The sequence below is a fragment of the Copidosoma floridanum genome, unplaced genomic scaffold, assembly GCF_036245765.1.
Source record: "Copidosoma floridanum isolate Cflo_tuat_1 unplaced genomic scaffold, Cflo_Japanese_pri ptg000025l, whole genome shotgun sequence".
NCBI lineage: Eukaryota > Metazoa > Arthropoda > Insecta > Hymenoptera > Encyrtidae > Copidosoma > Copidosoma floridanum.
The window spans coordinates 5,402,140-5,629,669 of NW_028321902.1; the positions used below are offsets into that span (position 1 = coordinate 5,402,140).

General features: G+C 39.2%; 17 protein-coding genes, 1 non-coding gene and 1 pseudogene across 27 annotated transcripts; 10 read left to right on the forward strand and 9 right to left on the reverse strand.

Annotated features, from left to right (window-relative positions):
• The first annotated feature begins 13,057 nt into the window (after window positions 1-13,057).
• LOC149373959 (uncharacterized) lies at window positions 13,058-18,453 on the forward strand. The gene is made up of 8 exons (XM_089595231.1): window positions 13,058-13,163; window positions 13,246-14,112; window positions 14,242-14,414; window positions 14,514-14,655; window positions 16,488-16,539; window positions 16,600-16,664; window positions 16,740-18,023; window positions 18,109-18,453. Exons 1-8 carry the CDS (start codon window positions 13,070-13,072, stop codon window positions 18,162-18,164), a joined length of 2,733 nt encoding a protein of 910 aa, XP_089451357.1. The 5' UTR covers window positions 13,058-13,069; the 3' UTR covers window positions 18,165-18,453.
• Window positions 18,454-19,373: 920 nt separating this feature from the next.
• LOC149373960 (uncharacterized) lies at window positions 19,374-23,190 on the reverse strand (annotated as a pseudogene).
• A 3,273-nt stretch (window positions 23,191-26,463) lies between these two features.
• On the forward strand, window positions 26,464-31,355 carry LKRSDH (lysine ketoglutarate reductase/saccharopine dehydrogenase). The gene is made up of 10 exons (XM_014357517.2): window positions 26,464-26,569; window positions 27,622-27,657; window positions 27,740-28,225; window positions 28,287-28,512; window positions 28,607-28,934; window positions 29,235-29,601; window positions 29,673-29,995; window positions 30,083-30,599; window positions 30,673-31,054; window positions 31,135-31,355. The coding sequence occupies exons 1-10, from the start codon at window positions 26,483-26,485 to the stop codon at window positions 31,248-31,250; spliced, it is 2,868 nt and encodes a 955-aa protein (XP_014213003.2). The 5' UTR covers window positions 26,464-26,482; the 3' UTR covers window positions 31,251-31,355.
• A 6,908-nt stretch (window positions 31,356-38,263) lies between these two features.
• LOC106642707 (A-type potassium channel modulatory protein KCNIP1) lies at window positions 38,264-90,214 on the reverse strand. Its single transcript, XM_089595338.1, has 5 exons — window positions 90,031-90,214; window positions 40,741-40,810; window positions 40,425-40,495; window positions 40,061-40,333; window positions 38,264-38,768 (listed from the first exon to the last, which is right to left on the reverse strand). The coding sequence occupies exons 1-5, from the start codon at window positions 90,193-90,195 to the stop codon at window positions 38,721-38,723; spliced, it is 627 nt and encodes a 208-aa protein (XP_089451464.1). The 5' UTR covers window positions 90,196-90,214; the 3' UTR covers window positions 38,264-38,720.
• On the forward strand, window positions 40,882-57,101 carry LOC149373961 (dynein regulatory complex subunit 5). Its single transcript, XM_089595423.1, has 8 exons — window positions 40,882-40,928; window positions 41,278-41,550; window positions 48,387-48,578; window positions 50,533-50,745; window positions 54,146-54,284; window positions 55,384-55,648; window positions 56,708-56,863; window positions 56,983-57,101. Exons 1-8 carry the CDS (start codon window positions 40,882-40,884, stop codon window positions 57,099-57,101), a joined length of 1,404 nt encoding a protein of 467 aa, XP_089451549.1.
• LOC106642706 (tRNA methyltransferase 1) lies at window positions 57,652-60,403 on the reverse strand. The gene is made up of 2 exons (XM_089595394.1): window positions 58,757-60,403; window positions 57,652-58,631 (listed from the first exon to the last, which is right to left on the reverse strand). The coding sequence occupies exon 1, from the start codon at window positions 60,390-60,392 to the stop codon at window positions 58,782-58,784; it is 1,611 nt and encodes a 536-aa protein (XP_089451520.1). The 5' UTR covers window positions 60,393-60,403; the 3' UTR covers window positions 57,652-58,631; window positions 58,757-58,781.
• A 2,234-nt stretch (window positions 90,215-92,448) lies between the features above and the next one.
• Window positions 92,449-93,358, forward strand: mRpS18C (mitochondrial ribosomal protein S18C). The gene is made up of 4 exons (XM_014357531.2): window positions 92,449-92,641; window positions 92,712-92,770; window positions 92,847-93,054; window positions 93,136-93,358. Exons 1-4 carry the CDS (start codon window positions 92,566-92,568, stop codon window positions 93,225-93,227), a joined length of 435 nt encoding a protein of 144 aa, XP_014213017.1. The 5' UTR covers window positions 92,449-92,565; the 3' UTR covers window positions 93,228-93,358.
• A 35-nt stretch (window positions 93,359-93,393) lies between these two features.
• Window positions 93,394-95,852, forward strand: LOC106642669 (uncharacterized). Its single transcript, XM_014357508.2, has 4 exons — window positions 93,394-93,618; window positions 93,745-94,208; window positions 94,281-95,691; window positions 95,770-95,852. Exons 1-4 carry the CDS (start codon window positions 93,527-93,529, stop codon window positions 95,843-95,845), a joined length of 2,043 nt encoding a protein of 680 aa, XP_014212994.2. The 5' UTR covers window positions 93,394-93,526; the 3' UTR covers window positions 95,846-95,852.
• A 1,157-nt stretch (window positions 95,853-97,009) lies between these two features.
• On the reverse strand, window positions 97,010-136,875 carry LOC106642709 (uncharacterized). Of its 2 annotated transcripts, none has more exons than XM_014357571.2 (6): window positions 136,476-136,875; window positions 100,715-100,997; window positions 100,316-100,620; window positions 99,918-100,216; window positions 98,472-98,967; window positions 97,010-98,390 (listed from the first exon to the last, which is right to left on the reverse strand). In XM_014357571.2, the coding sequence occupies exons 2-6, from the start codon at window positions 100,910-100,912 to the stop codon at window positions 98,015-98,017; spliced, it is 1,674 nt and encodes a 557-aa protein (XP_014213057.2). In that variant the 5' UTR covers window positions 100,913-100,997; window positions 136,476-136,875; the 3' UTR covers window positions 97,010-98,014. The 2 variants fall into 2 exon arrangements, with proteins under 2 accessions (XP_014213057.2, XP_089451460.1); XM_089595334.1 differs by lacking the exon at window positions 136,476-136,875 and adding an exon at window positions 110,793-111,171.
• A 12,549-nt stretch (window positions 136,876-149,424) lies between these two features.
• TRNAT-CGU (transfer RNA threonine (anticodon CGU)) lies at window positions 149,425-149,496 on the reverse strand. The gene has a single exon. It is a non-coding gene; the product is annotated as a tRNA-Thr (tRNA).
• Window positions 149,497-161,576: 12,080 nt separating this feature from the next.
• On the forward strand, window positions 161,577-163,050 carry LOC106646202 (uncharacterized). The gene is made up of 3 exons (XM_089595492.1): window positions 161,577-161,768; window positions 161,849-161,944; window positions 162,715-163,050. Exons 1-3 carry the CDS (start codon window positions 161,577-161,579, stop codon window positions 163,048-163,050), a joined length of 624 nt encoding a protein of 207 aa, XP_089451618.1.
• Window positions 163,051-164,613: 1,563 nt separating this feature from the next.
• LOC106642668 (uncharacterized) lies at window positions 164,614-180,636 on the reverse strand. Its single transcript, XM_023390811.2, has 3 exons — window positions 180,584-180,636; window positions 166,463-167,020; window positions 164,614-165,607 (listed from the first exon to the last, which is right to left on the reverse strand). The coding sequence occupies exons 1-3, from the start codon at window positions 180,601-180,603 to the stop codon at window positions 165,196-165,198; spliced, it is 990 nt and encodes a 329-aa protein (XP_023246579.2). The 5' UTR covers window positions 180,604-180,636; the 3' UTR covers window positions 164,614-165,195.
• Window positions 180,637-184,699: 4,063 nt separating this feature from the next.
• LOC149373962 (uncharacterized) lies at window positions 184,700-185,280 on the forward strand. The gene is made up of 2 exons (XM_089595399.1): window positions 184,700-184,718; window positions 184,805-185,280. Exon 2 carries the CDS (start codon window positions 184,821-184,823, stop codon window positions 185,160-185,162), a length of 342 nt encoding a protein of 113 aa, XP_089451525.1. The 5' UTR covers window positions 184,700-184,718; window positions 184,805-184,820; the 3' UTR covers window positions 185,163-185,280.
• Window positions 185,281-186,058: 778 nt separating this feature from the next.
• On the reverse strand, window positions 186,059-188,622 carry Sce (E3 ubiquitin-protein ligase Sce). The gene is made up of 4 exons (XM_014357526.2): window positions 188,367-188,622; window positions 187,662-188,103; window positions 187,293-187,583; window positions 186,059-187,211 (listed from the first exon to the last, which is right to left on the reverse strand). Exons 1-4 carry the CDS (start codon window positions 188,607-188,609, stop codon window positions 186,991-186,993), a joined length of 1,197 nt encoding a protein of 398 aa, XP_014213012.1. The 5' UTR covers window positions 188,610-188,622; the 3' UTR covers window positions 186,059-186,990.
• Window positions 188,623-188,743: 121 nt separating this feature from the next.
• Window positions 188,744-194,460, forward strand: rempA (intraflagellar transport protein rempA). Of its 4 annotated transcripts, none has more exons than XM_089595118.1 (15): window positions 188,744-189,189; window positions 189,264-189,511; window positions 189,594-189,912; window positions 189,993-190,212; window positions 190,282-190,569; window positions 190,697-190,905; window positions 190,973-191,352; window positions 191,427-191,565; window positions 191,627-191,902; window positions 191,966-192,169; window positions 192,226-192,512; window positions 192,583-192,955; window positions 193,032-193,302; window positions 193,374-193,911; window positions 193,981-194,460. In XM_089595118.1, exons 1-15 carry the CDS (start codon window positions 188,926-188,928, stop codon window positions 194,291-194,293), a joined length of 4,329 nt encoding a protein of 1,442 aa, XP_089451244.1. In that variant the 5' UTR covers window positions 188,744-188,925; the 3' UTR covers window positions 194,294-194,460. The 4 variants fall into 4 exon arrangements, with proteins under 4 accessions (XP_089451244.1, XP_089451243.1, XP_089451245.1 ...); XM_089595117.1 differs by having other exon boundaries at window positions 191,427-191,559; XM_089595119.1 differs by having other exon boundaries at window positions 190,700-190,905.
• Nasp (Nuclear autoantigenic sperm protein) lies at window positions 194,400-197,938 on the reverse strand. 2 transcript variants are annotated; one of them, XM_089595120.1, is made up of 5 exons: window positions 197,654-197,938; window positions 196,424-196,820; window positions 196,069-196,336; window positions 195,772-195,997; window positions 194,400-195,665 (listed from the first exon to the last, which is right to left on the reverse strand). In XM_089595120.1, exons 2-5 carry the CDS (start codon window positions 196,792-196,794, stop codon window positions 195,184-195,186), a joined length of 1,347 nt encoding a protein of 448 aa, XP_089451246.1. In that variant the 5' UTR covers window positions 196,795-196,820; window positions 197,654-197,938; the 3' UTR covers window positions 194,400-195,183. The 2 variants fall into 2 exon arrangements, with proteins under 2 accessions (XP_089451246.1, XP_089451247.1); XM_089595121.1 differs by lacking the exon at window positions 197,654-197,938 and adding an exon at window positions 197,370-197,438.
• Window positions 197,939-199,225: 1,287 nt separating this feature from the next.
• Window positions 199,226-205,399, forward strand: LOC106642686 (uncharacterized). Its single transcript, XM_014357528.3, has 5 exons — window positions 199,226-199,378; window positions 200,555-200,818; window positions 204,010-204,117; window positions 204,199-204,336; window positions 204,955-205,399. Exons 1-5 carry the CDS (start codon window positions 199,297-199,299, stop codon window positions 205,221-205,223), a joined length of 861 nt encoding a protein of 286 aa, XP_014213014.2. The 5' UTR covers window positions 199,226-199,296; the 3' UTR covers window positions 205,224-205,399.
• A 2,211-nt stretch (window positions 205,400-207,610) lies between these two features.
• On the forward strand, window positions 207,611-216,784 carry LOC106642708 (adenosylhomocysteinase-like 1). 4 transcript variants are annotated; one of them, XM_014357566.2, is made up of 11 exons: window positions 207,611-208,370; window positions 210,859-210,903; window positions 211,948-212,032; window positions 213,098-213,279; window positions 213,382-213,724; window positions 213,825-213,975; window positions 214,181-214,333; window positions 214,431-214,596; window positions 214,666-214,912; window positions 215,001-215,121; window positions 216,426-216,784. In XM_014357566.2, exons 1-11 carry the CDS (start codon window positions 208,239-208,241, stop codon window positions 216,430-216,432), a joined length of 1,632 nt encoding a protein of 543 aa, XP_014213052.1. In that variant the 5' UTR covers window positions 207,611-208,238; the 3' UTR covers window positions 216,433-216,784. The 4 variants fall into 4 exon arrangements, with proteins under 4 accessions (XP_014213052.1, XP_023246566.1, XP_014213050.1 ...); XM_014357564.2 differs by having other exon boundaries at window positions 207,612-208,370; window positions 213,086-213,279; XM_023390798.2 differs by lacking the exon at window positions 216,426-216,784 and having other exon boundaries at window positions 213,086-213,279; window positions 213,382-213,706; window positions 215,001-215,125.
• A 2,182-nt stretch (window positions 216,785-218,966) lies between these two features.
• Window positions 218,967-225,920, reverse strand: MYPT-75D (Myosin phosphatase targeting subunit 75D). Of its 2 annotated transcripts, none has more exons than XM_014357547.2 (7): window positions 225,781-225,920; window positions 225,335-225,598; window positions 224,814-225,259; window positions 224,614-224,739; window positions 224,249-224,542; window positions 223,989-224,160; window positions 218,967-221,292 (listed from the first exon to the last, which is right to left on the reverse strand). In XM_014357547.2, exons 1-7 carry the CDS (start codon window positions 225,851-225,853, stop codon window positions 220,940-220,942), a joined length of 1,728 nt encoding a protein of 575 aa, XP_014213033.2. In that variant the 5' UTR covers window positions 225,854-225,920; the 3' UTR covers window positions 218,967-220,939. The 2 variants fall into 2 exon arrangements, with proteins under 2 accessions (XP_014213033.2, XP_089451349.1); XM_089595223.1 differs by lacking the exon at window positions 218,967-221,292 and adding an exon at window positions 223,406-223,543.
• Window positions 225,921-227,530: the final 1,610 nt, after the last annotated feature.

A 227,530-nucleotide genomic window follows, 5' to 3' on the forward strand; every position in this document is an offset into this window, starting at 1 on the left:
AAATTTATTATGTGAATGCAAGAAAATACGATGTACATGATATTTGTTGCATAAATTATTTATAAAATACTATTTCTTATATTTTACGTTTTTTTGTTACTGGTGTGGGATCACTATCACTCTCGGTGTCATCTTCTATTTCGGCGAACAAGATGTCATCAGAATCGTCTTCTAATACTATATAATTAGGAAAAGCATTTTACTGTGAAGGTAAAAATTGTGCTAACATGGAAGACAGAATAGTGTCTCTTAGTGAAGATGAAGATGATAACGACATATACAGTACTCAGAACGTAGAGCATGAGCAAATTCAAATTCAGATGAGTGAATTAGTATCTTTAGCTATTTTTGCAATCCGACAGCCACAAAAAAAGTTATATGAGAAAAACTAAGAAAAAAAATGGTAAATTTTTACTAATTGTTTAATAACAATTGAAGCCCGTGGTTTGGTTGGACAAAACTATTTTTCCATGTTTACAGACCATAATACAAAGCGATCTGCAAAGTTTGGACGCTATCTCCGATTTGTTCCTCATTGATTGCTTCAGCTACCGGACTACTCGTACCACAGAGCTACAGAGCGCCAGTAAATTAAAGGTATATATAGTTGACTTTCCGATCTGACGGTAATGTAGAGCGCAACTTACCGAAAATTACTTGCTCTGGTAACGATTGCGGAAAACACCTCATCACACGCATGATGCACGTAGTATATTATACCACGTGTGATTGTCTTCCCCTGTGTGATAATGATTTGACAACAAATAGATAGACGGACAGCTCAACATACCGCTATCTCTTTTGCACTTGGTATAACGCTCGCCGCTCTCGCCGCCCTCGCTGGTGAAGTATTTAAAAACAATAAAACATATTTAATAAAGTAATACATTGGAAATACCTAACTGGAAAAATGTTGAAGAAAAGCTATGATTGAATGCATTTTATTTTTTTTTACTAAAAAAATATTATTCAGTAGTGTGCGCAAATATCACGTTGTATACTAAAATAATAAAGGTATTGGATACATATACTTTTCGTCTTTACCGCCACTAATATGGTAGTCGAGCGTTGTGTAACAAATCCAGCTATTTGTTGTCACATCATTATCAACACATTATCAGGATAAGCTTTAATGATGTGACGACAAATAGATGAACGACAACTTATACACTTGTCGTCCATCGATTTGTTGCCAAGTCATTATCACACATTGTCAGAGTAAGCACAAGCACACATAATATAATAGTATATCGCGTGAAGTTGTGAAGAAAGTTATAGCATTCAGTTTTCATCAGCTTAAGTATAACGTTCGTTAGCAGTGTGATTCTACGTGGCAGTAAATCGTAATTGTTGAGTCGTGATCAAAGTTTAGAACTGTTTTTTTATCAACTAGTAAATTTGCCTTTTTTTTTATTAACACTCGTAAAATTTTTCAATAACATTTGCAAAACACGTTTGTGTAACTGTATTTCCGTCGCTTATTTCAAATTAGCCCTATTTCATTTTCGCGGGAAGCAACGTTTGTACCCTCGAAACTTGTTTAAAAATATTGACATTGACAAGTTATAAGGTTTTTTTGTGGTATAGAAATGAATCAACTTATAGAAACCAGCTGCGAGGTAAGTCGACTTCCATTCAAATGTTCGAGCATATTCCGGAAAAAACCGGCCGCATGATTTTTAATTTGAGAAGTAAAAGAAAGAAGCATTTTCTATCAGTTTTGAGGTAAAGAAATATTTACATATTGCAAAATAGATTAATTTTCGAACGCAACTTTATGTAGCTGTAGCTACTAGCTAATACCATGATGTAAAAATACGCGGTGCGGCGTACCGACGTCTCATTTTCGTGCCGTTTTGCGCCTTCCATTGCGACGCCATATTTGAGGGAGACGTGGCTATATACTACAGCGGCGAAGAGCCTGTACAATGAAACGAAGCCGCTTAAGTTGAAACTAAAACTTATCCCATGCACGCATCTCACCTCGAATTGAGATATATATATTTATATATTTGTACATATATACGTAAACTGATCATCGTTTACCTGTTTGTTCAGTTTTTTATGTGCAAATATTGCCGAATTGGGTGTTTGGTCACTAAAACAACTGGAATGAAAGTATTGAAGCAAAAAATATACATTGTTTCACGAGTTTCTTGATGCTAATATATGTTTTATATTTTAAAAACTTTTGAAATCCGCAGACAGACATGGCGGCGCGGTGGAAGCCATGATGTAAGAAATATAATGTGTGGCGTTGCACATCCATTTTGATTCGCACCGCCATGTCTGTCTGCGAATTTCAATAGCTTTTAAAATATAAAGCGTATTAACATCAAGAAACTCCTGAAACAATATATATTTTTTATTTCAATATTTTCAATCCAGTTGTTTCAGTGACCAAACACCCAATTTGGCAATATTTGCACAGAAAAAACTAAATAAACAGGTAAACGATGATCAGTTTACGTATATATACACAAATATATAAATATATATATCTCAATTCGAGGTGAGATGCGTGCATGGGATAAGTTTTAGTTTCAACTTTAGCGGCTTCGTTTCATTGTACAGGCTCTTCGCCGCTGTAGTAGTCACATCTCCCTCCAATATGGCGTCGTGTTGAAAGGCGCAGAACGGCACGAAAATGAGACTTTGGAACGCCACACCTTATATTCTTACATCATGGTGGAAGCATTGATCAATCAAAATGGATGCGCAACGCCGCGCGGGCCGCACCTTGTATTTTTACATCGTGGCTAATACCATGTGTTTTTATATATATATACATGTGCTTACACTGACATCGAATAGAAAGATGTTAAAGGAAATGGATGATTGTGTTCTCAATTTTGGATCCATAATGGGTCCATTTGGTATAAAGTACTGGATGATGACATCACATGAATACGTGAAACGCATATACCCGTTACATCTATATATGTGTTTATAGTAACATCGAATAGAAAGATGTTAAAGGAAATGGATGATTGTGTTCTCAGTTTTGGATACATATTGGATCCATTTGGTATAAAGCACTGCTGCACTGGACAGTGGTGGGTTTTCGACGCAACTCGGAGGTTAATTCTGACTCAGACTTGTTCAGATTGATTTAAAGTTAGATGAGAAAGGTTTATAATCAGATGTTAAACGAACGACGAATAGTTGTCTTTTATTTCGAAGTCATGATTAATCTCACTTAAGGCAGGCCTCATATTTATTTTAAAAAAAAAATGCATGATACTTCTTCTTTCGTCAATTAATTGCATTGATAAAAGTTGATTATACAAATATCACCACATATCGCTTTAATATTTCCGATTAGTTCACAATAGTTTTACTCGTTTAACCATACCGTTCTATGGATAACTTATTGCACTTACAATAAATAATTTATCCTACTAATTTTTTTAGGAACGAAAGGATTGACAGACAGTCGACAAGGAAAGAACTTAAATTTTTTCCGGACTGTCCTTAAACACTTGTATACACTAAATTATTTTCCAGTTAAAATTTATTTGTTTGTTTGTTTTATTTATATCTGAACGATAATTATATCAATAGAACTATCTTGTAGACACATACTCACCTATGAATATATCTGTACTTGGTTTGGTTCTCAACTTCGAATTCAAAATCTTGTGATAGGATTCAAGTTTATTATTGGTTCTATCTACCATATTAAATATGCTAAATACTTCCAGAGTAACTTTAACCATCCATTCATTTCGAAAGTAAACATCCCAAAATCTTTTCCGTTTGGCTAATTTCTTCTGATCATTTTTAAAACTTTTTTTTATAAGTTTTCTTATTATTTTAAATGCTTTTTCAGCTTTATCAGCTGGAAAAAGTGGTATTAACAAAATTTTTTTCATAATTTCATAGCCAATATTATTGTTCTCCTTATTGTTTTGTCTCAAATGTATCCTATATTTTTTTGACTTAGCTTTTCGTATTACAGCCTAAAATAAAAATATGCTAAATTTCAATAGTTTAACTTGCATATATGTAAAATTCATGAAAAATAGTGATCAGGAATTAAAAAATTTTAAAATTATATAAGACGTAATCGATTTTTTTTTACAATATTTATTACACTGGACATGATTGGTAGGTTAAAACTTATTTATAATAATATATTACTTGGCAGTTTAAACATTAAAGAGTTAAAAACTTATTAATAATTAAAAATAAATTACGAATATTAAAAAGATTTAGGAATTTAATGTATCTATGCAATTTAACACTGAAAACTGTAAAAATGATAAGTTATGAGTTTTGTCAATTTTTTATTTGCTTACAACTTCTACTACCGATCTAGTTATGAATGGTTAAAAACAGCATCAACAAGTTTCGAATGGCTTAGAGCTTTTTTCCAACCAATTATAACATTTGTTAATGCGTGAGTGCAAGAGAAATGGTATACATTCAAAACATAAATAATGTATATAAATTATTTAATTATGATTGATGATTAGAATTTTTTTTTTTTTTTTTTTTTTTTTTTTTTATGTGTGAGGATATCGTTGTTACACGGATGCTATTAGGCATTGTGTGATTATTTTTTAATTTCTTTTTTAACTTGGCATTTTTCAATGTTTTTTGATATTATAAATCTAATTATTTTTCACAAGGCTCATGATGTCGTTAGTCAGAATGCGTGATTTTTCCAAAAATCGAACGATATATATACTACATTTTTGCGCTTTATAAATGTATGGTCATATTTTTTAACCTACTAAGTTTCTTTCTCTATGTTAGCAAGCCTGTAATGGGGCACTTTCCAAAGATATTTGCCGAGAAAGACGTAAAAATTGGCTTCATGGTTATAAATGACAGACGGTATCAGAATACCAACGCTGATGTACGTAAATGGGTCATTCTTTTAAAAACCGAGCACTTTTTGACCAACACATCTCAGAATTGGCTGAATTTTTTTTTCCAGACTCTACTTTTAGCAAAAAACATAAAAGTTCGAGGTTTTTTTTTTTTACGTATTTTAGATAATATAAGCGGTTGAAAATTCGATGAAAGCGAGTTTTTAACTTGAAGACTAATTTTCAAAAATTCATAATTCCGGTTCTATTGGAGCTGAAGATTTAATTTTTTTTTATTATAAATTACTATGTTAACTTAATATTCAACATTATGAAAAAAAGAGTATTAATAATATTTATTTATAATGTGAAACTAGACAACTTTAAACCCATTCGGTAATTTTTTCAACAGATTCTTATGTTGAATAATTGAACAATAATGCATTTTCGGTAGTAAAGAGAGAAGAGCCATTTTTGGGTGAGATAACAGAAATTTTAAAATAAAATATGATTGGAAGATTGCTCTGCCCTGTGAGAGCAATAAATATTTTCTAACAGAATTTTTTTTTCAACGTAAATCTTTTAATACAAATATATACATACGATTTGCGAACGCGTCCATAGATAATTATATAGATTTAAGGTGGCTCATCATGCTTGTCCTATCCATTTGTGTGACATTATAGACTATCACACTTGAAAATATTGAGTAGCAGGCTCAATATATATACCTACATAGATACGAATCCGCTTGTTTACGTACTGAGGTTAGCCCCGAGTTTCGGACTTTCTTAGAAAAAAGATTAATCAAACAACCTGCTCCTAGTTTTTTTGTAACATATGGCTCGACTTTTAGCCAAAAAAAGCTAAAAATTTGGGTGAAATAATAAAAATGCCTTATGAGACTAACTCTAGAATTTAAAATTTGAATGCATTTTTTCGACTTTGGTCGGCAACATGCTTTGAAATTCAAATAGTAGATCCGTTGAGTAATACTTTACCATAAATTTTAATTTAGGTGCAATAGCTGCTCAACTTTCATAAAGGTAATAATTCACCTCAAGAATTAACATAATAAAATATGGTGATAAAAAATAGCTCCTTTACCGAATTATATTTCTTGCTCATAATGGTTAAAATTTGGTGCACTCCATTAATATTTGGACTCGTCTTAAATGTAGCGTCTACAAATATACTATTTTCTTCATTAAACTTATTCAAAAAATCCTTGTCATAGAGAATAACGTGGTATCCATGAGATGAAGAGTTTAACAACTCTGCAGAGAGAGAAGTTTTGTTGCCTTTTTTATCAATAAACTTTAAGAGCGATGGATTTTCCTGCATCTGCTTGCCGAATTATTTAATAGAATCGTAGCGCTTGCAAATAGATGTATGTTTCACTTTATGTTGGGCTCGCTGCATAGTTATATGAACATTTTCATGAGCAAAGTATTTGTCTAATCCATCGAGCCTATGAAGTATTAGATTTATAAATAATTAAACAAATAAATCAATATGTGTCTGTGTGTCTGTCTATGCAAATGTATATGGGTCATTAAACAAAAATTGATAAATACGAATTGATAGATGCGATACTTTCACGCCCTAGTTGAGATTTTTTAACTTAAACATTAAGAATTCTAAATTATTTTTTTCAAGTTGTTTGTCATAACAACGGATAAACATGTGTGTACACTAATGTACATGGGACTTTTTGCGTAAAATATCATATGCTATATAGTTTTAATGTTCAATAAACTAAATATTATTTAAATTAAATACTTTAGATAATGACAGTTTTTTTCAAACATCATATGATATGATACAGTATTGCAAATACCATGATATCTCATTTGCTGCTCTTATTTTAATACCACGATTTACAAAATAAATGCATACCTCCATTTTCTTTATAATTCTTATACCAAACGATCTAGCTAAGGAACTAAAAAGAAAAAATTAAAAAAGCTTTCATTTTGTTTTGTAAACATCTAAAAAGTTCAGCATTAAAATTTATGACTTCTCGAGTATAGTTAGCTTGATACATTTATCGACTGATAACGGTATTTTGTACTTGGAAATATTGGCGGAAATTCTGTCTGTGAAAATTTTGTCCATGACCCAATACTTATTCTATAAAGTATATATACTCACCCCGATAGCATTGTGATAGCACGACCGCGACTGTGGAGCACGGCCTGGAGCACACGTGAAAGCACCGTGATGTCCACCTGTCGTAATTTCTGAGCGCACACTGCAAGCATGGTGTGGAAAGTGCATGTCATGCTATCAGACTGCATGGATTGTGTGTATACCAGGGCTGTTGCATACGCTCATGCAAGGTGGTATGCATGCAGTGCCCATTACCCCTAACCTCTTCTATATACTTTTATCATTATTTTAATTTATAATAATAAGAATGTTATTACAAACAATTTATTTATTTTTATTTTAATTATTTTAAATTTATTTTAAGTGCCCCTCGATAATGGATACTTGGATAAGGTTTGTGTTTGGAGATAAAAAGTCGACGTTATTCTCTATGGGTAGTAAGACGTCATTGGCAGTGATACCGCAGAAGTTTGCCATTTGTAGAGGAGTTTTTGTGAGCTAAAGTCGAGCTGTGATGCTGTGTATTAGGAGTGAGGTTTTAGGTGGGAAATGTTGTGGACGTGAATTTTGATTGTCCATTTGGGCAAATAAGGGCGTCTTTATGTTGTTGTTTTAATTGGGTTAGCTTTCGAGAAGTTGTAAAAGGAGGCCTGGTGGGTGAGCTGCTTTTCTTTGGGCGTGTTAATATCTTTTTAGGAGTATTCGAAGCGTTGGAGCACTTTTGCTGTGAAGTTCATCAGTTGCTTTGATAAGATCTTGCATATTGTCTCCCCCTCCTCTAGTCCAGGGAAATCGGAGAATCTTGATCTCTTGTTTCTGCTATTTAGGTCATTGTAATCATGTCAGGCTTCTTCGACTGTAACAGATTTTTTAACTACGTATGTTAATAGTATGCCTTGCTTGTAATTCTGTTAGTGTTTTTTCTTCTCTTAGTTTTTTCGGTAGGATCGTGATAGTTTTACCTTCGAAAAGTAACACTGGTGCAAAACCGGTAACTGTATGTTCTGTTTAATTGCATTTCTTTACGCATTCATGTGCTATGGTTGTCCATGGCTGCTTTCCTTGTTTTTCATTTATCTTACACCTTATTTTATTTTTTTTTTACCCAGTTTACCTCGATAGTTCTTAGGCCAAGTCGCCAGGGCTACCCGCTCACCACCTATGTGTAGGGATGTATTGCCGCACCCATTTTCCAACCCTTTTACTGATGTTACACCTAATCCATGGGCACAGTGTGAGTATCTTCGGTGAGACACCTTGCCAGTTAATCTGACACTCTTTGCACCAACGTTGCATCGGGTCTACTCGCCACTGTGTAGCCTTTCCCCGGGGAGGACTCCATATTTCAGGACGTTCACTCCTCACCGGTGAAGCCGGCGACCTCTGCCGAAGCATCGGATCCAGGTTATTTAGCATCCCCGGAGAAGTCTCATGTTTCAGGGACCACTCCTCGTCGGTTAGGCCGGCGATCCCTGCCTGGTGCATCGGATCCGCTAATCCCTACCTCCTATCACTGTTTTGCATTCACTTAGGCCCGAAAACCTGTGGGGCAAGGAAAAAACTCTGGAACTGCTCTGAAGGAAAATTCCATAGAAAATCCCGCCCCAAAAACAGCCGGGGTTACATAGGAACTTTTCCGAGCTGGGGGTCGTGCAGCTAGATATCCCGGCTATCCGAAAACGCTGTTCTCTAATGGACAAGTGACTTACGTTGAACTCTATCCCGATCTAATAAATGCTAACGTCTCTGGTGACATACCAGGAGACGTGTTTAGCTAGAGCACAATCTGCTTCTAGCATTTGGGGTTTCATGGCCACTCTTCCAACCGCCCTGGGGTTACCAGAGAAGATTTTGCTACAACAGCAAGCCAGGGAAAACTCTAGAGGGAATCTAACATGGAGAAACATTTGCAGTCTCTTGTTTTTATTATTAGATCTTGAATCAATGGGAATGCTTGCGATTGAGGTATAACTATTTTATTTAGTTCTCGAAAGTCCATACATAATCTAGATTTTTTTCCATCGTCTGTTTAAATGCTAAAGTTACTGAGGCAGCAAAAGGATTAAGATTCTCCTATTAACTAGTATTTTAATAACATTGAGATTTGTTTTTTTATTTCCTTTTTATCTTCAATCGTGCACCTATATAAGGACTTTTACTGCAATATTTATCTACAGTAATAACTCTATGCGAGCTTCGTGTTCTTTAACTGAGCCAACATCATATTTATCTTTTGCAAAAATTGATTTATATTTATCTTGTGAATTCATAAATTTTAGTTTTTTGATGGAAGTTTAGAGCATGTAGTAAGATTTCAAACTTATTTGTGTCTATGTTTTTATTAAAATTTATTTTTTTAGTATAAATACATTCAGAATTTTTTTCTTTTTCCTTCTTTCATAATATTTGTAAATTTTCATTTTGGATTAATTTAAATTCTTTCATCATATTTAATCCGATTAAGAAATCAAACTTGATTTCCTCACTTTCTACTACGAACATATCAAATTGACTTTTCTATATAATAAATTTTTACTCTTATATTTATCATTCCATTCGCTTTCGTTGCACCATTAATCGCCATCAAATTAGCTTTTTCTGTTTTAAGTTTATCATTTTCGTTTTTTAATTTTATCAATTTATAATTTATTAAGGATACATTTGATTCTTAATCATAAATCCCGATTACTTCTACTAAATTGTTTATAAGTAATTTGATGTGAATCAATGGTGGAACTACAAGTTTTTTTGAACTGCGCATCATTTAATTCGACTTCTAACTGAGAGTTGTTTATTAAATTAATTTTATTCTTTTCCTCTTTTTCATCGTCAGCTGAAATTTCTTTTGATTTAAACCAACAATTTGATTCGAGAGTGAAATCGAGTGCCTTTATTTAATTTTTCGCATATTTTATATGTACTGTAAAATTTCTTTTTTTCTGAAGTTTTCTTTCTAACTAAATATTAATTTTTATGGATTTCTCTGTAAGGGTCCTCGACTTCTTTTAAACTTTCTCTATTGTTTTGTTGTTACCATACGCATCAAACCAAAACCCCATAAGCAATTCCAAGTGGAATTCCAAATGTATTATAAGTGTGTTTATAGGTGGAGTTACAAATACACAACGTTGCATCCGAAAATTGATTAACTAATTTATTTATTTTGCAATTATGTAAATATTTCCTCACTTCAAGCCTTATAGGGAATGCTGATACAACACAACTTCTCTCTTTTACTTGAAACCTTTATAAAGTTAAAAATCGTACGGCCAGATAGTAAACCTGAGCCCGAGTAGGTCCTTAATATCATTCAACCTTTCTTGTAGATTCGCAAAACTATAAGCCTTAAGCTACCTTTATGGGAGTCGTCGGATTTTCAAGTTCCGGATGAGACTGTACAAAACAACTCCTGGAATGAGCCACGCTCCCAACAAAGATCAGGTGGCTTTTTAAACAGCGACTGCAGCTATGCCTGGATAAGCTGCGACAAAAGTTTATTTGTAGTGAATGTCACGTCTGGTGAGTACGTAACATCATGGACCTTCACATATAAGATAACCACTGTGTCAGCCTTTCCTGCTCGTCCAGGAAGTTTGCCCTTACTTCTGGTGGGGCTTGATAGCAATGCTATTAGAATTCAAGATTCCGTTGGGCAATTGTGTGTTTTTGATTGTTGCATTTCCAAAATTTTATGTACTATTCTAGTGAGTATAATTTGTTTTTAGTGCCATGTACTAGTTTTATCTCATAGTAGATGGTTTTAGCTTTAATGAGATACTAATTATTTTTAAAGGTACCAGCTGGTGTTGAACAGGCGTGTGTGATGTACGGTGGGGCCGACTGGGAAAATTTTAATGAAGAAAATCGAGACTTAGTTTTACCAGAAAATAGTGGATTAATCTTTGTATCACTCAGAAACTTTCAGCACTTGATAGTTGATCTTAATAGAGATTTATGGTCTAAGTCATCTTACGGTGATAAGCCTATTGTAGCCTGTTTAGAATTTGTTAATTCTTCACCTGCAGTACAACCTCCAAAAAGTAATGAAGTAGAACCTTCAGAAAGTAATGAGCTAGAACCTTCAACAAGTAATGAAGTAGAATTATTCTTTTCAGCATACAATTTGATAAATAAAGGTAAATTTGTAACTATTTTTCTCGCACATAACTGTATTGGTGATTGACAAAATGAAATGTTGTGATTTTAGAAACTGAACATTATATGAAGTTCAATAGAAAAGAATTTGAGGCTACTGCACTGTCCAACGAAAAACTATGCACTGTCTTGCAGTGCTCTTCCAAAATTGGCTGTTTGATCAGTTGTTGCTTAGGTCGTATTATGATCTGGGAGTTTAATGGATTTCTCACATGGGTGAGTCCAATTTTGGATAAGTACGCATTTATCACTCATGCAGTACTTCTTGAACCCACCGACGACCCCAAGCCCTGTTGTTTCTTATGGGCCGCTTATCAGGTAAACATCTTTTTTTTCTCCTTCAATTATGTAACTCGATATTCACAAATCAATTTTAAAATACTTGTTTTTAGGGTAGTACACCAGATTCAGTAACAGTGCTACGCATGTATATGTTAATGTTTAAAAACAAGAGAAACAATGAATTTGGTGAAAACCCGACTTTATATTTTAATTTGAAGCCAGACCCAAGTCTTAGATTTGAGATCGAATTAGAAAAAAATGAAAAAGTCCACAGTCTCGTTATAATTGAACGAGTCAATCGCGACGCGTCGGATTTACGGTCCCGCCGAGGCGAGGAGTCTCTATTACTCATCGGGACTCGAAAGAGATCCCTACTTTTTGATTTGGATCGATGGTTCGAAGAACAAATGCCATCTACAGTTGCTGGATGCCGAAACCCTAACAATATTTTGGCTTGTTACAAAGCACGACTAGAGAACCATTCACGAGACGAAATACTTTGTTGTTCGTTCAAGCCAAAGACGTTGCAAGAGTTTGCAAAAAAAGTTCCACACTCCCCAGAGGAACTTTTTTGCCCCAATTCTTTGAGTTTGGAGTGGATCGATTTATCGGAGAAAAATTTAGTATTCTGGCTCACCCGAGGGGTGCAGTCAGAGCTACTACGAGAGATCACCACAGCTGGACCCATTGTACTAATCATGCCTAATGAAATCTACCGCAGGTGTCTCCTTGCAGGCCTTATACCTTTTGATTATGTCATCCCAGATTATAGTGTAAAAGTAGAACAAAAAGTAGCTCGAGAAATGCTGCTGTCGTTATGCCTAGATCAACGGTGTGCCAATTTCTTACTGCGCTGTGCCATAGAGTGGTCAGATGGCAGTACAGAGTATCTATACTTAAAGTTTCTGAGGTGGAGTATCCAACGTGGATCTGAAATCAAGTTGATGGCCGATAGTTTGTGCAAGCCGTTGTTTGATCAGTCGGGTGTCAATATGGACGAGTCTGAGTTGAAAACGTTACATAACTGTGTTCAGCAACTCGAATGTTTGAAGACCGTTATATCAAAATTACCCAATACTGAAATCGATTTAACTAAACATAAAAGGGCCCTTAAAAAAATAGCAGCCTATTTTCAAGTTGTGTTGTGGTTTTATGATGTCGGTCTGTTGCCGGAAATGCAAAACATCGACGAAAGCGATGACGTGCAAATTTCAGCGCTTACGAAAATTCAGTATCCAAGAAATAAGCTTGTAGAGTCTTACAAGAAAAAAAGACGAGACGCTTGTACGAAGGACAATAAGGAAAATGATGTTTTATTCATTGATCAATTGATTGCCAGAAATTGTTCACCACTCAAAGTGCAATGGAAAGAAGAGTCAGACAGTGAGTGTCCTAGTCAAGATGGTCTTTATCCTCCTCCATCGCTGCAATCTTTGCTTAGGAGTTTTTTAACTGACTGCTATTGCGAAGAAAAAAGTGACGAAGAGGAGGATAAAGATGGTCAATTACCTGAAACGTACACTAAACACTGCATCATCTTCTACTTGCTCATGGACCTGTGCATGATTCTCAAAGACTCAAATTCAGCAGTCGATCAACTTATGAAGTATCCCGCAGCTTTTAAGTTGAGTCCTAGTATTATTAAACTCATCCGAGCTTTTTGGCTTCTCGATCACGAGGATTATGATGGCTTTTTCAACATCATGACAAGCCAAATTGTTTCCAGCAATGACATCGAAGACTGGCAGCATGAACTCGCTATAAATTCACTTTTAAAAAACAATCAACACAAATTAGGTACGTTTTCAAATTTTAAAAATATGTAACATACATTCGCAAGCTGTCAATTAATTTTTTTTCATCATTTCTTTTTTAACAGCTCTAAATTATCTGCTCATTATTAAACCACCAGTGATATCGTCCGATCATCGGCGCATAATGATCGATCTGGCGGTGGAACAGGGTCATCTACTGTTAGCATTCCATGCACGACCGCGATCGGATTGCGGACCGTTACTCACGAGTTTCTTCCGCTCATGTGAAAAACATGGAAAGCTCAGAAAAATTTTGCAACTTTCCTTAAACCCGGAAGAAGAGAAAGCCTTTGACAATTATCTCAAAGAAAATTATAATGACAAAACTAGATTGATCCACTACTTGCTGACGAACCGCCACGTAGAAGCCAGCCACATTTTTTCTGTAAAAAAAAACTTTAACCCACATCAATCAATTGATGAGGAAATAAACTTTAACTCAACCGCTTGGAATTTACTAAATTTGGTTCACAAAAACGTACCCGAAATCTCAAAACGTTTTGCAAACAGCTGGAGAAAAAATACCTCGAAATCGGCCAAGGGACGACGATTTTCACCATATCCCATTATAAGTAACAACAATGAGTCACGTAGATTTCACCATAAACCAATGTCTCAATCTTGGGACATTGATGGTGATGTTTACAACTTGGCAGTAGAAAAGACACTTGAGACGTGTCGCAAGCCCGATCGAGATGGGCTTGGACCATTAAATTATACGCCTTTTCTAACTGCGCCATGCGCAACAATAAATGCTCAACCAAAATTTGTTACTCAAATAAATAACAAGAGTGATACACATTATGTTGTATACCCAAAACGGAAGATCTTCACGAGAAAGACGGCTTTAAAAATGGTAATTGAGCCTGATGATGAAATAGTCAAAAAGCGGCGAAAACTTAACAACCAATCCAGGGACTCAACATTGAATGGTTGTATACTTTATCTACATATATATATATATATATATATATATATATATATATATATATATATATATATATATTTGTGAACCTCGTTTTATTATAATTTTAATGTATTCGTTCAATTGCTTGTTTTAGATTTGGATCAATCGGGATCATCTGACTGTAGGCTTAGCATGACTAAAATATGTAGCACACCACTTGTGCAACGGAAAGAGAATGAAAAAATAAACAACTTGGATACTCAAACGCCGCAATCAATCCTCAGAATTCAGTGCAAGTCTCGTGCGCCTAGTTACGATTTTACTGAGGTGAGCTAAATGTATAAGGTCAAAAATATGTAAAAGGATTTATAAGGCCGCATATGTATATAAAATGATTTAATAAATTAACTTATAAATTAATTAAAGGATAATGTGAACGATGAAGCAGATACCCCAAAAAAACATTTGGTAGCTAAGAAAGTACATGATCAACTCGAGCATACTGAAAGTGAAGACTATAAGTTTTCGTTACCCGAAACAGTTGAAGATGTTCCGGTTATCTCTGAAGGTTTGTGATCAAAAAAGACATATTTACCGTAACATTTAAGGTAGTTGTTTCCCAATGTATAGGTTAATCGTATGTATAAATATACAATAATAAGGTTATGTTCAACTATCATCCCGTATTTGTTTGCGTTATGTTAACCCACAAATGACGCATCTAGCGCATTTTTGGTAGATCTAAAACATGACAGGTATCAGTTTAAATGTAGCTCGGTAAAATAATACACATGACTTATTTAATTGGTTTTATTGATATGGGAGGCTTGTTCGTTACCCCCTATGAACTTGATATCGCCATAACTCAGAGGAAAAATGATAAACGATTGGATTGTACATGTAGTTGTAAGGCTGAGCAAGTGTAAGTATATGTAATAGGTGAACTTGTATATTCAACAAAGTACATTTAGAGGTTATTAAAATGAAAGCAAACAATAAGAAAAATTTCTTATGACATCTTTACCAACATAGGCACGAGAAGTTATCGATTGATAATGCAATTTCCACTGACATAGCACCAAAATGGGGGGAAAAAGCTAAACATAATGTGAAACATGTATACGAGCAATTCGGTATTCGGTACACTGCAATAAAAATATTGCTTCTTCGGTGTAAATTTACTGATTGTTTATTTTCTGCATGTCGTCTGCTTGGCACGATTGTGATTACGATTTCCCTGGCACCACTTAATTCTAAACTTCAAAATAGTGTCAGGTTTTAGTTTTACTAAGATATGCTAAATGCGGCACTTATGGGTTAACATGACGAATTTAAAATATCAGAGAGAAATGTGAATACCTCTCCGTACGTAGGTACATAAACATATGCATCTACCTATTTGTAACTTGTGCTCATGTGACAATGTGGTGTTGCTCCTTACGTGATACTCTTGGTTTTACTGTAAAAACTATCAATATTATAAATACTGCGACGGACATTGAAAATAAAAAGACCTACTCTGGACTTGATATATTTACAATAAGAATAGTAAATTTACTACAGTAATTATAATGCCTGCCATGATGGAGTATTTTACTTTTGCAAGATACTTAATACTCAAACAACAAATAGTGTGAACACGACTGTTATTTCTATTAATGAAGTTTAAGACGAATATAAAGAAACAATTTATGCATGTTTATTTTCTGTATTGAAGTTGTAAATAATCGTTTCGTAAATATAAAATCCTACATAAACTTTACAGTCAACATGGTAATGTTACTACGAGATTTATAAAACTGAACAATACAAGTAGTAAATTTATTATGATGAACTTAGTAAAGTTACTATGACGGGCGTTGGGAATAAAAAGACCTACGTACAACGTAGTACAATTGCAATGGTTGGTATCTACTACTCTTTAGTTGGTATTTTGACTATTACGACTGTAATTTTATGAACAATGTGGTACATATACACAAGACTTTTTTTACAGTGTATCTTCCAAAATCAAACGAAGAGCACTATTTTGATTACTATTACTTTAAAACTATGTTGTAAAAAAATCTCAAAAAAATGTATGTGTTTCTTTACTGCCTAAGATAGTTTTCAGTAGTTTTTCAATTATTTATAAATAGGCGGTAAGTTACAATTTTTTAAATAATGAGACTATGTAGTGTTTGTACCATTGCTCTAATATTAAAAGAGTGATTTTTTGACGAGGATATTATAATAACGACGTGGTTAATCGGTCTCAAATTTTTTAAACATATTTCTCGACGCTTAGATTAGTTTTGCTGAAAATTTCGTACCTTTTTAAATACTTTTGATTTAGGAAACAACTAGCTTAAGTAACTAAAAATCGAATTTTGAGAGAATGAACGCAAATTTTATTTTCAGATGTTTGTCAAACGACCACTTTCAAATTTGCACATCCAACTGGATTACAGAAGTAAGTTCCTTCAAGTAAAAAAAAAAATTTCAATGTATTAAATTTGTATGAATTTTTCAGATTTCTAACGCCAATTCGCTTCGATGGGGATGAGATAATGAGTGTCTTGGAACTAGATCATACTGGTAATGTAGAAAACCCCGTGGGAACAACTTCACGGCAACCTCAAACCTATTTTATAATGCCTTCAATATTTACAGACCGAATAAACCAAAGTACGTCATTGCCAGAGGAAATGGAAAAAATATCGGAACATGTAAAAAAAACATCCGATGTTCCAAACATATTCATCGAAAAAGTCTCATCATCGTCTGATGTTGAAGAACCTGAGGAAGATAGCAACATGTTGACTTTACCAAACAACCCACTTATGGAGCCGACGGATGATTGTAAGGAAGAGTATTTTAGCAAATCCACTCTTACAAAACGAACTCGAGGACGACCCAAAAAAGTAATTGAATTATCAGAGTCATCAAAATCAACTACAACAATACGCACGAGGAGAGCTGGATCTTCTACCAAGGATGTAGCCCCTACAGTGAAACCCACTAGGAAAACTAGAGCTGCATCTGTTGCTAAAGAAAATGTTGATTTGAAAACTGACGAAATGGCTGAAGAACAACAAGTATTTACAGTGCGGTCGTCGAGAGCATCTAAATTTAAAAAAAATACTTCGATAGTTGCTGACAAACGCTCAAAGGCCGGATGGATATCCAAGGATGACGAACAAATCACATCTACTGAATCGGTACCTGCCAACGATGATCTGCCAATGTCTCACACTCAAAGTAGAATAGCTGAGTCCGTAGACAATGATAAAAAAGGATTGTCAAAAATAAGACCAACCAGAGCCAGGACCGTATCAAAAAATGAACAACAATCAACCACCACTAGAAAAAAAAGAGCAGGTGCGGTAGTCCAGGAAAATGATCAGGCTACACCCACAGCGAAAGAAGATAATAAACGATGTTTGAGGAAGACGCGAGCCTCGTCACTGGCAAATGAAACCAGTAACAATATCATCAACTTGAGTAACCCACCAGCCAGGGCAGAAATTATACGAGCAATCCAGACTACGAGACCTTCCAGTTCAGAGCCCACAATTCGCAGGCGTAAGTGCTCTGTCCAGTCAGAACCGGGAGACATCGAAAAAATTTTAATTGACACAAGAACTGTAAAGTCAAAGAGTAAAGCGGAAAAAAGGAATACGACAGGTCGAGGTCGCAGAGCGACTAGCGTCGATTCAATCGTGAGTGTGCCTGAAGGTAGGCGTGTAATACGCAGTTTACTCACTAAAACGATCATCAAGGAAGTCATCCCCGAAGAGCCAATATCCATGAAACAAACAAGAAAGAGAAAATATGCTTTTTCTGTTACTGGTAATGAAGCTAAGAAAGTACGTGATCAACTCGAGCATACTGAAAGTGAAGACTATAAGTTTTCGTTACCCGAAACAGTTGAAGATGTTCCGGTTATCTCTGAAGGTTTGTGGTCAAAAAAGATATATTTACCGCAACATTCAAAGTGAATAAGAATCAAATTTTGAGAAAATGAAACTTTTATTTTCAGATGTTTGTCAAACGACCACTTTCAAATTTGCACATCCGACTGGATTACAGAATTAAGTTCCTTCAAGTAAAAAAAAAAAGAATGTTCGATGTGTAAAATTCATATGAATTTTACAGATTTCTAACGCCCATTCGCATCGATGGGGTTGAAACAACGAGTATCTTGGAGGTAGTTGATACTGGCAATGTAAAAAAACTTTGGGCCAAAATTCAACCGCGAAGCTGTTTTATAATGCCTAAAAAAGCGAAAAACAAAGAACAATGATGTGTCAATTAAATGTTTTTCATTTAATCTGTTGATATTTTGTCGTTTTTCGTTTTTTTTTATTTTTTTCCAAACGAGAAAGCAGATTGTAATATACTTTTGTAAATAATTGATTAATACATCATCATATTTTTATAAAGGTTTGAGTCTAGTAATTTTTAAGCAAGTCCTAAATTCCCTTTCATACATACCTCATAGATCATATCAAGCAAAAAAAACATGTTAAGATCATGGAATTTAATACATATCAATCAATTGTCGTCACATGTTAAATAAATTTTTTTGACACTCAACATTCAAAGCCACTGATAATACCAGTACTTTACTTTTTTCAGGCCACAAAATACGATATTTAGTATTATTGGAATTAAGCATCCCTTGAACGCTACTTTTCAAATTCGGTATAAGAAAATAAAAATAACGTCAGCATTTCAGATCTTATCAATTAGTTCATGTAGAAATTTACCATACAATTTTATCAAAAAAGGCATATGCTACAGATTCTTTTGTCTCTTTCGTTGTTTTTTTGAACATGAAGTCTATGGAATCCGAAATAGTCATCCCATGTAATATAAATAGACAGTCACAAGAAAATAAAACAATAGCTATTGTATTAAAATTTCTTGTACTTATCGTTTTATTTTTCATCTACAATTTATGTGATAAATTAGGCAAATTCGTTATACATATCAGTTGGCGTGCAAAATAAATAACGTTTAATTGTCGATTCGACATTTTGACTAGAATGGCACAAATGTAAAACGCTCAATATATACGTGTGTATATGTATATATCAAACAATGAGAATAGTTATAAAAGCGGTTGTATACAAAAACAAGGTCAATTACCTCCATAAGCTGAGAGAAATAACTTAAAAATACTGCAACAGGTGGAAAACAGGGAGGGATCGAACACGTTATTTATGTACAACATAAGTAGATAGTGGGAACTACCCTAATATCCAAATTAAAAAAAAAAAAAAAAAAAAAAAAACAGTTGCTCGGAATAAAAATAAGAATCAGTAGCGCGCGTAGCGACCGTAGTAGTTGGCTGCACGGCCACCCTCGATGGGATTGCAGGAGAAGAGTGCGTCCCCTCGGTAACCCTCGGCGCACCTGAAAAGTAAGTGATAATTTTTTGTTTTATCAATTCATCGATACCCACGTATTGAATAATTTACATAAATTTTATCACTCTTAATGTATTTTTTTTATACCTCCTTGATACTTGGCGTGTATTTCTTTTAGTATGATTAATAATACTTACTGGCACACTGCAATGTGTCTTCTAGGTGTACAATTGGCATTTAAACCGCACTCATGGCCCGTGCACGGGTTCTGACAGGCAAAGTTGATGCACGCCTGATTGTCCGGGCACTCGTTGTTGGACAAGCACTCGCCCCTCTTACAACTGATAACATAATATGTCATACATCACTTAAATCAGATCAAATTGCATACAATGCAATATATATACACACGTGTACCTGATTAGCGCGTTTCCAACATAGCCGTGGGGACACCTGCACACCGGGCGCTTCTTACCCGTGTTGTCATGGCCCGGTCGGCACTCGGCGTTGGCACCGCACGGATTCCCGCTGCACAGGTCCTCTGCAAGTCAATGAACATTGTAGCCCCAAAGAGTTATTGTTGTTATCGGGGGCATTTTGCATAATGTACGCGCTAATATTAATTTAATACACGTATGTATGTATATATTATACAATCGGTGAAGGGCCGACAGAAAACGAAGGGGTCGCCAGTTTTGTCCTTGGGACAACTGCAGACGGGCGTTACGTCGCGGAGCTCGCAATTGGCGTTGGTGCCGCAGGTGCCCTCGCAAGGATCGACGCATTTCTGATAGAGGCAGGCAGGCTTGCCGGCAGGAGTCGGAGTGCTGGGTGCACTCGGGCTGGCAGGATATGAGCGGGTTACCCAGCCAATTCTGCAAGAATGAGAAAAAAAATTTCAATGGTTATGTATTTTACGTATGTAATGTATATGTGGTTTAAAAGATGTGTATGATGATGATGACCTTGGGACAGGCGCAGTTGGCTCGGTGGTTGATGACGTTGCACTCGGCGCTCTCGGCGCATACGGAGGCGCACGGGCTCTCGCAGCGAAAGTCCTTCGAGCAGTGCTGGTGCTGGGGACAGTCAAAGTCGGACTCGCACTCGTGACGGCAGCCTTCGAGAGGACGCCCTCGGTATCCCGACAAACAAGAGCACACCGCCACGCCGTTCTTGACTTCGCACTTGGTGTTGGCCCCACAAGGATTTGGGCTCTTGCACGGCGCCTCTGTTTGGGATATCATCATGAAATTTACTTTTACGCCAGGGAGTAAATGTATGTAGTTGTTCATAACATTGAGAAAAAAAGAAAAAAAAAAGAAAAAATGTTTTTGCCAGGGTCGTAGACGCAATTGTGCAGAGGATTGCCCGTGTGACCTGGAGGACAGTTGCACACCGGTATGTGGTTGACCGTCTGGCAGAGCGCGTTTGTGCCGCAGGCGTAGGTACACGGATCGATGCATCGGTTCCCACTGCAGGTGCGGCTTCCAATGCAATCCTCGTTTACTGCAATTTCGGGGACAAAACAGATATATTATTTCTTTTATTTGCAGGATTTTTAATCCCCATTGATTCCCGTTAAAAATTTTTAAATTATATTTTAGTATTGGTAATTTAAAAAACATATACGCGCTCGGTTAATGATTGTTGATCAAAGTGACCATGCACACCCTTTATTGAATTGCACTATTTTTCTTTTTAACTCGCATTTATTTTATTTTCAGAAAAGAAACGAGTTAATCGGTATAGTAGTTCGAATCGTAATAGAAGAAGATAAAAAAAATAAAATAAATTGTGAGAACTAGTCAATAACGCGATCCAGAAATGTGTGATGAAAAGATTACGAAATAAGGCTCGATGAGGAACCAAAAAAAGGGGCTACGTGACCTTGCGCGTTCGCCGTGCGTAATAATATAATCGTTTGCCATGCAATTATGGTATATACAAGTGAGCCTGATACTCCACTTGTATGTACTATATTTCCGTAAATATATATACACGCGCACACCTTTTTATGGTGACGTAAGTGCTCGATGATAGATTAGGCATTGCCAATTAAGTATGTTGCAGGTATACGAAACGTAAAAACTGACATTGTGGCTGATGATGATGATGATGATTATAATAATAATAAATACTTACTGATGCATTCGACACGCTCGCACCTCGTAAGAGGATCGCCATCGTACAGATTCAAACACGAACAAACCGGCCGACCCTCGCTCATCGTACACCTGGCGTGCTGGCCGCATGTGTGGCTATCACAACTGGTTGCTGTGTGTTTGTTGAAAACCATGTATGTTCATTTTTTTTTCTTTGCAATTTTTGTTCCCAACCCACGACATATTTCGCTTTAATTACAGAAAAAAATTTCACTTTCGTAAAAATGGTAAAAAATGGTAAAAAACGTCTTTTAATTACCACCTTAATCCTAACCCACCTTATAATTATTAGAAAATGGCTCGAAACCATAAAAAAATTTAAAGATCCAAATTGGGGTGGAGCACCACTTCTGCGTAATTACCGCATTTTCTAATTTTAAAATAGCAACAATTTTTTAAATTTATTTTAAGAGAAAAATATTTTTTCCTTATAACCGGCCAAGAGATTTCAAACCATTTCTATGATCCTCGAAAAAAAATTCCCCTTTTTTCCAGGATTAGCGCAACGAAATACTTAGTGTGTCCCAAGTCTTGGAAAATTGTTTCTCATTGATTCAAGGTTGATAAATAAATCGGAGGTATAACAAAGGTGCACTTCATAAATAAATTTAAGTCATCGAGTAAAAACCTGTATCAAATGTATACCTCCACGTGCAAAAAATGAACCTTGTATGGGTATACACAAGTATAGTTTGAAACCAGTTGACCTTCGCCATAGAATGATAATACTTCAGAGGCCCATATATTTATACAAATAATATTACTTCGTCGTTGAAATATCTCAAAAACGAATCGGCTTGCGGGTTTTTTTATTTTATTTTCGATCTTTAAATATTATCTTCGCTCTTCTACGCGTATAGGGATACACTTTACTCGTAAGATTGTTTTTATTTTATCAGTTAATGCTATAGTATACATCAAAGAAAATTTTTTAACGACTGTTCCAATGAACAGATGTAAAAAATAAAATAAAATAAAATTCAGAGTTGCCGGAAAAACACAAGGTATAATGATAAAATCGATTTAAAGCTTCTCCCACTAGTATTTCTGAATTGCTACGTGTAAGAAAAACCTCCAGTCTTTGTTCGCATACGCGGCGAATAATCGTTTCCTGTAACTTTGAGACTTACTCTGCCAAGTACGCGATTGAATAAGGGATATCATAAAAATTCTTCGCTCCACTTGCTTATATATACAGTGCACACCTACTATTGCGTAATAATTAAAATGATGGACAATTACCTCGAGCACCCGATTGGTTGGGTCTTTTGCGCATCAACAGAACATCAAAAATAATAACCGCGAAAAATAAGTAATTATTTAACCGATCTATATCAATTATCGTTTGAGCGAAGATTTCAATCGCACGAGTTTCAATAGCTGAATTTGCGTGAAAAAAAATTAATTTCCTTATTTACTCAATAGTTGAATGTATAGTGTTGGGGAAAATAAAAACAACAACAAGGGCACTTACCTCCACTGAGTACCTTCGAGCCGTAAAATACGTTGCTTGCCCATGGGCAGCATCGCCACCGCCGAAGTGGCACACAGCGCGACCAGCAGAATTGTAGTCTGCATTAGCTTCATTTTGCTAGCTGTAGACCTTTTCAAAAAGCGGAGAAAAGAAAGTTGTATCGTTTATCGGTTTAAAATATCGGTTTAAAATATCGGTTTTGAAAATTGAGAGATCAATAATTTATATTTTGAAGGCTCGCAATGGAAAAAGCGAATTATCGTTTTCCGCGAGGCAAACAAGATTGATCAAGTATGTACCCTGGAAAAAAAAGGTTCGGAAGCTCACTTGAAGCCGACGACTGATTTGAATGAAAAATCGGCAAGGTAAGTGTATACACAGATGTAACGATCGAAGAGCGGAGAGTACGTATAAAAGAGTACTTATACGCGACGGTTAAACGATCCGCGCTTGGCTGGACCGCGAGGCGAACTGACTCTGAAATCGTCAAAAGCAAGTCACTATATAATCCCATGGCTACAACGTTTAAGTTAAAAGCGATGTGTGTGTGTATATATATATATATATATATATATATATATATATATATATATATATGCACATGTGAGTACACCGATGGAATCCATGGCCAGTAAGCGCCCCGGGTTTTGCGGGGATTGGCGCTTGTGTTATTTTATTTATTCAATTAATAAACAAAGCGGCCAGTAAGCGCCCCGGGTTGTGTGGTGATTGGCGCTTGTGTTATTTTATTTATTCAATTAATAAACAAAGCGGCCAGTAAGCGCCCCGGGTTGTGTGGGGATTGGCGCTTGTGTTATTTTATTTATTCAATTAATAAACAAAGCGGCCAGTAAGTGCTCCGAGTTGTGTGGGGATTAGCGCTTGTGTTATTTTATTTATCATTTTAATTATCAAAGCGGCCAGTAAGTGCTCCGGGTTGTGTGGGGATTGGCGCTTGTGTTATTTTATTTATTTAATTAATAAACAAAGCGGCCAGTAAGCGCCCCGGGTTGTGTGGGGATTGGCGCTTGTGTTATTTTATTTATTCAATTAATAAACAAAGCGGCCAGTAAGCGCCCCGGGTTGTGTGGGGAGTGGCGCTTGTGTTATTTTATTTATTCAATTAATAAACAAAGCGGCCAGTAAGTGCTCCGAGTTGTGTGGGGATTAGCGCTTGTGTTATTTTTTTTATCGTTTTAATTATCAAAGCGGCCAGTAAGTGCTCCGGGTTGTGTGGGGATTGGCGCTTGTGTTATTTTATTTATTCAATTAATAAACAAAGCGGCTAGTAAGCGCCCCGGGTTGTGCGGGGATTGGCGCTTGCGTTATTGTTTAATGTATTTTATTAATTAATAAAGCTTGTGATACTGCTTTTAGGCGCGTTGGGTTCTTGGGTTAAACATCTTAGGATTAATTTATCAAGTTATGGTGTAGGAAATGTTGTCGAGTTATCTGGGGTTTTGCGTCTTGCTTCATATAGCCAATTTGAATTTCCCGCAAGTTTGCCAGTCACATTTGAGAGCACTGATTGTAGGTGACCGGTAACTGCTAACGTAACGCTGATAACGCCTGAGTGTACCTATATATACATATTTACTAATTTGGGTAGATGGTAAGTTTACACATGTTTTGCTTTACCATATATAGGTATACTACGGCGTTATATTAGCGGTTAGCGGTCACCTACCATACTATTATTGATTGGTTATCGACAATGGATAGACAACACTGCTATTGTGATTCCGTCTCCAACCGCGTGGCTCCGGTGCCTTTCCCGCATGTGGCGAAAAAAGTAGTTGGTTAGTATATATAGCCGAATTAGCTTTTCAGTCGTCAGAGTTGTGTGCACACTGGCTCTGACCTACCCATGTGTTAGGCTTGGCTTGAGCTGCTACTAATGTCGAAAAAAAAAACGTAGTGGCTCGCTGAGATAAGTGGTAATTGGGAGTCAGACCCCTGGCGTGTTCATACTTTTTTTTTTTTTTTTTTTTTTTATAACTTTTTTAAAAGTCACGATACTGCCTTATTATTGCATTTTTGCAAATTCTTCTATTTCATTTATACAATTAAGTCAATGAATTTTTTATTAAATTTTAATATATTCGTAAAAAATAAAGTACATGTATTACGACTCCCCACGTCCCCTCACTATCCTTAAAGATCCTTTGCTACCCCCCACTCCATATCCGGTACCTCTCAGCAGCTTCAGCGCCCCCCGCAAAATTAGGGAAAAATTCCATAGATTCGTCCGTTATTTTAATCCCATCAAATTTTCTGTTATTTCTTATACGCAATTTTAAGGAGACAAAACACCTCTATTCCCGATTTCGAAAAAAAACAACATTAATCAACTATTTATTATGAAAAATTTTTTTTTACATAATTTGTTTCAACATATGGACATATTTTCTCATTATTTTGGTTTTTCTTGAAAAACTCTTTCGTTTCCAACCTATTCCTTTTTTCGAGCCTTCTTTTGTAAAAATAGCACTAAAAAACATTTACTTAATAATTAATGGTAATTGCTTAATATGTTTATAATTTTCAGTTCCCATGTTATTGTCATCATATATTATTAAAAAAAAAAGAAAATTTCCCTTTCGGATTATTTCATCACATCACGGGATGAAGAGAAAAAAGAAAAAAAAAAAAAAAACATGAATGAAACAAATTTTTCTGAAAAACGTCCTTTCGCCATAATTTCTCAAGGCCATTGTCATCTTTGGACAACAAAACCTCGGCGAAGGTAAACAACAAATCATCGGTCACCGCATCTCTTTGATCCACCAAATTACTCCGTTAGCCCGAACAAAAAATATCCTCCATACAGCTATGTGCTCTTCGATCACCGATACCGATGATGAGCTCTCTGTATCTCTCGGAGCTACCGTCCGACGGTGGACAAAAACAACAACATTTTTATCACCCTTTGACGAGCTCAACCGGAGATAAGCGCCGAAAAAGTAAGTTTCACAACACACGCGCGCGCGTCTCCTTCGACCGATGCCCTCTTGGGACTCGATCGGCGATGAGAAAACACAAATAAATGACCATCTCCAGGAGATGATACTCGCCAACGCGTTGATCGGTTCTACAATTACATTTATGAAACTCCGACACTCTCGTGCGAAACTTACGATCGTGAGGTTTTATCTCGCCGATTTGGCTTACATGTGTATCATCGCACACGGCTATCTATCTCTTGGTAGCTTCTTCCTCTTTTCCTCCACCCCATCGTCATCGATATCGCTCTCGTGTGTACCATCTCAAGAGGGACGGAACGAGCCTTCTCGAGTTTACCGATCGCCGTCTCGGGGAATGGATCGGCTCTTGCACCTGCGATAGGCGCGTTCGAGTGTTTTTTTTTTTTTTATGATGAGTGTCACGCGAGCTTTTGGCGCGCCTATGCTCAGGCGCTTCTCTCTGGGAGGAAGCAAGATTTTGCGCTGCGACAACTCGACTTTTTTAATCAACTCGTCGCGAGCGCTCAGTGTGAGTTTATTTTTTGTATTTTTTTTTACTTGTGCTTTTACGCGTGTCACGTTGCGGTGTTGTGCTGCTCTTACGAGCGTCTTATATAATTATCATCTGTGCATTTGTATTGTAAAAGTGAAATGGAGGGCGTTTTAAACAATTCTAAGGTGCCGCTGAATCGATGATGTTTGATTTTGACTGTTGCAACTTACCAAAATAACCAGGGGAATCAACTTTGAAATCCTGGATAACTTTTGGGTCCACTCCTGTGTGAGGAAATCCACAAAAAACAAATCATTTTTCGTCCCCAATTTAAAAAAGAATTATTTTTTTTGAGGCACATCTTCGAGATAGGGCCCATTTACCTCGTAATGTCATGCACTGTGAGGAAAAAATTTTGAACACGAGTTTCAGTGATGGTGACATAGTACATGACACTACGAGTAAAATAAGCCCAGTATCAATGGTGTGCCTCCAAAAAAAACTTCCTTTTATTAAAATGGGAGAGACAAAATCGGGATATTTTTTTTGGAATTTCCTCATATGTGAAATAACGGTCACCAAACAAACAAAACGTGTTGTTATTTAATAAAATTTTTTTTCATTAATTAATAAAATTTGTTTATTTGCACGATTACTTTAAATTATTATTGTTCACGCGAACGAACAAAAATACATAATTTTACAAGTAAGTATCAACTTCTCAATTGATTATCGACACACACACCAGGAAACACGTATAGATATCCAGTCGTTTTTAATCATAAAAGCGATAAACAATCGTATACGTGATGCATTATTTTTTAAACGTTCAACCCAGGAAAATAGATCAAAGCACGATTAGAGAAAGCCGGAGGCACTTTTGAAAAATGTCCCCCTATCTCGGCCGCAAAACAACCACTGCGATCTTTATAAACATCGCACTCGCGCGACGATAACAATAAGCAACGCCTCCGTGACACGCGATAGATAGCGCACAGAGAGAGAGAGAGATTTTATATTCACTTTGTGGGCGATAACGATGTATAATATTATGCGTGTCCCATGTACATATGTATATTCGTTTGCAGACGCCCAAGGAAAAACAGCTGCTCAAGCGCTACGAGGTAAAACCAACCGAACAAAAAAAAAAGGAAAAAGGAAAAAGAAAAAAAAGTACCCAAAAAACACCCCTCCCTTTGGTTTTAGTCCAAGCTCCGGGGCAAAGTGATCGCCATCCGCAGGGAGGACCAATCGGTATGGGAGCGTCGCGCCCCCCTTGCCCCGGCCAACGTGCGCCGGCTGGTGCGCTCCGGCGTGAAGGTCATAGTCCAGCCGAGCAACCGGCGCTCTTACCCGGCGGGCAGCTACTTGGCGGCCGGCGCCTCCGTCCAGGAGGACATAAGCGGCGCGTCGGTGATATTCGGGGTGAAGCAGGTGCCGATCGACCAACTGATACCTAACAAGACGTACTGCTTCTTCTCGCACACGATCAAGGCCCAAGAGTCCAACATGCCCCTGCTCGACGCCATCGTCGACAAGAACATACGGTTGCTCGACTACGAGAAGCTCACCGACGACAACGGCCAAAGGCTCGTCGCTTTCGGCAAGTACGCCGGGGTCGCCGGTATGGTCAACATCCTCCACGGGCTCGGGCTGAGGCTCCTCGCCCTCGGACACCACACGCCCTTTATGGTGAGCCTATGTCAAACATATAAAGGGTGTTGGTGTTTGGCAATTTCGTGTTTCTGTGTAGCACATCGGGCCGGCGCACAACTACAGGAACTCGGGTATGGCCAGACAAGCGATACGGGACGCCGGGTACGAGATTGCGTTGGGTGCCATGCCGAGGTCGGTGGGTCCGTTGACCTTTGTATTTACGGGCAGCGGCAACGTGAGCCAGGGCGCCCAAGAGGTGTTCCAGGAGCTGCCGCACGAGTACGTGCCACCCGAGATGATGAGAAAGGTCGCCGAGCACGGAGGTACCATTATTTATTTATTTATTTATTTATTTATTTATTATTATTTTTTTTTTTCAACAATTTTATTTAATTCGTTTCGGTTTCGTGGATATAGACACGACAAAGATCTACGCGTGCGAGGTGCGTCGGAGGCACCACCTCGAGCGCAAGGAAGGCGGGGGTTTCGACGCGGAGGAGTACGACCAGCACCCCGAGCTCTACACGTCGACCTTCAGCAGGAAGATAGCGCCGTTCGCGTCGGTCATCATAAACGGGATTTATTGGGCGGTTGACTCGCCAAAACTGCTAACCATACCCGACGCCAAGAACCTTCTCAGACCGGCTTACACGCCTTGGCTGCCCATCAGCGTCGGGGCCCCGGCTTTGCCCCACCGGATGCTCGGCATCTGCGACATATCCGCCGATCCGGGCGGTAGTATCGAGTTAGTGTGCCATTCTCTATCTTATCCAGGGGGCCTTTTATTTCAAGCTATACAAATACGAGTCTGCGATCGGTGGTATATCGGTAATCTCGAAAAACCAACCGATCGTATGTTTTTGTTCCAACAACCATATTAGCTTGTACGTCACGGTGTTTTTGTTTTTATATCATAAATCATCTATGTTTAAAGTGTCCACGGTTAATAACTATTGCGATCGGTAATGTAATAATGCGTGTGCACAACAACTATTAGCTATTATAGGTGGTAATTGTATATCGGATGGTATCGGTAATGTCGAAGGTTCATGAACGAGTGCACGACGATCGACACGCCCTTTTGCCTGTACGACGCGGATCGCAACAAGGACACAAAGTCGTTCAAAGGCCCGGGTGTGCTGGTATGCTCGATCGACAACATGCCCACCCAATTGCCCCGCGAGTCTACCGATTTCTTTGGCGACCTGTTGTTCCCGTACGCCGTTGATATCATACAATCGGACGCCCGCAAGCCCCTCGCCGAGCACACCTTCATACCAGCCGTGCACAACGCCATCATCGTCTCGAACGGCGAGCTCACCCCCAATTTCCAGTACATAAACGAGCTCAGGCAGCAAAACACCAACAGGAGCCGGCAAAAGGACCAAGGAAACGTCACCAAAAACCGGACCGTGAGTGTAATGTAAACCCAAATGAAAAAAATAAAAAAAAGGATGATTGCGGAGCGTCGTTCGTAAAACAGGTGGTGGTGCTCGGCGCCGGGTACGTGTCAGCCCCGCTGGTCGAGTACCTGCACCGCGACGAGAACCTGCGTATAATCGTCGGGTCGCAGTACAAGGAGGAGGCAGACGCCCTGGCCAACCGGTACCCCGGCCTCGAGCCCGTGTTCATCGACGCCCAAGCCAACCCCGAGGCCATGGACGAGCTCGTCGAGGTGGCCGACGTCGTCGTCTCGCTACTACCCTACTCCCTGCACCACGTGGTCGCCACCAGCTGCATCCGTGCCAAGAAGCACCTGGTCACCGCCAGCTACCTCAACGACAGGGTCAAAGCCCTCCACGACGAGTGAGTTTTCCTTTGAACCCCCCCCCCCTCCAAGTGTGGTTTCGTGTCAATATCACCCCCCCCCACTCGTTCGCTATGTATACATAGGGCCGAAGCGGCGGGTGTGACGATCCTGAACGAGGTGGGCCTGGACCCGGGCATCGACCACTTGTTGGCCCTCGAGGTTTTCGACGACGTCCGCCAGGCCGGTGGCCGAATAGAGTCCTTTGTCTCCTGGTGCGGGGGACTACCGGCCCCCGAGAGCTCCTCCAACCCCTTGAGGTACAAGTTCAGCTGGTCACCCCGGGGGGTCCTCCTGAACACCCTCTCGCCGGCCAAGTACTTCCACGGGGGCCAGGTGGTCGAGATAGCCGGTGGTGGTGACCTAATGTCGACCAGCATCCAGGACCTCGATTTTCTGCCCGGCTTCGCCCTCGAGGGCTTCCCGAACCGCGACAGCACGGTTTACAAGGAGCTTTACGGGCTACGGCACGCAAACACGGTGCTCAGGGGCACTCTGAGGTTCAGGGGTTACTCCGACACGGTGCAGGGCCTACAACTGCTTGGGCTCGTCGATCCCAACCCACAGCCGATTCTCCACCCGAATGGGCCCGAAATCACCTGGGTATGATGTATTTTTGGGAGACGGTGAGGAAAAAAAAAAAAAAAAAAAAGACCTACATATGCATTAATTGCAGCGCGGTTTGGTCTGTAATTGCTTGGGCCTGGTGAGCGACAATATATTCTACGAGAACCTGAAGCAAAAACTGGTGGAGCGATTGGGCTCGGAGAGGCGGGCCCAGTCAATCGAGGAGCTGGGCCTGATGAACGAGGACCCGGTGCTCAAGCTCAACACGCCCCTGGACACTCTCAGCCACTACCTGTCGAGAAAGCTCGCGTACGAGAAGAACGAGCGCGACCTCGTGATATTGAGGCACGAGGTGGGCATACGCTGGCCGGACAACAAGCTCGAGGAGCGCGGTATCAACATGGTCAGTTACGGCGAGGTTGGGGGTCACTCGGCCATGGCCAAGGCCGTTGGGTACCCCACTGCCATTGCCGTCAAGATGATACTCGATGGTACGTGCCATAGTGTTTGCTATACGTGGATGCTTCATTGCGTTCCTACATATATTATATATTTTGTTTTACCGTTGCAGGAGAGATCCAACAGCGCGGGACCGTGTTGCCCTTCGCCCCCGATATTTACAGGCCGATGTTGACGCGGCTGCGCGCCGAAGGCCTCGAGTCCTTTGAAACGTCCAAGTGGCTTTGAAACCCCCAATTGAGGGTCATTGTCCACGGCTTTTTTTTCTTTTGTTCGTTGTTACTTTTTATTTTTAATTATTCATCGTTTAATAAAGCGAGTTGTTTTTCCGTACGATTTTTGTGTTCTTTATTATAATACATTATCTTTTCTCGTCGCACAAACTGCTGAAATTTAAAATGGAGAAAAAATATATTACAAGAAGGGGTACGAGTTTTGGTATTAAAACCCTAGTATTTTTTTTTTTATATTTTGTTATTTTTTAAGAGCTGAATATTCCTCAACAATAAATTGTCTAATTTTTAAGTTCAGTTTCGATACTATCAAATAATTTTATTGGCAAAAATTTAATAATTGTTGATGTCCTTTTATATGATTAGGCATCAAACGTTTGAGGTTAGGTTTCGTTGTTATATCCTTTTGCCCGAAATAACAATATACACGCTAATAATAATATATGTATTTTTTTTAACTGTGCTGAGACAAAATCTATAAATGATTTTTTTCCTGACAAAAAAATCTCAAAAACTCGTTTTTGGAGGGAAAGGATTCCAAAAGGGTATCTTTATATCTTACGCATAGGGTATACAAAATAAAAACACACTAGAGACAACATAGAGTAAATCGAATGTCATCAATTAACATTTATTGATATTGCCACCACCTCGTCGTGTGTGGAAAACACACCCATTGCACATCTCTTCTCGCATTTGTGATGTTTTTTTAACCTATATAATATACGCGCGCTTAAATTATACATCATACGTAATATTTTACACACACCCGATCGCTCGCCTCCAGCAATAATAATATCGTACGCAAAACGCAGAATCGTCGCTTTTTTGATGATATTATATTTATAACACACTTTTCTCGCAAAAACAAATACGCATAGTTTTTTTTTTTTTTTTTAACTAATTTTCACACACGTGGTAATGAGTGACCTTTTTTTTTATTGTAAAGATGCTGGTGGAGGGTAGGCGTGGCTGAACTATTATATAAGTCGGTGATAAAACATACATGGTAAAACTGACGAGAGTAAAAGTGCTCTGGTACAATATAAAAAGCGGACTTCTCCCCGATGCTTTTTATCTCTTGGTTCTAAATAAAGCGCATAGTGTATGGTTAGGCGAAACGTGTTTTTTTCTTTTTTTTTTTTTTTTTTTTTTTTTCGATAAAAACGAGATATGGTGAGACGGTGGCAGAATTCTACTCGTACTCTTTACAGATTTTTATTTGGAAATAATCGTTACCTCATACAAAGTTTATTCAATAAACATTGCGCACAGTTTTCCCAACAGCACCAAACGTTTGGTACCGTAAGGGCTTTTTTTCATCTCGCATGATCGCAAAACTTTTTTTTCCTCAACAAGTTGTTTTTTATTCATTTATTCATTTTTTAAAATGTGGATATCAAGAACACACACGTATAAGAAATCGATGCGCTCGTACAAATCTTCCTTTCTGGCAGTTGTGTGGGTTTTGCCAAATTTTCCGAAAAAATTTTTTCCAACATGACATTTATATTATACTCACGTAGGTGAACAGCATTTATGGCAGTAGCAAATTAGAAAAGTTGTTGAAACGTTTGATTAAGTTATGAGTTTTAAAGCTATTAAAATAATGTATTACGAACGTCTAGTACGTATTGGATGTAGGTTGATTAAAAATTGTGTATATATGTCATTGATAATATTATAGAAAATTGTAAGATGACTAACGTGTGGTTGTACCGGATGAAGGGGGGCAAAAGCGACCGTTTTTTATTTCGCGTCATACACAATAGCATGACGTTGTTATTTTTACTTCTACGACTAATTTTTTTATTAATAATTGCCAAATGCATAAAATACTCACACGCACTGTCCTATAACCTCATCACATAATTATAGGATAGTACAAGGTAATAATTTTTTTTATTTTAAATTCTTAGAGTATCGCGATCGTATGATCGATCGCGTGACGAATTGACTAAAGTTATCTGTCTGAATCGGCTTTTTATTGACCGACGGGCTAGTTTGAAATTTTTCTTTCTGCAGTGACTTTAAGAGCCATGTACTCTTTATTTTAATATACGTATAGAGAAAGAGCTAGGACTGCTGTTATATTTTTGATTAATTATCTATGTCGGAAAAACCATCGAAAATTGTTTTTATTGTTACACGTATTTCCAAAAACACTACAACTCGGCTATCTCTGCTACTTTGTATTTTTTTATACCTCATTTACTGTGTGAAAAAAAAAATGAAAAGGTAATTTGATTTTCTTATTTTAAAAGTAAAGGGTCGATTTACATATTTTTAGTGATTTATTCGTCATTTTTAAAGCTTAAATTTTATTTAAAAATTGTCATTTGTTGTAGATTGTTAATTCGTTATTTCATAAAAAAATTTAATAACTAATATAAAATTTGTACAGTGAGAACAAAATTTTTTGCATGTAGAAAAGTGTTTGTATGACGAGGTAATAAAGCCAGTTATTTTTTAACAAATAAAGTATGAATTGTACGACAAAGTACGATAGGTTTTTTTAAAATTATAATTGTCCTAAAAAAATTTTATCGTTCATTAATCGCAAGTGTGTTGTCCCAAAAATTTTGAAAAATTTATTAGGTGTATTTTTAAAAGTAGTAGAAAAATGCATTGTATAGCTGTTTCAAAATCTCAGTTATGTTTCAAGTTATAAAAAAAGGGAATACACGTTTTTGATGTTAGTTTTTTTTTATTGTTGCAAAAGTTTTAGTTGTTAATAAATTCTTTTTTTTCCGAATAAGGAGTATGAATCCGTCAAATCAAGAACATTTTTAAGCATTCGAAGAACGAACAGTTATTTTTTTATAGGCAACAGAAATGGTCGGTCTCACGCAACCTTCACAATAGCAGAAAAAAAGGCTTTCGAGATGGAAATCATGTTACAAGAAAGTGAAAGTGGTATGATAAAGGTCAAGGTCGAGCTCGACGTCAGAAAATTGCTAAGCACATTGTCTCTGTATGGGTATAAAACACATGCGTGGAAAAAGGAATGAGGGTTTTTTTTTTTTTTTTTTTATTTCTTTTTATCTTACATTTTACTTTCTTTGTCCTCGTAGAACTGAAAGGGTGTGTTTTTACGTTATTTTGATTAATCAAGGAAATTCCATGTGTTTAAATTTTATTTCTACAAAATTTGAAAGGAAAAAAATAGGTAACGTTAAAATTTGTCTTATCCCTCTATTTTTTTTTTTTTTTTCTTTTAAAAGTTATATTTAGGTATTTAAGTAGATCTACAGTTTTAGCGAGAGTTTTAACTTTTGGGAAATATTTTTTTAAGATTTAGCCTTCACCATTTGGAATACTTGTACATGCATAATTTATAACCACATATTTTCTGTGCTTGATTAGCTGAAAAATGCTCAACAAACAATAGAAATATTTATACATCTTTGCAGAGATAATTAACAGGTTAACGTGTGCAGGTACTGATTGTAGTGATTGTGTGTGGCGCAACTCAAAAACTTATTAAAACAAAAGTAATTTAAATAAATGAATAATATCACCATGCCACTTGGAAACTAGTTATAATTCAAGTACTTGTTTTTATTAAAGAAATTTACACTGAAAAAAAACTTTGTCAACCCAAATAATCCTTTATATTAATAAAAAAAATTTTATGTACATCAATTAATAATAATTTCAATAAAATAAATAGTTTCTTTACAACGTAATATCTAATGTGCATAGCGTGATATTTATTTTTTTTTTAAATAAATATTTTTTGTTTTTTATTCAAATAAATGTTTATTTGGATTGACAAATTTTTTTCAGTATACAATAAAACAAATAAAATAACGTAACTAACAAAATATTTGAGCAACCAAACAATTAACTAATACTAATGAATAAATAGTAACTCACTGAAACAAAACAAAATATTGGAAAATGAATATTATTTTGTGTATGTAGGTACATAAGTATACTTATTTTATGCGCAAGAGTTTGATCGAAACTGAACAATCAGATTCGTCGTCCAGGTAAACACAATCGCCGTGGCAACACACATTTGTTTATGTCACCATTTCTTTTACACTCAAACTAACCTGGAATATACGTATTTTTCTCTACTTATTTTAGTCCTAATATATTTTTTCTGTTCCAAAGTAAATTTGAAATTGAGTAATTGTCAAAGTGCCGTTACATCGTGAGTCAAACAATCATTAACGCGAAGTAGTAGAATGAATGAAGTTTATGTAGTTTTTTAAAAATTTGTTAAAAAGTAAGTATATTTACATTGCAATTATTATTACCAATTTATACTTATGTAACCTGAACACCGAAGTAAAAATCCACTCCTAACGATTTTTAGAAGATATTTATGCATCAATTAACAATTTATAGATTCGAATAGTACAATAATATTAGACAAAAAAAAAGTTACTTGTAAGTTAATTAATTTAATTTCATTGTGTACGAATAAAATACAAGAGATACAAAATTACAGCTACAACTGTAACTACACGAGAAAAATTGTAACCACACGATTTTAAAAATTTTTTTTGTTTTTAATCTACTTTAATCAACTTTAGTGAAATGTGTATTACTTTTTTTACACAAATCAATTTTTGCTAGTACGAAATTTCATAATAACGTGCTTAATCGATTAGCTACCCTGACGATGAACTTCACAAAATTTATCCTACGAATTTTTATTTAATTATTTTTCACGTACTATTCATAATATGATACGAATGGCTAGTGAACACGGCTAACCGTCTAAAAATTATGCGAAATTATGTAGCCTTAAATCTCATCGATTCAAGAGTCATGAGAGAATCCGTAGTTATTAAATTTTTTTTTTTTATATCCGAGCGATTGCTCTATAATTACAAACAACGTAATTAATTTATTACAACTATTTGAACGATAAAAAAATCGACTATTCACTGCCCTCTATGGAATTCGGCACACACACGAATGTGACAATACTCTGTACCGATTATTAGTCGATAACGATCACCTCCTACGAACTGCTGATAGTTTTTAATTTTTTTTTTTTTTTTTTTAACATGGTTTTATATTTACGTGCGCATATTATTATACATGTATATTGTATTTTTCATGTATTAAAGTCTCGAAGATGATTCCTCGTGTTTCTCGAAATTTCTTAAGATTACGATCGGCGGCACGTTTTACTCTACGTATACGTTTGAACTACTCTTTGCCCCTTTTTTTACGTGTGAACACGCTCCTCTTCTCTTTCGTCCTTTTATGCATGTGATTTTGGAGTGCTGTACTTGCCGTACTTTTTCAAGCTAATTTTTTTTTTTTTTTTTTTTTTTTACTTCTTAATCGAAAAATTTCACTTTATGGTTTTGATTCGATAAAAAACTATTATACGTAGCTAAAACTGGATCTAAGATCGTACAAGTAATTTTTTTAGAATTTTTTAATGAGCTTAATTAAGAAGTGCTCCTTTTGGTTGACAAAATTTTTTTTTCTCTACCCACATTGACATTACACAAGACTCAAATAGCGGCTATTTTTCACAAAAAAAAAACAAAAGTTTTTTAAAGAATCGTTAAATGATATCCGAAATCGGTTATTGTTATTATAAACTGAAAAAAAAAAAATTGCACTCGCGATGAAGTGTTCAGAGGCGCGGATGATACTCGTCCTTGCACTCGTGTGATAAATCATTTCTTACCTATTAAACGTGATTTTTTTTTTTTTTTTTCAATATTGCAATTTACGACACGCGAATTTGTACGAACGACCAACGTACGTAGATTTCTTCTTTGTGATTTTGATTGTTGTTGCGAAATTTTTCGTCATTCCGGTTCACGACAACCCCTCGGTCTCGAATCGTATTGGTGTTTTCTTATTATAATTAAAAAATTTACCTTTTTTTTTTTTCTTTTTTTGTTTTCCTCGTTTAAAAGTATCCCGTGTTCATCGTCATCCATCCCACGCTTTTTGACAATTATTTTATTCATTCACTTTTACAATTTCATTATTTTACTCTTTGGACGCTCTTGGATTCACAGCCACGCGTATTACATGTAACGTAGATTGTTTTTTCTTTTTTTTTTTTTGTTTTTTTGTTTTCATTAAAATTCCTTACTTTAACAATTGTCGTTTAGCATCGATAATTTTAACTCTTACTTAATAACTCCTAAAACGATTTGGCACATATGTCATGTATCAACATACTCGGGTCATACAACAACAACAACAAAAACAACAACAACAACAATAACAACAACAACAACAACAATAACAGGCTCCTCGTCCCCCGTTATCGCAAGTGCTGCAGCTACACTCATGGATGCGTACATCCTCTCTTACAATTTCCTATGATTTTTTTTTTACTCGCTCCTTATCAATGACTGCCTTTCAAACTCCTGACCGACCGATACACACACTCTTCGCGAACATCTCCACATATGTATGCTTTTTTGGATATATTTATGTCACGGCCACACCTTCCAAGTCACCACAATATATTGTAACGGTATACACAGTACACAGAGGTATAAGTACAATACAATAATATTATCATATAGTCGTCACTCGTTCGCCGCTGTTTGTATTTATTCGTATCGCGTTTTTAATCTTATTTACAAAAACGAAAAATGTCCCTTTCTTTTTCTTTTTTCCATTCAGTTTCGCTGTGTGTGTGTGTGTGTCTTTTATATACACGCCCAAGTTGTACGTCGTACCATCGCGCACCCCTGGGAAGACAATAAAATTGTGTGCTCCTATATAAGTTATGTACACGTTGTATGCGCGTGTGTTCCGTCGCATTGGTTTTAACTCGCGTTTTGGATGATCATTTATACAAATGAAGTATAGGTACCAGGCTCATTCACTCGAGCCCAAGAGGAAAAGGAAAAAAAAAAAAAAAAGAATTTTATCAAAAAAACGAGTGAAACGATTTATTGTTATCTTTTACTTTTTTTTTTTTTTTTTTTTTTACTTTTCCTTTTGAGTCGAAATAAATGAAAAAAAAAGAAAAAAAAAAAAAAAAGAAAAAAGTTGTCCAACACGGTTGTTCGAGGAGCGCGCACATCGTAAATATTATACAAATGTATAGGCGTCAGTCGCACGTGGTCGTCTAGCACAGTAGGGACGAGGTGGAGTAGTCGGGCCTTGAGCCGTTGGAGCTGGTGCCGGGGGCGGGGGGTGCGGGTGCGTTGGCGGCGACGGAGCTGGTGACGCTGGTGGTGACGCGCCTTAGCTCGTGGTAGGGGGGCGGCGAGGGCGAGGACGAGGAAAAAGTCGACCAGGTGGCGGTGGCTGAGAGCACGTCGCTCGGGGCGCCGCGGCTCCTTTGCAGGGGGTTGGTTGGCGCGGGGGGTTGCCTCGTGGGGTCGTTGGCCGCGCCGGGTGTCGTCGTGGTCGCCAGGGTCGACGTGGCCGAGGAGGCACCGGCGCAGGCGGAGGTGGCACCGAGGGCCGATGGGCTACCCTCCGCGCTCCGGTCGGCCTCCTCATCCTCCGGAGATCAGAGGTCCCCGTCGAACATCGCCAGCGAGCGCGTTATCACTTCGTCCTGCAATTCGTGTGCGCGTGTGTACTCGTTTGACTTTCAGTTTTTTTTTTTTCCACTATATATGGTTCAAGGGCCCCCTTTTCGTACGTTATATTCTTTGAAAAAACATGTAGTTTTTGTACGAGGCGGCTCTTTTGTCAATAAATTTGTTGAAAAATTTGAAAAAATTATTTTTTCATCTTTGCACTGTACATCTAAGGGGTTTATCGTTAATTACACGTTTAAAGCGTGTGTATACACTAAAAATGAAAATTTTCATCTCAAGGTAAAAATGGTTGTTTTAGCAAGTTTTTATATAGCGAGTAAAGTATATGAATTACTCTCGCAAAAATCAAGTTGATATGTAAGTTAAAAAAAAAAAAAAACACTTGGATTTGCAGTGTAAAGATCGAAATTATATTTTTGATTTTACAAAACGTATTGCGGTTATTGTGTTGATAGCTGATTTTTAAAGACAACTAAATGTATAAAACTGTAAATGTATAAATGTAAAAAATCTCTGAAATGTTTTACTCTATACAGCCTACTTGTGTCAATCGTTGAAGAACAAAAATTGTTCATAGTTCAATAGAATAGACGAGTTAGTTAACGAAGCAACGATTTTATATATTATCAACACTATGCAGCTATCCATTTTGTAAAACAAACAAAAAAAAAAAAACACAGAAATGTTTAACTACACGCTTCAAACACGTCGCTTCTATTAAATTAAACGATTTATTTCGAAGACACGAAAAAGTCTGTTCTAGTATACCGAGCATTCCCGTCCCGAATTCCACCCATAAATACTCGCAGTGCACGTGTTTAGAGGGACCTTTCACGTGCTGTAGTAAGCCATTTTGTGTTAATATTTAAAATAGCGTAAAATTGTTGATTGTTTGAAAAATCCATTTATCTTTTTTTCCCTTAATTGATTAAAAAATTAAAAAACACGTATGCACGATCGAAGCGACGCAAACGAATCTTACACACGCGATTGAATAATTTCTCCGCGTTTAATTGCAATCGTATATAATTTTTATATTGACTCAACTCGGCCACCGTGTCACTATTATCATCATTATTCGTCACTACTGTACACCCTTGTGCGAGGATGACAATTAAAAATGCCATACAAATGGCAATGTTGGCCCACAGAGATAACGAGGTACATCAGAGCCCTTACTGGAGTTCATAACTGCGCGAAATTATCAGATGCCCCAGTTGACGGCATAACAAACGTAATGGCACGAGTTGGGGGGAAAAAAAAAAAAAAAAAAAAAAAATTGAATTTCTCGTTGCTACGTGTATACCTTGAGACAACTCTCCATGAACTCCTCGATGGTGATAACGCCGTCCTGGTTGAGGTCGAGTTTCCGGAAGACCCTGTCGAGTTGCTCGCGCGCCTGTCTCTCCTCGGTCTCGCGGTGCTTGCGGCCCATCAAGTCGTGCACGGCCGTTACCACCTCGCCGAGCTCGCCCCGCGTTATGCAACCGTCCCCGTTTATGTCGTACAGCTTGAACGTCCAGCGCAGCTTTTCGTATATGCTACCGCGTAGCAACGTCGACAGCGTCACCAGCAGGTCCTGCACTCCAAAAATATATTAGGCAAGTGTTTTTTTTTTTTTTTTTTTTTTTCTTTTTTCATTCCACCTACAGGTGCACACGAGGCCTTACCCTGAAGCTTATGGCGCCGCTGCAGTTGACGTCGAACGCTTTGAACACATAATGGGCGTAGGGAGCCGCGTCTGGTGGAAAGACAAATTTACACAATGAAATAATCGCTTGAAAAATTTTTATACCAAGGGAGAAAAACTGTACTCGAATTCCATATGTATTATACACGCGTGGAAGCTGCAGGACTATACACTGTATATATGTGTATGAAATTGTTTGCGCGAAAGTTGTCACGTTTATTGATAATTATAATCGTCTCGCGTATAATTATGATAAAATTCAAATGAATTTGCAAACATATGTAATAGGTACTCACTGCCGTGCGGGAAGAACTTGGCGTAGATGTCCTTGAAGGATTCCTCGTGAACGAGGCCCTCGGGACACTCCTGTAAGCACAAAACAGACGAGGAACCCATTGAATACTTGGACCTGCCATTAAAGGAAAAAAAAAGTCATCATGCGCGTGCCCCACACTATACCAGCTCACGCTTTCGAGGCGTTCAGGTAAGCCACGAAACCTATCCCCCTTTTTTTTCAATATTCTTTAAAAAAACAACAACAACAAAGATAATATATGTGAAAACGCACTTTTGTAAATATATAATCTTACATGACACTGATTGTTACAATAACGACAAAGCACGTTTGCATTGAATAATTATTTTTCTTTGTCTGTTCAACGCGAACTATAGTCATACAATTTATCTATAGTACGCGATGAAATCACGTATAAAGTTATTTTGTTATTTATTATTGTACCAGCCTCCGTAATACTCCCCAAAACATACTCTGTTGATGGCAAATCAATAAACAACAAATTCTCTAAAATTAAAAAAAAAAAACAAAAAAAAAGGTGTTCCGAGGAGACTCTCCTGCTGCCTGGTGAGCAAGGCCGCACCTTGCGCTCGGAAAACAAAGACTGGGACGGTGGTCTGGTCGAGCAGTTGGGGTGCCAAGCTTTGCGTGCCATAGCCGAGAACTGGCTGAGCAAGCCCTTGCTGGACGAGCTGCCCACTTTGGACGATCGGGACCACTTGCTCGAGTTACTGAGCGCCGAGCTGCCCTTCGAGGTCGCCGTCAAGGCTGTGCCCCACCAGCACTACTGGCAAAGAGCGGCACACGCTAGGTGGGAGTGTTTTTTTTTTTTTTTTTTTTTTTTTTTTATTTAATTAGAAAAGCGCACTTACGGCAACACTCGAGACGGGAATTTTGAGCTCGTGTAACTCTTTTTTGATGTATATATCATGTCGTAAAGAATAAAACCATACAGGGGAGTTTGGCTCGTAAATTTTGGGAGGATGTTCGATAATCTCGAGGTTGTCGCAGGCTGATCGTTAAAGTAAAAAATCGGTTAATCGGCTTACGATCTGATTTTTTTTTTTTTTTTTTTTTTAAGCTATACTTATAGTAAAGCAAGTGCTGTACTCACAAATTTATTTTTTACCTATTGATTTCGAGCTGAAAGCTCTAAAACTATAAAAGACCGTGTAGTTGTGATAATTTTTTTCATCTAAATTATAATTACATCATATTTTTGTATGAAAAAAAAATTAATGCAAATCCACAGCTTTAAACTCCAAAAAAGAGGCACTGTACCGGAGGACACCCCATGCGCCGAACGAATAGCCGGGGGAGAGACATTTTTCCGGGAAAACGTTCAACGCGCGTGACATATTTATCGGAAGGGTGTAAAATGCAGATTTTTTTATTTAATTTTTTTATTTTTAACGTACAGGCCGCGGCGTATATATACTCGCACTTCCGGGGATAAATATCGAACAATTTGAAAAATTTCGCCTCGCAGCTGTACGGGCAGTTTGTACCGATAAATAAAAAGCACGGGAAAAATTTTTCTCTCCCTCTGAAAAAAAAAAAAAAAAAAAAAAAATACAGACACTGCACATCGGGACAAGTTTCCGGAGCACTATATAATGTACCTACAGCAGCATCGTCGCGCATGAAAACATCCGAATGCTCCGGGTGATTAATAACATCGTGGCGGCATGAATATGTATACCACATATAGGTACACGCGCTTGCATGTCCGGGCGTTTGGCCAAATCGTGCACCCGCTTGTACGGGTGCATGACATATGTCCACCCTCCGAAAACGTTTTAAAGTTGGCAACCATGAGTTAGGTACTAGTAGTAAACCACTCTTATCGACCGAATCCACGGCGGTAGGTTTAAAAACATGAGGCTCACACCACAAAGACAGCCTAACAACTGATCTTATTATAATTAGTCTCATAAGTCCATCGCGCTTAATTACGTGGCCTTGAAGACCCATCTTTTTATCGGGATTTCGTATTTTAGAGTTTTTTTTAAGTTTCAATTTCTTTGATAATGAGTGATCTTGCAAACAATCATATAACTTTTAGTTAATAGACGTTACAGAAATTTCAAATAGCCTGGTTCTCAAGCGCGAGATCTATTTCACAAAATATCGCAAGCACGCAGGCAATCTTTTATTGGTTCTTCGCGTTAGAAAGCTTCTTAGAATAGCTAGCGCCTGTACGCATAAACAATAATGCCAATGGTAATATAGTTATTGAAATCTATTAAAAAATAAACGCGTCTATTTACTTGACACGAAGTATCGCAAGCTCGCAAACCGATTTTTATCACAATCACATTTTTGCGATTATACACTTATTTTTAAATTCAATAAGTGTATCGATGAGTAAACGTTTGTATAACTATATAACAAGTAGTATTCCATATTTGTAAACATAAAAACTTGTTCAGTTTCCAAGCGTACAGTCTATAGTGTGAAATATTGAAAGCACGCAGACAAATTTTCATCCGATTTTTGCGTTCTGTAACTCATTTGAAAATTAAAATTTTCTGAAATTCATTTGTGTATTTAATATTTTCATTAGCAATTAATAAATGGTAAAAAATAAAACGCGTCCGGTTCCCAAGCATAGGTTTCATTGTATTACACGTAATATTAAATTTTTTGCACTAAATTTTTTTTTTAAGCTATTTATTATAAACTACGAGTTGTAACTAATCCCAAGTATATAGTCTCAATGAACCGAGTAAAGTTAATAATATTTGAATAACGCTCTATGTATAATCGCTTTAATTCCAAGCGGCTTATTCCCAGTAATTCACTGCGCACGCTCATCAGAACTTTTGTTTATTATCTAAATAAACAAAGTCCCAAGCAGGTAATCCCCAGTTATCCAATGCAAGCACATATACCTGGATTCATTATTAATTAACACATAAACAAACACTTAACGTGCTAATTTCTGGAGTCATGGCGGCCTTGAATGGCCATACTTAGAAGCTTTTCTTCAAAAGTTAAGGATACGTATAAAACATACAAGTAGGTACAACTTATGCAAAATAAAAGTTAAAATTTAATCAACCGAAGGATACACAAGCAAAGGTTAAGCTTCTGTGCATACTATGAACATGTGTAAGTTTTAAGAGTCAGTATGATCGTATCGTATGTTAGTTCAATTGGATGCGTCTTTTGTTTTGGACCCACGGATCATGAGTTCAAGACCCACTGCCAGCAATTTTTTTTATTTTCTTTTTTATTTAACATTTGAAAATATTTAGATTTTTATTCATTAATAAATTATTAACTACAGGACCGAGTGCATGAATAAAAACCTCACTCCAGTAACTCCTTACGCACAGTTTTTAAATAAACTTATTACTTACTCGTAATTTGAAGAAATTTATTGCTGGCTAACCGATACGCTCCACCGCCAGGACTTTTGTTTCTACATTATAAATAAACCAAATTTCCAGCAGCTCTCATCAAGTAACCGGATGCGCTTGCTTGTCCACACGTTTTTTTATTAGGTAAATGATCAGCACGTCTAGAAAGCAATAACCAGTAATCAGAAGCACACGCTTGCGTGCACTTCAAGTATATGAAACTTTCAAAGCCTTATCCATAATAATTTTAATCGCTCACTCGCATGCACTTTCGTTTGTTAATTGTGTTTTATAAATTTTAGAAGCCTATTATCATACAACTCGAAGCGCTTGATCGTGCGCGCTTTTATTTATATATTAAGTTTTTTTACATTTTTAGAGCCTCATCAAGAATATTTGAAAGCGCTTGCTCGTGCGCGCTTTTTTTTATTTATAAATTTTTTGAAAATCTTGAAAGCCTACTTTAAATTCTTCTGATGCGCTTGCTTGTGCGAGCTTTTTTTTATTTATTAATAATTTTTTAATTTTGAGAGCCTCATCTAGAATACTTGAAAGCGCTTGCTCGTGCGCGCTTTTCTTAATTTATTAATTATTTTTCAGTTTTGAGAGCCTCATCAAGAATATTTGAAAGCGCTTGCTCGTGCGCGCTTTTTTTTATTTATAAATTTTTTGAAAATCTTAAAAGCCTACTTTAAAATCTTCTGACGTGCTTGCTTGTGCGAGCTTTTTTTTATTTATTAATAATTTTTTAATTTTGAGAGTCTCATCTAGAATATTTGACAGCGCTTGCTCGTGCGCGCTTTTTTTTATTTATAAATTTTTTGAAAATCTTGAAAGCCTACTTTAAATTCTTCTGACGTGCTTGCTTGTGCGAGCTTTTTTTCATTTATTAATAATTTTTCAATTTTAAGAGTCTCATCTAGAATATTTGACAGCGCTTGCTCGTGCGCGCTTTTTTTTATTTATTGAGCATTTTTAAATTTGAGAGCCCCATCTAAATTTTTCTACAGCACTTGATTGTGCGAGCTTTTATTCATCTGCTAAGTTATTTGTAACATATGAGCCTCACCTTCAGTACCTTAAAGCGCTTGCTTGTGGGCGCTTTTCTTTATTTATAAATTTTTTGAAAATCTCGAAAGCCTTATCTTAAATGTTTAAAAGCGCAGATGAATAAAAGCTCGCACAATCAAGTGCTGTAGAAAAATTTAGATGGGGCTCTCAAATTTAAAAATGCTCAATAAATAAAAAAAAGCGCGCACGAGCAAGCGCTGTCAAATATTCTAGATGAGACTCTCAAAATTAAAAAATTATTAATAAATAAAAAAAAGCTCGCACAAGCAAGCACGTCAGAAGAATTTAAAGTAGGCTTTCAAGATTTTCAAAAAATTTATAAATAAAAAAAAGCGCGCACGAGCAAGCGCTGTCAAATATTCTAGATGAGACTCTCAAAATTAAAAAATTATTAATAAATAAAAAAAAGCTCGCACAAGCAAGCACGTCAGAAGATTTTAAAGTAGGCTTTTAAGATTTTCAAAAAATTTATAAATAAAAAAAAGCGCGCACGAGCAAGCGCTTTCAAATATTCTTGATGAGGCTCTCAAAACTGAAAAATAATTAATAAATTAAGAAAAGCGCGCACGAGCAAGCGCTTTCAAGTATTCTAGATGAGGCTCTCAAAATTAAAAAATTATTAATAAATAAAAAAAAGCTCGCACAAGCAAGCGCATCAGAAGAATTTAAAGTAGGCTTTCAAGATTTTCAAAAAATTTATAAATAAAAAAAAGCGCGCACGAGCAAGCGCTTTCAAATATTCTTGATGAGGCTCTAAAAATGTAAAAAAACTTAATATATAAATAAAAGCGCGCACGATCAAGCGCTTCGAGTTGTATGATAATAGGCTTCTAAAATTTATAAAACACAATTAACAAACGAAAGTGCATGCGAGTGAGCGATTAAAATTATTATGGATAAGGCTTTGAAAGTTTCATATACTTGAAGTGCACGCAAGCGTGTGCTTCTGATTACTGGTTATTGCTTTCTAGACGTGCTGATCATTTACCTAATAAAAAAACGTGTGGACAAGCAAGCGCATCCGGTTACTTGATGAGAGCTGCTGGAAATTTGGTTTATTTATAATGTAGAAACAAAAGTCCTGGCGGTGGAGCGTATCGGTTAGCCAGCAATAAATTTCTTCAAATTACGAGTAAGTAATAAGTTTATTTAAAAACTGTGCGTAAGGAGTTACTGGAGTGAGGTTTTTATTCATGCACTCGGTCCTGTAGTTAATAATTTATTAATGAATAAAAATCTAAATATTTTCAAATGTTAAATAAAAAAGAAAATAAAAAAAATTGCTGGCAGTGGGTCTTGAACTCATGATCCGTGGGTCCAAAACAAAAGACGCATCCAATTGAACTAACATACGATACGATCATACTGACTCTTAAAACTTACACATGTTCATAGTATGCACAGAAGCTTAACCTTTGCTTGTGTATCCTTCGGTTGATTAAATTTTAACTTTTATTTTGCATAAGTTGTACCTACTTGTATGTTTTATACGTATCCTTAACTTTTGAAGAAAAGCTTCTAAGTATGGCCATTCAAGGCCGCCATGACTCCAGAAATTAGCACGTTAAGTGTTTGTTTATGTGTTAATTAATAATGAATCCAGGTATATGTGCTTGCATTGGATAACTGGGGATTACCTGCTTGGGACTTTGTTTATTTAGATAATAAACAAAAGTTCTGATGAGCGTGCGCAGTGAATTACTGGGAATAAGCCGCTTGGAATTAAAGCGATTATACATAGAGCGTTATTCAAATATTATTAACTTTACTCGGTTCATTGAGACTATATACTTGGGATTAGTTACAACTCGTAGTTTATAATAAATAGCTTAAAAAAAAAATTTAGTGCAAAAAATTTAATATTACGTGTAATACAATGAAACCTATGCTTGGGAACCGGACGCGTTTTATTTTTTACCATTTATTAATTGCTAATGAAAATATTAAATACACAAATGAATTTCAGAAAATTTTAATTTTCAAATGAGTTACAGAACGCAAAAATCGGATGAAAATTTGTCTGCGTGCTTTCAATATTTCACACTATAGACTGTACGCTTGGAAACTGAACAAGTTTTTATGTTTACAAATATGGAATACTACTTGTTATATAGTTATACAAACGTTTACTCATCGATACACTTATTGAATTTAAAAATAAGTGTATAATCGCAAAAATGTGATTGTGATAAAAATCGGTTTGCGAGCTTGCGATACTTCGTGTCAAGTAAATAGACGCGTTTATTTTTTAATAGATTTCAATAACTATATTACCATTGGCATTATTGTTTATGCGTACAGGCGCTAGCTATTCTAAGAAGCTTTCTAACGCGAAGAACCAATAAAAGATTGCCTGCGTGCTTGCGATATTTTGTGAAATAGATCTCGCGCTTGAGAACCAGGCTATTTGAAATTTCTGTAACGTCTATTAACTAAAAGTTATATGATTGTTTGCAAGATCACTCATTATCAAAGAAATTGAAACTTAAAAAAAACTCTAAAATACGAAATCCCGATAAAAAGATGGGTCTTCAAGGCCACGTAATTAAGCGCGATGGACTTATGAGACTAATTATAATAAGATCAGTTGTTAGGCTGTCTTTGTGGTGTGAGCCTCATGTTTTTAAACCTACCGCCGTGGATTCGGTCGATAAGAGTGGTATACTACTAGTACCTAACTCATGGTTGCCAACTTTAAAACGTTTTCGGAGGGTGGACAAATGTCATGCACCCGCTTGTACAGTATATATACGTAACATCACCACCCACTGTGAACTTTACTGTGTATATATATATAGTTCGCGTAACGGATATATAAGATGCTCCTGTATGGAGATGTTAAAAATTCTAAAAGTTACCCCTACAAGCATTGGAGTGAAGATATTTTTTTTATTTCATCATTTTTGTATTATTTTTATATTTTATCGAGACAAAGTTGCGAGCGCTCGCTCAGAGCATTTTTGAGAAACTAAAAATATTAAACGACTAATATGACGTTGGTCTAGTCTTTCCAGTTCAAACGCTAAAGAACACCTTTTTCAATGATTTTTTCGCGTTTGCTAGTTATTTCTATGGTATTACAGAAGTCTTTAGATGCTCCGGGCGAGCGCTCGAAATGTCGGACCCGTTATGATCCCGAACAAAAAAGTATATAAACTAATGATGGAATGTTTATCCACGCAACAATTTATGGGGGGGGGGGAAAAAAAAGATGGAAGTTCAACGATCCATCGGCTCACGGTGACTGCTGGCTGCAGCTCTACTGCGAGCGCCACTTGTCGGAGTACCTGGAGGGCTTGGATCCGGCGTACTTCGAAGCCAAAAGCGACGAGTGCAGGGCACTACTCGAGCTCGTGCGCGAGCACGTGCAAGCCCTCGAGCTCCGCCAGCTACTCCCCCACAGGCAAGCATCACTTTGGATTTCATTACCTCGCCTTACCCCGCCATATCTCCCTTTCTTTCCACTGTCTTTTACGACATTTTCTCGAGTACTACTCAGGGCACGATGTATACAGGCTATCGCTGTGTGCTATAGCGAAATCCAAACATTTTTTTTTTGTTTTTTTGTTTGTGCATCAAAAAGTGCGACTAGGTACAACATTGAGAAAAAATTTTAATCTATACAATGTATATTATGTGTTCAAAAATCAAATAGTGTCAGGAATCAACATCACAAATGACAGATATATGGTTTTTTAAAATTTAACTCTACCTGTTGAAAATTTATTGGCGACTTCGATTTATACTATCATAAAAAATCTACTGAACTATAATTGTTGCAACTCTTCGAGAGGATGAAAAAATATGTTTTATACTTTTTCGAGGAAGCAAAAAAAAAGCCGTGTGATGAAGTGTTTTTTCAGTCAATCATAGAGTATATTTTTTGGTAACACTTTCAGACGCAAAAGTAATTGTTTCACGTTGAAATTGATTAATGAAACAAGATCGGAAAAACAAAGCTCCCGAGTACTAAATCCGGCCGCAATGTCTGGCCTTTTTTTCCCATTGTTCGTCTTGGTTCTCTCTCGCAATTAAACTTGGACGTCACGATCGTAAAACGAGTTAAATGAGGCCTCGGAGGCCGCAAACTTTCGAACCAACCCCTGTTTTTGGCACCCCCGCTGATCACACCCGACACACAACACTTACAACAAAACCCTGTCCATCGTCGGCGGGGCAATTTAAGTTTGACGCGCTCGATTGAAATTTCGAGTTGCCGGTAGCTGGCTGCACTTTTGGGTCACTGCGCCCCGATGACTTTGATGCCTCTCTCCCGCGAGAGAAGCTGGAAGGGGAGTCGCGTCTTGACCTCGTTCGTTTGTCCGTTTCGCTTGTCGATGAATTAAACGGGCCCGAATCAAGTGTACTTACCTGCAGCTCCCTATTTTTCCTCCCTCTTGCAAGACAGGGATCTTAAAATTAATTTCTCAAATGTCACTGTCTTTGGCTTCGGTCCAATCTAGTTTCCTAGCTGATATTGGTGTAGAGACTCTCTCCCTCTCTCGGCATCGAAACGAAATTTTTTTTTTTTGCCGTTATAGTATATTACTTTCTCTATTTTTTTTGAGATATAATTTTATACATTATTGAAGATTTTTTTGTTTTTTGTTAGACTATTACCTTAATCACAGTGTTTTGCGAAAAATTTTCCCAGCAAACACAATGTATATGGAATTTGAAAGAGAAAAAAAATGTAGATCGAAAATGGTCAAAGTATTTTAACAAGTACTTTTATATTTAGAAAAAAAAAATTCTTTGCGAATAATTTTAATATCTATAAAATGTACGGCACTTATCTGATGGAAAAACAATTTTTCTCGTATTAAATAATAAAATAAATAAATGAAAATAATAAAATTTTGAACGAATAGTAATGAGTTGAAAATTTTGATAAGCGAAAAGAATGCACTTTATTCAGGGCATCGAAATTTTGATTTAAATCGTTGAAAAAACCATAAGCCTGTTGCATAAAATATATTAATCATCAATTTTCATTCCAATTTTCAAGGCATTGAAATTACCAAGTCAACCAATCTATATACACCTCTGTCCATTCGAAAGCAGCGTTTGCACGCGACTTCAATTACGTAAGAGTAGTAAAAATTAATTGCCAAACATGCGGGCATTATCGCACCAGAAATCGATCGTAAAATTCCAAAATAGATATCGGCGCCAGTGCGCCACAAATATACTCCCAACCTGAATTATTGATTAAAAATACGCCCGACTTTAAATAGACGCTTCTATTGCCCAAAATTATACAATAAGTGGGATGCTTAATCGACGTGAGCTCAAAATTAAATTTTCACCTAATTATCCGTAATTTCTACGAAATGTTCAAAACAATGGGCCAACAGATTGAAGCCGCGGCCGATACCACCGGTAGGCGATGACGAGGATGCACAATCATCCAAGGATAGTCCAGGTGCCTCGGACGCTTGGTTGCAGAACGAGATGGTGAGCGTCATACCGCTCGACCTCATCCTCGACAACCTACCGCACCTGCGTCGCATTGGTATCAACGTGGGCGTCGTTTACAGCAGCGACTTTGTCGAGTGGCAGGACTTTCAGTGAGTCCATTAATTCAGTACAATAGTCATTCATGTGCTTTTAATTTTGCGGGAGTTTTTTTTTTTTTTTTTTTTTTACAAACTCTAAATAGTAATTAGGGCGCATGTCCCAATTATGGATCCTGTTTCTGTTATGGCTTGAACAATTATTGGTAATCCAAACAAGTCAGTTATTAGAAAAAAATTGCTTTGATGTTATATATAGCAGCATTCAGTAATATGTCCACAAATAAAATGATGTATTAAAAGTATTTTCGGCAATGAAATTGTTTAGGAAGCTAGAAAAATATGATGACAACGTATTGAATCACAAAAAGTTTAATTAATGTTCTCAGAGGGGTCACAATGGGTTGTACAGCAAATTTTTGTTTGTTTCGGTTTTTTGATTCAGAAAAAAAAAAAAATCTTTACATAAGAAAAAAAAATGTTCATGAAATAAAGACAATTTTAAACTATCTAAGTATTATTTATTATGATCCGATACATTTTTCTTAGGGAGGCCATAATTGGGACACATGCCCCTATATGCATCGAGTCTATCACTACATAGGCACTTACAAGCCACTTTTTGACACGTACTCGGTGTGCAAACTTCACCTTCTCGTGATTGCACCCGGGTTTTCTATGTTTTTGCTCATTGATTGTCTCTCGCGTGACTACTTGTATTCACACTCGGGCAAAAACCACCCGCCTCGCGTGATTGTTGCATGATATACTTAGTTCCACCCACACGTCATCATCCGCCGGTTAGAGTCGTACAAAGAAAAAAAGAAAAAAATACGTTGCTTAATTAAGTATATCAGTCGTACAGGAATTAAAGGTGAGTTTTTGTCAATCATTATTTCCATGCTTATCGTTATCGTTTTTTTTTTTTTTTTTTTTTTTTTTTCTACCTGTATGTATTGCATTTGTGTTATACTTGTGTTAATATCTATAATAGAAAGATACCTTTTAAACTTCAATTTTATTTGTAAAAGTTTTTTGACATGATAAAAGTACAATTTAAACAACACTTTACGTTTTAACATTAAAGAAACACACGTACAATTGATGAATGGACAAAAAAAAAATTTTAATATTCGGTATAATCTAAGGCATTTACATAATGGCTCTTTGATGACTCTATTTTTAATAGTAATGCGTTTTAGTGTTTCGCACCAAGTTGAACAATGAAACGTTACAGGCGTTATATCCAAGCTGTCACTCCTATGTATATATATATACATATATCTCACAGAATGTAACCAACACCCGATGCTCTAAGATCAATGGTTGTTTTTTACTATGAGCTTATTGAACACAATCAGAAATTATGGTTGAATAAAAGAACTGAATCAAAAAAAAAGGTAACACTATGACCCATGAAAAGAAAAAAAAAAAATGCTGCACATGCCACCTCGAAGCCTAGCCCGTATGAAACTCGGACAGTTGTTTCGCAGCGGTGGTTGTGCGATTCAAAATACTTCGATCGAATAATCCTCCGTCAGCACTCCCCGATCATCTCCAAAGCCCTCTCCCTCAGCTCGGTCGCGTTGCACCTGAGCGCCAACTTCAAGTGGCGAGCCGCGTTACCCCGGCACAGCCGCTCCACCAAGCGCTCCTCGCACACCGAAACCAAGTCCCAAACGGCGTACTCGAACGCTGCCACCATCAACTCCTCGGCGATCCCGTCGAGCCCGCAAACCCTCCCCGCGTAAAAGTACCGTACCAACTCCACCATCGCCTCGTACCCCGTACCGTCCGACTCCACCACCAGGTCGCCCTTCCTCCCGGACCTCGACGACCGGCCCAACTGGCAGCTAAACACCGCGCTCTTGCTCGCCAACACCACCGCGTGGGCCCGTATCTCCCGACCACCCACCGATATCCTCACGTCGGCAAACTCCTCGCACTGGAAGAACTTCTCGATCCGCAAGTCCACTCCGCGGGGGTTGCCCTCGAAGGGCTTGATTTCGCAGAGCACCAGGACTTTGGTCAGAATCTCGCGGAGTTCGGTCCTCCGGAAGTTGGCCACGTTGGCGGGGACGTAGGCTTCGAAGCACATGCACGTCATGCCCGACGAGTGGGCCACGTGGAGGTTGTCGCGGTTGAGGAGCGACAGGTGGAGGCGCGCCCTGGCGCCTTGGCCGCCCAGGCACACGAGGTCCACGGACACCTTGGACGGCTTTGGGTGTAGTCGCAGGCGCCACTCGTGCTCCATGGCGTGGAAGCAGTCGGATACTACAAGGTCGTCGTCGTCGCAGTCGAGGTAGGACAGTTCGATGGACCAGAGGACGGTGTCGTGGTCGGCGGTGTTGATTTTGGCGATGTGGTGGGCGCAGGAAGTATCGAAGGCGGATTTCGTCGCGACGAAGCTGTCGGACGAGTCGGAGTCCATCGAGGAAGAGGAACTTGTCGGAATGAGAACGTGTAATCAACTGGAGGCACCAGATGCCTGACTGATGGCGGCCGTTGCTCGTGTCATTTAAATGCTATTAACACCGAATTTTTTGCTGTCAACACTCGGGCGATCAATGTACGATATGTCACGCCGGTGATTCGAAAATCACCTTTTATCTATATCTGTTTTCTGGATTTTTTCAATTCTATACTTTTGTACAATAGGTACTAGGTACATATTTTATTGTTTAATCATTTTTAAATGCGACAGATTTACGGGGTATTTTTTTAAGATCGTAGTACAATTGGTAGTCGTTTGGCTGAAGCGTGTACGCCTTGGATGGGTACAACTATAAACTATATGGTTGGGCAGATGTAGATACATTTCTTCAGAGTTTTTCCGATATCTGATATCTCACGTCTTTTTTTTTTTCTCTAAATATGTACGCGAATAACTTTGCTTTTCCAAAAAATTGCCATGCGTCACCTTTAAAAACTATAAGTACATATTATGTTACTTTAACATAAATTATTGGTCTTTTTGCTTAGAGACTTGATTCAGCAACTGTCACTCATTCGCAAAACACCCAATATTTGTTCTATACAAATGCCACTTAACATTTTCGCATTTCCATCAACTTTGAATGTATAACGTGATGGAATTTACTTCTTGGTGAATAGAAATACGAATTCTCAAAGTTAGAAGAAAAAAAAAATTAAACGACGTTGGTTAATCTATTTATAATTATTTTATCATTACCTTTATCTTTATTATTGTTATCATCATCATTATTATTATTATTATCGTTCATAATAATGTTATATACATGTTATATTATTTCCCAACACAATAAATAAAACGAGTTCAATCGGAATAACATTTATTTGTCACAAATAGGATATTTTAAATTTGTTTCTGACGCGATATGCGGAACAAAATTTTCATTAACGTAATAAAATTACTATACGTACACAAATGAGCAATCACGGATGAAATCTCTTTTACTGTTTTCTTTGAAAGACTTTCCATAGAAGATGCCTTGCGAATCAGCCGCGGAGTGAAGAATCTCGAGCATCTGAGTAAATTCAGTCTCACCAGGAGTTATTTGGACCAGCCGAGAGCAGCTGCTATTCTCCAAGGGCTCGCCGTTAACTCCAACGTAAGCTTCCAACTGTTTGTACGTGTACACAACATAGATACAACTGCGCAGGAGGAATGTTAATTGTAGGTCGTGTGTTTATTTCTTGGTTTGCTTGCACTTATGGTACACAAATGTTTTTGAAAATTCCTTCTCTTACACATACGTACTGGGTTATCTACGCGAAAAAATATTTCACAACAAGATACTTTTTCGACAACCATATACTTACACTTTTACTACTACCGTATTTAAAACGTTATACTGCTTCCGTTAATAATTACTGTAAAAACATTTGAAGTGACGATTACTTACACTACCTGTAGAATTAAATGTAGATAAAAAATGTTTTTAAATTATACATTGAACGCACATGACGTCATTTTAATTAATTTACGGCTAAAGTTCCAAATTTTATCTAACAATGATAAACATTCTAATGACATTCTCTTGAAACTGATAACTCGAAACGAATCTTTACGTCACCAAAAAAAAAAATTTCTGTTATGTATACATACAGACTTTAAATGTTTCAATATAAAATTTAATATACTATAAAATATACATTCCACATATTTTGTTACGTTGTATTGTAAATGATGAGTAAAAAATGTTGCTATCGTTTATTAAATCCATAAAATAACTGTGCGTAATTAATAATTTTTTATTTTTCTTTTCACTTCTTTTCACTGTAAACTAAAAAACAAAATCAATTAAACTTGAAAAAACTTTTACGCTTCGTATATATGTGAGGAGATAAAGATTCTCCCAAGCATACCCTACCAGACGAGAAGATGTATAATACTTAACAAAACCTCGCGATTTTCGGATCGCGTAGTTGAATTGTTCCCAACTCGCAGGATTGATTTCAATTATAGACCGTTGCCGCAGAGTCTGAGCACTGCGGATGAGATTTTAATGCGAATTCCAGAACCAACGAGGGTATACGCCAACTAAAAGTTTTCCTGCCTTCATCCTAGTTGGGGCGAAAGTTTTATCGATTATTCATTACCCACGCGCATAAATTTGGTTTCTAATTTTTTTTTTTTTTTTTTTAGGAGGACACACACCTATACACAACTATGTAATATAACCATAGTTTTGTTTTTTTTTCACACAGGTTCAGGAGATTGATTTGTCGCACTGCAAGCTGGGAGACGCCGGTGGCTTGGCGATCGGTGGATTTCTGGCCGAGCGTCAGCCGAGATTGTTGAGGCTCGTCAACTGCGGCATCGGCTCGGAAGGCCTTGCCGGCATTGTGTTTGGTATACTCGATGACAGCGACGGTCCTCGGGCGGTTGGGGCTCGCGGCGATAATGGCATCAGACATCTCGACCTTAGGCTTAATCCGCTCGGCGATGACGGTGCTCTGCATGTTGCTGCTCGTTTGTATTTTTTTTTTTTTTTTTTTTTTTTTTTTTTTAATATAACTCAAACTTATACAAGTACCCGTACAGGTCTGATCAAAAATTATCTTGCGAGAAGTGCGGATCGGTAACTTGATGATTTTTACTTGATTTTCTCATCTGTTTTATTAAAAATTGAAAAAGTATCGCGAGACATAATGCTAAAAAAAATCCAAGTGGTTTAATCCAAAACAGTTTTTTGTCGCAATTGTCCGAGAAAATTTTTGATCGTGTGACAAGATTTTCTGAATCTTACACGTAGTATTACAGATTATGTACTTTTTAAGTTATTTAATATACTTTGTACTAACTTATTTAGTGCAAACTTTCATAGTGTACGTTTTTGCGTACTCGCGAATTTTTTTTTACTGAAAAACTATTGGACTAGATTAAAACTATTTACAACAATTACCATCTTACAATGAATCAAGAAGACTTAAAAAAAAAATTAAATATAAATTCTTGGATTGACGCAACCTAGATTAAAAAACACAAAAAAAGTACCTAATACAGCACAACATTTGAATTACGTGTTGGAAAAATTGTTTAGGTCCAAAAGAGGGGCAGACTTGGGCACAGATTTTTTTAAATTGTTTTGCAGTATAAATTTTTTCAAGAACCGCATTACTTTTGTTAAAAAAAATTTTTTTTATTTGACTACTACTTAAAACATTTTGTTGCAAAAATGTATTGCACTGTTACGTAAAATGGTGACAAACAAAAAAATTTGTCAGCAACTTTACGCGTGAAGAAAGAATTGTCCATTTAAAAATCCATAAAATTGCCATACCCAAAAAAAGGTAAAGTTACGTTTTTCCAGACCCAGAAAACAACTTTTTTCGCATAATCCCTCTCATACCCAACGATTACATCAGCACGCAAGCTCTTCGCACAGAACCAGAGAAAAACACTCTCGATTCGACAATAAATAACACGCCTGTACAGTTCCTCGCCCAAACATCTCCGGTATACACGCTATGCAAGAAAAAAAAATAAAAAAAGGGGGTGGGTGGTAAAAACCGCATTATTATTTTCCAGTGCTCTTGAGATCCACTTCCCTGGAACATCTGAACATCAGCGGTTGCAGCTTGGGAGCCGACGGTGGGATGGGCATCGCGGAAGTTTTGGCCTCCGGCCGCGTCAAGTTCTCCAAACTCGAGCTCGAGTGCTCCAACAACGATTTCGGGACGATCGGTAAATCTTTCCATCGACAGCGCCCCTGGCACGCGTCTCCTTTTTTTTTTCCTCCCCCACCAAGTTCATCCCTCTCTTTTTCTATAATGCAATTGTAAAATCGCCGTTGCGTGTTCCAGTCGGCGAAGCCTTTGAACTCGTCGCCAAAGCTTGCACAAGCGTCGTCGGACTGGACTCGAGGATGTGCGGCTTCCGCAAAGAGTCCGAGTACTCGATTAGCGAAAGCGTTAACAGGTAATCAGTGCTCACGTTGTTGTTTTTCGTTTTACCAAACAATATATTTTTTTAATGCGACGCTTGGAACAAGAAACGAGCGCTTAGAGTCTACTTTACATATAGTGTGTGGCCTTCGACATCCCGCGGAGCTTTTTGCTATATGTGCAGAGGAGGAGACTTGGCCGGGCGCCAAGAGATGTTCGGGGGTCTTGGCGTGTGTAACGCCGATATAATTAATAATCATCGCGTTAACGGCCCCGGATCGACAATGAGCATGTTATCCGCGTGATTATGCAAATGACCGTTTGATCATTATTGGGTTTGGTCACGAAGACCTGGTGGTAAGGAGTTAAGTACGTGCATTTTTGACAAGACAAATGGAGCTGGGTTTGGGTATAGGTGTGTTATCCCGAAAGAAAACTTTTTACACTTCTTCTTTACTTTGTGTTGTAAAAATTAGTCCAAAGAGTATAAAAAAAAAAAAAAAAACTATAGGTAGAGTTCCAAAAACGGTGAAAAAAGAAGAAACACATATTTTTCACACATGTACTTTTTGCTCTGGTGATAAATTAATCAGTACTGCCTTGAGAGAAGATAAGAAGCGTGATAATTCATATAAATTCAGCCACTTGGTTTCACATTCTTGTACGACTGTACATTAATCCTCACAAGTGGTATGGACATTTATTTGCTGGAACAGGGGATTAAAGTATTTGTAGTATATTTATAGAGCAGAAGATTACAAAAGCAGTACAGTATAACCATAAGTAGATCTTAGCTTGTGTATGCCCCCTAATCAGTTGGAGTTTGTTTTAATTGGTTGTGGGGTGACATTACCACGACTACTCTGGTACTTCATTTATTTATACGTATATACAAATAGATAAAAGGAGATTAGGCGAGGAGGAATTTAAACTTTGTTCGGTGGTCTGTGTGGGTGGATTCTCGCGGGGCTCGTTAGGTGCGCGGTTTTGCATTTGAGCAAACAGCGATACGAGTAATTAAGAGAAGAAGAAGAAAAAAGTCGCAACGCGGCCAAAATGTTAATTGAATGGCCTAGTTGGGAAATTATACGTACACCCGTGAAAATAAGTAAGAAAACTCGCCGTTTCCGGTCACGTATGACGGTAAGCTCTTGTACGCGATCGACCCCCCAATTTGTAAGACATCGCATTACATCCGGTGATTCAACATGCCCATAAAAGCCAGTCGCCCCGACTATCATGTCGACGACGAAGACCCGGTTGTGCAAGCAACCTACACACTCTCCCCCGAGAACATCGCACTAATCCTCTTTACCACCCCTCCTCGAAAATTTGGAACGACTCCCTTTTTTTTTTCCCTCAAGATGTACGTATATACGTGTCCTGAAAACTCTCGTGGTTTTTCCCGTGCTCATCCATTGGGGCGTTTATCTTCTCCTTTTTCAAGTGCACGCACTTTTGGACGAGTCTTACTTTTCCAGGAGCTTTCAAGGCTCTTTTTTTTTAATAAGATGAGCTGGTCTTGTCGCTATAGGAGCTGATGCAACAAAAGAAGAGAAGAGCCTTTTCTAGAAATCAAATTGAATTATTTTATTCATCAACTTGAAACGTTTTTTTAACAAATGTTTAATTTACGCGGCGGAGTGACGATGCGAGTATTAAAATATGAAAACTTAATGAGAAATATATTTACAGAATATAACATCGAATGAATACAATTATGCACAAGCGTCCTCTTCCGTGATCTTTCCCCTCTTCTCTTCGTTCGATGGGTCATCGGCGCTGTGCTGCTCTTCTTTTTTCCTCTTTTTGTTTTGGTTCCTCTTCTTTTTGCTCAAGTACTTGTCGTGCGCCTCCTGAGTCATCATGACCGTTGATTTGGATCCTGGACCCCAAAAGGCAACCGGATTGACCTGGAACCGTCTGAGTTTCTTCTGTTGGGAAAAAGGTACGGCATCATCGTGTTTCTCAAAAGACACTTTCGTTACCGAGATGCCGTTCAATATCGCGAGTCCAGGACTCTTTTCGGGCAGCTTTTCACGCTTAACCGGGTGCTCCTTCTCCCATGCCCTGATTATATCCCAGAGCACGTGATTCGGAGCATCGGTCTTTATCGAAGTCTTGTTCGCGTGCGAGTACGACACTTTGTAGCCAGCGTTCAAAAGGGCCGATCTGAACTGTACCATGGGAGGAACAACGACTCTTATAGTAGAGGTCAGCCTGTCCAGCTGATAGTACAATGGTACTTCGAGTTCCTCGTACACCATGTGCAATACTCCTCTGATCCTTATGATTGTGCCAAGCTTTTTTGTACCGTTGTCATCCTCGCTGTCAATCTCAGCCAATATCCTGTGAACAAAGTCCTTGTCGTGCAGAGGTCCAATCCATATTGGCCCACCCAAGTGATGCTTGTGTTGACAAAACTCGCACAGCTTGTCGACAGCGGGCACCTGTGGCAGCTTCTGCTGGTTCTTATCCGTGGTGATTCCCAGAGGCTGTAATGTCATACTCTCGCAGCCTACGCACTGATACACCATAGCCAAGTTGCTGGTGTTTAATTTGCAAGCACTTTTACTCGTGTAAACTTTCACAAACACCCTGATGTAAAAATCAGCGCTCACAGACAACAAAGGGACAATGCACTTGCCGTAGCGCGCGGCGTGGCCGGCTATGCACTGCAAAAGTATCCTCAGAGCGATTTCGTGGCAGGCCTTGGACTTCAAGGACACGGAGCCGTACTTTGTGTAACACGTCTGTGGAAAATTACCGGCCAGAATGGCCATGTCGGTGGCCGTCACCAACAACAGTCCATTATCGTTCAAGCACTGCACAGCACCGTCCAAGAATATTGAGGGACACCCGTAGGGGTCCAAATCAACAGCGTCGAACTTTGTCTTTCGATTCTGGTACATGACCATGGTGGCGTCTTCGTGGCTCGGCTTCACGATACTCCCGACCTCGTTGTAAGCGGCGTTCCTCCTGATCGACTCCACAGCTTCGGCGGCGATGTCGTTCGCCAGGACCTCGGCGACACCCGGCACCTCCTTGGCGTACCTTATGCTCCGGAGTCCAGTGGCCGACAGTGCCTCCAAGATCCTCAGGCCGGACTCGGCGCTCCTCTCCTTCGAGTACTGGCTCAGTACCGCTATGCTGAGGTCGCGGTTGAACTCTTGCACCGGGTTGTAGAATATGTTCTTCTTGTCGAGGAGTAGCTTCGCCTGGCCCTCTTGCAGCACTTCCCCGGCTTTTTCCATTTTCTTCGTGGAGCAACTGATGCAACGGACTCCGATTACCCGGTTTGTGAACGCTTTGTTTATGACGACGCGCATCCGTCCCCCCGCACGTGCCGACTGCTTCAGCAGAAGAAATTTTTAGAGGTTAAGTTGCGACGAGAGGGGGTATCGATTGGCTGGAAAGAAAATGCCCGCGAAGGCCTGGTTTTTTTTGAACGTACACTTTTGTGTATATATACAAAGGTCGAACAATGGGAGTGGAAAATTTACGGTCACTCTTGGACATCACAATGGGAGTACTTTTTTTTTGTTCTTTCGTTTCCCTTCGCGTGTTCGCGGAAGAAGAAAAAAATTATAAAATTTACGTTCCATCGGCCAATTTCTTTTCGTTTCCTCGATTCCAAAGGATGGAAAAAAAAAAAAAATTACACGCTTACGTAAGAAGAATCCGAGCGTGTGAATTTTGTGCAGAGCAAGCGACGAGGGGGGCGAATAAATATTTAAAAACGAGCGGGAGGAGGAGCTTGCATTTTTAATAAAGTGAATGGAAAAAAAAAAAAAGTGGGGGCGCACGTGTTTTACGGTAATGGTCGGGAAATGGGTCGGCGCCGTTTATACATACATATATACACGTACTTATGTAGTGATCAGCAAAAATCGAGCGATTCCGTGTGGCTTTTTTTTTCCCCCTCTTATGCTAATGGAAAGAAAAAATATCTGCGCTTTGCACTATTTGGTGAAAATCTAGGATTCCAGTGTGTGTGGGTTGTTGGGATGTGATCATCCACAAGTTCCAAGAGTTGGAGGAGGGCTCTTGGAATATTGCCTTTTCCTCCCAATGCTAACATCCTCGCCAATATCGATGGTCCGCTGTATTTGTATATTTCTTTTTTTTTTTTTTTTCGTTTGAATTATCGAGACTTGGCGCTGGAGAATTTAATTAACCCTCCGTTTTAGCGTCGATGGGAATTAACAATTTGCTCGTCGATCGTTTTTGAAAAAAAAAAAAAAAAAAAAAAAAAAAAAACGTGAGGACGTTTTTAAATCACGTATACTCGTCGATGAAAAATTTTGACGATATCTCCGAGTGTACACAACGAGTGGGTTTTCGTTTTTAACAAAATTGCCGATAAATTCGAGCTTTTTGGCTCGGGCTCGCCAGTGTCACGTGTATATGGACTTTTCTTGGACACCCGCGACAAAAACACGCGACGTAATTGTTTTGGCTCGTCCACTCAACGCCGAATTTACGAGCTCGGGTGAAAATCGATACCCGCATGTTGTTTCGTGAGCATCATTATTTGTAAATTATTGCTCTCTAAATTTTACATGTTGTCTCAAACAATGACCATTCACTTTTTCGTAGTTGTACGTAAAATTGGGGATTTCCCTACTATATAGTTCTAATAACCAAAGTTTGTTGGCGGTCCCCAAAAATAATATTCACAGGCCACACAAAATTATCCCCAATCCGATTGATAATCTAAAAATATTGAATCGCTGATGAAACACTTTGAGTTGAAAATTATGTAGTGGGTGAGCTCGAGTAAACAATACTTGCTACTATTTTGCTGGTAAAAATTAGCGAATACACTTAAGTGTCCCGTGAGACTCGATTGAAGGAAAAAAAAATTGTTGTCCACAGGAACAGAGCCCGAGCGCGTGAAGAAAAAGCCCCGAGCCGCGTCTCCAGCTACCAGACAGGGGGGGCAGCCAAGAGGCGGCAAAGTCTCAAGGCGCCCCCGGAATTCGCGATCTTCCAGCGGCCCCACGAGCACCCTCCCTCGGGACCATCGAGCGAGAAAGACGTCAAGGAGCCACTAGCAGTGGAGGGTAAGCGAACGTGGAGCTTTTTTCGGGGGGACGATGTATTGTATGGTTGATTTTACAAAAATATATACACCCACACTTTTTGGTAAAAAAAAAAAAAAAAAAAAATCTTTTTCTGTTCCAACTATAGGTGTCGAGGTCGGCTCCGAGAGCGAGCGCTTTTCCGAAGAAGACGAACCGACTGCCTGATGAAGTACATCGCTACAAATCTGCTACTTCTTTTTTTTTTTCCATTTCACTAATGGTTTTTTTTTTTTTTTTTTTTTCTTTCAACCCAACGCATCGGGTTAAAAGCATCTATAATTGAAAATCCGTGTACTGTGTCCGAAATAAAAACTCGATTGTATACCTCTTCCTCGAATCTCATTTTCAGGTGTCAGATTGTCGCCGAAAAGTATAAAAAAGGGGCCAGTGGAAAGAGAGCAATCTCGCAAAACGAGAGGAAGAGCGTTTGGCCTAGAAAGGAGTATTTTCGGGACATTCCGTCACCCTATACGTATATGCATCAGGGCAATTTTGACGTTTCCGCCGCGGCGACGATTAAAAAATCACGCCACTGCAGATGATGGAGTAGACATTATACGCGGGCGGATGGAATTCACGCTCGAGAGAATCGTACGATAATACCCAGCTTCTTTTTTTTTTCTTCAAGATCTCGGAGGAATTTCGCTACTCGCGAAAGGATGAAAATTGGTCGCGCGACAAAAAAAAAGGGGGGAGGGGATTTATCGCTGCAATATAAAGCCGTGTAAAAACCACCTTTTGTGGTGTCGAGAGCATCATGGGGAGAATCGGGGAAAGGAGAGTCTTGCGAATTGCCCCTCGATCAATCCTATACCCTTCTAATGTGCCCACACTTGCGTGAGTAAGTTTACGCTGAAATAAGATCGGCTGGTTTGCTTTTCTCTCACCCCCGGATGAATGTTTCATTTGACCTCTTGGGGGATGTTTGACTTGCCATCCGTACAAGCTGTTGATCCAAGTTTTTATTTTTATTGGCTACGTACAGAAATGCGAGCTAGCTCTTGGGGATTAAAAATATGCACGAGGGGTATTTAACGGAATTGGATGGCACGGAGGTTTCATGGTTTTCTTAATATGCAGGGAGCAGTGTGTATACTGTCAACGATGACTATTCAAGAATTTTTGAAAATTGTGAGAATATTTTTGATAGTTTTCGTGACTATTTTTTTTTTTTTTTTTTTTTTTTTTTTCATTCATGAAATGTCGACTTTTAATTCAAGCTCTTCAAGACATGAATATGAATTGAGGCTTGTTTTTTATCAATAAAAAAACATATGTGTGATAAAAAATATTTTAAAAATTCACCCAGTTTCGTTGCTTTCTCTGAATTGCTATCGGAAAATCATTGAATTTCCTTAAGGACTTGTGTGGAATTTTCTATGAAATCTACCCACGATAAAACAATAACATATGCAGTGGTAATATTGTATTAGCAAATTTTAAGCTATAATTTACTAATACATTGCTAACTAAAATTTTTATATTTTTAATTATAATTACAATCAAAAAGAATAATCTAAATACTCTATTTACGGACTTGTTTCGTTGCAATTAGAAAACTTACATGATGTTATTAAAGTAGAATCTAAAAATTGTTTCAACACGGAAGTACTTTTTTTTCTGATTGCGTAAAAGTGTACGAAAACCCCCAATCTTCCACAAGTGTTTTATCAACTACAAAAGTATTTTATTTCGTATATAAAAAAAAAATTATTTCATTTAATTTTTTCACATTATCATCGTAATACTTTTGAATAAGTAAATAAAATTCTTAAGATAAATGTTGTAGGCAATTTGTCCAACCTATAACCCATTGGCTAATTTTAACATACATTAAATAAAAAATCACGAAAAAAAAAATTAATAATTCAAACTAACACCATTTACAGAAAAGCCATTTATTCCTCCGATAAATTACAGCGCTCAACCTTTTTTTTTTTTTTTTCAATAAAGTCCTGTTTTGAAATAATCCAACTAGGCTTTACAGGGGAGAAAAAAAAATTGATAAAAAGTGAATCGAAGTGGGACTCTCTCGCGTCGTCGGTGGATCAGAGCGAGTTAAATAGTTTTGCGACGTCGGAACTTTCTTTCCGCTCCAGAACGTTTTTTTTTTTTTTTTTTTTTTTTCTTTCTTGCCCCCACGATGAAAGAAGTTTTCTTTTTCTCAATTTTGCGACACAACTTGCTTAACACCGTCATAATTTCCCATTGTGCGCTGTTTTCAGCGCTTAATTGACGTTGAAACAAAATTTCGCGGGTAGTGGCTTTTTTTCCATTCGACAACGAAGTGATCTGGTTTCTGTATATAAAGTTTCAAAGAGCAGCGAGCATCAATACCATTTGAAAAGGACCACGCAGTCCACACGAGAGCCATTCGAACTTTTTGACCCACATCATCAGTCAAAAGCCCGTGGCTTCGAAAATAATGAAAATGTGTGTGTACCTTTTTACGTGTCCGCACATCGCGTTACCGTACAGATGAGCTTAATAATGTGATGCACGCGATGTGCTCCGCAGATGGTGTGTCTGCACACTGTTAGAAAAATGCTGGAACTTGAGAACGTTTCTAAAAATATTTTTGTTACTTAAATTACAACAATAAAAAACTAAAAATAATAACTTCGTAATTAATTTATTAAATTTATACATTATAAGCAGAAATATTGAAATTAAGATTTACTTGTTTCTGTTACGTGGGAAAGAAATTCCATTTCGTACGTTACATTTCCTTCTGATTTCTCCACTTTTTATATGTTTTAAAAATACATGCTTATGGATTGCAGTACATGTTATTGTATTCATAGCTTCCAGTATACATATTTATTGAGTATAATAATCATTATTTTAACAATGATGTATCACTCAGCTGTCGAGAAAAAAAACACATTTTTTCTTATGAAAAAAATAAATAAATAAATAAATAAAAATAAAGTTCCATCAAGCGCCGAGGAATTGTAAATCGATAAACAAGGTCACGCCTCGATATCCTTATTTTCTATAACTGAATTATTCAATAACTGACTTGAGAGAAATCAGTGATTTACAGTTTCTGCAGCTCGAAACCTTTGCTTTTTTTCCTCCTGTCAATGCTGACTCGGTTTTTTTTCTTTCTATTTTCCAAAAGTTTTGTTTTCGAACCCAATTGCACATTTTTGCGACCCAATAAACCCTCGCACTGGCTTTTCGGAGTATCAAAAATCCAAGCATATTCAAGTGGATCTGAAGCGTCATGAAAAAAAAAAAAAAAAAAAAAAAAAAAAAAAAAAAAAAAAAACCACACGCGACACAAGCACCAGAAACCCACCACCTCCATTCGGTAACCATAAGAGATAATCGTCCCTACTCTCCTTCAGCCCAGCACCCTTGAGAAACAAGGGCCAAAATTTATAGGTGGATGATAAAAAAAAAAAAAAAAAAAATAGAATAAAATAAAAACGTAGTGAGTTTGGAAGGGAGGGGGGCAGGTCATTGTCCATTTAAATGTAATCGATCGCTGAATGGGGATTGAAGCTCGCTATTATTATATACGTAAGCGTGTGCGTTGAGTTATATACCACACTGGTGTGACGTCACGACAGAGAGATATCGAGGGGAAAGAGAGAGAGCGACCCAAGGGAGGAGAGATCGATACGCAGCATCCCCCCTCGCGTACACCTCCCTTTCCTCTTTGGCCGCGTATGCGAGAGAGGGAGTGGGTGTACGTGCGATGCGCTCTTCTCGCTTTTCTATGTGTGTAAGCACACATCATGTATCTCCATTCAGGTTTTCTTGCTGCGAGTTTTTTTTTTTTTTTTTTTTATTCCGAGGAAAAATCGGAATTCAATAGCGTCAGAGGGGAATAATCCATAGTGCGGCTCTTGTTAGGTACTCACTTTTTTTTTTTTTACACTGCAACAAAGAGTCACGTGCAATGCGAGGCTGAGCGACGAGCGCAGTAATAAACGTCGTGGCTCCGCCACTGCGGAAAATGAACTTAACAGCGACACAACGACGAGTCTTTCGCGAATTTTTGGAATTTGATTGCCCTACGGTAACTGTATGAAGGATGATGCCCACACTAACTTTCGTAAAATTTTGCATCTCCGTGCGCTCGATCATTTAAGCAAGTTTATCGCTAATGACTCATCATCGGGTTGAAAAGTTATGTATGAATACACTATAGATGAATAGTATACATCAAAGTTTTATGAATGCACTTTTTTTTTAGTACGAGGCCTTGACTCCTGTTGTAATTATCATCAGCAGCGCGTTAATTATGGCCACAAGGACGTGATTGTGAGTGTATTCTCTGTGCATTGTATACAAATAATAATCATCATTCGCGAGGGTTTTCTGTATATTTCGTTGCTGTGCTGGTACGTGTATGTGTGTATATGAGTGAAAACGAAATATTGCTTTTAAAACAGCTTTCCCGGCAACAGCATGCAGCTTTCGTTCGTTTCTCTCCTTTTGGACCATCGCTCTTTCATTTCCGCTCCCTCGGATGCGCGCGTCAGCGTTGCAGCGCCAAATTACGATTATTATTGGACTTTTTTTCCCTTTTCGGGAAACACATATGGCTACATAACTGGGTTTCGTTGTATCTAATGTGCTTTTGATGAATAAGGTCGAATTTTTTCTACTTACTTTTTTTCCTTCATATTTTCATCGAACGTTCGATTTCGACGGTATATTTTACTTTGGTGGAGGCCCAAGCTTGAAATAATCAATGCTTTAATCGATATAATATGTAGTGTAGACGGTGAAAAAATATAAATTTTCTGAACACGGCGTCACGGCGGAAGTATTGAGTTTACAGCAAGTCACTTGAAAGGCGAGAAAAGCACACTTTTTTTGACTCAAGTCTTGCGGAGCTGAGAAAAGGGACGAGGATGGCTCTGCTAAAAAGGATTGATTTCCCGACTGCCCCAGAAAACTTTGAAACTCCGATAAATAAAGCAGGGCATTGCAAAAAAAAAAAAAAAAAAAAAAAAAAAAAAAAAGTAGCTACGAAAGTTACAATTTAATTAATCAACTCTCGTTTATGTAATCAATATTGGATAATTTCTTGTGACTTGTGTGTTTGGTTTGAAGTTAAAAAAATATAATTCACGTAGTAAATTTTAACTGGTATATGATTAAATGAAAGTCAAAGAGTGTAAAGATTATCTTGTACTGGAAATAGACTATTTTTCTACAGTGGAACAAGTCTCAAACTACGTAATTATGTACGACAATGATGCCTGATCCTATTAATTTGACTTTTCACTTAGGTCCGTCTTTGATGAAGATCCTTTTATAAAATCACTGCAGTGCAGCTGATTCTCGGAAAAGGATCCATAGTATACAAAGACCAGCTCAAGCATTCCTTGTCGAAGCATTAAATTGGCTGATTTTCTTTGTATCACTATTTTTACCTTATCAATATATACAACCAGAGTAACTACTTTTTTAGGAATCAAATTTTTTATCTCTACAATAATATTTTTGTATCTAACCCAAAGCTACTGAATCGTAAATGGTATTATAAAAAAGGATTTTAGGAGTAAATAAATTAATAGAACAAATATACAATTGCTGGACTGTAACCTTATAATTTATTTATTACGAACTTTCTTAATGACTTACGAACTAGTAAATAATATACAAAATATTTTACTTCATAGTATTTCAAAACACTTTTTGGTACACAATTCGTTTGTAATTATAAAAAAATGTTACAAGCAGTAAAAAATTAAAAAAAATTTTAGTCTACAAATTTAAGGATAATAAAATAACAATTTTGTGGAAATAAAACTGTAACTTAATTTATTTGATCGCACTATACATCAATCCATCTTACAATTAACGGTAGACTTGCATGTGAATATAAGAGTGCATGTTAAATCACTTTTACTCACAATTTTTTTTTTTTTTTTTTTGCTTTATTTTTTAAGGAACAAAAGATAGGCGTTTAAAATTATAATATTTTTTAAAATCTATTTTATCATTCAGTTTTTCTATGGAAACATAAAAAAAACAAAATAACTCAAGGAAACAGAACTCCTCCACAAATCCAATGTGCGATTCCGAAGAAGAAATTTAAATTATTCAAAATCAATTCTTGTTTTGTTTTTTTCCACAGACTTAAAACTTGGGTAATGTAGCTACTTTCTCACAAAAACGGTCATGATAATAAAAGCGAGCTATCAACAATATGATTGCTTATTAATTATGCAACAACCGTAAATACATATCAGCACAGAATTGTTAAATGAAAGGAAAAATTCACATTGATATTTAAACTCCAAATATCAACATATTGTAGTTGCTCCTGGAAAATAAAGCTGATCCAAATATCAAAGACACCATTGATATAATTTAATATTTTAATTTAAGCTGCTAAGAGCGGGTGTAAATGGTATTAAATAAATAAAGCTAATCCGAATATCAAAGACACCATTAGTACAAGTTAATATTTTAATTTAAGCTGCTAAGAGCGGGTGTAAATGGTATTAAATAAATAAAGCTAATCCGAATATCAAAGACACCATTAGTACAAGTTAATATTTTAATTTAAGCTGCTAAGAGTGGGTGTAAATGGTATTAAACAAATAAAGCTAATCCGAATATCAAAGACATCATTGTTACAAGTTAATATTTTAATTCAAGCGCTAAGAGCTTGTGTAAAAGGTTATAAACAAATAAAGCTGATCCGAATGTCAGAGACACCAGTTATATAAATTAATATTTTAATTTAAGCTGCTAAGAGCGTGAGTAAACAGTAATAAACAAATTAAGCTGATCCGAATGTCAGAGACACCATTGTTACAAGTTAATATTTTAATTAAAGCTCTAAGAGCTTGTGTAAACGGTTATAAACAAATAAAGCTGATTCGAATGTCAGAAACACCTTTGATTTGAGTATATTTTTTTAAATTTAAGCTGATAAGAGCGTGAGTAAACAGTAATAAACAAATAAAGCTGATCCGGATGTCAGAGACACCATTGTTACAAGTTAATATTTTAATTTAAGCTCTAAGAGCGTGTGCAAGCGGTTATAAACAAATAAAGCTGATCCGAATGTCAAAGACACCATTATTACAATTTAATATTTTAATTTAAGCTCTAAGAGCGTGTGTAAACGGTTATAAACAAATAAAGCTGATCCGAGTGTCAGAAACACCTTTAAATTGAGTACATTTAAAAAAATGTAAGCTGCTAAGAGAATGTAAAAACGATAATAAAAAAATAAAGCTTATCCTTGTATCAAATACATTATTGATATAAGTTTAATAATTTAAGCTGCTAAGAGCGTGAGGATAAAAAAATTAACAAATAAAGCTGCTCCGAATGTCAAAGACACGAGAATGATTATAGAGTCAGTATGTTGCTTAATTACGTGCAGAATCATGATATTCCATTGTTACTGAACGTCAGCAATTTCCCCATAAGCAATAATATAGTGACAGAGAGAAATTGTATAAGAAGAACTCAAAAAACCATAGGCTCTTCCGTTGACGAGAGGAGGAGTGGACCCACCCGCTGGTTGTATAGCATTTGAAGTACTCTAGAGTAGCAGCTAGTGAGAGTAAGTCGTGAAGTCCTGCCATAGGTTTGAGTCCTTCTCGGATACGTGTTTGCAGCCTGCCGTGGCAATGGCTGAGAGTTCGGATTTTTCTGCGGCACGTAACATCGTCGACGAGAGCAAGCCCCTTGCTCGCGTGAATGTTATCAACGATGTACTTGAAACCGCTTGGAGAAGGAACAAGTGTGACCAGTCGGTCAAGGATCCTAATTGTTCTTCGGCAGCTTGTCAACAGGATGCAATTCAAACAGACAACAGGACTGTAGAAAAGAAACCTGATAAATTGCCTCAAAGTTCAGTCTGCGTTATGAAACAGAAGGGAGACAAAATGATTACTGCCACCGTGCACGTCCACTTTTTGGAAAATAGGAAGCCTGTCGTGCGCTGCATGAAAGAGGCGGAACACTCCACTGTCAAAGGAGATTACCATCCAGGATTCGTTCCCGTTGTAAATGAAATAGCAGATGGGGAATACGAGACATTGGTTTTGCCAAGATATTCAGCTGCTGATGGTCAATTACGCTCTAACTGCGAAAAGCCACCAGAACATGTAAAGCGAAAGCGCTCAAAAAAGAAGAGGTTGGCTATACAAGCGCGGCTGGAGGCTGAATCTTTGGCAAATGGTGACATGGAGAAGATGTACGTTGGAAGAAAAAAAATCCGTGAAAGGTAGAAGAAAGAAAAAACAGCACATGCTTTCCTCTAGCCAACGACTTCAACGAAAGATTGGAGTGTAATCTTTTTTGCTATGTATGATTGCAATATTTAGCACCTTCACCGTACGGATGTTCTGAGAACCACCTTATTTTTGAAAGTTGCAATGACAAAATCGAAAAGTGCCCACAGGGCAAGCGTCCATTAACGCCTAAAATAGTACCAATGATAAAAAAATTCTCCTACATTTGCCAATACTGTCTGTGTAAGTGTGGCGAACTTTTTAATTTTGAAAACTATGCGAAGCACTTGAAAGAGTTGAACCAACTTTAAAAGGACGACTGACCTGAAGTAGTGACGCCCCCTGCACCACTGCAACGCTTCGATTCAATGGATCACATTGACGAATTTATCCAAGATAGAGGGGCATTCCCTCCTATCGATTGGCATGACGCCTTACTACCAGATGATTTTCCGGTACCAAATCCGTCAGTTAACCAACTCAAAAAACCATATAACAAATTTAGAATACATCTCAGAACTCATTAATTTCAAAAAACTCTTATTAGAAGTCAAAAATAAATAGTCGTAATAAGGATTGTCAGAAATATTATAATTTGAACTATCGACAAAAATATATGTGATTTAGACAAGATTGACGAAAAATGATGGATGTTAAAATCTTGTAAAAAAAACCATATGAAACGAGTTTTAAAAACCAAATAGTTGAAATCATAATACACGCAAAACGGTTTGCATAACGGCCACTTGTACTTTTGGCCGTTGGCTTGGCTAACTACATTTGCATAATATGCAATACATACTTTCACAGACAAGCCTGTTGTATGGAAAACCGGCCAGGCGTTTCTACACACAGTATAAGTAATTCTCTAAGGTTTTTTATCCGGACTAATGCACGTATATATAAATGCAACTTATCTCTCGAGGTGTAAATAATGTATTGTTGCAAACGAATTCGTTGGTGACTGAGCATCGACGAGTGGCTTTTTTTTGAAATTGTGAATGTGAACTTCTGCACAGCAACGGTAGCGTCCAGCCATTGTTGGAGACGAATCCACGTGTTCTCTCTGTAAATCAAATGAATTGTTTCTCTTTTGTACCGTTTGTACCTTCAATTTAATTTATAACATGCACTCTACATGTTCACATCCCCGACCTTGTGATCACATATATAATTTTGATATAATTACCAGATTCCAATTAGCCATTTTCCCACGAGTCAAGACGATTTAACCTCTGGTTGTTCGGATTCACGTGGCTGATGTACTCGCTCGGGCACAATGCCATTACGTAAACTGCGAACGTACATACACACGAAATGAACAGCAGTGCTCTCGCGGATCCTAATTACGGATTCCCGCGTCACAAAATACGTCTACCTGATGCTAATATGGTAGCGAGCTCTCCTTTGGGAGCACATGTTGTACACTGGCGTAACTAAGTACACTATCTATCCATATATATACTCTCCGACTAATGGTGAAAGTGAAAATCCGTGTGGCTTGTATTGTACACACATATAAATACGTGCGCGCGCGTGTTTAGGGAACGTTGCGCACTCAGTGCTCTCGACAGTGGCACCCAAAGAAGCGCGAAGTTCAAATTAGCTATATGGAGCAAGACGTGAAAACCCAGATATCACGACAGTATTTCATACACAAAAAATTAATAAATAAACCCTAAGCTATTTAACCCAATTACCCAGTGAGCCTACTGGTCGCTTTGTCATTTAATGAATTTAATAACACAAGCGCCAATCACCACACAACCCGGGGCGCTTACTGGTCGCTTTGTTATCAGAAAAATTAATTTAATAACACAAGCGCAAATCCCTAAACAAGCCGGGGCGATAACTGGTCGCTTTATTATTAAATAAATTAATTTAATAACACAAGCGCCAATCACCACACAACCCGGGGCGCTTACAGGACGCTTTGTTATCAAATAAATTAATTTAATAACACACGCGCAAATCACTAAACAAGCCGGGGCGATTACTGGTCACTTTGTTCATAAATAAATTTAATAACACAAGCGCCAATCCCCACACAACCCAGGGCGCTTACAGGACGCTTTGTTATCAAATAAATTAATTTAATAACACAAGCGCCAATCACCACACGACCCGGGGCGCTTACAGGACGCTTTGTTATCAAATAAATTAATTTAATAACACACGCGCAAATCACTAAACAAGCCGGGGCGATTACTGGTCACTTTGTTCATAAATAAATTTAATAACACAAGCGCCAATCCCCACACAACCCAGGGCGCTTACAGGACGCTTTGTTATCAAATAAATTAATTTAATAACACACGCGCAAATCACTAAACAAGCCGGGGCGATTACTGGTCACTTTGTTCATAAATAAATTTAATAACACAAGCGCCAATCCCCACACAACCCAGGGCGCTTACTGGACGCTTTGTTATCAAATAAATTAATTTAATAACACACGCGCAAATCACTAAACAAGCCGGGGCGATTACTGGTCACTTTGTTCATAAATAAATTTAACAACACAAGCGCCAATCCCCACACGACCCGGGGAGATTACTGGTCGCTTCGTTAATAAATAAATAAATTTAACAACACAAGCGCCAATCCCCACACGACCCGGGGAGATTACTGGTCGCTTTGTTATCAGAAAAATTAATTTAATAACACAAGCGCAAATCCCTAAACAAGCTGGGGCGATAACTGGTCGCTTTATTATTAAATAAATTAATTTAATAACACAAGCGCAAATCACTAAACAAGCCGGGGCGATTACTGGACGCTTTGTTATCAAATAAATTAATTTAATAACACACGCGCAAATCACTAAACAATCCGGGGCGATTACTAGTCGCTTTGTTAATAAATGAATTTAATAACACAATCGCCAATCACCACACAACCTGGGGCGCTTACTGGTCGCTTTGTTATTAAATAAATAAATTTAATAACACAATCGCCAATCACCACACAACCCGGGGCGCTTACAGGACGCTTTGTTATCAAATAAATTAATTTAATAACACACGCGCAAATCACTAAACAAGCCGGGGCGATTACTGGTCACTTTGTTCATAAATAAATTTAATAACACAAGCGCCAATCCCCACACAACCCAGGGCGCTTACAGGACGCTTTGTTATCAAATAAATTAATTTAATAACACAAGCGCCAATCACCACACGACCCGGGGCGCTTACAGGACGCTTTGTTATCAAATAAATTAATTTAATAACACACGCGCAAATCACTAAACAAGCCGGGGCGATTACTGGTCACTTTGTTCATAAATAAATTTAATAACACAAGCGCCAATCCCCACACAACCCAGGGCGCTTACAGGACGCTTTGTTATCAAATAAATTAATTTAATAACACACGCGCAAATCACTAAACAAGCCGGGGCGATTACTGGTCACTTTGTTCATAAATAAATTTAATAACACAAGCGCCAATCCCCACACAACCCAGGGCGCTTACTGGACGCTTTGTTATCAAATAAATTAATTTAATAACACACGCGCAAATCACTAAACAAGCCGGGGCGATACTGGTCACTTTGTTCATAAATAAATTTAACAACACAAGCGCCAATCCCCACACGACCCGGGGAGATTACTGGTCGCTTCGTTAATAAATAAATAAATTTAACAACACAAGCGCCAATCCCCACACGACCCGGGGAGATTACTGGTCGCTTTGTTATCAGAAAAATTAATTTAATAACACAAGCGCAAATCCCTAAACAAGCCGGGGCGATAACTGGTCGCTTTATTATTAAATAAATTAATTTAATAACACAAGCGCCAATCACCACACAACCCGGGGCGCTTACAGGACGCTTTGTTATCAAATAAATTAATTTAATAACACACGCGCAAATCACTAAACAAGCCGGGGCGATTACTGGTCACTTTGTTCATAAATAAATTTAATAACACAAGCGCCAATCCCCACACAACCCAGGGCGCTTACAGGACGCTTTGTTATCAAATAAATTAATTTAATAACACAAGCGCCAATCACCACACGACCCGGGGCGCTTACAGGACGCTTTGTTATCAAATAAATTAATTTAATAACACACGCGCAAATCACTAAACAAGCCGGGGCGATTACTGGTCACTTTGTTCATAAATAAATTTAATAACACAAGCGCCAATCCCCACACAACCCAGGGCGCTTACAGGACGCTTTGTTATCAAATAAATTAATTTAATAACACACGCGCAAATCACTAAACAAGCCGGGGCGATTACTGGTCACTTTGTTCATAAATAAATTTAATAACACAAGCGCCAATCCCCACACAACCCAGGGCGCTTACTGGACGCTTTGTTATCAAATAAATTAATTTAATAACACACGCGCAAATCACTAAACAAGCCGGGGCGATTACTGGTCACTTTGTTCATAAATAAATTTAACAACACAAGCGCCAATCCCCACACGACCCGGGGAGATTACTGGTCGCTTCGTTAATAAATAAATAAATTTAACAACACAAGCGCCAATCCCCACACGACCCGGGGAGATTACTGGTCGCTTTGTTATCAGAAAAATTAATTTAATAACACAAGCGCAAATCCCTAAACAAGCTGGGGCGATAACTGGTCGCTTTATTATTAAATAAATTAATTTAATAACACAAGCGCAAATCACTAAACAAGCCGGGGCGATTACTGGACGCTTTGTTATCAAATAAATTAATTTAATAACACACGCGCAAATCACTAAACAATCCGGGGCGATTACTAGTCGCTTTGTTAATAAATGAATTTAATAACACAATCGCCAATCACCACACAACCTGGGGCGCTTACTGGTCGCTTTGTTATTAAATAAATAAATTTAATAACACAATCGCCAATCACCACACAACCCGGGGCGCTTACAGGACGCTTTGTTATCAAATAAATTAATTTAATAACACACGCGCAAATCACTAAACAAGCCGGGGCGATTACTGGTCACTTTGTTCATAAATAAATTTAATAACACAAGCGCCAATCCCCACACAACCCAGGGCGCTTACAGGACGCTTTGTTATCAAATAAATTAATTTAATAACACAAGCGCCAATCACCACACGACCCGGGGCGCTTACAGGACGCTTTGTTATCAAATAAATTAATTTAATAACACACGCGCAAATCACTAAACAAGCCGGGGCGATTACTGGTCACTTTGTTCATAAATAAATTTAATAACACAAGCGCCAATCCCCACACAACCCAGGGCGCTTACAGGACGCTTTGTTATCAAATAAATTAATTTAATAACACACGCGCAAATCACTAAACAAGCCGGGGCGATTACTGGTCACTTTGTTCATAAATAAATTTAATAACACAAGCGCCAATCCCCACACAACCCAGGGCGCTTACTGGACGCTTTGTTATCAAATAAATTAATTTAATAACACACGCGCAAATCACTAAACAAGCCGGGGCGATTACTGGTCACTTTGTTCATAAATAAATTTAACAACACAAGCGCCAATCCCCACACGACCCGGGGAGATTACTGGTCGCTTCGTTAATAAATAAATAAATTTAACAACACAAGCGCCAATCCCCACACGACCCGGGGAGATTACTGGTCGCTTTGTTATCAGAAAAATTAATTTAATAACACAAGCGCAAATCCCTAAACAAGCTGGGGCGATAACTGGTCGCTTTATTATTAAATAAATTAATTTAATAACACAAGCGCCAATCACCACACAACCCGGGGCGCTTACTGGACGCTTTGTTATCAAATAAATTAATTTAATAACACACGCGCAAATCACTAAACAATCCGGGGCGATTACTAGTCGCTTTGTTAATAAATGAATTTAATAACACAATCGCCAATCACCACACAACCTGGGGCGCTTACTGGTCGCTTTGTTATTAAATAAATAAATTTAATAACACAATCGCCAATCACCACACAACCCGGGGCGCTTACTGGTCGCTTTGTTATCAAATAAATTAATTTAACAACACAAGCGCTCATCATCACACAACCCGGGGCGCTTACTGGTCGCTTTCTCATTAAATAAATTTAATAACACAAGCGCCAATCCCCACACGACCCGGGGAGATTACTGGTCGCTTCGTTAATAAATAAATAAATTTAACAACACAAGCGCCAATCCCCACACGACCCGGGGAGATTACTGGTCGCTTTGTTATCCGAAAAATTAATTTAATAACACAAGCGCAAATCCCTAAACAAGCTGGGGCGATAACTGGTCGCTTTATTATTAAATAAATTAATTTAATAACACAAGCGCCAATCACCACACAACCCGGGGCGCTTACTGGACGCTTTGTTATCAAATAAATTAATTTAATAACACACGCGCAAATCACTAAACAAGCCGGGGCGATTACTGGTCACTTTGTTCATAAATAAATTTAATAACACAAGCGCCAATCACCACACAACCCGGGGCGCTTACTAGTCGCTTTGTTAATAAATGAATTTAATAACACAAGCGCCAATCACCACACGACCCGGGGCGCTTACTAGTCGCTTTGTTAATAAATGAATTTAATAACACAAGCGCCAATCACCACACGACCCGGGGAGATTACTGGTCGCTTCGTTAATAAATAAATAAATTTAACAACACAAGCGCCAATCACCACACAACCCGGGGCGCTTACTAGTCGCTTTGTTAATAAATGAATTTAATAACACAATCGCCAATCACCACACAACCTGGGGCGCTTACTGGTCGCTTTGTTATTAAATGAATTTAATAACACAAGCGCTAAGCCCCACACGACCTGGAGAGATTACTGGTCGCTTTCTCATTAAATAAATTTAATAACACAAGCGCCAATCCCCACACGACCCGGGGAGATTACTGGTCGCTTCGTTAATAAATAAATAAATTTAACAACACAAGCGCTAATCACCACACAACCCGGGGCGCTTACTAGTCGCTTTGTTAATAAATGAATTTAATAACACAAGCGCAAATCACTAAACAAGCCGGGGCGATTACTGGTCGCTTTATTACTGAATAAATAAATTTAATAACAAGAGCGCCAGTCAATGATGCAAGTTCTATTACCATGTAAACATTACTGTTTCCACTGTTATTTATAGCTTTAATAATTACGATAGTGACCAGTCATCACCCTGGCCTGTTTGGAGATTTGCGCTTGTGGTATTAAATTAATTTACTTATTAATAAAGCGACCAGTAAGCTCCCCAGATTGTGTGGTGATTGGCGCTTGTGTTGTTAAATTTATTTATTTATTAACGAAGCGACCAGTAAGCGCCCCGGGTTGTGTGGGGATTGGCGCTTGTGTTATTAAATTAATTTATTTGATAACAAAGCGACCAGTAAGCGCCCCGGGTTGTGTGGTGATTGGCGATTGTGTTATTAAATTTATTTATTTAATAACAAAGCGACCAGTAAGCGCCCCGGGTTGTGTGGTGATTGGCGATTGTGTTATTAAATCCATTTATTAACAAAGCGACTAGTAAGCGCCCCAGGTTGTGTGGTGATTGGCGCTTGTGTTATTAAATTTATTTATGAACAAAGTGACCAGTAATCACCCTGGCTTGTTTAGGGATTTGCGCGTGTGTTATTAAATTAATTTATTTGATAACAAAGCGACCAGTAATCTCCCCGGGTCGTGTGGGGATTGGCGCTTGTGTTGTTAAATTTATTTATTTATTAACGAAGCGACCAGTAATCTCCCCGGGTCGTGTGGGGATTGGCGCTTGTGTTATTAAATTTATTTAATGAGAAAGCGACCAGTAAGTGCCCCGGGTTGTGTGGTGATTGGCGCTTGTGTTATTAAATTCATTTATTAACAAAGCGACTAGTAAGCGCCCCGGGTTGTGTGATGATTGGCGCTTGTGTTATTAAATTTATTTATGAACAAAGTGACCAGTAATCGCCCCGGCTTGTTTAGTGATTTGCGCGTGTGTTATTAAATTAATTTATTTGATAACAAAGCGTCCTGTAAGCGCCCCGGGTTGTGTGGTGATTGGCGCTTGTGTTATTAAATTTATTTATGAACAAAGTGACCAGTAATCGCCCCGGCTTGTTTAGTGATTTGCGCGTGTGTTATTAAATTAATTTATTTGATAACAAAGCGTCCTGTAAGCGCCCCGGGTTGTGTGGTGATTGGCGCTTGTGTTATTAAATTCATTTATTAACAAAGCGACTAGTAAGCGCCCCGGGTTGTGTGGTGATTGGCGCTTGTGTTATAAATTTATTTATGAACAAAGTGACCAGTAATCGCCCCGGCTTGTTTAGTGATTTGCGCGTGTGTTATTAAATTAATTTATTTGATAACAAAGCGTCCTGTAAGCGCCCCGGGTTGTGTGTTGATTGGCGCTTGTGTTATTAAATTAATTTATTTAATAATAAAGCGACCAGTTATCGCCTCGGCTTGTTTAGGGATTTGCGCTTGTGTTATTAAATTAATTTTTCTGATAACAAAGCGACCAGTAAGTGCCCCGGGTTGTGTGGTGATTGGCGCTTGTGTTATTAAATTCATTTATTAACAAAGCGACTAGTAAGCGCCCCGGGTTGTGTGGTGATTGGCGCTTGTGTTATAAATTTATTTATGAACAAAGTGACCAGTAATCGCCCCGGCTTGTTTAGTGATTTGCGCGTGTGTTATTAAATTAATTTATTTGATAACAAAGCGACTAGTAAGCGCCCCGGGTTGTGTGGTGATTGGCGCTTGTGTTATTAAATTTATTTATGAACAAAGTGACCAGTAATCGCCCCGGCTTGTTTAGTGATTTGCGCGTGTGTTATTAAATTAATTTATTTGATAACAAAGCGTCCTGTAAGCGCCCCGGGTTGTGTGGTGATTGGCGCTTGTGTTATTAAATTAATTTATTTAATAATAAAGCGACCAGTTATCGCCCCGGCTTGTTTAGGGATTTGCGCTTGTGTTATTAAATTAATTTTTCTGATAACAAAGCGACCAGTAAGCGCCCCGGGTTGTGTGGTGATTGGCGCTTGTGTTATTAAATTCATTAAATGACAAAGCGACCAGTAGGCTCACTGGGTAATTGGGTTAAATAGCTTAGGGTTTATTTATTAATTTTTTGTGTATGAAATACTGTCGTGATATCTGGGTTTTCACGTCTTGCTCCATATAGCTAATTTGAACTTCGCGCTTCTTTGGGTGCCACTGTCGAGAGCACTGTTGCGCACAAACGATGAGACCATGAGACGATGAGACGAATATTTACGTTTTCGTGCCTGCTGCGCCTGTACCATTACACCACACCCGCGCACCCAAGCGCGTTGCCGGGAGTTTCAAATGCTCAGAGGAAAAATCGTGGCACGTATAGAAGTAAGAAGAAAATCGATCGATGAATTTCATTCATTGGTTGAAAATTGTTCCGGAGACATCACTGGGACTCTTTTTGGTACCACAAAGAATTACTTAAAGAGACTCAAGAGACATTTACACTAAATAAATAAATGACGAAAATTTTTCCAATCAAATAATAGAAATAACTGATTTTTGTATCACACAAATGTATGATTTAGTTTAAGAAAATTTTGGTTTTTTTCACTACAAAAATACCAATGTTGGTGACACACATATGGCATGGTAATAAAGTATTACACCATATACTAACGAGGAGCTATATTATACAGTGGTATATGCCTAATACACAAGTGGCTCGGACTGATCCGATTTATTTGGAGCAGGTAAATTTTAAGGATTTTAATGTACATATAGCTTCAGAAACTAGTCTAATCGTAGTATTTTACTTAAATAGCCATGGGATAGAGGTTCGGCGTATATGGCGTACAAAAAGGAGACTGACTACTGACGGCAAATCAAGTAGTTGCAAACAAAATGTCAATAGGATTTCTTATGTCGGCTACTTGATAATTGTGTCCTTTCTTTTTGTACTGGTGCAGTTAGACCAAGTGAAAATATTTTATTTTGTTTTTTAACATACATATATATGCTTTTTTCAAAAATTTTGAATAAAAAATAATAATAACGAATGAACCTAGAATACATGAACGAACTTGAAATACAAACAACCGTATCGAGCGGCCGGTTAAACGGAGGCGCGTGTGCTCGCATACAACATTGAGAATTGACATGCATAAAAAAATAGGCAGTGGTGCAGCGACTACATATCTCACAGATACCGATACGTATTCCACAAGGGCACAATGTGAGAAAGGGAGGTTTTTTTTTTTTTTTTTTTTTATTCAATAATATTTCGATTGATTTTCGACTCTGTGTTTCGTAATACATGTAAATACACTGTTCACCTAAGCTCGGAGCGATCGATGACTCTGCCACTGAGTATACCTATACTGCAGCTGTCGGACTCAATTATTCATAACGACATTGGCACGAATGTGCGTGCGTGTATACGTGTGAGTGCGTTGGTGGTAATCGAGTCACACGATATAATGGAATTGCCGTATGCTACAACGACTTTTATCATCCCTTTGATTTGTGTTTGTTTGTTTCGTTATTATCGATGTTGTATACGAAGCGAGAAGGGCGAAACGACGAGCTTTTTTATACGTAGCCTTGGTTGCTGTTGTGTAACTACATACGAGACGAAACTCGCAGACGTAGTACAAGTGTAATACACAGCTCCTCAGACGTAGAGTTAGCAGATAAGAGAATGCGCTTGCAAATGAAAGGGAGAGAGAAAGGGCAGGGCAGAGAAGGGCAAGTGCTGGAAAAAAAAAAAAAAAAAAACGAGTTCGCCCCGAGGCTACGTATACGAGACCATTTCACCTTTGGAGATGTCGAGGGGGAGCTTTCGTTGGCCGTGTGCTAGCGAGCTCAAGAGGCAAAGACACTCAGTTGTAGACGTGCGTGTTATTTGTTGGAGGAGTTTTGTAACGCGAGGGATGATTTTAGTACATTAGTTTGTAACAAAAGTTACATGTTTTTCTTTTTTTTTTTTTTTTTTTTTCGAAGGTATCAATTACCATTATGTTGGCACTGTCAATCTTTTGGCTACGGATGTTTTTTTTCAACCTTAAATACTTGAAAGAAATTTATTTCTATCACTTCTTACGTGTAGAGTTAAGCAAACATTTTTTTTTTCTTTTAAAAGTAGTGTCGCAATTTAAAAGAATCAACTATTTAGACGAAAAAAGTAATCAAAGTAATAAAGATTTCAATCACGTGTTGCACTTGTTTACTTGAAAAAACATTTTTTTAAAATACTTTATTGTAAATGGTGATGGATAATAAAAAAAACTTTCGTTTAAAAAGTACTTATAAATCTGTAAAAAACAATTGTGTCCGAGTCTGTGCATTTTTGTTTGAAAATCAAATATATATTCAGATATGATCGAAAAAGTTGCAAAATGTGTACACATTGAACCGCTCACCGTTATTACTTACTATTGGATAATTCGTAAAATTTAGCAATTTTAGTGAAAAAAAAAAAAAAAAAAAAAAAATGTACACTCTGTGTTTTCAAATAGGTACAGACGCGCAAGTATATTTTTGATTTATCATGACTTTAGTCGTAAACTTCATTGGAAAGAATAAAAGCTCTGATGGATCGGCAGACATACGGTACATATGTAGTAGCCTTTTTTTATATCTCATCGATCGCAGTCATTGCCAGCTCCAAGAGTTGATAACCCGTGCGAACATCGATAAAACAAAAAAATGTCACACGAACAGGTACGAAAAAAAATCGTATCCCAATATACACCTTAAAACACAAGAAATCTCCGCAAACCCACCAAAATGAACAGTAGGACGGTAGTAAATGCCAGTACGGCGGAAACCAATAATCCTGCCAACCGACAAATCGCTTCCCAAAGCGGTCAAAAGTACCTATGTGTACACGTACACGCGCGCACGCTCCAACAATCGGCTTACAGGGATCGGCTGGCCGATGACACGTGTAAGGCTTCCACACCCACGCGTATATGTACGCCGTTGCGGGTTAAGCTAAATTTTCGAGATGTTTTACTTCACGCTCGCTTGAGCAGGCTAATAGCCAAACGGCAGCGTCACCATTGCGGCGGGATGATGGGAGGACCCGACCTCGCCTTCGCTCCCCCCCCCCCCAAAAAAAAACATCGTTCCCGACTCGCCGTGAAAATTTCATACCCTCTCGTCCCGCGTTTATATATATTATATACACCCTCCGCCGAGATGACTCTATATACTGCACGCCAGTCCCTCGAGCATTCAATTATTCCTTCGCCAAGGAAGAGGGAGGAAAAGAACCGATGAAAAATTAAAATTTAATCAGCCCGCCTATATAATATACACGGTCGCAGCGGCAATTATTTCCACCAACCCCCGGTAGGTATATATACTTGTATGTACATAGAGAGAATATTTGCGCATTGGCGCACCGCCAGTCTATATAATATACATGTATATGTGTGTTCGTGTACCTATAGCCCTCTCTCGTCGTATACACGTGTATAAACCGCTGCGGTGGTGATTTACGCGTGCACTTTGCCGGAGAACACCACTCGCCACTTGTATCCGCCCCCTAAACCCTTTTTGCTGTACAACAAATGAGCATGAATACAATATGTACTTACATGGAGAGTTTGACGAGTCATTGTCGCCGCTAAAGTGCTGTATGCATATATATATATATGTTCTTTTTGGTACATGTAGTTCGATCGCGAGTCGATTTATGTACATGGCTGAAAGCTCGAGACGCGTAGGAGCGCGAAAAAAAAAAAAGGGAAAAAAATTTCCTGCTCGTATACGTGTCTTTGGAAGTGACGCTGCGTTTTTCTCCACTGACCCTCGGACGACTCGACCTCCAAGAGCCACGTGAGGAAAGCGAGAGCCGCGTACACATAAGCCTTGCGAAAGAAGGGTAAGTACACATGGAAGACGAAAAGAAAAAAGAAAAAAAAAACTGTACATTGTATATAAGGTTCAACGCCACTGGTGGTCGTGTATATGTATGTGCATGTATGTTCGACCTTCGCCGACCTCAACCTTTTTCGTTTCTAATGCTCGGCAAACACACACACGAGCGAAATAAAGTGAGTCCGTCTTCTTTTAGATTTTTCCGCGTGTGCACGAGGTCGATACGGGCGAACCGCTGTGTATTTTACGAGTCTTTGGTTGGGGTAATTATTTCTGATTCACGATCCACCTGTATCGTACAGGTGCATTGAGAGAAAAAAAAAAAATGATAAAAATTGTACAGAAATTCTAGCAAAAATTAACATTCCGCCCAATAAATCGGATGCAAGTTGGCCGATCCTTTAAAGGTTTACTGTTCCAGCGTGGTAATTTTTACTATTCAAACTACAATTTTTACTGTTAAAAATAATTCTTTCCTTTTTCCCCAGATTGCATCCGATTAACTGTGCAAAATGGTAATTTTTGCCGAAATTTCTCCATAGTTTCTATTTTTATGTAATTTTTTTTTCTGGCGGTGCGATAATCGCTCGACGAGCGGTCGTCTTGTTGAAATTAATGGATACGCTCGAAAAAAAAAAAAAAAAAAAGGCTATTGACCAAAAGTATGAATACAAGAGGAAGAAAGGGGAAAAAAGTAGAAGGAAATTGAAAAGCCGAGAAGCGGAAATGAAATTGCACGGGTGGCGAGAGAGTACAGTTGGCGATAATGTATGCAAAACGTGTATGCATTTGCGTGCGAGGGGGTGTTATTACTCGAGTCGCGCGCCACGCGAGCGTGTACCTATTGTATATGTATATATACAGCAACGTGGGGAAGTAAGGGATAATTGGCGGCCTTGAACGATTTTTACTTTCCTTCTTACCGGGGGAATGTGGGTGGTGTACAAAACGTTTCGTAGCAGGTGAACGTGAGCGGGTTTTACCGATCCCTCCCCAGAGTATAATACCGGGGGCTTAAAAGCCCCTGGATGACACTTTTCATTTAAAGTGCGGTGGGTAACTTTTTAGTCCCCCCTCCCTTTTTTTCTTCGATTTTTATGTTTCGTGTATTCATCAGAGGCATACATTATTCACCGCATAACCCGCGTGTAGCTCTGGTTTGGTCTTGCGTTAAAGTATAGGAAACTGTGGGGATTTTAGGGAGCAATCCATGTAAATATTTTACATGGTAGTCCCCCCGTGTTTTTTGTTGGTCGAATGAGTACACTTTGCCTAAAAGAATTATGAGATAAGAGTTTTACGCTATCGGTGAACCGTCCCTACTTTTAACCGGTAGAAAATTTGTGATTTTGTAAGTTATTATCAAACTTGTTTTTTTTTTTTTTTCAATAATTCTAATTAACATTTACTTTGCGCGAGCTGAGGTGAGACCAAGTAACATTGATTGTGTAAAAGCGTCATGAACTGTCTTCTATTAGTTTCTTTTTCCTTAGGAAAAAAAAAAAAATCAAACAGCCCAAGAAACATTTATGGGCAATACAATATTCAACGTCGTAAACATGTGGTCACAGGCATTAAAGTTGAAAGTTGTACACTACCACAAAAAATTCCGTAAATGTATACCCAGGGAACGTGGAAGCCTACGTTTGTTGTGTTTATAGGTACTTTCATCTGTTCAATATTTGAATAGCATACTTGGACTGGTACAACCTTCACAGAAAGTAAAAAAAACTTTTTGCTTGACGAAAGGTACATGAAAAATAAAAATTTGTTTTCTTCCCTTTTTCGTTAATCATCATAATATTTAGTCCTTTTTAAATATTGAAAGATGAGCAAACACATTTCATGGCATTACAAATCGATTGGTTCTATAAAACACTTATCATGAAGAGATCCACTCTCTAAATTTAAAATATTAATGAGTGCACCTATTATTAATCCGTCTATTTCACTGTTTCCTATATATTGCATAAATAATGGATTTTCCCTATGAAATATTTATTATTCACTATTTGTACTAATTAAATTTTCACTAATTTAATTAGTTATAGCCAATTAATTATTAATTAACCTTAAAATAAAATGTTTATAGGCTACATGCGATTATCTCCGATCTAATTAAAATGGCCTATTGGGTTATCCACCCTGTTTTTTCACCGTTTCTCTAGGCAAAATTTTCTTCCCCAAGCAAGTAGTGCCAATTTTTTGCTCTATTTCTTTAGGGAGTAAGAAAAACACCTCTCGATTCTCATTCCCCTGACGTGTGAAAGAGACGAATTGGGATTCCGTGTTAATTAGTACAAGTCAGTTTCACGCTTCGTTGAGAATCGCCTCGATTTACTTTGTACCGTTATTTAGTTGCATAGTGACAATGACAGTTTACAAACTATGAAAAAATCCAGGAATACGCCAATACACGCAACGTAAATGCTCAACAACACCCCCTAAAAAGGGCATACACTAAAAATAGCTTAAAAAAAAAAAAAAAAAAAATAGTAAAGGGGGCGGGATGTAGAAGAGGGAAAATTCATATCGGCCGTATCCCACCTTGGTAAACTGGGCGCAGCCACGCAACAACTCGTGGGGGCGTTGGTGGAGGGCTCAGCCTTGAAAGCGTACACACACACGCCAGAGAGTCAAAGTTTCCCGCCGGGCTGCTCTCTCTTCTATACTTCCCCCCCAACCTTTTCACCTTCTCGTTTTCGTGACCCTCGGCTCCCTTAACACTTATCTCGATGACGATTCATCTTCGTTTGATCGCGAAGACACCTTTACGACTCGCGCGAGTGACCTTGGAGAGAGAGAGAGAGAGCTTTTTGTCGGTAATAAGTCCAACGAGCGTGATTTACTTTCTCGCGCGCAGTTTTCGACCCCCGATTGATTCGAGGAAGTAAGCTTTGTACGCGAATTCGCTTCCCTCGTAACTCATACATAAATTGCTGACAATTTGTTGCCACGAAGATTCTTAAATGTTTTTTTTCTTTTTTTTTTTTCGAGGACTCAATCTATTAGAGACATCCAACCACAACAATTTTTTAATACTTAACAATACTAATCAATAACATTATCCATCAAAGTATTTAAATTTTCTTTGTTTTATCAAAATATATTTTTTTTTTTTATATACGTACAAAAGTTTTATGGATCGCCCTCAGATTGCTATCATAGAGTTAAATAAAAAAAAGTAAAGATTTTTTATAATCGATAATGTTCCATTTTAACAGAAAAAAAGAAGTCGATTTCGTTCTGTACCGGTATCTTAGAAATAAATTCAAACAAACACAATCCTATGGTTTTATCGAAATCTATCATCAACGTTATCCCATCAATGTATCTAATTTTTTTTTCAATGTTATCTTGATACCTACGTTTTTTTTTTGAGAAAATTACTTTAGATCCTTAGTTTTTTCACCATACAAATACCCTATATTCTTAAACAAGGATAAAAATCTGAAAAATCGATTTCTCAAAATCAATGAAAATCGAAATAAATTGAAAAATTATGATTAAAATATAATTTTTTTATTTTTAAGCCACAAGAGATGAGTATCCAAAAACAATAGGCCAAGAGGTTTATGAAAATCGGCCGTCCAATACGTAATTTTTCCTCCATTAAAAAAAAAAAATCCTAGCCGATCGAAAATTAAATAATTCAGAACCCACCAAACGAACGAGCCCATCCGAGGAAAAAAAGACCAGTCATTTGTTCCCGCATAAAACAATGAACCATATCGAAAAGAAGAAAAAGCACACGCAGAGGAGGTATATAAATTAATCAGCGACTTTTACTGCCACCGCCCTCCTCCTTCTTCAGCACGGACAAATCGCTTGATTTATGTCGGACGCGAAGAGAGAGAGTAGAAAAAAAGAAAAAAAACCAAAGAAGACACGCGAAGCTCATCGTGACGAGTCGTAAATCACCAGTTCGCTTCCATATAGCCGATAAATAAATCCCGCGCACGCACGCGAGCGTTTATCAATCATCGTCATCCAAAACTCGCCGCGCCCATTAAACAACGCCCCGAATTATGCACACACGCTGATGACCGAAAAAAAAAAAAAAAAAAAAAAAAACAGAGATGGAAAATCATAGGTACCCCGCCGTCAATCGTGCCGATTTACACGCATCCAGATTCGATTGCGCGGTACATACATACGAATCATCGTCAAAACACTCGCAGGTGACGGTGGTGATAAATCAACCAATTTGCGCATTAATCGGCCATTAGCTTTGATTTAATACATCACACACACACACCCCGAACGAGCTGCTCTTGTGTACATCCCTTTTGGCTCTACATACACTTATCTCTTCCGAGGGATACACAAGTGCCGAGTCATCTCTTACTGCCCTCCCCTTCTCGAATAATCACCCCATAAACTTGCACACCATCGCATAACATAGAGTTTTTACGATAAAAACAAAAAAAAAAATACACCTTTTCAATAGCACCACCCCCATTGTTCGATAAATGATGTATATATCATGTGGACGCGTTCGTGCGCCTATAATGAGTTTCCTCTGTGTGTGTGTGTATATACATATAATACCTACCCCTTTCCATGTCGTCTATGACGTCCCGACAGTCGAGTCGTCATCGTCACCATCATCGCTTATACGCACTTACGCCTGCCCACGTATGTACGTGCAGTCTGTAGTTATGAACATCGCCAACCCTTGAGAAGTGGGTCACGGTGGATATGAACGCCCCGTTGGGCGGCACACTGTCTATCAACGGAGGCCCCTCTTTTTTTTCCCCCTCGTGTACTATATTTTCATTGTTCTCTTGGCTATTACTCCGCTTTTATCTCGATCGTGCCCAATGTCGGCATTGGGGAAGGGGGACTGTGAGTACGTACTTACTCCTTTTTATCATCACTTGTCGGGCAGTCGATCTTTGACTTATCTTTCCTCCGCGACCCTCTATGTATTATTACGCTTATCTCTCTGTGTAACATTATTATCATGGGGATGGATGGTAGAGTGAAGTGGAGGGACGCGTTGATAATTATGATGTTTATTTCGAACGCGTTATTAACCATTGACAAGCGACATCGATGAGCGCCAAAGTGACAAACAGTGCAATCGGACCCAATGGTAATGACATTTCATCCTTATCTTAGAAACAATTGTGGACTCAAGAGTTATGATGTTGGATAAAACGACTAGAGTGCGTGTAGTTGCAAGATGACATTAAGTGAAAAATAGGAATTTTCAAGGTGCAATGGAATAAAGGTTTTGCAAAAGAAAAAAAAAAAAGATGATTTATGCTCACACCGACTTGGGAATCTATTATTTAATTCATTTTCAAACGCTTTGAAAGTAAATTAAGTTTCTTGAACAAAGCCCAGTTCATTTGTCACTATTCACAATGAAATATATTTTAAAAATCAAAAGATTTCAATACTTTGACTATTTTTTCTTTAAACTGTAAAGCATTGTTTTTGCTGAGTTGAAAAAGTTTATATTTTTAGGGCAACAATGTATTAAATTTTTAGCAAAAATCATACTCCAATGAAAATGGAAAATTCCCCGAAGTTAAACAATGAAAATCAGATTGCCACTGATGCATGTAAACTTGAATACAGAAAAAAAGAGATGATTCGAGCAATATTATTTCATCATAAAATCTTCATCCGTGAAATTCAAGGTCGTAACCTTCGCCACGTGAGGAAGAGAATCAACTCTGATTGAACGAATGCCACGTAGGTATAGGCGTGCGTCTATATTCTCCAAAAATGGTATTTCAAAGGACACGAGATTCAAATTAAAACTGGCGCAATTAGAACTTTCCCGACGAGCTGTGTAATATAGGGGCTTATTGAAACAAAGTTTTTAGATTCAAGTTGTTATTACCTACGCGTCGCATTTCCATATATTTATAACATGTTCCTTTTAGGCACGAAAATTTCATACCCCCGTATAGATAAAAAAAATTACGAACAAAGTTTCGCTGGAATTTCTACGTTCGTTGGAATAACGAATATTTCAACCCAATTCGCCTGTTGGAAAATATAATGGTAACTCTCTCCGTCCTTATTGTAACAATCGTGCCTCGCATACTTTATACCTCATTTTCTATTAAAACGTATACATTCCGAACCAAATATGGTATTTAAACTTGGCATACAGCCCATAAGCTGTAAATTGCAGAATAACAAGGAATTTTTGTATTTTTCCTTCGGAGCACTAAACAAACGATTTTCTTCGCTACGTTATTATGATAAAAAGCCCTGACCATGTGATAAGTAAAAATCAACATAATATATATGCATGGTAATACCAACATCGGCGATTGTCAACCTCATTCATTGTACCATGTATATAGTACGAGCACACGGTAGCTGTTATTATCGCTCCATGTAATACACAATATGACGGTATATGCCCGCGTATATTTTTCAAGGGACGAGATCGGGTGTGGAGATACTTGGTGTGGTTTGCATAATTCGGCGGGACTCGAGCGACACTCACGTGATATTTTACAACTTTATCATCGCCCGAGAATTTGAAATTCAAAGCATTTTTCTCACATCACTTTCAAAAAAGACGGCTCGCGTCGAAACGCTATATGGGGTAGGGGGAAAAAAAAAAAATTTTTCTTCACTCTCAAGTGGGGGCCGACCCTTTCTCAAGCTCGCCTTTGAGGGAGACGAAATAAAAGAAGAACCGCAAAAATAAAAAAGGGGAAAAAAGCGCCAGCGTGATTTCGTTCTTATTATTTTTCCCCTCCAGTTCTTTTTTTTTTTTTTTTTTGCTTTTCATTATACACTCCTCAGCTGAATCCCTGCAATAAAAAAAAAAAAAAAAAAAAAGAAAAAAGCTCAACTGACCTGCTTGAATCCTCGATACATGACGCGTATCTCGTGCCTGGAGAACTTGGTCTGCCTGAGTAGTTCCTCGAGGGCGACGGGCCGATGCGTCTGCTGCCGAGCCCTGGCGCTCTCGAACTCGAACAGCACGTCCTCGGGCCCCGGCGAGTCTGGTGGCGTGGCCATGGTACGCACTCACCGCCACTGCTCACAACAACTCTCTGTCTCACGGGCCAGTACCTCTCGGTTGGTGCCTGTGTGTATAACCTCTAAACACCCAACACCGGCCGCCGCGACGAGACACTTGTGTTATACCGGCGGCTGCGACCACCCGCTCTCTCCATTGCGAGCGACTTTTCGACACACGACCCTCATCGTGTCCACTTGTACCTGAAAATATCATGGGGACGACGATGAGAAGGTGATTTGCGTCGTATGTGCTTTTCGAAGAGGAGGATATCCTTGGAATGTTTCATCGCTTGTGTGCTCTCGCGTGTTTACGCCAGCCCTTTTGCCCATTTGGGGCGAAGCAGTTGTGTATATTATACGTATTTCAGGTTTTAAAGAAAAAAAAAAAAAAAAAGACGTTCTTTAATTAACGAACAAAGTGTTTTAATTGCCGGGCGAAAGGAGAGGACGAAAATAAAAACGCAGTCACTTGAAAGAAGAAAAAAAGAGGGTAGGGGGAGAAAGTGTGTTAAAAGCAGGTTAGCCGTTTTGCCGGGAGGAAATATTAGAAAAGCACTTTCGAGACACGCGCACGCATGTACACGTCAGCGAAAAACTCGAGACGAAAAAAAAAAAAAAAAAACCGAGTTTGCTCATGATAGCGCACGTTACAAGTCTTATACCGTGGAAACAAAAAATTTTACGAAAAAGAATACGCGGGTTCTTTTGCTTCTGTCCGGTTAAATAAAATGTACCATTCAAACCCTCTGATGCACGACGTGTCCGACCAAACTCGGCCTTTATCTACTCACAGGAAGAAAAACTTGACGAACCGGCACCCCACTATACACAATATGATACCCATCAGCCATTCAAGCATAAAGGCAAAAAAGCCTCAATCAAATTTCCCATTAGCAATCGCGTACACACTTACACAAGGGGGCAAAAACCCCATAAGCAGAAAACACAAACAATGACCCAACAACGGTGACGGAATATCCAAGGATGGGAGCCACACTTTGCAATGACAACAAAACCAGATAGTCGGAACTGTAAATTTAGAACCCGCTGCCGGCGGGGAATGGAAACGCGGAGGGGAAGAAAGGAGCCTCATCGTCACCCTCGCGCTGACGTCCTCTCTCTCCCTTTTCCCCATTGCGCGCGCACTCCTTTCATCGACGCTATACACCACTTTCCCGCACCCGAGTCCTCCAGGAGTCAAAGCGTCACGGGGACGGTGTACATACGGTTGTTGTTGTTTTTTTTATAATACACAATATACAGAGCGTGCAAAACGGGAGACGCGCTACTTTTGTAACCGGACTTCACGTGCAGAGCAGCTGCCGGCGGCCTGCACCATAACACCCGATCGATCTATCGGCTCCTCGTGAGAACTCGATGCATTCACGAGTACCCCGAGATCTCTATCGTTTTAAGCGTTCCCTACCCGCGTTTAGGGTGGAGCTTTTGTTACCGTCCTCCTCCTACGCCCCAATAGAGAGAGGCACATCGTCAGTAAGCCAAGTACCTTTTACTCTCCCGACGATCCCTCGTCATGGGGAGAACACAGAGCAGCCCATACAGTGATATGTTTGCCTTCGGTAATTAAGAGTATATCCGCACAAGGGTTATCAGAGGACGGTGGGAGGTGAGGGTGCTGCACACGACAAAACAAACAATGGGAAAACACGGTCCGAAAGGCAGGGGGGGGGGGTGGGAGTTACTGGGATATTGTACACTCTTTTAGCGCATAGTTGTACAAGTGAAGGTGCCAACGACGACGACGCGACTCTTGTGCCTCCGACGACGACGAGGACGAGTCGCTCACTGGCGGGTGTTGTTACTCGCTTCGATTTGCTCCTATCTCCGCGCTGTGTGTGTTGTTGGCTCGCGGGGCGAAAGCACCCACTCTCCCGAGAGAGGGAGGGTGCGTGGATATATGGGTGACGGCGCGCGCTTTTCTCTCTCGGGGGTGAGCGTGTGTGTGGACAGTTGCGCCCCGCTGCGGAGCTTTTCCGAGGTTTTTTTTTGTAAAAATTTTTAGGTGCAGGCTTCCAATGTTGATTGGGATTTATTTCTACTCTACGCTGTTTTTCGAGCGTATCAATTGACGAATTGTTGTTTAAGAGAAATATACGTTGCATCGAGCACGTCAACTTGGGGGGGTACACCCTTTTTGACGACAACCGATACGGCAGATGTTCTGTTCTATCGATGCACGATAAGTACGAGCTCCCTTTTAAATTGAAATCCCCCCCTTCGTCCCACCGGAGCTCCAGTTTTTACGATAGTCGTCTGCAAAGTTGCAAGCTCTACATTTTTTTTTTTGTAATTTGTGACAGTAATGCAAATAAATTAAGTTCAAGTATTATCATTCATCGGTTGAGGATGCATTTCTTACCAAATGCTCGTGTAATTGGCGACAAAACTGTTAGCTTTCTTCGAGGATTAAACTTAAGTAGAGGTTAGTTTTTGCGCTTACAATTTCTGTATTGTATACCTGCACGATTGTAATTGTTATTACAATATTACAGCGAGTATTTTTGCTTCTCACCCGAAATTGGAGCATACTGTAGCTGAGGAGTCTGATCAAGTACGTAAAGGTTTTTTAATTTGTTAATACCGATGGCACGATGATAGTTGTGATGATTACAAATTTGTTCTTGCAGCCAATAGATTTGATAAATCCGTTCGAGAAGGAGAAAAAACAGTGCATTTTGTGCAAATACAACATCGAGCCCAATTATAAAAATGTGAGGTTGCTTTCGCAGTTCCAGAGTAATTTCACGGGTAGAATTTACGGAAGGCACATCACAGGGTTGTGTAAGAGTAAACAGGAGAAGGTAGAAAAAGAGATCTTGAAAGCTCAACATGCAGGTATATAAATTAACTATGCATACTATAATCTGTGTGTGCCGCATTCTCCTTTGATATTATTAAACTTGAATCATTTTCTAGGTTTCATGCCAATATATAACAAAGAGATCAATTACGTGAACGATCCCAAGATATTTGACATAGACAATCCATTCAAACCACACAAATATTAGTCATTTCGTATTTGTCTTACTGCTTACTTTTGTAAATATTGTTTTATTGTTGTAATAAGTCTTGTTCGAAAGATTCTTAATAATAAAAAAAAGAAGAATTTTCTAAATACTTTGACTGCTTATTTTTAATTGATTTTATTTGGAATTTTTCAACTAACGCAAGATGGCGTGTTGGTGCGACCAACCGCGGTTGCGACGCGCGACGCATTTGACTTAAAAACGGGCGTTTGTTGTGGTTTTCGTCGGGTACCGGGTAACAACGGCACAACGCCGAGAGAGCACGACCGAGGAATGCAAAAATGCTGGACGACGCCGAGTTGTTTACCGAACTGTGCGAAAAGCACGGTCTGCTGCCCGAACCGGACATCATTGAGGCTGTGAAACTTAGCTGGTGAGGTTTTTTATTTTGCGAATTTTTACCGCCGAAATTTCAAACATCCTCCCTAGCAACCACAACTCCTCCCGGTAATGTCAAATTTACTAAATTTCCTTGTAAGCGCATGACGATGTTTTTCAGCTCCACCGGGGAATTAAGACTTTCCCACACTTCCATAATAGCCGGGCTCTGCGAAGTCATAGCCCAAGTCCTGTCCTCCAGTTCGACGATAAAACTCGTGGATCTCAGCGACTGCATGTTGCTCGCCAAAGGATTGAGTTGCATATTCAAGGCACTGCGCCAAGGATCAAGCGTCACCTGCTTGTATCTAAAAGGCAACAACATAAGTGGGCCTCTGGTCGAGCAGTTGGGCCAAGTGTTATCTTCCAACAATACTCTGAAAGTCATGCACATAGAGTGGAACAATTTGGGATCGCAGGTTGATTCCTTTGCCAAATTTTGCGTTGGTCTGTCGAAAAATCATCACATCGAAGAGCTAGATCTTAGGTACAATCAGATATCGACGCTGTGCGCGGATCATTTTGCTACAGCTCTAAGGCAGAACAAGAGCTTGAAGAAACTTGATCTGGCGTGGAACTCTTTGGGTAAACGTTTTCCAGTATTTTGTAACGAAAAATCGTTTTTACTCTTGTAAATAAAAAAATTTTGAATCGAAGGTATGAGCGGTGGACAGAAAATCCTGCAAGGCGTGCAGCACAACCGATTTCTAGTCTCGTTGAATCTCAAGGGTAACTGCGTACCGAGTGAAATACACTCGGCCATCAAGGATCGCATTGCGGAAAACCAAAAGAGACAGTTGTTGTGCGAAACTCCCGTTTTTCAGATTCCCGCGATACCAAACTCCACGTCCACGGAAGAGGACGACCGCGGGACGCAAGTGAAACTGAGGTCGCGCAAAAAAAAGAAAAAACGCGAAAGGTCCAAGACACCCATGGAGGACCTCAGGGACAGTCCGCTTGGCGATTCAGGAAACGAGGGCGTCCCGAAGAAACCGAGCAAAGACAGCGAGCACGAGGTGCGCCCGGAGATCGCCGAGAAGATCCAAGCGCTCGATCGGATCATACAAGAGAGGGCAGCCAGTATGGATCTCCTGCAAACTGAACTGGTATCCAAGGAGGACGAGCTCAAGTCGATACATTCCGAAAACGAGAAACTCAAGACTGAAATCCAAAAGCTGAAGGAGGAAAAAGAAGTGGCCCTGGAGGAGAAGGTGAAAGAGCTGGAGAACGTGAAAAGGGCACATGCCAAGGCAGAGGGCAGCTGGAACGAGTCGTACAAAGAATTGCAGGAGGCGCAGCGGAACACCGCCAGACTGAAACAGGAGGCCGAAGCCAAAAATCGCAACTACGAGAAGGAACTGCGGAAAGTCAGCTCGGAAGTTCAGATGCTCAAAGAAAAGTACGCCTCCACCGTGCAGAGCCACGAGGACGTGCTGTCCGATTTCAAGGTCGAGACTCACCGCCTGAAGCGAGAAGTCCAGGAAAGGGAAAACAAGTACCGGATAGAAACGAACGCTCTGAAGGAGTCCTTGAAAGAGACCACGGAAGCACTGGAAAAGTGTCAAGAGCAGCTGCAAAAGCTGAGGAACGAGCTGCGGGAGTCCGTTGAGGTGCAGGGGAGGCTGAAAATGAAGGCCGACGAGGCAGAGAGGTTCGCCAGTCGGACCCTGAGGATCGAGGAGGCGCTGAACAGGTCGAAGGAGGAGAAAGAGAAGTTGGAGGAGAAGCTGCAGGAGTCGAGGCGTTCGGTGGCCCAACTGCAGAAGCAGATGATCAAGGTGCAGGAGGAGTCGCTGGAGCCGCAAAAGAGGTACGAGGCTCTGAAGCTCGAGCTGCTCATAGAAAGGGAGAGATCGGCCGCGCTGAAGATTGAACTACAGGACGAGAGGGCCAGGATGAAGGAGCAGACCGAGCAGCTGCAGAAGATGCTCGGACAGATAAATGGATTGTATGCGCAGCTTAGCGAAGTTCAGGCCTGCCATGCGGAAGCACTGAAGGTCAAGGATGCTGAGATTGAGAAGCTAAAAGGTGTCGTGGGACAGAAGACAAGAGAGTTGGATGACTACAAGTGAGTGATTTCCTTGGTTTTTTTTTTTTTTTTTTTTTTTTTTAGGACTGCTTACATGTAATTTGGAATTTGTTGTAGGTCTGAGCAAGTACATAGGGCACATCAGTTTCAGGCTGCAGTGAGTAAGTACTTTGGGACATTTGGAACGAATTGACAAAGAGTTGAGGGTATTTTTTTGAAGGATGCACAAATGGAAAAAAAAAAAAAAATAGTTGTACATATGAAAATTTTGGTAATGTATTTGAAAAATACGTGTTGTAAGTTAACAATTTTTAAATGTTAAATGCTGTTTGTAATTAAATGATTTTTCTTATCGAGAAAGAATGGATGGATAAAAAAATATACAGACGACTTATTTGTATATAATAAATAATTTCTTTAATAATTTACCTCGTTTTATACACGTCATTATTAAAGTACAATATTCATCGAAAGAACCGACATCGTGTTTCACGGAATCGCGAAAACTTTTGTCGATTTTCATTCGATCAAAACTGGCAGTTTTACGGCCCGATCAGTCTCTCGTCGTATGGTCCGGCTTATAAAATAGCCAGCGCTAGCGCAAAAATATATATAATTCACCTTAGCACGCTTTTGTTCTTAAACTCTAATATTTTACAAATTGTTTTTTTTTTTTTTTTTTTTTTCTTTTTTTCGTGAAAAACTTAAAAATAATATTTATATAGGGGGAATCAGGAAGAAAGGAAAATGAAAATATTTTTGAATTAATTACAGACGCGGTTCATTAGGTAATACCTGAACGCGAAGTTTTATGATGTACAGACAATCAACTTAAGATAGCTCTTATTGTCTCTAATATAGAGACAACAAAATTCAATTTAACTAATATACTACAAATCAATTTATATACGACACATATACATACATACATGACACGCACAAATTTCCATGAATTTTATACATAAATTTTCTATTTATAAGGAAATAAGCGACGAAGAGAACGTAATATCAATTGATTGAACGTTTGGAATTTCTCAGTACATCGTAATATTCGAAACAAATAATTTACGATGTATCCAAAGCCACAAGGTAAAATATTTTTGAAAGAAAATCTTATCGAAATAATTACATTACAATCAAATTATTGTATTAATGAATTTTTGTTTAACAAAAGTATCAATTAAAAAGGTGAAATTTTATTTACAATTGCCTACTCTTGAGCTTTACAAGAAATAAAAATATAGTTAAATACAGCTTTTTTGGATTTTGAACAATTTTAATCAATTTTGTTGTTTGGTATTAATTTTTTTCAATTTTGCATTTAAATACCTAAATGTATTTTTAAAGAGTTAATTGATCAAAAACCTGCCTAAATTCACACTGTAAAATTTTTTGTTTTTGGATTTTTTTTTTTTTATGTCAATTAATTGAATTTTTTCATCCGTGATGTATACCTACAGGACTTAAATTGTTCTCTTCAAATGAATCAACATTCATTAAAAAGCAATTAAAACAACTGCCTTTCGTTACGAATTTCGTAAATTATCTATCTACAGCCAATTAGTACACGCTCAGTACACTAATGTATTCGTTTGAAGAAAAGTTAAAGTTCATTTAGATAATAGTAGAAACAAACAAAATTTTTGCTAATTTAGTATTAAGGTTGTATAATTATACAAATACTGAACAGTTCTATACCGTAAACTTTGCATGTTCTTTCTCCAAACAAACGATTTGTAATAAAAAAAAAAAAAAAAAGAAAAAAAGAATCATACAACAGACGATTGGCAAAAAAATCACGAAACATTTGATCAACTAGTAAAAGTTAAATTTTTTACACCTCTCGACAAAGCAATCAATCACAATTTACAGTAACAAAAATATTATGTTTTCATAAGACTAGTCTATTAAATGATTGAAAATGGTATGCTTACTAAGTCATGTATGATCATTTTCAACAAAAAATACACCGGACAGAGCGCTTGCGAATCGAAAAGCAATAAAATGTAATATACTCAGACGACAGAACGAAAGCTTCAGTCTTCTGATCACCCTTTTACGTACGATTTCTCAGCCTTCCCTTCAATCACACCGATTCATCGTGAATGAATAAAACGAACTTAAAAAAAAAAAAAATGCTCCAATACTAATCACGTAGTTAAAAAGCGGTCGTGTGATGAAAATTACACGCCGATATGCAGAAATCATTGGAAGGGCCCGTCAAAACGGGTAAGAGGAAAACTCTACATGGTCCATGTATACGATTGCTCAATTCAGAAACTACCATCCTAAGTATTCGGTTCGCTTGAAGGCAAACAAAACTCACTGCTCCTGTCCATTATAATTATCATCATCATCATTGTTACATAGAATACGGGTACTCCGCGAGATAGTTTTTGATGAGAGGCGGCAGGCGTTCCTTCTCCTTTTCGAGTCCAGCCCGATTGACGGCAATGCGAGCGAGGTGGGCGAGCGAGCGCACCCTCTTCAGCAGCGGATCCGACAGGTAGATCTGCGAGTAGATGTGGCCGGTGTAATCCACCCAGACCTCGCGCCTGTCCGGGTCGAATTGTTTCGAGAACTCGACGTAGTACTCGATCATCTTGATGGGACAGTCGAAGAGCGGCATCGTCATGGCCAAACGAGGCTCCGCGTCCAGCCTGAACTTGCCCATGAAGTAAAACACCCGTACGGACGTTGGTCCTCGCGCCGTCTGCACCGACACGGCAAAGGTATACCTAAACGAGCAAATTCAAACATTAGCACTCTCATCCGATTTTCATATATAACATATATTTTTTGATCAGCGTAAATTATACCTGCTGTCGGAGCTATCCCTTATGAGCCACGTGCCAACGGCCGAGTTTTTCAACAGATCCTCGCTCTGTTGCCAGCTGATGCCCTCGTAGTACCAGCCACTGGCCTGCAACAGCTTTCTGACCTCCGCCAACCTCGCGTGGTCCTTTTCGAGTAAAAAGACATTGGTCGGGCCGTTGACGAAGCCCCAAGGGCAGGGCGCCAACCACGAGAGAGGCGTACTCGGTTGTTGTGGTTGCTGCTGTCGCTGCTCTTCCCTGTGATTGTCGAACGACAAGAGACCGTCACCGCCGTCAACGAGGTTGATGTTGACGATACCGCCGCCGTTGAGGTTGTTGCGTGGCCTCAGCGGCTGCTCTGCCAGCAGACCTTTGGCGCTACCGACTCTTTCTATCACCGGCGAGGCTGTCGTCGTCGTGGTTGTCGTTATGTTGAGGGTACAGCTATTCGTCGACGAGGGCAGGCGCACCGTTGCGTTCACCTGAATACGCACGTCCCCTGTAACGCGATAAATAACAATTTATCAATTCTGACAAACGACTCATGAAATGTTTCCACTTACATATTATTGTTGTTTATCGCATTGGCTTTTAAATTACCAATTTTACATGGAAAAAAAAAGTGAAATATACGTAAATTTGGTCGCAAGTGTGTAAACAAGCTCGGTTCATGGTAAAAAGTATATTTTCACTTTTATATTATTCTTGTTTATCGCATTGGCTCTTAAATTACCAATTTTACGTGGAAAAAAAAAGTGGCTTTTACGGTAAATTTTGTCCCAAGTGTGTAAACAAGCTCGGTTCATGGTAAAAAGTATGTTTCCACTTACATTCATTTGTTTATCGCATTGTCTCTCAAATTACCAATTTTACGTGGAAAAAAAAAGTGGAATTTACGGTAAATTTGGTAGCAAGTGTGTAAACAGGCGCGATTCATGGTAAGAAATACCGTTACTTGTCCGTGGGGAGGGAGCGCGAGTTTCGTGGAAAATCGATTTCCCGGCATCCGTGATGGAACTTTGTTCGCTATCAGAGATTGTTAAAGATTCCAGGAAGAATTTAATTTGATTGCCGATACCTAAGCGCACGTACACAGGCTCCATAGTTTCCGTATTAATGACGCGGGCTACTATCTCTCGACTCGAAATTCACTTGACAGATGTGAAGCTCCCATACATGGGAAATTACTATGTGCACTCGGCGCGTATTTCGCATTACGACAAAAATATGCGCGCGTACTGGCATATATTTTTTTCTCGGCAAGCTGTTGAAACGACGTACGGACTGCGTAAACAACTTTTTTCAACTTCATTCAGTTGCGTTATCCACGGCTTTGTACGTGCTATTGACACAAATTCAACGAGGCTTGGATAACGCCGATCCGAACGATGTACTTTGACGTGGTAGAATTACCGACGATGATAATAAAAAAAAAAAACAACATCTCACCTGAATACTTGTCGGTTTCCATATTACAGCTAGGCTCGCCGGTTCCGTTGTTCTTGCGACAGCAACCGGCCAACCTGTGATTCTCCGACACCCGGCACTGGTCGTTACCGCTACTTTGACTACAGCAATTTGATTTTTGGGACTTTTGCGTCGAGCCGGACACCATGTCCTCGTCGTCGCTGTAGCAGCACCGACAGTAGCAGCAACACTTGCACTCGCAGCTCTTGCGTTTCGGCTGAGCCGACGTGACATTCTGCGTTGGCACTGTTTTGCCCAGCGGGTCCGGAAACGCGTCTGTCCTGCAAAAACAAGGGTCCTCGTCAAAAAGCAGTTCTCAACAAGCGGAACATCCAAGAAAAAAAAAAAAAAAAAAAAAAAGAAAAAAGCTTCAAACAAACCTCGCCGGTTGCTGCTGGGCGTCAAAGTTCGTGCTGGTGGACCTCGAGTGGCTCTTTTGGAACTGGGCAGCCTGCTCGAAGCTCTTCCTGAGCTGTTCCTCGCTTATGAGCATAGGCCCGTCCCACGAGGGGCTACCCTCCTCCGCGGCGGAGGACTGTTCCTCCGGTTTCTTCTGCACGAGGCAACCACCGCTCGACAGCGTCGATTTCACCTCGACCCTCGGCACCGGCAACACGTCCGCGCTGCTCTTGTTTTGTATCAAACACCCGCCCGACTGGATGCCGCACTGCGTGCTTATCGTCACCTGCAAAACAAAAAAAAAAACATACGATTCAATGTTTGCGATCACACACCCGTTGAAAGGAATTATTATGATCGTTATAGTGTATTATACACACCTGCTGCTGTTTGCCGGAAAAATCGGTAGTCGCGTTGACGTAGAGCAGGCCGTTGGTAGGGTCATTGTTGAATTTGTCGGCGAACCCGTCGAAGGTGAAACTCGTCGACGAGGTGGCGACGTTGTTAGCGGTCGGGCCGGTACAGCATCCCGGCGCGGGAAATCGGTGCCTGCAGTTAGGACAGAGTACCGTCAGCATTGCGGCGACTCGCGGGGACTCTCGTCTCGGCTACGTGCAGCATAACCATCAGCCGGTCGACTGTGTCCTCTCTCTCGCTGTCTCTCTGTGTTGGAAAGACGGTAAAATTGTAGGTGAGTATATTTTCGAGTAGCGCCGAGTGCGGGCTTTTTCTTAAAAACTAATTACGTGTGTGTCGCTCCGAGTATGGGAGGAGAAAAAAATGCTCCGTTATATTCGTCGTCCGGTGTTATCGAAAGCGCGATAATAATAACACTCGTCGGTGGCTACTCCAGCTTATATATAGCTGTACGTATAGATAAAAGTGCGTGATCGGGCGTGTTACCTAATTCGTGGTATGTAGCGTACGCGTAGCGCGTAGTGGGGAATTTGGTTTTAATGAGACGCAACGCTTGCGTTTGGCCGTGAGTGTTTGCCGATTCGCGGAAACTATCAACATATAAATACTTATCGGCTCTTCTGATGAAATTTAGCGCGACAGAAACGAATTAGTGTGTTGGATATGGATTTTTTTTTTTTTTTTTTTTTTTTTTTTGACGCTTAGGCGCAACTTTGGGTTTTTTCGATGTTACAATCTGTTTTTTTTTTCTTTTTTAATGGATTTACCGGTAAAGACATTAAAAATAAAAATGTATAGTGATGAGTGCTCTATTGAAGAAAAAAAAAAACCCACGTGGTAAAACTATATAATTATGAGGTAATCCAAGACGTTTTTCGAATACCATGTGGATATTTTTGAAAAATATTATCAGGTATTTTTTGAAGAACCACACATTATTGGTTTATATCAGTAGAGTACGAGGGTAAAAACCAGCGATGTATTATAAATTATTTAATTTTTCGTGTCCCAATTCGTAGCGGGACAAGAAATTTGTAAAAAGCTATAGATAAGATAAGATTGGCTGTTCAAACAGTGTACCGGGAAGTTGCGCGGTATTTTTTGACTTTCGGAGCGCGTACTGAAAAAGAAAAAAAAAAAAAAATTTCGAACCGTGCTCTTCTATAATTACGACCGAGGAAAATTTTTCATTTATCGATTGTTGTTTGTTTGCTCGTTCGTTATCTCCTACCGAGGTATCTATAGGCTCGCGAGAAAGGAAACCCGAGGAGAAAGAAAGACGAGCGCCCGTTTCCGATTCAAGGAAGCGCGCGAATGTGCATATATAAAACGATCGGCGTAACAAAAGCCGACGATGATATTGATGTTGTTGTTGAAAAATTGATAACATTATTATTGTATCGATGAAAAGAAGAAAAAAGAGTTACGAGACTTTTTTTTTTTTTTTTTTTTTTTTATTTCACAAACGTAATTTTTATATTTCGTTTTATACGAGTGTGGTGACGCAACAGTAGTGCAGGCGGTGATAAAAGGTCGCGTCGTCAATCAACATTATCGTGTCGCACATTGACGCCAAAGCCGGATGTTTTCCGCGAAGAAAACGACGACGAGGACGATTCTTCTGTCCAATAAATGCACCAGCCAATAATCGCGATAGTTGTGTTTTCTCATTACGCACACGTGTCCGGAACAATAGAGAAGAAGAAGAAAAAAAAAAAAAGTGAGCTTAAGCCACACAACAGCTGCTCGGGGCGAAAATTCCCGGGAACATTTCCTTCCTTCCCCGGAGGGATTTTCGGTTAAAGGGTCGTTGATTCCTCGAAGCATTTTTCGTAATAGCCCCTCCCCTCCCCCCCGTGCTCCAAAGGGGGCAATAATAACAAGGTCCGTTTGCTCGAGCCGAGCGCAGGTGCAAAGACAAAATTTCTCTGTTAAATTTGGCAATTTAATAATGTATACATACACCCAGCTGAATTGATGAATCGAGGCAACAAAAAAAGCGCGGCGAGCGAGTATATACGTATATATTTTGCAGCGTCCGTCGGCGTACTCCGGCGCTTAATGAGATTCGGAGAAGCTCGCCTCGTTAACCGAGGGAGGTTTGTCAACAGTTTTCACTAATCGCCTCCTCCCTCCCCCCATAAGTTGGAATCGTTTTCGATCTAATCTCCCTTTATTCCACGGAATCGCGATTTTAACTAATATGACGAGGAGAAATTGATTTTTTTCCCCCTTTACTCTTCTTCCTCGGGTTTTTTTTTTTGTTTTTTTTTTTTTCTCGTGAGCTCACGTCGAAACTTTTCCTCGTTAGGGTTTTCGGGGAACCCTTTTTACATTGAACGCGTATACGGAGTCGACGCTAAATTATTTTTATTTTTTCGAGGAAACTGCGTTTGTGGCACAGCCAAACGAACCTATGCGCGATCGGTTTGTCACTGAGAGACAAAATTATAAAAATTACTGTGATATAATGGTAATCTGGTAGTGTTCGGTCATCCAGAGATATTTTACTATTTGAATAATAATTTTTAGCGTTTAGAACAGTAATTTTTACTGTTTGTACGATAGGAATTACTGCCCAGCAATTAAACGGTAAAAAGTTAGGTTGGGAAAAGTAAATGACACCATATTACCATTTTAGCACAGTAATTTTAATTATTTTTTTCCTTCAGTGTAGCTCGATTGATGAAAAAAAAAAAAAAAAAAAAAAAAAAAAGAACACGTGCGAGGGTATTAAACGGTTTCGACACGAGAGGGAAAAATAATTGCTCTCCCCTCGGTGGGCTAATTGAAAAGAGCCATAACGAGCGGTGTATGTCGTGGTTCGCGAAAGTGATCGAGGAGGAGAAAGCTCGAGTTTTTCCGGGGAAGAATCGCCCACTTGGGCCTCCCAACGTAGCCGATCGCGTGTCCTTTCTGAAAAATAATAAACGAGAGATCGGCACGCGCTGCTTTGTGCAGTTGTCCCGTCACGCTGGCGCTTGTGTACGCGGAAAGTGCACCGGACACACACGACACGAAAACTAATAAAAGTCGAGGAGACACACTTTGTTTCCTCGAAAGGCCCGCGTTGCCTAGAAATGGCCAATTTAACGCCAGTCCCAGAAGAAGAGAAAATCCTCTCGCCCTAAAGGGACAGGAAACGCGCGTGTACACTGTAGAAACAAACGAAATAAGCTAAAATACTGCAATTTTTTTTTTTCATCCACGGTTGGATGCCCACCGGTTTTTTTAACAATGTTTTTCTTGCTCTTCGGCGCGTAAAATCAGGCAAACGCATTTTCTCAAGATGTTTCTAATAAGATCCATCTTTGAGAGCCTTGGGAAAATGTGTTTCTCAGCCCGAGGGAATGTTATGCATGTACAATCCACCAGAGCCGCCCATACGATTTGAATGTGACTCGATCTGGTGGTGGTACATCGTCGAGAGGGAGAGAGAAAGCTCCGTAGGAATGCGGAAGTTGATTGGGTATAAGTGTACCGTTAAACGAAGCGATGTTTTTTTTTTTTTTTTTTTGGAGTTGCTTTAATTTTTTCACGCTCGTATACGCCTTGGGTTTTCCAAGAGACGTGGGCGGGGGAAAAAGAAGAAATCGATGAGAAAAACCTTTCCCCGAAAGATTCGACGTGTTTTGTGGAATATAGTCGTAACTCGCGCGAATTCGGGTCGAGAGCCATGTACAAAAGCTCGTCTCGAGCACAAAGGAATTCCCCCCTGTGTCCTTGCACCACAGCTGTGAAATTTGGACGTTGGGAGAGTTTTTTTTCGTAATCGCGATAATGGCACAATGGCACATTATCCCCAATCGGCGAAACCTTTTTTTTTTTGTTTTTCGAACGCTCTGCCGCAAAGTTTATACATGACTACGTAACGCAAAGCCGATTATCCTCATCGGCGAATTGAGGTTTCCGAGAAGATGATACCGCGATGCGATCGCCGATCTGTGGTAAACACGTTCTTGGCGTCTTTTTTCTTTTACTCGTAATGAATAATTGTAACGTAGGCGTCGAAAATGGGATTCCTCGCAATCCTGGGATGATTTTTGTGTACGTTGCTTCATTTTTGTCGGGCATAGCTGCAATTTTTTTTCCATCGATACAACAAATGTGAACCAAGAGAGAGAGAGAGAGAGCATTAACTTTCATCGTAGCAGCAGTGGATATACCTGTATGTGTATATATATATGAGAAACGGTGCAACGAGCGAATAACGAACGAAGCAGCTGCGGCTATCTCCATCTCCCTCTTGCAGTGCTGTGTGCCTCAGAGGCACTGCCTCTCCGAAGGCGCGCAACCGCGAGAGAGAGAGAGAGAGAGAGCACACGGTGTGTGTGTATATAGAGCCGACGAGGAGGAGAGTCGGACGTCGTCGGGGCAATTCGCAGTATTCCCCCGAGTAGCCCGAAGCCGCGGGTTTCCGCGAAGCGTCCCGCCGGCGCTCTCTATAATATATACCCACCGCCGAGCTCGTGCCTCTCTCGCCATATACCCACACACACACAGGAGGCCGATCCCCCAAGTACATTTAGAAGTCCCGGCGAGAGAAATCCTCTCCCCGGAATTCTTTGGTTTTTAACATTATAATGTATGTATACGTGTACGTTCCTCCTCTAGTTTCACCGAACAATCGCCGGTTTTTCCCGATCCATCGCGTTTGCCTCCCGGAATTACATTCGTACACACAGCTTTTAATTGCAACGGTTCGGAGAAGCTACATGGTGTGTATCCCCCCCCCCCAACTGTTGCGCGAGAGCTTTTTTCTTTTTTTTTTTTTTTTTCATGGCTGCCGTGAAATTGATTACGTAAAATATATGGTACGGAGAAAATCCAGTGCCGGAGAAAGTACCGGCTTACTCCGAAATCCTCATTTGTTTACAAAGCGTTCGATTATCGTTAACCGATCAAAAGTACGTTATATGATCGTTATCGTTGGAACACGAGCGATTTGCGTTTGCGGGGGAAAAAAAAAAAATAAATAATAATTTCCGAGATAATTTCTGTACAAAGTGCAATCGCAACGAGAAGGTTAGGTCGCCTGCAGCTCGGATCCCGATACCGATCAGCTGAGGTTGTAAGTATAGCCGCGCGGAATTTCTATACAACATATATGTGTGCTCATCGCTTTCACCGCGCGCTCTCGTGCATGTATATATATATAAGAGCCAAAGCGTGAAGGTGTACACACAACATCCCCCCGTACGTATATATGTATATGTGTTTCCGCGTTGGGATTTTTTACCTCTGACTCTTCGCCATGTGTGTATATATACATACACACACCTCCTACACGCGTCACGACGCCTCTTTAGCCTTGTCCGCTCTCTCGCTCGAGTGCATTTTTCAACGATGATCCGTTCGCTCTTTTCTCTCTCGGTTGGTTCTCAAGTTTCTCTCTGCCAGGCTCTTTTGGCCTTTTTTTTTTTTTTTTTTCCTCTCTTACAATATATAGGCACTGGGAACCCGATGCCGCATCGACTCAACGGCAGCAGGTCACCGTTTTGGGAGGGGGAGTTTAGAGCCCATTATCTTGAGTCTCCGCGCACGAGAGCAATCCTCAGCGTCACGCGGTACGTGTGATTTGGATCGGCGTGACTTTGACCCTTTTAAACAGACCAAAAATGCGAAAAATGCATCGGGTTATATGTGCCCAAAGAGCCGGAAATCACTCTATAGTGAAGTACAACAACTTCAAAGCTCGTATACGTAAATGTCACGCGAAGCGGAAGGAAAGGAAATACATCATTTTTCATCCGGCTTGAAATAGACGCCCCCTTTTTTGGTTGCCTCTCTCTATACGTATATGTGATACAGTACCGGTGTGTGATGAATAATTCATTTTAATCGCGCGCTACTGCCCTCGTCTCGAGTGTTGTAAGTACATCCGAAAAATATTTCTTGGCGCTTTCAGGAAGGTTGGCTCTCACACTTTGGGTGTACACGTGTGGTGGAGGTAGAAATCGAAAAACGACGGAACCGTGAATCCTATTATTTTCTCTTTCGGCGTACGAGGTGAGTGTCGCGAGCGATAAATTCGTCAAACTCGGCGGCGTCGGAGCGGAAATCCTCGCGACGCTCGCAGAATGGCAGATCGGTACAACCTATATAAATTACGGTGTAGTACACGTATACGGGTTGGGGGGCGCTCTAATCAGCAAATCGGCGAGTTCCGGTTATTGGCACGACCAAAGCTCTGCTGATGCAGGTTTCGCCGAATAGCGTCGGCGAGAGCTTTAAAACTTGATGAAAAAACAAAACTATAAGCTTGTCCGTGTGTGACACTTTCTTCTAATTTCATGACTAAAAATATTATATCGGAATTTCATGGAGGACGTAGCCTCCTGTTTGCGAGAAATTTTGTTTCCTTTTCAAATTTTATGAATTTTCTATGCAGAATCGCACAAAAAATAAAAATATGTACAAGTTAATCGCAATTCGAAATTGGAGGGAGCCTTGACCTTTTCAAAAAGGTTATACTGTCATTTGTACATCTGTATCAATCCAAAACAAAAGTTCTTGTCAACAGCTAATAATCTTTGCAGTTTTACTGTTTTTTTTTTTTTTTTTTTTTTTTTATTAATCTTCATATGAATTTACACGTTTTGTACGAGAGTATTCACGTAACCAAAAGCTTATTTTTCAGGTTAACCGTGGCGCGATAACCCGAAAAAAATGATTATCTTACATTTGATGTTCCCGGAAAGTAATACCTTAGTGCATCAATTCTGTCGCGAAAAATTTTACCACCCCGACTCACAAGGTATTTCGAGGTATTTATCTTTTATGCCGTGAGCAACAACGTCGCACGGCTTATATATACATAACATGCATTTGTTGCTACCGATTGATCTTATTGTTTATGGTAGATAACGCGAATATATTCTTTCAATTATCAGTCGCTGTATATAATTTTTTTTCTCTATATACCAGGAACGAACGCTTGAGAAAAAATCGTACAGATACGTGCCGTATTTAAGTTTAACGATAAATTTCAAAGAGACGATCGTTTCGAGTTGAGAATAAAGACGTTGACACGCGTCTTTGCGCCCATTTGGCTGATTATTTCCCCCCCCCCCCCCCACACGCGCGTGCCATTGAACCCAAAGGTCGAAAGAATTGCTGCCGAGAGGGAGGAGAAAGAAAAAATTAATTTTCCCCGAAATCATCGCCGTCTCTGTTTCTAAATCAATATAAGCCGTTCCCGGGAAGGGAGAGAGATACGGGAAAACCCTACCCTATACCTACCTACCCCCTCTGTGTTTGCCGTGTGTACGCCTTTTCGCAATAACGCGCACATACATTTATATAGCATACACGCATACATATACAGTTAGCGCGAACTCGCTGGCGAAATTCCGACTAAAGATCATCGGCCGTCGATAATACACCGCCCCGATAAGAGGAATGACTTTCATACACATTATGTTACCCGCTAGCCTGCACCGACAACCCAATATTTTCAATTGCCAACTTTATGCGTACCTATATAAATATGCGTACGGCTGACACACTTATTCCCACGCTAATGAGAATTCAAGCGCCTTATCGGCCTATATAATTGCTCGTTGCGAGTGCGCAGGTTGCATTATCGCGTTACGCAACCCAACGCATGTGTGATGGATTTGCAAGATTACGCAGAAATGTAAATAAAATAGAGCTTTGATGGGGGGGGGGGGGGGAAAATCACTTTTCGAGAGAGAGATGAGTAAAGAGAGCGCAACCGATGTACAAGTCGGATAAGATAATAGTCCCTCTCTCGGAACGGAGGTGAAGAGGGAAAAAAAAAGCGCAGTAGCTGCGAGAGAGAAAGAGGGAAAACGGACTTTCACGGCTCCCGGGAAAAAGTACGCGCCGTCGATCGGGGGACTGCATGCATGGGATTAAGAAACACACGATTTTTATCTCGATCTCGTTCTTTTCCTTTCCAACGAATTTTTTTCTCTCTCTCTCTCTCTCTCGCACACCGGGACAATAACGACGCTTGTGCAACGTGTTTTACACGAAACGCGCGAAGGATACACGTGGATTATGCAACCGCGCGCGCGCGTGTGTGTGTGTGTGCATCGACGACAAACTTTTTTGTTTTTTTTCGCGAGAACGCGTCATTCATTAGCACGAGTATTATTAGAACGCGTACACACCTGGACGCCGCGCGCGTTACGATATTGGTTTGCTCTTTCAATTCGGGAGTTACGGCAGTGTTTGCGTTACGTAAAAAACACGTCACGTGACGTGCGTCCGTGATTTTTATTTTTTTTTCTTCTCAGCTGGGAAACGAGAAACGCGGCGGAAAAATCCTACCGAGAAGTCATGTATGTATACATACATCGGGAGGGAGAGAAAAATGCGTGAAACATGGGTGTACCTGGAAAGGGAAAAAGTAAAAAATAATAATCGGCGTTGCGGCGGTACAGAGTATGTTGAAATTCCGCCAGGGGGAGAATTTGCGCTGCGCTCTCGCATAAATCACAATTTGTGTTACCTTTGATCGGATCGTTGGGCAATAAGTGTTGCACTTCACACCAACGAGAGATCGGAGAGAGCGTGTGTATTAAAAATATACCTCGCGAGGAGAGACGGCCCGTACTTAACCGTCGAAGCGAGGACCGCTGCATCAGCAGGGGAGAAGAGAGAGTCGAGAGGGTCCGAAGGGTGTTCCGAGAAAAATTTCGAGAGCAGCTGCAGCAGCCGCGCCGAATCTAAATTTTAAAAAGGAGCCCCGTCTACCTGTGCGCCGTGTATTGGGCCTCCACCCCCCAGTGTGTGTGTGTGTGCGGAGAGAGGGGAGAATTAAAAAGAATCGCAGACACTGGGAAGCGGCATCTGCTCTGCAATGCAGGGGAGTGTGAGAAGGAGGGCCTTTTTTTCTCTTCGTCGCACCTCTCGGCCGAGGGAAAAAGGTTACTGACACGTGATCGCTGCGGAACGAGAGAGAGAGAGAGAGCTGATTCTTCTCTCTCTGCATTTCTTTCGATTTATACCGCAGACGGCCGGCCACGCGCTGCCCTTTTCGAAGAACATAAGGCCGCACGCTTTTCCACCTTTTTTTTTCCCACGTGCCTTTTCTTTCTTCTCGTTTCGGATTTTTCTCTCGCGTACACATTTCACCCTCGAATGCGTTCCCAAAGGGACAGAGTCATTGCTCCGAAATGTGTTTTCGAGCACACCGTACGCAACCGTCCCGCGAAAGCGAGCGACTTTCGAAATATCCCCGTACGCGTCTTTGGAAAAAAATAATGTTTAATTAACTGCGCGCGTAAATATACATATATAAATGTAGGAGCGTGGCTTTGGAATTCGCAATGAATATTACATACACACGCGCGCGGCGCCGTTGAAATTTTTTCGCGGAACGACGGCCGCCGATAGCTTCCAGCGAATATAATTAATTCCGCCGAGGATTTCTAGCCGTCGCCGCTGTAATACGCTTCCATCACTCCCCGGTCGTTGGTTCTCGCGACTAATTGAGCGAGTTACTTAATTACGGGGGAGCGATTGCCGATTTTTGGATTAATCGCTTTCTTATACAAACATATCGTAATAAAAGGAGGAGCGATCTAATCTCCCCGTACGTTAAGCGAATATCGTGGCCGATGCGTGTTCCGTTCACACTTTTTTCGAGGCGGTGTGTATGGCTATACACACGGCAGCAGCAGCTTCGTTTCCTCCTCGATATATATCTTTGGCTGCTCATCTCGGCCTCTCTTTCTTTCCCCCCCACCCGTGCACAGCCTCTCTCTCTCACATAATACGCCTTCGGAGAAAACCACTGAATCCCCCAGGCCGCGAAACTCAAGCCATTAAAGCCGAACCTTTTTTCCGAGTATCGCTTGGCCTTAAAGAGAAAAAAAAAAAAAAAAATCGGCAGAAGCAGCAGACGAAAAAAAAAAACAAAAAGTCGGTAAATCGTTTGTACGCGCTCTCGCTTAACTGTACGGGAATGAAAAGTGGGCAACTGTAGTTTTGGCAAAGAAAAAATTTAAAACCAACAACAATAAATAAACAAAACAAGCTGCGTTCTGGAAAAAAAAAAAAAAAACTTGCCTCCAAAATTGTTGCCTGGTATGCTTTTGCTCTGCGTATGTATGTGCAAGAGCGTCAACTGCCGTCTGATGTTCGCGCCGGTTGTTTTTTGGCGAACAAGGTGCGAAACAAACAACCAAACATGTGTGCAGGATCGATCACTTTTATCGTATCATTGATTCTTCCTTGTTTTCTTCAGGCACTTTGATTTCTTTTTTTTTTTTTTTTTATTTTACACCACAACGCAGCTGCACTTCATTTGTTTCTCTCGAGCACGTTACAAAACAACAAACAACCGTTGCAAAACCACTGCACCCACACGACCGCGTCGTTGATATATGATTATAGATCGCGAAAGTACAAAAGTATCGACGAAACAACGAGGGAAGTAAAAAAAAAAAAAAAAAAAGAAAAAGACGGAACGGAGTGTGCACTGACGTGAGCGTACGGCTCGATCACCGACGCCCGACTGGCGACTGTCTGAATGAACCTATATAAAATTACGTACGAGAAAGAGAGTAGGGCCTCTCCAGTCTCCACGCTCTCTCTCGCGGGCGACCGTCTGTGAGGCAACGGCGCGCGCATACCAGCTCCGCCGCCGCTTTTTTCAAAAGTTGACGCAGAGAAGGGGACGTGAACGATTAAGGAGGGGGTAGAGTAGAGAAATGTGTAGCCGCTACGACATTGACTGTTTTACATGATGAGGGTGGACGGAAGATTAAAACCTCGATTGAAACACCGCTTTTTGCAAATTTAAAGTTTTCATATAGATTAGGCCCTTATTACAGCACACTAATTTTATTATAATCGTTTTCTTTAATGTAATGTTTCGGATGGATCGAAAAAAAAAATAAAGAAAAAAACTTGTGTGTTTTAAATAAGTATACTAGTTTTTAATTTCTTTATACTAGAGTATTCAAAAGTCATCGATGCAATTACACTGGAGGCAGTTTAATTCGTTGAGCGGAAGGTATAAAATTTGTCAATGAAAGAGATTATGTGATGGAAACAGCCAATGGGAATCGAATATTTGAATTTCCCGTTCAACGAATTAAACAGCCTCCACTGTTCTTTGAAAAAATAAAAAAATATTTATGAATAAATAAGTGCTGTTTAAGTCGTTATCCATCATGTTTGGCCACTTTAAATGGCACATGGCCCAGTGTTGTCGTGGGGTCGAACAAATAAATCAGAAGCTAATTGGGCTTGAAACAGATTTTTTTTGCAATCATGAAATTTAAATGTAGCTAGAAACAAAAAGCGTCAAATCTCGGTGGAGTTTCGAAGTGAACAATGTTCCCAAATTACTTAGAGCCCCAATACAACTTACAAAAAGTAACGAAAAAATTCCAAACACTAACTTTCGGAAATCCCACTTTACACATCAAAGTACTACATTTGTCGCGAAATGACTCATATTTTATGTAAATTTTTTTATTATCACGTAGTATATTTGAAGCAAACAAAATTAAATGTACATCGTTGGAAGAAAAGACGTTCTGACGTCAAACACTTGGAAAGTGATTCGAAAAATCCGAGGTGTTCAAACTAGACGTGAGTAAAAAATCGTCGCTTTGATAGCCGTAAATGATAACATTGAGGTTTTCACGGGCCTACGAGCAAATTTATTCGACGCATTCGATCGAAACGAAACCGTGGACAAAGAAAGGCAAGTCGTTCCATATCTAATCACTGACATTTAACGTATCCCAGGAACACGCATTAATACTGCAAACCTGTGCTGAAATTCTATACCAATTATTATGACAGCATATCTGATTTTATTCATTTTATATATTTAACACGAGCTAGCACCTTAGCATCGCTATACTATACACTACGTTATTTCGTAAAAAAATACCCTTGATCAACCTCGAGTGACCCTGGATGATTCAAAGTCAAATGTACATGCATACATATAGGTACACAGCTGCTCCAGATTGTAATCATACAGAGCAGTGAGAGGAAAAATATTTTTTTGAACCAAAAACCTACTAGAAATTTTCTTTCTTTTGTTAAATGTAAGCTTAATCAACTTAAATTAACGACTGCAACAAATTTCTAGTTTTTATTTCAACTGATCTTCGAAACATATCATTTGCAAAACCACTTACTTTTCATTACCTGTTAGAGATAAAAAAAAAAAAAAAAATTCAAGTATCAAAAGTTTTTTGCTCTACCTTACAAGTACATGTCTAATTGCTATCGTGTCACAACACTCCAGTCGAGCTATCAACTTTTTCCACTACAATCAAGATAGTTAGACTGTTATTTCGTATTTTTCTCTGTTATGTCTAAATTATTATTAATATTTCTTTTACTTATTAAGATTACTTATTATTAAAATTACGTAGAAAAAATCATTGTCAATTAATGAGTAAGCCATTCGTAATTTATGAGACCCATGTCAGTACAAAAATCTGTTTTCTGGCAACAAATCTAACTAAAGATTGAAAAAGTCCGTGAGAGAATAGTATCAAAGGCGTATGAGCCTTTTCTTTATATGTTATATTAATAAGTGTATACAGTTTCCTACAATTAAAAATTCTTTGTTCAATAATTCATTACGTAGATCATTTTTCTTTGTTTATCATAAGGACGAAATATTAACAACTCAATGAAAGTGTATTTATTTAACAGCATCAGTGAGTTACAGTGCAGATATTCCTCGTTCAGATTTACTAGAAAATAGTAGAAATATGATAATAAGCAACAACGTCGTATATTATTTGGAGAAAAAAAAAAACGCGGAAAAGTAACTGGCAGCTTATACTTTAGTGACAAAGTTCATTATTTTCAATAGTTTTGGAGTACTGTAACAGTACTCTCAGATAACGACAATTTTTACTTCCATTTGATACTTAAAATTAACGCAAAGAGGGTCGTGAAAAACAAGTAAACAAGTAAAGAAAACTGAGGGATAAAATCTGAAAGTTCCAAAAACGTTGACACAAGATGTTTTTCATCATAATGATCGCAAGCGTAATTCATCAAGACGGTGCTTTGAAAAAAAAAGGTTTGGTTTTAAAATAATTGACGAAATAAGCTTTTTATAAACTAAAGAAAGAGAGAGACAAGCATAACTTTATATAAAAGACAGATATTTCTTGTTGAAACTTTTTTTTGTTGAATTTTCTAAAAGAATGAATGTGAAAGGTTTTATCATCAGATTGAATATTGTTCTTTCGTTCCATAAATTTGTAAATGTTTGATTTTCACATTATTCCTTTATTAAAACAAAATCATGGTGTACTTTACATACGATGCCGGTTGTAAAAATGAACTCTAACACTTTTTTTTATTCACATGAGGAGACCATGTTTTACACACAGAACAATGAACACGTCCTACGGCATTCGGTGGCTCGTTTGTTAACTTGCAGCAGTTCTCACATACCTTGGATGTCCCAAATGTTGTACCTGTTTTACTGTTACTATTATCATTACTGTCTCTGCTATGACTGTTGCTACTCATGTCGTTACTGTTATTAATTCTCTTTTGATGTGAAATCCATATGTATCTCTTCTTCAAATAGTATTGCTTCTGATAACAAAAACGACTTTTTAAGTGACTGATAATATCTTGCGAGAGTATAGTTTTAATAAATCTTAGGATTTCCAGTAGTAAAATTTTGTATGCATGGATGTACTATTGTCTAGCACTGCGTGAGTATTTTTATACTTAGAACTTCTTGTAAAAAAAATAGATAGTTTGAAAAATGAGATGTTAACAATTCATTGATACGTGTACACAAAGAGATAATACGTATTTGGTGCATATAATATTACATGAAGCGATTGTACAATACCTAAAAATGTCGTAGTCAGCGATATTCAGTTAAAAATGTAGGAGTAGTTCGATAGGTTCTTGTAATTTTATGTGCTGTAGGTATCTTGGCAGTATCGGTGGATTTATATAGGTTACACTGGTAACAGTATGGAATCAACAACAATAATACTAAAGCAGGTTATTTATGACTCTGATCCAATATTTCAAACCTAGTGTGTTTATTTCCGGAGGTATGACAGTCAACTGGAGTAGTTTGGTGCCACGACTTCGCTCTGCCTTAGTTTTTGGAGGAAGTAAGTTAATCATCTTTAGTGCGCGCAGTATGACAAAAACAGGATGAATGATCTACTAATTACAACTTCGAATAAGCCATTAACGGCATTTTTGAGATTTCAATTACCAACGGCCTTCAAATATGACTTTCTTAAAAGATAAAGTATGTATACCATCTAAGTGTTTTTAAAAAGTTTAATGTGAGCTACATATAGCTTTCCTAATTAGTTAAACTATTTAATAAAAAAAAATGTACATCAGTATACCAATACGAACAGTGTCATTAATGTCAATGATCGTCACCGTTATATTTATGTGCTGCAGGATTCGATGAATATTTAAAAGTTTTGGATAAAACATCTTCACTCAACTGAATATGTTTCTTTGCATTTTACCAAGCATCCAATAATAAAGCTACTTTGTAAATTTAATTGTCTCCTAATTTATATTACCTATCTTATGTTTAATATTCCATTATCAGAGTCTCATAAGCACCTCTGATAAATATGTTTTGACAAACACAAGTAAACAGTCCACCTAAAACACCGTATCCTTATTCTCGAGAGACCTTTAACAAAAAGGAACTTTTAGCTTCTAGTAGGTATATTTAAAAAAAAAAAAATTTTTATCACAACTTAGAATACCCATTATGTTACACTTGCATTTTTCGTGATAAATTATGCTTAAATAGGTTTTATCCCTCGGTATCTTTATATACAATTATGTCCCTCTTACAATCGTTCGACAACATAACTCTGAACAGTTTCTATCCATTTATTTATTATTTATTTCCTATCTTACGATCAACCCTGTCACCATTTACGAAGTTACACAAGATTATTGAATATTTTGTTTATTGCTGATGAGATATCCATTGAAAGTACATTGTTAATATGTGAGAAATTAGTACGGAGTGATGAGTCTGGCTTGACACTAATATATTATTGTGTAATCTTGGAGGTTTTATTTAATTGTAAATAAATTTTCATCCAACTTTCTAACTAGTATAGAGCTCCCTTAAACATGTTGTATGATTTAAAATAGAGGTAACATAGTTTTAAAAGTAACAAAAACGTACTGAGTATGAATTTGACAAAATACATTACATTATTTTTATTTCTACATTTTTTATTCACTATGAGCTACATACACCCAAAAAATAATAACTGATAACTTTTTTCAAGATTCATTTAATTAATAGTTTTTAATAATAATATTTGTATACCATAGTCGAGGTGGCAGAACAGAAAACACGGGAAATCGGTCGATACGCTCAAAAAACCGACGAAGGTTTGAAAATATCTCAATTAACGTTGCAGTACATCAGATAAAAATTTTCTGCTGCACACCCGAACGATTACGCACTTGGAATAACATCAAATGGGCAATTATACGCGACAATCAACTTTCCAAGCGAGTCAAGCAATCAATTAAAAAAAAAAAAAAAAAAAAAAAAAAAAACGATTTTCATCATGTAACCCTCATTATATTATACACTCCCCTGAACGTCCAAACGAAATAACGCAAACGCCGAAGCGGCGATCGATCACCCGCCGTGCACACACACGCCATATTTATATACCACGAGGATCGTTCGCTTCAGCAATTTGTAATCGTGAATATTCATAATTTCTATGATGCATACACGTGATACACGGGATTCCAGGGAAGGAAAAAAAAAACGAACGAGTCGCGGAAAATATGCGCGCGCGAGTTTCTTGCGAAATCCGCGGGAGAAAATATGTCACACACCAGCGGCGCTCGCCTTCGCGTTGGATTACGCAGGTATATTTTTCCACGACGGCAATATTACATACGCACGCGCGCGTGCACGCATATATTTTTTTTTTTTTCCTTCCAAGATTCAATTATAAATGTAACAAAGTTAACAGGCTTTCGCCAACCCAAGCAGCCTCGGATTTTTTCGATAATTACCGCAAAGAGAAAACTTATATATAGTTTCGAGAAAAAAAAAAAAAAAAAAAAAAAAAAAAGAGAAGCGAAACGCCGCTCAAGTGCCGAAGGAGAAAGTCGGCGAGTTGTTCGAGTACCTCTCTCTCTCTCTTATATATATTGTATGCATATAAAAAAGAAATAAAAAAACCATAACGAGTCGGAAAAAGAAAGGGACATATACCCCCGAGGGAATGTCAAAGAGGCGGACCACATGGCACTTCTTTTTTCTCCTTGTGCACTTTATAGTTCAAAAGTTGGGCAAAACCCTCTTTATATACATAATTGTACACTTATGCATTGTACACTTGGGACATACGATGACAAAACAGCGTGGCCGGCGAATTTTTGTAACATTCATGGGAAAGCCGCAACCTGCAGTAATAATAATATACACCGACCACAAGGGAATGCCGATTGGGAAATATCGGCTTGAAAAATATGCCGTCCCGAAATCGTCTATGCGCTTTTGTCACGCGCTGCCAACACAAACGCTTACTCCGCGCTCCGGGAAAAAATATTTAGAAAGCTCGAGCGCTGAAAAATAGCTCTTCTTGTGTGTACGCGTCGAATCATCGATATTCCACGCTATAAACCCTCTTTTCGATCTAATGCTTCCTGAAAAAAATCGCGCCCACGCGGAATCACCGAAAATTACGTAACTGGGAGCAATCGCTGCTTGAGAAAAAAGAGCTTTGACGGAAAAAAAAACAGAGCCTCTCTCTCTTTATTACAATGAATAAACGATCTAAATTTGTGGCACATTTTAACGTAGCAAGACGTATACATGTCATATTCTTAATAATTGTTGTTCAGTTGTTTTGTTTTTTCTTTTTACCGTTACTAATTAAAATGTAAGTATCGTAAACGCCACAAGGGCATAAATATATATATTTGTACCACGTGCTCGATGTGCTTAAACTAAAAATGTAATGTGTGATGTGCAAGAGTCCTTGGTCCCAAATAAAGAAATCCAAATTCTCTATGTGCATCGGTGCTACCGAGAGAGTATACATAACAACAATGATTATACGGAGACGACAAAATATATTTGCCCAGCAGAGAGAGAGAGAGAGAGAGATGTGTTTTTCTCCTCCTCTAAAAAAAGGTCCATCGTTCGTCTAATCCGTGCGTGTATATAATACGCCTATGACTCGGTCGAGGCTATAAACGGTAGTCGTTAAGGCGTTAACGAGCACGTGCGCGCCTGTGTCTCCTCTTCCAGAGAGTACATCGGAGTCAGCGAGGAGGTACACACACACACACACACACACACATTTCCCTTCTTCTTCGCGGAAGGGAAAGTGATTTACAGCGGCTCCAGCCCCGAAAGTGAGAAAAATCATCGACCCCTCCCTCTCTCGTTTTCGTGCTGCTTTTCCGTTTCCCCCCCTACATGTATATAATACACAAGTTCCGGCGGTGGCTGCACGTCGCACAAACACTACTGCGTATACATTACACCGTGAATGCGTATACATATATATATATATACATATATATATGTACGTGCGTACCAGGAAATGACTTTTAAGGGGAGAGTTTTTCGCGATTGTCCTTCCACTGTACACCCAAATCCTTTTTTCCCGACTGCCGTTCGGGCTGATTTATGGATTCGATGGAAATGAATGGAAATTCTCCAAGAGCGTCCTCGAGGATTATTAATGTATGCGTCGAGCCGTGAGACGTGGGTGACTATAGTATACATATGTAAAAGGGTTAAGAGAACGTGGAAAGCTTTACGAACCTGCCGTATACGAGGTATTTTTGTGCCATAGTCGAGATGGCCTTTTTTTTTGTATATAGACCTGCCCTTGCGAGGAGGAGAGAAGAAACAGTTATAAGCGTTAATGTCCCGTTGCATGTTTGCACTTTGCATTCCATTGAATGGCCCCGAGTCGCTCGTTGCAATTTTTTTTTTTTATCATCCCTCGACAAAATAAAAAGAAAATAAAGTTAATCATCGCATATGTGGAGTGTGAACGGCCTTGATTCCAAGGGGACGGCTGTCGCGAGATGCGTATCGCACGAAAACAACTTGGGTTTTCCGTGGTTGGTTTGATCTATATCTTCGAGGAACGCAAATATTTTCATTTCGAATGACGAATCGATCGCTTCTTCAGAGGTGTATCAAACGACTCGCGGGAAAATCGATGTCAAATCGCCCAAGGACAACGAAGCCTTGATACGTAAAATGCAGGCCTGTACTTTGTCGCGCTCCGATTCGCGCCGTGTGTGTATACTTGAATTGTACATTCATCGAGTGCTCGGAATGCGGTGCTTACGGATCGTCCACGTGAATATATGTATACATATTTTCGAAAAAGACCGAGTGTGTGTCTCTGCATCTCGTGTATAAAGTTAACCTTGCAATATTATAAGATGATACGTTGTAATTATTTTAAGCAAACACCCACGGCTACGTTTGCACATCATTATGTGTCAGCTGGGCCTCAATCGCGTTGCAAAAACGGCGCCCTCCAACGAGAAATTTGATAACTATGTGGGCCTAGCATGATATCAGTATATCTGTTTAACCGATTACAGTCAAGTTGGTCGGGCATTTAGATATACTTACCGATACGCCAAGCAATTAACACATACACAAGTATCTCACTTACAGGCATTTTGTTATCTATACCAAACTAATGATTGAAATTTACTATTAAACAAGCCGAGCAGCAAGAGCTCAGTAGCTGCGTGGTTAAGTGCGTATGAAAGCCTTAGCTATCAGATATTGAGTTGCCAGGAGGTCCGGGTTCGAAACCAACTTTCGACGTAGTTTTTAAGCGGTGTTGGGTAGAAATTAATTAATCTATAAGCCTTAGTCAGTAAGCAAATAGATTTTAATGTAGAATTAAAAATCGTAGATTTAAGGTAGAGTAGTAAGACTAGATGTAAGGTAGAACAATAAGAGTAGATCTTAAGGTAGAATAATTAGAATAATAATTAGAAATAACGTAGAATAAAAAAATAGGTGTAAGATAGAATAAGAAAAATAGAAATAAGGTAGAGTTAATCCTAGATCTAAGGTAGAATCATAAGTAGCACATTGAGGGGTTGTAGGGTCAGATAGAAAGTAGGATAGGGAAACTGAGCCAGGAGCCTTACTAGGGTGTTAGAAGATTGTAATAACAACTACTAGGGATGACAGGTCAGCTAATACCTGGCTCAAGCGCTGTTGTGCGCACCCAAATTTTTGCAATTTTTTTTTTCAATCCATACCACGTGCTTAATAAACTTATTGATACCATGAAAATCTATTTGGCGATGGTAAAAATATGTTTTAATCAGATAGAAGTCTTTAAATCAAGGGTAATGGAACAAAACTTTTAGTTAGCAACTGGATACATTTTTTTGACTTTGATAAAATCTCTGAACAAAACATTTAATATTATTTAATTGTACATTTTAAAAAGGATCACCGAGATCGTTTTCAGGCATTATCAGTACACAGTGGCTTTTATTTAAAAATAAAAGTAGTTAGACGCATTACATTACTATTTGACGGGGTAAAAATAATTATTAGCATGAAAAGTCAAGTTTGTCTTGTGCTGCGTATGAAAGTGATTATATACTTGATCATTTGGTCCATAAGAAGAAAAACAGCTTTATTTGTATATTTGTACACAAGATAGTCCTTGAATTGAAATCTTTGGGCTCTGCAAGCATCAAAATATTTTATACATTGCGCTGTTACGTGTGATGATGGCCTTATAATTTATTATATATGACTTTAACATTTCGGTAAAACATAAAAATTTATACTCGAGGAAAAACCATCATTTTTATGCATTCAGTTCATCTAATACATGCATGATTTGACAGACAATCATACTAGAATTATTTAATTATTTTCGTAATAATCACTGATCATTATTTAAAATATTTATATGCCACTAACGTTCTCTGATACTTCTTTTTCTAGATGAAAATTGATACTCCTGAATTGCAGAATACCTTGATCGTGCTGATGAATGACTCCGAAGAGATGAAACAGTTTCTTAAAGTTAGCATTATGTTAATTTTGGTTGTTTTGTTTTGATAAAAAATGTTTGTAGTCGTGAACTTGATTAAAGAAACAAGAAGCATTTTTCAGATTTCACGATCTGAAGATAGTTTTTGCTAAGCAGTTTTTATTCATTTGTATACGTTTTTATACTACTTTTGTAATCACAGTAATTGAGTGTGCGATACGCTTTTAGGAAATATCCTTGTGGTTTGTAACGGACAACATTCAATGGATGATTTTTTTGAGTGAAAAAACAAAAGCTGATGAATTTTTCTCCAACAACTACATTCCTTTCAACTGCCTATTTCTCGTAGTGCAGAAAATTACGGGTATAAATGCTCGAGAGCTTAGCGAAGTTTACCAAATTGCAAGGGATCGAGAATTGATTAAAAGTCATTTTGGAACTTGGGATGAAAAGAAAGGATTAAGGGCAACTAATCTGGCTTTTGATCAGCGCAGAAATGATCTTCAAGGACAAATAATCCGAGTTGGTTGCTTCAAGGTATTTTACCATCATAAAGAGGTAGAAAATAATGAAATGTATTGTTTGACGAGAAATTCTTTAGTATACAAGTTGTTGTCGATATCAATAAATGTGTGTTTGACCTTGTTGTGGAATTATGCATTTTATTTTTTACACCTTTAAATATGATTAAATGTAACAGCGAGTAGTTGAAATATTAGAATAATTTAATTTGGACAATTTTCAACAGAATAGGAGTTATATTTTATATGCAAGGTTGATTAAATTGGTATAATTTATACAATTAATACTGTACTTCAACGCAAATAAATAATTAAAATATGAAAGAGTTATACAACAGTAATATAGAGATCTAGACATGCTGTTTATCTTGTTCTCCCATTTATGCGTGTTATTAGTGAATACCTGGAGATAAGCTTGTCATGAAAGAATCCTAATTGTCTTTTCTTGTCACGGATAAATTTTTCGTTGTCCGAGCGATAGAGTCTTGAGCGAGTATACAAACTATCTGTTTGACTTTGTTGCAGATTCCACACATTCTTGAAATAGATACCGATTCCACTGGCAGGATAACCATATGGAATATCTTTTTACGAGCAGTACTGGACAATTTTCAGACAAACACGAATTGCTCGTCAGTATATATTTGTCAATTGAAACTGCAGTTTGAATTTATTAAACAAAATATCTGATTATTTGTTGGAAAAATAATTTTAGTTTGACGTTCATCAAAAGAGATACCCTATCGGAGTGCACGAATAATTAAATCAATAAAATAAAATTAAATAATTAAATCAATAAAAGATTATTTTAATATTTAATTCCAAAAAAACAGTTGGGTTTTTAATTACCGCTGCTTACTCACCAAGGCAGATATTGTTAATAAATATACTGATAAACTATTGGGTTTCTTATCGCCGATGCTTGATTGCTTAAAAGGTTATTTAATTAAATTAAATTTTTTTTTTGTGATTCAAGATTTAAATCCTAATTGAATCGTTATTATTTCTTGAATCTTTGAATCCCGTGGACAGCCCCTCGAAGTTAACGGGCCCAGTTTTTAGATAATTTTACAATCCGTCCCTGCCACAAGTCAGTCAATAATTAAGCTAAGATTTAAAAAAAGAATTTATTTAGAAATTTCAATACCTTTTTCTTATCATTACGAGAAAGGAGAGTAATTTTTTTTAGTTCTATTTTCACGTAAAAAAAAAGTCAAAGTACATCAGTGTCTTATTAATTCGTAAAAAAAACAGAATATACCATATTAATTTATTGAACCTCTGAATTAGCAGTGTGTTTTATAGTTAATTCCATCAATTAATTTAATTTAAAATTTGTCGATGAGTAAAATTAAATTTGTAAATTTGCATTTTCATTTAAAATATTCGTATATGTATAAAATAGTTTAGAGATTCATCTGCAACTGAATTTAATGTTAAACATCGAACAAAATTTTTTATCTTAAATCTCGGTATCTGGGCCCGTTACCTTACAAACAACAACGAAGGTGTGGCTAACATCGATTTACACTGCGATCAGAGAGAGGAAAAAAAAAAAAAAAGAAATATATGTCGTTCGGCTACCGGTGCTGTGTCCTCTAGGTTTTCGGCAAATAAAACTTGATTTACAAGGCTCCCCTCATTATAAAGTATCGAAAAAAAAAAAAAAAAAAAAAAAAAAACCATGCAGACATCTGTCTTTTGTGCGTTGGATCATTGAAAAGAAATGCGTGTAATTTCTGCGCGACAAAAGATCGGTATCGTTTTAAATTTTGAAAAAAATATACAAAAATTTTCAAATCGGTGCACGAGCGCCTCCGGCCTCTGCACGCGCCATAATTACGAAAATTACACCGAGCAGTATCATGCATGCATGTTACCTGCAGCCACAAATAATATTATGCAAGTTATGCAGACGCGAAATTCCTTCCCAAGAATTCCGGTCGGGGAATGCAAATTTTCGTGTGGGCCGCCCAACGGGGTCCTTATATATATTTTTTGGCTGTCATATTTGTTTTTTTTCTCTCTCTTCCCTCCCCGATCGCGCTGACAAGTTTATCTGTTCTCCGTGTGGATCGACGGCGATTCAAGGAAGAGGAGACTATACTCTCGCCCGTTTGAAGAAAAGAGCGATTCTTCGGGCGTGTATACACAGGGTCCGAGAATTGGCACGTCCCTTTTACCGAAAAAGCAGAGCCGCCACCAAAGACGACGACGACGACGACGATTTTTCTCCCTCTCTTTTTCTTCGGAGGGCCTAGCTTTGAAATTAGACGCTGATTAATTCTCGGTGCTGCCACTGTGTGCACAATATATATATATATATATATACCATCGCACGCACTCCGCGATACATGTACACGCGTGCACTGGTTCTTCGCGAAAGCCATTAGGACGTAAAATCGCTTTGCGGAAGGAGAGAGAGAGAGAGAGAAACGTGTACGTACACACACGGAGGAGGGGACAAGTGTTCCTCTTTCCTTATAAACGACGCGGTCCGCGGAATAAATCCAGCCCAGCCCAATTACTCTTCGTGCTCCGCTCCTCCTCGGGCGAAATAATTAGAACGAGAGAGGCATCACGGAATTGATCTCCCTTTCTCTCTCTCTCTGTGTATACAAATGTATGGGATGGACTTCCGGTCTGTGGTGGATGGACTCGCTGCTCGATGAAGATTGAATCAAAGCAACCGAGCCTTCAGTTCTACAGTGTCAGCGTGGATATGAAACTATTTTTTAGGCTTTTTTACCATTTTTTTGAAAAGAATAGGGTTATTTGATAAAAATAACGACTCGGTTACTGTGCATCGATAAATTTGTCATTGCGAGTATCGCGTTTGCTAGGATATACATTGGAAAGTGAAAATTAGATTGGAAAAAATTTATATGTAGACTTGGGCATGGATACTTTTTCCCTTTTTTGGAACATAATTTCTTGTTAAAAATGTATAATGCTTCGTCAATATTAAGAAAAAAAATTTTTTTTTTAAATTACTACCAGGCTTTATTGCTTAAAAAATTTGTCCCAACATAAACAATGCATTACAATTTTAAAGAAAAATAGAAAAATAGCGTACCTACATATTTCATTTTAATTACCTAACAATAAAAAAATGTATTGCGTTTGTCTGCGAGAAAAAAAAAAAAAATTTCTCCGTACAGCATTGCAAGTAGTTGCATGAGTAAAAAATATATTTTTCTTCAGAATGCACTTTAGGGAGGAAAAAAAAAAAAAGAAATTTGTTTTCAAGTGTTTGAATCTCCATAAAAAATAATTGCGCAAGTCCCACTGTATATAAAACCAATCGACCCTTTAACCTGCGGGCGCGCGCTTATAACGACGCGTTAGTGTACATTACACACAGACGGTAAAGTCATTACAATCGCCCACAGACGCATTACGGGCACAATGCACGTAAAAGCTTCCCGGAATCCCTCGATCTCCCTTTTCGCATGCAACGACCACAATGTCGTCGCTCTACACACACACACACCCAAGTGCAGCACATTTCGTCGAAAATACATCCCGAGCGTATACCATACTCACGTATACCTACCGGTAATTGAAATTGCAACAATGCAAAGCACACGCCTCCCCCCCCCCCCTCGCGCGCTCGTTCTCATCGGAGCCATATGGCTTCCAATCACTCTCCCACCCTCCCGACAAATTGCAATTAGTGCGCGTGTATAGCTCTTCCGCTCTCGCTTTTAATTAGATTCGCTTCGGCGCGGCGTCGCGCCTCGTCGATTTTTCGATGTGCCGAGCGCCCCCCCCCCTTTTTTCACAAACTCGTTTTCGCGGAAAAAGCTCGAGCGTTTTAATTACACAAATTGTCCGTCGTTGTCGGGGAATTTCATTGTGAAAAGTGTCGCTCGAGTCAATAATGAAAAAAAAAAAAAAAAGGGTGCAGAAGCTGCACCAAAAGAGGAGGTATGTAAGGGCCATTGTGTGCCCTTTTTACGGGGAAGTGTCGGGAAAGTCGAGAGATTTACAGTATATACAGGGACTCGAGCTTAAAACGCCGGGACCGTGAAAATCAGCTTAGAGTCAGTTTCTGTTGACCGAGGGACATGTTACACCCCTTCGCAAATAGTATACGCCATTTCGGGGAAAACGAAAGTCACGGCTGATGGTGCCGTTTAAAGAGCCACTGCACGCGGCGGCCCGAGGAATTTTGCGAGAATGCGAGGTGACTCCTCGTTTTTGTTTTTTTTTTTTTCGGGGGAGAAGTGAAACTGGTCTACTATAAAATATACCTGTAATATACCCTAGATAGAGATCTCTCTCTTTTTTTTTTTTAGGGGCAAACCGTTGTCGTAATCGTATGGTGGATAAGAGTCTCGGTCGGTGAATTTTCGGGGAAAGATTGCTCATCGGAAGGAAAAATGATGCTTCTTCGAGGGAGCGAGTTAGTTCGTTGGTATATACGGGCAGAGAGGAGGGAGGAGGTGCTGATTGCGATGGCTTCGCGGAAATCGACGATGACGACGAGCTTCTTTGGTGATTTATTTTTCAAAGTAACGAGAGGCGCTTTTTTCTTCTCTCTCTCTCTCTTTACCCATCGGAGGGACTTTCATTAATTTTTCTTTTCTCCTCGAGTGTCGGTGGAAAAGTCAAAGATAATATTTCACGTTGTCCAATACGGTACCATAAATCTCGCAAGGTATAATAATTATTCAATCATTCAGTGACATAAAAAAAAAATATACACAACAATTTAATCAAAGCTATGACATGCTTATATTTTGATTACATGAGATTAATGTGCTAACAAACCATAAAATGTAAGATAAAAAATCATACTCAATACGCTATTGTGTCTAATTTAGTACTGTATCTCAACATGAGGTAACAATATAATTGCACAATTATTCAGTACCATAAAAAGCCACAATAATGAAATTGCTTATTCCGATCTCACTTGATAAAATTGTTAACAAACCGTAAACCGAAACCAAGAATTACCTCTATGTGCAAACCATAAAATAAAGAATGGCTTATAGTATATATATATGACCGACTAGCACAACTTTTTAATTGATTAAACTACCCAGCTTTGCAATAAAAAAATAAATACGGTGTCAATGTTATTGTAAAGTTTTGTAGTTCATACGAATAAACTCCGAATTTGATAAAATTATAGTACGTTTTGTTGTTTGTGTAATTAATAAAATTTGTATGCATAATTTAGGCTGGAAAACAAATTGTAGAAAAAATCGCTTTGGATCTTTGGAATTTTCCTAATTTTTTTTCTTGAAAAATTGAATACATTTCATCATTCTGGTATATAATAAACACTTTCGCAGTAAATATGGATGCTACTACAATTATGTACATAATAATTTGTATCAATGGCTTTTTCGAGTGTTTTGTTTTTAAATGTGAACACTACTTTTTTCAAAAACGATAAAACTAAAATCCATATTTCATCAATGGATGTTGTACATTATTTTCCATATACGGTAATTCGAGCACCAAAACAAAATAAAACTAACCAAAAATCCATACATATTTCACCCAACACAACACCGTAGCTCTCTCTCGTCAGCTTTTTCCAAGCTATACATTAATCGGGATCAAAGCTCTCTCCCCTCGATACACGCACTGCATGCACGCTGTCAATCATTCCGAGAACTCCGAAAGCCGCGTATGTATATTTATACATACGTATAACTTTAATCTCGGCGATCATCATAAAGCAATGATAATAATAATGATGATGACGATGATAATCGGCCCCTGGTATAACGAGCTGTGCGGCTGCGGGTCCTGATCCGATTACCCCCGCGTGCACGTATATATATATATATATACACACGCATGCATGCCTTCCTGAAAATCGGACAGGTTCTCGGTATTGGCTCTCTTCCATACGTGAATGTACAGTACCCCTCGCCGAGGTTGTTCGAGATGAGTAAGAGGGAGATACGAGATTATTGTATCGCGAGCCCGATCAATTCGAGTGTAATATAAATGCTCGAGCGCGCGTTACATTCGCGATTTTGTTGGTATGGTCGGGTGGTTCGGGTTTATTTTATTTAAGCTCTAATTATTATTATTTTTTTTTTTTTTATTGCAGAAATATTATAGAGGGGGAGATTTTTATTTACGCCGTGTTTGATTTAGCAGATATTTATTGTGGTGGATACGTCTTGAAGCCTCGGTGAAGGTGGGCGTGGTATCTTCAACTGTAATGAAATTATCAATGCAAGGTGAAGTTTCTTTCATTATTTATATGGGCGGTTGGATGCATTTTTCATAAAGTTTTTTTTTTTTTTCTTCATAAAATTAATTAAGAAGTACACTTGCGATGCACTTTTCCCTTCGAAAATCGGGATGTTTATTTGATACCTGTATACTTTCTTTCTTTCTTCACCAAAGACTTGATACCACATAGCTCCAAAAGTATTTTTTTTTTTTTTTTTATGACAGAGAGTAAGAAAGCATCATCGCAAGATTACATTTCCAAAAACACACACAACTCACGTCCGTTCAGATAAAAACGTATATGCCGTCACAAATAATTCATTTCGAAAAATTGTTATTGAAAATATATTTTTTTTTTTTTCCTCAAGGTTAGTTAGTTGTACGAGCATTTTTCAAAATATTATTCACGTTGATATACATTTTCTCAAGCTGTAATTTCCGCAAAAAATTGTTTTTCTTGGGAAAGAAGCTGTTTTCAAATACCATTTGATGTATACTTTTTTTTTTTTTTTTTTTTTTTTTTTTTTTTTGACATTACAATGAAGCGACAACCTTTAAATAAAAAAAAAAAAAAAAACTTTTGCTACGAGTTTTTCTCGGATTCCAAAAACCGTACCAACTTATATTATATCTCCTGCAGTAAACAAAGATATCGTAAACAATGCAGGGAAAAACAGAGCATCAGCACGTGCGCCATTGTTCATAAATCGCACAAAGCGCCAACGTAAGCTCCTCTGCAAAAAAATTAATGCACATCTCGTTCGTATACTATACCAATACACACACACACACACCACCAAAGACTGATTCAATTTCAAATTGCCGTGTGTCTCGTTTGGCTGGAGCTGGGGCGTGCATGATCAAAAACGTCTTTTGTGCGCGCTAGTATATAATATCATGACGTATATATACAAGTAGACCGTATAGAGACCGGCAATCGGAAACGGCTAACTGCCGCTGTTGTGACGAGCCGAGACACTATGTTGCACTATGTCAGACATATTATATACGTATACACATATATTATGCCAGCCCAACTACATATACGGACGTTATTTAAATGATACGATATGTTATATACCTCGTGTGTGAGCAGGATAGGAGAGAGTAAACCGCAGGTACTTATTAAGTGTATATATCGTACGTACACTGCATGAGAGACCATACGAGTGACGTTTTTTTTTTTTTTTTTTTCTTTTTTTTTGAACAGACAACGCTATTGAGAAATTGCAGGTTGTTCCGTCCGCGCACTTATGCCGCTGTAAGTATATATACACGCTAACGTGAAAAACAATGGGTGTACATTGACGCAAGAGATACGAAGCGTATATTAGCAGCGACGTCGCGCCGAGTATAAGTATATATATATACTTGCATTACGAGGGGCCGTGTGTGCCTAAATTTGGCGAATCGAGGGAGATCCTTTCGATACGAAAGAAAAATCGAGAGGCGCGCGCGGTCGTATATATTACATTATGAGTCACGGTATTGTAAAATGCCCAATGAGCTCATAATAATAAGCGTATGGATACACCTACGCACCGCGCGTTTGAGGGTTATTTCATACATGTTTTTTTTTATTTTTTTTTTATTTACTACGCGCTTATGAAAAATGCTAATTTTTTTTGTATACGTAATCGTATGTTGTTTGACCAGTTCTAACAAAAGAAAAAAAAATTAAGTTCTGAAATATACGTGATGGATATATACGCAGTTACGCTTAGTACAATATGAAACTGGTGAATTAGTTTATACGAGTGAGATTGATCTGTTGTGTGTAGACGGAGAAAATCAAAAATAAAATTTCGACCTTCCACGTTGTGAATTTTTATTGAAAATAATTGATCGATCCAATCTCGATGGAAAAAATACGATGTGATATTTGGCTAGGTATTTTTTACTAAAATTTCACTGCCAAAACCGAAGCTAAAAGTTGAAAAACGTAAATTTTTTTTTTTTTATAAAAAACCCCCAGATTGAAAAAACAATTTATTTTTACTATATACTCGATCGAAATTACAAATGTTTTATTTCCCCACTAAAGTCCTAAATATCTTTGGCATTTCCAAAGGTGTTATTCGAAGCTGGATCGCATGCACGTAATGATCGAGTTCCGACGATAACTGTTCCCGATATCCACCGTATTATTTACGTATCATCGTAATGTAAGTACATCATTTTTGTTAAAAATCTCTATGTAGATGCTACTGCTTACGCGCTATCTGATGATGACGACTACAAGTAAGTATATATGTATGTTGTAACGAGGGAGATTCTACGATGACTCAATTGGAATCAACTTTTATCGGCACACAATGGGTGATGGTATATATAGGAAAGTGTTTTTTTTTTTTTGTTTTTTTTTCATACAAATCACTAAGTCTTTCCTCGAGTGTCAGCCACCAAATGTATCTTTTGTTTTCTCTTCCAACGCGGGAGGGAAAAAAAAAAGGAAAGAAAAAGAAAATTTGTACCACTTGACAGAATAACATCATCATCGTGAAAGTGTGAATAGAACGAGGTGACGGAAGAAAAGTATTTATGTATACGTGCCTACATATAGGAACGGTATAGAAAACTCTCTCCACGAACACTCCAATGACGGCCTCCCTCTTGTTTTTTTCTGAAAAAAAAAAAAAAAAAAAAAAAAAACGAGCCGTATACGGGGAAAAGAAGTCCCGATGAAAATTCATTATTCCAGGGGACAAAGTGCAGAGAGAAAGAGAGAACGGAAGCTCCGCAGCGAAAGAGAGAGGCATTATATTCTCACGTCCGATCGGTACGCTCTTTTCCCCCGTAAAGCGGCTCGTTCCGGCTAAAACCATAGGGCCGCGGGTCCCCCGAAGTACCTATATACACGCGCACACAATGATATATATCTCGTGCTCTCGGGGGGCCTTTTTCTCTCCCCCCCTCTCGCTGCTTCTCCGAAACGCCAGAGCGGAGTAACGTTATAGCACCCCCCCCTCCTCGCCGCGGCCGAAAAAAGTCCTGTCATTTCAATGACGCGACCAGGTGCTCCTTCCGGGTGATCTGTGTGTGTATATAATATGTACTTACACCCCTTTCCCTCCTCGCGCTCTGCTGCACGCACCGGCGATTGTAATGAGGTCGGTTTTTTTTTTTTTTTTTTTTTTTTTTTGAGTACACGCAAAAACGAGGCTCCTCGCCACCACGGTGTCGTCGTTGGTGTTCAATGAAACATCTATTTTTCTCTCTTTCGACGGCTCGGCCGATTATTTCCTTTTTTCTTGATGGCTGATGCGTATATTATATAATGTTTTCGACGCGAGCGATGGCCGATGACATTTTAATGCAATACGCACTCGAGGAATGCCGGGAAAGAAGCTAAATATACACACATATAATATTATAGTCGCATCGATGAAACCATCGCACTGGAAATGTACGAGTATCAAAGATAAAAAAATTTAAAAAAAAAAGAGAGAAAGGTTCTGGTATATGATCGGCGCGTTATAGAAAGAAAGCTGCAGCAACGCCGATGATAGTAATCATAATAATAAAAAGCTGGAGGGGAAGGATCGAAAAGAGTATATAATTGGGCGCCGTATATATCATCATATATGCACTGGACTGCACCGATGCACTGCATCATCATCATCGTGCACGAAGGTTGGACCGAAAAAGAAGGAAAAAAAAAAAAAAAAATCCTTCGCCATCGCGTCTTTTATTTTCGTCTAGCGGCTACGACGACGCCGCGAGCCGATTTCTCGGAAGGATCCTCTCTCTTGTGCGCGGACCGGCTATCTAACCCCTTCTCCCTCTCTTTCCTCCGCTTCTTCTTCTTCTTCTTCTTCGTCTCATTTTCGATAATCTCCGCTGCTGCTCAAGAGTGATGCAGGGAGCATATAGCGTCTCGTTACCCAAAGATACGTACTTTTATTTTTAACGTTCATTTTTTTCTTTTTTTTTTTTTGCCATCCTGCAGATGTTGGAATCTTTCGATTAAAAAATCGTCTTTTTTGTTTAATAATAAAAATAATCTCAAGACCGAAAAACAGATAAGAGCCGATGTACGTGTATTATATTACGTGGAATTGCCGAGAGCGTGTTATTTTTCCCAGAAAAACGAGTGCCCGAAAAAAAAAAAAAAAAAAAAAAAAAAAAAAAAAGTAATGTTCATTGCCGCAGTGTTATTCACGCGCGTGGCGCCCGAAACTCTCGATGATCCCGAAACCGAAACGGCCTCCTCCTCTTGCCGGGGAATAATTTATATTTATTGCCCACAGCCGGAGATATACAGCAAACAATTACGACCTTCCCTCCCTTGCCTGTGCGCGCCAACACTAAAAAAAAATACTATGCATCATCGGTTCAATAAATTAAACTCCTTATCTCCGAAAGCCTGCGCGTGTTCTCGGAATTTTCAATTAAAACGCGCGACTAGTGTTTTCTTTTTTCTTTCGTGTTTTTTCGCGCGATAACTCCCCGAGAGAATTCGTAAATCACACGCAAACGCGAAAGTGACGCGAGGCGCGTGTTGACTTTTTTCGTCATGGATTATATGGCCCTTGGGTTACGTGAGAGTGGTTTTTTATTGTTGTACGGACTTTGTTTTATCAGTCTCGAGTATATATCGTAATCGGTTGCGAGGGAAAATAAAAAGAAAAGACGAAACGCTCGATTTTTGGAAATTGGATTTGTACTTTTTTGTAAAGCACACCTACCAGGGAGAAAATACGCAGAAAAAGGCGTTTCTCTCGTGCCTCTTGTTCTTATCTGCCCCTCGAACAAGCGCGAGAGAGAGAGACGGTGGTCCTGAAATTTGGTTAAAAATATAAGAGTCGAGGCGACGTCCGAAGGTCGGCTCGGAAATAATTTTCCGCGAAAAAAAAAAAAAAAAAAAAAAACAACCCACCGATGGCTACAGTATGATATTGTTTACCGCGCCAAACTTCACTCGAGCATGTAATATCGCGCATTGCGATTATCATTATTTTTTATTGTCCCAACTTATCGCGTTTGGTGTATATATATAAACTCCCGGGGCTCCCGATACTTTGCACGTGTGTGTGTGTGCACATCTCAAAGTGCGCCTTTCTGAGAATTTGCTCAAGGCTCCGAGAGTATATACACGGACACGACGAGTCGTCTCGTCGCGCGAAGAGAGATTACGTTTGCGTCACATCGTTTCGTACTTTGCCACGCGCGCGTGCATGTGGGTTGCCACGGGGAGATATCGGGTATCGGGATCCCGAAACAAAAACCCCGAGAGCCGATAGAAACTATCGCACGCGACTTTATAAGTGTCAACGACCTTATACGGGGTGGGACGAATTTTTTTTTTTCGCCAAGCGTATCGGATCAAAAATGTATATATACTCGAAATTACACGGGACGGGAGAGCGTAATAATTTTTTTTTCCTTTTTCAACGAGCGAGCAACTCTTTGTTGGAAATTAAACGCCACGGGGCTTAAGGAGTTAATGGTCGTGATAAAAAAAATTAAAAAAAGAAATTAAACCCAACGCGTACAGGTACATCCCGAGTTTTCGACGGCAAAGGCACATTTTTCCCGGAGAATCGAGCAACGACAAAGTCGTTTATGGTAAAAAATGGTAAAAAATGGTAAAAAAACGTCTTATCCCACCTTATGATTATTAGAATATAATCATAGAAAATGGTTCGAAACCATAAAAAAAATTTTAAGACTCAAATTGGGGTGGAGCACCATTTTTTCCCGGTAAGCTACGCGATAACGTACAAGTGTTGGGCGAAACCTTGAAAAGTGGGAGGTAAAAAGGAGAGAACGAATCGATGAGTGATCAAGACGTAGCGATGACGATAAAAAGCCTTTGTTGTATTTTTGTTTCCAGAAACCCATCGGGCATAAATTAAATGCGACCCTATATGGTTGTTTTTTTTCCTTGTTCGCTTTAATGGGTCAAGTGACGGTATACATAGGGGCACAGAGAAACAGTAGCTCTCCCCAAGTTCTGCGTATACACACACACACACACACACAAATTGCATAAGAAGAACAACAGCGGTAGCAGCAACAACGTCTACGGGAGAGAAAGGAGGGTAAGACAATAGGTCGTTGTCGCGGGGGCGAAGAGAGAGAGACCTTGGCTTTCCAGCATAGTAAATGGAACGCGCCCAATCGATATACCCCGCAGAGGGGCACGTATAGTATGTTGAGTCGTTTTTTCCGAGAATCCGCCCGCGCCGCGTTCGACACAAAGAGGAGAGCTTCTTCGTGTATTTGTTCAAAAAAAAAAAAAAAAAAACGCGCGCGCGTGTGTGGGTGCAAGTGTATGATACGATGGTTCGGAGGTGGAAACAATGGGACGCGAGATTGACTCGTTCGTGCCCGACGACGACCAAGTTTATCTTCTTCCGTTCCTGCGGGCGTGTGTGTGCTCGTGTACGTTATGTCTTCTGTTTGGGGAGGGCACATATTATATACGTGCATTATATATAGGTACACTTGGTCAAACAGTTTTTGGTGCGTCTGTATGTTACATAAGTACCCGGAACGCAGCGGTACTTTGGCTTTTATGTTCAACGTATAGCTTGAGTACACAGAGTCTTTTTTTTTTTTTTTTTTTTTTTTTTTTGTGCGTTTCGGCTTTTTTCTTTTTTAGGTGGAAATTTGAGAGTACAATATAATATTATACGCTCTCTAAATAAAATTTTACGGTTAGTTTTGCTGGTGTGTTGAAAAAAAGAAAAATTTAATTAGGGGAAAAACCTGTAGAGACTAATTAGAGGGCCATACATCCTCTCTTTCTTCTTTTTTTTTTCCTCTGCAATAAATTCCAAAAGGATGCCGTTACGCTCACCGGCCACTATACGCTAACAACTTCTCGGTTGTCGTCGGAAAGCGTAACAGCTATACATCTATATACACGCTATATATTTACTCGGAGCGTTGTCTAATTTGCATGTAATTAGGCTACTTAAAATTCGCTAACGATCCCACCTTTTTTCCTCGAAAGGGAGACAAAAAGGAGAAAAAAAAAAAAAAAAAAAAAAAAAAAACAAACGCGTTGCGCATTTTTGGCGAACAATGCGAAAGAAAGAAATCCGCATCTCGTTTGCATAAGCTTTTCCGCGTAAGGCGCCGCGTGGCACACACAGGTCGAGAGCGAATAAAACTTTATATGCGATCCGAGAAACCCTTTACCGGGTATAACGAGAGCGCTGAGTGTGGGGGGGAGGGAAATCAGTTCACTCGGTGACCTCCGCGGGCGACTCTCTGCTGCAGCCTTGCCGCCTTTCGGCGGAATCGCGTGTGGAGACTCGTGTTTTATTTTTACACACATCAAACGCCCGTGCAGCTTTTCCTTCGCTTTTCATTGAAGCTATTTACTCTCGAGTATACTCGGGATCGTAATTCATTCGGTAATAGCCCCGCAGGTTTACTCGCGGGTATTACACACGAGGTGTATCGAGATAAGGAGGCTGCCACTATACTACATATGTATGCTTATGATGCAAATATTAAATATACACATTCCGAGAAGCACTTGATCTATTAATAAAAAAAAAAAAATAACAATTGTTTTTTCTCCTTGTTTTCGTCGTGCGTGCATCATCATCGTCTCTATATATACAATACACATCTCGAGAGAGAAATTTTCGTGTATATACGTATGGGTACCCTCTATGCCTGACCATTAATTCGAGGCTCCATCCATCATCGGCCTTCCGCGTTTCTCTCTCTCTCTCTCGTACCGTCATCATCGTCATCGTTTTCCGCGCGCGTGCATCATCAGCTGCCATGTAAACGAGAGGAGGAGGAGGAACGTATAACAACGATGAAAAATAAAAATTGCACGTATACGTGCAGCCGCGTGTGTACTGCAGCAAAAGAGAGAGAGAGTCCATACGCTTGCTATAAATAATGCTTTTGCAAAAGCCAAGGAGGCGTGTCTCTCTCGTTCCCCGACGACGCCATCTCTCTCTCTTTAACGTTTTCTTCATTAATTTTATCTCCATAGCTCTGCGGACGAGGGTTTTACGAAGAACTTTGTTATATCTTGTGTGTGTATACCATACGCCAGATATCTGATCGTGATAATAATTATTATTACTATTATTGTTGTCGTGGGGTGGCTCGCATGTATATTATATTTTTGAGAAACATGATTGGTTTTTTTTTTTTTTTTTTTTTTTTTCATAAAAACATATTGACATGGGATGGAAAAATTAATTTGTATTAACCAATTCCAGTTATGAAAGCTAATTTATAAATTTTTTCTTATCCCAAGTATACAGTATGGCGTATCTACCTATATATACGAGAGTAACTTATATTTTTCTGAAAAAAAAAAAACGAGAAAAAAAAGAGACGCGCACGCGACCGTATCCTCGTTTCGTTAAACGAGTTAAGTTCGAAGAGAAGCTCGTTCGCGGGCAAGGAAACCTATACAGATTCCCGAGAGATAAAAAAAGAAGAGCAGGATGAAAGGGTTGAGAGAGGAGTCGAGAGACACGACGCGGCATATATTGTACCTATACACACGCACTGAAATACATTGGAAGAGAAGGAATGCTCGGAACGCGGGCGCTCTCTTTGGTGGTATAGAAGCGGTTTTACGCTTCCCTATCAATCTATCGGCTTCCTGGTAAAGAGTGACTTATCCCTTTCTCCTTTTTTTTTTTTTTTTTTTTTCTTCTCGGACGAGCGATTCGTAATACACCTACGCTTTTCCCCTCTACCCTGGGATTCTCGATAACCACATGATGCACACAGGGAAAGAACAAAGTTTTCAGTGTGGTTTACCGCGAAAATAGAATAGATGGGCATTGTCGCGGATCTAGTCATACTTTTACGAAACCCATGAAAAATTTATTGTTTTTGCCGCAACACATAAACCACGAGATGAAATAACAATAAGTTCAAAAAAAAAAAAAAGAAGAGTTGGCGAGTCGAGAGTAAACAGTTGGCGATCAAACACATGACGCGAATCTTGTGATATATACACGATATCTATATACTTGAGATATATAACTCACCACATCTGTTTGCTCTGTCGTTCTTTTTTAAAAGGCCGTGCACTCTCTTCCGCAGCGGAGAAGTAGCCAAAAGTGCATATGCTATGTCACACACACTCCATACACTTTCGCGCACTTGACACTTTTTCGCTTTTAATCGAATAAATTGTTTTCATCGTGCACGATTTTCGGAGTCACGGAGCGTCCATTTCTGTGATACTTCGCGAAACTAACCTCCTCGCTGACGTTTTTCATCCCTTTCTTCGCCACGGTCACTTTGGCCACTCCACCGATCGATATAAAACTGTTGCGTGTACGTATCGCGGGACGCGCGAGTGTGAATAAAAATTTAAAAAACAGTCGACTCGAGCCAACGAGCCTCGTTATTCAAAACACACGCACTTTGCTCGATTTGACGCGAGAGAAAACGGAGCACAGAGTATGTTGTGTAAAATATATATTCGCAAACTAACACAAACAAAACACACACGCGCGCGCGACACCCTCTCGCAAAATCGGAGCTTCCACGGGCGCTGCGAGGTGGCGCGTCGCTCGCTACTTTTACCGCGTGAATTCGAACGTGTGTCTACTATAATCGGTAAATTATTGATAAGACCCGCAGTTTTTCTTTGTTGGACAGTAACGTGTACTTGATGTGGTTCGACTGAAAGTTGGTTGATAATTGATGTGGTTATGTGCGGTGTGTAATCGATTGCGGGAAACGTCTCCATTACAGTTTGTAAGTTTCGTATGCAGAGACCATCAATTTTCGTGCTCCCCGCCATAAACTGTGTGTATGATAGCGTATGTACCTGTATATTGTGTACCATGTGTGCATCTTTTCTTTCTCGATAATACACAAACGATCGGAGGGAGGAGGAGGGGAATAAGAAGCGAAAAACGTTTCTCGTGAACTATTGACGTTTTTGTGGATACCAGCATCGCCGGCATCATAAATAATAATACGAGTGTGTACGTCCCGTTCAAGTGTTACTTATATATTACCTTCGTATAAGAATGGGGGATCTCGTGTTCGAGGAATTATACTCTTAAAATTTGTAAAGTAAGAGTATTTCCATGAGACTTGTTGAGTAGTGGAAAATACTAACTCGAAAGCTTTTGTTTTCAAAACAATGTCGACGCTTCGGTCTGAGAAAGCGCCAACTTGGAATTTCGTTCGAAAAAGCGCTAATTCACGTTCAATCGGAATTTAAGTTGGCCCTTTCTTCAGGGCGATTTAAAGTTGCAGCAAAAATGATCATTTTGCTCAGTGAATTGAATACAAGTCGGCAAAAAAGGAGAAAGTTATTATTTCTAGTAGTTATTATTGTTTTAACAGTTAAAATTATGGTAGGAACAGTAAAAATTACTCTGTGGAAACAGGAAACATTAAATGGATAGGTTAACCATAACTTTTACTTTTTGAACCATAATTTTAACTGTTAAAAATTATAATTTTCCCCCCTTTCGTCAACTTGCATTCGATTTACGTGTAATTATCCTGTAATTTTTATTATTTCTTTCTCTCAGTATACAAAATACATTGTATCGACAACGAAATAAGGGGTTTTCTTTGACAGAAAATTAAAGAAAAAAAAAAGTGTATCGATCGTAGCTTCGCGCAGTAAAAATACATTGAAAAAAACGTTAGCTGAGCTTTCAAGTAATGTTTGTAGAAGCACGGACAATTAAACGAATCCACAACATTTCTCGCGTACTATAAAAAAAAAAAAAAAAAAGTCCCTCTGCGCCCGTACGAATGATAAATCAATCGACTTTGCCCAATACTCTCGTTATCCACAGCTCGTAAAAAGCATATAACATATACATATATATAGGACACCTTTTACACACACTACGCCGCGCGTCGCGAAACGTATCCGGCGGTGTTTTTACCCTCCTCTAAAAATAACGGGGCGCCGAAGCTCCTGCGCCTTATTTTCCCGACCAACGAAAATAGTTGCGCGTCGACGCCTCTCTGCTCTCGCGGCATACATTACATTATGACTTTCGTGACTGTTTAACGCAAAATGCGCTGGAGTAGAAAAAAAAAACAAAAAAAAAAAAAAAGGTACATCTGCTTCCGTAAGCAATTGTAGGTGCTTTTTGTACGTGTATATGTAATATATATGTGCTCCTAATTAAAATAGATCCGCGAGCGCAAATATAGGAATTCGGAGAAAACGTGGGAGCGACACTGTTTCAGGGGGGGTCACGCGCGCGTAATTATAGCCACGCGGGATGAGCTCACTTGCGCAATGTTTCCTCGATTGATCGGTTTTTAATTGGAACGAAAACAATAACAATAATACCAAAGAGCCTATATATACATAATTCGACTCGCGATGTCTTCCGGATGAATCAGCCGATACGACACACGCGCGCGCGACGCAATTTTTTTATTTGTACCTTCGCGGTTTACTGTTTTCGCGATCACCGCCGAGCTAAATTTAATGTTTTTCGTGGTTGTTTTTTTTTTTTTTTTTTTCTCACAGGTGCGCGTTATCTCGACGTGATTCAGCTACGTATGAGGAAAAAAAAAACCGCGAGTTTCCCCGAGGCCTCGTTTCCGCCGAGAGGCGCAACGTATGTGGAAACTCAAAGGGAGAGGCGATCCCGAGGCGAACTTTTCGGCGGATATGAGTACCTATTTTACGCGTACAAGGCTATATATATAAAAAAGTAATAAAGACCGGCAAAAGCGCTTACGAGCATCTGGTCTGCGTAATGTCGTGCAGCAACAACAGCTTTTATAAAGTATAATGCACACGAGTCCGTGATGGTGATCGTCCGATCGTTGGGTTACATTGGCCGATTTCTCGGAAGTGCGTGTGTAATATAGACCGTTTACAATGTACGCTGCACTACATTCAAGTTTTTTTCTTTCTTTTTTTTTTTTTTTGATCCACGCGCGCATGGGAGAGCTCGTTACGTGTGTGTACACATTTATGCGTGCAATTGTGCGATGAGGGGATATCGACGCCCAGTACACGGACGATTATGGAGAGAAACGCCGAGATAAGCGTCTGCGCGAGGGCATTGTTGCGGAAATCGGCTGAAGGCTTATGTTTACGCTAATCAAAGGAATTTAGTTTTTTTTTACTCGGAAAAATCGGTATCCTTTTTCTTTCACTATTTCGCCAGTGAAAATCTTGCTTGCTTGCGCAAAATGAGAAATTTTTACCATTTCAAATTTAAAGACATGATTGCGATTTGATACTTTGGAAAATGCCGTTGTAGATGAAAGAACCGCTGAAACGCTTTTATTTCCAAGAGACAGCGGTATATATATATATTCAACACTTTATCGAAGCTGCCGGTGATTTGTTGCAACGTAAAAGACATAGTTTCGAAAAGTTGCTGGTTATTCATAATATTTGTATATTATCAACCCTCTGACGTTTGGCTCTATAACGAACACTTTGCGTTACCCGCAATTATATTTCGAATTGATCACGACCATGTATACGTAGAAACAAAGCTCCCCCGGGGTAAATCATACTTTGTGCCGCACAGCTTCGATCGGCCGATCGTTTCCGCGTAAATGTGCAAAGTTGCACCGCACAATATGTATGTTATAGACCAAGAGGGCGAAGGTATAATACCGAGAAGACAATCTGGACATGAAAAATTCAGCCGCTCTTCCGAGCGAACTCAATTGACGCACAACAATGTAAGTATATATACCGTATATGTACATATAAACGCTTTTATACGTATATACCGAGCTTATTCCCTGCCATTACGTATACATGTGCATTATATACCCACGTGCTGACGTGTAGTACATAATATATATATACCTACGCTTTGAATAGATACGTATATATGTACACCCCCGCGATCTAATTTTCCTTACCTAAAAATACGCAACAATGTATAAAAAAGATCAATACTATCTCCGAGGAGTGTATAAACAATGTATATATTTTTTTTTTTAGTATTTGCACTCGTCATACATATACCTACCTCGGGATGTACGATAATTACACACAGTGTAATGACATGACGTTATAATTACACGGTAGGACGTATACGTGACATGATAAACGCGACATTTCCTCTCTCTGTCTGTTGCTCCTATTTTTTTTTTTTTTTTTTTTTTCCACGAATGCGAGCAAAATGACGAGGTTTTAAAACATCGAAAACAAGATAATAAAGCGCAATTATATCATCATTGCGTAACTATGTATGTATACATCTTTCTCTCGTTGTTTCACATATACGACTCTCGATTTCCCGGTAATGATTTACAAGAGTCGCGGCGATAGCACGTTACGATGCGCGTTTGTACCGAAAATTACCATTCGGTTGAGCGGAAAGGAGGAAAAAAGATTGTCTTTTTCCGGGGAAACGCGCAAGCCGGTGCATCTTATACATCCGTTGCGTTACACGTATAGGGTTTTTCGAGAAATTAATTTCACGAGTCGTTGCGTCGTGTGATTTTTTTTCGACAAAGTCATATGTATTTCTCTCTCGCAAAACGTGCATGTATATATACATATATATCATACTTGCGGTTGCGATGAATTAATGGTATACATCGGACACGCTCGTTGAGTAAATTACGTGGCACGTAAGTATCGCAACTATACAACCGAGCGAGTTTTCCTTGGAATTACAACGCTATTAAATTCCTTTCCGCGCCTTCGATTAACTCTAATGTAAAAAGAAAATCCATCCGCCCTCGCGATTTTTCGTGGGGCGTAAAAAGTTATTCGGTATGTATATATAGTACATTAGCGAAGCGTCCGACTTTATACACTCCGGGGCGGAGTGTTCTAGCTCTCGCGAAATCCAATTACATTTTTTTTATTTTATTTTTATTTTTTTTCGTTTATGACGGGTGGATATGCGTATACGAAGGATTCTTGGAATGGCCGAGCAGAGAGAGGATGCAAATTGCATCGATACGCATCGTCGTCGATGCAGCCCATTATAAATGCCCCGTCGGATGAGGGAGGGTACCCGCATGCAGGCGCTGCTCTTCGCAATTACCCGGCAATTAGTATTGGTACACACACTCGCGTATCCATTGGATAAAATTCGTCTCGTATAATCATATATGCTCCGGTTTTGATTCTCTCGAGAGATATGTATATATATTATTACACGTTGTTTGTACCCGTGTATTATTATATCGAGCAAAATACTGTGCACTTTTAATCGGCGTGAAATTTGATAGCGTGATGGGCCCGAGGAATTTTTACACTCGCGCGTGGGTCTTTTTTCTTTTTTTTCACAACCGCACGCGATATGGCGTCCAACTGTCTCGAACCAGTGGGAGATAACGTTGATCAAAGCCCTGTTGATGAATATCGTGTTTAAAAAAAAAAAAATAAAAAAAAAAAACGGACTTGATTCAGCGCAAACTATTGCGATCTTGGTACAAGGTAATAAAGTGCGAAAAAATATTACGAACACAACGAGGATGAAATTGGGTTTAATTTGTTTGCTTTTCCAAAATATGCTCAATAAACGTACCCAACGTTAATTGTATTGTCTCGAAAACGAACAATTACATTCGTCCCAAGCAACTCGCGATCAAGTCACTATAAAATCGGCACCACACCGGGGCCATCATGTCAATGTGTAAAAATATACATACACGCGTATTCAAAGCACCGATCCATATATTTGTGCAGCAGGTAAAGCCCAAGAAAGAAAGAAAGACGCGCACGTATATATGGATAAGTCGGCTTCCCGGTAGCGCAGCTGCGAAGAGAGTCCGTTTAATTTCACGTTCCTCGTAAATTCAAAAGCCCTCCCTTTTCTCCCTTGTCCTGGGGCTCTTTGGTTAATCGCACCCTACGGATCTGCGGTGACGGGCCAAAGAGAGATACGTTCACGGAATCGAGAGAAGACAAAATATACATACATATATATATATTTGTATGTCATGGGCGTGGGGGGCTTTTATTCGCGGATCTTTCGAGGGGGGTTTTATTCATGCGCGCGTATATAGTCGAGCTGACGCTGCTTGACTCGCTTCGCTGCAACATATTATGTATGTATATGTGGATGGGGGTCTGACAGGGGATTCTTTTACGGCGTGTGGGGGTTTTTATTTCTCGGCCGAGGAGGTGCCACTCGATCGAGTCTTTTTTTTCTCGATAATCGTACAAATTGGATCTTTTCAATTTCACTGGTGGTTGAACGTATAGGTATGGATAAGATGAAACGTGTCGTACTTTTGAGCGAAAGAGGATAATCGATTCAACTTCGTTTGATCGAAGATAATAGGTGTAGGTACACATTTTACAGATAAGAGGTTTCGGGCATACGGGCGTTGTTCCCAGAAAAACTGGAGCTCATATCAAAAAGGGGACAAAGAAAAAATTGGGTGTACTCGAACCAAAAAAATTTCTGTAATCATAGAGGCTTTATGGGTGTTCTACTCTCACTTGCGGTTAACTAATTTAGGATCATTAATATAAATTTGCATTTGTGAAATTAAGTACGAAAATTATTTTGTTGCATACGCCCGATAAATTAAGAGTAATTTATTCATCAATTGAAAATTTACATGTGTTTGTTTATGAATACGTTTATGAAAAAAAAAAAATAATAAAAAATAAAATCAATGACTCGAGCGATGACTTATTGCTTTTCAGTCTAAACAGGTGCACCTAATATTATAGGTACGCTATTTTTGTACTTTGCATTGAAAATAATCCCACACTTGTGCCAATAACTGTATAATTTTTTTTTTTTTTTTTTCATCTTCTACACTGTTTAAAAGTTTGTTTAAATAAACTTGTTTGATGTATATGATTTTTCGGGAAAACATTAAAAAAAAACGTAATAAGCGTTAAAAACATTCCAACCAAAACGTCTCCTGCTATCAGGTAATTCTTGAAACGCTGATATTATTTGAGGTCGACAAGTGCCGTGTGTGAGAATCCAACGAAAAAAGAGGCATGTAAGAGAAAAAACGTCCTTAACCTCCATCGCTCGAACCTCGTGTCGCGACTTTTCAAGCAAACACCTCGAGCTGGATGACAAGAAAAAAAAAAAAAAAAAAAAAGGCTCAATGTGCAGTGCACACGCGAGCAAGGGAAAAAGGAGGCCGGCACTTGCGACGTATAGGAATTCGCGAAAATAAATCAATCGAAGCGCCTCGGTGGCCGTTAATTAACGGCAAATATCGGTTGGACCGCAATTTGTTCGATCGGCACATCAAAAAAACGCGACGACAACTGTATGCGATCGATTACATCACTCTTACGTACATATACACACAGCGGGCAATGCAAATACACATTCCGCTGGGATGCGCTAGGCGGAATCGATTTCCTTTTTTTTTTCCTCCCTCTTCGATTTGCGAGTATATATACACACTGTCGTCACATGTGCCGGGTAATGAGCTAAGCGAAATTTATTTCTCGCTCACGGCCAACTCGTACAGATTCCTGGGAGTCGCTCGCGGTGACTTGAACAAAAAACCAAGTTCTTTTTTCTTTTTTTATTTTTTATCGCACAGTGCAAAGTTGAAAGATTGAAAAATAAAAAATCACAACTGATTCCATCGCTCCAATTAAACGCTCAATCTATTCAAACGTCGAGGCCAAGATTTTGGTATCTGTTAATATAAGACCCACAATTTGTACACTGCAGAAATTTTATCTAGATGGATATAAAAAAACAAAAAAAAAAAAAAAAAACTTGATAATTTTACAATCGCCCGTGAACGCCTCAGACACGACGCGCTCCACTTGTTATACGTAACTAGAGGCACCTAAACGTACAAACATATAATATATATACTTTTTTTGGGTGTTGCGAGTATGTAATCGATTATATACTCGTTGATCTCGCTCTGTGGAACGTCGTTTCGTGTGGAGGGAGGGTAAACTGATTTGACCGAGTTCGGGGAAGCCGGTCCGATAACCGCACTGGAGTGGATTAAGCCCGTCACGTGATGTGCTTTTCGGGTAACAATGACTATTCGTTTTTTTTTTTATCTCTCGGCTTACTTTCCCACGCGCGTACCTATATTTACTTGGTGGGGTTTTGGAGGAGGCGCGCGTGTCGATGTTACGTAAAAGCGCTGTGTTGATGCAATAAAAAGTCATTAATTTGATGAAAAAAAAATATGTACCACTTTTTGTAATTCTTACCGATATGTGCTACGTAAAAAAGGGTGTGGAGAAGTATACTTTCTATTTTTCATTCAAAGTGACACAGTTTGCAACAAATTGTAATGTAATTACGTGTAGTAATATTTCGATCAATGATCAATCATTATAACAAAAAAGAGCCAAACTGACAACGAGTTTCCGCTTCTTACAGGAAATCGGTAACGAATTCATGAAAAACTCTTTCACGCATAAGCACGATTTGTATGTATATTCATGTGCTCCATCCATTCAAGTTCCCGGGAAGGACTATAATGAATGTACTTCTCTTACTCTGTAGGTCCGAAACCTTTGACGCGCGGTAACGCGTCCTCCGAAAAATACAAAATGTACATCCGTGTACTGCGTGGACCCAAAAATCGATACACGCGATACTTTGGGCATCGTGTACACACACACACACTTGGCCCTCCTATTCTCGAGTAATTGCATACAGCTGCTCTTCGCACTGTCAAAGCCCCAACACACAATATATAGATGAGAAAAAACACAAAAGGGAGCACAGAGTAACCCAACGCGCAGTTGGTGAGTATACAATGCCTGTACTGTATATTATATCGTTGTGTGGTCAGTTTATCGAGTTTCCCCCATAGGTATATATAGGGGGGGTACGAGGAAAAATGAGGGAGCCCGAAATCACTTACGGGGAACTCGAAAAACTACTGCTGTCGCTCCTTCTTGAAAAATGGGGGGTATATAACGGCTGACCGCAAAACTACCCGCTTTTCTATACATGTATAGTACACCACGTCTCGACCGCGAGGCTTTTGTTTTCACTGTTTTGGCAAAGCGAGCGTTATTTCGAAAAAGGGTGAACAGGCGGTTTCTCCCTTTCTTTTCCATCATCATTTCGGTAACGCTCACGCTCACTGTATATTGTCGATCGATACTCTTGAGTTAGTTTCAAGGATACGGGGTGATACGGTTAGCATCAGTTTCCAAAAGGTGCGCATCGAACATTGCAATTGAAAAATTTAAAAAAAAAACAAAGGGTAGTACGTACTATTTTTTTTCGGGCGCTGATCGTTAAAGTGAGGGTACGATCGTATTAGTATATTACGTTACGAGGCCGTAAAGTGGCTGATGTACGGCCGAGTGACGTATACAATTTTTCGTCATCCCGTATAGGAAAGTTTGTTCAATAGGTTGATTTGGTTAACGCAGGGAAAACGTGCGTTCCTTACAAGCATTGATCCTATACACCGAGGTCCCAATGAAGTGCGAACGAACGAACGATGGATAATCGAACGTGCCCAATAATTGGACTGACCGATCGATCACAAAAAAACATACGCATAATTCAACACTGAATGCTAGAATACATTTTTTTTTTTTGATAGTTCTTCAACGTACACTAAAAAAGAACTTTCATTAAACGATACTTCATTCTTTGTTTTCCAGTCCATGTATTGAATATGTGCTTTTTCATACAGAGCGCGAGCCTTTCAAGGTATAGCAGTCCAATAACCATGAAAATTTGTTCACCATTACCTACAAGTAACTCTAAACTTGAAATAAATTTTGGTAAAAAAACACGTAGTGGTTATATTTTGATAACGCGTACACAAGAGACGAGAAACAGATCATACGGTAAACGATATAAGTAAGAGAAGGTAAAAAAATTTAATATAGGCGTGAACCGACTCGACGCAACGATAGCAGAAGGCATTGAAAAGGTGAAAAACTAAGCGGACGTAAGCAACAAACTTTACTGATGACGAAAACATGTAGATACACGGGAGATAGTCCACTGTACGCGAGCAAACCTCTCTCTCTCTCCTAATTGTATCAATCCCATGTATCTCTGAGTGCAATAATCGATACGCCCCTTCATCCTCCACATAAGGCTACGTGGTTGGGCTTTTATCGGAAAAGCCCGATCCATCAGCGAGCCCCACCTCATACCATATGGATGATCCATTTTACTTCTGTATGTATACGTATAACAAATTAAATACAACTAACGGGGACTCCCTCCCCCCCCCCACCCCATCGTGGGATTTAAGGGCGTTTCGAGAGGGTTCTCCCAATAAAACAGACCAACGCGCAGATGTTCTCGGTGCGAGGGTGCAACTATATATACATAGGTGCTCGCACGCGCGTAAGTATATATGTATATACGTGATCATCGCCCGCTCTAGTATATATTCCGGGAACAGAGCGTATACCGTAAATAACCCCCGTATATATGAGTGTAATATACGTGTCCATTAAACCTACACCTATATGGCCGGTAATACATGGAGTACCGCGCGAGTTGGTGCATATACGCGTGTGTATATATGTGTGTTTGCCGCATTAAAAGGCGTGGCCCGTATCCTATAGGTATATTATGTACGGACCTTGAGTGTTACCGAATAATCGAGTTGCGGCTTTGCCCTCCCGATACCACGTTTATGTTTAGCCTCTTTACATTGTTTTTTTGTATCTATCGGGTTTAAAAAAATAAATAAATAAAATGATCATCCGACTTTGAATATGTAGAGGATGGGTGGATAGGATCTGCGCGTTTTGACGAAAGCCAATTAAAACGAAACCGAGGGTATTATTACATTTGAGTAGAATCGCGTAATCTCCTTTCCAGCATCAAAGGGGGTTTTAGCGCATGGTATTAAAAAAAAAAAAAAAAAAAAAAAATACTCGTTAATTAAAATAGAGAGGGCATACACGTGTATGTACCTACATTAGTTCAGTGGGTTCTGAGAGGGAGTTCCGCGTAAATCACCCTTTTGACGCTCCACTTCTTTGAGGAGTCGCTTTTTACACATTTTTGACCGATTGACTTGACACGTTTATCAGTGTAAGCCTTTTTTTTTTTATTTATGTATATTTATGTATACGCAAAAAAGTGGGTAGTTTCAACTCGTCGTGAGTCACTCGCTGAACGTAATCAATGAACGGGTGGAATTGCAGGGGGAGGAGGCGTATTTTTTCCTTTTACAGAAACGAGCTTTGATATTATCAAAAAAAGCTATATTGATGACGTTCATCGCAAGTTTAATTTTTTTTTTTTTTTTCATTACGCATACATAAAAAAAATTGGATCGTTTCAACTTGTAAGGGCGTAAGTAATTAATCGCTCACTGAAACCGAGTGTTACGAAAATTAAAAGTGCGCAAATGTGTAAAAAAATCTAGAATTTCATAAATACAGTATCACTTGGATCCTCACTGCGAGTTTGGCCCTGATAATATTTTTTTTTTTTTTTTTCCAATTCAAGGAACTTACGTGTTTTCCGGATCGAGTAACTATGGACACTATTTTTTTTCTCACTTTGGGACTTGAAGGCAAGAGATGAAAAATAAAAAAAGGTTTGCGGAAACGAGTGATCGATCGGAGCGAATGGCGAAACGAACCTGATTTGAAGAAAAAAAAAAAAAAAAAAAAAAAAAACTCGACGATAGCGCGCGGGGCCTTGTTTCGCCGTCGTAAATCAATAGGCTCGATAATACACGAGGCCGATGGTGCGCAACGAAGGTCTCACTTGCAATGCAAAAATATACGTGACTGATAAGCAATCCTATTATGAATGTTGGCCCAAGTTGGATTACGTGATATTGGAATTATTTTTTTCATTGCATTTGCTAACGATGGATCGACGCCCGAGTTTTTGCCAGCATTACGAGTCATTTTGTTTTTTGTTCGAGCAGCTCCGATTTTTTCTGTATTGGAATAGAGATGATATTCAGGTATCGAATGACAATTCGTTCGAGATTTCCGCGTATAGTACAGGAATTCTCGTAGTCGAAGTAATGGTTTCTTTTTAGAAACGTTCGACGAAAAGTGCGATAAACAAATTTCCAACCAACAACTATTTGCGTTGCAGTTAAAAAAAAAAAAAGCATTAAAATTAATATAAATAAAAATCCCAAAATAACAATCACTGTTATATCCATACTTTTAGGGAAATCGGTATTTTTGTCGCGTTACGTAGTACCGATTTTTTTACACCGTGTATGAATAAAAATAATTTTGTCTAAGTTGCGTTAATTATTTTTGTTTTTCTTGGTACATTTAGTGATGGTTACACTCGTGATTTTTAATACGAGTACGTGCTCAATAAAAGAATAATGAATAGGTCGCCTTGGGAGGACACGTATATACATGATAATCAGCGCGGGTTTCTCGAAAAAAAGGGCGCCCTTTCGTGCTACTGCGCGGGTACGCCCGTCGGAGAGCAAAAGCAAAGAGGAGCCAAGGGAGGCAGGGAGCGAGAAATCATAAAAGCCCCTCGCGTCGTTTCCCGGTACAATCTCAATAAGTCACGGCCGATTCGATTTGCATGTTCGTCGAAAAATCGCTTCCGAGAAGCAAAGCAGCATCGCACGAGAGGAGGTAGAAGAAGAAAAAAAAAAAAAAAAGAGAGCGAGAAAGCACTTCTTTTGCTCTCCTCGTGTGCAAATAAGAGCCAACGGAGATACCACCCCCCTAGAGCACAGAGGGAGGGGACCCGCAGAGCAGCTTCTCAGATTACGGGATACGATATAATATGTATCCCCGTAGGCCTTTTTTTTTATCTTTTCTTTTTGACGCTTTTGTCGCTTCGATGGTTTGACAGTTGTGCACGGGGGTTTGGAGACTGTTACCGATCTGATTGGAAAATATTTGTTAGCCCATCATTTTAGGGAATGGACGGTGGAAAGATTTTTTTTTTTTTTTTTTTAATTTTTGCAGGTTAAATAAACATTTAATGAAAAATTAGAAAGTTGAAAAATGTATGATTAAAAAAAAATGATGATTTTAAAAAAAATTTGAGTGGTTGACAATAAAATACCGATTCGTGTGAGTATTAAAAAATTGAGGAGCATCACCGGGGGAAGCAAAAATAATGATGCCTCCTGTGAGGTTTGAACTCACGACCCCTGGTTTACGAGACCAGTGCTCTACCACTGAGCTAAAGAGGCTCGTGCTCTCTGCGCCCGTAGTGACGCACAAGAGTTGGCGCACGATGTTACCATGCCGTTCTACGTCACATCGACACTTTTTCGTGTTTTATTTCATTTTTTGTAACTGTAAATAATTTTATTTATCGGTGGATTTCATTCAAGGTGCCAAGTTAATAGGATACATAGATGTAAAGAAGTGTAGTCATAAAAAAAAAATTAATTTTGTTTGGTTAAATAAACAAATAAATGTATGAAAAATAATTTTTTTTCCTTACTCAAGAAAAACCCTTTAGTATCCTTTTAACTATAGTTTTCTCGCTCTGGATCAATTGTATAATAATTATCATAAAAAATTAAAACGAACAAGAAAAAAAAACAAAAAAATTAATTTTGTTTGGTTAAATAAATAAATAAATTTATGAAAAATAATTTTTTTTCCTTACTCAAGAAAAACCCTTTAGTATCCTTTTAACTATAGTTTTCTCGCTCTGGATCAATTGTATAATTTTCATAAGAAATTGAAACAAACAAGAAAAAGAAAAAATAAAATCTATTGTTTTGTTCCCCACAAATTGTCCACAAAATTTCCAAAAAAAACCCATAACGTACAGGATAAGGGCCCGAGCATCAGCTACACGAGGGTTTTGCGGCCACGCGTACATACATACCAGGAAGGAGGATAATGATTCTTTTGAGGGTCCGAATTTCTGGAAGGCCAGCTATAAGCCCGTGTACAGGGGAACACTCGCGATTTTTACGATCATCGCCCCCGGGGGGGCCACCACTACACGCGGACGTGACACAGCCATCGTCCTCTTGTTCTCGGTACGTATATACATTTGGTACACATGAGGGAAAATAATGTGCGTATTTGGAACGTGTGCTTATCCGAGACGTAATTAATTTTAATGGACCTTTGGCGACCCGCAAGACAAAACGGTAAAATATAATTACTCGTGCGTCCCAGAAGCGCGTCATCCCCCCAACGTACATATTCGAGGCTTTCCCAAACATCCACGTGCTCGTCCCATGAGTGAACGTACTGGGATTTTCTCTTCTTTTTGTTCCAATAGATTACGAGGAAAGGTATATACGTACACCGATCGAGTTCGGTGAAAAAGTACCGATAACGCCGATTTCGTACAATATATTAGATATACGCAACCGAAACCGATAAGCGTTGCAATAGGAGCGTTTTTACCGTGCCGCTCATCATACATAGCGATTGTTTGTCATATACGCGCCAATCAACTATTTCCGAGTATAAACCGGTCCATCCGATTTTTTTTTTTTTTCTTCTTTTTGAGGAACAGCTGACGATCCGACGCATAATACCGAATCACCCCTGTGCAAAGGCCGCGCGTTTCCTAGAAAACTTCATGCATTTATATACACATATTCCCCGGGATCGGTGCAACAACGGCGCGCGGGTCGAAAATAGAGTGTAGTCTATCTACCTGCCGCGTGCGTGATTGGCCGTCAACAGTTCGCGGAAACGTCTCTTTTACCAAACTCCTCTGCATGGCCCACACACACCTGCGCGTAGCTCGGATTATTATTTTTTTTTTTTGTTCCCCCTCCTTATCTCAGCCAGACGCGTCTCTCTCCCTCTGTTTCTCTCGGGACTAATCATAATATTATATTGTGACGCGATACGAGGTAGATTTACGTAGGAAATACGTGTGCTCGCGTATAACAATACGTCAACGCGCCTTTCGCGCGCGACCTTGTCTCCACATGCGTGTGTGCGTGAGTTTTGTGATAATACATATATAGGGAATCGAGGATTGTAACGTGCGATGAAAAAAAAAAAAATATTCTATATACTTTTGAGCGCAATAAAGCGTGGGCATTCCAGCCGCGTACATTGTCTGCGTGTGTAGGGGGTAATGAAATTCCCTGGCACATTTCCCACGTGGGCTGGCTTCGCTCCTCGAGCGAGTGTGCTCGTATCATTCGCTCCGTTGATTAAATTCGCGGAAGGGAGAGATCGCATTTGTTGATTCGATATGATGGATGCGCGCGCGTATGTTTTTTTATTTATTTTTATTTATTTTTTTTTTTATCGTATTAATTACTATGATGTGTGCGCTCCCTCGGAAATCGTCGATCGAGTGTCGTGCATTTTATTACCGGTGAAATGATAGCATCTCCCTTTGGCTGTGGTGTACGATAATTTTATCGCGCTACCGTGGAAATTGGCATTTTTTCCGAATTATTTTACTTTGAAGAATATTTAATTAATTTTTTACAGTTATTGACTGTTTGTTTGATCTTTAAGTGACAAAGCGGCAAAAGTTTCGCGAGTATTTGTATCTCTAATTAAATATAGTCGAGTAATGCAAAGTTTGATGATAAATTTTTTTTTGTGTAAAATAGCGCAGAATGAAACGGACGTTTGATGGACATCTGTAGTGTTTCACGAGAATTAACAGAGTAGATAACACACATATTTTGCCAAATTGACGGCTACAAGTAAAGATCTCTACGCTGCCAGCTGACGATGAAACAGATCGACTTTTCAATGGCCATCAGCAAGTAGCTTACCATATCTTGTGGAAATCGTGCAGAAAATACAAATCAAGCAGCTCACTGATTTTGTCGAGGAAATTTGGACTTCCATTAATTTTGTCAACTAGATCTATTGGGATTTATTTTGCACTGAAAAAAAAATTAAAAAGTTTATGAAAAAAAAAAAAATAATAATAAAAATATGTTGTTGCGCTAAATTGTTAAAACAACTGAATATCACATCCAAAGTCTACTAAAGCATATCTATATACCTATAATAATAAATGTACAAATAATAATAGTTAATACATGTTTTAGTTGCAAAAAAAAAACCGAGTAATTGATGTGAAGAACTATAGATTATGCGCGTTGAATCAATTTTCTCTGAGTAATTTACACTCAATGGTGCTTTTAGTAGAAGGTGGTTTTTTATTAGAACATGAGATCGATTGCAAGAAGGACTGAAAATTGTTTCATGTTTTTTTTTTGTCTACAACAGCGAGATATTACAATAACTGCTTTGAAATTAGCAGTGTAAAATACAAAATTTTGTTGATCTGTAAAAACTCAACTATTTCATATTGTAAATTTCATCGTATAATAATAAAAATACATTCTTAATACGGAAATATTTTTCTAAATTTACAAAAAAATCGTTTTAAAGTATTCATAGTTATTCAGATAAAGTGACAAATATAAATAAATTTTATTTGCAAAAAATATTTTTCTTTGTACAAAGCTCCGTGAAGGTTATTATTGACCTCAAAAATATTTCAAATATTTTGAAATAATTAGGAATTTTTTTTTTTGCAAATTGTAGAGTTGACGCATTAGTAATGTTAACGAGAGCCGCATGTTTATCTGTATTAAATTAAACGTAAAAATTGTGAAACAATAGATTTAACCGATGTTTCTGGTATAATGCGTCAGCTCATTCATACATTTTGAATTTATCAAAATACTAATTAAAATTATCAAAAATCAATATCGTGCACGAAATGATTAAACTTTTTGTTAACGGTGAAGTCGTAGTTATGACACGGATATAGGAAAGTGTAATCCTTCACGTAAATTTATTCACTCTGCTTGCTTGGATGTAAGAAATGAGTCAGACAAATAGAGTTTAGTATTTAGGTAAAAAATTACGAAATTTAGAGATTTCCATACTCCATTAAATAGGAAAAAAAAATTTATTTTTACTTGTGACTCTGATCATTTTTCTTATTAACACTAAAAACATATCTTTCAATATTCTAAGGTGTTAAAGTTATTCATTTCAAAAATGTGATTGAAACCATATAAAAACATCTATTCCGCATACAACACATTTTGTTAAATAAAAATCGTAGTTGATAAAAAAAAAAAAATAATAATTAACTTAATTTAATTAAGCATATGCCAGTTTATACATTGAAGTATTAAAATTGTGAAACAACACATTCAATGGATGTATCTTTACTGTGTCTGCACATTTTTTTTAAACTTCCTCAAATAAAATATTAATAAAACAAACGAATGATTTAACCAAGTTCTATTAAAAAAAAGCACCTGCTACCAAATGTTCGAGAGACAATCTCTTCTCTCCAGTTTTCAAACTATAGTTATGATAAAAAAATATGCCTTCACAAGAACAAAAGTGTCATCAATAAAAAAAACCCACAAGCATTCTAAGTTCAAAACAATGACAATAAAGTCCAAAATGTTTTGGGCCTCAAAAACATGCAGGCGCACGTGGCCACTCTCACATTACAGTTTTTTTTCGTTCCGGACACGATTTCACATGTATACGTACAAGTAGATCCGCAACATTACGCTTCGGAGTCGAAATTTTTTTTTTTTTTCCTACGCCGAGGTGAGAAAGGGGAAAACTTCGCGCATGATATACGTAATGTACTGCCACGCTAGGTGTATCGCAACTTATTATCCGCGCGCGCAATATCTCGGACAAACGGATTACACGTACACAAGAAGTCCACCCACGGGATAATTAATAGGGTAATTTTTTTACATCAATCAACAACAATGGGTGCTTTTTTTGTTGGTTTTTCAGATGGATATCTTTAGATGGATGGTGTACACGGGGTGTATTGAATTCTCCTGATCTTATCGTAAAAGTGCTTCTTGTTTTTGCTTGCAAGAAGCGTTTGAAAAATGAATTCGTGGATACATATTTTCTTTTTTTTTCAATCGGCACTCGTGAAGGAAAAATTGACAAAAGACAGATTGATCGGTCGAGGCGATAAAAGGGACAGAGCCAACGATCGCGAATGACCGATTAAAGAGGACGACTGCACTTTTGTCACCTCGTGTATACCGACAGGCATGAAAATTGAATGGAACATAATTAAAAGCGATGATTTGGCAGTACGGAAATCAAAATATAATTGTATACGCGGAGTCTTTTTTTTTTTTTTTTATTGATGATGGGTATCTAGACTTCACGAGGATCGTCAAGCGGTGTATTTATGGCCGCGATCATCGTGACCAAAATGTGTACAACACTAAAGAAAAGAGCCAGAAAATTAACGAGGTCGTGTTGGCGAAAGTTTTTTCTCGCGATCAAAGTCCCAAAGGATCTAAACAACTTGTGTGACTTTTTTTGGCCGATCGCTACTGCTTCCCGAGGTGGAAGGGAACAAAGTACAATTAGCGGGTAAAATATTTCTTTTTTCCAAACGAATAAATCACATCTCGACGAGGGACCGGGAAATGGATGCTTCAAGCAAAAAAACATCATACCAGCGGATTGTGACATTGTAAGGCAATCAACGGAAGAGACTTTAAATTTTGGAACGTACGAATGAAAGCCTTGCCATGCTCTATCTCTATTTTAACTCAGAAAGCATATACACAACGCTTCGTATCTAAAACAACTTGGCGTAAAAAAACAATCAAAATACTCTTTTGTTAATGAAAAAAAAAAAAAAAAAAGAAAAAAAGAAAAAAAGGAAGAAACCGCAAAATACCTGCATCATCCAGCACCCGAGAGAGAGGACGAAAGGAAAACTGGCACGCACCGACAGAGCGACCGAGTAAAGGGGAACAATGAAAAATTCATCAGTGGCCGACCTCCTCCGCGCTCGGTTACTCCGACCAGTGTTGCAGTAGCGAGGCAAAGACCGGACGAAAAGGAGGCGAGGCTCCTTCGATGTACAGATGCCAATGTATGCAAGGCCGCGCACATACTGCTGCCTGACTTTTTTTTCTTTTTCCCCCTTTTTTCCTCCCATTCTTTGCCATTTTACAGTTAACGTCATCCTCCTCGACGCACATACATCTCACCCCCATCGGACCCCCTACCCAACGCTCTCCTGTGTATATATATATATGGTCCATATACGTACTGGCTTTCGAATTTCTATGTGCGTTTTTACTCCCGTAAATTAATTCGGCTGGTCCATCGTGTGCGTAACACACATTCCAGCACAGCCCTCGTTATCTCGATTGGGATTCCCGAATCTCTGACAATTTCATCGATATCGGAAAAGATAAGTAATAGCCTCATACGTGTATGGGTAAATATTGCGTCACTTTCACTTTCCTCTCTGGTGATGATCCTCGCGTATATCCTTTGGCTGCGATAAATGCAATTAATTTAAAGTCTTGGAGATAGTCAAAAAAAGAAGAAGAAGAAGAAGAAAAGTTTGCACAATCAGCATGTGGTGCGGCTTAAACTTTTACGGCTGGAATCAAAGGTAAATCTCTCGATGAGCCAGCGAACCGGCAATTACCATTCGGCTCGTGCTCGCGAAAACAACACAAAGCATGTACAGCACACTCGGCACGGAAAACTCGCGAGAAATAAAAAAAAAAAAAAAAAAAACAGGGTATAGCAGTAAGGAGGAGGAGGTAAACAGAAATCGCTGGCCACGCGAGAGCCATCGTCCCGTTAGTACCTGCTGTGTATGTATTATATACTCTACTCCCGTGCTAATCGTACATTTCGTTAATTGTTCTCCCAACGATTGTTCCCACGGAATGTATACGCGCCTAATTAATTTGAGTGCGAGTGCGGATTTTATTTTTTTCCCTGACACCTATACACATATAATATATATATATGTATATATAGCCGCGCAATTAACACCGCGGTCTCGTTGATGTATACGTTTTGTTGGTGGACACACGTGTATGTATGAAAACACCTCGAGTGTTAATTGGTTCGCTCATTTTTTTGTTTCCTCGCCGTCCCTCTGCTTTTACTTTTTTTTCATTGTTGTGCGGCGAAATGTGAGGTGAAATGCGCGAAAAAAAAGGACGCGATGCCCATTTACCTACATTCAATTGTTAAACGGTGTTGGGGAGTAATTATGATTTGGGGGGGGGGGCATTTCCTTTCGCTGGCTTTTTTTATTTTATTTTGGAGAAACATTGCAATTTCACGACGGAAGCACTCTCTTTTCGACGGTTACGGTGTAGTGTGTATATAAACATCAAAGTGGTGCTCCATACGGTAATTTTTTTCAAAGAATAGAGAAAGATTAAACGGCCGGGCTCTTAAGTGTATCAAGAGGACACGGAGAGGGGGAAGATCTTTTTTTTTTTTTTTTTTTGATCTTTCAAAGAGATGCGTGGTCCTTTCAGGAACTTTCGCTCATATTTTCGAGGCTACATTAATCATCGCCACTTATTGTCATCATTTCTAAAAAAAAAAAAAGAAAAAAAAATGTTGTCTTAGAATCAAGAAAATATGCACTGCTAAATAATCTCTTGAAATTTATTTTCTTACTTTAGAAAAAACAAAAATTATTGTCTCGTTCCGAACGAATATTCACTTGGAACTATTCTAGTTGACATTTTCTTGGTTGTAAAAAAATTCCTTAGAATCATTATACACTGCTAAATAATCTCTTGAAAACTTGAAAAAAAAAAAAAATGATTATCTTGCTTCAAACAAATATTTATTTAGAACTATTATTCTAATGAATATTTTCTTCGTTATAAAAGTGTAACTCTGCTACATTTTTTACTCATGAAAAATTTATCGTTTTCAATTTCTAGCGAGAGCTTCGAGAAATTAAACAACCAAAATTTCTGTTGAAAAATATTATATCAACATTTTTGTAACCTTGTCTGGTAAATCGAAAGGTGCCACGATACATCATGTTAAATTGCATCGAATTATAAAAAAAAAAAAAAATTTCTTGCCTCAGTCCAACAAAAATTATCCACGCGCCGATGCAACAAACCAATGGGTTACTCACACGCGCGCGTATGTACAAGTTCCAAAAATCTCTCGAAAGAAAAACTCACGAATTGTGTGCGGCGTATGTACACAAAAGGTGAAAAAAGCGTACATTCGTCACCGAAATTTAAATGCGCGGTCCCCGGCATTCCAGAGCACACTGTGTTCATACCTCCCTCTGCCCCCTCCCCAAAAAAAAAAAAAAAAAAAAAAAAAAAAGGCACGAACGATAGGGAAAGCGAGAAATGAGGGAAAAAAAAAGAAAAGAAAAAAAGAGAGAGAGAGATAAAGGGACCGTCAAGTGGGCACATATATAAGAGCCGCGCGCGCGAAAGAAGAGCCAGACGGTGGGGGCCAGGGGCATAAGTAAGCGCCGGCTTAAGAAAACTCTTCACTCCGATAGTGCGCGCAAACTCGTCGACATTTAGTGCCGGGTCCACTTGTTCATTTTTTTTCTTTTTTTCTTTTTGGAGAAAAAAAAAAAATAAATAAAAGTGCGAGTGTCCGAATATTTTTTGGTTTCGCCACCGACACTCGCAGATGAGCTTTGTTGTTGCGAGGAAAAGCTCCGACATCGCAGTTACGTGACACACGTGAGGACCGAGGGGGAGAAAAAAAAAAGGAGCTGCGAAGAAGGTAACGAAAAAGGAAACAGTGTGTTCATACACTTATTTTGCTTTTCTCCGAAGCGCACACTTAATATTATGTATCTGAGGCCACCGGATATGTTACACCGCGTGTACCCACCTGTCACTTTTTAATTTCTTGATTGTACAATTTCGTGTCGATGCTTCAATGATAAACCATACCATTTAATTTCAATACCGAGGGTCAGTAGCGTAATTGATTAGAGCAAAGTCCACGACATTAGTCAAGAGGACGAGCTGCGGTTGAAATACTAACGCTAGTGTGAGCCAAAGTATAGTAAAAGGCCCCAGCAACGTTCGATTTAACATAGATGCGCGCAATATCAAACATATACGTAATGATTATCAGCTTAGGAATATTCCTGTTTTTTTTTTTAAATCAAATTCTCATATTTTCGTATGAAGAAAAAAAGAAAAGAAAAATCGATCCTTCAACGAGAAGGTTATCGTATATAATACGCAACAATAACAAAAGGGAGAGGGGGGATGGGAAATGATACGTCCGGTTTCCGCGAGTATGTAGTCCTTGACTGAAGACAGGCGTAACGCATTTCCGTTATGTTTTTCTTTTCTCGTTCTCCCATTTTTTTTTTTTCCCCTCCCGCGAAGCGGCCAACAATGCATATCGAGCCGATATCGGCCTATACCACCGCGCTCGGCTTACCACGGATTATCGGACTTTCCAACTCATCGTCCCGTCATTGTTGCACCGTTTTTTTTTTTTTTTTTTTAACACGCCAAACTCGCTCCTACGTAAAATTGTAGCCCCAAGCCGGTTGTATACGCAGGTGTACGCGCAATTAAACGCGAAATCCCGGCGAGCGACTAGTTTGGCTTCTCACGATTCGCCGCTGCATAAATTTGCGCGAACTAGGTTTTTGGGGTCCTTCGAAAAAAAAAGGAGGCACGGGGTGGGGCGACATTAGACATTTTCTCGGTGTTTTATTTATTTATTTTTTTTTTTTTCCTCCCCTGGAATTTGTCGCGCGGGTAACGGTGAGCAAAGAAGAAGAGGAAAAAAGGAGCAAATATAGAGCGCGGAACGTTTAATCGAACGTGAGGGACATGCGAAATTTGCCTCGTATCACCTCGCGTAAGCGCAACGCGTTGCATATATTTCTTTTTTTTTTTTCCTTGTAAAAACCGTTTCTTCCTTTCATACACGTATATGCGATAATAATGGGCTACAGTATATACACGCGAAAGCAGGACTCCCAGATGCTCGGCGGAGCATAGTAGCGTTATTTTCGAGTTCAGCCCGAACGAGACACGCGATATATCGGGGGGGGGTGGTCCTCTTTGAATTGTCGCCGAAAACCCACTCTATTCACGCAAGGGATTACTTCGATTAAATCGAGGGCGCCCCAGCCACGCGGAAGGAGTCGTTGGGGAGATAAATCTCCCGAGCAATGGTAATCGCACCCCGAGAGATGTGGGAAAAAATGTCGGCGACAAGTCGCATAGTTGGCGAGTATTTTCCGTCCACCTGACGTGCCGGCGTGGCGTTAAAAAGTGTATATACAGTTAACCCCGGCGTGAATGGTAATTTCGACGTGTTTTTTTTTCACGCCGAGCTTTCGTCACGCGCGCTTTCGTGCACGAGAGAGAGGAACGCGCTTGAGTTTTCCGAACCGGTAGATCATCATTTTTCGCCCTTTGCACATATAATACCCCGGAACTGAGAGCCGATTGCCGATCACGTGTAATTTTTTTCTTCTCTCGGCACTTTGTTAATTCACGGTGACGAATTTGATCGGCGCCGCTTGATTCCCCCTCCCTCTTTTTTTTGGGTCGCAGCTGTATTTCCATTGAAATGGTCTTTTGACGCGTGCCGGGGACGGATGTGAGCCGATAAGCGTTTAATTATACTGTGCAACCTCGTCACCGTTTGAGCCCAAGGATTTCGAGCGACCCAAGATGGGACCTCTCTCGTTTTTTCAAACGAATTCGCAAACGAGGGAGTGTAGAGTGTGCCAATGGAGGGAGCAAACAGCAGGTTTTTTTTTCTTCTTTTCTCACGCTGATCGTCCAACCAAAAGAGCAAATAACGCTGTCGTCTCACCCAATGCCGTACAGGTCTAACGAGCGTAGATTACGAAAGATCGTTATGTGCGAGTTGCTTTTTTTTTTTTTTTTTTTTTTTTTTTTTGTAAGGAACACGATACGCGGTGTGAATACTCAAGTTCCGAGTTGAAATCGGTAAGGCGAAAATCTTCCGGACTGTAGCACCGGTGAAAGGTACATTTTACGGGAGGCTTGGCCGATCTCCCAGTAGATGTCTTTTCGGACGGACGGGGAAAAAAAGAGGTATATGGACGAGGTGTCGAAAGCGGTGACGGTGGCGAGGAAAGATCGGCAAAAACGATCCATACGGATGAGGACAAACAAAACACGACAAACCGATCTTTCTTGGCGAACGATCGTTATACACGAGGTATACACCGAGGGGGGGGGGGGAGCCTGGTTATTGAGTGATTACCTTGGAACGGGGATACAGAGCAAAAAGAGCTTGCGAAGGGAGGAAGCGGCGAGGTCTTTTTCTCTTCGTTTTCATTATCTGCCAAGTTGTTACGGTCGCTCGTGAATCGAGAAAAATGAAAGTGCTACCACCGTACGCGCAGCGGGGAAAAATCGTATCTTCCTGTAAATTGCCGGACCACGCGCGTATTAAGTAAATTATTACTATGGTGGCCGAGAACGCAGGTGCGCGTATAGGGTTTGGACCGCAAGAAAAATCGATATACCTCGTAAGTTTCGGTCGCGGTAGCACGTGTGGGCCGGTAGGTTAATTGGAAGCGAGGGGTTTTTTTTTTGCCCTTTGTACGTGAATTTTGCCACCTATGGGGTTTTTGTGTCGCTGCTCGAGCGAACGAGTCCCCAAACTCTTATCTACGAGTGTCTTTTTTTTCTTTAATCGTTAAATAACACGACGAGGCTGTTACTACCTTTTTTTTTTTTTTTTCACTTCGAGATGGGCTTGCTTTTTAATTTTCGCGGCGCTTTATTACGGGTAAAATGTATTTCGTAGATTTAAACGGAGATTTGGGCACAATAATTTCACGGATTTTAAGAAAATTGTACGTACGCTCTTTTTGCTCAAAAACATTCTTCATTCATCACTACACTTGCAATACAATGTAAAAAAAAAAAAAAAAAATTGTTCCAACACATGTAATTGTGATACATTAAAGTTTATTGTAACGTTTATTGAAATCAAATATATATATATATTCTTTTTCCGCTCCGTATGACGCAATCGGTGTGTATAATCGGTAGTGAGTTGATAACAACTCGGTACTTACACTTTTAGCAATGAATTACACTTGAAAAAAAATGTAAAAACTGAAAAAGCCATACGTATATACTTTGTCATGAGCAACTCTCTTGGGGGGGGGGGCTCTGAATCAGCGAAGAATTTAATCAACGCCGATAAGGATCGAAACTCGATCGCCACAGCCAAACGGGGAAGAAAAAAAGAAAGGTGCGCATCTAAATTGCCATCGACACAAGTACAGCCTCCCGCGTGTCATTACACTCATCATCATAATCATCACATCCACGAGCGCTCATCGCCCAACAACCTTCCCCCATCGCGTGCACATACACCTTGAGAGGTATTATATTAATGCGCGATCGGACAAGCCTCTAATTTAAAACGCGACGCGTATCCGATCGGTCGTAAATATACATGACCACAGGCGAGGGCGATATCGGTGGAGGCTTGGGTAATCGATTGCCGGTTCTCCTAGGCAAACATGACGGCTCGATTGCTCCTCGTGGCGATGCTTGTGCTCGGCGTTGCTGTCAACTGCAGCTACGCCGCAACGACCGGGCGGATCGTGAGGGCCGCCGACGATCGAAACGTACGGATTGGTCACGGCGATCAACACCTTAGCTCCGGCGGACCGGGGAAGAGTCGGAACAGGATGAGGATGCTGAACAAGGGCGTAATGTGTCTCCTTTTTTTTTTTTATCAATTACGAGTGGCAGGGATCGGTTTGAGATTGTTGGTATGTTTTTTGTACAGGGCTCGAGGGGCTCACAGGGGACCGGTGAACAGAGTCAGTCCGAGTGGAAGGTCAAGGGCTTGTACGACCAGTCGGGCAACAAACGGAGTTTTCAGGTGTGTACTTGTTTTTTCGAGACTTTTTGCACAGTCTTCGAGAGACTTTGGAAAACCTTTCAAGTCTTGGGTGACTTTGAAGGTTTTTTTTTAGTAATACGTTAACGTTTTAACTTCGGGAAACTTTTTGGGACTTGGAGACTTTTCGAGGAACATCAGGATTTAAAATAGATTTAGAATAATTGATGAGCTTTGGTATCTTTACTTTCCATGACTTTTACGTATTTTATGTGATTCCAAATGACTTTGAAGTCTTGATGTGATTTTTTTAGTTTTAAAGACTTTGGGAAACTTCAAAGTCATCAGGATTTCAAATAGATTTCAAATTGAATAGCTCTGAGATATTTTGGTAAACTTTCCAAGACTTTTACGTATTTTATGTGATTCCAAATGACTTTGAAGTCTTGACGTGATTTTTTTAGTTTGAAAGACTTTGGGAAACTTCAAAGTCATCAGGATTTCATAGTCTTCAATACACAATAAAAGTCCTTCGTAATATTTGATCGACCCTGAAAGAGTTCACGTGAGTTGAAATGATTTAAAAACCTTTTGGGACACACTTGTAGTCCTTGATTGACTTAGGGAGACCTTAAATCCATCCGAAAAAGACTTTGAAATTTCCCGCAAACTTTTCTAAAGCCTTTATGTGACTCTCAAACCTCCTCTTGAGACTCTTCGAGTCCCGAAGGTACACGCAAAAGCCCCCAAATGGCTCAAAAGTCGAGACCCTGGCACCGTATAACATTATTTCCTCTCCCATACGCATCTAGAAACAATCGTCGAAGCGCAAACTGGCCACCACCAAGCGTCGCGACAGCGACATCTACTTCGTGAAGCTACCACCTGCCCCGTACACGTACATCGAGGGCCTGGGCTACGTGTCCCGCGGGCCGAGCTTCACCTCGGGCTCCCTCGCCTTCCACCGGCCCCACTTTGTCCGGCCGCCCGTCGACTTTGTCAGCAACGGCAAACCCATCGGCGTTTACCGGTGGACCGCCCCCGACAGCCCCGTCGTCAAACTCGACCGTGGGCCCTACCTCTTCAACGGCAAGCCACGGGGCGACGTCTTCGACGGCAACAACCGACCCAACGACCTCCTCAAGTAGCACCTGGCCGCACAACCAACGCTTGTGTATATACTATATCAGTACCATATGTGTGTGGCAGGTATACAAGTGAGCCGAAAAATGTGCGCGGCGAGTGATGGTTTGGGGGGTGGGGAGCAAAAAGGAGAGACCGGACGGGAAGTAATCGAGAGGCAACGTCTCTCCCCCTTGGAAATTACGGTCGGGACGAATGCGGCTGTCCACATTAAAAGCGGCTCGAATGCGATTGTCTTGCGGTTTTTTTTTTCTTTTTCCATCGCACTTCCTTTTCATTAATCTCTGCGTGTGTATTATTATTATACCTGCAGCTTTTTTTTTCCTGTTGTGCGGAGCGAGTCTGATGGAGATTATTGATTTGTCGAGAGTTGGACGTATGGTCTTGCGGATATGGATCGATTATATTATGTGCTGGTACACCTCCTTTTTTTTCCATGTCCCGGTAACATTGCAATGTTGGCTTTATCGATATACCTTCTTTTTTAGTTTTCAACTTTAGTAGGATAACATTGAAAGTATGATATATACTTGTATCTGTACAAAAAAGCTTCTTTTTTTTTTTTTTTTTTTTCGACACTCGAATAATAAAATCATTACGAGCCTCCTGTAACTTTTTTTTTCTTCATTCAACGTTAATTATACCATACTGTGTCCGAATAAATATACATTAGGTGTGCGTCGATGTTTATATATATATATTTATCTGTTGTAACATTGTAACTGCGAGCTGCGCTGTAAATACGACGATTTTAAACGTATGAAAAAAATGTGCGAGAACAATAGTTGAAATAGTTATAATAAAGAAACAATAAATCTGCATTTGGATCGTTTGAGAAAAAAAAAAAAAGAAACCTCCTCGTGCGTATACACTATATTTTTGTTTTATCGTGCAGGAAGAAGAGTAATCCACTCGTGCACCGATTTTCGTACCGATCCACATTGTTAATATACATGTAATGAGCAGAGAGAGGAGAATAAGGGGGGAGCTGTAATTACCGAAAAATGCACGTGATGTGCCTCCAAGGTGCGAGATACATCCTTTCTCCATCCTCTTCTTCTTCTGCCGTGGTGTGGAATGTATACGCGTATAAGGACTCGTCAGCTATATATAGATTTTATCTCTCGTGGCAGGGGTTCTCAACTCAAACGGGTAAAAAAAGGTAAAGGGGCTCGTTATCGAGTTATCGGTGATTCACGAAAGGGACGCATGATTTTTTTTTTTTTTTTTTCTTTCTTCACAAGATAGCTTTCAACGTATACATACTTTTTTTTCTATTTTATTTATTATATATATAGGAAACTCGCAGTAGTACACGTATAAAGGTATATAAAAAAAAAAAAAAGGGTTTTTCTTGTCCGAAGGATTTTTTTCCAAAGTCAGGCATACCGTCGCATTCTTCGGAGTCTCGCATTCTTTCGCACCTACGTACATCTGATTATCCATACGTACACATATTAGTTGTGTTAATCGGTATCGTTATACATAATTAGACAGTAAAATCTTTCGAAGGTAAATACGTATATGACAATTATTAATGATCGATCGTTACAGTTAGTAAAATATATATATTTATGCATAGCGGTGTTTTTCAGTCTTTTCAAGAAATATCGCATTTGACGGAGAAAATTGATGCGTGAGATAATTGTATATCGTTACAAAAGTTCGATTGGCTTGTAAAAAAAAAACAGTATTTATTTCGGAAACAATTGTTGTTTGAAAAATGATGAGATTAATGCTAAGTACATTCAATGAAAAACTAAAAAGAAAATCTTATATCTATGCGTGATGAGATGTAATATATAATCGTATGCTACCCTGCATGATCCCAATCGAATCCCATCTCAAGTACACAATATAATAGTAATACAAAAACAACTCGGCGCTTCGACACGAACAAAAATTACCATTTTAGGTTTTCGTAAACGAGGGAAGAAATTTAACGATTATACACTTTTGTTCGAGAAATATAGCACCGATCCTCGAATTTTCCCGTGACAATTTCGCCATCCATGTACCGAGCGGTTTAAAAAAAATGTAAACTCGGCACAGGGACTAATAATAGTAATGATAGCTGCAGTGGAAAAAAGGAAAAGAAGAAGCCAGCAAGTATACGAGACGCTGGATGCGTATACGCGCACACAAAGTTCTTACGGTAGCAGGGGATGGTAATAAACGGGCTTCCGACTCTTCTCCATAACGTAAAAGGCCTTGGGCTTGCCGTTGCCGGGGAAGTGTTTGCTGATGCTGGTCGAGGCCGACTTGCCGGTCAGGGCCGGGGCGTAATAGTACGACACGCCCGCCGATTTCTTCCTGTGCTTCTTGGGGTGTTGTTGCTGCGCCCCGTTAAATTCCGCCGTGAGGGCGTTGCGGGAGCTCTGCTGTGGCAATTGGACGTCGTTGTTGGTCGAGGTGTCGTGCCAGTTGTTGAAGTTTTGGTGCTGGTGGTGGTGGCCCCGCGACGTCTCCTTCTCGGCTTTGAGATCGTTGGCCAACCGGTATGACTTTTCGTTGGACAGGGACAGGATCTTCAGCTGCGTGGCGTTGCCGGTGCTCTCGATCCTGAAAGTAAATTTTACGTCTTAAAATTACCAGCAAACGTCTCGCGCCGGAAGTGTGATATTCATTGGAGCCGAGACTATTTTTGTATAGATTTAATAATTTATATTCTGATATAATATATTTAACATTGGTGGTTTGTTGGTTAATCTCAAATAAGAAAATTAAGTGATTTTTCGGGTATTTCAAGACAAGTCGCGAAGATATTATATGGACGTAAAAATGGCAAAGGCAATAAAGTGTATCAAAGTTTTGTATTTTAAACTATTATTTTATCCGCAAATCATACGTGAAAAATTAATTTTTTTTGTTTTTAAAGAGTTTAGGACAATATTGACGAAAGTGATCGGTACCAAAAAAAAAGTGTATTTGTTATAAAATCTACAATTTTTGTACTCAAAATTTTGGCCAAAAATGCAAATGTAGAAAAAGTAAAACGCTATAAAACAAATTTTTTGCCTTTTTGAACCGGTTTTTTTTTTCCAAAAACAACTACTGAACAAAAAAAAAAAATTTTTTTTTAATAAGTTTCGTAATTTTTGTGAAATTTTAATTTCTTTCTTCCGTGGGCAAAAACCGATTTTTTTGCTGCTTTTGTACCTATTTAGCATTATGAAGAAAAAAATGTAAAATAAAAAAACTGCATTTCATTGTAATCCACAAATTCGTCTCATGAAAAAAGTTACCGTAAAAAAACCTGTGTTTTTTCTTCACGAACCACTAGAGTGAAAACACTGAAATTCGAACTGGAATCACCATCGTGTATATACTTGATGCTCAAAATTGAACAAAAAAAAAAAAAAGAAAAAAAGCCAATCCATTGGGCACACGATAATCCGGCAAATATATCATATATACCTCGGCTCGACCTTCTCTAGGTCGCTGAGCCACTTGTCGTTGTTCCTGGTGGGCTTGGCAGGCACGAGCTGCGCCAGCTTCTTGAAGTAGCTCATCTTGTCGGCGACCTTGAGCCGGTGGTTGTCCGCCTCGAGCCGCCTCCTCGCCAGCTCCATCCTGGCGAGGGCCGCGTGCTTCTTCTTGTCGTTGATCTTCTTGACGAGGGGCAGGTTCCAGTGGAAGATCTTGGCGGGTTTGCCGTTGCCCTTGAAGCCCGGCTTGGCCAGGGTGAGGTTTTTGTCGAGGCCGTGCGGCCTGGAGTGGCTGTAGTAGGCCGGGCTCGGGGGCAGCTTCACCACGTACACGTGGCTGTCGTGGGCCGAGCCGCCGTGGCGCCTGCCATAGCCGTGGGGTTGTAAGGACTCGGCCAGGCGCTTGCGGTGGTGGCCGTCGGCGGTTGGGCCCAGGGCCACCAGGCCCAGACGGTTTAGGATAGCCGCGTTACTCGTGCGCACCGTCTCGTACTCGTCGGGCAGCGACGCGGACAACGCTACGGAACACGACAGCGCCAGCCACAGTCTGAAACACGGGACTCGCTTGTTTATCGATTCAACGTTGTGTCTACTGGTTATACAAAAGGTACGCGCGCGCTTGTGTCTAATTATTGGGCTTTATCGCAAGGCCGGTTTAATTCTCACTCATATAATTGTATGGTATCATTTAATTGTATGATACGAGCGAGAGGCGCCTTTTTTTTTTCTTTTTTTTTCTTTTTTTAATTGTGTCATTTTTTTGCCCTTTTTTTACAATCACTTGGCTATGTTTTTGTGTTTCACAACATACAGTACATAGTTGAAAATATAAAAGGGAACAGTATTTTTTTCGCGTAATTTTAATTACATTGATGAAACGACAAAATTAGTGTTGGACATAATTGGACCGATGTACGCAAAGTTTTCATATTTTTAACGAGACATTTGCGTAAAATGTAACTCGGGGGCAAACCGCGCGGATTGAACGCTCAACCAGCAAAATTAAACTGCGTGATTATTTTTCTTCTTTTTTTTCAGCATAACTTTTAATGTAAATGCTATTTCGATTAACTTTGCATTAAAATTTTATCCAATTGTTTTTTTTTATTAAAACAACAGGGATAAACAAAACGTATAGCATTACTTCGCAAAATATGTACATTCTTCAAATCATCTTGAAAAAAAAAAAAAAAATCACAAAATTAACAAAAAGCCGTCAACATCGCTTGACAATATTTTAAGGTGTACACACGAGGATCCTGGTAAAAATATACACGAGAGTCGCGAGCGTACGCGATTTATAACGAAAAACCGCTCCTCATTTATCGAAGAGTACCGATCTCTCGCAAGTAATATAAAAAAAAATATATATATATATATATCGAGCCACTCCGTCGAAGGGAGAATCGATCGACGCGACTTTTTCGCGGGCGTTGATGTTATTATATAGTTTTTTCGACGCAGCCCTCTTTCCCTGCACCGGATGACTTTTATGGGACAAGGCTGTTGTGCCCCGGAATTTGCGAGACGCGCATCACGTATACACCCGTACTTACATGTTGCAAATATATAAATATACGACTCGCACCTCGTGGGTTCTATACTCCTCCTGCGTCTCGCAGTATATTGCACACGGTATATATATATACGGGAGGAGTAAGGAGGAGGATCGCGAGTTTGTTCACCTCTTCTTGCGCGTGTAGGTACGACCGAGTCAGCCGCGGAGGAGGAGGAGGGCAGATGTGTATCTTTACTGCCGTTTCTATACTATGCAGATGCCCCACTCGAGTGTCTGTGCGGGCTATCTATACGACTCCAAGTGCTTATTTTGTACGTGATGCAGGCGCGGCGAGTGGGATCCTATACTCATATATATATATGTTGTGTGTGGTAAGTGAAACTACTTGCTCTCGCCGCGTCGCATTAACTACCGACTCGGAGGGAGGAGAGTCATCCTCACTCGAGAGGAGTTTTGCACTCTTGACCGCGAGTTTGTCACTATTTTTCTCCATTATATATGTATACGACTCTCAACGTTAATAATATGTACACGTGACGCGTGTGCATATATGTATATATTTCGTACGCGCGGTAGGGGTCTTTTTCTTTTTTCCATCGAAAGAACTTTAAGAGCTAACGATTGTTGAAACGCATGATAGGTGTACAAAGTGGTATTGCAACGACAAAATAATTGCTCATCGCGGTGAGGTGTGCAATGAAAGCAAAGACCATCTCCTCGTGGAATACAAAGTTATTTCAAAAGACATTTTTGCAGATTATCTAAAATGATGATAAGAATCGCAATATACGAGCCGCATTTATCTACAAAAAAAGAAGAAAAAAAAATGGTAGTATTAAAACTACATCTTATTAAGAATTCGAGGGATTATAACGTCTATGGTATCGAACATGACTGTAAGACTTTTCAATCTCTTTGCCGCCTTTACTACGCCAACCGACGATTGGAAAACGAAACAAATCTCTGTTATAAGCTACTGTTTGGAAAAAAAAAAAAAAAAAAAAAAGAAAAACTAAACGAGTACTATTCACTCGTTTCTCGGAAGCAAAAGCTTTTCGGCAAAGATGCTCGGCCCATAAATTGCGCGCTTTAAACGAAACCTGCATAAACTTTGGTGTCTCACCCTATGTATATATATATATATATTGTTCTCGCGCGCGATACAAAACTCTATATCGGATTTAGCGCGTATTTTCATCGTTTCGAATAAGAGAAAAAAAAAAAATAAAAAAAAAAAAAAAAAAAAAATAATCGAGTCACGGAACGTTTAAGAGAGAAGGAAGAAAAAAAACAAAGTTAGTCCGCACAGAGTCGCGGCTCGCCTTTTATCTCGTCCTTCCTGGAGTAGAGAAGGGGGGGATCGGCAACAACACAGCCGCACGAAAGAGCCACCCGGTCAATCACTCGGAGAACGGGCGTCGTGTATAATATTGCCGACGACGACGCATTGTTTTATACACACACATCCTTTTTTTTTTTTTTTTTTCCCCTGCAGCATCGCCAAATATAGGTGCGTGTGTACCCACACGAAGGGGGATAACAAAAATTATCGCGCGGAATAGAGGAAAAGGAGGAAAAGAATTATTCATTTGCGCGCTGCGTGTGCGCGTGTCACGCGGTGAGTTATAGTGCTTAGGGGAAAGAAAAATGTGTACCCCGTGCAGGTGTTTGATCGATACCATACAACATAAAATCGGTTTTTAAACGGAGGGTAGTGAATGTGGTGTCCTATAACATATACCGATCGGGTTGCATGTGTGTTGTTTTAGACTGTCCATGTACAGATATTCTTTTTTTTTTGCTCCCCCAAACAGAAAGATCGGTATTTTTACGTAATCTCAACGGTCTCCACTTTATAGAAGGTAAAGAACGAATTTAGCGAAAAATCGGCATACACGAATAGGCGTAGAATAAAAGGGAAACAAAACCGGCACGACATCAAAAGTGGAGGCCGATGCTCGAGCTCTTTTAATTCCCGGTTATGTACCACGTATCAAAGCGTATATCCACGCAGAAGCGTGTCGAGGTATAGAGAGAAAAAGAGAGAGAGAGAACGACATCCCGAAGGGTATGTGCTGTTCTAGAGGAGAATTGGCTCACGTGTGCGATTCCGTTGAAGAAGTCGAGCAGGAAGCAAAGAGTACGAGGAAAAAAAAAAAAAGAAGAAGAGGCCGGGACGATCGATCAAGTGACATTCCGGAGTGTGTGGACCTAAATGTGCAGTGTTTCCTTTTTGAAAAAGGCACGGCTGCGCCGTATCGGGTGCATATATGGGTATATATATCTCCACGCGAACGATGTCCCCCTTTTACAATACCTATAGGTACTGCGGATAGATCGGTAGGTATAGGTAGGCATGGGTATACCGGGAAAGCTTTTACAGTTAATGCAAGTGGCGTCTTTCGAGGTGAACGATCGGCCGGATTCGACGTGTGTGTGCATCTATACCTTTTCTACCACGGAAGGGTGCACGATTGTATTTTTTTTTGTTTTTTTGTTTTTTCTCATCAGAACAGAGGAATTAAGAAGCGACTTGAAGATCGGTATACGGAGTTACCGATATCCGATTTGTTCTCGCAAAACAATCATACGTAATGATTGACCGATCGATACCGATACTGCCTACCACGATCTAGATACGTAGGTATACATAAAAACAAAGTGCAACAAGAAAATCGGCAGTAATTATTCGCGGAGAAGAAGGGAAAAATGTACATCTATATGTATATACACTTGGTACAACTCGTAGGGAGGGGGGGGGGGGGTATTAATTTCACAGTTCATTCAGCGTGAAGCGCGGCGTTCCGCGTTCTCATGGCCCTTACTTAATACATAATGGCGCGGTTACCGCATCGCAAAAGTAACAAACGGAAGAAAAAGGAAAAGGGACACATGGGCGAACGGGCGCGAGTTGACGACGCGTTGTTTTTTAGTCCCTCTCAACGAGGTGTCGGCGCTATACACACGAGGAGAAGAGCGCGAGCTATGGCTAGTTATCCGGCGAACCGGTTGCTTCCTACACTCCACTATATATACCGATGCACGCGCGCGCGAGCACGAGGTTTGGTGTGTATAGGCAAGGGGGGGAAAAAAAAGGAAAAAAAAAAAAAAAAAAGGTTGCCACGCTACGCTAGGTAACTGAATCGGCCCGGAGGATCGTGCGGCTACTGCTGTTTCTTGCGGTCGGTCTCTCCCGGCCCTTGTCCGTATATAATATACATATACATATATATACCGTGCCTATATGTACGTGAGAACAGCTGGGAAAGATGCGGAACGGGAATGGGGAAGTAGCTCCTGTTGCTGCTACTGATACTGGTGGATGATGATTTTTTTCTTTTTTTTTTTTTTTTTTTTTTCTTATTTGCGTGGTGGTGTTTTCGCGTGAAACAGTAGAAGCTCCGGAGTTGTCGTCGACAACCGGATTTATAACTCCTGAAAGCTCATCGATCTTAAGTTGTGAGGCTTTCATTATGCGCTTGTGTATATACCGATGCTCTTGTTTTTTTTTTTTTTTCCACCTTTTTTACGCTGCGGTGGAGGATTTTAAATTCGATATTTTTCTTTTAAAGGATATATTTCGTACATGGTTAAACCAGCTCCCGAGGAGTTCAATCGTTTATGTAAGCTTTTAATTTTAATACGTTTGTTTTTCAAATATATTTTCACCTCGATTTTCACAGTGTAGTGTTGATCAACGTTTCTAGAACACACGTCGAATCGATGCTAAATCACAGACCGTTTCTATTGAACTAAACTAGTTTTATTCTGCATTCGTTCGGTGAAAATGGTGCAAATACTTGGCACCCCATAGATTTTGCATCACCACAACTGACAATACATTTCATGAAAATAGAGCAAATTTCAATCACGCGCTTTTTGAAAACGTGTACTTTGACAAAAGGGTATAAAAAATCTGCCCTCTCTAAATTCAAACCAGTGAAAATGTTCACTATCTTAGCGGTCTACATTTCCAAGAGTGAAAATTATTTCACTATTTTTCAAAACGATTGTTCACTATTTGTATGTGATCTGACCCTATCTCGCTCAAATAGTGAAAAATACACTGTTAACCAGTGAAATTTTACTGGTTTCAATTTAGAGAGTGAGTGTCACGCATAAAAGAATACCATTCATGACATTGAAATTAAAAACCTTCCAACTCTCACGCGGTCGTACACCAAGAATAAGCACTTGAATAGCTCCGCAAAGACGAGCGTTTACGTAAAAGCGCATAACAGAAAAAAAAAAAAAAAGACGACTCTTGCGGCGAGGTAACAATGAAGAAGTTAAAAGCGCGAGCGCAGGAAGGAGGAAAGTAAGAGCTCCCGAAGGAGAGGTAATATATACGCCTCTTGTGCGAAAGAACCAAGAGAAAGAGATAAAAAAAAAAAAAAGGAGCGTCGATACCTGCACAATACGTATAAGTACTTCTACACTTCGTCCGGACAAATATGCCCGCAAAAAACCCAACAGCTTGATGTACCATTCGCGCCGCGACTTTGAGTGCGTATATATTAACCCATAGAGCCCAAGTGCTTTTAGGACTTGCGAGCTTTTTTTTCTATCCCCTCAATAACGTTGAAAGAATCAAAAGGGCTCCGCAGCTCCGCGTGGAGGGGGAAAAAAAGGGGGGGTCAAACCGTATAAAGTCGCGCAAACGACGAAAAGCGGATTAAAGCGCGCCGCCGCGATAAATAAAGAGCCCCCCCCCCCACTGTATACGCTCCAGCCCCCCTAATAAAGTTAGGGTGTGGAATTAAGCCATAAAGTCCTCAAGAACAACTGCAGAAACAGTGAGAGAGAGCGCATGCAAAAAAAAAAGGGGGGGGGGAGAATTACGCGTCGCGGCCACTTTACACGTTAACGAACTCCTCCCCCCTCGGCCCCCACAACGTAATAACAATCCATCCTCGTCCTGTTGCTCTCTGCCGTGCTTTTCTTTTCGCTCTTGATGCAATTACCAACGGAGCCCGGGAGGCTCGCTGCACGACACAACGACGACACTTAATGGCCACCCCTCCTCTATATACACATAGCCTGCTCTTGGCTTCGTGTTTCGAAAAAAAAAAATCGTAATCGCCGACCTATACGTATATATATATTTATACATAGTTGCACGGCTTGTTTGCTAAATCTGCAGAAAACAACCGTCGTTGTTGTTTCGTCTGCTGTGGGATTCCCCCCCTCGAAGATTACGGCGATCGAAGCTCCCTCTCCGTTGCGATAATCATTTAATTTTCCAATTCCTTTGATATATATTATGTACTCGGCGTTGTGGTCCCCTCGAAACTTTGCGAGAAAATACAAAAAATATACACGTATACAGGTACGAGTAGGGTTACATATATATACATAGCCCGCGAGACTTGACAACAGCTGATTAATGGGGGGGGGCACTGCCGAGTGTCATGTATATATGCATCATGTGGACTCTGAGAGTGGATGTATGTATTTATGCGTTTTATATATTGCGTACACACACACGTACGGAGTATAAAATAATGTATGAAGCGAAAGGGAGAGCTGCTGCTGGTTGCAAGAAAAGGAAGAATTCGTGCAGTGGAGGGCCGTGTTATTTCATCGATGGTAAGAATGCGGGGACGACGAGGAAAGCTCTCGCGCACTGGGGGTCTAAGTGGCGTCATTTTTCGGAAGGTTACATTGTTGAAAGAATGTCGCTCGTGTTTTGGGATCTCGGTCTAAAAAATGACGAGCAAACGCTTGGAAATAAAAGGAGGCGGCCCGCAGTCTTGCGCGCGAGGAATCTTTGGAGTTCCGGCAATGCTTAATTGACGGTCGGAGGATACTTGGGACCTTTTTATTTTATTTTTTTTTTTTTTCGGTTTTGAGAAATTTGGCCAAACACATGTACGGGGAGGCTTTGATTTTCGGTGCAATGAAAATTTGAGCGGCGCGAAATGGCATATGTTATTGAGTACGTTCATTAATTACAAAGTCGAATAAACCGGATTGAAGCGCAGCCGATAAATCGTACCATACATGCGTGTCTCTCTCGAAAAAAAAGGTACGAGTATTCATATTACCATTTTCGTACGTGAATATTTTAACATTTGTTTGCTTCACGTCATTGTAGACGCCATTGCAATAACCCAAAGCAAATTGTTCATACCAAATAAAATGTAACACACCCGTTCGGTTACTCCAGTTGTACGAAAAAATAAATCGGTAACGCGTGACTAACTTATCTATTACTTTTCAAGTTTCGGGCACATGGCTCAAACTACTCGTTTTTTTAATACTTGGTAGCAAACCATTTTTTTCCAAGTCCAGGAATACTTACTGTTACTCCTTGTGCCGAGAAAAACAAAACTTCCCACTGGCTACTTTCGATCGCCGCGAGTCGAAATTTTGTTTTTTAGATTTGTATAAGCCGTTGGGCTGTCCTTTCACGGTTCTCCGTAGATAAAATTCCTTCTCGGACGGCTTTGTCGCCCCAGCCCGCGAGCCGATCGACGACGACCCCCGCCGCGAAACAAAGCGTTTCGCAGAAACACCGAGCGATAAGACAAAACGTCAAGGAGGGAACAATCGCTCGCGGCGCGCGTCAGTCCCGGTTGTTTATCGAACGCGGCGTCTCTCTCTCTCTCTCTCTCCCGTGCACGCGAACTCGTCGTTATAATATGTATATGTCCAAGAACAACGCGGCCCATTCATCGGCTGTACGTTAGAACAGACGCGGCTTTTCAAGCCTCACCTGCACTCGAGAAAACTCCCTCTCTTTCGTCTTGGCCTTCCTCGCGGTCTGTCAAGCTGTTGTGTGGGTTTCGTTTTTTATCGTACTCCCTTCGCTTTTCTCCTTTTTTCCTTTCGTTTTTTTAATCGATGCTAGCTCGCGCGGTTATCTTAGTTGAGGCACTGACCACCTTTTTGGTTGCAACAGTCCCGAAAAGACTTTTGAGTGGCAAATATTATAGGCTCGGAGGGTCTTTAAACTTTTTTCAAACTTTATAAAGTAGGTTGAAAAAATAAATACATGGCCAGTCAAGACAAAGTTAAATTTGTTCGACTACCCTTTTTTAACGTCAATTTGGTGGAGGCTTCTCGAACTGTACGCTACTAAGTGTCTGGGATCTGAACTCCGTTGCGCGAATATGACAAGGTTCGAGGATGACAATCGAGCCAAACCTGCGACAGGTGATCGATGCAACTTTAACTGTATGAAAAAAAAAAAGAAAATCACTCACCCGTTAATAGTTTGAAAATAGTAAGTTATCAAAAATTGTCTCTAGATTTTTAGAGCCTTAAGACTTGAGTAGACTTTATAGTCATGAAAAGTTTAAGAAAGACTATAAAAAGTCTATCGAAGCATTGCAAAGTCATCTAAAACTTTTGATGATTATAAAATCTATACTTAAAGTCTCAAGAAAACTCTGAAAGTCTCGAAAAATTTTTTCAATTCGTTCAAAGTCACACATAGACTTGAAGGGGCCGCTAAACTTTTTTCAAACCCTATAAAGGACTCATAAAAAAAAATACACAGATAATTCAGAGTTTCGAGTTACTTGGTCTTCTACTTTTTAAACTAATTCAGTGAAGGCAATCCCAACTATAAGTTAACAGGTGTGACAGGGACTCGATCTCAATTACGTAGATTATACAAGTTTCGAGGATGACAATCGAGCGAAACCTGCGACCGGCAAGTAAACGAAAAAAAAAAAAAAAAAAAGAAAAAAAGAAAATCACTCACTCGAGCACGTTATCCTTTCAGTTTTAGAAACATTTCAAAGTCGTCAAAAACTTTTGATTTTCGTAAAGACTTTTGACTTTTCATCGAGGGATGTTATTGTTGACAAACTGTTGGTTTTATCGTTAACGACGGGTTGCACAAAAAAACAGGGGGGGGGGAGAGAGAAATACGCGCTTGAGAAAAGGCTCATTCTCTCATATAGGATTGTTGGGGATTATTTTTATTCCGCTCGTCTTCCGTGTTACGTATAAACCGTTGTCGTTCGCTTATTCCCACGATTGTCCCGGCACACTTATCCGATGGTTTGTGTATTCTTTCATTTTCCTGTGTATCTCTTCAGCACGATAAAATGGAAATTTAACGCGACGAGTCCGCGCTGGAGGGTTTCTTGGGTAACAAGCACACTTTCGTTTTGCCGCTTGATAAGTGATGGGAAACAGCGAAGGAGCGCGCTCATCGTACTGTGAAAGTATGAGTTTTTCGAGAAGAATCAACATATTGAATTTTTTTAATTAGTACGTTTTAAGTTATCGTGTGACAAAAGATATGTTAAGTTTTATAAAAAAAAATCCTGCATACAAGATTGTACTCACTGGTGCTTGGACAGTCAGACATTTTCAGATGTATAAGGTATGATTATACAAATTTCATGCATTATTTATGCTAAGAAAATTCTATTTTTTTACTGATACTTACTGTTGTTCAGCCAAAAAAAAAACAGAAATGTCCTTTGTACGGGAAAACAATTTTGTTGTAAGGTGTTTTGAAAATCTATGAAATAATTGTGCCCAAGTCTATGATCCAGGTCATCCAGGACAGGATCATTCGAACAATAATGAAAAATGTTATGATTCAATTAAGGGTGTGAAATGTGTACACAACGCATAAATTGGAAACTAAATAATAAACTACTTACAGTGGTAATTATTATTGTAAGAAAAATCGAGTTTATGTCCGCAATACATATCTATACTTCATTTTAATGTTTGAAATCGACGAAACTTAAGTAAAATTAATTTTCCACGCCAACCACACCATTGGTCATTTATTGAAAAAAATTACCTTGCACAGGCTCCGATCTACATGCAAAAGGATGAGAGATAAAATATTAGAGCGCTTGAAACCCTTTTGGTTATTCCACACGCGCGCGCATAAAAAAAAAAAAAAAAACACAAAGAGGAGGAGGAAGTGGCAAAACTCGAGACCGTCCACCTCGAAACGCATTGCGTTATGCAGGAGCAACGATATACGCCCACACGAGCGAGTGCGCGGGGGATACAGAGCAAAGCGCGAAATCGAGACGATTAAAATCTTCTCACGAGCAGCGCCCCATCATTATGATGATGATATTACGCACTTGGTGAAAAAAAAAAAAAAAAAAAAAAAAAAGTACCCATCACACGACATAAATATAAAAACAAACATACAAAACACATATAATAATAACGTATACGTGGAAAGGAAAGAAGAATCTCTCTGAATGAGCGTCGCGAGCTGTATGTATATATACATGGCTAATCTCTAACGCAGATGTATTTCTGTATAACATAGGTATACATATACACACACTCAGAGGATGTGGGAGAGAGATGATGATCGCGCCGCGCGCGATTCCCCGTCGTCTTGATGTCGTGAGCATTGCATAACGGTGCCCCGTGCGCTATGTGAACATACACGTACATATATACACATTACATACAAGTAGGTATGACTACTTACGTACTATGCGGTGGGTTATTGGGGGGAAGGGAAGGTATTACGCGCGTTATGTCAGAGAACGGAAAACGAAGGGGGGTGGGGGGGAGTTAGTGTACGCGATAAAAGTACCTGCATGGGAAATCATGCGCGCGAAAGGCTCTTCGTTTGGCGTCTATACTCTTTTTTCCAGGAATTTCAGGAATTTCCACCCTATACGGTACACACACCGAGCGTTTTATCGTTGGAAAAAGAAAATCGTCGATCCACCTCGTCCGATCACCCTATACATGAAAGACAATAAAATTTCTCCCCTTCCCCCCCTGCCCATCTATTCCAACAAAAGAAAATAATCCCGTTTACGAGGGAATACCCATATATTTATACTGCACCGTGACCCGATGGATCGGTAAAGGGGGTATACGTATATAGGTACACGTATATTTGCGACACATTTGGTCGGGAGCCAAACGAGCGAGAGAGGATGGACATTTATATATAATAATTATATCCTAGGTATGTAAGGACGAGCTGCGCACACACGCTGGCCGTGCGTATAGTATATTATATGAAAGGAGGAGGCGCGACGAGAGATAACGGGGAGAAAGATCGAGAAGGAAGAAGAGGGACGAGGGTGCGACTCTGCGCGTATATGCCCCCCCCCCCGAATGGGTCTTTGGTATACCTTTTGTACGTGTGTCGCGCTCATGTGTATGAAAGCGCGGAATTTTTTTCGTTACGATTCATTGGCGTGTTCCTCCTTCGTCGGAGAAATACTCGGAAATGGGTACACAAGCGCCTCGTCTGTGGGAATATCGTCGCCGTCACCGTTAATTCCTTGTATACGGCTGTATACATACCTATACTTGTTACCTCTGTGTATTATCACATGTGCTTTTTCACCACGCAATGCTCCTCGAGGAGGGTTTTTAGGCGACCTTCTCGCAGCATCATTGCCTAATTCCCCCTACCCCCCTCCTGTAATGGGGGGCCTCCCATCCCTTTCCCAAGTGCTAAGTGCCCATATATAGTAGTGCACTTTATAGGTGCCGGACGTAAAGCGCTATAATATAAAAAAAAAAAAAAAAAAAAAACCTATACTTGTCGCTGGATTGTCATTTTCACGAGAAGCCTGGATATTACGCGCAAAATGCCCACCAAAACTCCAAATTAACCGGCCCTCCCCTCAAAGCCCTGTACACCCCTGAATATTACGTACACGGCGAAATTTCAGTTTGTTTAGCGACGATACAATGTACGCGAGCGCCCCTTCCGTAAACAATACAACAAGTGTACTTATACGTTATCAGAGAGAAGCGAGTCCTGTATTCAGTAATCGAGTCTATATATATATATATATATATACCCTCCTCCCCCTGAGCAGTTTGGGGTGCAAAACAAAGTTTAGTTTTGGCGTGCTCGGGCGCAGTTTAGAGACACACACCAGTTGGCGCGCGTCTTGGAAACGAGGAGGTGGTAGAGGGGGGCAGAGGAGTAAAAAAAAAAAAAAAAAAAAAAAAGAAAAAGGACTTAAGCCGGTACAGCCGGCAAACAGGGCGGATCGAGAGAGCTGCTGTGTGTGTACATTTGGGGTGGGGTTGAGAGAAAATGGGAGAGGCGTGCGTGCAGTGTGCAAATTTGTATCTTGTTAAGCTCCAATTAAATTTGCTTCTTCTTCCCAAAAAGCATCGTGGGCTACTGTAAAGTGAAAAGTTAGAAAGCATATCCTGCGTCCTTGAAAAAAAAGGTGGCAAAGCGAGCTATATGTACCACCACCATCAGCTTGTTAATCGGGGACTCATCCTTATCTACCTAAAACCCCACTCGTTGCACTCGTATATAATATACATTTCAACGTTTCGCTATTTCGCGCTCTCGTCTCGTGCTCGTATACAAGAGCAATAAATATATAGTAATGTACGTATGAAAAAAAAAAAAAAAAAAAAAGAAGCTTATAGATTAGACGCGAGAGGGAGAGGAACCTGCGCGCGTATACGCAGTGGTTTTCAATTAATTCGTACCCACGACCAATCTAGCTTCTCTCTTTTGCTTTTGTTTCCTCTCCACCCGTGCACACATACAAGTATACATGTATACACCGTTTTATATCGCCAAGACCAAAGAGGAGCGCACGCAGTGACGGCTCGTTTATCGACGCCTTTAACTCCCATTCTCCTCCTGGCAACGTATATAACCCTTGTCGTTTTTTTCCCCATTCGTTAGCTGCAGCCCGGCCAATGTTTATTAACTAGGAAAATCAACCCCCTCGGCCGTGCGTATATTGCTAATGTAATTACTTAATAATCGAAGCAACGAGGGACGTTTTCAGTTAAGAACGTGCACTTTTTTTTTTCCCCCCTTACCCCCGTTTTGCCGCACGAAATTACTTGTCAGACGATGCCTCGTTCGAGGAGCGCAAAGGAATCTCCTTTTTTTTTATTCGGACGTCTCGTTTCTCCCGCGGGGCGTTTCAATAACATATAATAATACCGGCAATTTAACCGTTTACTCGAATCACCGCGAGAACGCGTAATACGTATTATTATTACGTTCGCGACAGCCGTGTGTACGTGGGTATAACATAAGTAGCCGAGCTCGCGGGGTTTTTCATATATATATACACCCTAACATGTAACGAGCCGTGTGTGAGTACCTGTAACATTGTCACTCGCGATTAATATTACATTTCTCCCCCCCCCCTTTGCCTCCTCGCTCGAATTGTTCGATTTATACACGCAGGGTGCGATCAATAAAATTAATTTTTTCATCGGGCTCCGATATCTGTGTGTGTGTGCCATTAAGCAATTAGAGTTAAGCGTTGTAATTAATGTGCGGCGGAGGGCCGTATGTATACGCGTATAATGATACACTCGGCGCACCGGGGATGAGCGGGTAATTTATTTACATTGCACGCGCTCGAGTCACCTTTTTTCCTTCTTGTTTCTTTTCTATCTATAAAGTACTAAAAAAAAACCGGGCCTTATTATAGACCAACAGCCCTCTTAGATACTTTTTCTTTTCACGTCGGTTTGGTGGAAGGCTCATCCCAACTGTGTATATATACCCTTGAAATGTCAGGGATTCGAACGCCGCGGCGTGGGGGTTGGCGTGTTCCGAGGGTGCAGGCAATCGAGCCAAAACCTACGGCTGCGGGAATTGGAATTAAAAATAACAAAATGACTCACCTGAGCGCCGAGCACGTCATCCTTTTGAGTTTGGAAGTGGCGAGCGATCGACCCAGGCCCCGAAAACTCCAGAACGTGTATACAAATATACGCGAGTAACGGCCAGCGGTGTATAAAAGTTGGCCGAAAAAAAAAAAACAAAAAAAAAAAAAGGTCGATTTTACGAAACGAGTGAGAAGAGACGCGAGGGAAGAAGCCGGTTGGTATATATCCTCCGCGGGAAGGCGATGCACACGACTGCGCGGTGCGAGAGCGCGTGGAAGACTGAACACACCGGTCGGTCGAAAGCTCCCTCGCGGAGGAGGAACGACAAAGAGAGAACGGTATAGAGAGTTTGTATATACGGGGAACTCGCGGCGGCACAAATGTATCGGAAAATAAAACGGAAATGACCAATCGAGCTTTTCTATATTATATGTGGCTCATTTTTGCCGTGATGGGTTGGAACGTGTCAATCGCGCTAACTCATCCCGAGTAAAGGTATAACCGTACAATTTTACGTTACTATATATGTATGTTATTCCAGGGTATACGTAAGGCGTGTTATTTTAAAAAGCGCCTTATTCCAAAGGTGAAAATTTATTCAAGGCTGAAGCACTTGGCGCATACTTAATGAAATACATATATATATATATACCAAGTATACATCTTGGGCGCACGCGAGAGAGTAAGGACGAGGATGAAAAAAAAAAAAAAAAAAAAGAAATAGCTGTATCGATAGAAAGACTGATTGTTACGATTAATTAACACAGCGTTCGTTCCGAAGATGCCCCAGCACCAAAGCTCGCGTGATTATTTTACCGTATGTGTTGCGAGCGCCCTGAATTTCATACGTATATGATAAACGGGTGGTTTTTGTTGGTGAAAATAGAATATCGAATTTTCCCGGTGCACCTCCCCCCCCCTACGGCACGGCGGGAGAGACACACAGTACGCGGTGATTACAATATAATTATATATATTTGTACCCGTACATCGGGGTATAATTACTCGACCGAGGAGATGTATGTATACATTGTGTTTTGTAAAAATAGAAAAAAGAGAAAAAAAAGTGCGAGAGGGAAATTGCCGTCGAACGAGGTAATCAAGTGCGCATAGCGTCTCTTCGAGTTATGCGTTGAAAAAACACGGGCAATTTGCCATGGCGCGCCAAACGTATATAATATATTATTACCTCGATAAAGAAACAGGGGGGGGGAGGGAGAGGGACACTACTCGCAAATTAATCATCAATTAAAATCATATAAGACATTTATTCGAATGCCAAAGGGATACACTTTTTTTTCTTTTTTTTTTCCTCTCACGTACAGGATATACATGCAAAATTAATTTCGAGCCTGTGGTGTGAAACATGTGTTTGCACGTGTCGGGGATAAAGAAGAGAAAAAGGTCTTTATACAAATGGCGTTGGCGTTAACCTGGTGAAGGTTTATTCAAACGAATTGTTGCAAGGAAAATATACGTATAACGAGTCGATCTTCACTTGATTTAATACAAATATATATATACTGTTATGCATATAAATAAAGATAAAATCAATTAAATAAACAACAACTCCTTAACATGTATACTTTAAACTTCCTTGACAAATAATTATAATGAAAAAGCTCGAGCTAATGTCTTATGGAGTTACAAAAAAACTGTTGATCCTAAATATTCTACCCTTTGAAGTTTTCTCCCCCCCCCCTCGCGAGAGGTGCCCTTGTACACACATTTTTAATTTTGTCGTAGTCGCGAAAGTTTTCGATGGAAAGAGAAAAAAAAAAAAAAAAAAAAAAAAAAAAAACCCGAGCTATATATACACCGGCATCGGGAGGAATTGATCAAGTTTCCCTCGCTCCACGCGAATCTGGCATCCCCCTCGGGCGAGTGTGTCGCTCCTTTGGCTTCCTTTTCCGTGTCGTGCGCTGCGTTATTTGCACCCCACCGAGAGCCCCCGTACATCCGAAAAGAGGCTCCCAAGCCGGTGTAACCCGATACACCCACCCGGGAGGAAGATGTACATACATACACCCGCAGTATAAATACACAAGGAGACGCGCGCTTAAACTTTCCCGACTTTGTAGGCATATATATATATATTTCTTCCCCCCACCCCTCCCTCGTCTTGGACGTCGTTTTATGCCAAAGACATATATATCCTCTCTCCTCCCTCACTGTATACGTATACACGAGCGTAATGGGAGTCCTTTGTGAGGTAGTTGGAGCGTAATTGCAAATAATGAATTTCCTTGCGGTGAATATATACCAACGGAGATATTCCGAGCTGCGCGGGAGGTTTTATTTTTCGGGGAGGAGCTTGGGGACAAGTGGGTTTTTTTTTTCCCCCCCCCTTGCGGTCTCCGTGGATGCGAGGGGGGGGGGTGCTGCAGTGACTTGAATATTGGAGGGTGGTTTGTCTCGTTTCACCGGAAATTTGGGCGAATGGCGGGATTGCCTTGTCGTTGGAATGTGTAAGAAAAAAACAATTAATCTCCGATACACGCAATCGACCTTTTTCATAATAGAAACAAAAATACAACTGCGTCGAAACAAGAGATTATGAATCAACTTCCACTATAATATATATATAGTATATACTAATGAATAACCCTAGGCATACAGGAACAAGTACCATAGTCTTAGTTTAATGGAAAAAAAAAAACAACCAAATTTATGTTTTTCCACCTCGCCGATGTTAGATTATCGGGAAAAAAAAATCAACTATGCCCAGTGCACAGTATTTTTGTGCCAAAATTAGAGGAGTTTTTGTTCGGACATACAATATTCAATTATGATGCGATGTGCACAAAATGTACGTTGATTTGGACGCATAAAAATAATCATAAAATACATTGTGGTACATTTATTCGATGACAATAGTTAGTAGCTCGCGCTGATGAAAATAGGAGGACCGTTGTCGTATGCTTCATTACCAAAAAACAAAATTTTCACCTCACATATATTGTAATCACAGTCGTAAAATAATTAGATGAAAAAAAAAAAAAATGTTTTTTCACTTGCACCATGTATACGCGTTTTAAAGCCGTACGTAATACTCGCTGGATCGAGGGGGAAAAGGATAATCTCCTCCCCGGCTGGAATCAAAGGTCATTAAACGTAATCATTTACAAGCTCGGCGCGCGTCTACCTCCTCTTTGCTCCCGCAGAAAAAAAAAAAAAAAACAACCTCCAGCTATACAAGATTCCACAGCCGTATACAAAAATCGACGGAGTACAGCCGCGTTCGAAATTCCGATATCAAAACGCATGAAAACGACGAGCCGTTAAATACGCGGCCGGTTCGCCTCTCCCATTATAAAATATCTATACATGGCTCTATATCCCTCTCGAAGCGATTATCGTTTGTTTATAAGCCGTGCATCTGCGAGATCGGTTGTACCCATTTGTACAGTGTAATATATTCCGAGAGATGCTTACCGCACATCAGGTGCAACGAACTTGGTCGTCTATACACCACGAGTTGCACAATGCGTACGTACACGTGATATGCGTGTTTTTTTTTTTTTTTTTTTTTTTTTCATCCAGAAAAACCAGAAAAAAGGGTGCTTGTGTGTTTAAAATCGTTATTAGGCTCCTTATTTAATCTTTGTTTATTTCACAGGAAAAAAATACAATTTTGTCGATTCAAATGAATGTTTCTTCGATTAAAATCAATCAAATATATTAAGACATAAATTGGTTCAATTAAAATTAATATTATTACTCGATCCGTGTGAATATTTGTTTTGACCGAATGTACATTTATTCGTTTGCATTTATAAAAACGTTTACTTGATAAATTTTTTTTTTGGTTTTTCTTTTTATTGTACTCGAAATTGATAAAAAATATATTAGAGAACAGAGTTACGGCTGTTTAAAAACTTAAGCGAGATTCCGATTGCATGCAGTTGTTGTGCTCAAAACGCGCTCGTATTTACATTTACGATTCAGAGGTATTTGGAAATTATTTGAAAGTACCTTTATCGCGTAAGGTGTATAAGTACGAGTTGAAAACATAATAGCTTTTTCGGGCAACTTTGGACTATTGTAACACGATAAGACGCAACGAAACGAAATAATCGTATAGGTATAAGTGTACGTACGGAACGAGTCCGGAAAATGTGGACGCTTTGTTTTCTTGCGAGTTCACCAGGTGATTTTTTAAGATAATTTTACGAAAACCGGTTGAACCGATTGTGCAAACCGATACAACAAATCAAGGTGTAATTCAAAAAGTAGGCAAGGAAAGCTTGTAATGGCCGACGAAGAGTTGGGGAAGGAAGTGAAGGACCTGCTGCGTGGGATCAATGAAAATTTAGCAAGGTTTTCCGAGAAAATGCAGTCGACGATGATGGAAGCGGAGGACATGGTGAGAGCGAGCAAAGAGAAAAGCAAAAAATTGGACGAAAGCGGGAAGGAGATCGAGGAGTGGATGGAGAAAAAGGGGCTAAGGGAGATGAAGGGGAAGGAAGACATGGACTTGATTGTGCGGAAGATGGAGATGAAGCGGAAACTGATGATTGACGTTTATAGGAAGAAAATGAATGGAGATCGAGGGGAGGAAGCCAAGGTCAATGGGAACGGCGATTCAGAGTAACAAAAGAGAAATCAAATGTGTGTGTGACTGAAAATAAAGATTAATGTAACAAGAGAGGGATTATACTTATTTTGAGTCAATAGTGGGAAAACTGTTTCGAAAAATCTATGAGTAACATGTGAAGAGAAATAAAAAAAAAACAGGGGACAGATAAAACAAAGTGAAACAAGTGATGGGACGTGGGAAAATATATTGTGGTGATACTGAAAACAAGTACTTGGTGATAGTGTGCAATAATTTCAAAAATTTATACCGAAGCAAAATTGAGATGTGAAAAAAAGAAATTATAAAAGTTTTTGACACGAGTTAAAGAGTATTTTACGTTATGAAATTGATTACTGTTGAAAGTTAAAATATATGAGCAGCACGAGTTGTAATCTTGAGTAAAAATGTAGTTATAAATTTTTGGTAGAATAATAAAATAAAGAAAATACAACAACAAAAATCTTCCTGTTGCGATCGTCAAGAAAAAAAAAGAAACTGCATGTGCATGAAATTCATGCAATACGTATAAGAAAACTGTAGTCTTTGAACCAATGAAGCTGAAAAAAAAATTTTTTTTTATGATATGTTTTTCTTAGATTTTTTACTACAAAAAGTTACATCGCCCTTTCAATCGGCGCAAGTTATTTTGTCCTCGTGCGTTGTGCCTAGGTAAGACCGAAAACCTTGTTGTTAACGAATCTCTTGAAGAATCACTTTTTTCCCGTTTCGTACGTTTTGAAGGTGAAAATTTCGAAATCATCGATTTACTTTCGCGCACAGCACGCCTTATACATAAAATATAACTTCAATAACTTAATCACATAAGCTCAATTTTTTTATTTAGATATCTGTGTATATAAGTGTTGTTTAAGCAAGGGCAAGAGGGTGGAAAAAATAAAGCTGTACGAAAATTATCGCTTGAACGATTTTAATGTTTATTTTTAAAAACAAAATAATAAAATCCTTTTTACAGTATGACTTAATTACAACTCAATGATACAAACTTAAAAAATTAATATATATGATTTTATAAATTGATTACTTCTTGATAAAACGAAATTCTGAAATTTTCGGAGAATTTTACGACATGATTCAGTAAATAAAAGATATTAAAAATGAAAATAGTAAAAGTAAAATTAGATTACGGGGCGCGATAAGAACTGAGTGGAAGACATATTGTATTTCCAATCAGTTTTATGCTCGCAATTCATTTAAATAGAAAAAATACACACGTTATATAAATCACTCTACATTATATTATAATGTTGATTTCGAAATAAACGAGACATGATTGTTCGTTCAAGTAAATTCATTAAGCAGCATTTTTTAGAATTTTCTATTTACAATAAAATATTTCAATACTTGATTCTAAAAAATCTTTTTCTCATTGAAATTCTGCTGTGGTTTAAAATATATATATATATTATGATTACTTTGGAGTCCGTTTGCAGCGGTGGCTACGGAACTCAAAGTATGATTTTTATGATAAACACCTGCCCAATCAACGAAAGTAAAAAAGAAACAAAGAGTCAAGCCATAAACTGTTGAATGAAACTTTAAACTTGAAATAACTTAAAATATTTTTTTTGTATTTTTTTATGTTTTGTTATAAATACCCCCAAAAAAGAAATCTGATATCTCTCGTTGTAAAAGTAATATAAAGTTGTTTTTTTTTTTTTACTTTTTTAGCGATTTCGACAACTAAAAATATTCAACAGTCTTAGCTTGAAAACTAAATCAATGTTTTTTCTCACAACATGGTACAACACACAACTACAGGGGTTTTAATCGAATATATTGCAGGGTACGTCTAACCGCTGTCTGTTGACTTACGAGCCCTTCCCTAGGTCTTCTTCCATGAATAGTACATTTCTAATGGTCGATTCACCTTCCAAAATTTTTCATTTACTTGCCGAAGTGTTTGTGAGCCGCTTAGGACGACCAATTGGCCCGGAGTTGGTGCAATGTAAATACAAAAGTTCAGTAGCCTGTCAGACTCGGAAAGCAAGTCTGTATCGAGATCCAACGTTAATCGCATTGCCAAATACTTGCTCAAGTGGTCCACTAAAAAATTAAAAAAAGAAAAAGTCGTCAAGACGAGGTCACCCTTTGAAATACACACCAAGTGCTTGAAAAAAAGTTTACCTGTAGCATTTGCCGTTGTCTTGATGTACCTAATACTATTTTCTTTGAGCGCCTTTATTAGAGAATTATCACCAGCCATTTCTGTGGGATGAGGCTTAAACACCAGTTCAATCTCATTGAGCATCAAAGGCTCACTAGATCCCTCGCCCTCGGTATCTCCCATGGACTCATTTCCACCCGTCTCGGCTTCTGCACTTGATGAATCGTTTTCCGAGTTTTGAACACTCTTTTGCCTCTTTTTGGGATTTGACGGCACAGGAGATGGTGTCGTCGAATTCCTGGACGTTGTACCTGATGTTAAAAATAAAAGAAATATTGAATGAAACTGAAAAAATCAAAATCAAAATACCAACTAAACAGAATTAGCACCTGATACTGCAGGACTGACGGAAGGCTGTGGTGGTACACCATTAGTTGAATGGTTTTCCCTGATTCCCCCGTTGCTCGACTGTCCAATAGGACCTTGAGACGAGTCGCTCTGATTAGCTGCCACAACAGCTGGATTCGGAGTAGTTGGTGCACTAACATTCGGTGTGTTATTGTACGAGGCCGTGTTGTTGAGATTGTCGGAGTCGTTGGCATTTTTCCTTGCTCGCTGAGGCCTATTTTGGTTTTGTAACTTTATGCCCTCCGTGATCGAATTGACCAGAGCTGCTTGCGAATGTGAATTGTTCAGTTTTGCAAGCACCCTCTCCTGGTGAGCCTCGTACTCGTCACGGCTCGGGTAGATCTTCGAGATCAACAGGTCAAAGTTTGGATCTGGCCTCAAAGAACGTTTTGACACCAGTTTCTTCCTGCACGTTGGACACTCCTACAAACAAACAAATGTTTGAAAAAATTATGATTTGGTATGAATACGTAGTTGGAAAGATGTGTAAATAGCCAAAAATAAACAACGATCACAAGAGATGCGGCGCACGCCAGTAAACAAAACTGGAGCGAGAGAGAGAGAGAGGGCGATTTAGCTAGTTGGCCCAGTTAACCTCAAAACGAAGCGTCCTAAGAGCTCGTCCAGCCGCAAATTATGAGAATTTTACGAGGATAAAAGTGAAGCGAAACAAACAAATAAAGCACCTTGTTGCCGCTCCTGAGGGCCGTGATGATACAGTCGTTGCAGAACCGATGGAGGCACTCTTTCGTGGTCATGGTTTTTTTGAGCATGTCCAGGCATATTGGACACATGAGCTCGCTGTGCAAGCTCCGGGGACTGACGGCTATCTCGGTGTTGTCGGTTATCGCCTCCTGGGGCGCCCTGTGGAGCTCGTACAACGACAACTCCCACGTTTTGTTTAAGCCGACCTGCTCGGTCGACGCCATGTTTGCCCACTGTCGGCTGTTTGTTTTGGCTTACTGAAGAACTGAAGGAAAACCGTCCGCTACTATATATATATATAGTATTTACATGTATATATTGCGCGTGCGACCGATTTTTAAGTCGTGACTCGTGACACACAAACTCTGGTTGTTATCGTTACCCATGGATCACAACAACATCGCTGGTGCAAGCTACACATCTGCTGCAAGCTCATCATCAGGTGTGCTTGGAAAAGTGAAAAAAAAAAAAAAAAAAGAAACCAGAGTGCGATTTTTCCAAGATGTGAATTTTTCCAAAATACCAGATTAAACGAGAAACATGTCACTGTACTTTGACACAAAGGTCAAGTGCCCGGAGCCCGGTGCTGTGAACACCTACGCGACCTGGCACTCGAATCTTCCTCTACTAGCAGTGGCGGCTTATTCCCAGGAACGAGGTGGTTTCGTGACGGTTTACGACGACCAGGGTGAGCCCCTGCCTGATGTAGAGACTTCGGGGCACACCGTAGCTCAGGTGACAGCTCTAGCTTGGCATCCCGAAAGAAAGTGGCTTGCTGCCACATGGGAGAGCGGAGAACTCAGGGTGAGTCCATATTATAAGTACCATCCCTAGCTTTTTCGATGTGGCATGGAGAGCTTATTGCGTTGTTTGTTCAGATATGGCCGGGGGATACCGGCAGCGGTGAGTTCAACATCATTGTCACTCCTCACAGGGATGCTGTGACTATACTGCAGTGGAGCCAGTATGGGGGTCGTTTGGTCTCTGCGGATGTGACGGGTTCCATGGTCGGCTGGAAACTAGACACCAGGGGTCAGCTGCTCATGATGTTTCATCACGAGTTGAAACAGTCCTTGACTCACATTGCCTTCAAAATCACTCCGCCCAAGCCTGTTGTTGACATGACGTACGATGTGACGCATTTATTTGCTCTTTTCATTTATTCACCTTCTTGACGTTGCATGTTTTTTTTTTTTTTTTTTTTTAAGGGGATTGGCCAAGGCGGCAGTCGCAGGGGACGCGAGGGCGCTGGATCTCTTTAGCTCCTGGAGACCAAGAACTGCTGCTCCAACTGCTGTTCCCGTGCAGAGGGACAATCCTGCGTTTTACGTGGGTACTGTAAACGGTGTCATCTATTACGTGGATAGTACCGGGCAGTGCGTGCAAATGCTGACTATGGATGCTTCTGCTCTGCACTGCCTGCTGCATCATCAAACCAGGGATTCCATCGTTGTGATGAGCGAGGGCTTGCACATTGGACACTTTAAATCGGATCCCGTCACTGGCCGTCTGACAGAGCTGACCAAAGTACGGCAATCATCAATTGTTGTTTTCTATACTTGATTCAACGGGCCATTTGCAATAATCGGTATTATTAATTTTTATAGGTGAAGCTCAGTGGTAGAAGCGACATGACCAAAAACGGACCATCCTTGTGCTGGGCTGGTGTCAACACACTGGCTATTTTGACTGGGGAACTGATTGTCAGAATGTGGGACCTTCAGACTGGTGACACTTACGTCCTTGCCCCCACGGACGTGGTATCCTCTGGAAATTTGGCTACTCCTCAGGAAGTGTGTACTAGTTTGTCTTACTGCAAAAATAATGGTACTTGTCGTCGCGATCACTCAAGTACATAAGGTGGTATTTTTAATTATCAAAAATTGTTATTTTCAGATACTCTGGCGGCAGGTACGAACTTGGGCACGATATACTTATGGAAGAGAAAAGTTCGAGGACTGGAGGGTGATGAACATACTTGGTCTTCGGTGCCAGACTCCTGCTCCATATCCGGTACCGTGAAGCAAATAACTTGGGGTGCCTTGTTGCTCCGAAACCCTTTGCTGGCCGTTAACTGCGTGACAAGCGTTTACGTTTTACATCAGCAACCGATGTGCGCGGCTTACGCGGACGGTGTTTGTGTCAGTCAGTCGAGTCCTACGCAGTTGCTCGTTGATATCGATGGTTGGATCCTTTACCTTATAAATTTGTAAATTTCTACGAGGTAGTAATTTTTTAGTACTCATTCGCGTTTTTTTTTTTTTTTTTTTTTTTTTTTTTTTTTTTTTTTTTTTTTTTTTTTTTTGCTCAGGAGATCAAAAGTTCACTTTGAAAACGGATATTCAAGTGCAAGTAGTTGCGGCCAACAAGAGCTACATTGCGGTATCTTCCGGAAGAAACAACGCCGTTTACAAAATCGGCACCAATGGCCAGCCCAGTACGACGGTTCTGATGAGCTTCAGTTGCGATACCGAAAAGCTCCTTATCCACGATTCTACATTGATCGTTTTGACGCCACAGGCAAGAAATTTAGTTACAAAAAAAAAAAAAGAGACGAGGAAAAAATAATGGCATAGCTTTTTTGCAGGTCATTCAGCTGAGATCAATCGAAGATGGATCGATAATCCAAAAGCTCCCAACGCTACCGGAAGAGGGTGAACCGATCACGATGGAGTTGACCGGTAACTACCTGACCGTGGGCTCGCTCAACGGTATCCTCAAAATCTGGGATGTAAGCAAACGGGAGGCAAAACTATACACCCGAGCTATGACCGCTTACGAAGCCATCAGCGACTTTGCCGAGATTATCGAAGCTCGTTGCAACTCGGATTGCCGGTACGTTTCCATTACCGTGGCCATGGCCAATCTCTTGCCGAGCTCCATTCTCTACGTTTGGGACATTGAAAGCGATCAGATTCACGAATTTGACTTTGCCGACAACAAAGAAGCAGATGATGATTCTGTTCTGTAAGTTGCACCATTTTCTATTGGCTTTAGCGGACAAATTCAACAGTAGAGGATTATGAGATAACGCGTTTCAGGGTGGCCAAGTGCAAGAACAGATTAGTGACGGCCCACTGCTGGGACAGCGACGACCCGAGGCTACTGGTCTGTCGAGCTCAGAGACCGGAGAGCATCAGCGCGAAAGCATCGACCGAGCCGTCGAAAGACGAAGTAAGCGCCCGCAAGCTTGAAAAACATTATCCAGCAAGTTTTCAATTCGGCAATCTTTCCTCAACAGTCGAACGTTGTTTTGGTGACGATATTTGCCACATCGGAGCACGGTATCGTTGTACAGGACGTGCGGCCCGTCAAGGACGACGATTGCCGTCTCCTTGGCGTCCAGTCACCCTACATCGTCGTTCTGGACTCGGAGAACGTAGCTGGTAGCATTAAAACCGAGCGGCTGCTCATGAGAGAATTCGAGGAACTCGGCGCTTGCGACGCCGTTACCAAAAAAGCCGTACTCGATTTTTGTTTTTACCTCAGCGTTGCCAACATGGATGAAGCTTTCAAAGTGAGAGAATTTCAAGTAACGCGCCTGTACTCTTGTAAATGAATCTTTTTGTCTCTTTGGCAGGCGATAAAGTCAATTCAAAACGAAGCAGTGTGGAAGAGTCTGGCCAAGATGTGCGTGAAAACGAAACAATTGTCCATGGCGATGCTGTGCTTGGGACACATGAAACAAGCGACGAGTGCCAGAGCGCTCCGACAGGCCATGCAGGATGACACGCTGAATTTAGAAGCCAAGGCGGCCATTCTCGCAGTCGAATTAAAACTCTATGTAAGGATCCTGCGCAAAGGGTCAATGTGATTTCTAACAAAGGTATTGTTTTGCAGGACGACGCGGAGAGACTCTTCAGAGAGGCAAAGAGGCTCGATCTGCTGGGCTCGATGCTACAAGCGAGAAACAAGTTCAAGGAAGCCATCGAGCTCGCGAGCAAAGAGAACAAAATCATGGAAAAGACGAGCTGTTACAATTACGCCAGGGCCCTCGAACTCGAGGGCAAAACCAGCGAAGCTATCGAAATGTACACCAAGGCAGACTGTCACAGATTCGAGGTGCCCAGAATGCTACTCGGCTCGCCCAAGGAACTCCTTAACTACTTGAACAGCTCGGATGACCCGTAAGTTCCCTCTCTCAAGCGCTCGAACGTATCCGTGAGAGGTGTAAAAGTTGCTCTTTTTTTCCCCCAGAGAGATAAAGAACTGGCACGCGCAATACACGGAGTCGCTAAACGACATGGAGGGCGCCTTGAAGCTGTATGAACAGGCCGGTGATACTCTCTCGATGACGCGCTTGCTCTGCTTCCTTGGCCGCGAATCCGAGGCCCGCGACTTGGTCAACAAAACACAACACGCTGCCTCTGCTTATCATTTAGCGGCGCATTACGAGTCGCGCGGCGATGTGCAACAAGCCGTGCATTATTATACCATGGCCACGGCTTACAGGCACGCGGTAAGATTGTGCAAGGAGAACGACATGCTGGAGGAACTGTGGCCTCTGGCGATGATGGCGCCGAGTCAAACGCAGATCGACGTGGCCAAGTATTACGAGGAGAATGAGCAGGTTTTTCGTTTTTTTCTTTTGTGTTTGAGGACGTATTTGACACGTGAGCATGAAAATAATCTACGTTCGATTAAAGGAAGACAAAGCGGTCTTACTGTATCATAAAGCCGGTCTTTTGAAAAAAGCCATGGACCTTGCATTCGAGTCTCGCCAGTACAATGAACTGCAGTCCATAGCAATGGAGATCAACGCAGATTCGGATCCCGAGCTTATAGCAAAGTGCGCCGAGTACTTTGTGCAGAACTCACAGGTCGACAGAGCCGTGGATTTGCTGGCGACAAGCAAAAATTACGCGCAGGCCCTTGAACTCATTCACGAGTACGATGTCGTTTTGACCGAAGAATTAGGTGATTTCAATAATTCATTTGCTACTTCATTTTCATTGGTTGTGTTTAACTTGTTCGCTTTGTCTTACCAGCGGATAAAATGACGGGATTGGACAAAGCCGAAAAGGATTTGGAAAAAGAACGAGTGCGTATAGCGACGCTCGAAAAAATCGGCGAGATAGCATTGAACCAGGGCAACTATCATCTGGCTACCAAAAAATTCACGCAAGCCGGCAACAAATTGCGCGCTATGAAGGCTCTGCTGAAGTCCGGCGATACGGACAAGATATGTTTCTTCGCCCAGGTGTCTCGACAGCGCGAAATCTACATTATGGCGGGCAACTACCTACAATCGCTCGACTGGCAGAATCAGCCAGAAATACTGAAAAACATCATCAATTTTTACTCTAAGGGCAAGGCTATGGATCTGTTGGCGAACTTTTACGTTGCTTGCGCGCAAGTTGAGATAGACGAATTTCAGAACTATGGAAAGGCGCTCGATGCTCTGAATCAGGCTGTCAAGTGTCTGGCTAAAGTGACGGAGCCCAGAGACGAAGAAGTACACAAGAGGGCCGTCGATGTTGTTAATGGCCGCATGGCTACGATAAGAAGATACCTCGAAGTTAAAAAGTAAATTTTTTCTCTGCATCAGGTTTATTAAGCTTCATAATTTTCTTAATGTCTTTTTTCTTGTTTCAGATTGTTCGAGAAAGGTGAAACGGAATCGGCCATGAGCCACGTTCGTTTTTTGCTCGACTCTCAAGGCGAGAAACTCGAACAATCGATTCGTCGAGGAGACTTGTTTGCGTCAATAACCGAGCATTACTTGGAAATGGGAGATATCGACAAAGCACGAGCATCGATCGAAGAACTGAGACGCTTGGTGCCAGGTATCAATTTGAGCTTCTACTACAATACTAGTGTACTCGAAAAATTAGGCTACAAATACACCATTGAAAAGCAAGAATCGTCGGATCGCGACGACGATATAGAAGAACTTCTCGGCGAGTAATTCATTTTCGTTCAGGAAAATTGCTATAGGTTGCCTGAAATGTATTCCGTCCATTCGAGTGTCTGTACAGATAATAATAATAAGCTAGTGTGTTGAAGAATTTTTGTCTTTATTTATCTTATTTATCGACCTTATTACAACTATTTTACACTAGGCGCTTCCCTTATTTTAATCGCAAAATAATTGACATTGATTGGTACAAAAAACTTTCCGAGTCTTTTCAATTAAAGAATTAGTAAATATATAATAGCAAAAATAGTAATGGTGAAAAAAAGTTTGATTTAATTACAGAAACATCGTTCAGTATTTCTATTAAGAAGTACGTATGCATAAATAAGCAATAAATAACTACTTGATCTCTTTATCAATAATAACTAAAGTAACATCGCAAAGACTTAAACTAGACGATTAAGTTAAATGCAAGGTAAACATGAGCATTTGATGTCATGTAAATCGAATGAAAAGAATTATTTAATGGTGAGAAAAGATTTTTTTTCCTTATTAATCTGTGTAAGTGTTAACACTTTATAAATACTTGGCCCGTGTTTAGGATAAAAAAAATTTATAAATCACTTTCAATATTTGCATCATATTTTAACGAGAGTTTGTAAAGTAAAATTAAATGTTATTCAAAAATACCTATTGGAATAATACAATCCATAAAGTCTTACAATTAACACTAACAAACTTTGTCATATTCAGAATAAAATTTCAGATTGTTTTTTTTTCAGTCGTCTGTTTAATCAGTCATCATTGTTCGAAGAAATTTTTGAATAAATAAAAAATAAAATATAAACATGATACATTTTTTTAGCCACTGAGGATTGAGACTAATTTTTACAAAAAAACGAAACGATTGAAAAAAAATCATGACAAACAAGGAAAGGTATTCACGCAGACTTGCCGGGTGAAACAGGAGATGGTTTCTTGCAGGGTGAAGCTTGCATTTCGGACTCGCCATCCTCATTTTTCCTTTTTTTACGGACTAGATGAGAAATGTCGCTGGCGGGCTTGGCATCAGCTGAAGCTGAAGAAGAACCGGAGGACGCACCAGCATCAGGGGAGGTGCTTGCGCCACTTGGCCCAGCGCCTTTAGAAGAGCTACCCTCACCGTTAAGGTCTTTGATGGAATCGAGCAAGGCTTTGCAAGCCTGTTGCTTCATGTCTTTCATGTCATCGATTTTTTCTTTAATCTCTGGAATTAGATCCTCGATCTCCTTAATCTCTTCCTCGGCACTGAAACTTGGGTCTGCGTCTTTTGGCGTTTCCTTGAGGCTTTTCAAGTAGTCGATGCGCTCGTCCAGGTGTTTCAGAGCTTTTTCAAAGTGCTCAATGCTCGAATTGTACTCATTACCTAACGAGTAGGCCAGGCCTGTAACAAAAATCATTAAAAAATTATTAAACCCCATAAGATAATATTTAAATATTGCATAAGTAAAACCTTTTTTCAGAAAACATAAAAAAACATTTGTTCTTACCTAACTGGTAGTAAACCTCGGCAAGCTGTCTCGACGTGATTTTATCGATGGTTTGCATTAGATCAAGGCAAGTGGATAAGTCACCGATTGCACCGACTTGGTGTCCACTTTCGAGAGCTACCTCGCCCAGAAGACGATGAGTTTCAGCTAGGAACTTGGTCCTTTCTGCAGACTCGGCACGCTTTTGAATGATCACTTTCGATAATTCCAAGACTTCCCAAGCAATCTGAAGCAGAATGAACGTGAAAATACCGGAAATGCAACAAGTAGTGCTGAGCAGAAGTGAAAGAGACTTACTTGTAAGTTAGTACTGCCATCATCCTCCTCCTCGTTCTCATCCTCTTCGGCATCTTCTTCTTCCTCTTCCATCTGCGCATCTCCGTTTTCATGAGCTTCCCCATTTTGCTTTGCTGAGGTCGATGCTGAGGCATTGCCGTTTGTTACCTTCTCGTCTTCCTTGGCTGCTTCCTCAGGCTTTTCTTCCTTTTTGTCCTCTACCTTGTCATTGCTTGGCTCACTTTTTTCAGCTTCATCCTTCTTTTTTTCTTGTTCTTCCGGCTTTGCCCTGAGTAATGAAACATTAGCAATATTAAAAAAAAAAAAATCATTTTATACACAACGGATAATGGAAGTAAAAATAAGCCAAACTTACTCATCGGGCTTTGGAGCATCAGAAGCCGTGGTGGGCTCTCCCTCGCTATCAGCAGTGGCCGCAGCAGCTGTATCTGGCTCTTCCTCTTCTTCCTCAGCCTCAGCCTCAGGCTCCGGCACACCAGGAACACCTGTACCGAGGACCGCCTGTTCCTCGCGTGCCAAACCTAGCAAGGCTCGTCCATAGTAGAGGTAGGGCTCTGCGAGCTCGTCAGCCATGTCGCTGTACTTTTCCACGAGCAAGCGAACACCTTCAGCCAACGTGCCAACGGCATTGTAGTAGTCGTGCACCACCAGAAAGGTCTTACCCTTGGTGATGAAAGATTCGGGTGTGAGCTGGTTTTTGCTGTCAGTCGCGACTTCAGTTGCCATTGTTCAGACTTTTGGATGGTTGTGCTCTGCAAGTAAACAATTGTAAGAGCTTACGCAAAGGGATTTTATGATCATACGCGGAAGGTCGACATTGTTTTTTTTTTATATTTTCCTAGTAATCCGTGTAGTTGAGGCGCTCAAGGTGTGTATTTGAAGCTACCGACGTTGAGTAAATACAAGGTACAACATACGACAAAGAAAATTATTGTATCAATTGAAAGATGCTTGTAGGCATATCCATACAGAGAAAAGAAAAATACACGTGGACTTTCTGATGAAAAGTAGAGAAAACGTGCAAATACTGCAAATTTACTTTAGGACTCTCTCGTACAGCTGCATGTGCAGGTGTAGGTTCAAAATTCGAACAACAGGCCCGTACCCGCACTCGCCAGAGTGTGTCTTCGCATGTTTGGGTACAAAAAACACAAAAAATGTATTCATGTATATATATAGCTACCGGCGAACGCGCGAATGTCGCGAACAATTTGAGAACGCGCGGATGGAGATCTTTGTGTTTGCTCATGCATGGGATATCCTAACCTCCCAAAAATTAAGAAAGGGGCATTGACATTTACCTGCTTATGACAAATTAGAACCGGTATATGAGGAAAATTATCCTTAATAGAAAGAACTTGGACGACGAACAAAATAAATATAAGTAAAATATGTATGGGTGTATAAATATTGAAATATGGAAAAGTGAGCCGACGCGAGAAAAAGAGAGAGGACTTTTTCAAGGAGCATGGAAATAAGTCGAAAAGGGTATACCTGTTGTGTATTTTATGTAGGAAACTATATTAGCGGGAGACCCGACGCGTGAATTCCGTACAGAGATTAATCGTAATAATGAAATCCTTACCTTCAAATTAATAGTATCCAAAGCCTCGTTCACCTAATAATGCTTGTTAGCCGGTCTTAGATGAACTTCTTCCAATAAATGTTGTACTTGTCGAGACAATTAAATTGCAGGACAAGCTGTTATGGTCGAGAAGTCGCGCGGGACGAGAAACGCGATAATACTGTTCTGTGCTGGATGGAATGTAGTTATATACAGTATATTACATACAGAGCAGGAGGAGAGTAGAAATTTCTTAAGAAAGAACGGGACGGAAGACCGGGATGTTTTACCGGGAAGATCCTGCACTCAAAGTATAGTTTGCCAGACCTGAGACCTGATATAATGGAAGTAGGGATAGGACGTATAGGTATATGTGGACGAAGAGAAGAGATCGAGAGTTTTTTTCCTTATTTTTTTCAGTCTTTCTCATTACTTACCATGAAATGGTACCATAGCAGAAGATATCTCAATTTGTATTTTTCGTCAGTAGCTGTAGAGGGCAGCACCTATGTAATTTCCGCGCGCAAAAAGTTCGAAGCTAAGGAGGATTGAAAGTTGAAAGTAAAAAAATAAATCACATATAATTATGAGCTATTGATGAAAAATAAACCTATTGGGGTATAAAACTTTTATCCGACGTCGAGCAACCTCTTTCTTGCAGTTTGGAAGAATCGAAAAATAAAAAGTTTGAAAAAGTAAAAGACGTTGCATTCGATACCAACTTTTATCACTTTTAAATTTCACGTGACAAATTAATTAATTTGCCCAAGTGATCGATTCTTGGAAACTTGGGAAAAAAAAAAAAAAAAAGTTGTGTTGTATTCTGGAATGGTCACTTTTTATAGCCTTAAATTCAAATCAAGGCTACTACAATCACAGTGCCATCGCGACTCTGCATGACCATAAAGTTAAGGCACCTGGCGATCACGTATGCAGATACCAAACGACATTTCATTCCAAAGCTCCCATTTGGGGCTTCAAAATTCCCAAAAAATTAATGCTTTTTTGAATAAATTTTTTTCTTAAATCCCGTTCTAAATTAACATATGGATTATCGAAAATAGCGCCAGGGCCCAAAAGCAAGTCGGACCTAATATAAAAACAAACTGAAAAAGCACGTCCCGCATAGATATACGTGCACTGCACATTATTTACATAGATAACCGCGATGCCCATCACACAAAATACAAGGGCGAATTACATTGGGTGGGGGGGGAGGGGAGGGGGTGGCGATGCGCGGTTAAAACGAAGCAGAAAGCACCCAAAGCGGTCGGAGGGTAAGCCAGTCGCTCGCAGCGTGCACAGATGAGCGGAACCCATATACACATACGTACGAGCAACGCGTTTTCGTTTAACATCCAGCAAGTATAAAGGGTTATTGTACCATTGGGTTAACGAAAAATGAAAAACTTCTCGCAACCCATACCCTGCGAGTAGGAGCTCGAGTGCGAATCGCAGGTTATCGCGTGCCCATATTATATATAGACAAGAGGAGAAGAAGAGGTCGGTTATATCTACCCATCGCGTAAATACACAGGTGGGGGTGTGGAGGATATAATATACGTTGGGGGGGGGAGGTCGAGAAGGAAGAGGTTTTTTAGAGAGGCAGAAGTCTGCGGGTCCGGTGGTTCGGGGCCGGGGCCCGGGGCTGGAAGCTCCCGGCCATGGAGTCTTCCCGGCTACCCGTGAGGAGCCCCGCGCCCAGGCTAGTCTTTCTCTTTGCCACCCTCAGTCTCACCTGCGCCGGTAAGATATTTTTACAATATGAACAAATTGTTTTTTTTTTTTTTTTCTTTTTTTTATGTGTAATGGAGCGCGCCTTCAATGAATTTGTGATCGGCGTTTATTCATATTGTATGGTGTGGTGAGTCGAGCGTCGTTTCATATAATTGCGAGTAACGGCGATTTGCATTATTCAGCGCAAGAGTGTTTTTATCTAGTCCGCGGTTTGTCCGTGCAAGGTTTTTTTTTTTTCTTTTTTTTCCAAGTGCTCGATTAAAACGCAAAGTAGAAATTTTCATTTTTATCACATCTTTTGAGTTGGTCACTAATCGAATCGATCGACTATTTTATTACTTCTACTAAACACAATTTTTTTTTCTTTTTTTTTTCAAGCGATTGATGTATCTGTCAAAAATGTAATTCACGACCTGCAGTCTTTGTTATTGCGTATTAATTTTTTTTTTATGGTAAAAATTATTCTACTCGTAAGAGCTGGTCGATCGATTCGATGAAAAAAATCGAATTTTATTGATTGATAATGTTACTCACAAGGAAAGGGCGAAGGCATTTCTACGCCACCTGTTTTGCATAAGTAACGTGATTGTCGGTTTCAAACAGGGTCACCCGAGACACTTTGAATTTTCGCCTGATATAATTATCATCTACATCTTTTTGTTCTCTTTGTTTTTATTTTTACAACCCTTGATATACATCAAAACTTCAGCGCGTCCAATCCATAATTAAATTTTTTATACGTTTCACAAGCATCGGGGTTTATTGGTGACATGTTTCACTTCAAACGAACTTTTCAACTATTTCGCCGATTTTTTTTCCAATAACGAAGCTTAGTCGTTATTTGCAAAAGTAAAAAATATTGGGATAATTTCAACGAATGGGTGCTTATATACCGGTACATGCACCACTAGACTCTCATACAGTCCGTAACGCTCAACGACACTGAATATTATTAGAATCGACATGCAAAATGCAGGTGCTGTGGTAATTTAATTCAACTCGAGCGCGATGTCACTGTACTACACATAATATACATACCAACATTTGTTTAATGTTGCCCTTTAAAAGCGATACGTATTTTTCGTATGCAATTTTCTAGAACAAAAAGCCGCGATCACAATAAAATTATGACTCATCCTGTCGAATCGAGGGTAAAACTATATGTATAGAAATAAATGGTTGCAGCGACGGGTCTACTGTGCGCGGCGATCATGTCGGACCACTGGGAGGAGCTCTACTGGGACAAGGAGGCCCTGAAACGTAGCAACATCAGTCCGATGTGGTACCTGGACGGCAAGGTCGGGCACCTCGAGGCGGGCTCGAGGCGTGACTCGCCGCTGATCAACGACCGGCACAAGGCCATCGCGTCGCCCGACAAGTCCAAAACACGCAACAGCTTCCTCGTGCCCATGCACGGCGGCATTTGGACCATGTGCGCGTCGCTTACGGGTAACCTTTTTTTTTTTTCATACAATATAACACCATTTGAATCTCCATCGATTGAAGGGTCATTTTTTTTTTTTTTTTTTCATTGGCGCGTCAGTTTACCCCCCCACAGAAAGAAAAACACGTATATGTACATGAATTTGTTATTATTATTTTTTTTTATTTGGTCCTGCGCTTACCAAAAGCGCTGCCAGGAGCAACGTGCTTTGATTTTTCTCTTGGCTGTGACCCCATAGACATACGCAATAAGCTCGTCCTAATCTAAAAAAAAAAAAAAAAAAACACTGGCAGAGAGAGAGAGGGAGAAACACGGAGCAAACAAAGTGAATTGGGAGGAAAAGAAAAATTGCACCGGCTCGGGAATAAAAAGCCGGGGAGTAAAGGAGCTTCTCCGACTATGGATATATGTACATATACTTGGGGGTGTAGGTGTAACAAATACGAAAAACGTTTTCGTGCGAGGGTGGACTACCCCGTGCAGCGAGGGAGGTACAGCGCAGGGGGAAAACGTAAGATAAAACAGAGTAAAAAGTAGGTCGAGTTCGAGCGCGCGCGTGTGTGTGTGGTTGTGCGATGATGGTTGCCCTCGAGTGTATGTATGTACACATATTTATAGGACGCAATTTTCTTCTTGGCTCCTGGTTTGAACAAGCAAAGGGGGGGATAATCAACGTAGCAGCCGTACGGGAGAGGGACGTGAAAGAGTATTTTGGAGGGTTTTGTTTGCCGTAGTGGCGAGGATTATTTTTGTACGCGGACAGTATTTTTGACGGTGATCAAATGGGTGCCATGCCAAATATTACTTTGAAAACGTTTTAAACTGTAAGACAGGTATACCTTGGTTTTATTTCATTAGGGAGATACCTGACTTTGTTTCAAAAGTACTCAAAGTAGATTTTCACATTTTATTGGTGATTTCATTCATTACTTTTTTCAAACAAAACACTGCGTTTTTTTTTTTTCTAAAATTATTTGGAATCAAAATATTTCGAGTGTTAAAAATTTTAAATTACAACAATTGTTTACGTTGTGCGAAATAACAAGATGTTTTGTTTCGAATAACGATACAAATTTTTATTTAAACATAAGTACTTGATTTCAAAAACATTGCAACAAAATGCTCATGTATTTGAAATACAATTGTATTTTATTATTAAAACAATTTTTTTCAAAATAAAACACGATCCTTATTTTTTAAAGATCATCAATACACGACTTTGCCCAAATGTACCTCCATACTATGGCAATAAAAATTGCTCATTTGACGCTATGGAGCACGTACCCTCATCGTAACGCACGAGTTGCATTGTATACTTTTAAAAAAAATCACATTTCTCTTTGTGGAAAAAAAAAATGTACAATCTGGTTATTCCTTGTTCAATTTTCCACAAACCACCCACACTCATTCGAATTTTCGTTACATCAAATATAGATTTGCCTGAAATACGAAGAAATAAACAAAACTAAATCAAATAACAATATCCACATTGACGAGTTGTTGCACCAGTTTTGTGCAAGGTACAACAAACAGAATATCCTCGACACCCCGTAAACCTTATCAATTTTTACAAATTGTCCACCAAATCCTTATAAAAATTCCTGCACGGTAAACAGAGGGTGTAAATATTTAGGTGCACCATGACACTGCGGCAGCGGGCGAATCGCCGAGAGAGACACGAGGTCCGACGTTGGGACAGGGCAATGGGCGCGTCGATATAGGGAAAAGATCGATAGAGACGCGGCGGCAAAAGGGGGGGGGGGAAGGAGGAGTTCACTGGGTCTCAATTATATCTATACAAACTGTTCGCGTACTTATACAGTCTTGTTTGGATTTTGCACAAAGTTTCGTCCCTCGATGTATATACCTATACATACACGAGCCCTTTGTCCATGCACCCTGTATAGGTCAAAGTCTTGTTTTGGAATTTGACTGGAAACCCTTTTTTTCGCCACTGCTTCCCTTGTACACAAAGGAATCTATTTTTCGTTTAGATAATGGAAAAACAAAAACACAAATGTACACTTATTGCATGAAACATAGATACGCGAGGGTATAATATATGCTTTGACCCAAACATCATGGATATATGTGTTTTAATACACGAGCGTCCCCGAGATCGATTTTTATCCATTGCACGGTCGCGTCATTCGCTGCACGTATATGTAAAGAGGCGCCCGAAGGTATATCGATTTTTATACTTACGGCTGTCTTTTTCCTGTGCCCTATATAGGTGCTTTTCAAACAGATGTAAAAGATAATATGAACGTTGTAACAATATTTCTCTTCGGCTTTACAAGTGAACAATCGTTCAATCTTATATAGCTAGAAATTACTCCTGGAGCGTGAAACGGTAATAAATCCATTTACAGTTGAAATATTTAAATATCCCATTTGTCGAAATCACCAATCAATTTTTTTTTTTTTTTTTTTCCCCCTAAAGCCCAAAGTGATTTGAGGGGTGATAAAAACTATAAAATTTATTTGCTCAAGTATAAACTAACAGTGTATCATTAAATACCTTAATGAGAAATTAAGTAATCACCTGTAAACAATAATCTCGTTATTCGCACGTGTGAAAAAAAAAAAAAAAAACATTTATGCAAATGTATACAAATAAGTAGATATAGTGGCGAGTGGTTGCGCAAGTAGATGAGCGCCGAGTTTGGTCAGACGGGCTGAAACGTCACATGTTTGTATATAGACAGGCGGCTGTTGCTTATTTGATCGATAAGATAATGGGAGGAGGAGGAGATGATTGTATACACAATTTGGTCGTAGATTACACGTGTACTGTTGACACGTTGTATACGGAAAAATGTAGTACCAAGCCGATGGAAAAGTGTATTTACGTTAGAGGCTGGGACGGGAGGATTGAAAGAAATAAGGTTGAGTAAATAATGCATATATACGTGCGACATGCCGCGCCGGATAGTATGATTGTTTTGTTGTTTATAAGTCGATAAAACGCAAATTGATGTTATTTTCAACGAGGAAATGTAACTTTGATAAAAGTAATCCCGATGAATCGTAAAGTTGAAATTTTTAATTGGAAACGAGGAACTAATGAACTCTTTAATTAGATGAAAATAGAAGCATATGGCTGATGCCGCACAAAAAACACGAGCAATTAAAATGCAAAAAGAAAAAAAAAAAAAAAAAAAAAAAGTGTACATAAGTACGTGTATTAACACAGACGAGGAGATCAAACTGCTGGCACAGGTGGGCTTTCCACAGGAGCGCTGTATCAACTATCTGTCGCCCGACGAAGCGCACGAGGGGATGCGCGCTGCTTGGCAGAATCGTAAGTGTCCGAGAACCTTTTAACGCGATTGTATTTGGAGAGAAAGAAAAAAAAAAAAAACAACTTTGCAATGATTTCCAGGTATGCAAAACCTGAGCATCTCGTGTTCGCTCGTGTGTCTGATAATCCTCGGTAGCGCCGTGATCGTCGGCTTCTTCGGGCTCTGCAGGCATCAAATTTCAGCTGTCCTGGTCACCGGTGTTATGTACCTTCTGGCTGGTGAACCTTTTTTTCCTCTTTTATTACGTGTTTGATTTTTTTTTTTTTTTTTTTTTTTTTAACAACACACGTATATAATACAAAAAAGAGTTTACATCCTATTGGGGTTTGACGCGTTGACTATAGGTTGTGGGTCCTTCCTTCGACGGGGAAGGATTTTTTAAAACAATTTCAATCGAAGAAAAAAAAACATTTATTACAATTTGATGATTACATTTATCCGGTCAAATCAATCTATAACTGTATGTTTTTTTCATTGGTGAACGACTGATCCCAATAGACGTGAACCATTAGTTTTTATAGTTTTCCCTTATTGGTAAATTGGTGAAAATAAATCGAAAATCAATAATGACACGGGAGTCAATTGAAATCAGTAAAAGAAATTACTTACGTTAAATTTTGAAAATAAAGCCACAAGTTGTAAAATTTATACGAAAAACCCCAAATCGTAATGATAAAATGGGAAAACTCACTTAAGAAATATTAACGACAATTTTATTTTTACAATAAACTCGAGTCGATCATAAATCAGATTGAAGATTAATCTATATAAAAAAAAAAAAAAAAAAAAAAAGAAAAAAGAAAAAAAAACTCTGAATCGTATACTACATATTACAGCGGTGTTCGCCCTGTTCACCCTGACGATAATCCAATGCAAGCGGTCGCAGGAGCGGGCGAGCTCGCACACGCTGCCGGAGGGCGGTCCCGAGGACGGGGTGTTCGGCAGCCCTGTCGAGCGCTCGGCGCTAAAGTGCCGGCGCTTCGTGGCCTCGTGGAGCATGGACCTCGGCTGGGCGGGTGTCAGTCTCTCGGCCCTCGCCAGCGTCGCCTGGATCCTCCTCAGCAAGATCATGCGCTTCAGTCCCATCTCGGCGATGATCGCGTAGCAGCGCGAGGCCTTCGAGGTTTGAGCTGATGCTCGCCAATGAGCGGTGGCTGCTCTTCTATTTTTCCTTTTTCCTCGATAACACGTGAATTTACCTTGAATAACCTCGAGACTGATGCTTTTGTTTGAGAAAATAATGGGGGGAATTTTTTTTATTTCGGATAAAAAAAAGCAGCCCCGCGAACCTCGAAGGTAGATATACAAAGATCAAACAATTTTAACGGTGTAGTATAATTAAGTATACAGCTACAGCTTTACGTGTTTAGTATTTGCTGCGTTGCGAGTGTGTGTGTGTGTGCAATACAATTTTTGCGACAATTTTTTTTATTGACACGTGATGCGTGTTGTGTCGGAGTTGATTGCATTTTTGTAAAAAACAAATTGTTCAAAAAATGCGAGTGCAGTAAAGTTTTCTGTAATCACACCAATTTTGACGGATGGTACGTATACTATTATTATTAGTTTTAAAAATATAAATTTTAGTGTGGTTTTGTGCGTGTTGGTTTTTTTTTTTTTTTTTTTTTTTTTAACAAACAAAAATTTCATTTCGTGCGACAATTATGTAAAAAGATGAAGTTCAAATGTCAGCCAGGCCGTGTTGCTGCTTTTGGCTTAGCAAACGAGAAATAATAAAATTGTGATAAGTATTCTTTGATATATATTGTATGCATCGATAAATCAATAAATAGGTTTATTTAAGCGTCAATTTGAAGACTTTATAAAAAAAAAAAAAAAAACAACTTTAGCGAGTACTTACTGTTACGTGGGAAGACTTGGGCACAATCATTTTGTGGATTTTTCAACTTTTTGAAAGGAAATTTTTTTTTTTGGCATAAAATATATTTAAATACTTTGACTATTATTTTTTCTAATTTATTTCTTCTTTGAAATTGCACGGGGTCGTTCTGGTTGGAAAAAGTATTGTCAAGCAATGGGTTGTCAGTTGTATTTTAAATAAATTTTTTTAGCATAAATAAAGCATCGCTTTTCAATTAAAAAATTGTATTTGAAAAAGTATATGTGTCCAAGTCTGAGTATATATAATTGATACCTGGTTACTGATGCATAAATCGTTAATTATATAACGGACTGATCGAGGAATCTCAAATAAGCAAAATTTGAAACTTACATACACACATATATACAAACATATGCCTTAAATAATTTTTTGTTTCCACTCGTGCTCTAACTTTAAATCAAAAAATAAAATAAAATGTGATCCATATGCTCTACGAAAAAAATAAACGGGGGCATGTTTTTTGATGTACACAAGCAAGCGTATGTGCGTGTATTGCATTACTTATTTATACATAAATTTGAATAAAGATGCGTTACCTATAAAATTAAAGTAAACATTATAAAAGCGCCTTGAAATATTATATGTGTATATAATCTACACTGTCATCAGCTTTTGCTAAAATATTGCAAGTTTCGTGAAGCTATATGAATAAACAAATAAATTGTTAAATGTACAAAATTTGTCTTATATCTTTGATTCACCGCCAAAAAAAAAAAAAAAAAACCTTCACATAGAAGTATGCAGCGGGTATTTTATTATTAATTTCGTTTATTAGCGTCGTATTGAATATACATAAACCAGTACACTATACTAGAGACATTTGATAGTTACACATTTTCATACATACATTACATATATGTTCGGGTATAAAAGTGGCTATCGATATATTTTTATGCTAGAAATTCTAGTGCAGCTCTGGACAATTGTAAATTAACGAAGTAAAATTGGTCCTCATTGTACATGGGTAAGTAGTAGTTTTATAAAGTACTTCAGCGGGTATTTAAACAACTCGGGCGCACAGCGCTATCTCAAGTCTTCTCCCGGAAGCTGTTGGATCGCACGTCGTACGAGGGTAACCCAAAGTCGATGATGATATGGTAATGATTTGTTTTATATAAGTGAATCAACAAACATGTATACATATAAATATCCTAAAATCCCAAAACCCTCTTTCTCCGAAATCTCATAAAAAAAAAGAAAAAAAAAACCAAAACTTTGTACCCACACAGTGGATCGATGGTAGAAAATATTCGATCACTGCCAGTTACGTAAGCCACGTGAGAAAAAAAAGCCCCTCACATATTCATATCACCTGGAACCTACCCGAACCTGAACCCTTGCTAAAAAAAAAAAAAAAAAAAAATCCATTTCGTACAGCAACCAGCCCTTAAAAAAAACCCCACCAAAAAGTCACAAGGGGGTAAAAACCACGTGTCCCCCCTCTCCCCAACCCAAACAAAAACAAAAAAAAAAAAAAAATTAAAAACACCCCAACCTTCCTACCATCGACTCTGTGTGTACCCCCACCTATTTAAAAGCCTGTGCCAGGAAAATCAAATCGAGCCCTCGACGGCGCACGACACCTCGGCGCAGCCTCTCCTCTCCTCCTCCCTGCATAAATATATACCCTCCAGATGTCTTCTCTCTCTCTCCCTCCGACTCCAAAACGAAGACCGTATATCCATCAGAGAGCGGCCACAGCCGGAGCAGCAAGTTCGAGTCGGTGGTCATACCTGCGTTTTTAAGACTAATAGGTATATATACACAGCTGCTCCGGGGTGTGTGTGTGTGTGTGTGTGTGTGTGTGTCCGCGCGTGTACAGATAGACAGCCGAGGGGGGTGGGGGTGGGGGACGTAGAGAGAAAAAAAAGGTTCTTTTTTTTCCCCCCCGTAAAACCGGGGCCGAGAGGAGCAACAACAACAACAGTAACCACGAGGCGCAAGAGCTCGTTGCAGGAGCGTCGGGAGCAGCAGGAGGAGGACGAGCAGCCGCACGAGCTCAAGTGCTTCTCCTCGTCGTCGTCCTCCTGCTCGTTCGGCTCTTACACTACGGCCTTTGGCTCCTCGGAGCCGTTATCCGGTCCCCGTGGTAGCCCCAACAGCGGCACCACCATTGCAGAGAGCGAGAGAAGGCTGCTGCAGCAGCACCACCACCACCAGCAACGCAAGGCCAGCTGCGGCAGCAGCGGCAGGCGATTGAGCATCAGTAGGAGCGCCATGGCCGACGCCACTACCTCCTCGGGCTATGGTAACGACCAACAGGCCTCGACCTCGAAGCCAAGGGGCTCGATCAGCGATCCCACCGCCGTTGTGCCCGACCACGGGGGCAACTCCACCACTGGCACCAAGGTTGTACACCATACATCGTATACATATCAATTCCCCCCCCCACACACTCTCCAACCACCACCTACAAGCTTAAATATATATGGATTGTTAAACAACCTCCCCTCCCCCCCCCTTTTTTTTTTTTTTTACCTGTCTGTATGTCCGTGTGGTACATGGGTTTACGGGCGATCTTAATCCCTCCGTGTGTGATTCTATAGGTGCATCTGTCCCACTGTGTGTATATGTATACATATATATATATACTTACGTCACGATGTGTATGATATAGGGTGGCCGTCGCGTGGATTAATTAAGCTCAAATAAGGTCTCTCTACCTTCGTTTTGCCCACCCCGCCACCCCTTCACTTTTTTCACGCGTCGAGTCCCTGGCCTTGTACATGCGATACGTAGTGTATGTACACAACCGTGGGATACATCATCGGAGGGATGATTTACACCCCCCTTGGATCGGCATTGGGACATTTATACGCGTTTGTCCCCTAAAATCACACGTTGTATTTTTATTTTATTTTTTTTTTCATTTTTCGTTTTTAGATCGACCTCTCATTGTTATTGAAACCCACATGGCAGTATACATATATAGAGTCGTTAGTCAACTGTACAGCGTATCTCTATAACGCGCGTATACGCTTAAATTAATTTGTATCATATATGTATATAGGCGAATGAGCCTGGGAACCGAGAGCGTATAGCTCCTTCGTCAACATGTGTATACGTATATTATACGTATATCAGGAGCTCCGCGGTATATATAAATATGTATAATCGTGTAGCCCCGCTTAAAGTGATCTCTATGTACGAATATATAATACAGTGACTGTCGAAAGAAAGCGGGTTCCTTTTTTTTTTTTTTTTTTTTTTTTTTCAACTCGTTAATTAAAAGCTGTTTCGACGAATCTCTCAACTGGGCCAATGGATAAAAATAAACCGTTTTATCAGAGAGAGAGACGACGATCATGATGATGACTGATGGAGCTTTGTCAAGTGTAATACATGTATACATACGTACGTCGCAGTGGGTGCTCGCGTGTGATGATTATATCGAAATCAGTGTGTGTGTACCACACGGGCAAACAGACCACGCGACAGTCTCCTCCTTTTTTTTTCTCAATACCCTCCTGTTATATATACCGCATGGAGCGTAAGAAAGAGATGAATTTAAAAAACGAAGGACTGCGCGTTTGCTTATGCAAAAAAAAAAAAAAAAAAAGAGAGCGAACAAACCGCGTGTCGTTGCGCAACAGCGAGAGCTTTTTTTTTTTTTTTTCTCTTCGTCGTCTCTCAGAGCGATATGATGCTGCGGAGCCGGCGTCCGTGCGTATATCACGTGTGCTTTACAATACCATATATATATATACGTGTCTTTTCGCGTTCGCGGGGGTATATACAGTCTAATGGACGGGGTAATCGCTCGTTGCGCTATTTACGCATCGGTATAACATACACACCACCCGCTGTTGTAGCACGAGGAGTCGCTTCGCGGGAGTGGTCGAGCATGTTCATGTTTCTGCCGAGAAAGGTTGTGCAATAAATCGTCCTTTACACCGATAGTCGTTGCGAATGTGTATTTTTTTTTTTTTTTTCTTTCGTGCAATGATTATTCGGGTTGAGCGAGTGTGTGGGCCAAGGGAGGAAAAAAAAGGGGGGCAGTCCTTCGGTCGAACTGTGTGTATTGTGCGTTACGTGCGCCCATAACTCTTTTCTCCTACGAACACCTAATATACCATTTTTTTTTTTTTTTTTTTTTTTTGTGCCTCCCTCTCTCGAATCCATAGTCAAGATCGACCAGAGTAGCTTTCGCAAACGACTTTTATTGATTATTTTCTCGATACACCCACCACGTGCTTACGTACATATAGTGTGTAGAAACGACTGCAGTGCATCTTTTTCACTTCTTCCACACTTTTTTTTTTTTTTTTTACTTTATTATGTACAGTGATTTCGAATCGTGGACATATAAATTCGTTTGGACACTTGATTGGGGCTGTTTTTTTTTTTTTTTTTCTCGTTTTCACTTTCATAATACATATATTATACACGTGCACCGAATTTCAAGATGAAACTCAAATCGAGCGAGCAATTTTTCATCGGAGCTGAGGTCCTCGAAGGTCACGCATTTGTTCCAATCATCGGGGATTTTTTTGTTACGATCGAAAAATAAGTAGACAAAAAAAAGTATTTAAAATAGGTGCCGTTAATGTGGATTCCAATAAATAAAAAATAAAAAAAAAAAAAAGGAAAAGGAAAATATACCGTATCGATCATTTTGCACACTCGCAGACAAAACCTATGCACACGTATGCACCTACATGAGAAGGGCCGCGCGTTCGATAAAATTTTATAAGCGTCTTATGAGGTACACTAGTGTGTATGAATAAAAAAAAAAAAAAAATCTTTTTTAAACTATATCTCTGCGCCCAGACCTCTGTCTTTTGACTATGGACCATGGAATATGCGATTACGAAATGGTCATTGTTGTTGATTTCAGAGCCTGGAGGCAACAAATAATGCCTTTCACGGCGCGAGAAAATTAGTAAGTAAGACAATAATCACCTATACCTTTTTTTTTTTTTTTTTAATCTTTGCTATAATACATAATACACACTACATAATTGTACACGCGACTCATCAAGTCGCCGTTTTTTGTGTGATAACTCGACCAATACATTTGTTTTTGTGATTAATATGTAACATTTTAATATACGATATAAAATTTTTTTTTTTACTTTTCTAATTGTTGGTTCAAATCTTTTCTTACTAATGTAACGTTGTTTACTTACATGTATTTTTGTGTAAACAGTCTTACCATTTCGTTTTTTCTATGTATACATATATAAAGTTATGGTATTATTATTATCATGTTGTACACACGACGATGTATGTTTTGTATGTACATGTAAATATATATATTTTTCTTACATGCATCGAGACGACACAAAGTACGATTTAAAGCAAGACTTTGTAGAAAATAAGAAGAAAAGAAAAAAAAAAAACTTGTTTCAAATCTTTTCCTACATACGAACCATTGCCATTCCACAACACTGATCCCACACTCGTACATGATTGTTTTTCACACTAATTTTTCCGTATCTTGATTTAACATCATCGCTTTTATCCATCACTAATTCATCAATTTATTTTTCAAAGCACGTGGATACTATTGATGAGCATAAAACCTTGTCATCGATCAAATCGATGTTCCAATTAATGGATTTAAAAAAAAAAAAAAAAAAAAAATGCGCCTCATCTCATTCATGTTAAGCTGTATTCGACTAAAACGAAGCACGTATAATAACGATCCTCCGGCTAATATTTACATAATACCCTCTTTGTACAGCAGTAGCGTAAACCATAAGCTTACATTATTATTATTATTATTACATAATGTACCATATCACGTTTTAACCAAAAGTAACATGTATATATATACCGTGTAAGCTAATATTATCCAATTCGATTGTTGCATATACATTATATTATATCTTCTCGTGTATGATTATTGATTGTTGTGCCTGTCCCGGGTTGGTGGTGCACTTTTGTGTTTTTTTAACAATGGACGCGACGAACAATTTTTCAGGAGCCAAAGTCGAGCGCTTTGAAGAAGGCCGGCAGGTATCGGAGCCGCTCGTTGTCCGCCAGCAGCACCGACAGCTACAGCTCGGGTAAGCTTTTTTTTTCTTCTTCTTCTTCTTCTTTTTGTTTTCACTTTTAGACTTTTTATAAATGCACATTTAAACCTATATAACGTATACACTTATACCGTAGAAGTAGACTTTTTTTACACGCACCCTCCTCTTCATTCTGTATCGTACACTGTACGAGAGACCCGTACTGCGAATGTGGACAATGACTAAATTTATTTTATACAGCCCATCCTTTTTAACTCGTAGGTAACTAGAATACATTTTTTTAAATCTATGATGCACATGTTGTATATGGCGCGTGTCGCACTTTATCACATGACTGAGTCCTCTTGCTTGTTTGTCTCTCCATCGCTCTATCTCTCTCTCTCTCTCTCTTGCACACACCCAAGCTCCTCTCTTGAGTCTCTTGTATGCTATATAGATTTTTATAAATTAGAACCCCTAAGTACATTAGATTAAGTTGTTGATCTTTTGAACATGTCGAAGCAACTGTTTGAAACCTGTAAAAAGTAGTCGCACGTTGTAGTCGTGCATTGAGTATAAAGTTGCTTCACATAATAGATTTTGTAGCAAAAATTATATTTAAAAGTTAATTTTAATCGTTTAGAGCTTTTTGATTATTATACCAAAACGAATATAAACCTGCAACGATTGGAGTTAGCTTGTTGCACACACTTTGGATATACAAGAGTAAATTAGGCTTTGGAAAATAAAAATATCGAGTAAATTAATGAATTTAGAAAAATAAAGCCTTTCTTTTACGTACCATACTTGTTGGGCATTTGAAAGTTGCACGACGAACTTGAAAATGTAAAAAACTGAAAATATAATTGAAAAGAGAGAGCAACAAAAAAAAAAAAAAAAAAAAAAAAAAAACGAAGATCGAGAGACGAACCAACCAACTAACCAGTGGATCACGATTTTTTTTTTCTCGTTTTGTTCGTATATGTATATGTGTACACACACGCTCGCGCCCGCCTGCGCATCCGACTCGTATCCCGTGTGTGTGATCATCCCACGTGTCACATCATCACCGTCAAAAATCGATTGCCGGCCCGCAAAAAACTGTAGCGTCTTACACAGGGAGCAGCAGCGAGGAGGACGACGTCTCGCCCCGCGAGAAGATACAAAAGACCGACAAGGGCTTCACGGACTTTTGCGTTCGCAACATCGAGCAGCACGCCTACGGTAGAAGGGAAATCGAGATAGCCGAGCAGGAGATGCCCGGCATCATGGCCCTAAGAAAGCGCGCTCGCGAAGACAAGGTAATACGTCTGGGATTTTTTTTTCTACCGAATGAAGTTGTACTTCATTCCCCTCCTTCTTATGTTAAAAAACGAAGTTGAACTTCAATTTCGAATTTTCAGCCACTGAAGAACGCGAAAATCGTCGGGTGCACGCACATAAACGCCCAGACGGCGGTGCTGGTGGAGACGCTGGTTGAACTAGGGGCCCAGGTGCGATGGGCCGCGTGCAACATATACTCGACGCAGAACGAGGTGGCAGCGGCTTTGGCCTACGCGGGCTACTCGGTGTACGCGTGGCGGGCCGAGACCGAGGAGGACTTTTGGTGGTGCATCGACAAGTGCATCGCCGCCGAGAATTGGCAGCCCAACATGATACTCGACGACGGGGGCGACGCCACGCACCTCATGCTCAAGAAGTACAACGCGATGTTTAAGATGATCAAGGGTGAGGAGAGGGTGTATGGTGATGTTTATTATATTATACGTGTCGACCACCTTTGGGATGTTACGTTTGTTCACGATTTTTTTTTTTTTTTTTTTTTTTTTTTTCGTCCTCGATAAAGGCATCGTCGAGGAAAGCGTGACGGGGGTGCATCGGCTCTACCAGCTGTCCAAGGCGGGCAAGCTCTCCGTACCGGCGATGAACGTCAACGACAGCGTCACCAAGACCAAGTTCGATAATCTTTACAGCTGTCGGGAGAGCATCATCGACAGGTACACCTTATGGACTTTTTTTTTGGCTGGAATTTACATCCAAATTGGATACTTTGTACGGATTTTCATTAAAAAAGCGGTGTAACACCCGAGTTCCCGCATAGTTGAAACTCTACTTGATTTTTATTCGGTTTAAATGTATTCTGTTGTACACGTCGTTCTTTACTTGCTCGCCAAAAATATATGATACGTATTTCCGAGGCAGCCTGAAGAGATCGACCGACATAATGTTTGGCGGGAAACAGATAGTCATATGCGGCTACGGCGAGGTGGGCAAGGGCTGTTGCCAGGCCCTCAAGGGCTTGGGTTGCTGCGTCTACATCACCGAGATCGATCCCATATGTGCCCTGCAGGCTTGGTACGATTGATCCTCTATATGCACTTGAGAACAGCCAAATGTGCTGTCTCGCGATGAACAGTCAGTTGAGGTGGCGACTATTTGTATTTATTTGCAGTATGGACGGTTTCCGGGTGGTCAAGCTGAACGAGGTCATCAGGTCCGTGGACGTAGTGATCACAGCCACCGGCAACAAGAACGTGGTGACGCGCGAGCTGATGGACAAAATGAAGAACGGCTGCGTCGTGTGCAACATGGGCCACAGCAACACGGAAATCGATGTCGTGAGTTTTCAAAAGATAGAGCACACGCGTTGAATCGGCGCACATTGTCTTTTTTTTCCCCCACAACAGAATAGCCTACGCACTTCGGACTTGACGTGGGAGAAGGTGCGCTCGCAGGTGGACCACGTCATCTGGCCGGACGGCAAGCGCATCGTGCTCCTGGCGGAGGGTCGGCTCGTCAACCTCTCGTGTTCCAGTATTCCGTCCTTCGTAGTTTCCATTACGGCCGCGACCCAGGCACTCGCCCTCATCGAGCTCTTCAACGCACCCCAGGGCCGCTACAAGAGCGACGTTTACCTACTGCCCAAGAAAATGGGTGAGTTTCTTTTTTTTCTTTTTTTTTTTTTTTTTTTTTTTTTATTGGGGGAAAAAAATGATTTAACGCTGATTTTTGCCTCGATTAGACGAGTACGTTGCGTCCCTGCATCTGCCTACGTTTGACGCTCATTTGACCGAGTTGACGGACGAGCAGGCAAAGTACATGGGTCTCAACAAAACGGGGCCCTTCAAACCTAATTACTATCGGTGAGTAGCTCTGGACGGTTTTGCCAATAATAATAATAATCTTATCGATGTTACGAGCATACCTATACATACAGGCTCCTTTTGCTGTCTTTTCGTGGCATAACATCGATATTCTGGTTTCATTGTGTAATTGGAAGTTTTATTTCATTTTATTTTTTTTTTTTTCTGAAAACTTATAGATGTGGTATAAGTGCAGTTTTGTTGGTACCATTTCATTTCATTTTTTTTTTTTTTTTTTTTTTTTTTTTCACTACACATGACGTAGGTAATAGGGATTTTTCTATCCTTTGTGCATTATTGTTTCTTTTTATGTAGCAAGTTCTCGAAAATTTTTCGAAAAGTTCTATAGAGTTAATCAAAAGACTCATTATGACCTACCTTCTTTCCTTTCCTTTTTTTTTTTTTTACCATTGACATCGCTGTACGTAAAAATATTGCTAAAGTTGATTATTGTTGTCGAAAAAGCATGATGTTATATTATTTTGATGTTTGTTTATCACTGGTTTCTCAAAATTTTTATTTTAATCGTATCGGTGGTTGGATAATAGAAACAGTTATTTAACATTTGGGCTAAAGGAGGAGCTAATTCAGAACTAATTATGTAGAGACAGTACGACTATTTTAGTTACCAGGTGAGTAAATTTAAAGGGAACAATTTTTTTTTCAATTATAAAATTGTTCTTAGGATTACTGAGAGAATTTTTTAAATCTAACTGCCACTAAATTAAAAAAAAAAAAAAAAACTGTCTGAATTAGCTGATTCTTGAACTCACATCTGAAGATGCTGTTTATTTTACCGAACCGTCGGTGTGTATACTTTTTCTCTGTAACTCTGTTTGGTATGATTCTTCTTTAAAAATCATCGTTTTCTTCTTCAATTTGTTATCAATAAAAAAAAAAATTAATTAAAAAAGAAAAATCAATTAACTAAGAAAGTAAAAAGTTTTCCTACTGAAAGTATTTAATAAAAATATTTTTATGTCTACAGATGCCTTTCTCAAATCGTGGCGTTTCGCATGAAAAAATTTTTTCAAAGTACTAATAAGTAGACGACGATTAGAGAGCAATATATATATATAACGTGATGCACGTTGACGATTTAACTTACAGTGACAAAAACATAAAATCAAAACTCTATGTCTCACAGAATTTAAAAATTTATTTTTTTATTCGTCACGAAACGATAGTATGTATAAAAAAGAAAAAGAAAAATAATGTACAAAAAAGAGAAAAATGTCTTTAAACTGCTCAAAACTCACAAATCATTGATCGATTACTCGTAACGTTGAATTTGTTCGTTTCAGCTACTAATTTGGAAAATGGTCTGGATAAGAGAGAGAAAGAAAAATGTAGAAATGGAAAGAGAAAAACTTAGTTTAAAAAATTGTTGTCAATCGGTTTGTCGTTCCGATCCATCCGACAAGTAGAAAAAAAAGGATTAATTGTTAAGAAAAGCAGTATTTCCAAGGTGAAGTAGAGAAGTGAAAAAGAGAAATTTTGCCCGTTTTCTTCCTCTGAAATGTTGTAACGAAAAATGTCAAGAAAAAAAAAAAAAAAAATACATACACACGCATACACACGTACGTACATCATTCCAAATGAATGAGTTCGATTACTGTATTTTGAAGAGAAAAACAAAAAAAAAACAAAAAAAAAAGAAGAATTTTGTTCGCTTGTACATACCTCATGTTATGCTCGGTTAGTCGAGTACAGCGTTGTGTAACGACTAATTATAGGTATATCCTTAAAGGGAAGAAACGAAACGATCGAAATGTGCAGGATAAAAAAAAAACAAACATGAAATGTAGTTTATATTTTGTAAATATGTGTCGAGCAAGTGTATCTTGTTATTGGGCCAGGGGTAGCGTCAAACGTCAATTGTATGGACGGGTTCACGTACTCGATAAATGGTTTTAACAGGCGGTTTGAACAAAACAAAAAAATCTATTTCCCCGATTGTGCGAGTCGCATCCATTTTTATTGTTTGTTTCGTTCACCAGAATTATATCTATGTGTATTATGCTCAATCCCGAGAAATAAATATTTCTCCATAAGCCTCGAATCTATTGTTTTTGTTTATTTATTAATTTTTCTTTTTTTTAATAAAAGTTTATGAATGACCTGCAACTGACTTGGTCACTGTATCAGTATTTTTCTTATAATATTTTAAACACGCAAAAATACGTAATACTTGTATTACGTAGTTATTCCAACTGGTCTCTTGATTAAGTGCAGTATTAAATGACTTTAATTCTGTTTAGATGATGGAAAATTGATTTTTTCAAACTCGTTATATACATGTGACAGATAATTAATAAAAACCCGAATTGTGCAAGTTTGTTCACACGATCGATTGATAAAAATTGCAAATCAATATCTGACTTGAACATTAAAAAGGATGTTTTTGGTTCAAAGAAATTAAAGAACAACAAACTGCCAGACTTGGGCACTGATTTTTTGCTAGAAATCTAATAAACAATTTGAACTAAGAAAAATTTTTTTGATTCCTTACAAAAATCGTTATTATAAAAAAATTTCTTGTACTTATCTGCCAGAAAATACATTTTTTTATGTGATTTTTTAGCTAAAAGAATGCACTTTGTTAAAGGAAAGAAAAAATTTGTTTGAAGCGTTTGAAAATCCATAAAATAGTTGTGCCCAAGTCTGTAAATTTCGAATTATCTAAACAAATTGTCAACTGTTACAACACAGAGTCAAACAAAATCAGTGAGCAAAGAGCGAACGATTTAGTCTCGACATAGCAGAGAGCTTAGACGTACCGAAGTAGATAGTGTGTAAAATTAGTACGAAAAATGAAAGAATAAAGAGAAAGAAAGTTTCAATAACAAACACCGAGTGTTAGGAAAAAAGAACACGCGGAAAGAAAAAAAGTGGAATCGGAAAAAAATTTATACGTAATTACTCAGGAATTGATCCACGAAAAATCGCGGGTCGTTAAATTGAAAAAAAAGGAGGATGATAATAAACTGTACAGACATAGAACGTCTTATTTTTAACGACAAGAATTCCCCGGACTTTAAGGAAGATTTTTTAAACGGCTGCAGTAGTTTCGACTGTTTAGTATAATTTTTATGTTTTAAGTTTATTTCACTGTTATTAATGATGTAGATGCAAAAAAGAGTTGTTCCTACCGTTTTCATACGTGACAGTTGATCGAGAAATGAAGTGTTAAGGAAAAAAAAAAAAAAAAAAAAAGAAAAAAAAGAAAAAAAAAGACGAGAGGCCTAAATATTTTTTTGAAGCTTATTGCGCTCGACGTCAGCAAAGTCTTGTCGTTTATACGTTAGTTTTGTGAAATATTGTTTTTTTTGTTCTTTAGTGCTAATGTTGTATTGTTGGAAAAGAGAAGTCGTGAAGTAACCAATCAACAAATCAGTATGAACAAAATAAATTTTGCAGGGATGTCTCGTTAAACATTGTGCGTCATTTATTTTATTATTATATAATTAAGAAAATTATCCAATGTTTCATTTTTTTTTTCTTTTTTTTTAATCGACAGTTTTTATGAAATTAAAATTAATAAAAAAACTAGTTTACTTTCATTCGTTTTGCATTACTGTTTAGTTGTTCATTTTTTGTAAAACCTTATTTATTTCCTTGTTTCATGTCGATTTTTATCGTTGTTTCAGGTAGGAAACTTCAAGTTAATTTCTTATTTTTAACAGTTTTTTTTCAAGTGCCAAGCCCATCTCCTTCCTTGAATTACCAAATTTTTGAATAAAATATATCGCTAAGAGGAGCTGTTTCACCCTCGGTTGTGATGAATTTTTTTTTTTTGAAGGTAGGTATCAGAATAATTTACATTGTGTTAAAGAGAGTAAATTTTTTCTTTATTTTTACCGAAGTAAAATATGTAAAACAAGTACCGTTGTTGCCTTTATTAAATATAAAAACCTTAAAACTAAACTCTATATACGTTGTAATAAATACAATAAAAAACGAGGATAAGGTAGTGACTTGAGAAAATTTTTTCGACATAAGTCTAAAGTATAAGTTTTAAGAAGTACAAATAAAGGTCTTTGTAGGAATACAAAAGCAGAGATAAATATAAGTATCAATACAGAGCTTACTATTTATGCAGTGATATCTGCATATTACATAAAGCATTTTAACGTTGCAAATTCGTGCTATTTGCATCTCTTTTTTTGACTAACCATAAAAACATATAATTTTTCAAAGATAAATATAATGGGTTCATTCGGACGGTAAAAATGGGTCTTACACCACAAGGTTGACAAGAAAAAATATTGTCTTTGTAATGCATGGATTCTCTCAATGCATGCAGTAAGATTACCATTTTTGTGACAAAACTGTAATTGCTTCAAGGCAAAGTCTTGAATAGGAAAATATTTTTCCCTCGAGTGGATCTTCTCAAGGCTTTCTCAGTCAAATTTCAAAACTAAACACTCTCAACTTTTCATCTTACAAAAATATAATATCTTATGAGCGTACATTCTTATCACAATTAAAATCCGCGATTCATGTACCTACTTAAAAAAAACTGACTTCAACAAATACCTGAAAAGTATCGTGTATTTAGAAATCAAATTAATTTGTGATAAATGAATCGAATAACGAAGATAAGGACAGATAGAAGTAGAAGAGAAAAAAAATCAAATTTAGAAAAATAACAAATTCAACCAGTTAAAGTCACGCAACATTCAGAGAAGATAGAATCGTCCATCGATCGCTTAGCGAATCATAAAAATATAATATACCGTAACACTATAATATGATATATAGTCTCAACATTCGATAAAAACGATATATATATATGTTCCCCAAAATATTGCTCCAATTATTTAACCGTTTAATCTTATTCCACACTGATGAGACTATTAATTAAAGCTTTTTGTCTATATTATATTATATGGAATGTTTTTTCACGCAACTTACAATCCTGTTCGATACTAGGAAAGAAAAAAAGTCTTAAATTTACGTAGTTTCGAAATATCGAAGAATCAAAGTCTCGGCGAATTTTTTACTTAACTTACACGGGTAATATCAATCGCGTAAAACTAACAACCAACTCCGTTTCGTGAGCGGTTTTTCCTCGCTATTAAGTACGTGCGGAAAAATGCTCGTTTTCAAAGACCAATGTGTATCAAAATATAGTACCATTAAGACGGAAAGTTCGACTGAATCTTCGCGATTGCAAAACAAATATATGTCCACAACAATAAATACAATCATTGGACTAAAAAAAAAAACAATATCTTGTAGCTGTCCAAGTAAATTAATAAAAAATCATTCGCATGTAGATTCATTTTACAATCGGTACGAAAAGTCCAGTGAATTCAATTCCCATAGTAGTGCAATCACCTTTACAATCGATCCTTGAATACAATAGCAGTCTCAATCTTCTGTTGCTTCACGCGGGTATATTTATTACTTTATTGTTTACTGTTAAAAAAATACAGTATATACCAAATACTTGCCACTGCTCGGAAAGGGAGGGGGTTTTATGAACCATTGGATCTAAAATCTCGAGCTTTTTTTACGATAACTCGAGAAACTTATGTAGGCTCGGCGAAATGTGCAGGTGGCAGTCGAAAAATCGCGCGTTCACATGAATACAATGACAAAAGCAACCTTGTCACTTTTTACATCTTAGTGCTCGTAAGTGTAAGCTCGTTGTGCCTCCACAAGCGTTTGGACATCACCTTTTTTCACAAGTGGAAGGAAAAATGATACAAGCACGAGGAGGATGTGCCAAGTTGCCAACGAGACGCGCATCTTCCTCCGTGATGTACGGGATGTGTAATGAAAAGTAAAAATAATGAAAAGGAAAATGCCTTCACATGAGCACGCAGCAGCTTTTGTCCGTCCTACTGTCGCCTATGATCTCGCTGGTGTTGCCGATGAATCTCCTGAAATCGTTGCCGCTGCATATCTCAGCGTTGGGTAATGGCGTTGCGTTGGTGGAGTTACCGTTGCTGTCCAGCTGCTGAACTGAAGCTCCCGACCCGGTGACGCCGGTTCGGCTCTGGGCTCGCTGTTTCTTCAGGTCGGAGAGTGACTTGACGAAGACGACCGATACATGGATGTTGATCTTGCCGTTCTGCTCGTCCGTCGACGTCGCGTAGATGGACTGCTGTTGCTGGTACTGGTTTTGGTGCTGGTGTTGCTGGTTCGCGTCCTGAGGTGGCTCTGTAGGGTTCACGGGGCAAAACAAAAGCTGAGAAGGTGGTCGGAGGCTTTTTAGGGGTACAGGGGGATTTGGGCTCGACGCAAACGTGCCAACAACTACTCGTACCTTTGGAGTTGAGAACTTTTTCAAGGTGTGCATTTGTTTCAAGATACAGTTTTTGTGTTTTACTGGCTTGAAAAAATTCTTCAGGTACAATTTTAGTGAGAGTCAATACGAAGCACAAAATGCAAAAAACGTCGTTAACAAGGAAAAATTTATATGGTGTGTAAGCAACAATCAAACATTTTTTACTACCACGATCATGCAATAATGGTGAGCTTGAAAGGCTTGAAGGTGAATGAAAAATCAAATACGGTTCGGTAAAAGAAACAAGCATTTCAAATATATGTAGTGTAAAAGTATTTTAAAATGTATGAAATATCAGCACTACTGGGAATAATAATAAGAAATAAAAGTTTATTTTTGTAATAGCTATTGTTTCATGGTAAATTTGAAATACTTCTTTCTTCTAATAGTTTAGTGTTTCAAAAAAAATATTAGATTTAATAATAAAAAAAAAAAAAATCCTGATTTTTTTACCATCGAAAAAATAAAATATAGTTTATTAGTAAAAGTTATAGTTTGTTAAGTAATCACCATAAATAGTTAAAAGATTTTCAAATTAGCGTAATAAACTAAATTATTTAAGAACTAAAACTACATCAGGAGTTTAAAGTGAAAAAAATTCATGGAAAACGCAGAATTTTCACACTCACAAGTATTTATTGCTTCATGCTTAGTATGATATGTTTTTCTAAGGTAGATCTTATAAACTATTAAATTTTTAAAAGATTCTTGTTTTTATTTATTTTTGCGCATGAAACAGTCTGTTTTTTTATTGTTATTATTACTGGCAGTTTCTATTTGCATTTATTTGGCAAATTGATTATATAAAGATAAAATATGGTCTAAAATCTGCAAAAGGCATAATATTTTATTAATACTGTCGATCCGATCTCTCGATCTTGATATTTGGCTCTTGATTTATATACTTTTAATAGGTAAAAAGCTTACCTATATACATGTTTAGTACGTATACGTAAGATTCATGATTGTTTGATAAATAAATGATAGTACTTAAAAAATTCGTCTCAAAGACAAATTAGTAATAAGAAACACTAAATTTTATAGTAAAGCTACAATTACCTACTGAGATTCATAAATAAATTCACTTTCTTGCGGTAACGCATTTTGATTCGAGCTGTGTACCTAATAGTTGATTCGTCTTTTTTTCAAGTTCCAATTTTATTAATAATTGATACAGGTTTTTTAATGAAATTAATGCAAATAATTGCTCAGAATGAGATATTTTCAATTAATGCATTAAACGACAATATTTTAGAAATGTACACTCAAAGCATTGTAGATACGGTATTAAAAAGGTTAGTGTCGATGAGAAAAAAAATTTTAATCAAAATTTTAAAGTAATATAGTAAATCAGTATTACAAGTAAATTATAAGCCTCATCTACACATACTTACACTTCTTTATTAATTAATGAAGTTTTATAAACAAGAACCAAGTTTGCTTGAAAGATTTGGAGAGTGTGTTTTGTCGTCATTAACTATTTCAAATTTTCAAATCTATGTGGTAATTCAATATTGATTGAAAGTTGTCTCTTTTAGGGAAATACGAAGCAACATTGTGGGAAAAAATGGATGCTAGTATACTTCATTATTTATCATATTTTTTATTACTCCAGAAAAAAATTAAATCATTATATTGCACGATACGTATTTTAACTGAAGTAATATAGTTACACACTCGTATTGACAGGATTAATCAATTTATTAATATTAGGATATATCGTAAACGTCATCGTAATAATCGTTATTTAGAAAAACGCTCAGAATCAGGAAAGACATGCTTTGTAAATTGAGGTCAACGATCAAAAAATTCATTAAAAATGAGTAAATACCTCTTGCCAAAACACCTTAATTACCTTAAACTACTATTTATCATTACATTAACGGACTAATGTACAGCACCCTGAGACATTACGTAGTCGAAGATTAATTATAAAAAGAGCTAAAAACGATTTTTTAATGTAATAGTTAAAGATATGTTTCATATTTCATTGAAGATAATTACTGTACAAAGATTTTTGTATGTTTTTTTTTGTCTTGTAAATAAAAATTAGATTTAATTAAAAATGTGCATGTTACAAAAAAAATTTCTACACTTAGAGAAATAGGAAAGTTACATAAAAAACTGACCTCGATTAATTATATATTTTTCATTTTTATACACACACCCGGTCGGGGAAGGTGAAGGTGCGCAGCATAGGAAGAGATAAAACACAGAGACTCTATGTAAGTGATTTTAGTGGTCTTATTTACAAAAAAAAAGTTGAAAAAACTGCATATACACTTTTTTACAATGTGATTATTCGAGCACACAAAAAAAAGTTAATATACGTGAGTTTACAAATAATATTACTATGTTTTACAAATGTCAACTACTGCATCGAAAAATCATAATATTCGTTATTACGCTATTCTCTCATCCTAACCAAACATAATAGGATACTCATAAAAAAAAAAAAAAAAAAAAAAAACAAATAAATAAAAAAAAAAAACTAAAAAAAAAACCACCTTTTACCACAACAATCTACTGTACCATAACCAATGCAAGCGTAAATAGCTGCGGTATCTACCTGAGTCTTTGTCGACGTCCTCGTGAAGGAAAGAGTCGTTGTCTTTGCCCTCGGGCGCCCGGCGCACCGCCTGCGTCAGCGCCGTTGAGTCCGCATCGTCCATTCCATTCTCCAACACGCTCGCGCTACCCTCCGACATCTGCATACTAGACCCTGAATTCCCATACGTGTGCTGCAATACAGTCATAAATAAAATGTTCAATTTTCATCTAAACGGTATACGAAAAAAAAAAAAGAAAAAAAGAAAAAAACTAACGCACCTGTTGTGCTTGGAGCATAAGCCTAGCTTCTTCCTGCGCGTCCTTCTTGGTCGTGAGCACTTTGTCGCGAATCGACGTCCTTCTAACGCTCTGCGTCCTCGTATTGATACTCTGCGACCTACGTACGCGCCTGTTTTGCGCCTCGCGTAGTTTCTTGCTTTCCTGCTCTGTCCTCAATTCCATGATGCGTTCGCGAATTTCCGGGTCCTCGCAGATGTCCGCTGGCGTCTCCTCGTGCTTATTCTTGGCGTTCAGGTCCGCACCATTTTGCACCAAGAGCTCGAGGACTTCCAACTGTCGGGGTAGAAAAACGATTAAATAAAATTGCGACAGCGACAATAAAAACGATCAGGAGACGAACTCACGTGGCCCCAGCAAGCAGCAGCGTGAACGGGCTGCCACCTGTCGTTGTCCTCGACGTCGGTCGAAACGTGCTGGTCAAGAAGGAACTCTACGACTCTCAAGTACCCATTAGCTGACGCTATGTGAAGCTGATGGAAACGATTCATCACGATTATCAACAAATCAGTGTATACAAAGAGAGAGAGAAAATTAAGATGCTCACAGAAGTAGCGCCGTGATGGTCCTTGTACTCCAAGTCGCCACCTACGGAGGCCAATTTTTGCAAGTCCAAGAGCATCTGCACCTCTGTCGAGGCGCGCGTCTCGTCGATCAGCTCTTGCGTGACCCCGCGCCGAGCCATCTCGCCCTCGATACAATCCAACGTCTTCTCGTCCTCGCAGATGTCGTACGGCATGTTACCGTCGGCATTCACGGCCAAGAGATTCGCGCCCTTGGCTATGAGGTAGCGCACCAGGTGCAGGTGGCCGCAGGTGGCGGCCGCGTGCAGAGGCGTCCACTTCTCGCTGTCCTCCGCGTTGACGTCCGCCCCAAACTCCACCAACAGCTTCATCATCTCCTCGTTGTCGTCGATGCAGCACTGGTGCAGGGCCGTCAGGCCGTCCTCGTTCGTCGAATCCGGGTTCACGCCCTTCTTCAGCAACCTCCTCACTGTTTGAACAAGTAAAATTTGTATTTTCCTCGCTCACGCAATGTACAGGATGATAACCGTGGTGGCACACCCACCCTCGTCAATGTCGTTTCTGGCAGCGGCCTCGAGGAGCATGACGCTGTCGCTGAAGTATATGTGCCGCTTGTTGCTCGTGTGGCGGGTCTGGTGTCGTAGCCACTCCTTTTCGCGCTGGCGCCAGACTTTGAGCTGCTGGAGCCGACGATGGCGGGCCAGGTGGAGCCGCTCCTGGGTCGTCAGCCGCTCGACGTGCACCATCTCCGCGACGAGGTCCGCGTGCTCCATGCTCAGCTGTTTGTAGCTCTTGCAGCTGTATTTACCTGAAAAATCGATCGAGGCGTTATCAAACTTGTCTGTTTGTTTGTTTTATTTGTCTTTGCTGTTACGTCACGTTAAACTCTTTTTTTTTTCTTTTGCAAAAAACATCCGATTTGGATGGGGGGGAAAAAAAAAATACCAGATGTATCAACAATAATATGTTTGCCCTTGACGCGTGATGTACCTTTCTGCCTGTACCAAACGACCTTCTTCATATTGGTGAACTCGAGGATCTTGAGCGCGAGCCGCGTGATCATTTCCCCAACTCGGAAAAATATGCAAATGGAAGTGCAAAGAGAGGAAAAGGAAAAAGAAAAATAATAATACGAGCCGCGGCGCTCGCCGGGCGGCGCGTTAATGCGCCGAGGGCTATCAGCATAGGAAAACAAAGCCTCGCTTCTTCTCGTCTTTTTTTTTTTTTTTTTTTTTTTTTTATCTCTCCTCTCTCACCTGTGCGGCGGTGGCAAGAACGCGCTTTGTCAACACAGAGCCTCGGTTTGCTCAGGTGGATACCGATCTCTCTTTTTTTTTCATTTTCATTTGTAAGCCCAGGAAACGCGAGTGCAGCGGATCACCGATTTTTCGCGCGGGAGCAAATATTTGAGGACATTCTTTTTGGTGCGTATAATATTCATATACGATAACAAGAAAACGCAGCCTTAATTATGTCATTAATTTGATAAACGCCATCTCAGCGCGAGATAAGAAAATTGTGTATATGTGTGTTTGCACAAGTGCTTTTACACGCGGAGAGTGGGAAAAAATGTATACTTGGAGCTTCTTCTCTTTTATCGTCATTGACGGCGCCAAGCGTTGTGATTGTGTAATATTATTGTAATTTGTGTTGTTTTTCCACATTCGAATCATCATTGCGCCACTATGTTCCATAGATAACGGTTTTATTAGAGAACGTGCCTATCTTTTATCAATTTTTTTTTTTTTTTTTTTTATCGAATCGAGAGGTAGAAGGCTTTTAGGTGTGTATAAACGTAAAAAAGGCTCGCTGTTATCAGTGTTTCTCCAATAAATCGTCAGCGTCGACGCTGAAATGCTAATAGAATATCGCGCGAGACGGGCATGACGGGAATGCTAACAATAAAAATATTGTGTAAAAACGAGGTGACAGCTGGTCTAGGTGTGTTACGTGCATGGGGAATGTAATGTTGCGTTGCACAAGATTTTTGTTATTATTATGGTGTAACAGCTGTTGTTATACAGGGGGTGTGATTGAGAAAAAAAAAAAAAAAAAAAAAACAACGAAGGGAAAGGTGAAACCGAGGAAAGTGATTGTATGTTTTAAATAAGTTACCTCAAGTCAAACTGATACACGCAACATTAGTGTAGGCAGCTGAATAAACGCTCGTTAAATTATTATTTATCAGCTACAACTTTGATGCGTCAGATACCTATACGTGATTGCGAGATATTAGAAATTTTTTTTTTTTTTTTTTCACATTTATTCGCTCTAGAAACTACGATTTCGTCGAAGGCCGGTGAAACTGTTGCAAGGAAAATTAACGCGACAATAGATAAATAATATTACGAGTTTACAGCGATCGTCCGTGCGCGCGTATAACTAAATGAAAAGGGCTTTTATACCTCTAACATTGAGTGAAATTTCTAAAATATATAATTCCTATTGCATTTAGAAAAAAAATGTGTGACTTGCTCATCTTTTTTAAGGATTTTTTTGACCCAACTATATATATACGAATAACGTACCAAGTGTAGGTACTGACCTACGCCAACTAACGGCTACAAGTAAGTATATTTTAATGTTTATTTTTTTCAGATGTATAGACACGCTATGCGTACGTATACAATTATAAAAATGTCACCTCGGTTGGAAACAAAAAAGTAATAGATACATACTTACGGCCCCAGCTCTTTTTTGTTTTTTTGTTTTTTAAGGAATGCTTTTGTAAATAAAATAA

Coding starts and splice junctions, on each gene's coding strand:
- MYPT-75D (XM_014357547.2), bottom strand. CDS start 225,853: ATGATCACGCGGCTCGCGCTCAAGATCCTCGAGTTCACCAATATGAAG. Junction 224,740..224,813: donor ACCATCACGGCGCTACTTCT/GTGAGCATCTTA, acceptor CGTTTCCATCAG/CTTCACATAGCGTCAGCTAA. Junction 221,293..223,988: donor GGACGTCGACAAAGACTCAG/GTAGATACCGCA, acceptor TGAACCCTACAG/AGCCACCTCAGGACGCGAAC.
- LKRSDH (XM_014357517.2), top strand. CDS start 26,483: ATGCTCAGGCGCTTCTCTCTGGGAGGAAGCAAGATTTTGCGCTGCGAC. Junction 30,600..30,672: donor ATGGGCCCGAAATCACCTGG/GTATGATGTATT, acceptor CATTAATTGCAG/CGCGGTTTGGTCTGTAATTG. Junction 31,055..31,134: donor CGTCAAGATGATACTCGATG/GTACGTGCCATA, acceptor TTACCGTTGCAG/GAGAGATCCAACAGCGCGGG.
- LOC149373959 (XM_089595231.1), top strand. CDS start 13,070: ATGACAAGCCAAATTGTTTCCAGCAATGACATCGAAGACTGGCAGCAT. Junction 14,415..14,513: donor CTAGTTACGATTTTACTGAG/GTGAGCTAAATG, acceptor AATTAATTAAAG/GATAATGTGAACGATGAAGC. Junction 14,656..16,487: donor TGTTCCGGTTATCTCTGAAG/GTTTGTGATCAA, acceptor TTTTATTTTCAG/ATGTTTGTCAAACGACCACT.
- LOC106642709 (XM_014357571.2), bottom strand. CDS start 100,912: ATGCTGACGGTACTCTGTCCTAACTGCAGGCACCGATTTCCCGCGCCG. Junction 100,217..100,315: donor GCCCAGCAGCAACCGGCGAG/GTTTGTTTGAAG, acceptor TTGTTTTTGCAG/GACAGACGCGTTTCCGGACC. Junction 98,391..98,471: donor AGGGATAGCTCCGACAGCAG/GTATAATTTACG, acceptor TTGCTCGTTTAG/GTATACCTTTGCCGTGTCGG.
- LOC149373961 (XM_089595423.1), top strand. CDS start 40,882: ATGCGCGTGCCCCACACTATACCAGCTCACGCTTTCGAGGCGTTCAG. Junction 48,579..50,532: donor CGCCAGCTACTCCCCCACAG/GCAAGCATCACT, acceptor ATGGGCCAACAG/ATTGAAGCCGCGGCCGATAC. Junction 55,649..56,707: donor TGCTCTGCATGTTGCTGCTC/GTTTGTATTTTT, acceptor ATTATTTTCCAG/TGCTCTTGAGATCCACTTCC.
- LOC106642686 (XM_014357528.3), top strand. CDS start 199,297: ATGGAGTCTTCCCGGCTACCCGTGAGGAGCCCCGCGCCCAGGCTAGTC. Junction 200,819..204,009: donor CATGTGCGCGTCGCTTACGG/GTAACCTTTTTT, acceptor GTATTAACACAG/ACGAGGAGATCAAACTGCTG. Junction 204,118..204,198: donor GCGCGCTGCTTGGCAGAATC/GTAAGTGTCCGA, acceptor AATGATTTCCAG/GTATGCAAAACCTGAGCATC.
- LOC106646202 (XM_089595492.1), top strand. CDS start 161,577: ATGACGGCTCGATTGCTCCTCGTGGCGATGCTTGTGCTCGGCGTTGCT. Junction 161,769..161,848: donor TGAGGATGCTGAACAAGGGC/GTAATGTGTCTC, acceptor TTTTTTGTACAG/GGCTCGAGGGGCTCACAGGG. Junction 161,945..162,714: donor GCAACAAACGGAGTTTTCAG/GTGTGTACTTGT, acceptor ATACGCATCTAG/AAACAATCGTCGAAGCGCAA.
- LOC106642707 (XM_089595338.1), bottom strand. CDS start 90,195: ATGGCCACGCCACCAGACTCGCCGGGGCCCGAGGACGTGCTGTTCGAG. Junction 40,496..40,740: donor CAAGTTCTTCCCGCACGGCA/GTGAGTACCTAT, acceptor TCTTTCCACCAG/ACGCGGCTCCCTACGCCCAT. Junction 40,334..40,424: donor GCGGCGCCATAAGCTTCAGG/GTAAGGCCTCGT, acceptor TTTGGAGTGCAG/GACCTGCTGGTGACGCTGTC.
- Sce (XM_014357526.2), bottom strand. CDS start 188,609: ATGGCGTCGACCGAGCAGGTCGGCTTAAACAAAACGTGGGAGTTGTCG. Junction 188,104..188,366: donor CCCTCAGGAGCGGCAACAAG/GTGCTTTATTTG, acceptor GTTTGTTTGTAG/GAGTGTCCAACGTGCAGGAA. Junction 187,584..187,661: donor CGTCAGTCCTGCAGTATCAG/GTGCTAATTCTG, acceptor TTTTAACATCAG/GTACAACGTCCAGGAATTCG.
- LOC106642706 (XM_089595394.1), bottom strand. CDS start 60,392: ATGCGCGTCGTCATAAACAAAGCGTTCACAAACCGGGTAATCGGAGTC.
- rempA (XM_089595118.1), top strand. CDS start 188,926: ATGTCACTGTACTTTGACACAAAGGTCAAGTGCCCGGAGCCCGGTGCT. Junction 189,190..189,263: donor GGGAGAGCGGAGAACTCAGG/GTGAGTCCATAT, acceptor TTGTTTGTTCAG/ATATGGCCGGGGGATACCGG. Junction 189,512..189,593: donor AAGCCTGTTGTTGACATGAC/GTACGATGTGAC, acceptor TTTTTTTTTAAG/GGGATTGGCCAAGGCGGCAG.
- LOC149373962 (XM_089595399.1), top strand. CDS start 184,821: ATGGCCGACGAAGAGTTGGGGAAGGAAGTGAAGGACCTGCTGCGTGGG.
- LOC106642669 (XM_014357508.2), top strand. CDS start 93,527: ATGCTGGACGACGCCGAGTTGTTTACCGAACTGTGCGAAAAGCACGGT. Junction 94,209..94,280: donor TCTGGCGTGGAACTCTTTGG/GTAAACGTTTTC, acceptor TTTGAATCGAAG/GTATGAGCGGTGGACAGAAA. Junction 95,692..95,769: donor AGAGAGTTGGATGACTACAA/GTGAGTGATTTC, acceptor AATTTGTTGTAG/GTCTGAGCAAGTACATAGGG.
- LOC106642708 (XM_014357564.2), top strand. CDS start 208,239: ATGGCCGACGCCACTACCTCCTCGGGCTATGGTAACGACCAACAGGCC. Junction 213,976..214,180: donor CGGGAGAGCATCATCGACAG/GTACACCTTATG, acceptor TTTCCGAGGCAG/CCTGAAGAGATCGACCGACA. Junction 214,334..214,430: donor ATATGTGCCCTGCAGGCTTG/GTACGATTGATC, acceptor ATTTATTTGCAG/TATGGACGGTTTCCGGGTGG.
- LOC106642668 (XM_023390811.2), bottom strand. CDS start 180,603: ATGACGTGCTCGGCGCTCAG. Junction 167,021..180,583: donor ATGACGTGCTCGGCGCTCAG/GTGAGTCATTTT, acceptor CCCGTGTTTCAG/ACTGTGGCTGGCGCTGTCGT. Junction 165,608..166,462: donor CTAGAGAAGGTCGAGCCGAG/GTATATATGATA, acceptor ATTTACTTTCAG/GATCGAGAGCACCGGCAACG.
- mRpS18C (XM_014357531.2), top strand. CDS start 92,566: ATGCATTTCTTACCAAATGCTCGTGTAATTGGCGACAAAACTGTTAGC. Junction 92,642..92,711: donor AGGATTAAACTTAAGTAGAG/GTTAGTTTTTGC, acceptor ACAATATTACAG/CGAGTATTTTTGCTTCTCAC. Junction 92,771..92,846: donor TAGCTGAGGAGTCTGATCAA/GTACGTAAAGGT, acceptor TTGTTCTTGCAG/CCAATAGATTTGATAAATCC.
- Nasp (XM_089595120.1), bottom strand. CDS start 196,794: ATGGCAACTGAAGTCGCGACTGACAGCAAAAACCAGCTCACACCCGAA. Junction 196,337..196,423: donor GATGCTCCAAAGCCCGATGA/GTAAGTTTGGCT, acceptor TTCATTACTCAG/GGCAAAGCCGGAAGAACAAG. Junction 195,998..196,068: donor ATGGCAGTACTAACTTACAA/GTAAGTCTCTTT, acceptor ATTCTGCTTCAG/ATTGCTTGGGAAGTCTTGGA.